The sequence below is a fragment of the Lathamus discolor genome, chromosome 16 (genome assembly GCF_037157495.1).
Source record: "Lathamus discolor isolate bLatDis1 chromosome 16, bLatDis1.hap1, whole genome shotgun sequence".
Classification (NCBI taxonomy): domain Eukaryota; kingdom Metazoa; phylum Chordata; class Aves; order Psittaciformes; family Psittacidae; genus Lathamus; species Lathamus discolor.
In genome coordinates, this window is record NC_088899.1 from 5,689,485 (window position 1) to 5,944,039 (window position 254,555).

General features: G+C 47.3%; 10 protein-coding genes and 3 long non-coding RNA genes across 29 annotated transcripts; 5 read left to right on the plus strand and 8 right to left on the minus strand.

The window, feature by feature from the left end:
- Nucleotides 1-993: 993 nt before the first annotated feature.
- Nucleotides 994-41,539, plus strand: LOC136022713 (tyrosine-protein phosphatase non-receptor type 11-like). Its single transcript, XM_065696374.1, has 16 exons — nt 994-1,108; nt 24,151-24,273; nt 31,158-31,352; nt 33,422-33,614; nt 33,704-33,823; nt 34,108-34,221; nt 34,444-34,540; nt 35,054-35,133; nt 35,563-35,718; nt 36,627-36,758; nt 36,943-37,097; nt 37,305-37,372; nt 38,206-38,357; nt 38,550-38,650; nt 39,704-39,822; nt 40,163-41,539. The coding sequence occupies exons 1-15, from the start codon at nt 1,095-1,097 to the stop codon at nt 39,786-39,788; spliced, it is 1,785 nt and encodes a 594-aa protein (XP_065552446.1). The 5' UTR covers nt 994-1,094; the 3' UTR covers nt 39,789-39,822; nt 40,163-41,539.
- A 1,013-nt stretch (nt 41,540-42,552) lies between these two features.
- On the minus strand, nt 42,553-47,346 carry RNF223 (ring finger protein 223). 3 transcript variants are annotated; one of them, XM_065696376.1, is made up of 2 exons: nt 47,136-47,346; nt 42,553-44,428 (listed from the first exon to the last, which is right to left on the minus strand). In XM_065696376.1, the coding sequence occupies exon 2, from the start codon at nt 44,388-44,390 to the stop codon at nt 43,581-43,583; it is 810 nt and encodes a 269-aa protein (XP_065552448.1). In that variant the 5' UTR covers nt 44,391-44,428; nt 47,136-47,346; the 3' UTR covers nt 42,553-43,580. The 3 variants fall into 3 exon arrangements, with proteins under 3 accessions (XP_065552448.1, XP_065552449.1, XP_065552447.1); XM_065696377.1 differs by lacking the exon at nt 47,136-47,346 and adding an exon at nt 44,790-45,171; XM_065696375.1 differs by lacking the exon at nt 47,136-47,346 and adding an exon at nt 44,768-45,171.
- A 20,757-nt stretch (nt 47,347-68,103) lies between these two features.
- Nucleotides 68,104-86,229, plus strand: C16H1orf159 (chromosome 16 C1orf159 homolog). Of its 4 annotated transcripts, none has more exons than XM_065696347.1 (10): nt 68,104-68,251; nt 69,732-69,848; nt 74,145-74,235; nt 75,630-75,705; nt 77,619-77,723; nt 78,586-78,651; nt 79,961-80,095; nt 82,168-82,193; nt 82,508-82,538; nt 83,536-86,229. In XM_065696347.1, the coding sequence occupies exons 3-10, from the start codon at nt 74,164-74,166 to the stop codon at nt 83,631-83,633; spliced, it is 609 nt and encodes a 202-aa protein (XP_065552419.1). In that variant the 5' UTR covers nt 68,104-68,251; nt 69,732-69,848; nt 74,145-74,163; the 3' UTR covers nt 83,634-86,229. The 4 variants fall into 4 exon arrangements, with proteins under 4 accessions (XP_065552419.1, XP_065552421.1, XP_065552422.1 ...); XM_065696349.1 differs by lacking the exon at nt 68,104-68,251 and adding an exon at nt 68,559-68,610; XM_065696346.1 differs by lacking the exons at nt 68,104-68,251; nt 69,732-69,848 and adding an exon at nt 73,898-73,992.
- LOC136022707 (uncharacterized) lies at nt 85,152-94,278 on the minus strand. The gene is made up of 3 exons (XR_010616273.1): nt 94,061-94,278; nt 93,397-93,492; nt 85,152-86,339 (listed from the first exon to the last, which is right to left on the minus strand). It is a non-coding gene; the product is annotated as an uncharacterized LOC136022707 (long non-coding RNA).
- Nucleotides 87,877-91,821, plus strand: LOC136022706 (uncharacterized). The gene is made up of 3 exons (XR_010616272.1): nt 87,877-88,635; nt 89,752-90,061; nt 91,532-91,821. It is a non-coding gene; the product is annotated as an uncharacterized LOC136022706 (long non-coding RNA).
- A 435-nt stretch (nt 94,279-94,713) lies between the features above and the next one.
- DVL1 (dishevelled segment polarity protein 1) lies at nt 94,714-164,907 on the minus strand. Of its 2 annotated transcripts, none has more exons than XM_065696218.1 (15): nt 164,444-164,907; nt 138,013-138,082; nt 131,914-132,035; nt 127,159-127,271; nt 116,117-116,255; nt 110,519-110,612; nt 109,475-109,544; nt 108,594-108,733; nt 108,230-108,306; nt 107,673-107,740; nt 106,494-106,643; nt 103,561-103,692; nt 102,672-102,839; nt 102,030-102,236; nt 94,714-99,205 (listed from the first exon to the last, which is right to left on the minus strand). In XM_065696218.1, the coding sequence occupies exons 1-15, from the start codon at nt 164,611-164,613 to the stop codon at nt 98,802-98,804; spliced, it is 2,124 nt and encodes a 707-aa protein (XP_065552290.1). In that variant the 5' UTR covers nt 164,614-164,907; the 3' UTR covers nt 94,714-98,801. The 2 variants fall into 2 exon arrangements, with proteins under 2 accessions (XP_065552290.1, XP_065552291.1); XM_065696219.1 differs by having other exon boundaries at nt 106,566-106,643; nt 164,444-164,906.
- On the plus strand, nt 164,408-177,650 carry LOC136022651 (uncharacterized). The gene is made up of 3 exons (XR_010616243.1): nt 164,408-164,562; nt 176,364-176,517; nt 176,594-177,650. It is a non-coding gene; the product is annotated as an uncharacterized LOC136022651 (long non-coding RNA).
- Nucleotides 173,695-190,017, minus strand: MXRA8 (matrix remodeling associated 8). Of its 2 annotated transcripts, XM_065696228.1 has the most exons (10): nt 189,721-190,017; nt 183,831-183,851; nt 183,121-183,432; nt 182,461-182,562; nt 181,088-181,546; nt 176,747-176,905; nt 176,325-176,355; nt 175,481-175,557; nt 174,929-175,006; nt 173,695-174,074 (listed from the first exon to the last, which is right to left on the minus strand). In XM_065696228.1, exons 1-10 carry the CDS (start codon nt 189,767-189,769, stop codon nt 174,049-174,051), a joined length of 1,314 nt encoding a protein of 437 aa, XP_065552300.1. In that variant the 5' UTR covers nt 189,770-190,017; the 3' UTR covers nt 173,695-174,048. The 2 variants fall into 2 exon arrangements, with proteins under 2 accessions (XP_065552300.1, XP_065552301.1); XM_065696229.1 differs by lacking the exon at nt 173,695-174,074 and having other exon boundaries at nt 174,501-175,006; nt 189,721-189,833.
- Nucleotides 190,018-203,033: 13,016 nt separating this feature from the next.
- AURKAIP1 (aurora kinase A interacting protein 1) lies at nt 203,034-205,669 on the minus strand. 3 transcript variants are annotated; one of them, XM_065696232.1, is made up of 4 exons: nt 205,575-205,669; nt 205,037-205,125; nt 204,077-204,519; nt 203,034-203,198 (listed from the first exon to the last, which is right to left on the minus strand). In XM_065696232.1, the coding sequence occupies exons 1-4, from the start codon at nt 205,643-205,645 to the stop codon at nt 203,091-203,093; spliced, it is 711 nt and encodes a 236-aa protein (XP_065552304.1). In that variant the 5' UTR covers nt 205,646-205,669; the 3' UTR covers nt 203,034-203,090. The 3 variants fall into 3 exon arrangements, with proteins under 3 accessions (XP_065552304.1, XP_065552305.1, XP_065552306.1); XM_065696233.1 differs by having other exon boundaries at nt 205,535-205,582; XM_065696234.1 differs by having other exon boundaries at nt 205,523-205,578.
- A 1,262-nt stretch (nt 205,670-206,931) lies between these two features.
- LOC136022648 (C-signal-like) lies at nt 206,932-217,423 on the minus strand. The gene is made up of 6 exons (XM_065696230.1): nt 217,263-217,423; nt 209,797-209,848; nt 209,318-209,505; nt 208,800-208,955; nt 207,876-207,986; nt 206,932-207,667 (listed from the first exon to the last, which is right to left on the minus strand). The coding sequence occupies exons 1-6, from the start codon at nt 217,401-217,403 to the stop codon at nt 207,554-207,556; spliced, it is 762 nt and encodes a 253-aa protein (XP_065552302.1). The 5' UTR covers nt 217,404-217,423; the 3' UTR covers nt 206,932-207,553.
- Nucleotides 217,424-223,821: 6,398 nt separating this feature from the next.
- CCNL2 (cyclin L2) lies at nt 223,822-234,312 on the minus strand. 8 transcript variants are annotated; one of them, XM_065696220.1, is made up of 11 exons: nt 233,954-234,312; nt 232,929-233,003; nt 232,535-232,644; nt 232,143-232,263; nt 230,888-230,952; nt 228,029-228,128; nt 227,844-227,948; nt 227,485-227,626; nt 226,644-226,761; nt 226,463-226,555; nt 223,822-225,188 (listed from the first exon to the last, which is right to left on the minus strand). In XM_065696220.1, the coding sequence occupies exons 1-11, from the start codon at nt 234,275-234,277 to the stop codon at nt 224,834-224,836; spliced, it is 1,608 nt and encodes a 535-aa protein (XP_065552292.1). In that variant the 5' UTR covers nt 234,278-234,312; the 3' UTR covers nt 223,822-224,833. The 8 variants fall into 8 exon arrangements, with proteins under 8 accessions (XP_065552292.1, XP_065552295.1, XP_065552294.1 ...); XM_065696223.1 differs by lacking the exons at nt 230,888-230,952; nt 232,143-232,263; nt 232,535-232,644; nt 232,929-233,003; nt 233,954-234,312 and adding an exon at nt 229,720-230,145 and having other exon boundaries at nt 228,029-228,804; XM_065696222.1 differs by lacking the exons at nt 230,888-230,952; nt 232,143-232,263; nt 232,535-232,644; nt 232,929-233,003; nt 233,954-234,312 and adding an exon at nt 229,720-230,145 and having other exon boundaries at nt 228,029-228,834.
- A 241-nt stretch (nt 234,313-234,553) lies between these two features.
- On the minus strand, nt 234,554-237,969 carry MRPL20 (mitochondrial ribosomal protein L20). Its single transcript, XM_065696235.1, has 4 exons — nt 237,834-237,969; nt 236,776-236,886; nt 236,412-236,489; nt 234,554-234,995 (listed from the first exon to the last, which is right to left on the minus strand). The coding sequence occupies exons 1-4, from the start codon at nt 237,918-237,920 to the stop codon at nt 234,819-234,821; spliced, it is 453 nt and encodes a 150-aa protein (XP_065552307.1). The 5' UTR covers nt 237,921-237,969; the 3' UTR covers nt 234,554-234,818.
- Nucleotides 237,970-242,077: 4,108 nt separating this feature from the next.
- On the plus strand, nt 242,078-247,774 carry TMEM88B (transmembrane protein 88B). Its single transcript, XM_065696474.1, has 3 exons — nt 242,078-242,530; nt 242,700-243,037; nt 246,080-247,774. The coding sequence occupies exons 2-3, from the start codon at nt 242,768-242,770 to the stop codon at nt 246,347-246,349; spliced, it is 540 nt and encodes a 179-aa protein (XP_065552546.1). The 5' UTR covers nt 242,078-242,530; nt 242,700-242,767; the 3' UTR covers nt 246,350-247,774.
- The last annotated feature ends 6,781 nt before the right edge of the window (nt 247,775-254,555 follow it).

Below are 254,555 nucleotides of genomic sequence, written 5' to 3' on the forward strand. Positions count from 1 at the left end.
CCGGCTCCATCACGTGCCCTGAGCTGGGGGTATCCAGGGATAAGAGCAAACGTGGCTTAGCCCCACCAGGCTCAGGAGCTCAGTGTCTGCTGGCTGCTCCATTCTCTTGGCAGCATGGCCCTCCAGGCCTTGTGAACGCAGCACTAAAAGCCAACACCAAGCTGGAAGGGGCCTCAAGGATCATTAGGTCCAACCTTGGGTTAGATGTCCCAGCACCCTGTCCAGCCCAGTTTTAACAGTGCCCACTGCTGGGGAGCCATCACTTCCCTGGGGAGGTGATTCCAGTGGTTGTTCTCATTGGGAAACGTTTTCCTCTTGTGTCTGGAACCTCCCCAGCAGTAACTTGTGCCTATCAGGCCTTGCCTTTTCCATGTCCTTGTAAAAAGGGAGTCTCGTGTGGCCACGCTTTAAACACTGGAACATGGAGACAAGGTCTCCCCTGAGACTTCTTTTCTCCAGGCTGAACAGACAACAGCTCCCTCAGCCTGGAGAATCATCACAGCATCCCAGGCTGGTTTGGGTTGAAGGGACCTGAAAGCTCATCCAGTTCCTGCCACGGGCAGCCCTTCCACTGGAGCAGCTTGCTCCAAGCCCCTGTGTCCAACCTGGCCTTGAGCACTGCCAGGGATGGGGCAGCCACAGCTTCTCTGGGCACCCTGTGCCAGCGCCTCAGCACCCTCACAGGGAAGAGCTTCTGCCTAAGAGCTCAGCTCAGTCTCCCCTCGGGCAGGTTCAAGCCATTCCCCTTGGCCTGTCCCTACGGGCCCTTGTCCCAAGCCCCTCTCCCCGTTTCCTGCCCCCTCCAACAGTTCGAGAGCGTTTGGGTGCCGAGCGCCGCCTGAAGTCACCGCCGGCATCGACCCCGCACGCTGCGAGCCCGGGGTGCGAAGAGGAAGGGACCCGGCCCCCCGGAGGGCAGCGGGGCCGCGCCCGGGTCCCGACGGGGCGGAGCGGAGCGGAGCGGAGCGGAGCGGAGGGCGGGGATTCCCCCGCGTCACTGGGAGGGGTTTCCCCGGCGGCCGGGGCCCAGCGCCCCGCGGGGTGCGGTGCTGCGGGCAGTCGGTGCGGGGCCGGGACCGGAGCTCCGCGGAGCCATGACCTCCCGCAGGTAAGGGCTGAGCGCCGGGCCGAGCCCTCGGCCGCCGGGTACCGCTTCCTCCGGTGCCGGCTGCGGCTCCGACCTGCCCCCGTGGGACCAGCGGGTGCGGGGCTCGGTGACCCAGCGGCTTCGGATGCAGCTGAGCCCTTGCCCACGGGTCCCTGCCGGTGCCGGTCCCGTTCACACCGGCAGCCTGCTTGGTGCTGCCTGAAAGCATCTGGTCTTAGGGTCACAGATGGGTTTGGGTTGGAAGGGACCCTGCCACGGGCAGGGACCCCTTCTACTAGAGCAGCTTGCTCCAAGCCCCATCCAGCCTGGCCTTGAGCACTGCCAGGGATGGGGCAGCTGCAGCTTCTCTGGGCTTCTCTTTGTAGTTAAAGATGCAAAGAGGGGACGTCAAAACAGGACCGAGCTTTAAAACTTGCTTGAAATGCGTTTTGTGGGCTGTGAGCTGATAAAAGGACGCTTCAGCACATGCGGTGTGTTGTTGGTTACAAAGCTTGAGTCTCGATAGAGGCAGGAGCATGTGTGACTTAGGGACATAGAATGGTGAGGGCTGGAAAGGACATGGTCCCTCCTGGGTTCCTCCTCCTCTGTGATGGCTTCAAAAGGGGTAAATAGGTGGTGGATGAGCTCTTCCCATCCCTGTTTGCTCAGGATGCCAGACCCAATGCACAGCTCCCCGTGCCGTGCTCCTTCCTAAGAGCTGGTTTGGGGGTTCTGTGCTCTGTGTTTTGGTGCCTTAAGGTGACCTGGAAAGGCTTTTGTTGCTGTTGGGAGCCAAGTGTGTTCGGAAGAGCCGCAGGAGGGAGGTGGCTGGGAGCAGCCGTACAGCTGAGAACCGCTTCAGCAGGGGCACGGGATCGCTTACAGCACAGGGAGTGCTTGTTTGGTGTTGGTGCAGCACCCAACAGGGCAGGTCATGAGCGCGGTGCCCACAGCCACCTCCTCGACACGCTCCCTGTTCTCCTCGTGCCTATTCCTGCAATGCCGCAGTTGGTTGGTGGTGGTTTGGGTCTCTCTTTGCCCTCCGGCCCTGGCTGCGTGTCCCTGTGCGAGAGCTGGGCTGTGCTTTGTGGGTGTCCGGTTCGAAGCGTGCAGAAGAGGTTTAGGAAGAGGCAGCGGTGGTGCCTTGCGATTGCGAAACACTGATGGGCAATGGAGGAGGAAGCAGAAGGCTGGGATGTGGGGCCCATGGCTCTGGCGGTGCTCTCTGTGCCTGCAGGCAAGTCAATATTTGTCCGCACTGCCCATACCTTGCTAACTCCTCCCTGTTGGGCCTGCTAGAGACAGCCAAAGGGTTGCTGATTGCTCCCATCCTTTCCATCTGTGCACTGGGTTTGCTGCTCCTGGATCTCTAATGTTGCTCAGGTCTTTTTCCTCACGTTGAGGCAGGACTGGCTTGGCTCCAGCCTTTCTTCTCTTGCCTAGCTACGTGTAGGATGCTACCAGATCTATATGGCATCTTTCTCCTTTGCCTGCTCTCCCTCTGGCTCAAAGCATGTTCAGATGGATCTACTGAGACCATGACTTGTGCTGATGGGAGGTTCAAGGGATCCCTCACAAGGGATGGACTCTGCAAGGCCCCAAAATCCTGTTTCTTTTCCTAGAAAGGAGCTGCACGGTGCCTGCAGCGCTGGCTCGTGCATTGCCCTTTGCAGGGCAGGTTTGTTCGTTGCAGTTTCCTGGGATGCTGTGTTTGGGAGGAAGGGAAAGCGTGGAGGAAATGAGTAAATTCCAGCTTCCAGAGCCTGATTGTGCCTCCAGGTTCAGCAGGATTGAGTGCTGAGGGGGTATGGTCACAGTGGTCCCGCATCAAAGCGGGCTGGAGAGATGCTGCCCTGCATCCCTCCTGTCCAGGAGAGCGAAACACAAGGTAGCATCTTACAGCACTGAAAAGGTGAAACTGCCTTAGGAAGGGAACACGGAGACCAAGTTTCCAGCTTTCAGGACAATGAATAAGCAGGATAATGGTGAAATACTGTGGGGAGATGCTTCTGTAGCAGACCTGACAAAGAGCTGCTGAGCGATAGCCCCCAGACAGAGCTGAGCAGGTTTGTTTGACAACATTCCCCTTGCATTCAGCTGATCCCCTCTAACATCTCCTTCACTGCTCAGCTGAGCCACTTTGTCAGCGCTGATTTTATGGCACGTTGTGGGTGGTTCCCTTTGAAGTTGTGGAGCTGTTGTAATCACAAGCATAAGCAGGGCTGGAGCAGCCACCACTTCCCACCCCTGTGGCTGCTCCAGCGTCGCTTCCAAGTTGGGAATGCCCAAAGTCCTGCATGTGCTTTCTTCACGATGCTTGTGCAGGCTGCATTGTGTGCATCCAAGGCATCAAATACACCCGGTTGTACCCTTAAACCTTGCTCGATGTCCCACCTTGAGCATCAGCTGCAGTGACACCTTTCCCACTGCTTCCCAGTGGGAAAACACGCGCTTCCTGTGCTGAATCCCAGTGTAAATATTAACCTGGAGTGTTTGCAGTAGCTGCTTGCTTTGGCAGCTTGGGTGGCGGTGGGGAGGTGCTAATTTCTGGTCCAGGAAGCAAAACCAGGTCAGTGTTTTGGCATCTTGGATATTGCTCAAGGCCAGAGCTTCGGATTGGAACCAGGATGACTGTGGACCAAGCCTGTGGCTGCTGTGCCTCTGAAGCACAGACCCCAAGCTATGAGCTCCCAGCAGCAGCTTGATTCCCACCCGGGCCCTCTGCAGTGATTTGCTCATGGGATGAGAGCTTCCCAGCAAGGGAAGCCGGTGCCTTTTGCTTCCCACCTTTGCCATTGCTGCCCCTGAATCTCATCTGAGATGCTCCCTGCTTTTTCTCTCTGGTACCTGTATGAAGATGTCTTTGGGCACAGGCTGCGTTAGTAGCAGGATGGGGGATTCAGAGCTCAAATGCTTGCAAATGGACAAGTGGGGGGCTAAGAGATGGGAAATGCAGTGGAATGAGCTCCTGGTGCTGCTTTGTTAGGCTTTACTGTGATAAATGAGGATGAGGACATTAGCAGCTTAACTTACACTTCAATTCCAAGCCCCAGCCTACTGTTTAGTCCCAGATAGGGCTTGTTCCTTACTGCAGGTCATGGAATCCATAAATTCAGTGAGGGAATAAGAACAGTTAATGCCCTAGCTCAGAGAGGGAAATTGCCTTGCCTAAGGAGAGGCGTTCAGCTGAGGCCCTCAGTGATTTTCCAGCATCCTATGGCTTCCCAAGGCAGTGTGAGCCGCTCCCATTATAGTCCCGAGGCAACTGAATCACTCTCATCCCTGGAGCCCATTTCTGGGATGCAGCTGTATCTCTTTTGCGGGCTGCCAAGGAGAATTCCTCCCTGTCTGGGTAAGGGAAGCACACGGGAGGGAAGCCGGCCTTCCCGCTCCTCCAGAGCTATATCCAGGGCGAGTTTCCTTTGTGGCTGGGCGGTACCGGAGCTGCTTCCAGCAGGCTTCCAGTTCACTGGGTTTCTAGGAGATGATTCTCCTTGGAGGCACCTGATGGATGAATCGGGGCTTTGTGCTGCAGTGGAGCTGTGCCAGCGGAGCAGCAGTATCCAGATGGATGCTCCCAGGTATCCGGGTCTCGCTCAGCACGGAGCTGAGCAGCCTTCCGCATGCCGGATCCCAGTGCCCAGTGCATGAGCTGCATCCCCAGCAAAAGCTTTATTCCCCAGGGATGGCTCCCTTGGCTATGGCATGCGGTGGAGTCCCAGCAGAAGTGTGCCTGTAGCCATGCTGCTCCTTGGAAAAGGGAACGGAATCACCATGGGAAACCTGGCTTCTGTGTCATCCGGCTGGAGACGCTTCTGGGTATGCAAAAAGGTGGGCATTGGCATTTGCCTCTGCTTGCATGGAGCTGTTCCCATGTTCCCAAGGCTTTTCCAGGCTTTTCACATTGACCGCTCTATACTGGAGCTCTCATTGAGGCCACTCAAGGCAGTTAGAGGGAAAGTTTGTATTCTGTAATAGCGGCTTTGGCTTATTGCTTGGCTTTCACTAGCCAAAGTGTTCCGTTATCCCTGGTGCCCATCACCTTCGTCACTCCATGAGCAAACCAGGTCCCTCTTCAAAGGGTCCTGTGAGTGGAGAACCCAGAGCTGGGCGCTTTTCTTTCCCAACTGATCGCTGTTTTAGCGCCTACCATCTTTCATTACCTATCCCCAGAGCATCCTTGTGGTGTCTGCCCTCCCACCATTGCACTGCAGTGAGCCATTTGGGAATCAGGGCATCTAAAAACTTACTTCCCAAATGCTGGTATTTGGGTTTCCATCCTAAAATGATGAATAAAGCTAACACCTATTTCCAAGCTAAAACCAGGCCCATACCCTCTGGGGTGCGTGTTAAGGAGAAGCACTCCAAAGGCTTCACTTCTTCAAGCATTAATCCTTCTCCTGCAGTAGGAATGGGTTTATTCTGTTGCTTTTCCCTGCCTTGACCTAAAGCAGTGGCTTGGGCAGAGCTGCACTTGCTGCTTCGTGATGTGAGTGGTGGGGAGGGATGGAAAGCGGCTCCTGCAGTCCAATTGCATGGTCCAGGAAGTGTGCGTAGGATGGGGTCTAATCAGATGCTGGGGCCGGTCTGTTTGCAGGCTTCCTGCTTGGGTCTGAAGGGAAGGAGGAAATTCTTCACATTAAACCAAGCTGGAAATCAGGAACTGTGTGTTTCCTGTATATGCAGTGCTTGCTGCAAATAGCTCCTGCTGCTGCTTGTGTCAGTGATGGCCTCCAAAGAGCTCTGCCTGCTCGCCGTGATTGAGGGGGACACTTGGGGATGTGCGCTTCAGCATCTCCTGTAGCAGATGCTGTCACAGGCAGGTCCATGTGGGAAGGATGTTGCTGTGATCCAGCTGCAGTGAAAGCATCTCAGTTGTTCTGGTTTGGGTTGGAAGGGACCTTAAGGCTCCTCCAGTTCCAGCCCCCTGCCTTGTTCTTTGATGTGGCCTCATGGTTGTTAATGATGAGCATTCCCAGCCCTTCTGCTCTGTCTGTCCCCTCAAGCTGTGCTCTGGGGCATCCATGGACCCTGTCTATGAGACAAATGAGCTCTGTTCTGCCCCCATCACCAGGGGCAGTGAGCAGGTTCCCTAATAAGCTCCTTAAAGAGGGGGTCACCCAGTCCAGATGTGGCTGTGGGCGCGCATCTCATGCCATGGGCGCTGGCATGGGATATGCAGGGGAATCACAGCATTCCCTACAGTGCCCCTTGTGAGGGCTCAGGGCTGGGGAAGCCTCTCACAACAAGGAGTGATGCAGTTTATCTCGCTCCTTGCAGGGTTTTGGTGTCAAAAGCAGCGCTGGGGGAGGAGAAGGGGAGCTGAGCTGCAGCCCTCCTGATTGCGTTATCAGGTGAGGAGCCTGCCTGTGAGCAAGTATCTACTCGAGGTGTCCTGTGCTGGGGGTGATTCCAGCCGGTGCTCGCTGTGGCTGGTGTCCCTTGGCCTTCCCAAGGGAAGCATGAGCATGGATGTGATCGCTGACCTGGGGGAAAGGCACCTGCAATCTCAGTGGCCACCTCCATGTGGTCCCTTCTCATGCATGGAGATGGGGCTGCTGTGCAGGTTTATAGCATCTTCAGCAGCATCCCCCACTGCCGTGCTGGAGAAGGCTGAGCTCTCTGTTTCCCCCTATGGTCCAGGCAATCTGCATGCCTTGGTGTCTCTGTGGAGAAGGCATCTGTGCTGTTGATGCACAAGGGTCTTTTGTGCAACCCCATCCCTTCCTTTTTCCTCTCCATCAGAGCAAGAACCTTAGGGATAATAAGGTCTGGAAATCCCTCCCATTCCCAGTATACAGTCATTAGATTTATCTGGATGGTGCCATGATTTTTTGCTGTCTGCTCATCTCCTGTGGGTGCTACAAAAGAGATGATTTAATTTCCCACTTAAATTTCAGGCTCGGTCCAGGGTGGCACATCCTCGGGTCCCCCTTTCCCATCCCACATTGCAATTCCCATCTCCTCCTTCCTCACCTTCTGGGGGTGCAGTTTGCTTCTGTCAAGGCACGAGATACCAAGGGTTGAGCAGCTTGGGCTCTCTGGCTTGGCACGGAGATGGGTTGGAGGAGCACTGTGAGCACCAAAAGGGTGTTGAAAGGCAGCGGTTGGGTTCACGAAACAACCTGCCTTAAAAACACAAATGGGACACAAGCAGGGGGTTGGAATGTACAACTTCCCCCTTGGAATGTACAACTTCCCCCCCTTTTCCAGTGAGCTTTTGAAGTAGTTTTAGAGTGATTCCCATTGGAGAAGCTATGGGAAAGACCTGGTTGCAGTGACAGAGGTATAAGCAATTGGCACGATCACAAGCCCTTGTGCTGGGGCTCATTGCTAGATGCTACCTCCAGGGTAACCATGCGGTTACCCATAGGCCAGGACTCGGCTCCTCAGCCTGTCACATTGGGCACATGTGGCACAGGGATCCGGATGCTTGGCCAGGCTCAGGGTTGGGGTAATGGTGAATACCTGCCATGGGCAGAGAACCCATCCTTTGGGACGTGTTCTTTGGCCTTGGGGATGTCCGGAGGGTGGGAAGGTGACAAGGATTTCATTTCAGACCAACTAAAACCCCCTTTCACACCCATGAGCAGCATCCCTGCCATGTAAGGGAGCCACCAGGGCTATGTTTGTCCTTGGGCTGGGTTTTGGGGGTGGCTCTGTTGGTTGTTTGTTTGTTCCCCTTCTTCCTCCCACCCTCCTGAAGCATTTCCATCCGTCTCCTCTCGAAGAAGCGCGACGAGCCCTGCCACTGATTAAACTCTAAATATAACCATGGTATTTCTTCCCTTCTCCCATTCTTCGTGATGTATCTAGGTAAAAAATAGCCTTGGCGACTCTTCAAAGGGGACATGGGCCTGCTCTGGGCTATATTCTTGTCTTGTCACCCTGCCCGGGTCTGAAATAACCTCCCCCCGGTTTTATTTAGCTCCCCAGGTTAGATAATCCTGAAAGCGGAGAGTTTCGGGGTGCACGTGATGCTGCGGGCTCGGGATGCTCGTGTGGCAGGGGCAATGCACAAGGAATCTCCTCTCCTCCTCCTGGCCCTAGTGCCAAGTGGGAGGGAGCCCAAGGAAGCCGAGGTGCTGTACACCAGGCTCTGCTCTTGCCTTGCTTCCTCATTGCCTGATCGATTTCACTGTGGGACTTGGAGGGGAACCTGCGCAATGAGGAAGGACCCTGGGGGCTGGGTTTGGTTTTCCTCTGTGCCCAGGAGAATGGGTCAGGGTTTGTCTGCCCTTGGCACATCCTAATGAGGAGTTGTTCTGCTCCCGGCTGAGCGGAGCGCGTTTGTTTCCCCATAGACCAGCTCTGAATGCTTAAGCGTTATCCTTCCAGGATGGAGAGGCTGTGGCTGCCCCATCCCTGGCAGTGTTCAAGGCCAGGTTGGATGGGGCTTGGAGCAACCTGCGCCGGTGGAAGGTGTCCCTGCCCATCAGAAGACAAGCAGGCCGTGCATGGGAGCAGCACATGCTTCCTCTGTGCAGCTTTCAAAGCTTTCTAACCACCAGATGGAGCAAAGGAACTTACATCAACCCTTTGTGACACTGGGGTCAGGGGCTGCTGTGGGGCACTGAGGTGTCACCACCACCCTATGGGTCATTGCTGTGCCTGCACATTGGCTGGCATTGAGTTGAACTCCTCCTCTCCAGCCTTCCCTTGGCCAAGACAGCAGGCAGACAACGTGCATTGCAACCTTGTTCTTGCCCTTTGGTCATAACCTGCCCTAGGGGCTGCAGCTCCCACTCCCAGGCACATCCTTAGTGCTCATTCCAGCCTATGCAAGGGAAGGATGTGCTGCAGTAGCAATGCTCTGTGTTGAACCAACGCACTGCCTGCTGCCGTCTGCATCTCGGGCCAGTTTCAGTCCTGCTCCGGGGGTGTCAGTAGTTATTTCTGCTGTGGCTTTGAAGCAATGGAAACTTTCGGTGTTCTCATCTCAGTGGTCAAAGCAAGAGGAACTGGTGTACTCCAGCAAGTGCAGTTTAGTGAGGGGGCATGGCCCTAAAGAGTTTGACTGGGTTGGAGCTGCCTGGTTTTGGTGCTACTCATGACCTATGGAAGCAGAGGGATGCGGTGCATCTCCTCTAGTTGGTGGTTGGCAAAGCTGGACATAAGCCACAGAGCTCAGGGTCTTCAGGCTACCACAAACGGGCTGGAATTCCCCATAGTTGTGTTTTTCAGGTGAAAGCAGCCAGCTGTGATGCTGGGACAAGCAGAAGCTCTTTGCATACGGTCCCTCGTGCGTGATGAGCCTCCCACGAGCGGTCAGCAGGCACTGCCACATCCAGCCCTTGTCATTTGTGCCTGGGTGTTTGGGTAGTGACTCCGATGTAAAGGCACACGGCTATTTCTGCTCACTCCCTGGCTGCAAGAAGGGGACACTGAACAGGTTCCTGCACGAAGGGATGGATGGAAGTGCCCAGGGAAGCTGCCCCATCCCTGGCAGTGCTCAAGGCCAGGTTGGACACAGGGGCTTGGAGCAAGCTGCTCCAGTGGAAGGGGTCCCTGCCCATGGCAGGGGTTGGGGCTGGGTTATCCTTAAGGTCCCTTCAATCCAACCCATTTTATGAAGATGCAGGCTTTCAACACACAGGCTTTGCTATTCCGTACACCATTCACAAAGGAAGGCAATGAGAGCCTGGTCTGTGTCTACGGGACTGACACAGTTTAGACACAACTGAACTCAATGAGATTGCTTCTAGTGCAGATCTCCAAGGCCGCAGTGACAGCAGAGCTCTGTGGGCCATGTATCTGAAGACATGAGGCCATATGTGCTGTGACAAGACAGGGTATAACCGACTTCTTCCCCCCCCTTTCTGCTGTATCATTGCAGCTGTTATCGCTGGCATCTCCAGTGTCTGACCATCGGTGGTAGTGCTGTCGGCCTGCATGAGCAGAGGGAAAATGAGTATCCCATAGGAAACTGGTACTTTAAAGCCCAGGGAAGTGCTGGCAGTAAACAAAGGAAAGCCCTGTTTTGGTTGTGAAATCCCTGATGCCCTTGATTGCCAGATGCTGGTTCAGCTCTGCCGGGACGGATCACGGCTTGTTTTCCAGGGTTGCTTTCAGCCTTGGAATGATGACACACACACACAGATAGGATGCGGTTATATTCCTTGGATACTTTGCTGAGTGTCTTCGGAAGAGTTTGCCTGGTGGCTGTGAGGGTGATGACAGTAGAAAACCTGTGTTGCACTCAGGGGCAGCTTGGCACTGCTGGGGGGCTCCATCAGCAGGAATTACACCCCTGAGTTGCTCCGAGTCTCCCTTTGGAGCTGTCAGCTTTTCCTGCTTGGAAAGTGAGCATCCTTCTTGAGAGCAAGGGCGTCTCTGCCCCCTTTAGCAGGATGAGGCGCCCAGCTCCTGGGAACAGCCCCTAAAAGCACACAGGGCTCTGTGCTGCTCCCCTCTCCATCAATTCCCAGTCCTTCCCGGCGTTCCCGAGCTCCCTGCAGTGAGCCCAGGCTTTGCTCTGTGGTTGAGCCTGTTGCTGATCTCTAATCTCCTCTGTGCCTCAGCTGCTCTGTTGGCACATTAAAGGCTAGCCGCAAAGCAGCCGTAATTGTACTAAGTGTCTGTGGGATAATGGACTAAATACTCGGGATTGCAGAGGCAGCCGCATTCCCAGCTATTTAATACCTTGATTGATGGACGGCGAGTTGTTTGCCAGACCACAGGAGGACAGCCTTCCGAGCTCTTGTTTCCATCAAGCTGATGATGCAAGGATGTGAAAGAACGAGGCAGGAGTGAGCTATTTGGCCAGTCATGCGGTGGCAGGGATGCAGTGATCAGGGCCGGGTGCTGTGGTCTTAGGGTCATGGAATGGTTTGGGTTGGGAGGGAGCTTAAAGCTCATCCAGTCCCAACCCCCTGCCATGGGCAGGGACACCTTCCACTGGAGCAGCTTGCTCCAGCACTGCCAGAAGCATTCTTCCTGCCTTGCTTGCAAAGCCAAGATAGGGAGATCAATGGTGGGTTTGGGCTCTATTTGCAGTAGTGGAGTTGTCCTCTGTCACCACAGCTTTCGGCTTCTTTCAGGCCTGAGAACCCAAGTGCTTCCTGCCCAGGGGTGGCCTGACGCAAGGTCTGTGTGCCTGAGAGCTTGTCTGTGTTCTCCAGCTATATCATCCCATGTAATAAAAGGGGTTCTCTCTCCCGGTAACTTTGCTATCAGTGTATGTTAAACCCTGAATCTGGACAGGCTGAGGTGCTTGGGCTGTTCAACTGCAGGCGCCTGCATTGAGTGACAGTGTCCCTGTCTAGCAAGGGGAGAGAGCTGGGTTCTGTTCTGCATCACCCTCAGGAAGTGACTATTTCTCTCCCTGCCTGCAGAAGGGGACTGGACTCTGACTTGGGTGCTATATAGCGATGTGGTCTGTATGCTCCTTTCGACTGTCCAGAAAGAGGGATCAAAAGGGCTGTGTAGACATGCTTCTCCTTGAGGCACAGTTGGCTTTGGGGCTCACCAGTGCGTGCTGTTTCACACGCAGAGCAGAGCGTGTTTCCCCAAAGAGCTCATAGCACACAGAGATAAGGTGCACGTGTGAAGGGGTATGAACGCTGCCTTGGAGGGCAGAGGAACCGAGTCGAAGCCAAAGGGGCTGCTTTTAAAGCTGAAATTGGGAACCCCCAAAAGCAACGGGGATGCAGAGATGTTTTGGAGCCTACCCCAAAACACCCCATGATGGTCCTGTGCCCAAGAGGCGCAGAACACGGACCTGTGAGCTGATGCTCTCTACCCATAGCTGCGCTGATGGCTGTTCCATTGCAGGCCTGGAGCACGACCCTCTCTTGCTGCTTTGCACAAGAGGAAGGAGGAGGAAGCTTGCGTAGGAAGCGCTATTCAGAACCAGGAGCCCCATGGAATACCTCACTTTGCCCGTTAGCCCTTCGTTTTCCTTTCTCTTTAGCCTTGCTGCCCATGGGCTGGCAGACGGATGTCGTCATGTACCATGCGCGTGTGGTGGTGGTGGTGGTGGTGGTGGTGGTGGTTACCCTCCCCGGTCCCCTTCTCAACACTCAGCTCACAGCTGCTGGCTTCACACTGATAACAGAACGAGAGGACTTCCTCTTCGTCTCTCCACCCCTGCTCCCTTCCACGTTAAGCTGCTTTGGGGTAAATAACCCAAAGCTGTCACTTCTTCGCTTGAAACTTCCCAGGCTCCACCACCTTGGCCAATCCTCCTGACGGCTGCTGCAGGCTGGAACGTTGCTGTCGAGCAGCAAACTGCCTTCGGCATCCTAGAGCGAGCTTTCCCCACCTCCCGTATCCTACGAGCCTTGTGCCTTTCGAGCTGCCCTGTGGTTTCTGTGGACTAACGCATCTCTTCACTTTACCGGGTCAGGAGCCTTGACCAGTTATGGTGAGGTAGGATATCTGCTCTGTGTGTGTCTAGCTTCTATTTTTAACAAAGCTGATATTCCAGAGCGGGAACGCGGCAAAGGGGAGAAGGCCTGGATGTCATCTCTGTCATTGAGATGGCACAGCAAGCTTCCACTTGTGCGACAGGAGGATGGGAGCTCATAAGGGTCAGAGAGCCCCCACGGAGGTGGGGTTGCTATTAGGGTGGCAGTAGTGATTAATAGTGCTCATTAACCAGATCCTGTGCAGAAGAGCAAGATTCTCCAGTGGAAACCACCCTTCTGCAGCGCGGGGCCGATGGTAACTTTCTCCTTGTGCTGGCTTCAGCACTGCAGAATGGTGCGTTAGCAGTTTCGTTTGTATGATTACTATGATTACTGTTAATGTGATTACCGGGGAGGCTTTCGGTGCTGACTGCAGCCTGGGAGAGGTTATCCCTGCTGCGAGCAGTGTGTGATTTTGTGCTGGTATTAGATTTTTATCTGGGGTTGCTGTTAACATTGCATTGCTAACGAGGGTACTCGCTTATCTCTTCGCTCGCCTCGCCGCGTCTCTAGCTGAGCATGCTTCCCTGCGCTGATAACTAGCTTTGCCTGTGTTGGAGGGCTGTAACTAGAAGGTGTTGGACTTGTGTAGCTCCTTACACACTGCGTGAAATGACAATATTGAGTCAGAAGAGTTTGTAAAGCAATGAGCGTTATATATAGGGTATGAACTGTACAGGGAGCTCTATGGGAAAGGGTCTGTTAGAGTAGGGGAGGGATGTGTTCGCCAGGCCAGGAGGCAAAACAGCAAGTGCATGTGTGAAGAAAGCAATCCTGTCTGCTGGAAACACAGGGAATGGATCCAGGGCAGGAACTGGGCTGTCTGAGGCTGTGTTTGAGGTTGTTAAATGCGTTGGGATCATTGTGCAAGTGGCTATGGCTGTTTGCCACGGAGCGCAATGTGGAGCATGCCTTGGGTTTTCCTTCCTTCCTTCCCTCCTTCCCTGGATGTGCAGAGGGTGTGGGCTGGTCTGCAGCTCTCTGCAGGGATTCGGATGGTGGAAGCTGCAGCAGCCTGGTGGTGGTTTACATCGCCTTGTATCTCTAGAGCATCCCAAGGCTTTGGCACAAGCCTCATTGCAAAGCTGTTCTCTCGTGTCGGTTTCTCCCTTTCTGGTCTCTTCTTTGGGTGTGTTCTGCTTCACTGGATCATAGCAAAGCAGCTAAACAGATCCTGTTCTGCTCCAGGAGGAAGCCTGTCCGTCAGACAGCAGCTGGGCTGGTTTCGGTGCTGGCTGCTGATAGGTATTTGTAACGCTCCAACTGGCTGGCTGGAGGGTTTGCAGTTTAACTTGCTTTATTTGTGCTATTTAGCCCAGTGAACCACCATAGGATCACAGAATAGTTAGGGTTGGAAAGGACCTTAAGATCATCTGTGAATGGAGGGGATCCGGAAGAGATTTTTCCCTCTATTAGACCTTTGGGATCTACTTGGTAAGGCCTCCTTTTGGTGAGGCTAAAGTGTAACTCGGTGTTCGCAGTGGTACGAATGGTGGAATAGCCCTTAGACAGCAAAGAATGATTCAAATAGAAGTCCAATTCGGAGAAGTAAATCGGTCCCTATGAACACTGCAGCTGGCAATAACACCCTCGCACTCCTTTCTGGCTTCTGTGCTCAAAACAGCCTCAGGGACTTTGCTGCACCTTGTTTTAATTAAGAGAACATGGGTGTAAATCCTTTGGAAGAGCCCCAGCTCCCTGCTTCCTGCTGGTGCAGGTGAGTGGAGCTGGGTGTTGAAAGCACATTGGCCTGATAAAACTAGCTCTGCCTCTCCCATTCCATGGAAACTGAGAGCTGTCAGGCAAAATCCGTGTCTTTTTATCCCTGGTTTTGGTCTTGTGCTGTGCTTCCTGTCCTCTCCCTTGGTGTAGCATGTGGAAAAGCCATGTGCTAAGGTAGCAGCTGGGTTTGCAGTAGTATCTTTGGGATTGGACTGGGGTTGGTCTGGAAATGGCCCATCTACTTCATCCATGATGAAGCCCAGTTGATTCTGTGGTAGGTGACTGCGATGCTCTAAAGAAGGAACTCTCGCATCCAACCAAGAGCATGTAATGACTTATTTTGGAAGCAAAGATGCAAGTTTGCATTTGTGGTGGGAGGCCGAGCTCTCGAGCAACTCCTCCTTCCTTCCTGCCTTCAGTTCTTAGTTTGCAGCATCCCATCCTGTGGCTAGAAAGGACCAGCTTGAGCCCCATGTTTGTCAGCGTCCTATAGCCTTTTGTGGCTGTGGTAAGTCATGCTCCATGTGGTAGCCACAAGGCAATGTAGGTGTGAGAATACCCAAGCATAAAGGCAAATAGACGCTCCACTTTGCACTGATCTATGGCAGAGTGTAATGGTCAGTTAGACTTTTCAATGGGGTATGGGAAATGCCCACTGTACCAGCACTAGTGCTCACTCTGTACCATTTGGATAGACTCTCCTTGCTGCATGAGCCAAAGACAAGCCAGCTAGTTGGAATGGAAGCGTGCTGGGTGTTAGGATGTTGTTTCAGGAAGTCTTTTTGGCAAGGGGAGAGCTTGAGCAATGAAAGTGCTTGAGTTTTCACAAGCTGACGCTCTAAGGACCAGAGCTCTAGGCCAAAATGATGGGCCATGATTGATGGTAGACCTTCATAATCCCTCTCATCTCTTGTACATGTGCACAAGCCCCTCACCATGGCAGGGTGAAATGGTGGGTACTGCAGCATGGGCAGTGGATGCTCAATGTGACGAGGAGGAGGCAGCAGGCAGCTGCCAGTCTCTTTCACATCCTTTATGTGCACCCATGTAATGCAACTCATCTTCATGCTGCAGCTGAAGGTCACACACTCATGCTCTGGTGCCTTGCTGTTTGCTCCAGTCCCATGGGGCATGCCGTCCTGTTTGCCTGTAGATGATGTCTGTGTGTGTCCTGGATCTTAATTTTGTCCATTGCTTCCTTTCCTTGTCACTACAGTCTTTATCTATGGGGTGCAAGACATGATGGTGAAAGAGGTTTTCCATAGTGTGGAATGGGCTGTGAGGAAGTCAATGCGATAGGAAGAGCCTTCAGATGCTCTGGCTTAATGGGTGTGCAGGAGGAGATCAGGCTCTGCAGCCACTTGGGTATAGCCTGGAGTAACCCTGGCTGCTGGAAGCTGTGAAATCAGCGTCTCCCATGAGCTATCCACCCCTTCAGACCTGCTCATCCTCTTCTTCCCTGAAATTAGAGCTGAAATACCCCATCAGAAATGCCACTGAAGCAGATGTGTCCTTAAGCAAGTGCCAGGAATGGGGCAGCTTGTGTGCCAAAGGCCCTTGCTGAGCTGTCAGCAGGAAACCATCCAAGCTTTCCTGCAAGGAGCTGCATGTGGATGCAGAAGAGATGTGCTGACAGCCTGATCTGCAACAGCTGTGTCCTTGTCCATGGCTGCTGTGTGTGGCTGGGACAAAGAGCATCCGCAGAGCACAGTCCATAGGAGGGTACTCAGCTGAGGTGCTTTGTGTCACAGCCTCCTGCTTGGCAAGTGCTTGTTTGGGTCAAAAGGGAATATATGAATGAGTCTTTCAGCTCTTTTTATTCCTTTCTCCTTCTGTAGGAATGTGACCTTTTGTCTGTAATGTTCTTCCTTAACACAGAGTGAAAAGCATCCACAGCGCACCCATCCCATTCCTGGTCTCCCTTTGCCAATCCATGCTACTCCTGACGTCTCCCATGTTCTTCTCCCCACACTTCACATTACAAGAGCCCATTGAGGGACCACTCTTTGAGAGCTTTCTGCAGTCTCTGTCACAGTGGGGCTTTGCTCCTCATTGTGACCATGCTATAAAGGGAGTTAAGATGTAGAAACACGTTTGAATGAGGGGGCATGTGTCACTGCAGGCTTTGAACCTGAAGGCAGCTCAGAGGAGGACTTGGCTACACCTTCATCAGTGCAGACTGTGTCTTGGCTATATGGTAGTGAAGGAGAATGTTGTTCCTGCACACAGCTGGAGCAATGCTGCCTTGGCTAGAGAAGCTGCTGCATCTGCATGGTTATGCGGCCAGTCGCTGGCTCTAGAGATGGAGGAGGATGTGCTGTAGCTGTGTGCTTTGCTTTGTATTAGTGAGAGATGAGAAAAGGCTGGGGTCTGTTTCCTGAAGTGGAAAGAGCATCAGTCAAAATGCTGATTTGAGCAGTTTCACCTTAAATCAGCGTGAACCCTTGCAAAGCAGAGACCCTGGGACCACAGAGAGCCTGGGACCACAGAGAGATGCTGGGTCCTCTGAATGATGTGTTTGCCTGCGCATCCATCCCAGGCAGCAGCCTTCCTATTCATGTGACAGCGCTTTTTCATGGTGTTTGTCCTGTTTCTCTGTTTCTGTTCTGATTTCTCTGTTCTGGTGTCAGCCAGATTTAACAAGCTGCCCTAATTTCATAGGCAAAATCATTGCATTAGACACCCGACTTGAAACGCTTTGCTGAGAGACTGTGACAGATCATGAATGCGTGGCTGCTTTTAGGAGGCAGATGGGGAGAAGGTGAATGAGTGGGGCACATGTGAAGAGGGGAAGGTGTGCCAATGGCAAGCATGGACTGGAGTAACTGGAATCAAGGGCTTGAATCATAGGGAGCAGATGAGTGCGGAACCTGGCACCGGGAAGATAGGCCAGATGTGAGTTGATCTTCATTAACAGTTAATGCCAGCTGAGGCTCCAGAGCTGGTAAATGGGAGCTGTCTGCACCAGCTGCCTGCCAGGAGGGTGTTGTCTGCCTCCGTTATTGTATGGCCTGCCCGAAGGAGCTCCTGGAGTGCTTTTACTGCTGTCCCTGGGGTTTACATGTGTACTGTCCACATCCCATTGCAGCAAAAGCCACCCTCTCCCCCAGGATGTGTGGGTCTCCAGGTCTCCAGGGATGGGAATGGAAGCGGGATTAAGTGACAGTGATAAAGCTGATCTTAGCCACCAAAACCTCTGTCTTGCAAGTGCCATCTATGGAAAAGCCCTTGCGAAGAGCTGCATGCGAAACCTTTGTGACTATAGTATGAGTTTCGAACCAGATGTGGGTGGTGAATTAAACCCTATCTCCGAACGTGGTACAGAGGAGCGCTGGGTGCGTGCTGCTCTGCAGATCAAAGCAGCCCCGCTTTGCTGTTCCTGAAGGTCATCACCTAATAGGCAGAGGTGTGGGCTGAAGTTTCCATTGCAGCCAAGGCTGTTTCACACTGGTATTGCGCAAGCAGTAGGGGTATAGCCTGCAGCAGGGCGGTGGGACTGGCTAAATCATAGCAGTACATCCTTTACTATAAGGGTATATAATATTCCCCATTTCTTATGCTGTCCTTTAAACACTGGAGGAAACGGGCCATAATTGCTGCATAAACACCTTGTTTGCTTTGAGCTGGCTGCTTGTGCTGGTGCTGAGAACTTGGGTTGTGCCATAGTTGGACTCTTTAAATGAGCACGTTAAGACACCTTGATTTGGACTTAGATGATCTTAAGGTCCTTTCCAACCCTAACTATGGTATGAGTCTGCTGGAATTCAGGGGAAATAAGTTGTGTACCTTCTCAGAGACGTTATTAACCATTCCCATCGGAGTGTGAGATCCATTAGGAAAACGCTTTGTAAAGTATAGAACGGAAAGAAGCTGGTTTCTGTCAGAGTGACTGGTGGACCCCAGAGGACTGGTGTACCTGCTATGGAAATGGGGCTGCTGGTTTAGAAATGGGTTTGTTTGTTTCCAAGTGGCTTGCAGGAGTCTTGGGGGATGTTAGATGATGTGCACTGGCACGGTTGGCTGTCATGATGCTAATTGCTTTAGGAAAAGGGGAACATTTACCTGTGTGTAGAACCACATAGATTTTGCAGGGTGTATTTGTTTAATGCGCTCCCTTGAGGCTATGCTTGGTCTAATGAGCCTTCTGATGGGATTTGAATGGAACCAGACCAGAACCAACAAAGGAGGTTGTTGCAGCTCTGTCAGGCTTGAGGAATGATTTCTATGCAGCCAGGCCTGTGTAGAACAGCTTTTAATGAAGATGTGAACTCTTAATAGTTCAGTATGGAAGCATCGTGAAGCCTTGCTCTTTGGCACGTGCTCAGTTTGCTGCATGGGTGTTTGCAGGACAAGAATGACTTCCCCTCAACCAACATGGAATTGCTTATTTCCATCTCTCTAGGAAAGCCTGCCCTCTGTTTTACCTTCTTTTCCCCCCAGGAGGGGTGGGTAATGCCATGCCGTGCTGTGCAAGCACCTTGTGCTGCTATAACCCAATGTTATAGCATCAGCCTCACTTCAACTATGCTGGGAGAGCTTAGTGGGATTCATTTGCTTTAGCACTGAAATGAGTGTTTCCGAGTGCAAACACAACCAACTGATGCATCTTTATAAATGGATAATAAGGTCTGGGATACTTTAAGCAGCTCCGAAGGTTTCTTCCTATGTGCCAAATAGGAAACTCATCCTTGCCAAGCACTGCATCACCCCAGGTGATGCTTGCACATCACCCCAGGACTTGCTTGCGCAAGTCACCCTCCTCCTTTCTGTGCCGGTAGAATCCTCAGTGCTTTACTGCTTGGCTGCATCCAGGGACAGGATCCGCATCCCACATCCCACCCTTCATCACTGTGGTGGGATGCAGCGTGACTCTAACTGGGGAACCAAGGGTCCATCTCTCCCCTGTACCAACAGCATCTTTTACACTGCCCCTTGCTCCTGGCTGGTGTTGCAGGGCTGTAGCATAGCTGAAAGGAGGCCTGGTGGTTGTTGGTCCCTTCCTCCTCCTCTTTCAGTTTGAAACCACCTCAGCTTGCTGGGCTGGAGTTGCGTTGCACCAGACCAAACCACACACACAGCTGTAGGCGTTGTGCCTCTTGAGCCACGTTTGCTTTGATCCTCTCCAAGCCTAACAAAGGCAAGCTTTACCGTTGCAAACACTCCATGTTTTCTTGCTGAGGTTGGGCTAAATCAGGCTTCAGACCCAGGGACCAGGGGATGCAGTGGGTGGGCACTTCGGCAGGATGCTCGCTGTGCCTTCCGTGAGCTGTGGGAGAAGGGGAAAAGAAACAGTGACGTGGAATAACTTGCTTCCATCTCCATTGGGACCTCACTTAGGAGCTTTATCCTTTACCTGTAGGTTAAAGGATCTTATTGCCCCAGCATCCGAATAATTTCTTAAGTATCATTTCAGGTACAATGCCTATTATCCATGGGATGTTTGCTGGAGCTGTTTGGAATACAGGGATTCCCATCTAGGCTTTAAAACCGCTTTGGTTTATAGATTGCTGAGGGTGTTGCTCAACTATTTGTTCTGTTTTTTCCCAAGACAGGGTGCACAAGGATGCATTCCAACAGAAGAAAGCATTCCTGCTCATGTGCGGGAGGAAATGAGTAATCCCCTATGGAAGCGATGACTCTTTAGTAATTAAAGAGAAATTATTGAATAATATTATTCATAGAGAAAGGTTTCCTTTTCCAGAGCTCCTGCTGGAATGTTGCTTCCACCCAAGAGCCTGTTTTGAAGCTAGAGATCCCTATATGTGATTTACCTGGGTCTGAGCAGCTGTGCCACCACCATTGCTTGGTACCCACAGGGTTGGGAAGGGTCTGTGGCCACTGCATCAGTCAGATACATGGATGGAGGATGGATGGCATCTGCCTTTGGTGTAACTGGGTAGATCCCACATGGAGAAACCAATCTGCCTTTGCCTGACCTGTGCCCAGATCTGCTTGTGCTGGCCCCTAAGTGCTTGATTAGGGCTGTGCTTTGGTGTGCAGGAGGCTTTGGTGCCATGGGGAGCATAGGGATGCGAGAGCTGGTGATGAGCTGCTGCAGTGTGAGGAGTTCAGAGCTGGAGATGGTGTTTTGAGGGGCTGTCTGCAAGGAAAGAGCTGTTGAGGGCTCACCACGTTGCTGACTGCCACCCCTATGGCACCTTTATGGGTTACAGGTGTCTTACAATGGGCTTGCTGGTGTTCTCATGGCTACCAGACCTTTCTGCTTCTGAGGTCCCTGCCAGCACTATCCTCCTTTAGCTGAGCTGGGGACTTAGCACTGCAGCACCAGTCTCTCCATCTTCTCTCTGTCTGTTTAAACCAATTCGTCTGTGTAGCCTTGGCTCCTGCAGGGCACTTGCAGGTGGCTTTTTAATCTCAGTTTGATTTCAGGTGGCAGGGAAACGCGTTGCTCTGCGTTGCCTGAAGCACATGGAGTGGATGCACTTGGAGAGATGAGAAGTTGTTCGATCCCCGCTCTTATTGAAAGCAGTTCTTTAGGTGTGAGTCAGTTCTGCAACGGGCACCAGCAGTTGAGTGGTTGCCTCAGTGACCAAGCGCAATGATGCTTGGTGTGATATTAATCATGCACTTGTCTTTCCCCTGTGCTGGAGATACAGTTTCATAGAATCATGGAATGGTTTGGCTTGGAAGGGACCTTAAAGCCCATCCAGTTCCAACTCCCTACCATACGCAGGGACACCTTCCCCTAGAGCAGCTTGCTCCAAGCCATGTCCAACCTGGCCTTGAGCTGTTCCTCTTTCTTGGAATGCTGCAGATCTTCCTATAAACACTGTATATAACCCAGTGCTCCTGCAAGCAAGTGGTGCTTGCTATCTGCTGCAGCCTGTGGGGCTATTGGAGGCTGCCTGCAGGTTTTAGCATCGCCGTTTAGTGCGAGATGTGTGGGTTGGTGCTTCCTTCTTGCCTGCTCTGTTGCTGGTTGGTTTTGCTTCCCAATGCACTCCAGTAAAGGCCGTAATGAAAAACACCTCTAGGAGAGGCTTTCTGCAAGCACAGCTTGCAGGGCCGGGGGGAAAACAAGCAGTTGATGAAAGCACTTTGGGCTATGCAGTGGTCATGGCACTTGTGCCTTCACCCACAGGATGGAGCGGCAGAGAGCTTTAGAGCAGGCGGCTCATGGTGAATGCTAAGCGGGATAGGGCGGCCATCACACGTCAAAGATTAACCATTAAACATCAAACTTGGCCGGTTTGGCCATTGGTCGTTTTGTCCCATTGGAATGGGGAGGGAGGTGTGTAGGGGCTGGCAATGTGGGAGAGGTGGGTTTGAGTCTGCACGAGGGGTTGAGGATGCACACTGCAAAACCTCATGGGTTTTGTGAAGCCCTTTGTAATCCAGGTACAAAAGCCTTTGGGAAGCAAGTGCTCGGTTCCAGGACCAGAATTACCATGTGGATGTGACCTCACATTTGAAAATACCCCTTTTGTGCCACAGACCTGTAGCATCCTTGGCTCAAGAAGGCAGCCTGTGCGTGATAGTGCCAAGCAACGTGTTCCTGTCCATATGCAGCCCTCCAAAGATGAGCTTTCCTTTGTTCTGGAAACGCATGGGAGAGGAGCCTACGCTTGCAGAGGGCCTTTTCCCTGCTTTCCTTGCTTCCTCCTTCTGCTGCTGCATTCGGGTATTGCCTTTCCTCCCCCTTCTGTTTGTGAAGGTTTGCTCCTCGGCGCATTGCTTGTGCTCCTTGCAAGCTAAAGACCAAGCTGTCTGCGTGAATGCATACGATCTGGTTCCTGTCTGAGCGGTGGGAGGCATTAAAGAAAAGGGCATTGAGCATCTGGGTTTCGGTGACACAAAAGGCGACAGCAAAGTGAACAGAGCCCCGGACTGACCCCCGATAGGCTCCTTCCCTATCTCTTGCTGCAGAGCTGTCCTGCTCTTGGGTGTGTGCAGGGTTTAAGCCTAAGAGGGCTGCAGGAAACCTGGAGAGGGGCTTGGGACAAGGGCCTGTAGGGACAGGCCAAGGGGAATGGCTTGAACCTGCCCGAGGGGAGACTGAGCTGAGCTCTTAGGCAGAAGCTCTTCCCTGTGAGGGTGCTGAGGCGCTGGCACAGGGTGCCCAGAGAAGCTGTGGCTGCCCCATCCCTGGCAGTGCTCAAGGTCAGGTTGGACGCAGGGGCTTGGAGCAAGCTGCTCCAGTGGAAGGGGTCCCTGTTCATGGCAATGGGTTGGAGCTGAAGAAGCTTTAAGGTCCCTTCCAACTCAACCCAGCCTGGGATTCTCAGAACCCGCGTGTGCTCACAGCTATGGGTACAAGCTGCAGAAGCTCCCATCCCACTGTTACACCAGGGATAACCTTAGGTTTCCTACTGCCTGCTGGCTAGGATGATTGCGCTGCCTTTATTGCCATGAGGCATTCAGTGGAAGCATTACAAGTGGCCTTTGGCAGCTTCGTGTTGTCCCTGAGCTCCATTAAGCTCCATTAGGAGCATCCTTTCCGGTGCTGGTTGCAGTTTCATGGCACAGATAAGTGCTGGCCCTGCCGAGTGCGTTTATGAAAGGGCGTCACTCTTGTGATGTCAGGAGCACAAGGCTTGGAAACGCTGGGATTCCTGTTTACCATCTGTTTCCATGGCTCTTCCCTAATAGCCCTCTCCTCCTCCAGCATTCAAGGCTCTTTAATCAGAACCGTTTGGCTTGTGGTGGGAGGGAGGAAATCCCAAATTGTGGAGGAGATGGTGACATTTCTTGCCCTTTTCTGTGTGTATCTCGGAGACAAACACAGTAAGGAGTGTGTGTGTGTGTGTGTTTGTAGGCTCTCTTTGGGTGTATTTCCTAATGCGAGATGCGGGGTGGTGCATTCCTCTGCAGTGATTGAACTTGCAACCCCTTTGGGGGGACACCGGGTTTGCTCATCCCATCCACAGACAGCAGTGCCCAAGCTCCCTAAATGCATCCAGAGATGCTTCTTTGAGGACCTGTTTGGCTTAGAAAGCTGCAGTGTTGAGTGGAGGGGCTCTTACACCATCGCCCTTTACTCATAAGGGACATTTGAGTGTGCAGCCCATTCTCTGTTAGCTGTGGCTCATCTTCTCCTCTTTCCTCATGGGAAATATTACAGCATCCCATGCAGGGACGTCAACGGGAGCATGATCTAAGACTGAGCAATGCTTTCAGTGCTGAGTGACTCTCACTTTGGGTGACTTGAGATTACTCAAAAGAGCCTGGCCTTTAGAAAGTGGCTTTTCAGTGGCTTCTCTAAAGTGAAGCCATGAAGCTGGTTGCCACATAGGAAATCATTGGGCTGGTATGCACTGAGTGTGCGGTAAAGCCTGGGGAAACACCAGTTCTTGTGATTCCATCATAAAAGCTTGATCGAGACTGATAGCATCAGCAACGACACTTAAAATACAAAGGTTGCATTAAAGCAGCACACAATGTGATGAAACACTTTTCCCCTTAGGATGAGCTGTCTCTTTTTCCCTTCTCTGCTGTGTCCTGTTCACCATCCAGCAGCATCCAAAGCAGCGTTTCCTTTGCTTCGGGCCCATTGCTGGTCCTGTGAGGAGAATCCTGGAATGGTTTGGGTTGGAAGGGGCCTTAAAGCTCATCCGGCTCCAACCCCTGCCACGGGCAGGGACACCTTCGGCTAGAGCAGATTGTTGTACCAAATGGGAGAGGCCAAAGACTTGAGCCTTGGGTTCTTGCTGGGGAGAACAGGAGGTTTAGTGCCCCTGATACTGGAGCTTTTCCTGGGTTTATCAGTCATGAAGTGTGCTGGGAAACCCTTATAGAAAGGCCTTAAGTGCCCTCAGGGATGCAGATCTTGGGCCCAGGTCATTTGCCATTGGGTATGAGTATGGAAGGTGCTGGGAGGGGTTGGCACTGGATGATCTTCAGGTCCTTTCCAACCCAACCCGTTCCATGATCCTATCTAAACCCCCTTTCACATGTCACATTTGCACTTGGCAGGTGGTTTCATCCCAACATCAGCGGAATTGAGGCCGAGAAGCTGCTCCTGACCAGGGGTGTCCATGGCAGCTTTCTGGCTCGACCCAGTAAGAGCAACCCAGGAGACTTCACTCTCTCTGTCAGGTAAGCACAGGGGAAGGGGCTGTCCCGAGTGCTCCAGCACAGCCTGCTCTGATGGATGATGTGCAGTGGGAGTGGAGCTGCACAGAGATGCGGTACCCACTCAATGTAAAAGGGTGTTGGAACAATCCCCATTGCAGAGGATGTGCTAAAAGCCAAGCACCGCTCCCCCCTGGTTCCTTCATCCCTGTGCTGCCAGGGTCAGCTCTGTGCTTATGGATGTGTTGCCAGAGGGAGGAAGATAACAAACCCACTTCTATTTTGTGGAGATATGTTCAATCCCAGCAGGAATGAATCATCTCACTCCAGTTTCAAAGGAACTTAATGCAGCTGCCCGCGCGAGAGCCTTGTTTTCTGTGTCTGTAAGGGATCTCAGGAGCAGCTCCATAAGAGGCTGAGCTTGCCGACCAGCCTCAGGGTGGCTGTGTCAGACAGCATCATGTGCATCGCCTTTAAAGTGCTCCTGTGTCCTTTGGGATGAAGGGCGGTTGTGGAAAGGAAAATTATCCATGGTTATTGTAGCCCCTTATGATGCTATGGGGCAGGCGCAGTGGGTAGAACACTCGGTAGGTGAACTGGAGAGGCAAAAGGTTGCATTGACCCCATGTGGGTTCGACAGGAACCTTCCACACAAGGAAAGGGCAAAGGTTTCTCCAGGTGCTGGTAGCATAGACCCTGGTTTTGGGTGGTTTCTGCTGAATTTAAACAACCCTCCTTTTGTTTAGGAAACTCCAGGCAGTTTGTAAACCCTTTGACCATGGTTGTGTTTAGAGATGTGTGTGCGGAAAGGATGGAATGGACCCAGCGTTTCCTCCTGGCAAGGCATTGAATCTAACAGGACATAAGCAATTCCAGCGTGTTTTGAGCCTCAATCCCTCCCCATGCACCTCTCACTGCTGGTCAGGGCAGTGTGGTGATGCCAACCGGCTCTGGTGAGGCTTTACCCTCTTCTTGTTGCCTTAACCACTGAGATGAAACCCTCCTCAGCCTAATTCCTTCCTCTTTACCATTGTCACCACACTTGGAGCTGTGTTCTTGCTGCCCTCTATACATATATAAACTATATAGTGATATATATATATAAACTGTATAATAATACAGTTGTGTCTTAGCAAGAGGAAGGGTTTACAGCTCCCTTATCTCTCTCAATGCTTCTTTTTGTGTTGGGGAATACATCCTTTGCCTCTCTTTGGCTCTGACCGACCACAGCTTCTCACCCTATGGAGCAACGCAACAGAAGGGAAAACTCCATCTTTTCCCATGCATTGGCTGGGTGGGAGCGTTTGGGTCTGACCTCACCAGCTCCCCAGTGATGTTGCCATCAGAAATAGCTGTGAGTTAATGAGAGAGGCAGGAAGTGCTTCTAATTGGGATGGAAAATAAGCTCACAGAGAGCTGCCTTGAGCGAGGCAATATGTGTAACATGGGGGTTATCTTCATGTGAGCTCAGCGTCTCTCTCAGTGTAGCTCTATGAGTCAGGCTGTTGTCTGATGGTAAAGGGAAGCACTGACAGCACCAGCTTGCCCAAGCAGATGCAGCAGTGCCCTGATGTGGAAAGACACCCAGCACACAGCACAATGACCCTGAAATAGCTTTGATGGAGAAGCCAGATCCCACCCCTCCATTGCTGCAATGATGCTTTGTGCTATGGGGTCCATGTTCTTCCCTTCACTCTGTTCCTCAGTCAAAGGTGATGTGTGTTTCTGCTGTTGTCATCTTCCACCTTTCCTGGTCCATTCCTAACTGGGCATCCCATGGAACAGCTCCATTCTTTTGGCCATAAGATCAAGCTAATTCATGCCCTGAATGCATCTGTGGTGCCCTGCAGTAATGAGCTGCCGGTTAAGAGCAGAGCCTTGCTATCATAGCATTGAACAATACCCACCACAACCCACGGGCTGGTTGTAACCCGGTGGAAAGTCTGACCAAGTTGTGAGTAACCCAGAGCTCTGACACATCCCGTGCTTCCAGGAAAGCGCATTAAACACGACACACGAGCAGCGTGTTGAGCTTTGAGGCATCGTGAGTTGAAGACAAGGAAAGAATTCTTCCATTCACTGCTCTGACCTGCAAGTCCTTGCTCCTTCCTGGCGCATCCCATCTCTATCCCATGATGCGGATTGTTTGGCTATGGAAAACTTGCCTGGACATGGCCATTATCCAGTAGAGCAGTTTTACTTATACCTCTTCTAAGTGATATGCTCGTCTCCCACTGATGATGGCAAAAACGTGTGCATAAATGCTGTTGGGAATTAGAGCTGCAACACGTAATGGAGTAGAGAATGAGTAGCTTTGTGCTGTGAAAGCTTGGGCTGCTGTCTTTCCCCTATGTCCTTTCCCCTGCTACATTACACATATAGATGGAACAACACGTTATTATCCTCACCTAGAATTATATCCTGAAAGAGCTTTATTTTAGCTCTGAACTGGACAGGTCTCTGTATTTTTCCCCTTTCTGAGAAATAAAAGGTTTTCAAAGGAAACATCACGGATGTCTTTGAAAAAGCACCTAAAATAAAGGTGTCAGGAGGGGAAAGCACCTTGAGGAAAACAACCAAAACCTTTTCCTCCTCCTCTCAACCCCCTTTTAGCTTCTTCAAGGCTTTTTGAACAGCAGTGAGGGGAAATGCAGCTCCTTTGAATTACAGAGAGGATGTGGGCTGAGCAGAAAGCAGGCGATGGAGTTTGGGCTGACCAGACCACACAGCGAGTGGCCGCGTGCTGGTGTGAATCCAGATACGTGTCCCTAAAGAGAGGCAAGGAAATAACAGTGAAGTTATGCTGTTTCCATGAAACTCTGAGCCTGTTCTCCCTTTGTTCCTTTCTTTCCCTCTGTGCACCCCTCAGCCTTTACCACTACAGCAACAAGTCTTCATAGGGCTTTGTTTTCTCACTCTTAAGAGGCAAACCCACGTGGAGAGGATAGGAGATGGTTAATGAATGGATGATGCTTGTCCTGGTCTTCAAACCAACCTCAGCTCTGCATCCAAACTGCTGTCATGATCTAAACCTGGCTCCTTCCTCTTCTAAACCCCTTCTTGGGATGTCTTATTTCTGTCCCGAGTGGCTTGAATTCGTTTGGAAGCAGATAGTTCATTGAGAGATGTAATGCAAATGGATGGATGCCTTTGGCTCACTTGTGCTCATGTTTGGCAAAGCAGCGGAGTCTGAAAGCATCCTTTTGATGGCAGATGGTTGGCAAGTGGTCTGTGCTTCCCATCCCTTCCCAGGGCAAAAGGCTGGGTGTCTATGGAGCAGGGAGCACCTTTGGGAACACAAAAAGCACAGGGAAGCAGTGCCAATGTGTGAGGTCACCGTGTAGTTGGATGTCCTTGGTCCATAAGCACCTCCTGGAGCTTCTAACACTGTAAGTGAGCAGTAGGGCTGCGGAAGGCAGCTTCATCCTAGGAACTGGGAATGAGGGATTCAAACTCTGTACCTAATCTCTAGAATTCCCATATCTGTGTCTCTGGAAGTGCAGGCAAATGTCTGTTCTGTTGTGCTGTATTGACCAGGGAGTTTCCTCTGAGCCCAAACTCTCATGTGGTTGAAAGCGAACAGCCGAGTTTCTAATCCCTGTGGGAGAATCACCTTGGTTTATCCAGCGAGAGTCTTTGGGGTGGGTTTTGGGTTGCTTTTCGCGGCTTGTCAATGGGCTCCTATCTGTGAGGTTCCAGGCTTTGTGTGTCTGACCCTGGCAGGGAACACGCAGACGACCGAGAAAGACTTCTGGGGGTGCATCAGGCCAAGGTATTTCTGCCATTTAAAGGGGTTCTGTTGCTTTCAGTGACAAAAAAGGGTCTGGGTGTTCTGTGAGTCCTCTTCTTACTGACTGTGCTTGTGAAGAAGAGCAGACTGGGTCTGCGCTGGAGGTCAATGCGTAGGGATACAGATTCACAAGCTGGAACACTTGGGATCAAGAAACCCTCTGGGATATCTGGAGGGTTTAACTAATATCTATATAATTAATATCTATATAATTAATATCTATGTAGCTAATATCTATGTAGCTAATATCTATGTAGCTAATATCTATGTAGCTAATATCTATGTAACTAATATCTATATAATTAATATCTATATAATAAATATCTATATAGCTAATATCTATATAACTAATATCTGTATAATTAATATCTGTATAGCTAATATCTATATAGCTAATATCTATATAGCTAATATCTATATAATTAATATCTGTATTATTAATATCTATATATAGCTAATATCTATATAACTAATATCTGTATAATTAATATCTATATAATTAATATCTATATAGCTAATATCTATGTAACTTATGTCTATATAACTAATATCTATATAGCTAATATCTATATAACTAATATCTGTATAATTAATATCTATATAGCTAATATCTATATAACTAATATCTATATAATTAATATCTATATAGTTAATAACTATATAATATCTATATAACTAATATCTATATGATTAATATCTATATAACTAATCTCTATATAACATATCTATATAATTAATATCTATGTAACTAATATCTATATAACTAATATCTGTATAATTAATAACTAATATCTGTTAGTTGTACTAATAGCTCAAAGAAGCTTGACTTGTAACAGAGCAACCCTTGTCTAACTGCTGACCCTGCCAAAACAGCCTGATTCTGCTGCTAAATAGTGCTGCATCCCTATGAGAGAGCCATGTGTCCGATGGAAGCAGCCATGCCCTGCAGCTGAGTGCTTTGGGCATCTCCTTTGTGCTTTCTTTCACTTGCTAGCATGGGGAGGACACACTCCAATGGACGCTGCTAGTGTGCAGGCCAGTTGTGCTGCCCAGATTGGAGCTGCAGAGCTGACGCAAGCTTCGAGAGGAGAAAATGGGAAGGAAATGGGGGTTCATCAATGCCCTTTGTGTTTAACATGACCTGGAGGGCTCATGGGATAAATGACCCTGATTCTCTCTCTGCTTTTCATCCCTCAAAGGCCTTGGGATGGGGGTGGGTCTGTGAACTGAGCCTTTGTAGGTCCCTGATGGGGTTGGGGTGTGGGAATGGAGCTGTGGAAAGAAGGGAGCTTTTGAGCCTTGGGCCAAGTGGCCAAACCACAGCTTCATCTGCTGCCTTCTGTGCTGCATAAAGGCCCTTTGGGTCCTGCTGCTGGCGTGGAAGGCAGAAGCCACGTGCCAGCTCCTTTGGGATAAGAGGCACTGTCACTGGCTGGGATGGGAATTGAGCAGCCAGTTCTTATTTCTACCCAGTGAGATGTGCTGGAACCCTTGATGCAAACACTGCCAGGCTCTGAAGCCTCTGAATACCATGGGCTGCTGCTCATCGGTCCCCTGTAATGCAGATGGATGGTTCTACCTCCAACACCTTGTTGTGAGGACGTAGCAGGATCCAGATGCAGATATTCACACCTCAAGCCTGTTTGTTGGTCTTCTGTTGGCTTTGTTTTGCTGTTAATGTGGGATGATGGCAATGCTGTGGATGCTGTCTCCCTTGTTGTTGCCACTGATTTGGCTCTAACTGGGAATCACGTCAATGCCAGGCAGAGCACAAACTGCATTGACAAATTCCTCTTTAACAGCTGGGATGAAGGGAATGGGAATGTGGCCATCTATCAGGGCAGTGGTTTAGGGAGAACACATGACATGAGGTGACTGTGGCTTGAATGTGGCTGGGAGTGTTGCTGTCCAATCATAAGCAATGCTAATACAGGTAGCTCTGGAGGAGGAGCACATGGTGCTCTGCTAGCATAGTGCTGTTGATGTTTCTTGGGGCTCTTCAAGGCTTAAAACAGAGATCTCGTTGCCAAGTCCCATCTTGGCCTTATCTTGTCCATAGAACCAGCCCATGTGCACAAGCAGGTTAAGCACTGACTGGTCAATGGGCTGTGCTAGAGTACACAGCAGCAGCATTGGAATTCGATGACCTTTTAAGGTCCCTTCTAACTCTAATCATTCCATGATCCTATAATCTTGTGGAGCTGGGGCTGGATACCCAATAACCATCCTGATACCTCATCTTTCACTGCTACGGGGGCTGTACCCTGCTGCAGAAAAGCAGCAGGAATGGGGGATAATAACACTACAGAGACCCCATGTGTGGTCCAGCTCTTCCTTCCATTTACCCCCATGCTCGGACCACTGTAGCATTTCTAATTCCCTGCTCCATGAAGTGGCTTTTCTTACCTGGAACGCTGCTTACACCACCTCAGGTCTCCTGCATCTCACTGTCACGGTTGCTTTGGCAACAAACCGAGAGGTGCTGGTGTTAAAGCATGAGAGATGTGTCCAGGTTTCCAGATCTCTCCGATAAAGCTCATCCACCCAGCACAGGAACTGCTGCTGAGTGTGGTTAAGATGCAATTAATCTGCCTCTCACAGGTCACTGTGGCCTTCTGAGGAAGGAGAAGGGGCTTGGGTTGAGGAGGCTCTTGGAGCAGGCTGGTAAAGGCATCCGGATTCCCTTGAGCCCTGAGGGCACCGCTGGAGAGGGGAAAGCATTGAGCCTTCCAGAACAGTTCATAGGGTTTGTAAATAGGCTATGTATTGGTTTGGGTGATGTTTTTCCTCTTTCTAAGTGATTACATGATAGTGAGAACCCTTCTGCATAGAAAACTGCTCCCTGTAAAGCTGAGTAAGGTCAGAGCCTCATCCAGTGGAGAGGGTAAAGAACATAGGAAGTGGAAGGGATGGCAAAGGAGGAGTTATTCATCTCCTTTGCATGAGGTTATCTGGGAAGCAGAGCTGGCTGGGTGCTTGTGATGACCAGAGTCAGTCCTTGGCCAAGCAGCATCCGTCCCTTCCCTGCTGTGGAAGTGACGGACAGGCGGCATCCGAGCACCAGCGCTGGGTTTCCATTCCCTCATCCTTTACAGTCTCATCTCCTTTCCTTCCTCAGGAGAAACGATGAGGTGACACACATCAAGATCCAGAACACGGGGGATTACTACGACCTGTACGGAGGGGAGAAGTTCGCCACCCTCGCGGAGCTGGTGCAGTACTACACGGAGCAGCACGGGCTGCTGCGGGAGAAGAACAGCAACGTCATCGAGCTGAAGTACCCCCTCAACTGCCAGGACCCCACCTCGGAGAGGTACAGCACCTTCCAACAGCCTCTCTGTACCTGCCTTGGGCTTGGGCAGGAGCCTAAAGGGTGTCTTGGGAGGTGATGCTGCTTTTGCGACCCAAAAGATGCACACCGCTGGGATATGGTTCCTGAGCTGTGCTGCTTGCCAACACGACCAGAAGCTGGCTGGATAACAGCAAGGCTCAGGAGCTAATGCTAATGCTAATGTCACCATGTGCCAATAAGCTCTCTCTAGCTTTTAATCAAATGGGAATGTAGAACCATAGAATTGTTTGGGTTAGAATGATCTTCAAAGCTCATCTAGTCCAGCCTTCCCTATTAGATGATCTTAAGGTCCTTCCCAACCCTAACTATTCCATGAACAGGGACATCTTCAACTCAATCAGGTTGCCCAGCGCCCTGTGTGGAAAGGGTTTTACAGGTGTGTCCTTCAGGATAGCTTTGGTTTTAAAAGAGAGACCTTGTGAGTGACTCGTCTGCTGCAGATCACTGCCCTGCAGGAAGCCTTCCCCATCCCATCTCACTCTGTAGCCACTGTTCATCCCGGCAGCACCACGCCGTTGCTTTGCAGGGATGGGAATGGATGATGGGGGATGTCCCCACCGGCCTCCCCTTTCCTTCGGGACACTCCGGTGACCCATATTTCCCTTCCGCCCCCCCCATTTCCCCCAGTGTCCCATGCGCTGACAGCGGTTGAAGAGGGGAATCCCTCGTGATGCTAAAGCAGGCCCCCAGCTGTTGGTGCAGGCTGGTCTCAGTTCCCAAACCAGAGCGGAGCGCTCCTCTGCACACCGTCATGTGAGGCAATGGGAAGTGCCTCCAGCTCCCGTGCTCCCAAGGGAGGTTTCTTTGCTCATTCCCAACCCCTGGCGCGAGGAGCACGTTACAGAACCTCTGGAGAAGTGGAAACCCCCTTTAGCTGGGTTTCCCCCTCTTCTCCTGCCAAGGAAAGTCTGCCTTGGCATGGAAGCTCCAGAAGGATTCCTGCTCCAGACCACACATCTGGTGCCATCAAGAGGAAGGGAAGGGAAAGGGGCCAAGTCCTCTAAATATATGGAATGACGATGGTGTCGGAATATAGCAGGACACGTCAGGGTGGCCTGTTTCCAGCCCTGGGTGTGAATGGCAGCAGTGCTGTAAGCAGGCACTGATGTACTTCAGCGGAGGTGAAGTATAACTGCACAACTCACGCAGCACCATGATCCCAATGCCTTCCCAAGCCTGCAAGAAGGAATCTTGCTCTTTAGAGGTCGTCCCAGGCAGCTTTGTACCGCCTGCCTGTGCAGAATGCTGAGTCGGGACTCGAAGGCATCAAAGCATCACTGCGTGCTTGTTCCATAAGCTTCATCCCCTGGGACAGGGCTGCCCAGACGTGACGTGATCCCATCACATGGACCTGGGAAGGTTATTTTGAGCCTCTCTCAATTCCTGGCAGCTTGGCTGCTGGGCCAGGAGCCAGCACCTTCAGAATGGGACCTGTGGTATCTGCCAGAGCCACTGCTGAGCGCTGGGGATTGAAGCTCTGCTTCGCTCCGAGCTGTTCTTTGTGTCTGTGATGGTCCCTGAGCCATGGACAGCTGCTGTGTAGGTGAGATGTGCTGCTGTGCACTGAAGGCAGCTCACCTGGCACAGCCAGAGCATAGAGCTGGCACAGCAGTGCTCATATCTGTATGTGTTATACTCCCATCAGGAGTATGGTTGAAGGAGGGATTCTCCTCTACTTCACTCCGGGGATACCCCCCCTGCAGTCCTGTGTCCAATAAGGACTTGGATATAAGGAAGCTCTTCCCTGTGAGGGTGCTGAGGCGCTGGCACAGGGTGCCCAGAGAAGCTGTGGCTGCCCCATCCCTGGCAGTGCTCAAGGCCAGGTTGGACACAGGGGCTTGGAGCAAGCTGCTCCAGGGGAAGGGGTCCCTGCTTGTGGAACTGGATGAGCTTTCAGGTCCCTTCAACCCAAACCACTGTGGGATTCGTGCCAGTGGGCTGAGCAGTCAAACTGGGAGCCTAACGTGGGTTTGCCATGGCAGTGATTTGTGCGCTTCTGAGCTGACCTTGCTCTCCATCACTCTCCGTAGGTGGTACCATGGGCACCTCACTGGCAAGGAGGCAGAGAAGCTCCTGACGGAGAAGGGGAAACCAGGGAGCTTCCTGGTGCGGGAGAGCCAGAGCAAACCAGGGGACTTTGTCCTCTCAGTGCTGACAAATGAGGATAAGATGGAGACTGGGGACCGGAAACCACACGTGACCCACGTCATGATCCACTACCAGGTTGGGATTGTGCTATCCCTGTCCCTGCTATAGACAGATGGGATCTCAGTGTTGCCATCTCACTGTGGCTTTACCCTCCTCTCCTGCAGCCAGATGGGAAGTATGATGTAGGGGGAGGAGAGAGGTTCGACACGCTCACAGACCTGGTGGAGCACTATAAGAAGAACCCCATGGTGGAGAAATCAGGAGCTGTGGTTCATCTGAAGCAGGTAACAGCTGCTCCAGCGCATGTCTGTGGGTTCTTGCTTGCTCACGCTCCTGGGGATCTGCACTTCGGGAGCTCCCTGCTCCCAGAACATCCCATGGGCTGCTTGCTGTGCTTGTCCAGCCTCTCACTGGCTAGAGAGATCCCTGGCCCTGCCTCAAGAATGGACCCAATTCCTGCCTATGGGAATCCTTGGAGGCTCTGGCAGGAATTGAGTCCGTTCAAGGGGAAATTTACCTGTCTTTGTGTCATTGAAAGTGGTTTCTGTTCTGTCTCCATCTCTTTCAGCCGTTCAACGCCACGCGCATCAACGCAGCTAACATTGAGAACAGAGTGAAGGAGCTGAACAAGATGGCAGACCACAGTGAGAAGGCCAAGCAAGGGTTCTGGGAGGAGTTTGAGGTACCAGATGCTCCTGTGCTCTGTCCCTTTTGTGGGTGAAGAGCATCGTAGTGGCATGGGAATGTCATGGTTTCCCAGCACTGAAGTCCTCTTCCTGCCGCCACTCCCTCTGCTCTTCTCCTCATTAGGAAGCCAAGCAGCTCATCCAAAGAGCCCTTTCTTTGCCTCTGACTCCCCTTGTCTGCCCAGAACCACCTTGCTCTGTTGTGTTCTGCCCCACAGATGCTGCAGCAGCAAGAGTGCAAGCTCCTCTACCCCAGGAAGGAGGGACAGCGACCGGAGAACAAGGCTAAGAACCGCTACAAGAACATCCTTCCCTGTAAGAAGGCACTGAGTAGTGGTTTGGGGGGTTTATCACAGTTTCTGATGGCAAAACCTGGTCTTTTGGGGGATAGTTAACCCTGCAGAGCTTGCTGATTCAGCTGGGAAGAGATGCACACTGTGCTAGTGGAATGGTCCAGTTCAGTGTTCTCCATCCCGTTTCTAACCCGGTGCTTTCCTTTTACATGGGAAACTGGTGGGTTGCTCTCCTCTCTTTGTACTGTGAGCCCAAACGTGCTTCAGAGCAGCCCAGAAGTCATAGAGCCAGAGCTTCTAAAGGCAATAGTGGAACACTTGGGCTCAGGTTGGTTGCAACACTGCAGATCAATGATGCTCACCCGGGTTACTGGACTGACAACACCGCTGTGATGCGGGCAGTGTGGAAGTGCCACTAAGTGTTATCAGAGAGCATCTTACCCCCTCTCCTGCAGTGGTTACACATGTGGCTGCGAGGGCAGCAGCGACTGCCTTGTGTGTGTGACTCTCCTGTGTCCATTGGGCCTCTCTGCAGTTGATACCACACGGGTGGCGCTCCGAGACGTGGATGAGAGTGTGCCTGGGTCGGACTACATCAATGCCAACTACATCAAGGTACTTGGGAAAGGGAAGACAACATTTGGGGTTGTCCTGGTGGTTTAAGTCCTGAGGGGGTGGCCCATCAGGACCAGTGTCTTTCACTGGGTCCAGACTGTGGTTTTCTACTGTATCCCAAGGGATTGCATCGTTCTATCATGTCCTATTTGCCCCCTTCTATGAGTTTATCTCCTTTCCTACACGTCTTAAAGAGGTTCTGACCCAGACTTTCTGTTATTGAACATTATCTCTGAGGTCAAATTATAACTGTCTGTAAGCTAAGAGCTGCTTGAAGCTGTATTTCCAGCAATGCTGCTCTGGCACTTAAACACCAGCCTTTGGGAAACCTTATTCCAGCCGCATCCGCCTGCAAGTGCATTAAAGCAGTTGTCATTCCTCACTCCAGCATCATTGGCTTCATTGTGCCTCCTCTCCTTTGCTCCTCAGAGCATCCCTGAAGACGGAAGGAACTCGGAGCACTGCAAGATCTATATAGCCACCCAGGGCTGCCTGCAGACAACAGTGAACGACTTCTGGACCATGGTGTATCAAGAGAACAGTCACGTCATTGTAATGACAACCAAGGAGGTGGAGCGGGGCAGGGTGAGCGCTTGCAGGGTGCTGTCACCAAGTTACCTGGTACTGACAGGGTTAGGTTGTCTCTGGTTAGCTTGCGTTTAATTTCTCCTCTCTCTTGTGACGTTGCTTTAGCTCTTCTGCGTGAAGGACATGTGCCACAGCCCCATAAGTACTAATGGGGTGTCCCTCATGACTTGCTTCAAGTGGGTAGGGGTTTATTCCTATGCCTTCAGGGCAATTGCAGGTTGCAGAGAGAGAAAGCATTGAGCTTGTTATAGCAAGCTGGAGAGCAAGGAGCGGAGGCTGTAAGCTGTGTGAAGCATGAAAGTAATTATACAAGCTGTGTACCACCTGTATGCGTTTCACCAGGAGTGGGTTGGTAGAGGCCAAGGAATACAGTGAAGTTCCATGCAGAGCCGTTTACAAGCACTGCCTTCTGTAGTTCATTATGGTTGGCACCAGTGGCTTTGCTTTGGAATGAGAGGGAGGCTGTGATTGCAGCAGCCCAGTGCAGAGATGAGAGATGGCTCCACTCACAAACCACCTCTCGTGTTGGCAAAGTCACGGCAAAGAGGGATGTGCTGGAGGGCAGGAGGGGTATAGGCAGACCTGCAGCCCCTTGGGATGGAGGCTTGGCTCAGGAGTTAGGCAAAGACCAGACCAACAGCTCAGTGCTGTGTGTTAAGTCTTTACCCTTGCCAAAGCAATACCTGAGGCTGGGGCTAAGGAGGGAGATTCCCCTCGGGATCATGTTCTTCCTATAGGAATAGCCCTTTCTGGTACAAAGGAAATCTGTGTATGTGTGATCTCCTTTAAACCACTGCACTGGGGCTCCCCACCATTGGAATGCAGCAGCATCCTCTGAGCAAGGCGCTTGGGGATGCACCCTCCATCTCCCCATCCACTAATGGTGTGACCTGGTGCTGGTGCAGAACAAGTGCTTCCGTTACTGGCCGGACAAGGGCTGCACCAAGGAGTACGGGTGCATCTGCGTGCGGAACGTGAGCGAGCGGGAGGCCCAGGGCTATTACCTGCGGGAGCTGGAGATCCTCAGGACCGACAGGGTGAGTGCTGCTGCTGCCTGCCCACTGGGCATCCATGGGGAGGGAGATGGGGCTCCGCTGTTTGCTTGCTGGGTGTTTGTAATGGTCCCATTGCCGGGCCACACTGCCCAGCTTTGATAAAGGGAAAGGATGGAGAGACATAATAGGAGGGTTTATGGATGTGGTGGATGTCTGTTCCCTGCAGGATGAGCGCCCGAGGCTGGTGAAGCACTATCAGTACTTCAGCTGGCCAGACCATGGGGTGCCCAATGAGCCTGGAGGGGTTCTGAGCTTTCTGGACCAAGTGAATCGGGCACAGAGAAGCATTCCGGACACGGGGCCGATCATAGTGCACTGCAGGTATGGACCAGGAGGCTGGCAGTGGGGCACTGCAGTGGGGATGGGTGATAAACACCTGCCTCCTCCTCTAAGGGTCAGCCTTTTGCTGGGCTTATCATAGAATCATGGAATGGTTTGTGTTGGAAGGGACCTTAAAGCTCATCCAGTTCCAACCCCCTCCCAAAGGCAGGGGTGTCTTCCATTGATTTTATTCTTCTCCCTCTCCAGTGCTGGAATAGGACGCACGGGCACCATCATAGTGATAGATATTCTGGTGGATATTATTCACAGGCAAGGTATGTCTTCCTTATGGCTATCTCGTGGCTTTCGCTGTTTGCCTTGCTCTGACTGGTCATGGGTTAACCCTGCTCTTGTGGATACAGGATCTCCAAGCAGTGGGTTTAACTTGTCTGGGAGACAGCGGGCTTAGCCTTAGCCTGAATGCAGGGTGAGAAGGGCTTTTGTATGATGCCCATCTCCCTGTTTCTCTATAGGAGAGGAAATGGAGTTTTATCATAATGAAACAGCAACTCCAAATGGGTGTGCACATGGATAGCACTGTAGCAGGGGTCAGCAACATGCACAGGAGAGTCTTCCCATTGGCATCAATGGGGCCAGGATTTCAAGGTCTCTTGAGCCACCCCCTTTATTGAGGGCAGAGGGAAAGAGGCTCAGTAAGGCTGTAACTCCAGTAGCTCATTTAGAAAGGAGGCCCGTGGACTCTTCTGTGTAGAAGGGCTGTCACCTTCTCCTGAAAGCCTAGAGATGTTATGGAGCTCTCTGTGGTATCTCTGTGCATGGTCCAGGAGCCTTGAGGCAGGTGGATGCTCTTCAGCAATGGTACCTTCATCCCTGGTTCTATCTAGTTCATAAACCATGCAAGGGTGCTAAGTCTGGATCTGTAGCAAGCTGCTGTAGAATAGACCTAATTCCCCTTTCCCTTGCTCCAAGCAAGTCCTCCCTGCCTTATGCCTCAGCCACCACAGTCCAAGGGTAAAAAGCATCTCCAAGGCACCGAGATGCACTAAACCCTTTTGATTTTTTGAAAAGCTTTTCCAAGTTATCCTAAGGAAACGGTTTTGCAACCAAATTCCCACTCCCTGAATGTGCCCTTCTCATTCCCGAGCAGGGCTGGACTGCGACATCGACATCCCCAAAACCATCCAGATGGTGCGGAGGCAGCGCTCAGGGATGGTGCAGACAGAGGCCCAGTACAAGTTCGTTTACATGGCTGTGCAGCAGTACATTGAGGCTGAGCAGAAGAGGTTGGAGGAAGAACAGGTAAGTCCCATTCAGCTGGATTGGGAAAGCCAGGGCAGAACTTGGCTTGCACCGAGCATCACTTCTGCCTTCTCTCTGGAGCCCAAATCCTGCCCTAAAGACGTGGGAATAAGCCCATAGCCCTGCTTCCTGCTGGCATATGGGATATTGTAAGGCTTTCTTCTAGGAAGGGGTCTTTGCTTTCTCTTTCAGAGGAATAAAAGGAAAGAGCGGGACTACTTGAATATTGGCTACTCTCCCATGGAAAAGGGCAGAGCCAAGGGACAGCCCCCTTCCCCACGGACCCACACTGTGTAAGCTGAACGTCTCTTTGCCAAGGATAAGAACTTGATCAGTAGAAAGAACAGCTTGAGTGAAGTATTTAACCCTTGCCAGCCTGTCTCTTCCATACCTGACACTTAACCAGCTGCCAGCATCCTATGGGAATGGTTAAAACCAACCAGATGATCCCAGCACAGTGGTGGTAGCATCTTCCTTGTGTGCTATGCTTTGGGAAAGGAGAGGAGGAAACAGGTCCCAGCCTTTAGTGAGTAGAGCCCCATATCCTTGGCTCTAGAGAATGAGCTGAAAGCTGTGCTACTGCCACTGAGCATCTCTTACAGCAGAATGTGAAAGAAGATGAGAGCAGAGGGAGGTGGATTCGCACCCATGTGCTAAGTAGCATGAGTTCCTTATATAAGCAGAGAGAAAATACCCCAGATTATGTGTTTTCCTCTTGCCCCAAGTGATGGGACAGCAGTAAGTGATGGAGAGGGGTCATAAGATGAAGGAGAGTGGGCAGGGACATGTGTCTGCTACATAAAATCAGAGCTTTTGGGCACTTTGAGTTTCAGGGTTGGTTTTGAAAGGAGCAAGGGTGGGTGTTAAAGTGGAGGCAGAAAAGCTGTTGCTGAGCTCATGCAGAATCAAAGATCCAGCTGAGAAGAAGACAAAAGAGATGTCATGTATTCTGTCCTATGTGTCCAGCTTTGGGCATCAAACCTCCTTTAGACGTACTTGGATCTGGCCTTTAAAGCAGCCCTCTCCTTTCCTTAGATCCAGACAAACTGGGTATGTAGAGAAAGGAAGAGTAGGAAAATACCAGGATCTGTATCCACTGATCCAACAGAAACTGCATCCATGAAAGGCTGATGCAGAGGAAGGTGCAAAGCTCCATCCTCAGGCTGTATTTGAACCCAAGGCGGGGGTGTCCCAGCTGGAAGGAGAGGAAAACAAGGATTGAAAACAGCAGGAAGCTTGATGTCATCCTATCCACAAGGTTGGGGAGGGCCAAAGGGAGCTTGGCTGGGCCATTACCTGCCTCAGAGCAGGGAGGCTCTTGATGTTAAGGCTTTGTTTCTTGACAGGGTTGATGATGAGTCAGCTTCCGTCTATGAGAACCTGAACATCAAAAGCCCAAAGGTTTCAGGGATGAGTAACACGGGGCGATAGAGGAGCCGGCGTGAGCTGCGTGGAGGCTGTACAGGTAGGAACACTTGCCCTGCTTAACCGAGTGTCACCACGGTCCATTCACATCGTGCAGCTCTCTGTGGCTCTGCCTGCGCGGAGGAAGGCAGCCGAGCTGGGATGGAGCCTAAAGATGTGGCTGTGGCCAGATGGGAGAACAGGGTAATGAGATCTCGGCAGGGAAGCACACTGACATCACCAGTGAGGGGGGAGAGCTGCTGCTGGGCTGTTATGCAGGCAGCTGTCAGACACGCAGAACAGGACTGTGCTAGCAGGAGAGACCTGGCTCTGTCACCTACCCCTGCACTCTTCTCCCGGTTACAGCCCATCCCACCCTTCTCCCTTCCTTTGGAACGCAGGTTTTACAGTGTTTACGTCCACCCTTTCCAAGTCCTGCGGCTGCAGACGGTTTCTTTTGCCTTCGCGAGCACCTTGGATTCAGCGAGGAAGCAAGAAGCTGAGTAAGAAGCAAGCAGAGTCTGCACCTACGAACATGCCTTGACTTAACTTATGCATGAGAAGGACCTTGTCCCCTTCTCCCCTGGAGCAGGAGGTTGAGGTTTATATGGAAGTGCCTCTGGACATTCATTAGGCATCAAGGCTCAGTTTTAATGACTTGGGTTTTAATTTAAGATCCTTGGTTTTTTACACACAGATTGTTCAAAGGAATGGAAAGGGCTGTTTGCTTCGGAGCTTCCCCAGGGTTGCCCATTTAGGGCATTAGTAAAACGTTAGTACACTCTAATGGTTTCATTAGGTCAATCATTTCTAAGCTTAGAAGTGTTCTTAGACTAAATCCTGGCGTAACTTTGCTGCCTGTGAGAAAGGGAGAGAAACAGCCCTGCATAGACCTGGGTATTTGCACCTCTGTGGATTCTCCTTCTCACACTTCCTTTTGGCTGTACCAGTTGTAGATGTCTATGCAACCCTGCCAAAGCACACCGAGCAGTCCCTGCTGCTGTCCTAGCACAGCAGTTGCACGTGTGTGTGTGCCTGAGAGCCCACAGACTGCTCTGCCTGTGGGTTTTATAGCAGAGCTGAGAGGCAGAGGTGAGCATCCCCATCCTTAGGGGGGTCTGAATGTGAAATCCCACCTGGCTGAAGGGTGCTGAAGCAGCTTTGGCTGCGTGCTGTGCTGTTAGCCACCCCTAGGGAGTAACAGCCTAGGGTGCTAATCTGAGCTGAACCTGTTAAGCTGGGCCCCTCTAAGCTTGATGCAGCTCTGCATTACCTTGCTGCATGACCTCTTCCCCCCCACCTTCAACTCTATGACAAGGCAAGTGTTGCGTCTGCTGAGTAGGGGTGTTGTAGGAGTGTTTGTGACTTGACCAGTGCCATGAAGACGAGTGTGTTACTGAGTGGAGTATTCCAGCTCTTGCTGATAACTCTTGACTTGCGACTGCCAGTGCTTCCTGCTGTTCCAGCCCTAAAGGCCAGCAAATAGTCCTGCCAAAGAACCCCTTCCCGCAGGATTCATCAGTGCCCGACTCTGTGGGGAGCTTTGGGGCTGAGTGCTGGTGCCAGAACCTCCAGAGCGTGCATGGGGCTGGTGTTGATGTCCCCCTGATCTGGAGCTGGGTGGACTTGCTGCATGGTTGGGGTGTTAGTGCCTGGAGTGCCGGCTCCAAGTGTTGACATACCTTGGCTGTATTTCCTGGCTGGTCTTTCTGCTCCCTTGTCACAGGGACAGGAGAACTGTTTCTTCTTATTGCACTTTGAATAAATGTTGAATATTCTGGAGGCTTTTTTCTTCGTTGGGAATGTGACTGACGGTTGGTGTGGACAGCGGGGCATTCTGATGTCTCCCATCACCAAATGCTATTGCTGAGGGCCCTGTTTTCACCTCGCTTCTGTTGACTCCTCCTTTTGACTATGCACGAGTGAGAGGTTCAGCTGCCTGTGAGCTAAACCTTCAACCTTGGCTTCCAAGTACATGGGGAGAAGGGGAGGTGCAAAGGGACATCCATAAGGATGCTGTGACAAACTACTAGGAACGTTGTTCTGTGAGAACATCTCTCTGGCCCATTCACCATCACAACAATAGATTTTAGGAGGCTGGAGATGTTATTTCCCTCTCCCCTGCCTCATCAGTGGGAGTTGGATGGTACAAAGATGTAGTGACGAAGAGTTTCATCTCTTTAGTGTCTGTTTGCTGGGCTTGGTATCAAATGCACCTGGGGAAACTGGAAGTGCCTTCTCTGCCTTAAGCCTTGAGTCCCTTTTTGCCAAGAACACGCATAAATTGGTGCTGGGAAGCATCCTTTCAGTGGCAATGGACAGCGGGATCCAAGTGAGAATCCCTGTCAAGGTTAATAATGCCTTTGGCAGAAGCTGTGACGGTGCCTGGAGTAGTTCCTGCAGACACAGATCAAACCAGCCTGGAGCTGAACAACAAAGATCCAGCTTCCCACAGAGGGTTCGCATAGCAACAGACTTGAGCTGCTTCAGCCTTTTCTGCTCCAAATTAGATTTCCAGGGAAGGGAGACTGGAAGCATCTTTCCCCCAGCTGGGAAGAAGCAGAACATGAGCAGTCTTTGCAGCGTCTCATCTTCCAGGTCGAATCAGGTAAGCGCAGAGGGATGTGGAACCTGGGATAACACCATGGAGATGGTTAAGTGTGAATTTACAGGGTAAAGCTGGGTTGTACAACACTGGCGCAGGCATGCGGTGTAGCTCCATGATCTGGGAATGCTGCTGGACTCAGGACTACTACGTGCCCACCTCCAACTGCAAGTAAGAAGGGGAATGTGGAGTAATTGCCACGAATGGACACCTTGGGTTGTATAAAACATAATTTAATACATACATGTATGGTACTTGCATACAATACTGTCTTACATCCATGTGCTGGAATAGAAAACATATAATTGTAAGTTGCCTTCATCATGAAGACTTTAATCACTGTCAGATCACTGCATTAAATACAAATAGAGTGTAAGCAACTGGCCTGTGTCTTAATACTGACACATTTGATGATTAGGAGGGTAAAGCTTCTGTCATTTTGGCAGCAGTTTGCCTTTGAGAAGCATGAAGGAAGTTTGCTGATGAATTAACTTGAGGGAGGGTTATACTGCCATGTACAGTGCCTAAAAACTTCCCCCCCACCATGTTCAGAGTTGCTTTCCAGGTAGGAATGAGTGATTTTTAAGCATCTCCTTAAGGGAAAAGCAAGTAGAATGGGTTCTCTGTTCTGTTCCCAAGCTTATCGGGATGGTAACACACCTGGGGTGATGGGTAGCGGTGGCAGATCCATGTTTGGTCAGCAGGAGGCAGCATTTACACCTCCAACATGGAATAACACAAAGGAAATGTTCCAAGCGTGTGGCATGAGGATGATTTTCATCTGTTTCTATGCCTTTGACATGTCTTTACCCTCCCAATCCCAGCTCCTCTTAGGAATAATCATGTAGATCCTTCAGTTTGCAGAAATAGCCCTTTATTCCCTGAGGGAGTTAGAGGAATTGCACCCACTGTCATCTGGTACCCAGTCAGGATGGCACAGAGGGCAGACAGTCCCAGAAACCTTCAGAGTTCTGCTTTCCATGGGGATTTTGGTAGCAGGATGCTGCAGCAGCTCCTTGGAGCATTCCAGGACTGAAGACAGCTTGGCAGGGATGTATTTCAGTAGAGCTCCTGAAGGTGATGCATGTGTTCAACCTAGGAGTGTGGGGAGTGGGCCATGAGGTCTTCCAGGACCAAGGAATGCTGTTGGAGCAGCAGCCCTGTTCCCACCTCCACGATGTGCTGCTAGATGGGAGCAAGGAGCTGCTTTGCTGCTACTGGAAAGGGAGTTGTGTCACTGGTGTCGCTGCCGTGGTGTGTTTAGGGGGAAGATACTCAGGTCTGCTCATGGCAACAGTCCTTGTGAAGCACCGGAGGTTCCCTGTCTTCAGGGCACACTGGACTGGCCACAGAATGATGCAGAAGAGGATGATGATCAAGGCAGAGAGGAGGACTATGCGCTTCCAGTCATCACACATGTCACAGCGGGACAGCCTCCCAGCTAACCCTGTTGGGGGGGGCTCTGAGCTTTCTGGCTTGCTCATGGCAACATCGATGGAGATACAGGAGTCTGGATCCTCGGGGTCATCGGATGACTGACGGCAGCACAGCTTGGTCCCTTCCATCCACAGCACCTTCTCCTGCTGGAGCTCGGGAGGCAATGTGGCAAGGAGCTCCTTACTGGTTTCCAGTGCTGGGGCACCTTCCAGAGGGATGCTGGTCAACTGCCTGCAGAAGGGGCAGGGGAGCTGGTCCTCTGGTTGGTTCGGGGGCAACCCCGTGCTCAGACGGGCTACACATTCCAGGCAGAAAACATGGGAGCATTGGAGCAGTTTGGGTGTCTTGAAGGTGTTGTCGTAGGTGTTGAAGCAAATGGAACACTCAACAGGAGAGGCTGGCTTTGGAGAGGTTGGGTTCGGAGAGCCAGGCTTGTCGGTTGGGGATCTCGCCTTCCTCTTGCCATCTCCTGGGGAGGTGACAACAATGGGGCTGATGGGGATGGGGATTTCATTTGGAGAGGCAGGGACCGGGCTGGTGGGAGACTCCGCCGTGTTGGAATGCCATAGGTGTGTGAAGCACGACATGATGGTGCCCGGGGAAATAAAGAGAGCCCTGGGAGACTCTAGGAGAGAAGAAAACCACAGCCTCCATTTTAACCAATGTGAAGACACCCATCACCACACCTGCGTTTAACCCCTTAAAAGAAACCAAGAGCAAGTTCGTGACTTCCAATGCATCCTGAGCCTGGAATAGATCCCTTCTAGAGATGAGAACGACACAGGTAGCCTGGTCGAAGCTGATACCGAAGGTGAAGTTATAAACATCCTGCACAGAAGCAAGCAACCAGCAGAGCTCCACCATCCAGCCAAAGCCTTTCCACCAGAACCACCATGAGAGATGGGCGCAGTCTTTCCCCGTCCATGCCTCCCTCTGGGCAGATAAAAACACAACAAGAACCTACCCCGGCTGGTGCTCCCCGATACCTGCGCAGGGAGGAGAGCAGAAGACTCCATGAGGTCAAGTAGGGACCTCGCTATGGCAGCCTATTAGGCTGGGAGGCACTCAGATATTATGGTGGCAGCATGGGCAAAGCCTAAGAGACAGATAACACTATTCAGTTGTGGAGGTAGCGAGGTGGGGGGGGTGAACCTCTTCTCTCTGGTGTGCTCATAGAGGTTGTGCCTTGGAGCATGGTTCTAGGAGGTGAGGCACCACTGTGATGCTGCCTGGCTTTGTGGATCCAGAGCGGGATTGAGCTCCCTCATCTCACAGGAGAACCCAAGGGAAGAGAGGACACAGTTTAGCGCATCCTCGGCCACAGGCAGCGCAAAGAGCATCGATACTTGTCACCATGACACAGCAAGAAAAGCAATGGCCCTGGTGCGGGAATAAGGGGAATTCTCCACTATTTCCTTGTTGCTCTGGTTTCCCTCAGGAAACACAGCTCTCCCCTGCGCTCAGCCCCTGGGCAGTGCCAGCACAGCCCTTGAGAGCTGCCACGTGCACTCCGCATTGTCATGGCACGCAAGCAGGAACCCTGGGTAGCTGGTACTGCAGTTCAAGTCATCCTAAGCTAGACATGCAGCTCTGCAGGCATTCTGGGACTCAGATACACGACTTCTGTGCTATTGAGCCCTGCTACCTGAACAGTAGCAATTCCCAGCTCGATGCCGTGTGCCTGGGGAGCATTCCTGTAGGCTGCGTCACTGAACTGGCTGGGCTTGATTCTTCCTGTTGGGAGATTTAAGCCATGACAAGCCAAGAAGGTTCCGATTGCTGCTGTAATTATAGGGCTCCATTATCCGGCAGTGGCTCACCAGTATAGGCTAGAGACTCCACATCCCTGCATTAAAGGCTAATTTAAGGTATCAGAAGGACTGGGTATTCCTTATATTGCACAAAAAAGTCTCCATTATTTAGGAATGAGGTATTCTCCCATCACAGCTCGCACTGCCAGAGCTGAAACCAACTCTAAGAACCTTCCTTCTTCTCTTATTCCAAACGCAGCCATTCTTAGGAAGCCTCAAGTTAAATTCCCACTCACAGATGCACCCTTTAGCACGTTGTAATCTTTCTTTAATGCAGTTTTTCTCTGACTAAAGATCACCGTGCATGTTTTAGCACTATCTGGCAGATGCTGATGAATTCCAAATCCAATTGGCACAGAAATAAGGGAAACCCCTGAGGTTTGTGGGTGTTTTTCCCCCACTAAATCTTCTGGTTTGCAGAACTCCATCCCCTACACCCAGTTCTTTGCAGTGCCCCAGCTTGGAGTGCTTGTGCAAAATAAGCAGCACCACCAGTGGCATAAGGTAACCTCCGAGAGAGCCTTTGCTTATGATACTGATAAAGCTGCTCTGTTGGGGGTTTTACTGGGTTGTAATCTGGCAGCTGTAGCAACAGCCTTATCGTGACAGTAAAGCTTGAGGAAGTTTACTCACAATATTTGCTTTGAAATGAAGGTACCAGCTTTTGTTCACAATTTCCTTCTGTTAAAGGTGATTGTGACACTGTAGATGCTTTTTAGTTCTAATACAGTTAGAGTCTACTTATTTTTACCACTATCTTGGTGCTATGGGGCTCCTTGATCAGAAATGATGCAGGTAGCCTTAAACTGGGAAGATATGAAGAGTACAGAGCCAAGGCTTGCTAAGCTTGGAGGGTCCCAAGCACAGACTGGTTTAGGCTGGAAAGGGACCTTAAAGCTCCTCTACTTCCAACCCCCTTCCACTAGAGCAGGTTGCTCCAAGCCCCATCCAGCCCGGCCTTGAACACTGCCAGGGATGGGAAATCCATGTTATTATGTGTTTATTATTAGGAAATAAACCAGTGAAGGCATCCAGTGTGGAATCTCAACAGAATCAGTTAGGATCTGGGGGTTTGATTGTTTTCCTGTTGGTTTGGGGTTTTTTACACTACACAATCACATTACTTATGTATTTTTTACATACAGACTAGTATCTTCCGTTGTTCAGACCTCCCTGGTCACACTGCAATTCCTCAGCCCTGCACCTATTCCCCTCGCTTTCCCAGCTTTTCCCTGGGCTTTCCAAAACCCTTGGGAACATCAGTAAATAACTAAACCATCCAGGTGAGAGCCAGAAACCCAGATTTAAAACTAAGCGTGATTCTTAAATGATTCTATGAACTTCTACGATTCCTTTTTACTTCCCAACAACCTCTAGGAAATTTCTTTCCACGCCATAAAGCCCCACAGAGGAGAACACGCCGTTATGATATTGGCCATGTAATATGATTCTCTAATGGTATCTTAGAACCACCAACTACACAGCAAGTTAAGAGGTGTACAGATTAAAGTCTATAAATACCTGTTCAAAGTGCTGCTTAGGAGGAGGAAAGCATGTTCCAGGCTCTTGATTTCTACCCCTGAAGAGTCTTCTCTCCAGAGGACAGGCTTAGTGTCTTGTATTATAAGTTGCCTTCTGGTTTCCCAGCTCCCTGGTTGCTTCCTGACTTGTTTCCAGCACGGTAGGTCTGCGTACAAGTGGCCCTGCTGCTGTAATTCAGGTATCTTTTATACCTTCCTGTCCAGAGGTGACTTACCTGCTCCACCTGCCTTTCCCCATCACCACTGAATCACTCCACCGGCTGCGAGCACGCTCCCGCTCCGGCCGGTTCCTGTGTGACAAACAGGGCAGGCTGGAATGCTCCTGATAAGGGGCAGTGCTGCGAGGAAGAGATGTTGGAAATGTTTACTTCTTCATCTTCTCCGACCGGGGAAGGCCTTTTGCTTTCAAATCCTTGCAATTCTTCAACCCGCTTTGAGGTTTCTTCATCGCTCTTTGTAATCTGGTCTGGTTTGGGCAAGGTGTTTTCACAGGGCTGCAAGTTTCAGGACCACCTGGAAGCAGTGATTGTTGCTCTCTTGTTTCTTCACTGGGGACAAATCATCTGAAAGTGCCTCAGATTTACAGGATTCTGACACTCAAATTCCTTGTCATTGCTTGAGGAAAAAGATATTGTTGCAATAGAATCATAGGATCAGAATGGCTTGTGTTAGAAGGGACCTTAAAGCTCATCCGGTTCTGACCCCCTGCCACAAGCAGGGACACCTTCCACTAGAGCAGTATAAAATCCAGTATAAATCTGAAAGCCAGGAGGCTGTACCACTCTACACAGTCATCTATCTGCTTCAAGCTCCTATAGAGTGTATGGAGGGGAAGGAATGTCATTCTTTCCAGCTTTTGCTATAACTGACATAGAGAAATATTATTTGATCTGCAAATCTTTTGCGGTTCAAAGGACATCCGTCCATGAGCCAGGAAAAAGAACCAACAGATTCACACTCAAGTGCAGATAAGGAAACAAGTGTGTGTGTGTTGAGGGGGAAAAAATGAATAGTCAGAATTTAGCCTAGATCATGTATTTGCAAATACTACTTTGGACAAAGAAGTGTCTAAATCCCATGGACTTTAGTGGCAGTTGGATACAGCTCACTTTGGCTTCCACATTCTTCTGCTTCAGGTCCCACTGTTCAGTTCTAGTGAGCTGAAAGCCAGAAGGAGGCTTTTAAGGATGTTGAAATTACCAGAGTTTTAAATCAGTTTTAAGGTTAAAAGTGAAGTTCCGTGACCCATCCACAGCTAGAAGGACCTGGTCTGAAGCATTGCTCCTCCACACTGAGCTCCGTGGGTGACTCTAGAAGACAAACACCTCAATGGATAATTCAAGTTAAATCCAAACCTTCCCAGATCTGCATCCCAATGGTACAGTTCCCTCATCAGAGTGCACGTATAGCATAGGAATAACAACCCACACACTAGACTGAGCATGCAATGCCAGCATGGTCTACTCCCCATCTATTTATGTTGCTGTTGAGGGATGAGTGAGGCTGGGAAGCAAACACTGCCTAGAGCTGACAGAGCAGGATGTCTGATGAATGGATGTAAATCGGTTTTAGAAGGCTTGCTCACTTAGTCACCTGCATAAGCACTTGGGTAAACTGGGCTCAAAATTAACAGCATTTCAGTAACATATCAGGGGGTTGGACTAAATGACCTTTGAAAGTCCTTTCCAGCCCAAACTAATCTATGATCCATGGCAGGGGGGGTTGGAACTGGATGATCTTAAGGTCTTTTCCAACCCTAACTGTCCTATGATTCTATGTTACATTGGGTAACACAGTGAGGAACAGAAGTCCTTGTTTTGGGTCTGGCTGAGATCCTCTGCCCTGGTAGTGAAGAACAGTGATTCACTTTATGGTCATGCTCTAAAGACAGGCATAGGCACATTTTAAGCCCTTTACCCACCGACAAGACCAGGGCTGTCAGCAGCCCACTGCTATTTCAGCATTTCAGAGGCTGCTTTCCCATCAGCTTCACCGTGGAATGGGTTGAGTCCAACTCAGAAGGTGAGAGCCTGGGGCAAACTGGGCCGCCCCACACGTACCCGCACATTCCTCCCTTTGCAAGGACACAGGGGGTGTGCAAGGCACCGAGCGTGCCAAGACCGGCTCCATACTGGGATGACGAGGAGGGTTTGGCTTCCAAAAGTGAGTGGGAGGCTTGCTGTTATTTTTATCTTTCGCTTGGAAGAATAGACTGAGCATGGCCGGAGCTGCAGCTGGTGCTGGGTGGATCCAGAGGGTTGGGAGCCATCCCTTGTGGGAGCACATACCTTCATGTTTGTACTTAAAGGGACAGTGGTACTAGGCAGAAACAGTTCATTAAATTCCTTGCACTTGCATTACACATCTCAGGCGCCTCTCAAAGGTATTCTCTGGGTACAGGCACAGGGGTATGCAAACAGCGGGCTGAAAACTCTTGTTTAAATTCATTCTTGCTAAGCCATGCAGGAGCCAAGAGGATGTGACTGGAACACTGGGATGAGATGTAGGAGATGCAGATCTAAGCACCATGACCTGGAGCAAAACCATTTCCCTGGATTTCTGTGGTTCGTTTCCTAAATAGAAAAAACAATCAGATAAAGAAAATTAAGAAAATTAGTCATAAACCTTCCTTTTTGGACATAGTCTTTGTCTGGATGGTGTATTTAGATAGGAAACTGGGATACTTAGGGCTGCTCACAGTGGCTCCAGACAGAGATCTGATGGAAGATCCCACCTGCAGTGAATAACTGTGATTGAAACATTGACTTTTAACATAGAATCATAGAATAGTTGGGGTTGGAAAGGACCTCAAGATCATCCAGTTCCAACCCCCCTGCCATGGACAGGGACACCTCACACTAAACAGGGACACCCCTTCTTCTTGTTTCTCTGCTCTCAGCAACCACTGCCATCTCATCCAGGACTGTTGGAGAAGCAATGTGGTCTCCTCAAGGGTATGTATTCTTCTCAGGAGGCATTTAGGAAGGTTTATAGTGAACAAGATTATTTCCTAACAGCAACTACCAACTTTGAGTGTAACAAGAAGCAACGTATACTGCAGAGTAATACAAACAGACTGCTGATTAAAGCTTCAGGCTGTTCCTTTGCTTGTGTTTACCTCCACCACTGCCCAAGTGTATCTCTGTGTACTTCATCTCGGTAGATAAAGTCACCTAACAAAGGTGGGTGGAAAGAAAAAACACCAAGCAATGAGCATCAAGCTTCCTCTGATCTCTTTCTCCCTTCATCCAAGGCTAGCTGGTTTCTCTTTCCTATGTACTACTTAGCACATCCGGGAGTGCTTACCTTTTTGACCATGTTTTGGGCTTTGTTTGCAGCTCTGATTTGTTGGGATACATCCTGAGGCCATGTATAAAGCCTGGAAGGGCTTTTGTGCTGGGAGAAACCCAAAGGAGCAGTTGCTATAGAAGCAGGGAAGTGTTAAGGGTCACACTGCTTTGGACTCAGCTTTTGTAGGACAAAGCTCCAACCTATTTTAGTGTTATTCCTGCCTATCAAAGGCACATCTACTTGCTCCTTGGAGCTGCATTTTCAAAAGAAAAAGATAAGGGTATTGCTTAGGACTGATGTGCTGGTTTTAACTGGGTGAGAACAAGCCTGTCTAAAGCAAACACCCTTGTGCAACAGGGACCAGAAGTGTCTGTAGGGTTAAATGCTTACAGCAGGAGGATACTGCTTAGACTGTGCTGTCTGTTGGCTCTCACATCCACGCTCCCAGTTGAAATACACACGCACTAAGAAGTCCCCAGCTCCTGTGACTCCTGACATGGGTGCAGCTCAGTAGCTGAGCTTTCCACCTTCCAGTGTTATCATCTGTTAATCAGATGCAGGATTAGTGGTGAGATCCAAGCACTGCCTGAGTTTTCCTGCCAAACAGTCCTCTGGCCTCAACCTTAGCATCACTATGGGATCCCACCGTGCTCCTAAGAGCCAGGAGGTCTGATGCTGTATGCAATTACTGCTCTGGGGTGGTAAACAGCACCATTAAGTGATGTTTCCCATGCTAACTCATGGAGCTCTTGTTTGGCTGGGCTTCACATGCAGCTATCTGCCTAACCGGGTGCTTGCTGTGAAGCCTTATCCTTGCAGTAGTTTGCACCTATGGCTAGACCTGGCTATCGAAATTCCAATGCATGTATTCTGCTCTGTCAGGAAAGAGCCTGGTGAGTCACCAGATAAGGCAGATGGGAGCTTACTGTGGGGTAATTTTGATATAATTATGTTTTATCCTTCTCTAACTGTTTCTATGAGACAAGCTCGAGGCACTTCACAGACACTGAGCTGTGCCTTCCAGTAACTATGCTGATGGAGGATGTTATCTCAGTTTACAGCCAGGGAAGTTGTGTGGGGCATGGGAAGGCCAGACAGCATTGAGAAATGCTGCTGTGACCTCTGTGCAAGCAGCAGTGCTGGGACAAGTTCTGCCCCTTTGCACAGCAGACTGACTTGCTGGAGCAGAGGGGTAAGTCTTTGAATAGGAGGTGGAGTGGGAAACACCATCAGGGTTGTGCACTGCTGATAAATGTCCACTGAGGTAGCTAAAACTGTTCCTGTTCAATAGAGGCACAGATTGTGGCCCTCAGATATCTTCTTGTCCTCTAAGCGATGCCCATCTTTACCAACCAGGCCAAGCCCACCTTCTGGAACCATCTGCCTCTGTAGTTTAATCTTATTCAAACACTGGATCCACCTGGCACCTAACTTTGCACTGTTCTTCGTTTCCTGTAGTCACCCGGAACGCACCATGATTAGATAATCATTACAAAGTACAGCAGCAACATAGCAATTTTCCTGATACCCCATCACTCATGTGACTATTACTCTTCGGTGGCTTGAGGCTGGGTGACTCAGGCACTCACGGCTAGCTTCTCAAATAGCAGGAATAGCATCCATTCCCTCGACATAAGGTCAGGTTTCTTTTTCTAGCCCTTTATTTCTGATGGAATGACTTGTACCAATGGCTGAGCTGTGATCTAGAAATCACTGGTGATCCCTGAAACCACGCCTAAGAGACTGTTGGCTTTCCAGATGTTTATGGTGCTTCTATAGTGGCTTGCAAGGAAAGTCTGAGACCAACACTCATAAACAGTGGCTCAAAGGAAGAGTAAATCTCACCAGAAATAAAGTCGTCGGAAGTATTCTGTGAGTATGGACAGTTCTTCAAGATGACACCCACAATGGGTTGGGATTGGTCGAAGGGGCATTAGAGCTGCAGCACCAGCTCCTTTTGATGCTGTGAGTGGCTCAAGTGCAGCTAGAATTGAGGTGTAGTTCCATGCAAAGTGCATGGGAACCCAAGTAATTGCTCTCCTGAAACACAAATGGGATGCCCTTCCCATGGATCCCAGGTAGCTTGTTGCCAGCACTAGAATACGTTTTCCAGAGGCAGCTGCAGTCATAGCACGTTGCTGATGGGGAAGACTATCAGCAGGGCTAGAGGAGATGGCAATAGAAGGAAGGCAAAGGGCAGTGTTAAGAAGCTCTCCCCAACACGTTGCTCATTGCTGTCATGACTGTCCCATGCAGGTCATGTTCCGGCAGTGTTACTCACTTCCCGGCCTGCCGTGGTGACATGATGAGCTTGGGAAACAGCCTGTGATGTCAGAGCTGAGGAGTGAATGGCTGCAGGGACATCTTGCATCTCCTCTGCCCAGACTCTTCCTTATGCAACAAGCCACCACCTGCCCTCTCCTGGCCAAGTTCTCCACCAGCTTGAGAAGGATCAGATGATTGACACACCTCAGTGATCCCGAAGGATAAGCGTGACCATGAGCTCTCTATTTCTCTGTCACGTTCATCGTGTTCTCCCCATCCCCAAGGATGAACAGTCTTCCTTATCTTATGCCCACAGATGGAATCCCACAGCCCCTGTGTTTCTCCTGCACTGAGCAAGCACAGGACTCCACCTACTGTCTCCTTCCCTTTCCCATTCCAGAAGCGTAATTATCCCTGAGCCATATTATAGTCCTAAAACTGTGCAGTGGTCAGGTGCTTCTTATCCTTTTCCTTTCTTTTCTCTCTTTCTTTAAAGCCCCAGAGAGAAATTGTTCCTTCTTTATCCTCTACCTACTCAATATAGACATAATGGATGTGATATCCATTAGGACATGCCATCGTAGCTTGTCTTTTTAAAAGCCTGATCACTTTCCATCCCTCTTTTATATATGGTGTCTATTTGCTTTGCATTCCTTGGGTTTCTGTAGTATTGCTAGAGCTGCTCTCCTCCACACAGTGGTCGAATGCTTTGTCAAGTGTGACACTTCAGTTATGGCCATAATAGGTTCAGTTCTTGTAATTATAGCTGCAGTTGGACATTCATTTGTGTTATTGGTATACCCAGTTAATCATTCAGCTGCTTAAGGCATGTAGGATAATATCCCAGATGTGAGCCTGGCTAGAAGTACAGTACAAAAGATATTTTAGTGAGTGGTCTATACTAAAGAGAGCAATTTATACTTCAATCCTAAAGGATGTGGTGAGGCAAGAATGGAAAGCATATCCTCATATGAACGTGTAAATACGTTAGAGGATGCAGATATGGAAACTGAGTTCCAGTGAGATAAGGCAAAGTGAAAAGCAGCCAGTGTTGGCACAAGGGTAAAATGTCCTTCTAGTGCCTCAGGTAATTTATCACCATTACCCTTATATGGGGATATAAAAAGAACATAAGGATGTTCTTTGTGCCTTCATAAAAGCTTAATTTATAACTTCATCCATGGGTCTGGTTCTGTCCCCAAATGCTGACATCTGGATCTGAGCTGGAGAGGCACTTCCTTGCTCAGCGTTCCAGCAAGAGACATCATTCCAGTTAATGATTCAAAGGGAAAGAGCACTCATGAGTGATGTCCTTTTAATACATTTCTATTTTCCATATACATATTTATTATGCTATTTTAGCAAAGTAGGCCACTAGAGCCCTTTGCAGCTCTTGCCCCAGGCTCCAAGTCACTTCTGTTCACTCTGGGGACTGGTAGAGTCACAGAAGCTGGTATTTCTGAAGTGTGTGACTCGAGAGAACAAAACGAGGGGAAAACTCACCAGCTCCTCAGTGGATACAAGCGGGTTTTACACTGGGCTATTCTTGAGCTCCCCAGTGGGGACTGCTGAGGATCCAGGGGTCAGAGGAATAAGACTTGAGCTGCCTTGGTGTCTCCTGCGGCGAGTCCCTCACCTTCTCTCTGCACACACACACATGCATGCACACAGTCGCACAGATGAATGCTGCTCTCATTCCAGTTACATCATCCTGACATGGTCTTTCCACACCACATGCTCTCAGTTATGTGCTCTGTATCCCTTGCTCAGCTCTTTGCACCACACAGAGCATTGGCACCTTTCAGTTCGAGCCTAACAATGATATTGCAGTGCAGTTACTGGACAGACATGGGCTATCTGTCCCAGCAGAGCAGAAGGAGGAACTTGGAAGAGGGCTGAGGAGCATTCCAGTATTTGTGTTCACATTTTCTGCCTGTTAATCCGGATCCTAGCTCCAGTTTACACATAAAATGCAAATGGTGGTGTTTTTTCCACACTCACTTCCTTCAAGCCTAATCCTGTGTTAAATAGCAACTTACAATGAGTTCAGCACAGAACGAGGATGCTCAGCAGCCTCCAGGGACAGAGCTTTGGCTCTCACAAACTCAGCGCCATGCCCTGTCACTCGTCCTGAGTAATAAACTCGGTGAATGAAATCTTTTAAAGCTGAAATGCAATTGCTGCATATGCTCCATAGAAATCCTCCCTCTAGTTAGCAGAAGGAAAGAGTAAGTTCTAGATGGTGGATCTGAGGTAGCAACCCCCCCTCCACCCCAAGACCTGATTCTGAATTCCAGGATGTCATAGGGATGTACATGCCTTGAGATACTACATGAACTAGAGATTCCTCCTATCACCACTCCCTCTCTGTATAATACATCAGTGACGATATTTAAGCTCTCCTGTTTAGCTGTGGACCTTGTGTGAAAGGGAAATATCAGAGCAGATAGGCGGATTGAAGTTAAGCCAGGGAGAAGTTAAACCCACAGTTAGTGTTCCAAGCTTCCCATCCCGCTGTCTGGACCTTCTCCCAGCTTTACGCAGGTGACATCCCCCTGGAAGGCCAACACTTGGAATTGGTTAGTCCTCAAGCAAATAGTTCTCACTGATCAGAACATGAAACGAAAGGAGAGCTCCTCTGGAAGGACTCTGATGTATTTTTAATGTACCTAATGCAGCCAGCCAGTGTTTTAGCAATGGCTGTGATAGCAGCAGCTAAACTAATTGTGTCCCAATTTGCTTTGCCTAAGTGCAATCTTAAATGTTCGTACAATCAACACGGAATAAATAATTAAGCTGCTTTAATCCTTCTTGCCATTCTTGCTCGTGATCAATATTTATGATATGAAGTGATTCTGGTTGAAGAGCATCAAGCTGCCCTGGGTCTCCTGCGTGCCTTTCTTTTCCACCCCCTGTGCTTCCTGACCTTAAGTTAGCCTTTACACAGTTGTCACCAGGGAAATAAATGATGCAGGTGGCAAGAGGGGACAGGGCTTTGTGTTATAAAAGGGTCTTTGATCAAAACTGACATCGGGGAGGCAGAGATGAGGAAAAAGCCAAGGAAAAGTGTCAGTGAGCTGTGACAATGGCGACAAAATGGAAAAGAAAACAAATACAGCAGATTTGTGAGGTGCACTAAAATCCCCTGGATCTGGATTCCTTCAGACCTGTGGCATAAGAAACGTGTTTTTGTCCTGATGTAAAACAGCTCTTGAAAGTGTGGCTCCACCGCAAACAGGGCTGGTTCATGGCTCCAGTACTGGTCCAGTAATGGACACACTGGCCAGGCTAAACCACTGCTCTGTTAGCACTGCTCAGGCCATCCTGCACCACACAGAAAAGGAGACACAAAAACTAACCCAGCTCTAGCACCAGTTGCTGTTCTTTTTCTTCTCTGACCTGCAAATGACTGGGATAATAGTCAATGGCATCTTTTAGCTGCAATTTCGCATAAAATGACCATTTCAAATCAATACCCAAATGCAAACTGATACATCAATGATTATTGCTATCAACCTCATTGCACTCCCTTTCGAGAAGGAAAGATTGATACTGGCAGGTCTGGCATCTCCAAAGGGAAGTGAGAATCTTGGGGCTTCAGTTTCTCAAGCATAAGGAAGATTTCTCTGCCCATTTCTTGCTTTTTTTGCTCTTTCCTATAACCAGGATTTCTACAGCAAAATATATTGTAACATTTTTATACATATACTTTTTATTTCGTGCATCCCTCAACTTTAAATGCTCCTGAGATAGTTTGAATGACATATGGCTGCCTTCCTCACCCAACAATACCTACTGCTTTCCTATTCCAAATGTACTGCAATCACAACGTTGAGTTGATGGCAGAATTATAGTCCTGGAAACCAACTGCAATGTCATAAAAATAAGATCTTGTTGCCTGAGCAGGGGGGATAGATGGTGCTGCACCACTTAAAGTCACTGTAGAAAAGATAGGTGAAGCGTTTAGAGAAGAGACAGGTCATCTCTATGGCTTTTCTTTAAAGTAGGGAACATCCTACTTACTCTTATGTTAGTAACCAAGAGAAAGTGAGGTAGTCTTTCTATTTGTGATGATGGCAAGCTATAAGTAAGACCCACAGAAAGCTGTTGAACTTGTGCTGAGGCAGTTTGAACTTCTACTGCCCTGAAGACGTTGTTTGGAGCGTGGTAGCCTCAAGCAAGCAGGAGCTCACAAGTGCCATGTTCCACTATCAAGTGCCATGTTCCACTATCATACAGTGTGGATTTTAAAGCCATGAGTGGAAAATTGCCGGTTCCTCTGCTCACGTCCTGTGTCTTCAGGGATGCGCAACTATGTCCTGGCTTTCCAGACCTGGATGAACATGAGCCGCCTCACCTCTCCTGTGCCCCCAGGTGATGGGGAAGGAATAACGTGGTGGGAAAGGAGGAGCAGAGCGGTTCAGGGATCCGTGAGGATCATGAGGGCTGCACCGGTGCACCAGGATGGGAAGAAGCAGCTCGCAGAACCTCCTCAAGGTACCAGAGCCCACCAGACCCTGTGCAGCCCCTGTGGAGCTGTGGCCTTGGGCAAAGAGGAGCTTGTGAAAGCCATGATTACAACATGTTTTCCCCATTGCTCATCCCACCCCATTTCTTGAGACAAAAATGCTGTAATTTACACTAGGGTGAGCATTTGTTTTCATAGAATCATGGAATCACAGACTGGTTTGGGTTGGAAGGGACCTTAAAGCTCATCCAGTTCTAACCCCCTGCCATGGGCAGGGACACCTTCCACTAGAGCAGCTTGCTCCAAGCCCCTGTGTCCAACCTGGCTTCATGCAGCCTCCGACGGGTTGAACGCCTGAACTGGCAGATGAATTCCTGAACTTTTTATTGCATTATAGTGATTTGCCATATCCTTATGTCTGGTTTTCCCTGGAAAATCTAGTCCTAGTTATTTATGTTTCCTTGTAGGATCTGTATCAACACCGAGATACTCATAGAACATATCTTTCTGATTATTTTACTTATTTACTTGGATTTACTGTGAACAAAGTAGTATCTAAATACTGCTGCATGTGGCGATGGCATGTTGATTCTGGAGCCAGAAAAGTGGAGCTGTGGAATGAGAGATTTCAGAGCTGTTGAATAAAAGGGAGGAAAAGAGAGAAATCATTTCATCTTTCGCTTAATATAAGGCAAGCATAGAGTTAAAAGGGTTTCAGATCAGAGGTCTGATCAGCAAGCTGCAGGTGTGCCCATTGAGTAGGTGTTAATTTGGGAGGGCTGGAGTATAAATAGGAAAGCTTAAGGGTAGGAAGGCTTTTGTCTTCTTTTTTTAGTGTTTCTCTTGTGGGCTGAAGGCAGAATGGTGCTAATGAGGTGCTGGAAGATGAGCTTGAAGAAAGTGAGTTGTAATTGCCATTTTGATGTCCAGTTTGATGTCCCTGCAGGGTTTAACTGGGGGTGAGTTGTGGTTTATGGAAGCTGTGTCACTCTGCAAAGCCTTATGGAAGATAACACAAGGTTGGCATGACTGGCTCTTCAAAGGGAATTTCCTTTCTCGTAAGTGTATTGAGTAGCGAAACCGAGTGAAGAGGTGATTTTCTATAAGCCTCTCTTGCCGTAAGCTGAACTGATTAAAATCAAAATATAGGTTTTCAAGCTAGCGATGGATTTCTCCTATTATTCAAGACAACAGCTTAAAGCTGTATTTGTGGCAGTCTGCGAATGTAAAAGGGAGGATTTGTAGGGCAAGGTAATAGCTTTTTCTAGCCAAACTCTGTTATGCTTTCAGCTGTGAGAATAGCTGAAAGAAAATTGCCCTGAGTTTTAATGGAGAGCTCTGTAGATATAGATCTGAGGCCGGGCTTTGTGTGCTGCTGCTCTCAAAAAACTAAGGGAATTATTTACTTCCATAAAAGCAATCACAAAGGTGCCAAGACTCCTTCCTCCTTGTGCAGCTCCAGGCGTGCCTTTTGAAGTATGCTGTGAATTTCCTGGCGATGAGAAAGGTATTTACAAAGCATCAACTGCTTGCTCAGGAAGGGAAAAGGTAACCCCCCCTCCAGGGACAGCTTAATAAATGGCAGCAACCTCTTACTCTGTGCTCCCCTAAGGAGAAGCATCAAATTGCCCAGTTTCAGTGGCTGTGACAGAAGCCTCCCGGCAGGAAATCCTGTTGCGTAAATCTGTTTCCTTGTTGCTTCCTGTGCTGTAAATTTGACCAGGAACAATCCATCTCTTGAATGCTGTGGACTGAGGAAAGGGAGTGTTTGCCATGGCTTGATTTATTCTGGGCTTGGCTATTCTCTAAGGGCCCTGAAGCCAAGACTGTTCTCTCCGAGCTGCTCTAGTGCTCGTTGTGTTCACTCTGGGAAACTTGTGAGCGCTGTATTTCTGTGCCTCAGCAATTGAGGCTCCTGTGAACAGAGCAGATGTGAAAGAGGTGCTAATAAAGGAGGAATGCATTGAGTTGGGACAATGCAGAAGGCAGTGAGTTCACATCAGCACAGATAAAGAAGGTCTTCAGGGGCGTAGAGCAGGTTTTCCTCAGCTTTTGAAGTTGTGCTGCTCTCAGAATTGCTCACATGTGCCTGGGATGCCCAAGACTCCTTTCTTTGAGAGCACAGAAGGAAAGATGAGTTGATTCTGTATATGTGACCATAGCCTTCACTGGAAAAGGGGAGATTGAGCTGAGCTCTTAGGCAGAAGCTCTTCCCTGTGAGGGTGCTGAGGCGCTGGCACAGGGTGCCCAGAGAAGCTGTGGCTGCCCCATCCCTGGCAGTGCTCAAGGCCAGGTTGGATGGGGCTTGGAGCAAGCTGCTCCAGTGGAAGGGGTCCCTGCACTGATCATATTTAACAGTACTTTTGGATGCTTTAAATGCAAACACAAGTGTTGCCATGTTGTGAATGCACAAGGAAATCCAGTCAGGCCTTTAGGAATGGCCATGGAATGAGTCATCTCCCTAGATTTCTACAGGGTCTGCTCCAAAAGCTCATCCGTAAGGTCACATTGAGAATGGCTGGTGAATTGTAAATGCAGGTCTTCTGTCTGAAGACCACCACAGTTTATCTTTTAAAGCAGCACTATTCCATGGAGCAGTTCCTTAGTAGATCAGTCACCAAGGGAAAATAACAACCCCCCCCCCAAGCCCAAAAAGCCTCCAGGAGCTGCACAAATTATATTATTATGCTTTTGAAATGCAGTAGAAGTACTCCTGATTGCTTGAGAACATTATGCCCTCACCTTAGTATAACCCACTGCTATCCGCCTTGCCTAGGTACTGCTCAAGCCAGTTAATTTTATAGCACAGGATACATGCTGGCACGTATTCCATTCTGGGACACCTATGTAATACACTGATTTCTTCAGGCTGCTAAAATCCACGTTCACTGCCATCAGTTTTGGTGCTTATCAAGCCAAATGAGAAACCCTCCCAATGCAGAATGCCATTTACTTCTTAATAAAACTTAAATGGAAGTCCATATATCACTGAAAATCTTTCTTCAATGGGACCATAAGCAAAGCTATATATTACCAGCAGCATTAAAACTTTAATGCACTTTCACATGTGTTTATAAAGCTTATATATAATCTTTGTGCTCACAGCAAGGGCCTCAAGAGAGATTTCCCAGCCTCCCCTTCCGCCTGTGTGAAAGGTGCAGCTAATGTTTGCAAAGGCATGGAAAGACTTAAACCTTATTAGCTGTAATTCATATAATTATCATATTTGATAAATTTACCTGCGACTAAACATGCAGAAATAAACGTTTCATTAAGAATGATGAATATTTATGGTGTTTCCCACATCCTACACTTGCGTGCTTCACAAATATTTGCATGTGAAGATGGTGTTTTGTTTCCTAACAAAGAACTAGCACCTAAAGGGCGGGAGGGGGGGAATAAACCCCAAATATATAGTAATGGTTCTGCAATTTGCAGAGTACAGCTTCTAGTGTGAGGAAAGTAAGTAACAGACACCATAGGCTGCTGTGAGTCTTTTCCATGTCCACATAGAAAGAGCTTATATGGAAAACTAGATTCTCCTCATGTTACACATCAGCAGATAGTTGGTGGAGGATGGGAATTTGTTCAAATACAATGAAATCTACAGACTTTTCAATCAGTATTAGATTAATCTATACAAATTGCTTCGTTCTATAGGCTAGTTCTGTAGCTGGATAATTCTTTTCAATACTTTCATCCATATACTATTTCGGATGGGACAGTCTGCTTGGGTGATGGTAATTTGGTTACTCATAGGTGTTTAGGCTGATTAAACTAGGTAATATTTATGGTCTTAAGTTTCTAAGCAGAAATTACAGTTTCTTACCAAAGGAAATACAGTAGTGGTTACCTGTTACATTTTGACCTTCAACTATTAAGGGGGTTTTATGCTTTTAAAGCTGCATTTTACCCTTGTCACTTATAGAGTGTCAGAATGTCAAGATACGGTCAAAAAGCACATGGGTTCATTGTATTGCAATATGGGAGAAAGCTTTATATAAAATTCCTAGGACTACACGCCAAGGGTCTATCACAAATCCAGACAAAGCTAACAAATGACATTTGGTTGCAGGAATGAATGATCCAACTCACGAGGTAACAACATGCAGCCTGGCTCTTGTTGCCAAGGTCATATACACTGAGCAGTACCTTACAGCATGATAGTTGTGCTCAGAATGAGGGACAAGGCATGGAATAGCAGTGAAAAATGTGAAACAGAAGCTCTTGGGTCTTATTAGCATGTGCAGCTATAGGGCAGAGGCAAGATCAAGGTGCTGAGCAATTCCTGGCATGCCTAACTTCCACATGAAGCCTAAAAGGTTTTTATTTGCATGCCACAACTCCATCGTCAACCTGCAACTCTTGCCTAATGGCAAAATACCTGAGGCAAATGATAGTTGACTTAGAAATGGCAAATTTAAATACATATGTGCTGCAAAGAGGTAGGAGAGCTCTAGGATTGGGGAAGTTGCTTCTCCTTATATACATGCCAAATAGCAACTGATTAAAGAGAGGGGGGGAAATAAACCACACAAAAAAGCAATCCATAATAATGACAGCCCCGTGCAGAATAAACTTGTGCCTGTGGTACCTAATCTGTGGCTTGCAGATATCTGAGAATGTGTAGATTACTTCTAAGGGATTTATGTATCAGTATTTAGCTAAGAAAAACAAAGGTATTTTCTCCTGTAGAGGAAGTCCTTCACAAAGGGCTCTACACCTCCATTAGAGACTAGAAAATCAGAAAAGGTTTGAAAGCACTGCACAAAAGCAGAGGTTTCCAAGCTTCTGTTCTTGTATAGTACAATAAGAGTAGTGTGATTACACAGGCAAAGCCATTTAGCTGCATGATAAGCAATGCACCTGCAACTCCTCGCTTTACACTGGTGACAATGAAACCACAGCAGAGCAATAGGTTACCACTGAGAGTGTGGCAATGCTTTTACACTAAACACAGAGCACTGGTTTCCATATTTTGAACAGAAAGAAGGTTTACCATCAACAGGGACAATATTTAAACTTGTTTTGGAGGGTTTTAAGATTTTAGGGGGGGTTAAGCAGGAACAAGATCAGATTTGATGCAATATTCTTATTAAAATTTGATTGTGTTTTCTTGAACTGCCTTTTGTTCTCCTCTTTTTTCTTTAGTTCTTTCTAGTTGTATTCCTCAGTATAAAACTTGCATTTCAGCTGGTACACCTTAAGCACAGTCTCAGAAAATGGTTTCAATGGAAAAGTACTTCTAAGTTTCAGTGTGAAAGGTACTTCTAAGTTTGCCCTGCGAAATTAAGAGGCAGGAAAGTAATATAGCGTAATTCCATCTTGGGGAAAAGGACTTTAATTCTCCTGTTGTCAATTAAAGCAACCTTGGGCATAAGAATAATTTCTGGTTGTTATTTGAATGCCTTTTGTTCATTATCAGACTCCACGTAGCCTGTGAATTGTTTATCTCATATCCTACTGTAACCCAGACAGAGATTATGTCCATCTGTTGTTTGCTTTTCGAAGTGTGGAAATACCTCCTGTGTGCATCAAGTCTGTGCCTGCTCTTCATTTCTCTTCTACTTTCAAACCTCCAAGATGGACCATTAAAAAGCAGCTGTGATTTCATTTTCTTTGCCTTAAGGGGAAAAAAAATGAAACTTGTAACTAAAATATAACTGGTAAGTCAAGCGAGGTGCATATTCATCACGGTAGTATAAAAAATCCCAGCTTAATGATAATAGTAGAGCAAGTTACTTTGGTGGCACTATATTAAGTTTCAAACTGTCCATGAAAATTGGGTTGGAGTTGCAGACTCCCTTAAGAAGTTAGCAAATGAAAGATGTAAAGGCTGTATAGGGAGCAGAAAATCTTAAGCTAAAGGCTTCTGCTTGATAGGAGCATCCTACACAGCAGTAGATAGACCCATGCGTTTTAGTTTAATTTGAAATATCCTTTGGCTTGACTGAAAGGTGTTCCTCAAGGTCTTGAATTCCCATGTAATACAATGAGAAGTCAGAGAATCCTCTGCATGCTTCTCACCAAACAGTTAAGCAGTCTCAGAATGACAACTGTTAAACTGCCCCGATTGATCCAGTCACACTGGAAATACGGTTCTCCTGAAGGGCTGCTCTGCATGTCAGGATTATATCAAGATGCTGCCCTGGTTAACAGAAATATTGCCACTGGATTAGCAGACCATAAAATTATGTCAGTACCAGCAGTCGTTTTCTCTTGACAAGGCAACCAATGTTTTTACTTGTGTTATGTAGGTCAGATCTGCTCAAGAGCAATAACTTTCTGCTTGACCGCCTCGCTGTGTGTCACCCAGGTACTCCTCCAGGAACACCATGGGATGAGCAAATGTATGCGAAGGAGAGCATCATCTGCCATCTGTATGCATTGCTTTGAGTCCTACTGCAGGTTTTACAAACACCTTTTCTATTCTTCTTAAAAACAAAGATTTTGAGCTTTTTCTTAATATTAATGCAAATCTACTAATAGATTTTTACCAGTTAAAGCTGATTTGAAACAGGCTTAAGCTTTCCTATTCCTGCTCTGATCCAAAGCAGGCCTTTGAAAATGTCAGGATGAAATCAGTGCTTGTGTAGTGAAGAGAAACCCTGGCAATATTTGAGTTGATGCCATTGAAAGGCACTGTCAGGGCAAGCAGCCTGATAGATAGAATTCCAGAGTAAAAGATAAAAGAACATGACTCACTTGGAGCAGTTTGAATGGGAATGAGTACGTATAAGAACTAATGCTTTAATTTACTAGAAGCATAGTAGGTCAGATCTAGGAAAACTTGTCAGCATTGGTGCAGATGGTGTTATGTTCCACAAGAGGCAATATTCCAAGGTTTTTCCTTAAGGAGATGGTATTCATTGAAAAATGTCATTGGTCAAAGAAATTCTTATTTCTTTGCTCAGAGGCATTCAGCTGTCTACAAAAACCTGTATTCTCATTCCCCAAATCATAGCATCCCAGACTGGGTTGGATTGAAAGGGACCTTAAAGCTCCTCCAGTTCCCCACAGGCAGGGACACCTTCCACTAGGGCAGGTTGCTCCAAGCCCCTGTGTCCAACAGCTTGACAACAAGGCCAGCTTGAACACTGCCAGGGATGGGGCAGCCACAGCTTCTCTGGGCACCCTGTGCCAGTGCCTCAGCCTCCTCACAGGGAAGAGCTTCTGCCTAAGAGCTCATCTCAGTCTCCCCTCTGACAAATCTATCAGAGCATCTTTTCATATGGCAGTATCAGAAAGCAGTTGGCTGTTGGCTGTGCTGTGGATGAAAGGAATCTGGTTACCTGCTAGGGTGCCTTCAGCAACTTCACAGAGCATCTTCCTGTAACAGCAGCTGTTGCACAGAACAAATCCCTCCAAAGAAAACTATCACCTCTGTAACTGTGCCCTCTGCTTTCTGCTTTGTTTCAGAGCTGCTCTGTAACATGCAAAGTGAGAGTGCTTTTGCTTTGTCTCTAAGGGGAAATCCTGGTAACTGCCTCAACCAATTGCTAAAAGCCACAAGTCAGGAAGTCACAATGCCAGAACGCTTTAGTGGCCTCTGTGTGCAGAAAGAGGCGAGTCAGGAGCCTGAGTACAGAAACTTAATTAATACAACCACAGCAAAAGCAAGGCTTGACTTACGCTTGCAGGATGAAGAACCTCCTCAACACAGCAGAAGCAGTGTGGTTTCTTCCCAGCATTACCAACTCCATTTGCACAGATATACTGGAAATACCCTGCAGAGAAAACAGATAATGTGATCTAAAAGAGTATTTTTGTTCCTGTCTCACAGCTTGACAAGAGAGTTGATAGATGAGATCTCTCTGTCAAGTAACCTACAATAATAGCTGTTTATTTTGAGGCAATTTGTAATTCCCTGCCTGCTAAAGGAATGTTAATTTTGACACCTTTCCTGCCAAGCACTCCAAACAACGGGCAGCAGTTAAAACCACTGCGGAGTTACATCTGCCAGCATCACTGTGAAGAGATGTCTGGACATGTTATTGTGTGAGAAAAACCGTACAAAGAGCTGGATGGAAAACTTCCATGCAGTAAGAAGTATTTTGGAAGCACTATTGAGGTAGAGTCAACCCTTTTTGAAAAGGATTCATAAATCCTATAATATATATAGTAATAAAACCTAATAGATTGATAAAACCTAACCTATAAAGATTAATAAACCCTATATTATATGTATTATTAACCTATCTATATGGTTGTGGTTAATCATGATAGTAGCTCGCACTTCTGCTTACAATGAAACTTTTCATATCCCATTTTTCCTCACCCTCAGATTGGAAAAGTCACTGCAAAAAGCTGCTTGGACCATACGTCCTGTTGATTTATTCTTCTGTTCTGGTTTAAATCTGTGCTTGTGAGCAGCAACCTAGATTTGAGGGACTGCAGTTTTAGTGCTGCAGTGGCAATAGCTGTGGGACCAGCAAGAGATATTTAGCATCATCATTTGTTTTGCCAGCATCTACAATTCTTGTCCAGCAATTTTATCCCGTAGAAGTGCTGTCCTCTGGATTATGGGGGAAAACAACCAACCAAACCCCTATCTGTGCCTGTTCATGTGCAGAACTGTTTTCTGCCTTGTAAATTAAGACATTTGGCTCTAAATTCAAGCCTCACAGTTTCTACCTTTCCTTCCTCCATCTGTACACCTGAAAGCAGCACATCTAGTCCTGCACAGGCATGCTGCAGAGGAAGATAAGAGCTTTACAGCATAGCTGGTTATGGAGAAATGTAATAAGTTTGGGTGTCAACGACTAAACTATTCATAGGATTGAAATCACAGCCTCTCGCATGCATCGAATCTGTGAGGCAGGAAGATTCCCAGTTGCGCTGTCACACTCTGCATTGAGCCAAGTGTCCTATTTAGTGGAACGCTGGTAGCAGGAAGGGCTCACACAAACTTACCAAGCTGCAGAACAAATCCAAAGCGATGCCAAACCCCAATACATAGCTATGAAAAGAAGTGGTGAGAAGTGTTCTTCCTGGCTATGAAGTCATTGTAAGCCACTGAAGAGAAGGTTCAATCTTTGATAAGGATGAATTTGATGTCGAGAAGTAGCACTTTTCAGTCAAAATACCTTGTTATAGTATGACTCTGTGTGGTTTTACATGCAGTAAATCACCGAATCCAAAGGTATTTGAGAACTGATTTAACTGTTCTGCTAATGTGCAGATGATGCATCTCTAAGTTCAGTGTAACCACAGATGAAACCAATGATGACAATTCACTTGCCATTTCAGCACTTTATAGTAACTCTGTGTGTTCATCAGAAGCTGCATTCTGTGTATTTCTCTCATGAGACCTCACCTGGAGCATTGTGTGCAGTTCTGGTGTCCTCAACACAAAAAGAACATGGAACTGCTGGAACAAGTCCAGAGGAGGCCATGAGAATGATCTGGAGCACCTCCCGTATGAAGATAGGCTGAGGAAGTTGGGGCTGTTCAGCCTGGAGAAGAGAAGGCTGCGTGGAGACCTCATAGCAGCCTTCCAGTACCTGAAGGGGGCCTATAGGGATGCTGGGGAGGGTCTCTTCGTCAGGGACTGCAGTGACAGGACAAGGGGTAATGGGTTAAAACTGAAACAGGGGAAGTTTAGATTGGATCTAAGGAGGAAATTCTTTCCTGTGAGGGTGCTGAGGCACTGGAATGGGTTGCCCAGGGAGGTTGTGAGTGCTCCATCCCCGGCAGTGTTCAAGGCCAGGTTGGATGAAGCCTTGGGTGGGATGGTTTAGTGTGAGGTGTCCCTGGCCATGGCAGGGGGGTTGGAACTGGATGATCTTGAAGTCCTTTCCAACCCAAACCATTCTGTGCTTCTATCACTGGGTGCTGCACACAGAGAGCAGAAAGCAGCACATTTAACCACCCACCTTCAGCTCTTCGGCAAAGTGAACTGAATCATTCCACACTTCGGGAGCAGCTCTAGGACTGGTGCGTTCCAGTTCCTCCTGGTTTCTTCAACCATAAGTGGCGCACTTCAGTCTTTCTTCGGGATCCTAGGTTCTGCTCGGAAGCGTTGAGCCTGCTTTGAAAGGGTTAAATCACAGGGAATTGCACTTGCTCTGGGTTACCCAGATTAGGAATGCTTTGGAGAGCTGCGTTGAGTTTTTACCTGTAGAGTTATAAATATTCAGCAAAGCTGAATTTGGGTTTTCTTGGTCAATATTTTTACCCTTATCACTCTCAGTTTTTCTCAGGGAAACTGTGCTCCAGGAGAGAGCAATTGTCAAAGAATTTAATCATTCCCACCTAAAAGCATTTTATAGGATCGATATCTTTACCCAAATGATGCTGGGCATTGTCTATAATCTCGGTATTTTACTGTATTTTAACAGAACAAATCCCAGTTCTCCTTTTCAAGAGCTAGTAAACTTCTGTGGTGAAGGTGACTTTTGCTTTTATCCTGCCTCCTGTTTCAATCTTGGCTTTGCCACAAGATCCTGCCCTTTACCACGTTTCAGTTGTTCATTGGGATGAGACGTGATGGAGGCTGCTGTCAGATGGTACCAAGGGACTTGCGTGATGTGAAAACGCTTGGAAGGAGTCCATGAGTCCTGTGTCCCCTATCCTGACACTTCTTTAACGAAGTATTTAATTCTTTAATGAAGTGTTTAATCCTTTGATGGCGATATCGCCGCTTGTCGAGAGAAGGAACGACAGGCCCTCCCTGCGCGTCCGTGTTGCCAAGCAACGCCTAAAATGGCGGCCGCCGCGCTAGGCACGCTGGGAGTCGTAGTGCCAGGACCCGCCAGTCCAGGCACAGGCCTGGAGACACGGGACTCCCCTTCCCAGCATCCCTTGCGCGCAGGTTGGCGGTGCCGGTCGGGGCAGGGCTGAGGGAGGGCACTCACCTGCGCGGAGGGGGGCGCAGGTAGCGCGTGGCGCTGGGGCTGCTGGGATTTGTAGTTCCGAGCGGCCGGTCCATACGGTGAACACGGTGCCGTTGTCCGGCAGGAGCGAACTACAACTCCCAGGTCACCTCGGGAAGGAGCGGGCAGGGCACCGCCTGAGGGCGGGGGGTACGAACGGGAACCTGCCGCCGGTGCTGCCGGAGGTTGTTTCCTCAGGTGAGCAAGCGGCGGGGCCGGGCGGGCGGGGACCCTCCGGCGGCGGCAGCGGTTGTGGCTCGGCGGCAGGGAAGGGGGGCTGCGGGCCCCCGGGTGTTGTCCGGTCCCCGGGCGTTTCCCCATTGTTCGGGGGGCGGTGGCGCCGGTGCGAGGAGGGTGTTGGGGCCGGCCCCAAGGGGCGGGTGAAGGGTATTGGCCCAGCGGAGCAGGCGGAGGGGGAGCCCCCGAGGCTCTCTGCTGGCGGGGCGGGCTGGGGGAGCGGCGGTGGGGGTTTGCTATGAGGGGAAGAGTCGCCCCTCGGTCCCCCGTCGTGCCCAGCTGTACCAAGGGCGCTTCTCCATGAGAGGATTCACCTTGAGGTGCGGCGTTCTCGGGCCAGCGAACCGTCTCCGTATCACAGAACCCCAGACTGGTTCGGGTTGGAAGGGAGCTTAAAGCTCCTCTAGCTCCAACCCCTGCCACGGGCAGGGACCCCTTCCACTGGAGCAGCTTGCTCCAAGCCCCTGTGTCCAACCTGGCCTTGAGCACTGCCAGGGATGGGGCAGCCACAGCTTCTCTGGGCACCCTGTGCCAGCGCCTCAGCACCCTCACAGGGAAGAGCTTCTGCCTAAGAGCTCAGCTCAGTCTCCCCTCGGGCAGGTTCAAGCCATTCCCCTTGGCCTGTCCCTACAGGCCCTTGTCCCAAGCCCCTCTCCAGGTTTCCTGCAGCCCCTTTAGGCACTGGAGCTGCTCTCAGGTCTCCCCTTCAGGAGCCTTCTCTTCTTTAGGCTGACCCAGCCCAGCTCTCTCAGCCTGGCTCCATAGGAGATAATAAAACTTCATAATACTAAAACTTTATAGTAATAAAACTTTTTTAATAAAACTTTTGGTCCAATAAAACATTAGATACTTTTTTCCTAATAAACTAACTCAGTTCATCAGTTTTCGTCAGTTGGAGAGTTTTTAGGGTTGTAGGTTTTTGGCTTGTTATTTTTCTGGGTACACAAGCAAATACGTACCTCTGTAACACAGAGTTTTATTGCACTATTCAGGCCATGCATCTCTTCAGCTTCCAAAGCATCTTTCCCTGTAGTGTATAGTTATGCTATTGACAACCACATTGCACTTGTATTCAGTTCTGCTCTTGGTTTTGAGAGGCTGCCACTACTGTTGTAACAGCAGAGTGCATTACTGCCAGATTTATTGTTGACAGAACAAGAAATTTGTTGTTGGTGTTAATTGGTGTTTGCTCTTAGCATATAACTGCTTTTGAAGCAAAGCCCCAGCTTAAAGTAGATATCTTCATTGTCTGAAACAGAAGGTGTGTGTGGTTTTAATTGCTGGTTGCTGGCCTGTTACCCAGTTGTTTTGATGTAAGGGGAGGGATAGTCATTCTTTGCATGGGTGCATGCTAAGAAAGCTGGAAAAACAAGTCCTCCCTCAGCTCTAATTTATAAAAGATTGTTCTAAGCACAACCTTATCTGTTCTTCTTCCTTGCAGGTTTATTGTGAAACACTTGCAGCGTCAATGAGAAATTAGCAGTAAACCACATACCGCAAGTGTTGGGTGTTATCCGAGGAAGATGCAGTGTTCTGGTGCATGCCTCTGAAGGAGCTGGTGAGTGAGAGTTCAGGTCTTTAAGAGTCTGTTGCTTGTGAGGCTGCATTTTGACTTTCCTGGTATTGCTGTTTCATCGTGACTAATTCAAGGTCACATCAGAATTAAGGAGCCTTTGGCAGTGGAATGAGTGTGATAGAGTTTCAGTCTTTGGTCTGCTGAGTGAATTATAAAACCACCTGAAATTCAGGTAATGTTTCCTTTTCCACGTACCTGAAAAAATTACCTTACTCAAGCAATCTTCCAGCAGCACTTTAAGCAAGCAAGACACTGATGGTACAACAGAAATAATAGATACACAGCTCTAGTATGGAAAATGTAGGTAGAAAGATGAATTAAAGATCACTTGCTTCCAGGCGTGGGAGGAAAATGCCTTCCAGCGCTTAGTGTTCATGAATTGAGTTCCTTTTAAAAGCAATGAGAGGAAGAATTCCCTTAGTGAATCTTGATCTGTTTAGCTTGTGTGTGGTGGCACTTGAGATCCAAGTTGACAGTGATTTGAAATTTGTTTCAAATGTGGAACTCTGGTGTGAAATACTCGTTTTAATTACAAAGTCAGTGTTCCCAAAACTGTGTTGGCATCTCAAGCATAAATACTTTCTAATCTGGGCTCCCGTTTGTGCATGCCTTTATCTTTGCCAGAATCCAAAGAGAAAATGCTGCCAAACATGAAACATATTCTAGGGGTCATACATTGTTCGGCTGTGGGTGTGCAAAACAATTTGTGTGGGTTTTGCTGTGTCTGATCCTGATCACGTTCTTGTGGTTAATCTAAAAACTAAAGCTTCAGCTACCTTATTCAGAAGCACACTTAGTATTTGTGTATACTGAATGTCTTGGAGGCTTTAGGGCTTTTTCCTTCCTGAAGTCAAAATTACGGCCTAAAATATCATCGGCAGAACAGCTATGATTGACTTGTGGCTGAAAAGCAGTAAAATAGGTTGTGTTAATTCCATGGGTTTAGGGAGACTCATTAACAGTACAAATCCCTACTTAAGGCTGCTGTCTTGGAAGTTCTGCACTTGATTTAGGCTCTTTTCAACCTTGCTGAGGTGTGGCACAACCAGACTTTAGGAACACTATATATGTTTTTCAGATGATTACATATAAAGAATATGGATGCCTAAGTTTGTCTGATATCTTTCATGGGTATTAGCCTAAAAAAAGAGCTTGAATTTCTGTCTCATACAGACAAATGCTATTTATATATTATTATATATTAATATTATATATTAAGTTAATAGGCTTCTAATTTTTACTGGCAGGCAGCAAATCCAGCAGCATGTGAAGATGTGGTGTTGGGACCTGGAGTAAAATGTAAATTGAGGAAATATGACATACATCCCCTATGTTTGGAAGCTTTAAAGCAGCTTGTTCATCTCTGCTTTCATTTTCCTGTGATTAAAATTAGTTCAAACAGAAAAGCAAACAACCACATATGCATATATATGCGTGTGTGTATATACATAAGCTTAGATCTATATAGAGAGATATTTATACATATAAGCTTAGATATTGTCTCTCTCTCACTGAAATAAAAAATATTGGCTGATGAATCGAGGGCAGATAGATCTTGTGTCCTATTTCTACTTGGAACAGCTGCAGGGCACATGTTCTAGTTTGTTAGAATCACTAGTGGCTGTGAACAAGTATTTGCCCATAAATGCAGCAGTATTGTTGATTAGTATCTTGATTTATTTCAGGAATGGAAATAAAACCATTATTGAGCTTTTGCTATACAGCTATTTGCATTCACAAAGAGGAGGTTCAGGTGCTTAGAAGGGGTTAGTTTTACAAATGTTTTCTTGTTTAGTATGAGTTGTTCCTGCAAATAAGTGTTTTCTACATAACAAGAATATACTTGTTTAAACAAATTCCTTTCTCTTCTGCCTTTTCTGAGTATTTACGGCTATTATAATAATCAGGTATTGACAAAAATCCCTGCCTAGCATCCAAACCAATGAAGAACGTATCAGCAAATGTCTTTACCAACCCTGTTTTCGCCAGAGGAACTCTTTCTCACCCAAGCAGCGGTATCTCATTTCTGAAGATAGATTGTAGAAAACTCATAGGTAATAAGGCAAACTGTATTTGTTTAAAATACATCCATTTAACATTAGACTCCACTGGACTGCCTTGAAGAACCTTAAAGTTGTGCTACTCAACTTGTGCTGCGCTAGAAAGGCATGAAAAGAAAACCCCTGTTTTTAAGAGGTTAAATGTGCAACTTAATTTATACCCAGTGTAATCTAAACCAGAATTATTCATAGCATTTATATAAGTACTCTTAGACACAAGTGGAAAGCTCTCTAGCAAACTAGATAAGTGCAATGCCTGCTTCAGCAATCATTTACTGAGTTGTAAGTAGTTTCTGTTGTGTTCAAATGTGCTCAAGAAGAAACGGTTACCATCAAAGCTCTCAGCTGGGTGTCCTCGGCTTTTGGGTGTAGGAGCTGCATTCTAGAAAGGTCCTCTCCTTTTATCTTCTGAGATGATTTCACTCTTCTGTTAAAGGAGGTGTTTGCATCTGAGGTATCTTGTCACCTCAGGTACTGTTAAAAAATAACATCAAAGCTTTTTAGTCAGCAATGTATAAGCTTAGCTGTAGATTACAAATGTATCCTTCCATATGTATAAGGTTCCCAAAGCTAAACATTCCCTGCTGGTTTTGGCAGTGCCATCACTTTCCAGCAGTTGTATAAACTGTCTTTATCCATCTTAATTTTCACCCAGGATGTGGTGGCAGTGCCATTCCTGAAGCTGACTAGTTCTTAATATCTCACTCTGGTGAATCTGTGTGTACAAAGGCTCCTTGCTACTTACATTCCTTGGTTCCTATAATCTACCTTTCCAACAGCATCGCTGATCAGGTGCAGTCTGAACCTTCTTTAGGTAACATTGCACACAGTGCACTTACATTGATCGCCTGCTTTTCATTTTACTATAGGTATCATGAGGGTATGTAAATGTAAACTGATGAAATCATGGTTGCTGACAGACTCAACATCCATTGTTATGTGTAGATTGGAAGGTACCAGAACAGTGCAAACCTTTCCTCCCCTGCTCCAGTCCTCACTGTCAAAATTAGCTGTAGCACTAAGGCTGGAGTTTGGCTTCCAGGATCTCAGTCGCTGATCTTAGAGCTTTCCGCTGATGGTGGACAATGATATGAAGTTTTCCCATCAAGCTTGTTTTGAAGGTGGGGCAACAGGCTATGATTTAAAAAACTGAAAGGAAATTAATCATAGGAAATGCTCAATGATCTTCTTCCTCAGAATAGCAAGTTGCCAAGGGTCATGGTACGTGTTTTGCCATCATTTAAAACTCATCCACTGGATTCTTAGTTAACAAAAATAGTCACAAATCTCAGTTTATGAAATGAGTCACCAAAGGAGTTTTCCCCTCCTTTCTTTCAGATGCTTTCCTCTTGTTAAGCTCTGGTTAGAGAGTCTTGTCTATCCCTATGTTTTATTTATCATATGAAAGACTATGTTTTCCTAAAGCTACCAGGCTGCAGGTACAGTAGTTCTGAGAACCGGACGTGGCTTCCAGCATTACACCGACTAGAGAATAGGCAGATATTATAATATTGACATAGGGAGTGTCTGAACAATAGTGCTTTTTAGTTTATCCAAACAATTTAATTAAAGACATGTGGACTTCCGTTAGGTAATGTGTGGAGTTACATGGCAAAAGTGGAGGGGGAAAAGAGCAAGGCTGGCTGTGATATTCTGCTCCACGTTGAGAAAGGCTGTTCTTGAGCACTTGAGAAATCCTGCTTATTAACAGCCTTCATTAATGCTTCATGACTGCGCTGTCATGGACAAAAATGATTGCAGTACTGCCTTTTCAAAGTGGTGGCTTCTCTCTGTCCTGCTCCAAATACATCACAGTTGACTGCTGCAGAGAGGAGCCTGTAGCTGTGGGGAGGCTTATCAGCAGCGGTGCCAGGCGGTAACCGTTCTGTTGCAATCACATTGATTTTTAAAGCCTGGGTGTGGAGTAGTCTCTGCATGGCCCAGTTTGGAGCAGACTGATAAGGTTCCTTGTTCCTTAGCAACCACAGTCTGCATAGCCAGAAACCTGCCCCTCTGCAGCTGGAGGGAAAACTCTGAATGCCTCAAATTTGTATCTTGAACCTAAGGTAAGTCATTCCTCCACTCCTCCTCCAGCAGATTTACCTTAAAGGCCTCTGCATTCAAATAAATGTGTTAGCAAAAGTTCCTTAACAAAGGGCAAGCATAACTTCTCTGTCATTAATAAAACATTCTGATTTCTTTCCCTGTTCTTCTTTAGATCTGTGTCTTTCCTGGGCATGGAGGTGCCATATGTGCTTCTCTTAACTAGACTTGTAGCAGAAGTTGCCAGCAAATCTACTGAAAGTTCGGTAGGTGCTTCATGTTTTTTTGTTGTGCTATAAACCAGATTATTCTCCTCTGACATTGCAGTTTATAGAAGGCTTTCTAATTTAACACAAATGATCTATACTGCTAGCAGTCATTAACTGCAACTTTGACAATGGGTCAATTTGCTGTGATGGCTGATTGCCTATTACAGCATTGAGTTTTTCCTCATCATGTGCTTGTAGGCAAGCAGGGATGCAACTTGACTACACCTCACACTGTGTGGAAAAAAACATGATCCAAAAAATCCCACTTTTCAAGCTGCTTGGCAGTTTAACTACAAACAGGCCCAAACCTGGATTACCCAAAAGTTAAATGGCTGAAAAGCTCTGAAGCAAACACTGCTTCAAGTCACAGAGTATAAAGTTCTGCTTGCAGGAGAGTTTGAACAAAACAACTCTGTAAGAAACTGGTCTTAAGCATGTTATCTATAGATCTTTTGGCTCTTTACTGTAGCCTCCTAATTTCAGTTTTGACAGTCCCAGACATTTCCCCTGCTAGCTTTGATCTTTGTCACTCCTGGATTTGATGGCTTTTGCTGATAAGCAGGGTAGCACCGGCTGTTACCTGTTAAGTATATTTAAGTTACTTCAATGGGTAAATATAGATAAGGTCTTGTTACTTTCCACCAAGAATACTTCACCCTTTTAAAGACTGATTTGACTTGCTATATTCTTTAGGGGAATGCACCTGCACAACTTTAAAAGGCTTGGGGGGTTTGTGTTTTCTTTTGCTTGTACAGATTCAGAGAGTGGCTGTGCCCAAGTCTACCCAGGACGGTCCTAATATCTATCACAGTTTTGTGCAAGCTTTTTACCTCTAAGCTTATGTCACAGCTTGTTGTAATTTGTAAATAGCTTTGAAACTGGCTTTTATAAAAATAAACTACGTGCCTTCAGGATACATGAAGTTATTCTTTTCTATTAAATGTAGAAGGAAGAAGCTTTTGTAGTTCTGCTGGATTGCTTTGCTGAACGCAGAGGTTATCATCACTTGCAACATGGGAAATTTAGTGAAAACTGGGGTTTTCCACTCGTTTTGCAGTAGTATTTCTGAGCAAATCTCAGGATATTTGTGTGGTGCTGAACTGTGTTTCACTGAAGATTTAGCAAGTATATTTCTAACGCAGTTCTTGGAGGCTTTGTCCAATGTCGATGGCAGAGTGTGCATTTGTTCCCAAAGTGTTCGTTTGGGTAGCAGCAGCCAGGTCAGAATCAGGTTGATGGTGTACCTAGCTTGTTCTTGTATGGCTGCTTAGTGCAGCAAGAGAGTTACAGCAAATTTTACCTGCAGTTACAGCTTATTTCTCTGTAGATTGGTGTTGTTGAAGTATTTTAGTAAACTGAAGAACGGTGTGAAATGTAATTTCCTTCATTAGGTTTCAGAAACAGAATGCTGTGTGGATATGTTGGATTCCAACAGTTCCTGTCCAGTATCCAACCAGTGCAGTCCAGGTATGGCATGGCATTGTTTAATAAAATTCCACATGGGTTTTGACAGTTAACACCAAAATGCAGCACCTGATTAACTGGGGAGTGAAAACAAAATTCATTAGTGCATGTACCTACTGAAGTCTTTCTTCCTTTGTATACACAAGGTAAAGCCCTTTATGACTCACAAATGTTGTCCTTGCATGGTAAGGAGAATAGACAACTATTAATAAGGTTGTTCTCTATCTTTTTTTATTTAGTGTGCAGTTGGATTGTGGTAAGAGCTATTGTAAATGCTTAAAAGCCCTAAAAGCTCCTATAATGAGCGTAAAAGCAAAAATGCTGTAATGCCTATTGAAGGGAGCATTAAGAATTATTCCAGTATTGATTCATTAGCACAGAATGCCTCACTCCTCCTTGAGCCTTACATGTAGAGTTGTTTTTCTTCTAAATGGAGTGAAAAACTTCTTTTGCCACTCTCCAGCAGCAGCAAAAGGGTGGGCTCTTGTTTTAATGCCATTTTCTTTCAAATGACAGAGTAAAAGTGAGTGAAGAATTAGTGGCTTTAAAATTAAGGTCCACTTCTGGGTTCAGTCATTTCCTTGTGGTGGTTGTTAAAGCATTTTAAGCCTATGTTCACTGGCTTGTTAGCTTCTCTACCTGTTGCTTCATTTAATACATTCATTTCTGCTTCTAAATTATCTTAGATCCGGTGTAGTCAACTGTCTCCAGGTTATGGGATTGTGTTCTCTTGAGTCTTATTGTAAACTGATAATCTACCAATACTTTTGGTGTCAGCTAAGTGCTTTGATCCTTCCTATTACTATAGAAAGTCTTTCTTTTACATTGGATCTGTTCGTGTTTAGGTTAAATGTCAGATGTAATTTATTACTGTGAGCATCAAACGCGCTGCTTCTCTCTAAGGAAAACATAGCAGCAGAGCTGTTTTCAAATCAGCACCTTACTAATGGTTTGCTTTATGGAATAATTGATACCAGTTTGGCTCCAGGCTCTATAGAACCGGATTTTAGCCAGCACAGTAAGTTTTTTCTCCCTTTAAATGAAGACTGTAATATGATCTAGTAGGAATATCCTTCTAATCTTCATGTCTCAAGTCTAAAACTCAAGTGAAACCACCACAGCTTTATTGTATTAAATGAAGTTGTTATTGAAGATGTGCCTAATTTTTTACTTTGTCTTAACAAAGACAGAGCAATATGTGCATTTAAACATAAACTGAGAGATCTGAACACTGAAGGCCAAGATGAAAGTTTAATCAGTTTCCAGCCTGCATGGTAGAAACCACTGATAGAGGCCACTCGCCATCTGTCACAGAATAGTTTGAACAGGTTTGGCTTCTCCTTAAAGTGAAACAAATAGTATAATACTTGAGAGGACTGAGGCATGGGGAAAAGACTGTATTGTGGCAGTATTTGTGGTTATAGCTTCAAGTGATTGACATCAGCATCTTTTTTCCTCCAACAACACTGATTCTTAGCATCTTTGTCCCTGCCTGCTTCTATTTTCGATACAATACATTAAAATGGCATTAAATTTTGTTTTGACAGTGGATGACCTCTGAAAACATAAAATTCTGCTGCTTTTTTTACTGTTGAGGGTAGCTACAGGTTGTGAGACACTTCTTGAGACTAAAACATGTGAGGCAGTGAATGGAGCTATGTTGAAATTGCCCTCTGGGAGTTGTTTGCTTGTAACTCTTTCTCCTTTTAGGCCCTTGAAAGATTCTATCTTTCCTCGAATAAACACTTTGAAGTGAAACCTTTTAACTTGTAGAACATGATAGGAAGCAGGAGATGTTTGTAACCGGTTGACCAGACAGGGGGAGTTTGTTGCCTCTACCTCTTTCTGAAGACTAGGAAAGATCTCCAGGGTGGCTTTTGTTGTTTCACACCTCTGTACATCTTATTCTCATGCAGGTTGTTACAGACAATGGAATGAGGATGGTAGTAGCAGCTGCATTAAATGCAAAAATGAAACCCTTCCTGTTTCATCTGTTTACAATCTGACTGAATGCAGAAACAGTGAGTCATTTACCATCCCTTTCTTTTGAAGGGGGGGATTTTGTTACTGCCATCTCTCCTTGCACGTGTGGTCCTGCAAAGAGTGTTCAAGAAGGCATCAAATGATTCAGATTAACTTTTCCCCCTCTCCCTTGTAACACTTCAACCTTTCCCAAAGTCCTGATGTAACTTTGAGCTTTTGAACATGTAACAAAACCTATGGAAACTTTGAAATTTGACTTGCAGGAACTGTGCAGAATGGAAACATTCCAAGAGTTTAGAAGGGGGAAAACAAATCCAGCTCTTGATATGTATTAAAAGCACCTAATCAGTGAAGCCAAATGCAACATTAAAAAGTAAAAACATCAAAATGATTCAACTTAGAGGGTATGACCTGTGCCAGACATAAAGTGAACATGAATTTTGTGGCTGCTTTAATCTCTGCTGTAAGAAAAAGGCAGTTGCTGTTGGAGACTTTTCCAGAGCAGAAACCAGCTCAGACTGTACTTGAGCTGTTTGAAAAATCTCTGTTAAGAAGGGTTGGATTCATTTAGTGTGTGTTCTTTGAGGTGAGAACCATTCACTTCCTTGTAAACATTTCTGATGGAAGAGATAAGAAACTTCATCTAAGTTTCTAAGTGGGAAATGCACAAGTGAATCTTTTCTTTTTGGACACTTTATGGTGTTTGTTTGCTGCTTTCTTTTGAAATTCTCAACAATACTGCAAAGAATGATTTTATTTTTTTTGTTCATGGGAGAAATCAGGATTCTTACACAATATCAAATAATTACTCAGAAATATAAATAGCCTTTTATTGAGATTTTCAACAAACCTGTAGCGTTTGTCAGATTTTACTGAAAGAAAACTTCTCTTTGATTCCAGTTGGGATCAGAGGAATGAATTTCCAAATGAATATAAGCACCGTGACTCCTTTCATCCAGAGCATAGGTGAGTAAATGCAAACAGCTATTGAGAGCAGGCTTTGTGATTATTCACTGCATACCAGCCCCTTCATGACACTGCATTTGAAACAAGTTGTAAAATGGTTTTTTTTTTCTATAGCATAGGCTTTACTCTAAATGTAAAAGCCATTTTTCCTGTTTCTGGCTTCTTCTCAACATAATCTTTTGTAAGTCTTAGAGCTGAATTTCGAGGTAACTGTATATTACCGAATGGTTCTTTCATCTTGTGCCAGTGATCTTGTGGGGTTTCATAAATCACTTCAACTTGAGTTTTGAACCTTATGCTGCAAGAGCTTTGGTTTTAGGGCTGAGGCAATATGCTACCCAAGTGTTACATCTTGGTTAGCCTTCCTATAGGCTGATTTTATCACGGCTGACCACTCCTGTTAATTCATCTCCTCAGAATGCTTGTTTGACACTGGTAAGAATAATACAAACTGAGACTATTTAGATAGCAGCATTGCAAGAGATAAGATGCCAAAGGAGGTGATTTAGGTCAGTGCTCTTAAAAAGGAAAGCTAAATCACCATTGTTTTAGCTTCAGACTTGGATGCTGCTGATGCATTTCTAACATTCGACCTGGCATGAGTCTATACTTGAAGTATCTAGTGCTCTTCAGAATGAAGACTTCTCAAGCAGAGCTTGTCAGATCTGTTGTCCCAGTTTGCCTGTGACAAGATAATAAACAACTTTTGTTTCTTAAAATACTTGCTCTTTGGGATCATAAATAAATAAATCAGCAGAATAAATATGCATTTTTTGAAGCAGGGAAAGCAGAACAGAGGTGAAGGAGGGCACCTTTTGCCAGTGTTTGCCTCCTGGGCATGGTTTCTATGTCAGTCACTTGTGGAAAACATAGTATCAGGTGTACTGTACCGGTGGTATATTGACTGCTGACAGGTCCTGTCTTTAGGAGACTTCGTTTAAGAAGTAAAAGAACAATATTAATGTTTGCTGCCTCCCAGCACTGGTTGCAAAAGTTCTATCAAAGAAACAGAAGGATGGATTAACAATTTGTGGCTATCTTCAGAAAAGTACGGATTGAGGCTTTCCTGACATTTGGCAGGTTGCACTAGGAAGTTGTTCATCGAATGAAATGAGTACTGAAAGGTCTTTGCGAGGGTTTCAGTGAGGTCTGTCTGTATATTAAAAAACAACACACCACCAGCTTTTTATTTCCCCTCCTGTGAATATCAGGAGCTTGTTTTATATCTTTAACCCTTCTATTAGAAGAGATTTCTAGCGAATAATAGTCTGTTTTCTCTTTCTTTCTCTAATATTTTGTCTCTGTACAGGGGGCCCAGAAGTGGCAGCCTCTCTCATCTTAGGGACATTTTTCATCAGTGTATTCCTGATTCTCTCTGTTGCTTCTTTCTTCTACCTCAAACGTGCCAATAAACTTCCTAATGTTTTCTACAGAAGAAATAAAGGTAAAATACCTCTAATTGTCTACTTAATCTCTACAGTTTTGGCTTTTGCTTAGTTTCTCAATTGAAAACCATTTCAGTTTCTTCCTGGCAGTGTTGTACTGTACCTACTGCTGTCTCCTGATCATCCAAAGCAATGCAAACTAATGACTTTTTCCCCCCTGCTATGTGTTTATGGTACCATGTTTTCACAGCAGTGCTTAGAATGTCTGTTCTCACTGTGCTTGGGTGCATATCGCACAGTATCTCTCACTAACCCAGCTATGGCTTTCAAAGGTTTGCTAGAGTACAGTACTTGACATTAGTTGTCACTGATACCTGATTTCAAAAAGGGAGGAAAGGAATCAATGAGTGCTTTTTGCACAGAGGGCATTCTTATAGAACTTAATACTATTTATTTCAGTACACAAAATGCCAGATATTTATAAAGCTTTACAAAAACCCGTTGTTTTTCTTGGTTTGGAGAGAAGGGAACTGTAACGCTAAAGGGCAGTGTACTTGCCATGGATGTGTCAGCAGGAGAAAGGGAATGGAATGTGAGGTTCCTCATTATTGCACTCCTCATTCACCTGTGTTTGCCCTCTAGATGCAGGAGCTACTGGGGCTTGGAAGAGTCAACTGCCTCATTATTTTTAAAGCAAACACTGCTTAGCTTTTCTTTTTATAATGAAATTTATTCTTGATTTCTGCCATCCCTGTTATGAGCAATGAAGCCATGTAAGTAAAACACAGCTGACTTCATGCCAAAGTGACTACAGAAAAGCTAAGGAAAGAACACCTGGGATGTGCTTAGCTATAGGGCACTAAGACTTTATGTATACATCTGGCTTGTTCAGATGCTTCAGTTTGAAGTTGTTCTATGCATCCACGTTTTGCTGGTCTGCAGTTTCTAGGAGATGGTGAGCAAATAGTGGGATGTGATGTCTCCATTCTGCCCAGTGTTTTGTGTGAAACTGCGTTTGATCTATGGCTCTGCCTCACCCCTTCTATACAGTTTTGTATTTCCTTTGAAAGATTCCCATGACAACCTCTGGCACAGCATTTGCTGTGTTAGAGCTCCTTCTGTTGAAAGCAAGCTGTTTACTGGTTAGGTCTGCTAAATAAATACACCTTCTGTTATCTTCTTTCACAGCTTACAAGACTAAGTTGAAGCTAGACTGTCATAATAGAAATAAGCTTAAAAAGGGAAAAAGGTGTGGGTAGAGCAGTATTGTTCAATTGTTTGGCTAAGAGTGTTGTATCCAGTCATAGTAACTTCATGGATCATCATATTCCCAGTCTCTGTGAGGAGTGTGATGTTGCATGTCAAAGTAGCTACTAAAGGTCTATCTATCAGTAGTGCCACAGGTACTGCTAGTATCCTAATCACAACTGCCATATTGACAGCCCGAGGTTGCTTTGGCATGTGTCTTCAGGTAAATATGGTTAGTACAAGATTCTCCTTCAGTTTTCAAGTGGGCCAGGAGCTGTTGTGCTATGACATTTTGAAGCTGGCAGGACATCAGATCTCTGAGGCTTCAGTGATACTGGTCTGACAGCTGCATTTTGTACTGATAGTGCACTCTGGTCCGGCGGGCTAAAGTATTGGATGTCCTCTGAAGGAAAAGCACTAGAAACACTTCTCGGCCTGTTATCATGTTAGCTTTCATGCTGTCTAGAGGATGATTGTCACATGGCAAATAAAGCCAGCAACCTCTTGTATAAAAGGATTGCATCTTTCACTGCTCAGTTGTTTTCTATTTGTACTGCCTGGCAGTTGGCTCTAAGTGCTGGTTTTCCTATTGAAGAAGCTTCGTATTTAAAAGCTATTGCTGTGGCTACCTTCTTTGCAAGCAAAATAAGTCATACATGGAGAACTTTGCAACCCTTTATCTCTAATCCTGAAAGGACTCCTACAGGAAGTCTATTTTACGAATGGGATTTCTGAATGTTCTGCTCTGGTTTGATAGCCTTTGTTGCAAAGCTATTATTTTAACAATGGAACTGTTCTGTTGCATGCATGTATGTTTAGAACACTACCAGTTCTAGCTTTCTAGATTAATGATGGTTAGTCTCTCTCTTTCTCTCTCTTTTAGCATCTGTTCTCCAGCCTAGTGAAACAGTAAGTAAATTCTGCCCTTCCAGTAGGAGCAAGCAAGCATAAAACCTGAAGTGCATCATAACTTCATGTTTTAACAGTTCATCAGGGAGCTATTTAATCTGAAATAATAATAAAAGATGTTTTGGGGTTCTTTGTCCAAACTGGGGAAAAAAGTGAAAGATAAATACTGACCATACAGATTCTGTTGAGCTACTTTCTGCAGTGATGTACACAGTAAATAGTACTGGAACCCTAAAATGTTCCTGTATTTTGTAATGAAAAACTGTGAAGACAAAAGGTGCTTTGTTTGACATGCTCATTCTTCTGTTATGCAGGCCTCCATGATACCTCCCCCATCTTCTTCAGGTGAGGAACTGTTCTCTGGAGCATGCTGTTGGCTTCCTTTTTACTCATCTCGTATTGAAAAGCAGGCAAAAAATGATAGAAAATGGTATAGAGTGACTAGGAAAGTGGATTTATTCAGCCAGGGCCATACAGCAAAAGACGTAGTCTCTATGCTTGAACTGTCCAGACAGTGACAGAACTTGTGGTGACTTAAAGGTGAGACTGACCCAGTCTTCTAAGATATTAAGAAATAATGGCCTTCTGAGTTCAGCTAATTCCTGGTCTTGCTTCTCGTGTGTGTATAGGCCTTTTTTACTCAAGGTGCTACAGTTAAGAAGAAAGTACAGTTGTGGAGGTTTTTGTTAGGGCTGCAAATGGAAAGCTGCATGTACTCTGAACACTGGAGAAGAGAAGCTGTGTGTTCACCTCAGAGCAGCTTCCAGTATCTGAAGGGGGCTACAAGGATGCTGGAGAAGGGACTCTTCATGTAGTGATAGGACAAGGGGTGATGGGTTCAAACTGAAACAGGGAAGTTCAGTTTAGATATAAGGAAGTTCTTTCCTGTGAGGGTGCTGAGGCACTGGCACAGGGTGCCCAAAGAAGTGGTAAATGCTCCATCCCTGGCAGTGTTTGAGGCCAGGCTGGACAGAGCCTTGGGCAACGTGGTCTAGTGTGCGGTGTCCTTGCCCATGGCAGGGGGCTGGAACTAGGTGATTTTAAGGTCTTTTCCAACCCTAACTATTCTATGATTCTAAATAACAAAGATGCCAGTTTGAAATGAGCACCTTATTTATTAGTCCATTAGAAGCTTGCTTAACAAGCGTATTTGTGGCCTTTTGCCACATCAGCTCTATGTAGGGGTTTTGCGGTTTGGTTTTAGTATGTGCTGTTTGGGGTTTTTAAGGTTCAGAGCGACTTTGGTCACTCAGGAAGTGCTGGATTGCTTGTGGTGGTATGAATGGATGATAAAGGCGTGCTAATACAGGTGCTAATGATCTTTCTGTGCCCACCCTTTCAGTTCGGAAGCCGCGATATGTCAGACGGGAACGGTCACTAGTGACATCTGCATCTGCTGCTATGATCTCTTCTTCTGAAACCAGGGTCAGCAATGTTTAGCCTTCCTTCTTGACTGAGGACTTGATGAGTGTACACAGTGTGAAAGAAGCTCTTTCTGAATCCACTGAAGTGCCAGGAAAACATCGCAAGCAGCTGACCTAAATGGAAGCCAAATTACTGTGTCAAAAGGGATTGTGCCAAATGTTAACAGAGAAATGAACTAATGCAAAGACACTGATGACAGGCTGATCCAGTTCAGTGAGCTTCTTTGGTGATCTTGAAATGCACTATCCCAGCTCTGTGGTTTCATTTGTCTCCTACAGATGCTGTGTTTGAAACCTTTATAAAGAATCTGCCTTTCTTTGTTATACTTTCAGTTCTGGCAATTTCTTCTTCTTCCTGTGTTGTGATGTGTTCTGTGTCTCCAGAGCTCAATGTCTTGGTGCTGCAGGCCAACAGAAAATACTGGGATCACTCAAGGATGAGGACTTGTTTGAAGGACCCACTTGTACGTGCTGACACTAAGTGCCACTGCTATAATGTTCTAGGACACTATAACAACACTTCACATTCAGTATCCTTTTGAAGCAAAAGAATGATGCCTCCTGAAGCATTCCCTTCAGCCTTTGACATAGCTGACCCTGGTTTTTAACTGTGAATATAGACACACTGTCCAGATACTCTTGTTCTTGGTGCTTTTGAAGGCCGTGGTCAGTATGGGTCCAATCCCAAGTGTGGGAATTTGTTGGGAAGCTTTTCCATCTGGCTTCAGCTCAGTCCTTGGATAAAAAGCCATTTGCTATGGCTTTGTAACTGATAGGCTGCTATGTCTGTGCTGCCAAGACTGTCTCTGCCGGCTTCCTTCCCTTAACACAGCACTTGAAGGGAAACCCAAATTCCTGCAGGGAAGCTGTGCATCCTTTAGACACGTCAGTGAGTGTTGAGATGAACGGGAGAGGTCAGGTGAATTTCTCCCAATGCAATAAGGGGTTTCTTTGGTTAAGCCCTTCACTAACATGCTTGATGTGCAGGCCAGCACCTTAAGACAGAGTTCCTTGTTGGAAGTGCCAGCTAAATAGCTCCCACTTTCATGCTTGTCCTTGCCCATCTTATGCCAGTGGTGTGGCTGAGGAGTCACCTCCATAGGAAATTAAAGTAGTATTTTTTGGTTAGTCTATCTTTGACCAACTTTTTCCTGGTGTGGTTGATTCTGCTGCCATGGGGACACCTGTATCGGTGCAATGGGCGCACTGGTGTGGGCACAGGAGTGGGTGACAGGGTAAATGAGTGAAAAACCTGAGCTTGCTAAATCGGTCCAAGTGTCACTGTCACCATATGTGAAATTCTAACTATGCAGCTTGTGCACTCCCACCTACCTGTGTTGCTGTTGCCCGTTTTGGTTTATCTGGCACTCCCTTGTGGGGCTGTGCTCCTAAAATAAATTACTTGGAAGCTCTTCATCAGCATCCATGGGCATGAGCATAAAGTGGAACAGTCAGTTCTTGTTATCAGGAAAATGTGAACAGAACTGTCTTGAGCTGACGTGACATCCATATGGAGAGTCCAAACCTTGTGATCCAGATTCCCTTTTCTCGGGGGCTAAAAGATGAGAACTGGGATGGGAGGAGATATATTTATCTTGTTGAAGAGACCTGGGTTTATGTAAGGTTCGGTGTGATTGTACTGACTTTTTTATCTCTGCCCCGACGAGGTAATGAGATCTCTTGTAGCATCCGAACAAGCTAGGGCAAAGAGTTGTGCTAAAGAACAAAGCACAAAGAGGCCCCCGTGCCAAAAACAAAGCCTGAATTGCTGTATGAAGAAACTTAAGATTGTCTTTCGTAATGCTAAGTACATTTTTTGTTCTATTTGACAAAACTGAAGGCAGCAGACAATGCCATTTTGAGGCCCTTTGAGTCTGAAATGTGCTTTCTAGTTCCTATCTTCCAAGTTCAGGAAGTGGCAGGTTTGTTTCTGTCATTTTGATGTCTTTTTATCTCTGTGCTGCTGCCATTTTCCGCAGGTAGAAAGGATGTCTGGAGGTCATCGGTTTTTCCTGAACTTAGTTGCTGAATATTTCCTTAACCACTAAGGAAAAAGGAGTAACTATGCAAATAATACCAAGAAACTACACCCTTGAAAGCAGGGACTTTCTGCTTGCCAGTGTGTCAACGACAGTGCGTCCTTGTATCGCTTAGTTGCTAATATATTCTTTCTCCACATAAATTATTGAAGGATTATTCATGTCATTGTACTGTCTGAACTCTTATCCTCAAGTGCACATTGTAACTGAGTTGAATGCTCGAACTCCTGTGCAGCCGAGTTTCCATGATAACATCTCTCTTCCCCTTCCATGCTCTTTTCCCAGCCAACACACTCTTTTAAATGGAACATTTCTACTCTTTTTCTTGTGTTTCAGGAACTGTTCAGCTTTTGTTATTGTCTGACACAGTCGACGCCTGGTCTAACCAGTTTCTCGTCCGTTTGCACTGTCAGATATATAATGTGGTGTTTTGGTTTTCGTCCCCCTCCTAAATAATACTTCCTACCTATATATTTTAAGAAATCGGCTTTAATGACCCCTGATATTTAACGTATTTGTATATTTTTAAATTGTGCCAAAATAAACGTATTTCACCTTTTTTTTTATAAGGACTCTGGAGGTCCTTCATGTGTTTCCTTCTCGAGCACAGAATGACAGGAGCAAAATGAGCACCCGAAGTAGATCACTGTTTCAGCTCATGTGGTATGTTACCTTCTCCAGACCTAAAGGGAGAAAGACAAAGGTCTGATGTGTGATCTTGCCCAGTCCTGCTGTAGAGGAGGGAGAGCCAGGCTGTTCTTCTGCAGGGGTCATTCTTCACACCTTATAACTGGATGGTAAAAGCCACCCGTAATAGCCTTCGTGTAGTGGCACGAAAGTAACTCATGAGCAGAGAGTACAGCTTTAGTAAATGACAGTTTTTATAGTAGAGAGTATTTACTTAAATCTCATTTGAAGGAAGTAGCAGGAGTAGGAAGAAAGCTTTAAAAGAGGAGGCTGTTAAACAGTGCCAAATATACCAGAAATTGAGATAATCAGGCCAATTTCTTATCAGTTGAAGTGAAGATTATGCTCTTGCGTTTAGGGGTTTGGCTATCTTCCCCCATCTGATCTCTGCTTAATGTGAAGTGTGTTCTTCTTCCCGTTTCCCATCCCTCCCTGGGAGTTCGGTTCTCTTGTTGGACTTCCCTTACAAACCTCTCTTGTGTTCTTAACTCCAGTTGCCAAAACAATCCATAATAACAAGAGGCGAGCCAGAGGAAACTGGGATGCTGAGCCATATGGTCTGCACTACTAGCAGTTAAATTTGGCAGCGCTCTTTTTCCCTCACAAACTAACTGAAGTAGCCTTATGTACGAGAGAGATGCTGCCTTGGGTGAAGTATGCTGATGAGGAAAGATGAACCAAATGCTTTAATGCCCCCTGTGCATGCACTGTGGCAAGTCTAATAAACTTTGTTGTCAAAGCCAAGGTGATGCTGTCACAAAGAGAAACCAACCTGGAAAATTATCCCACTGGGACAGGAAGGCTTGAAAGTGGATTTGTGAGTTAGATGGGCTCTGACCGCCAGGTACACCAAAATGTAACAGCCTTTGGGAAGAGGGAGTACTGAGTGTCCTTGCTGTTAGTCACCCAACCCCATTCAGGAGGTGCAGTCAGCAGGGAGTGAGCTGGGGGGAGCTGGAAGTGGATGGACAATGGGATGATTTGACAATGAACATGAGCCGGCTGCAGTGTGCGCTCGCAGCCCAGAAACCAACCGTATCCTGGGCTGCATCAAAAGGAGCGTGAGCAGCAGGGCGAAGGAGGTGATCCTGCCCCTCTGCTCTGCTCTTGTGAGACCTCACCTGGAGCATTGTGTGCAGTTCTGGTGTCCTCAACATAAAAAGGACATGGAACTGCTGGAACAAGTCCAGAGGAGGCCACGAGGATGCTCAGGGGCTGGAGCACCTCCCATATGAAGACAGGCTGAGGAAGTTGGGGCTGTTCAGCCTGGAGAAGAGAAGGCTGCGTGGAGACCTCAGAGCAGCTTCCAGTACCTGAAGGGGGCCTATAGGGATGCTGGGGAGGGACTCTTTGTCAGGGACTGTAGTGACAGGACAAGGGGTAACGGGTTCAAACTGAAACAGGGGAAGTTTAGATTGGATCTAAGGAGGAAATTCTTTCCTGTTAGGGTGGTGAGGCACTGGAATGGGTTGCCCAGGGAGGCTGTGAGTGCTCCATCCCTGGCGGTGTTCAAGGCCAGGTTGGATGAAGCCTTGGGTGGGATGGTTTAGTGTGAGGTGTCCCTGCCCATGGCAGGGGGGTTGGAACTGGATGATCCTGAGGTCCTTTCCAACCCCAACTATTCTATGATTCTAATGTGTTTTGCACACCTGAGAGGAGCTGTCTCCCTTACCCGTATGACACACCTGAAGGCGAGCGCATTGTAGATGGGAGACTGTGACAACCATTATTTAAGATGCTAAGTCTAAAAGCTTGTGTTTCACTATAATCGCTTACTCAGTGATAGGCCCTCCAGAAGGCTGGTGCCGTATGCATAAGGAATGAAACAGAAATGATGTTGCACCCAGACACTGAAGTATTTTGCTGCATGAAGCTTGCTAGATTAACTGATAGAGGTTTGTGCAAACACCATGAGGTTGAACCTTAGGTTCAGCCTGCCTTCCCCTTGGAATTAATCAAAGTTCACAGAAACCGTGTTCTGAAGTTGTCTCTCGTGTCCTTCTCTGTGTATTTTGTTTTTCCTCTTCCTCCATCAAAAGCTTCTTGGGAGCACTGCTTGGAAATACACCTGGGATTCCAGGTACACGTCTAACATCCTGACAGTAAGATTTGACGGCTGAAAGCTGTTAAACTATAGAAGAATTTGGAGGGGAGTGGAAAAAGAAGCTGGGGTACAACCTAGGTGCTAACTGAGAAGGGAACGCTAAGGTTTTTCCTCTTGTCCTTCTACAGTTACACAGGATGCGATCTAAGTTGCATGGACAAGGAGAATGGAAGAGTAGGAAAGAATACGTAAGTGGATACAAAACCTTGAGGCTCCCGTTTGCTTGAGATCTGCAGGTAACTGGGTTCAGTGGCGTGACTGCAGGAAGTGCTGTCTGCTGGAACAGCTGAGCTTAGCAGGGAGAGGTGGTGGTGCTGCGCCAAGCTGGTGCCTGCCATGGTGTGACAGTAACTTTGAGCACATAAAGCAAAGCTGGACCTGCTTGCCCTCAGAATGAATTCAAGTTCATTCTAAGTCCGAAAGAGCGCACTGAAGAGACAGTCAGGATCTAAAGTGTGCTTGTGGGGCTCTTGCCACCGACCCTGTGAGGGTTGGTGTAGTGTCTGAAGGCTGCTTTGCGGTTTTGGCGTGTATTTTTAATGCTCCCTGGTGCGAAGGCAGAAAAATGAACCACGCTAATGTTTATCATTTTCATAGCCTTGACACCGTTTCATTGCTAACTGAGTGGAAGCAACAGTATGCACATAATTGCGCTTCCTGTTTCGGAGCCTGGTGATTTATATCCCACAGTAAAGGGGTGAAAGTGCTTTAAAATGATAGCTTCAATAAGAGGTGGTGCAGCTCTGAGGTATTTGCTCCGAATGATTCCATCTTTACCATTACAGCTGCTATGTGCCATAACGGGGCTAAGAGGGAAGGGGTTAGGTTTTAGCCGTGTCATAGTGGTATTGTAATGAGTGTGGTTTATAAACAAGTCATCTGTTTTGTCGCAGTTTTACCTCCATCAAATGGTAATGTTCTTTTCGGCTTCACAATCCCATCCCCATAGTAATGAAGGCATTTTGGAGCTGAGTTTCTGCTTCCTAAAGCACTCAGGCTGTTCCCCAGCGCTGCAGAACAGTCCAGCAGCTCATCTCATTGCTGTAACTTCACGTCAGTGCCTCGAAAACTCCAATGGTTTTTTGATGGCTGTTATTCCCCTTTAAATCATAGAATCCCATGGGGAAGGGACCTCAAGGATCATCTGATCCAACCTTTCTAGCAAAGGATGATCTAGACAAAGACGCCCAGCACCCTGTCCAGCCCAATCTTAACAGCATCCAACAATGGGAAGTTCACCACTTCCAATGGCTATTTATTCCCCTTGTACGTGTATAAACCAATGTGTAACTGTTTTTTCTTAGAGTGCGACCTTTTCCTACAAGCTGGATTCAAATAGACTTTGAGGTAGGAAAGTGAGGAGCGACAGCACTGTGTGTGTCACCCTTGCAAAGCTCACTGTGTGCTGAAGATGCCCAGCACCAGGTTTCCCTCCTGGCTCTTCGGCTGTGGGATCAGAGACCAAACCTTCGAGCTCTACTCACTCTGCTGCAGGATGCCCGGGAGCAGATGGCAGGGAAGTTGCAAGGAATTCGATTTTTAGGTGCAAATCGAGGAGCTGGAACAATGCAACTGGCACCACTGCGGAGCGCTCAGTCTGCGGGAGACACTCAGGTACATTTCTAACACGTTCAGCCCAGTTTAGCCCAACCCAGCCCAGTTTAGCCCAGTGCACATCAGCCCAGCCCAGTTGATCTCACTCCAGTCACTTCACCCCACTTCAGCCCAGCCCACATTAGCCCTGTCCAGCCCATTCCAGCTCACCCCAGCCTGTTCAGCCCACTTGAGCCCAGCGCAGCCAGCTTTAGCACAGTCCATTCCACTTTAGCCCAGCCCAGCCCAGTTTAGCCCAATTTAGACCAGTTTAGCCCTGGCCAGACCAATTTAGCCCAACCCAGCCCAGTCCAGCCCAATTCAGACCTGTCCTGACCAATTTAGCACTGTTCAGCAGGGTTTAGCTCAATTCAAACCAGTCCAGCACACTTTAGCCCACTTCAGCCCAGGCCAGCACACTTTAGACCAGTTCAGCCTAGTTTATCCCAATTCACATCTATCCAGAACACTTTAGCACAGTTAAGCCCAATTTAGACCAGTCCAGCCCAGTTTAGCCCAACACAGCCCAGCCCGCTACAGTTCGGCCCACTTTAGCCCTTCCCAGCCCAACGCAGCACACTTTAGGCCAGGTCAGTCCAGCCCAGTTTAGCCCAGTTCAGCCCAGTTTACAGCCCAGCCCACTCCAGCTCAGTCCAGACAGGTTGAGCCAAATTAGGCCCACTTTAGCACAATTCAGCCCAGTTTAGCACAGCACAGCCCAGCCAAGACCTGATCAGCCACTTCAAGCCCAGTTTAGCCCAGTTCAGCCCAGCCCAGAAAAATTTACTCCAATTCAGCCCAGTCCAGCCCCATTTAGACAAGCTCACATCTGTCTAACCCAGTGAGGCCCACTTCAGCCCAGTTCAGCCCAGTTTAGCCCAGTATAGCCCAGCCCATCCTCGTTTACCCCAGTTAAGCCTACTTTGGCCCAGTTCAGACCAGTCCAGCCCACTTTAGCTCAGTCCAGTGCAATTAAGCCCACCCAAGAACAGTTTAGCCCACTCCAGAGCATTTTAGCCCACTTCAGACCTCTCCAGACCAGTTTAGCCCAGTACAGCCCAACTAAGCCCAGCCAAGAACAGTTCAACCCAGTTTAGCCCAGCCCAGCTCACTTTAGCACAGATTGGGCCAGCTCAGCCCAGTTTAGCCCACTTAAGTACTGCCCATTTAGCCCAGTCCAGACATGTTTAGCCCAGTTCACCTCATTTTAGACTTGTCCAGCCAGGCTCAGACAGCTCCAGCCCAGTTCAGACCAACGGAGCCAAGGCCAGCCCACTTCAGCCTACCCCCGCCCAGTTTAGTCCAGTCCAGCCCAGTATAATCCAGCCCAGCCCAGTTTAGCTTAGTCCCGCCCGGCTCAGAACAGTCCAGGCCATTTTACCCATACCCAGTCCAGCCCAGTTTAGCCCAGTTTAGCCCAGTGGGACGGAATTCCCTCTTTCCCAGTATTTTCTAACGCAAAAGTGAGGGAATTCCGGCTTTTGCCGGCAGGGAGCCGAGAGGAGCCGAAGCTGCCCAAAGGGGGCGGAGCCGAGCGCAGCCAAGCCTCCCGAAGGGGGCGGAGCCGACCGACAGGGAACCGAGGGGAGCCGAAAAGAGCCGAGCGCAGCCGAAGCCATCCGAGTGGCTCCGAGGGGGACCAAGAGGAGCCGACCACCTCCCGTTGCCCCCCTATTACCCTCCATTGCCTCCCATTACCCCGCCATTACTGGGCTCGGCTCGGCACGGTTCGGCTCGGGTCTGCACGGGGCAGAACCGAGGAACCGGGGCACCGAGGGGGCCTGGGGCAGCCCGGCAGCGGGGGGTGGTAGAGTTGCGGCGGGGAGGGGCTGCTGCCACGAAGGGACCCGAAGGCGGCGCAGCCAGCCGAAGGCACCCGAAGGGGGCGGAGCCGAAGGAAGGCACCCGAAGGGGGCGGAGCCGAAGGAAGGCACCCGAAGGGGGCGGAGCCGGCCGAAGGCACCCGAGCGTCCCGAAGTGGGCGGAGCCGGCCGAAGGGACACGAGCGGAGCCGAAGCCTCCCGAAGGGGTTCGAGAGGAGCCGCTTCCCCCCGCCCCTTACCGTTACCCCCCATTAACCCCCGTTACCCTCCATTACCCCCTATTAACCCCCATTACCCTCTATTAACTCCCTATTACCCCCCCTTGCCTCCCATTACCCCCCGCTCCCCCCTAAGACACCCCCTCATTGCCTTACATGGGATTCTGTGGGGGGATTTGGGGGTCTGGAGTGCCATCATGGAGGGTCTATAAAGGGATTAGGGAGAATATGGGGCTCTGGAGTTGTTACATGGTGGGGGGGTCTACGGGGGAATTACGGGGCATAGGGGGATCTGAAGTCCCTACATGGTGGTCTATGGGAGGATTTGGGGGTCTGGAGACCCTACATGGGCATCTATAGTGGGCTGGAGACCCCTAACCCTTAACCCTAAGCCAACACGGGTTAACAGATGTAATAGATGTAAGGCAGCCCTAACCCTAACCCTACTGGCTGAGACTGCAGCTGAGACTCTGGTGCTGAGATCTGTGGATGGACTTTTAGCAAAGAATGGCCACGTTCCCAAGTCAGCAAGTGCCTACGTGGAGCTCAGCATGAACCGAGGATGAAGGAGGACGGGGGTAAAGCACCAAAAGTAACGGTGCAAGCAAGAGAAGAAGAAACTGGACTGTGCTAAGCCACAAAATAGTGGACTGATAACAAATTTTAAAGGTTAAGTTCTCATACGCTTATTTGATTGTTACTAGTTGCTGTGTGCTGCAAGAATATGTATATTATATGCATATATAATGCATACTATACTAAGCTATTGTATACGTATCCGTTTATAACAGAGCAAGTTACTGAAGGAGTACCCAGTCATCAGAGAGCAAGCTATTGAACATGTATCTAATTACACTACAGCGAGCTATTGTGGATGTACCCAAATATTACGCAGCGAGCTAGTAGAAATGTAACCGTAGGTGCGGTGTATTACATGAAGATGTATCCGATTATATTAAATATAGCCGATTATAATACAGCAAGCTATGGTAAGCCGAGGCAGAGAAACAGTATAAAAAGGGTTGATGCTCTGTACGAAATAGCTTTGGTCTGATCACATTGATCTCCGAGTCCATAATTTCCCTGCGGTATTGGAAGTCTACTCATCAATTCAGCTCTATTAAGGAATGTGCAAATTCATCCAAAGCAGGGAATATTCGCTTTGTTAACTAAAGAGCTTTGTGGTGCCCTGCAGAGCACTGCAGGCAGTTTTGTGGCCACCTGCAGATAAAACTCTCCTGGTGTACTTGAGGAAAAACATGAGATATTTAACAGAAGTAGTGCTCAGAGTCATTAAAACCAGCACAAATCTCACCTCAAGACTGGGAATCCCGCTTTCCGGAGACCGCAGCAAGTCTTCCCGAGCACATCGCTGCACCTGAGAATCTCAGCAGTTCTCCTCACTCCAGTGCTGTGATTTCATAGCAGAGAAGCAGGAAGTAGCTTTGGATCATCATTCCAGACACAGAGAAGGAACAGTACCCGATTTAGCTCTATTGCTTCTTCCTGGCAGCAGAGCTACAGCCACCATAGACTGCGCTTTCCTTCAGGGGGCAGGGGAAGAAGGAGGAAGGGCAAAGTAGCTGATGAAAGTACTCCAGCACTTGCAGACACCTGCAGAGCATTCAAACCAGCTCAGCTGGAGTCCATCAGCCCCAGGAAAAGAACATGTCCAGAACTGATCGTTTCATATTAACTGGGAAAATGCTGGCTAGAACTTTTTGTACCCTTTACATATGGTTTCAAAAGGAGATGGGGAATTCTTAAGGCTTTCTCATAGGCTCTTACTATAAGTCTGCTGCAGAATTGCACCATTTATAGTGGGTGCTTCCATAATAACTGCTACTTTGTCTCTCCCTTTGCTGTTTGATCTCTACCAGCTAAGAAGAGGGAATGTGCCTCATCAAGCTGTTCTTTGTACATGAACCACTCAGACTTTGTCCTATGTTGCATGACAAATACACTGATTTAAAGCTTACCCGTTGGTCTGCAAGTGGTGTCCTAATGATCCTAGCTTGTCTCTGGTGGGGTGCGTGTGCACAGTCCAGAAAAGGGGAATATTCACATCAAGCAGCTGAATACACTGATGGGCTCTACCAGCAGATTCATCTCCTGGGTCTGCAGGGAGGAAAACATGTTCCAGCTCACGGGCTTTGTAACAGGACGTATCCTTTCACTTCCACAGACTTCCTCCAGCCTTTCCTGTGCACCTACCCCTGCCAAGCTGTGAGAGGGAGAAGCTCGATATTAAGAAGGGCAATTCAAGGGGAAAGCACAAGTTCTGTGTCGGTGTATTACTCATTAGCTCAGAGCTACAGCTCTGATGAATGGCAGGGCCTTGTACCACATGTCATTTAACCTGCATGGAAGAGCCAGGCCTCTGCACTTCAATCATCTGTGACCTGGTTTAGTGATGAACACTGATAGGGTTCCTGTCATGCTTTGAACCGGAAGCACACCCGAAGTACCCTGGAATCCCAGAACTCCCAGTTGCCTATTGTTAGCTCCTGAGCATCCTCTCCTGTGAAGCGTCAGTGGGGCAGGGAAGAAAGAGCAAGAGTCAACCAGTCTTTCATCATTCTGGTACAAAAGATAATGCAGTAGTGCAAAGAACTGAAGACATACACTGTGGTTATCACATAAAATTAAAAGCTTTTTAGTGTTTAAAATAGCATTTACACATAAGCAGCTATATATTAACTATACAGACACTTGGGTTTTAATACAATATCTACAAAAAAGAATTCAATTATGCAATAGACATTTAACAGGAACAGTGCAGTCCATGCTAATAAGAGGTCACTCTTTGAGTAGAACCAATTCTAGAATAGGCGATAGTCTGGCGTTTCATCATTTAAAATCAGGTAACTCTGTTCCTCTACTGTACATAAAATTCTTTACATGGATTTCTAATCACTGATTAGAATTAATAATTTTAAGTCAATCTTATTACAATCCAGTTAAATGCAAACCAAAAACAATTACATCAGCTCATGAGCTGTCAAGTCTCCAGATGGGACTGCCCATTTCAACAGAACAAAAACAACAGCAAAAGTCAATGTCTGTGCATCATTGCTTGCCATCCAATAGACCTTTGGATAAAGTGTCCAGGGGATTCTTACCTTGGAGAAGCAGATTTATTAACAGGAGGTAAAAGACAATTGCAGTGCTTTTAAGACTATTTGCCAAAACACCTTACTCCTCAGAGTTAATACACTGGCTGGGTACAACTACCCCTATAGTACTACCTCCTCTGGACAGGAGACATCACCCCAAAGTGTTTGCTCACCCTCTTCTATGATCTTCCAAACGTACCTGTTAGTCCTTGTGAAAAGTTACTGGCACCAACACATGCAGAGCGCAGGCAGATGGCGAGGGTCCCGCTTCCAGAACGAGAATGGCAACTATTTAAGGCTCCTGTTTTGAGGCTGTTTCAGTGCCCTCCACAGCAAACCCACAACTCCCCACTGTGGTTACAAGGCACAGGTCAAATTCTAGAGCCCAGCCAGCACCACTTGACGTTAAAATCAGAGTAAAGATTTAGGTCCTGGTGAGAGGAACGGGATGCCAGCCCTCAAACTTCCTTCCGCCTGGCTCAGTACTTCCTATTGTGAGCAGCTTCAAGGGCATCAGTGGCACTTTCTTCTACAGGCAGTACAGTACCCAAGAGGAGAAACTCGCACAGTTAAGCCCCCTTGCTGCAAAGACACATGCCCATGCACTGAAAGCCAAGGGTGAGATTTGGGATACCTCCTGTCCCCGTTCACTTCTGAACATTAAGAGCTGGCACTGGTTCAGGCCTAACCTTCCATTCACTCAAACCAGCCTCTCCACTGTACAGGGCAGGGAACTCAAGCTTTTGTTTTACACACAGTGGCCATTCTGTATTGCACTGTTCACGGGAGGGTCATTTACATTCTCCTACTGCTCTCTGTAAAGGGCAGGTTCTACACACTCCACAGTATTACCCAACCAGCACATCTGTCAGTACATTCAGAGCACCCAGCATTTGCCTGAAATGGATTCCTGCTTGTGGGTGAAGCTATTTCAGGCTGGATTCAGCAGCCTGATGTCCTCAGCTTTCCCACACCTATGTTAGGGACTGTCAGCCTCATCCCAGAGTTACCCACAAACACACAAGTATATAACACAGTCGTTTCAACGTAGCAGCATAGACCAGCAAGACACAGAAGAGATTCTGCCAACAGCGTAACAACGAGAAGACAAATAAAACCCCAGGAGGTGTGTAAACTCTTGCAAAGACATAAGGAAATTAAATAGGTTTCTTCCATGGGTGAAAGCTCAGCCCCCAGCTTTAATCCCTTCTGGAAACAGCTTACTAAAAAACAACCCTTTTCCTCCAGCCCTGGAAGTTCTGCCTGGAGACAAAGCGGGCCAGAAACATCCTAATACAGAAGAGATGAGAGACGTTGAAATTCATTTAAGAGTAGAACCGCAAGTGATTGTCAGTAAAGTCACAGACTCCTTAACAGCGCCTCCTGGAGACACAGCACATTACAGGATTCTTTCACCCTGATTTATCCCATTGCCTGAAGTGTCAATCTGTCAGAACAACTTACTGAGTGCAGCCGGCATCTTTGCTGTGTTATTGGAAGGAGGAAGGGAAAAGAAGGATCCTGTTGCCCAGTCGAGCTTTGGGTAGCGTCATTCCTTCGAAGGAGCCACCACCACCTCTGCAATCTGTGTTAGCACCATTTTCAGGAACACGCTGTAGCTTTTGTAAAGCAAACTGCCCCAAACCACTCAGCTCATTTAGAGGTAACCAGAGTACCCGGCCTGAGTGCCGCAGCTTCCCCAATGCCTACATCCCTCTGGAAGTCAGACATCAGTCTCCAGAGGCATGTGAAACTGTTACTCTGACTCCTGTAAAAGGGATGCGTTTACACACAGACCTGTAGTAAGAAAAGAAGCAGGGGAAAATGCAACATACCAAAGGGACAGGTGGAAGAGTGAAGGGTAAAAACCTCCATGTATGAAAACCGCAGGTACACAGTGAGAGAGACACGTTCTCTTCTGACATTCATGTTGGACAGCCACGCTACCCATAAAGCAGGGAACAGAACAGAAAGAAGCTTCTTACCAGCGAAGAAAAGGCTTATATACAGTAAAGACTGATTTAAAAGCACCTGCCCTAAGACCTGCCAGAAGCAGGTATCTCACAAAAGAGGACTTAACTGAGGCACGGCCCCATGGTCAAATGCCACTAAGTGCAGCTGAACACATAGTTCCCATTAGATGAGCCACTGGAACAGTGTGGGTGTGCTCTCACCATGCCCTCATCCAGATACTTGAGAAAGGCTTCTTAAACATCAGTGAAAGCTCCTGAACATCCTTTATCCAGCATCCATAGCCTTAGAGTGAAAACCAGAGTAATGGGGATATACAACAGCAGCTGCTTAAGTCGGAGCTTCCCAGCAGGAGCTTTAGCATGGGGCTCACTCTGTGTCAGGTATAAAGGTTCATTCATTGTACCATTTATGAGCTGTTCTCAAAACAGCCTCTCACCTCGCTGCTAACAGCTATAGCCCCCATCCCTTGGGTAACACTGCCATTGGGATTAGACATCTCCAGGGTCCTATGGCAAACAAAAAGAGAAAGATACTGCTCAGAAACAAAGAGGAGAAAAAGAGGTGATTAAAATGAATAGCCATGTCCCAGTGGGAGCCAGGATTTACCTGCATCTCTGCTAGAGTGGGATAAATATCTGCCTTCAAAAGGGAAAAGCTGCAGCTACACTGAGAATCGCGTGGCTGCAATTGTCCTGTTGGCGTGGAAACACCTTTTACAACCTGCAAGCAAGTGCATAATATGACCAGAAGAAACAGTCACATCTGTCAGCAGGGATGTGTCTGAAATGCCCAGACTGCAGCTACAAAGTCACTATCAGGATACTAAATGAGATAACTTTACAAGTTCTGCACAATGAACACATACAGCAGCAAGACTCCAGCACTCCCTTGATAGAGTATCTAAAACAAAACCCCGAAGAAAACCAAAGGAAGATTGATTTATACTCCCTAGTCAGCAGAAGAAGGCAGCCACAACTTTGCCTTCTGCTAGGAATCGGTTTGAGCCTGCTCCTTTCCAAGCACGTGTTGCCTTGCGGGTACCACGGCTGCGTAGAGTGCTGATGTGCATCCAAGAAAGAGCATGACAAGGCAGTATCACAGATACCAGCCAGCGGTCAGTTTTTGCCTTGTAAGAGGAAAAAGCAGGGAAAAATAAAAGTGCTCCTATGCATTACTGGAAATTTAGAAGTCATGGGAAAGAACAGTCCTTGGATCAGCCCAAAAGATACACTAATTGCATTGAAGTAGGTGCCACAATTACCAAAGCTCATTAAGATGTGAATATACACCAGCCATTCACAACCGAAAACAAGGCGGTGGGGGGGGGGGACGGGACACCAAACCCAGGATGAAGAACAGACGCCATCGGTTCGCTGATATTTAACAATCCCAGGAGCTACCGTTGTTGCTGTTGTTCCTTTTGGTGGGGATTTTGTGTGGTTTTTCTGCTTTGCTGATTTTTCTGCAACACAGCTGCAGCCTAGGAAGGGGTGACATGCAAGACAGCCAAGGTTCTTCCATCACGCGTTCGACACTGACCACATTGCCCACCCAGCCCCAAAACAATCCCCGCCCCCCCCCCCCCCCCCCAACAAGCCCTTCCCCAAGCAGAGTCTGAAGGCACTTCCTCTCACATGATGTCAACAAAGAATTCACAAGGGTTGCCCATAGCCTTCTGGAAGGACTGCCGGCTCCCCGTCAGCTCCGGAGGCACGGAGCTCAGTTCCCTTACGGGGGGCCCTCCGGGGGGACCGCTTGTCCCATAGACTTTGGAGCCCAGCTTGGGGAGGTTGTAGAGGGGTGGCACTCCTGGAGGCCCATAGGAGTGGTGGCTTCTCTCGCTGTGGGTGGCAGAGCCGTGGCTCCGGTGGCTGAGCTGGCTGAGGGGCCGCTCGCGCCGCACGCCGCTGGCACCGCTGCGCGCGGTGTGGTCGGACTCGCTGCCGCTGCCGTTGGACTTGCGGTCCTTGTCCCTGCCAAGGGCCCTCCTGCTGGTCTCGCTGGTGCTTCGGTTCGAGCCGCTGCTTTTGCTTCCTAAAGGCCATGGGTGAGAAGGGATACATGGAAAAAGAGGAATTAGCTCACGTTCGCTGGCGGCTCCTGCATCAACCGATGCGGGTATGAGCGTTGTAATGGCAACAGTGATGACAAACCCAGGTCCGAAGTTGGTGGCTTATGGGATTCAGCAATGACAGCTGGTAGAACAAAGCTGACAAGGTTGTGCCATGCACAGGTACACGTAGACACCTCAGAGCTTGCACAGTGAAAGCAGCAGCTAGCCCAGAACCAGAACTGAAAGCCATCTGCCCTGCTGCCTCCCCACCGACTGCAGGGAGGGGAGGAGCAGCAACAGAAAGGAGAAGCAGACATTTGGGTTTTGACTCAAGCAAACAAGGGTCAGTGTAGTTGTAACTGTCTCTGGTACCTTCTATGGGCAAAAGCTTCCCAAAAAGAAACTCATTTGCCTTCTCTATCATCCTTGGTCATGCCAAGGACAAGCCACCTGAGGTTAACTGATGTCCTGTCAAATCATAGGATCCAGGTTGGAAGGGACCTCAAGGATCATCTGGTCCAATCTATCTTAGCAAAGTATGACTTCTGTTGGCTTCATTGGAGATCTTAATATGGATTCAGCTGCCTCCACTACAAAGATTCATTAAGGTGAGCTTTCTGAAGAGGTAGGTGCTCCCTGAGCTGTCATTTCCAATGTCTCATAACAATCTTGTACTAACAATGAAGAGAGGAGAAACTACCTGTCAGCAGGTCAACTGGTACAGCCTTGCTCCAAAGACCACCACAGAGATCACCTTCAAGAAGGACCTCTGTAAGCTCTCCAGTGTGGCACATGTTCACAGTGGAAGAAAATGGATAGTTTAACCCTTCCACAGCAAATGTGCCTCTGTCTTTACCTCCTGATGCGTTCTGTTGCCAAACACTGCATTAATCTCAAAACATATGACATCCAGTGGGCTCTGGAGCAGGGCTCTCGTTCACCAGATGCATTCAGCTATGATCTAACTTTGCACATAGAAGAGAGAGTCCAGAAGAAACCCAGTTCTAACACTCTATATTGAGAGTGCCCAATGCAGTCTCATGTCCTACTCTTAATACCTGTCTGAGACATTTGGGCAGTGCTCCAGTGCCTTTCAGTATATGGAGCAGTGAAAGAGCACTGGTAGATAAATGCAATCCACATGGACAACATCACTAATAAATCAGGAGCTGGGATTATTCATTTATTCATTGTACGAAGGGCAGTGAGGAGAGTGGTGATGGGATATTCCCATCTCACTCACAGATGAGGTACCTGATGCCATTCCCTCTGCAGCTGCTGCAGCACAGTCACACAGGAGCCAGACAGGTTGACAGGCTAATACCACACTATTGGACTATTGTATTGAGACAGGTTGAGGGTCCAAGACAAGTAAAAAGGGAAAAATAAAGAATAAGAAAAAAATACAGCTAAACATTTGGGTCACAAGAATCTAAATGATCATGCTGTGAATTCATTGTTATGGAGGCATTTGAAGCTTACCAATCCCCTAGAGTCAGCCATTCCTCTATGAATCCTTCAGTCTAATGCTTGCTCAGGACAAAACAAGGGAATAACAGTTACAAACAAGAAACAACACAGAAGTGTAGTTTCCAAAGAAGAACAAGTGTTGAAACCCTTCAAAACTGAACACCTTGGTGCCTTTCACAAGGCTCTCTTTAGCCAGTAACACAGGTCGCATGGATGAAATACCAAACCTTTCCTATTCCAGCAGCAGAGATCTCATGATCCCACAGAAACACATCATCACATTCTTCCCAGTACAAGCAGCTTGCAGATCTAAAAGCTTTGGCTACCCCTGTGAGCCTCCTCACAGACACTTCTTAGTTTGAGATAAGGTGGGCTCAATAGGTCTAAAAGTTCCTGCTAGGGAACTGTTCTGCAGCCTCTGACTGGTTGTGGTTAACAAGAAGAAGCTGCATCCAAGTTACTGGATGTTCACCACAAAAACACAGAGAATCCTCACCCTTGCTTTAATGGCAGCATTTCCAAAAGCAAAACTCACTCTGGAGATGATTCTAAAACTCCCCAGACCATCTGTACAGACAAAAACCACATCATTTTTATTTAGTGAGGCTTGAAAATGAACCCAAAGTTATCCTAGGGCAGGAAAGGAGGAGGTCAGGTTTTCAATCCATGCAGTATTACCTTCTTTGCCCTGTCATGTATTACAAAAGAGACTCTCCTCCCTGTGAGCAGTGTTTCAGCCCTGTAAACCATCTGCTGGCCACCTCAGGCTTGTCTCACATGAGAAAACGGAGTGATTTTCCTTTTGTACTGAGCACTGAAATGAAAGCCAAGCACCCCTCGGTTCTAATCCCCGTTCCATCAGCAACAAAATGGCCTAATTTCTAGCAACATCAAGTGCCCCACTGTTAGCAATGGCTCTGACCTCTAAAAGGGGGGCAATAGTTTACCTGTTTTAACAGGGTGGACAACTGAGTCATTAATGTTGGCCTGATCAGCATTATCCAAGCACTAGTTAAGATCAGCATTATCAAAGCACAGATGCCCATACTACCAGCTTGGCTCTAGCTCCCACAGGCATTTTGCATGGGGTTCAGAATTACAGCACAACTATAACCAGCATCTTTTCCATCCTATTCTGTTCTACTGACTCAGTTAAAGCATCACTGGCAGTTTCAATACAGAGCTGAAAGGCTAACTCACTCCATCACATACACAGAATCCATGCAGGTAGCACGCAAATCCACAAGACAGGAGCACAGACAGCACAAAGGAACTCAAGCAAATGGTTAGGGGTAATGACAGCTGTAGGAATAAATCCCAGATGAACCAGCTTACCTTCACTTTGCTGGCTCCCCGCACTGCCGCTTCCATAGCTAAAGCCTGGGTCTTGGTACGCTGGTGGAAAACACGGAGGGGGCAGAGGATACTGATAGGGGTATCCTTGGCCTAACGGCCAGGGAGCAGCAGGATGTGGAAGTGGAGCAAGGGTATCCTGATCCGAGGCTCCGCTGGAACCATTGTTAAGGTTCAGTGCAGCCATATCTGGAAAAGAGAGAAAAGGTGAAGGTTCTGTCCTTACCCAGCAGCTGGCTCCCGCACATTAACAGCATCAACAGGGACCAGAGGGACTCAGCCCCCAGGGATCACTCAAAACACCGCCAGACATCAGTATTTGGCCACTGGTACCAAGGTATCTTTCCAGCATTTCCATAATGAGGAATCATCCCCATTTTACAGCTTGGAAACGGAGTGTGACTGACAAGCAGGAAGTCTGTGGCATCACCAGAAATAAATCCTGCTTTCTTGAGCCTCAGTGCAATGCCCTGTTTGCTAAGTTCATCCTCTTCCAAGTGATCTAACAGGAATCACCAACCTCTTATCCTGCAACTTCAGAACACCCACTTGTGGATTCTCTCTCTGTGCATCCCATGAGCAGACCACACACACCTCTTTGCCCTTTACAGATGAGGAACTTACTGCCACAGAGGTCTCCAAAGACATAATAGCACTGCTCTGAGAAGGTGATTTTGTTCACAGTGTGCCTGAGGTAGCCGTGTTTTAACATGCTGCTGGCGTATTTGCGTGCCTCTCGTCGGTCTTTGAAGCCTTCCACGTGTGTGTAAAGCCAGTCAACCACATCTGCTCCTAAAACGGGAACACGCAGAGGAGACCCAGGATCAGCAGAGGCAAATTGAGCTTTATGAGCTTCTCATGTTCACATTATCACATAGACCCCTAGTACTGAATAAAAATTTAACAGGCAGCGATCTTGTTGCAAAGAGTTTAAAAGATCAAAGACTCAGCCTGACTGCTGAAGTAGTTACACCAAACATCAATAAAGCAAGCAAAGAATCATCTCGCATCCATTTGAACACTACATTAACAGTGACACCAAGTAAGCGCACAGAAAATGCCACAGTTTCATTGTTCAACCCCTTCTGAGCTGCAGTAATGAAAATGACACAGGATTTACAGAACGAAAGTGACTGGAGAGTCATCTTCGTCCAAAGTCCTGGATTCCAACCCCTTTCTCAGCAAAGGGTAACTACAACCCAGACTGACTAAATGGTAGCACTTCAGGCCACAGGGCAATGAGAATCAAAGGCAGACCTGTGGTAATTTAATTAAGATGCTTTATTAAGGCTGTGTGGCTGCCTGGAACATGCAGTAGTTTTGGCTGTCCAGGCTCAAACATGAGTTATCAGTTTTCTTCTGTCTCACTTAAGAGTGGCTCACAAATCCCAAGTCAAGGGAATCTAAGAGGTCATAGACAGGGAAAAAGAAGTTCATTTAAAGATAGTTCCTTCAGCCTATTTCCTAAACCCCACTGATTTCTTCCCCCCCAGCATCCCTTTGAGCTGCTTACCTATCACTGCATTGGAGATGGTAATTTTCAACCACATCCTGTCCCGAATTTCAAGGCCTGAGTCTGGTAGCTGCATCACCTTGACAATAGTAGCCATGTCACTCTTCACAGTTAAGGGAGATTCTTCTAATTCTAAAAGAGAGAAAGGTCACATGCTTCCTTGAAATGAAACAAGTCCTGAAACAACTTCTCAGCTCCCGGTTTGGATGACACATTTCCAGTTTACCCCCAGATGCAAAACCAGACCCAAAGGTTCCCAAATGCACCCTCATCAATGGCATCAATTGTAAACTTCACACCAATTCTTCACAGATTGTGCTCAGTGCAACCAGTTCAGTCATTGAGGTGCTGAGTCCCTACGTGTCTTGACTTCAGGTCAGTGCTGCACTCCTTCAACCCATGAAGGCCATGAACAGCCTCTGCCCACCCAACAGTTCAGTGCAGTGAATGCAAAACTCTGCAGGATAAGGTTTTCTGGCTTGTTGTTTAGCTTTTGAGTTAATTGTCAGGACCAATGCCCATCTACACAGAGAAAGATGACAACCATGTCTCAATCAATGTCCATTTGGGTATTTAGAGAGCTGGACATCAGCATAACTGGGGAGAGCTGAAACTGGAACAGAAAGCTTCCATCATCAGGGTAAAGGCTAGTGGTTTCCTTCAAAATAAAGCCTCCAGGATCCCAATGGTGGCAGCTTTACAAGGTAATAACTCACTTAGTGCAGCATTACTTTGTCCTGCACCTTTCTTGCAGAACACTTCAAATACTGCTACTCCCAGCTGCAGTCATCACTGCTCAATCCATACTTCACACACTCTTGAGGCAGAGCAGCCTCATCAGGGGCTTCGTACTTTGCTTATTGATTGTCATAACAGAACCAGAAGAGGGCTGAGATTCACCCCGCTCAACTGAGGTGCCTACCAGAGGAGTCCAGTTCTTTTAGAAACTCCTCTGCCATACAAACTGGCACCTATCTTGAAAGCCCAGTAGGATGAACCTAGGTTCAAGAGCCCACCAGCCTTGTGTTCTGCACAGTACTCAATCATCCTGACTATGTTCTTTGGATACAGCACCTCCTTCCTGCTCCCATCTTCTCAGCCCAGCAAAACTCGTGTTTTCATGAGTTGAGCATATGTATCCTGTGTTTTCAGACCATTCCAGCAGGAATTCAGAAGCCCTCCTCCCCTCGCTTCTCCCAGCTCCCAGATCACCCACCTTTCAAAGCACAAGGGAACCGATTTTGTTCTTTTCCAGCAGCCCCAAACTTTGATAAGAGGCACAACAAGCATGAAGCAATGAGAGCTGAAAATGCTTCTTTCAATACGTGCGCTGCTAAAATGCACATAAACATCCCAGAGCATCTCTGCACGCAGTTTCGGTACTTCCAAAGCTTGAATAAACAGAGTTTGCTTTTGCTTTAAGTTAGTTTGGTTAGTGGCAAAAAGCAACATGTTTGTCTGGGGGTGGAAAAAGCCCAAGACACCAATATTCAAGTAAAGAATGTGGGAAGCAACAGATTGTATTTTCTTGGAGACCTGTGACCTGCATATAAAGAACAACACTGGCCAAGGCAGAGTTCAACACTCACAGACCACTGCAAGAGAATATTCTCCTGCATCAGCCAGAACACTGCTGAGGAATAAGATATTCTTAAAGCAATAATCACTATGAAACACCTCAGTCTGCCTTGGTTTGCATAGTCCTGTTTCTGAACAAAACGAAGAGCTAGCACAGAGTGACTCCTACTGGGCGGTGGTGATTTGTACAGCCCCAGAATCTCAGCTGCTTTAATCACTAGCACCAATGTGATAGTGGCTGTGCAAAGGCTTCAGATACAACTTCGCTTTGGATCTGGAAACTGGAGGGCAAAAGAATGCCAGTCAGAAGGGAAGCAGTTCTTTAGTCCATTTCCATTATCCTGGCCTTGCTAGACAAAGTAAAACAGGAGACATTCACAGTGCTTCAAACAAGGACCCATGAAACAGACTTGTCTAAGATGACTCTATTAATTCACTGCTTCCCCTTTCACAGTCAGACACTGTAGAACAGATATGATATTTGTTTCAAACACCAGTGACTCTGGCCTCAGAGGATCTGAAACAGAATCCTGAACACGAAAAGCGAGAACCCCCATGTTGCAGGAAGCTCTCGGTTCTCTGAGATATCAGTGCACAGCCTCTCCTCTCCTCTTCCATTCCTCCCCAACTCTGTCTTTCCTGTCAAAGAGGTTCACACAACAGGTACACTTTGTACCTGGGGCTCTGAGGTGCTGCCTGCCCTGTTCTGGGGGGTAACAGGACTGAACTGTGCTAAGCAGAGGGTCACAGTAAGGGTCAGGGGTCCTCCGCATTTTCTCGCATTCAGGAAAGGAAACACTGTCAGTCACTGGCATAGAAATGAGAAGCTGTCTCCAGAAATGTGGTTCTGCTCCCAAATAACCTTTATTTTAAAAGTAGGATTGAGGGGCACATTACATTTGGTTTTTCCTCATTCAATTAATTGTAGAAGTATAAAAAAGTATAAAAGAAGGCTATATGAATAGCAGTGGAAGATTTCCTATGTGATACACCACTACCATCATTATCCAGTGACATCTACCTGAAGTAAATCATGTCAATTCATTAAAAAACAGTCAAATGCAAGGAGGAAGATCTCACGTTCATCTAAGGGTATAAAGGTGGAAACCTGCCTTGTTAACTTTAAAAGGGACCAGAAGCCACCTCTTCCTGAATGTGAACCACTGGGTTAACTTCTGACTTCAGAGAAAGGTTTTATGCTCCCCACAAGAATCACAGATTTAAGAAAGCATTCAAGAGTTGTGTGGTGCTGTCGTTTTCATGGTGCTTGTGGCCGGGGTTGGGTTGTGCACAGCTCTGCACTGCTGGCCCCGAGCAGAAGGCACCTGCCCTGTGCTGGCCGCAGTGTGACTTACTTTCCGAATCGGGAATTGAGCTTGTTAGTGAGGAGCTGGTAGATGTGGTGATGCTCATGGAGGGGCTCATACCGTAACGGGGGTACGCTCCCGTCATGGCTGTGGTATGAGAGATCCACGCTGCAGGGTCAATTGGCCTCACTGGTTCAGCTGCAAAACAACCAGGCAGGGAGAAAGAGAGACATGGAATCAGGCTGGCAATAAACACAGAGACCTAGAGGAGAAGGAATGGTTTAGGGTACACAAGTCCTGATAGCACAACTGAGATCGCCCCAGCATAAGGGAACAAAAAGCACCTTGCCAGCAGTAGCTGGATTCCTCTAGCAATTGTATATAACATAGTAGGATAAAACCATGACACTCCTATTCCTGTAGCTGCAGTAGGACTGAGGTATTCCCCTATGTGGGAAAGAAGCTATGAGTCCAGTACTAATATTTCACTATTATTGCATACAATGAGATAGAGATTCTCATTTCACCATGACATGAAGTACGACCAAATGCTTTGCCTCAAGTGATGGGAAGTTCTCTCCCTACTTCTAAGGGTCTTGGATCCAAAATAACCACTCAGAAAGTGAATCTTCTGCTGAAGGTGAATCAGAACAGCAGCTTTAGAGCTCTGTATTTGCAGAGATGAAGCATCACAGACTTTCCCTCTCAATGTTTTCAGCAGCCACAATGAAACCTTTTAGGACTGGCACAGCCTCTCAAGATAAATAGGTAAGACATAAAAAGACCAGTTGAAGAGACCAGTGTTGGTGAAAATTACACTCAGACTTTAAGAAGAGCACATAGCAGGTCATTTATAAAGTTGGGATTTTTCTTATGATTCCTAAGGACTTTAACTGGGTGAGCTCCCACAGTCTGCACCAGGCCATTGCACTAATTTCAATGGACAATACTATCCTCATCTTCTTGGAAGGACTGGTAACACCCTGGTTTCAGTATCCTAAGCAGAGCACTCACCAATAGGAGGCATCTGTGTGTTTGACACGAGCACAGATCTTTTATAGCTACTGAACGGATCTCAAACCCCTGCCTCCCAAAACAAACACAACCCAACTTAAAAGTACCAAACTTGCAGGGAATGGCAATCTGTTAGAGGCCAAAATAGCTGAAAATACCCTGGACCTTGAGGGCTCCACAAGAACCCAGCAAAGAGCACAAGTATGTACTCACCCCTGGGGATGGTGAAATAACTCCTGGGAGTAGGGTCCCAGCATTTGGCTACTGTTAGGCTGATAGGTCTAGGAAGAAAGAAAACAAGGGTGACTCAACTCTCCCTACAGAAGTTGTAACTGCTACATGAGCAGTTGAGCTCATGAGCTCTCTAAAATGAACGTATTCCTACCCAACAGCTGCCAAGTACATTCTCAGAATGCTTTTGAGATGCTTGTCCAAGTATTTTCAGTACTAACAGGTACCAGGATGGTGCTGGTTTTGCATAGATCATGAGCACTGCTGCTGAAATCTGGTCAAACGATCAGCTCTTGAGATATTAAAACACCCATCACATAAGCAAATAGTGCTACTGAAACCAGGCAACTCCTAATTTGTGTTGGCTTCGGCTGGCACACTGGAACCAGTCTCACCTACTCATCATTTACACCAAGACGTTCAGAGTTGAGAGAAGTTGGCTGCTTTTTGAGCTCAAAATGCTGATTTCTCTGAGGCTTGCCCAACACCAACAACTGCAGATGGAGGAGAAGCAACGAGAGATTTGGGAAGATGCTCACCCTGGTTTGGAGACTATTTCCCGTAACACCCGAACTGCATCATCGTTGCTCATGTTCTCAAAATTGACATCATTCACCTGCAATGTTGCAGAAAGCAGAGGTCAGAAAGTGAAAGACACTTTCATTATCTCTTTCCAATGTTATTTACCTTAGAACTGTTCCCATTCCTCTGAGCAGCTGCAGATATGCTGCTTCTCAGAGCTCACAAAGAATTAGAGTTCAGTGATAACAGTATTTGTGTCACATTTCTCCGCGTATGAATGAATGCTGTTAACTGATACCGAAGCCCATTGATCTGGTGGGATGTCTGAGCTGAGCCACCGATGTACAAGCCCTCAGCATGTATGTTTGAACATGGACCAACCTGCAGAAGCATGTCTCCTGGCTCAATTCGGCCATCTGCTGCCACGGCCCCTCCTTTCATAATAGAGCCAATGTATATGCCACCATCACCCCGGTCATTGCTCTGTCCTACAATGCTGATTCCCAGGAAGTTGTACTTTTCTATATAGATAGAAAGTGGAGGGGAGCAGGGGGGGAAAAAGCAAACAAAGTGATTGATAGTGAATAGATAACATCATGCTACTTCAGGTTTGAAAACTCAGTTCTCTCAACACATCAGCAAAGGCCCTGTCTGACTCACAATTAAGTTGCCCTATTGGCATGTGTCTGCCTGGCACATTCAGCGAAAGGCAGCAGGAAAACACTGCTGAAGACATTATTTTTCCATATGGGACACTGAAAAGTTACATTCAAAACATCACCAGGAGAAACGACATTGAAAAGACATGTCTACACCTAGAAATTAGGCACCCCATCAGCATTAGGCAACGTTTTTTCCACACCTCAGAGTGGCTGGAAGGATTTGGTGTTACTGAAAGGTGCTGAGTTGGCAGCTCTGCACTATGAAATGTGTGAGCAGCAGAAACGCAAACCTTCTACTCTTGCTCCTAAATGCCTGACCCCTTACCCTTCCTAGAAACAAGAGCAGAGCTCCATATCCTGGAATTCCAGCTCCTTCCCTGGGCTTCTCGGAAACAATATTAATCTGCTTGTGCAAACAGCTCAGAGCTATCCAGTACTGGACTGGGAATTCAGTAGCAGCTCTCAACTACCATTCCCTCTAGTCCAGTTGGCATCCTTTCAGATGAAGGAGCCTTCTACTGGCTCCAAAGGCCACTACATAACAAAATACATCCGTGTCACTTGAAATTCATCATTAAAAAGCATTGCTTATGCTCTTACCCATGTTGAGTGTGACAGTGATGATGTTTAGGGACATAGTGGAATCAGTGATGCTGCTGAACGAAGACGACTGCAAAATACAACAAAAATTCTCAAGGTTTTAAATGGCTCAGAATAAAGACATCAAAAGTAACCATTGAGGATGAATTCAGTGGGCATTGTTTTATAGGTTCCCATCTGGAAAGTATCCAGAAACCATTGTTCTTCATTTAGAAGCTGTAAGGAAAGAAAGCTGAACATAATATGCACTTTCTCCAAAGATTTGTTTAAATACACACAGAGCAAGTTCCTGCATTCAGGTTTCTCAACTGCACTTCCCGTTGCATCGTTTCTGCTTCCTGACTCCATGACTGAGAGGCAGGCATTTAAATAGCTAAGTGCCCAGTGTAGTGTGAATTATTACATCCACAGTTCCTCCCTTAAGAGGAGTGAACAACACACGATCCTTCAGGCACTGAGAAGGCAGACGCTCCCTCCCTCCAAAATGAAATACAAATGTGCTTATCAAATACCTTCTAAAATCAGTTCTTGTGATAAAGTGTATATATACCAATTCTTTCATCTGTAAACACTGATATTTATAGGAGAACAGAACAGTTACTTCAAGCATGTCATTTGGACCATCCTCATTCTGTTACCGTAGGACTAGCCCAGGAAAGGGCAAGAAAAGAGATCTGTGATTTCCTATGCTCTTATTTCTCCTTCCAGCAGAGTGCAAGTCTCAGCAATTTATACATTTAAAACCACAGACACCCCTTGCCCACATCAGCCAGAAGCATAATGGAGGTTCTCCTGCAAGAGGCTGGTTTTGGAAGAGAAAACAAGAAATGTGATCCAGTAAAAGCAGAAAGGGAGAGGAGAAATGAGTCTCGACTCTAGCGCTGCAGAGCTTCACATGTTAGAGATTTAACCCAGGATAGACTGGAGCCAAAGGGAGCATCTCCAATGAATTCAACAGGGCACAAACCCCTTCTGGATCCCTTCCTCATGCTACACTCACAAATCACAGTTCACCTCCTTGGAAAATGATGATGCCAACCTTACCCTGTCAATTTGCCGCATCCTTTGTTTCCTCCTCCTGCGTTTATGCTTCCGGATGAGCCGGGATGAAGTACTTTGCTCAGTGGAGCTACTCAACCTGAGGGAAATTGAGAGTAAATGTCACCTCTGTCAAGCTGAGCCATTTGCATGTCTCTGCACCCTGCCGAAAGAAAGAAGGCTGCTTCCTAAGAATGCAGGAGAAAACAAACCAGACAAGACACCATCAGCCAGCTCACAAGGTATTGCTGTGCTTGTTGCTGGCTTGCTGCTCAGCCCCGGTGTGCTGTGTCTTAGCCTCCGCCTAGGAGTGCAGAGAAGAAACCAGCTGAACTACAGCAGGGATTAGAGAGCATAATTGACTGACTTACTTTCTTTTCAGAGCAAGACTGAGTGCAACCCACACCTCAAGAGGCATACATCACCCTGATTTAACCACCCAAAGGGCAGAGGTTGCTGCCTTCCACTACTTGCAAGGTGGTCCCGAGTCCAGGCCCAAAGGAAAGGGCACGCTAAGAACAGCCATACGTTAAACAGTGATTTTATCTCTGCTCTGAGAGGACAACACGAAGAATCTACCCTGTCAATGGGAACTTAATGTAAGGGCTTGATTTCAATGAAATAAAGCAGCAGTTGCTAATAGCTACTACCAAATAGCAACAGGAATAGTGAATAGGATTTACCTCTACATATTCTGCCAGGTTTATTTTGTTGTGGGTTATTTTTCAGGCTCTTTGAACTTGTAGAACCTCAATGTGCCACATTCTACAGAGAAATGCTTAAGATCCCCCTAAGAGTTAGGAATGTTAATCACTCTCATTTTGCAGATAGAGGACTGAGACACAGAAAAGACATAAATGGATTTGCCCAAATTCATTTCAGAAGCCTGGAACAAAGCCTAGATTTCAGATACGTAACACCACAGAGACAGCTCTATGTATTATGTTAAGAATAGCAAAACAAAGACACAGTAATGCTCCATCATTAGCTAAGGTTAAAATACTCGCCCCTATGCAACACAACTGAACTGGCATTGTCGCAAAGCAAACAGTGCCAGTCTTTTTCCTTAGTCTCCATGTCCTTGTCTTCAAAGGGTGAGCCACGTGCAGGAATGTGAGAATACCTCAAGCAAAACTGGATACCAGCAACTTCAAAAAGAAGACGACAACCCAGCACACTGGGAAACCCATCCTGCATCAGGGAGTGTGTTTTAGCCAAGCGGAATGTTAGAGATGATGGAACTGCTCAGAGGGTGTGAATCTCCTGCCATTCCCTTTGTGCTCACTAAACTATTTCAGGCATGTTAACCTCACACACTCCTTTTCCCCCTCCCAGCAAGGCAAATTAAAGAGCCAAGAGGTGGTATTTTCAAAAGAGATCAACAAGTTGATAGTCCTCCATCCATGCAAACAGCTCACAGCACCTGGTTTGCTGAGGGTTCACCTTTTCAAGAGGAAAAATACAGAGCTCCCTGAGGCAGGGATCCCAAAACTGGATTTCTTCAGCATTCACCACTCGTCTTGAAAGCACTGGCAAAGGCTGACACAAACCCCTCCTCCTATGGTTTATTATCAATATTCTCCTTATCCTTATCTCCTCTCTGATTTCATTCTCTTCCTCTTCTCTCCCAGAATGTTTCATCAGTAGGATTCAGGTAAAACTTCCCAGCACACACCAGTTGAGAGGAATGTGAAGACAGGCATGTGGCTCATCACACTGAACCTGCCTGCTTTTGGACAGCAAAAAGGAAAGGAGGCCAAAGACTGGGGGAGCTTTTCTGCATAAGCCCAAGTCAAACAACAGGATACCTTCAAAGGCTTTTGGGAGATGGGATATTTTTTGGCTTTATCCCAGTGTGCATCACTCCAGGAATATGCAATACTTCCTGCCACCAACCCTTCTTGAATGGCATCCTCTAATGGTTACTGTGGATAAAGAGGATTTATTAAATTCATACATTAGTTTACTCCTCCATTAATATTCTTCCTGATCCCAGAGAGCACAGATTGCTGCCTGCCAAGGCAGACTGGCTATGCCAACTCCTTCCTGCTGCTCCAGTGCACAATATGGCATTGCTCAGAAGAACAAAGAATCTTTATTTCCAGCTTTTAGTCTAAAGTAGCACTGAGCATAGGTAGAAGTCAGGACTGCTGTCTGACTGTGAGTCCTTAGAAGGGGTAATCTATCATCAAGTACAGGACGTGAAACTATTTTTATTACTATCTTTAGAGAGATAATCAGGGTTGAGCTCAAAAAGATGGACTGGAAAGGAAGAAAAGTCTAAGGACACTGCAGAAAGACAGAGAGAGCATATCTGAGGTGCTGAAGGGGCGAACAATGCTAATATCAGCATTTTGTTCCTTCACTTTTGCCCTCCCTATTTGGCTACTTGGGGGTCAGACTACTCAATCCATTCCGTTTCAATACATGACCAGTAGTTCCGTTTCCTCAACATCTGGGTTGTTTCTTTTAAACTAAATCAGCAAACCCCGAGTTCATCAGCAAATCCCTGCAGGCGTGTTACCAGGTGATAACACCTGAGAAGGGAAGCTCTTCTCTCTGTGGTATTATTTTCATTCTACACAGCGTTAGGCTGGAACAATGGGAATCGGTTCCTTAGGAAAGCCACAGCTCAGGTTTAGTCCAAGGGGACAGACACTACTTCAGAGAAGAAACTCCTTCAGCTAAAACAGCCTCTCACATCAGCTGCACAAAATCAATGATCAGAAGGCACTGCAGAAACATGGTTTTAGTGCTTATATCTATTTCTATGTAGCTACAGTACACTCCATCATCCCTTCTTGTAATTCCATAGCCTTTATGCTTCCTGGCTGAACCCCCCCACATAAGCACTGCATAGCTTGTTTTCTAGGATTACCTGGATGCTGAACAGCAGCTCAAGCCTATTCTCATGAGGAGTAAGATTTGATCTCTGAAGTATCCCCAGAAATGAGTTTAAAGTTATTATTACAATTTGATGAGCAAAACAATATGGTCTATTTGAGCTTTTGGGATACATCAAGTGCAAAGATGGAAACCAAATCTGGAATAAGAACTGTGATCCCCCTGTGCTTGCTATTGGCTAATAAATCCCAGAGATGAGATTATTAAGAACGAATAACAGGAATTTGTCCAATCCACATTCCCCAAAGGAAGTTACTAAGGTAACAATTTGTTAAAGAAAGCTTATATAGTCTAAAAAGAACTAATGTTAGTTTCTTCAATGATAAATGGAATCAATTACTTTAGTTACATTGAACCAACAACACTAACTGCAAGTTGCTGACAATAATCCTACAGCTACAGATGTCAGAGCTGCCAGACCTTTATTTGCTTAACAGAAGCCAGTAATAAGACTCTTACTGTAACGTTCACCATGAGCTCCCTACATCAACCTGCACTCAAAATCCCATCTACTTCCTACACGTAGCACTAGCATTCAGATATATCATACAATAAAACAAAGCAAAGAAATCATTGCACTCACAGCACTTGAAGGGTTCTGTGCTCTCCTGTAAGATCTGTGAACAGTCATTCACTGAAACAAAGAGCGCTTCCCAACAACATCCAACAAGAATGGGCTGGAAGTTACCCAGCTCTGCTGCACTGCTCCCAGTCAGCAATAAAATAAGCCCAACTCAAACACACGCTGTTAGAAAAGCATCCTCATCCTTGCAACCTCTTCACTTCCAAGACACTATCATCCTTTACACCTCATTTCTTCTCTCAGTGACCTCCTCCACGTACCATCTCCTTTACGAGGCAGGTTCTGCCACCACAATTCACCCACTGTTATCAAACAAACTTACCCCCTTCAAGCTCTTTTTCCCCAGGCCGCTGTCTCCAGCAGATCTGGAGCATGCTCCATTTTCTATTTGGCTGTATTTGTCTCTAAAGAAAACTTCTCCCTGCCAGCACAATACCTCATCTGCTTGAGAACAGCATCACAACAGCATACCTTGGAGCATTCCATTTAGTTGTTCTTCCTGACTAGCTGGCCTGGCAGCTATTCCGTGTGCCAAAAGCTTCTGCCCTCACCTAGAAAGGAAAAGGCCTGCACAGCAGCTTCGAAGAGTCTCTTTCTTCTTAGGTCAGACGCAGGAAGCTTTACTTTATTAATATAGAAAGATTTAGCTGGGTCTGGCATAATGCGCTTCAAAGGCCACCCTGACTGTGCTAATCCTGCCCTACTGCATATCTTGCTGCCATGGAAATGATTAATTTATTTACAAGAAACTCAATGAGCTGCAGGCTTGTTGTTGTTTTTGTGGGCTTGATATTTTAGGGAGGGAAGGAGGGTTAGAAGCCCTAGAGGCTTTAGGAAGGCTTAGAGTACATTCAGGTTAACTATTGATCTCGCCAACTCTTCATGCACATGAACATCCAGGTGAAGTACAAAGCATACAGAAAGGCAATTTTCTACATCTTCAGGTGTTGGCAACCTCACTGTAACTGCAAAATCAGCTCTTGAAACTAACTCAGGACGAAACCTTATATATTCATTCAGTTGCACTCTCAACCCTTTGGAAATACGCAGGCTTTAAACAGAATTTGAAGGGACTGCTGTTCTTCAGCAGGTTTTTAAGCTATGACTGTCTGCAAGACCAAACGGATCCACTGAGATCAATAGGCTAAATAATCTGTTGGTAAACACAGCAAGTGTTTAAGTATCTCCAGATACTTAAACTATCTCCAGGACCAGCTGTTCTTCACTCTTTCAATTCTACCTACAATTTAAGAACATCACCTTGCACCTTACTTGCTTCAGCTACAGATCTCTCTGAACCACCAAAGGACTGTAATCTTCTTGTTCTCTGACAATAGGGATCTGTAATGGGTTTTCACAGCTCATTTTGATGAACAACATAGAGACAGTGTTCAGAGAACACTGTCACTGCTGCCAGGAAAGGGAAGAATATTCATTTTGATTGAGTTTACATCTTTACAAAGGTATTTTGATCTTATTAACCTTTTATGGAATGACAAAGAGTATCTTTAGATATTAACATGGATGTCTTGACACGGAGAGCTTTTTTTATTGCAAAAAGCAAGGATTAAGTCACATTCTGTCTGCACAAAAAGAAAACAGTAATGAAGAAGTCATAAATACGTGGCATCCCAGCCTGCCTTTGCAATGGCATTAACTTGGATGAGTTCCTGTACTGCTCATAGGCCTCAGACTATGCAATTACATGGGAACTCCTTTAGCATTCAGCTTTAGTAAAGGGTGTACTTATTAGGAATCTCTGCTGAAGGTGTTTTGTTACAATATTCACACCCTTACTTTATAAATAGGCAGACAGTTGCACATTGCTTTGATCTCAAAACAGGATCATTCTTGCTATTAAAAGGAAAGAACAGGAACAGAGTTTTCCTCTTAATGGCAGCTTAGAGTGACCCCAATAACTTTGCTAGTTTCTCAGAGCAGTGATTGCATATGACATGATGTTACTGGTGAAATTATCAGTGCTCAGATCATATGTAGCAGGAATAAAAAGGGAAACGTCCATCAGCACGTTTCAGGAAAGCTGTCAGGAAATATAGTGGAATGGCTGGGAAGCAGATGCAGTGTTTAACAGCTCAGACACTGTGCCAATGCCCTACCTGCTTGTGTTGTCATCATCATCAGAGTCAATGAAGCTGCTGGATTCCAGCTCACTGCTCATCATGGTCGAAGAGCTGTCATAGCCAGGAGGGTGCTCACGGTGCCGGTCCAGTTTCGGGTGGCCATTGATCCGAGGGACTGGAAAACAAAACCAATGGAGTTTTACCAGGGAAAGAGGAAGAGCAAGGAAGAGGTGGCCCTGTGAGTAACACCACACTCACACTGCCAGCTCCAGACAACTCTGCAGGATGATCCTTATGCTGAAACCAAGCTCTTTGCAGACCCCGATTTCATTCAGCAGCTGGAAAGCCTACTGCCCTGCCTACCTTCCTTTTTCATTTCTCTGTGGCTCAGTTCATGGGCAAACCATAAACAGATCAAGGAAGAAGTAGCAGGCATGAACAAGTACTGAAATGGTATCAGCACATCAATTGGAAGAGCCATGGGAGATTGATATCATATGAAGACCTTGGAAAAGCAGCAGATAACCCAGTTTAAGTTTGGTATGGACAGGCCTAGCAGCAGAGAAGACATTAAATAACACTCCTTAGTGAATTCTATTAATATCTCACCCACAAAACCACTTATCCCTCAACCTGTGCTTTGTGTTCCTGTCCTACACCACCTTGTCTGGGCAGTACAGCTATACCAAAGTCACATTGTCTTGACCATTTCACACGCATAAGATGCTTCAGAACAATTTCTTACTAATCCCAGGCAAACACTGTCAGACGCACAAACACAATGCAGATAACCCCCTCAGTAAGAATGCTATTTACTTGAAGGCAGCAGTGATTCATCATTTTCTGGAGGTATTTTATATACTTCCCTTTGCAAAGCAAACTCCTCTGCCCACCTCCTTCCAGGGACCTCTCATTAGAAGAGCCATAATCTCTAAGAGCTCAATGTTGCCAAGAATTCCTTTCCCTGGACCAAGAATGGCTCAGCTTGATAAGGCACCTGGTCAGGAAATAGACATAACAGTCTTCAAAGACAGGCTGATATCCCTGAATGTTCAACCCCAGCTGCTCATCCAGGCTGTCCCTCAAGGAATTCACTATTATCTCTGAGGACTCACATGGCTGGAACACTGCAAACTGTGCTGTAAAATTCACACTCAAGGGCCTACAGAGCAACAGTGCTGAGGACAACAGAGATGTAAGGTCCCATTTCCCTACGTTAACAGAGCTTGTGCCCAAGAAATCAAGGACGGAGTTGGCATTGCAGCCTATAAAACCCCAGGAACACTCAAGAGTAATGGATCCAACAAGGCAGAAGAGGAGCATCCAGCTGAGGATCTTATCAACACGACAATGCATCAGTATGGACATAAACTCCCCAAACCCAGTAATAACCACCCAAACTTTCACATACCCTTTACATCCAGTGTGCGTTACCTCATTCTTATACCAAGTACCTGAGTTTCCCTGCACAAAATAAGGCACTGACTGCTTAGAAACCTCAGTTGAAATGAGTGTTAATACCTACAGCGATACAGGAGGGGCTGTGCTTCTGGACAGCATCTGACTGGTTCCAATGGCCTCATCGGGGAGTGAGGCCACTTGTGACAGTATCTCCTATGGGGACTGGGTCTCGGAGGGGAACACTGCTGTGATTGGAGCTCCTGTTGCCTCTCCTGCTGTGGCTGGCTCCTACCAAAACACTTCAACAACGTGGAAGTGACCATTCTCCTGCCCACTTAAGGAGGTTCAGGGCTCCTGCTGGGACACTGGAAAAATCGCATTCCTGAAGACTCAAAGCCTTTGAAAAACATGTATTTTAGCATGCTTTTCCTCCAGGACATAGCCCCATGGAAGCCTGTGCCCAAGAGGCAGCGCACCTTGCGAGCATCTTGAAGGACTAGGGAAACAGAACAAAAATCACTGCATTCTGTGCCATTTCCACAACACACTTTGTAACCATATCCGCTGGGTACAAGGCACCCTCTTCCATGGATCAGTTCTCAAAAGCCAAGCATTTTATAGCCACATTTTAATGGGCTCCTGTAATATGGCATAGCTCTCTTTAGGCCAATAAACCACACATAAAGAGACCTTTGAAATTTGTATAATAACCTTTTAGAATGGAGTCAGACTAGTAGAGATTATACTGATTTGGGGTTTCTTTTAAATTATCTCTTAACATACTATAGAAATGGATCTCAGATCCAAATACCTAGGTTTACAGCCATTAAATTCCTCTTTTTTTTTGGAGATAGAATTGAAGGAATTTCTCACCCAAGAGTAAAAACCCCTGGGTCTTTGGGAGAAGCACAAACCGAATGCAATATGGCATTAATTTGTTAAGATAGGACATGTACAAAGGTAATCCTTCCAAGCGGTATTACAATGGTGCCATGAACCTTTTCCAACTCCCTATTTCCCTGGGAGTTTTCCATTAGTGTTTCTTGAGTTGTTCCTCACAAGCCCAAAGGATTAAGATGATGATACTTCATCTAAATGAGTGTTTGCTTTTAGCGTCATTAGTTTAATATTACAATGGTCTCAGCATTCTCATGTGGTGTTACCACAGATGCTAACTTAGCACCTCAAACGCTAAATTTAACACAGATTTACCACATTTGGTCAAGATTTTGACCTGAGCTCTTCAGAAAGTCAATAAGAACTTCACCCGGGTCAGTTTGGTCACCCGACTCAGAGGCTGTCTTGGTTATTATGGATTGCTTTGGTATAAATGTGGTTTATAGCCAGTCTCTATGAAGTTTAATGCTTCACAGGGAGCAGCATGTTGACCATGTACCTTTGCTCCGGGCAGAGTTCACCGTCTTAATACCAAATGATCTTCACCCTGTCCCTCCCCGCACCACAGTCAGCTTCAGCCTCACAGAAACCCTTTTGATCCTCAAGTGAATAAAACTTTGTCCCGTCGCATCTAATGGGGAAGCAAAGCAACTTCTCTCACGTAAAGCACTGCCAGGGAAATCAGATCTCAGCAGCGGGCATCTTACACTGCTGAGAAGACAAGACACAAGTTTATATGGTATTTCACACAGTCCTTGGATTCTTCACAACTATTAGATAGAACAAAAGCAAAAGGCAGGGGCAAGCTGCAGCACGGCAGCACTGACTATGGTCTGTCTGCCGTGGCTCAGTCTGACCCGTGTTCTCCCTGCCTGTACCTGAACGCTGCTGCCGGGTCCAAATACCACGTCAGCAGAAGCTCCCTGGCAACTTTCAGCCCGTTCCGAAGAGCCAAAGCAACGCCCAAACCACTGCTGATGGATTTATAGGGGGAAATGGAACAGGACCTTACGCCTGCGCCTGTTGAAACACAGCGTCAGCTTCTATGCTCTTGTCTGCTTGGTACATCCAAGCAACCAAAGTCGGTCCCGCTATAGAGATGCAAAGGGAAGACCCCAACAAAGGGAAAACCCAGATCTAAATCCCTCCCTTTTCCTCTTTAACTCTTAACTTTTCTATAGAGACTTAATTAAACATACTACCATAATTATGTCATTATAATTACATACATTTATTGTACAAAGATATAAATTTAAAGGCTTCTGATCAGCAATGTGTTGGCCTACATGCATGAATCAAACCCTTCAATTTATGGCTTTTCTTCTATCAGTCAATATAAACCAAGAGTGGAAGTGAATTCTTCTCTGAGCACTCCAAAAGCCAGTGCACAGCTGGATTCAGCCGGAACCGGAATGGGTGAACAGATGTGAAGGGCTTTTAGTCTCACTTTGCAGATGTGAAGAGGCACTGATAGTTGAGATCAACATCCATATTTCTAAATATTCCAACTAAAATACAGCTGGCTTCCACACTGGATGAGAAGAGCTCTCTACACTGGTAACACCTCCTGTTTACATTTTTCCCTTCCCTTCTTACAACTACATCTTCTCTGTTCAACTTCAAAGAGAAACAACTGGGTTCAACTCCATGTGTCCTGTTGGAACTAAATCTTCTTCTCAGATGCAAACATACTTCAATTTGAGCAATGTTTTATACCTCCCAAACAGCACCAGGTAACCTTGAAGTCACAGGGAAGGTTTCCTGTGTAATTAAGGTGCACATTTATAGAATCATAAAATCATAGAATAGTTCGGGTTGGAAAGGACCTCAAGATCATCCAGTTCCAACCCCCCTGCCATGGGCAGGGACACCTCACACTAAACCATCCCACCCAAGGCTTCATCCAACCTGGCCTTGAACACCGCCAGGGATGGAGCACTCACAACCTCCCTGGGCAACCCATTCCAGTGCCTCACCACCCTCACAGGAAAGAATTTCCTCCTTAGATCCAATCTAAACTTCCCCTGTTTAAGTTTTAACCCGTTACCCCTTGTCCTGTCACTGCAGTCCCTGATGAAGAGTCCCTCCCCAGCATCCCTATAGGCCCCCTTCAGGTACTGGAAGGCTGCTCTGAGGTCCCCACGCAGCCTTCTCTTCTCCAGGCTGAACAGCCCCAACTTCCTCAGCCTGTCTTCATACGGGAGGTGCTCCAGCCCCTGAGCATCCTCGTGGCCTCCTCTGGACTTGTTCCAGCAGTTCCATGTCCTTTTTATGTTGAGGACACCAGAACTGCACACAATGCTCCAGGTGAGGTCTCACAAGAGCAGAGCAGAGGGGCAGGACCACCTCCTTCGCCCTGCTGGTCACGCTCCTTTGGATGCAGCCCAGGATCCGGTTGGTTTCTGGGCTGCGAGCGCACACTGCAGCCGGCTCATGTTCATTTTCTCATCGACCAGCACCCCCAAGTCCTTCTCCGCAGGGCCGCTCTGAATCTCTTCTTTGCCCAATCCAGAAAGTTTTGTCCTCTCGCTACCCAATTAAAATCCCCTTTCCTAAGCATTTTTCCTTAATTTAGCCAACATTGTTTTGGGGGTTAGGGATCAGGACCCATTATAACAGAGTGAGTACTTCTACAAACCATGATTGTAAGGGGTTTATTCATAAAACACTCCCAGGTATGCAAGTCCTTGGTCTAAACAAGAATCATTCTCTGCTCTGATTCAGTGCCTGCCCCACTAATAACCAAGGACTTTCTGCCTGCCAACCCCTGCTCCTGTTTCTTCATTAGAGGATGACAGAGTTCACTGAGGGTGTCTGACAAAAGCCTTTCAATGTGTCACAGAGATTAGAATAAAGCATAGCCTAGGAGGGTAAAACGTGTCCTCCTTGACTTTTATCAACAGCAGAGTAGGCCCTGCCTGAGGGACAAAAGCACATCAAAGTGCTAAATCAAATAAGCCTTGAGAGTGGAAGAGAGCGGAGCAGCATCTGCTCAGGGAAGCTGTAAAGAGGGTTCCGTGACACTGCCAAGAACAAAGGTGAGAGCATCGAGGGAAGAAGTCACAGCCAAGCTTCCAGTTAACGGAGACAACAACAGAGCTTCCAATCCCCACCAGTGCAGAAAGGCTTTCCCGGTTATTAACAGGAAACACGTTACTGAAAACCTTATCTGTGCACTCGCTGTCGTGTGCAGGGGCCAGAGTCCCCGCTACATGAATAGGGAAGGATGATGAGTATGACACTGTCCATTCCTGCTTTATGCTCATACCCATCCATGTGCTGTACCCCTATATCCTGATTTGTGATTTGCGTTTGAAGTTCTGAGGAGCCCTTAAACAGCCTCTCTGATCACGCTGCAGTGCTACTGGAGAGGCTTCTAGATGCTGCCACAGGACAAACAGACCATAGAAGCATCACAGAATGGTTTGGGCTGAAGGGACCTTAAAGCTCATTCAGTTCCAACCCCCTGCCACAGGGTTCCTAATACCTAACCTAAATCTCCCCTCTTCCAGTTTCAGATGACAACCAGTAACAAAGCTCCTGCTCTCACAGGCACACAGCTGCACACTGCCAGCATCCCATGCACAGCCACCTGGTCACTTCAAACCTTCAGGCTGTCACCAACCACCTCACAGTTCTTCATACATGACAAAGTCTATAAAGAGCAACAACTGCAGAGAACTGTATTTTCAGCCACCACCACTAAAGCTCCCACTGCAATCGTTTTGCAGTCCCAGCCCTTTTCGTTCAGAGTCCTTGGCATACACATCCCACAGCAAGGACTGGAAGCTGGCAACAGCTCCTCTTCCCAAACATTTAGGGATCCTACAAGTGTGTCCACATTAAAAGCTTCTCAAACCACGGGTCATTATCCAGCATTTTTCAGCTGCCTGCACAACAGTGAAGTTCACCCCACAGCACACTGGGTGTTGAAACACTGCTGCTGACACTTGACATCTGCAGACTTGTCAGAATCCAACCAGTAGCTATAAAACATCCTCCAATGCCAAAGAAAAGCTGTCCCTTAATTACATCCCTAATAAGAGCCTCCACAGCCCCTTTCCCACTCCTCCTCGGGATACTGATGTGGGAGCTTTGTTCCCCACAGCAAGGGTCCCAGGAACATGCGCCAAGCAGACCTCCCACCTTTCTAATCAAGATCTCCACTCCACGCTCACTCCGTAGGGCTTTGCCAACCTTCCAAAGCAATGAGGACTTTTGTGGTGCAGCTCCGTCATTCCGACAGCTCAACTCTTTCAGACTGGTTTTATAGGAAGCTAATGCCAGGGAGAGATTTGCTCATAATTGCTGTGAAAGTTGATCAGGAAAAGACAAATCCCCCAATTCATACAAAAGCATCTTTGGATACAAAGCCTCTCCAAAAAGAAACCAAGCCAAGAAACCTCCCCAATCATTTCTCTGCATATGCAGCTTCCACAGTATAAATCATTATACCTTAAAATACACACACACACACACACACACACACATAGAGAAGGTAACTTTGTCCATGCTGCCCTCACGGGGCTCATCTTTCTCAGCTAGTTCACTTCATTAACCTCAATGAGAATATAACAGCAGTGTCAGAGCAAAATCCCTTTTCACTTGCACTCCTGGTGTGAAAACTCTTGCTTTAAGTAGGAGAATAATACAGGGGATTTAAATTTAGGCAATTCCCCAGAGAAAAACCCCATCTCTGCTTGTTGAGCCTTCATTGTTCCCCCAGCTTTAGTGAGCATCCGAGGATGGGAATTAGGGTGTGCTTTGCAGAAGGGATATCATGCACCGTTCTGGTTCCCATTAGCAGAGAATGGTCTATTAAAACCTACTGAAAAGGAACACAGTAAAAGGAGAAGCTGGGGACCCTGCAGACCAAGTGTTCTTGTACAGGTAGCACATTGGTGAACAAATAACCAAAGCTCTGGCAGAGGAAGGGCCTAAGTGTAAAGCTTCCCTTGGATCTCATGCAGCTGTAAATCAGGTCCTGGAGCAAAGTCCAGGAAGCAGCTTCCCCTAGCACCTACTAGGCACTGAGTTCAATTTGAGCACATACTTCAACTACATAACTGAGGTTAACCCAAATCACTCGGATTTGAGCACACTTCCTTAAAGTTAAGCAGGTGCTTAAGTGATGAAAGAGCTAACAACATACCCAAGAGCATTCCACGGCTGATGAGCAGGCTCTGCTGATGCTGTGTGTTTGGACATCTGCAGTAGGAAAGGAAGGAAATTCCAGACGGATTGATACCTGCCCCTCTGGCTAGCCTTCTTCCCATTCTCCATGGACAAGGACAACTCATGCTAGGCCAAATCACTTCTGTTCCTTGATGTCATCAGCTGTATAACGCTACCAAGGATAGACTTCTGGACACTGCCATGGGACAGATTAACACCAGTTACAAAGTTCCTCCTCTCTAAGAATAGTATGATCCAGGGTGACAACTCCTTTGAAACTACATCCCTGCTCATTCCCTATCTCCGGCAGACAGCTCACCAAGGAAATGCTAAATGTACTGTAAGTTTCCCAGATCAGTCTCCCTTATGATTTCCTTAGTGCTCGCACCTGGAATGTCACATACCTCCAAGTACACATTGATAAACGAAGGAGTTTCATTATGTGCCTGAACCCATTCTCTCTGTGGGAACATTTTTGAAGCCAGAGCAGATACAAGCACAAAAGCATCCACAGCTATTCACTGCCTCTGCACATGGCAGCATAACTTATGGGAAATGGGTGGAAGAGCTTGCAAATTCCCTTGCCTCTGTTGTTATCACAGTGAATCCCTGCTCTAGTAAATCACAGCCTCTCTGCTGCAAAATCCTTTTGCACTTTTAATGGCAAGAGGTGTGAAAACCCTGTTGGATTAGCAGGTGTGTCGCACATCTTCTGCCTCCAGTTTGCCATCAATATTCACAATGGCTTTTGTGTGTATGTCTCTTAATTGCCCATTAGCAATTCAGCAGAAAGAGTATTCCTGTGATGAGTAATCCTGCAACAATGAAGCAAAGCACACAGGCTAGCATTTGTGAACAATCCTCCCATGGTAGCACACTGTTAATTAGGAGCCATCACACAGTCTGGTTAGTTTACTGTCACCTACACTCTTCAGATCAAAACTGAATGACTCAACCAAATCCAAAGTGAATCAAAACGGAATGAGCTCAGTTACAAACACGACATGGTACATGCTACTGTACAGTTGGGGAGCTGACTGCACCGCACATATGCCTCGGGTACTCTGCATAGTAATTCCTATGGAACAAACTGACGAGTAAAGCAGTGCTCCAGCGAAGATCCCTCATCCTGCCTTTCTGTGAGCTGTGGGAGCTGTAATTTTGGTGTTATTTAAGCAAGCCTCTGAAGGATAAGATCAAACACTGACTGCATTTCCTTCTGCAGGGGAAGGAAGGTTTACTACTGTTTCATGATGACAAGGGAGTACACAGCTTCTGCCCCTGAAATGCCTGTGAACTGGGTGTCACGACCTTGCTGCCCTTCTTCCACCCTTGTCCCTATAACCGTGCCCCCATTTTACATCCAGTTGTGCTCCAAAGAAGACATGAAGGCTCAAGAAACGAATAGCCCTGCTAATGTGTGATGCTGAAAAGGCCTTAAAAATCCTTCTCTAGGATAAGGGTATTTCACTTCTAATCCTTTTCAGTGGCAGCTCAGGACATAGTGCTGAGCTGTGCACTTTGGAGACAAGCTTTTGACTGAAAATAACACACTGGTGGTTTGGGACTTTAAATAAAGTATTATTATGACCACAGAAACACTATGGGCATGAAATAATATATTTCATGAGACCAAAATGATCCAGCAGTTGTCCTTGCTTTATGCAGGTTAACAAAATTCACTTATGCTCATACACACAGCCTGTTTCGGGTAGGAGGCCTAAATTGTTTGGAGAACAGGTAATGTTTGTGTTACTGAGAGACATGTTCTTGCCTGAGCACAGCTTAGGCTGAGAGAAGAAAGAGTATTTCTATCTAAAGGGAAAAGTATGAACTAGTTGGAGTCCTGGTTTTCTAGAACTGGCCTTGTGGTCGCCAAAAGGCAGAAACTCCTGTGCTCAAACAATTCCACATGAGCAATCCAGACTAGGGTCTTAGACCAGCAGCTCAACAACCAGCTCTTTTGTCCATGGTCAAACCTGCACTGGCACTAGTTCAGTGTTAAAAACAAATCACCTTTTCACATTCTTCCTGTAACCAGTGTTTAACACAACACCATTAGAAGATTCTGTCTCTTTCTATGACCCCCCCAAAGGAATCTGCAGTCAGGACCACACAAAGGCAGCTCTGCTCCACCCACTGAGCAACTTTCATTCATTCAGAGCCAGTTACAGGTTGGAAAGGGTTAAATGAACAGACCCTTGCTTCTAACCCACAGTATATGTATGACTTCTGGTTTTCTAACTGGAGGCAAATACTTTGGTGGGTGGAGAATAAAGCCTGCGATGGCATCTCCTGGGCACAAGCATTCCCTATTCTGGACCATTTTAAACTCAATGGGTGGCACCTATTAATTCTTCATTAAGCCTAGAAATTCCTGTCTGGCAACAAATGAAAAGACCAAGCTTACTTTGATGTACAGACTAGAGGCAAGAGATGGAGTTCTGTATTTACCTGTATGCTTTGGGTCTGTTTATGTCTAAAAAGAAGATCCTCAGAGCCAGTGTGCTGCAGTTCCACCAGCATAAAACACTCCTGCTGATTCAAGCCTAGAGAATTGTCCTGGGTTCGGCTTAAACCACAACAAGAATCAACTGGAATTATTGCAGAGGATTTTGGCTCAGATCTTGCAATGTTAAAATACCAGGACTCAAACTGTCCACACTGCAAACTCCCAACACATCCTACAGATAACCTGTTCTACCTTTACATGAGCAAACTCTAGCAATGGAGGCAGCCTAGCCATGAGAGTACTGGACTCAGCACTGTGTGTCATTATTCCTCTCCGAGCTAATCATCTTCTAATGCTACAGAATGCATATTGGCAAAAAGAATCTCTCTGCCATTTTACTGTTCAGACCTCTTAGAAAACACTGAGCTTCATGTCGTGGTTTAAACAAAGTCTGCCATAAATCACGCAGTCGCTCTCTCACTCCCCCCCTTCTTGCCTTCCCCCTACTCCCGGAGAGACGGAGAGGAGAATCAAAAAGCATGCAACTCCCACAGGTTGAGATAAGAACAGTTTAGTAACTAAGGTATAACACAAATCACTACTGCTACCACCAGTAATAATAATGATAAAGGAAGTAACAAGGGAAGAGAATACACCTCAGCACCAGCCAACTGATAACTCGCCCCACCTGACTGAGCACTGACCCATACCTTGTCCAATCCTGCAGTGAACAAGCCCTTCCGGGTAACTCTCCATTACATCCTGGGCATGACATGCTGTGGTATGGAATACCTCTTTGGCTAGTTTGGGTCAGGTGTCCTGTCTCTGCTTCCTCCCGGCTTTCCCTCCTCCCTGCAGAGCATGAGGCTCAGAAAGTCCTTGGTCAGAATAAAACATTTGTGTTATCAGCCCTGTTCCCAGGCCAAAAGTCAGAACACAGCGCTGCACCAGCTACCAAGAAGGAGAAAAACGACTGCTACTGCTGAACCCAGGACACTTCAAAGCAATTATTAAACTATGCCATTCAACTGATAACAGTAAGATTGCAGACACAGCTCTGCAGAATTCATGCAGAAGTAGTTGTTGCTCTGAAAGATCATCAGCAAAATCATTCTTTCTATATGAAAAAGAGGGAAAATGGGACAGGACTCACCATCCTCGTGCCCTTCTCTGTTTCTCCGCCGATGCCTCTCTCGTCGGTGGCTGATAACTGACTCTGTTCCTGTTTCATTGTCCAGGCCATCCCGGCTGCTGGCAGCATTGGGGCTGTTAGAGAACAAAGAGGAAGAAACACTGGAGTCATCTCTTTTCTTTCTGATACAAACTGTTGCAGTCGTGAGCAGGTTGAAGCCACAAACCCATGACACAGATTAGCTGCAGTCCTGCTACAGCACTGCTCTGCTCACCCCAAAACCACCTGAAGGGTGAACAGACAGGTCAGTATCAATGCTCTGAGACACAGGTAGAGTCAGCATGACATTGAAAAGGCTGCCACAAGATTGTTGCATGAAACTTTCATAGGGAAAAGCCTACTTATGGGCTAAGAGAAGGGACTGTTTTAGCATGTGCTGAGGTGACAACTGACTACACGACAGCTTCAACTGCAAAGGAAATGGGATTTCAGCACAGTCCCAAATTCATGCTATTAAAGCTATTTTAATAGCATAAATTTGCAGCTTATCTGCCTAACCCAGGAACAAGCAGGTAACACTGGTGTTTGGAAGAACAAACCTTATTGACCCTCACACTCATCTCAACCTCCAAAACACCCCAGGTTCCTGTGCATCAATCAAACCCTCCTATGCTCAATCTGAAGATCACAGAGCCAAGAAATACATATGTGTATGTGCTCTTCTAGTAATGCCAAGAAACAGCATGCTCTCTATAGGGCTTATTCTCCAGCCTGTGAACTTAACTGCATTTTCTATAATAGCCCATACCAATGCCAGCGTTTCAGCTCACTTCCTTAAGTGCTCGCTCACCTCAAACAGCTTTGCTTTCCTGACAATAACCCAAGCTGGATACGCAGCCAAAGGGCAGAAGTCACAGCTCACCATGGCCACTTTCAGTACAGAGCACTGACCTTCAAGGCTGAAGTCCTACAAGTCCCAGCAAAGCTCAGAACAATTAAGTGCACGTCTGTGAAACGCACAGATCAACGCCAAGTCCTTTCCTCCTGTTCTCAACACGCAAAAGCCACACAGATACAGCAGCACGGTATTAAGGTAGTAAGGCCTAGTAAAGGGCTGTTCCAAGCAAGCGAGCTTTGGGCACTGAAAGATCTTGACGACGAACTCAGGGGACAGATCTCTTCCATGAAGGATTCCTTCTCCGTGAGGGCTCTCCTGAGGGTCACCTTCTCACTACTATAATTAAGAACAAAAGGTTTCAAAGAAGCAGCAGGGAATTTGTTCCTGTGGTTTAGGGCCACGTTCTGGAACGAATCTAAAGAAACAGCAAGGACTGCTCCATATTCCTGAACTTCCAAGCACTGAGGAAGGGCCACTGCTGAGTTCATATAAACCAGAGCTCCTTTCGCTTCCAATTCCAGGAGTCGAGGCAGCCAACCATGAGCAGTGGCTGTAATACAGAACACTGAATATGTAAGAACACTTACCTGCAACCATCTGCTTCAAGATCTCTGTTGAGGGAAAAACCCCAGTCATGTTAAAGCAGAGCTGGCTGGAGAAAAGGGGAAGATGGAGATGCTCTTTCCCCCCCACCACTGAACAGAACTAGCTCAGCTATTTAGTCTTCCCCTCAGGCTCAATCCGTGTTATATATCTCTGCTGTTTTGACATTGAGTAAGCTACCTTGGAGGAAATAAGAAAAGCCTCCTGCAGTGCTGGCAAAGGCCACAGCTCATTTGAATGGACTAAATAGTGGAAATTGATTTAAAGCTCCTGAATATATAACAGTGCATGATCTGATGTGGGCAGATGCTCTGCTGTGAAAGATCTCCTTTATAAAGGCGAGCTGTTTTACAAAGTACTACTGGTCATACTCTTCCCATTTAAAAGGGAGTCCCAATTCACTTTTAGTTATGCCTGGCATGTCCTACGTCTGCACATAGAGTGCATAACGGCACATCATACTTACACCAAAGCATCAGAGTCATTAGTGTATTTGTCCTAGAGCTCCACAAGGTCGGAGTACACTGCCATGCATGTTTTACACAGGGAATTCAACCACCAACTGGTCCCATGAGCTTCTGCGGAAGCTGGTCCCAGAACTGGTGTATGTGTAAGCACATGTGTCTAGTGTTATGTTGCAGAGGTGCTGAAAAGCCTTCACACACCCACACTCTTCTTTTGCACTGATGAGATGCACTGACATGCCCACCACAGCACTTAAGAAATCGAGGTTGTTATTCAAGAGTATTTGACTGCATATTTTAAGCCCCAATGAAGCTACAAAAATACCAGTATTTAAGTGTTGTCATTTCTTGTTTCAGCCCTGTACCACTGAAACGGGAAAGAGAGTGACAGCTTAAGGTCACCCTGCCAGGCTCTCGGGCACCTCAGCAGCACCATCTGGTGACTACAGCTGATACCGTCCATTGCTTCCTAGACTAAACCCGCCTACCGAAGGTGCTTCATACCCTAACAAAGGGTGCAAAGGAACCTCACAGCATCCTTGTTTCCCCTCTCCTTGCTGAGTCAAACTCAATTCAATTTCAGTGCACATTCCCAAGAGCTGTGTAGGAAAGAGCTGGGAGGTCACTCAACTCTCTCGTGCATATCCACCACTAAACCAGGAACAGCCTCACCCATTTGGATGAACGTGGATTTAGCCAGCACTAAACAGGAGTGGAGCATGAAACACAGGATGAGCTTCACAACCCTCATTAGGGGGGGAAGTAAGTTTTCTCTGGATTTAATCAATGATGAAAGAAAACATCAATGCTGTCAGGCAGTAGTTGAGTAAGTTGATCCTCGGGTAAGGATCTCATTCCCTTGGATGGTGCTGACCTATCTGCTTCATCTGCTCCTTGTATTCCTTGTTATCCAGCAACGTTTCTGTTTGTACAATCAGACAGCACCCAGCTCAGCTGAAGCTTCTTCTGTAAATAAGCCCCCTATCACCACTGGAAGGACAGAAGATGACAGATCTCTGGTGCTTGAACAGCATTTAAAACCATCCCAGGGGTTTAGGAACCAAGAAGGTCAATCACACTGACAGAAGGGGAGGTAATGTGAGTATACAGCACTATTGAAGTGACAGCTGTTAAAGTTACAGGGTTGCATAACAAAAAGACTTGAGGAGCTCAACTTATTTAGTTTATCCAAAAGAAAGAACTCATTTCAGGTAACAGCGGGTTCTGTATCACTTGGAATCTTCAAACCTTGAGCAGGTATGAAACTCTAACAGCAGAACAGCATAAAGGGCTTCATGCAGAGTAACTGAGTGCCTCTGCGTTATGGAAATAAACCTGGGGGATCATTAGGCTCTCTTCTGGACTGAAAAAATAAAACACAACAGCAATAAACCACAGCAAAACGTGAAGCTGGGAGTCTTCACAATTGTCGTCAGTTATGCCCAACATGTCCTGCATGTCCATGGCATGTCCATATGTCCTGGCATATCCTATTATGCACTGAGGGAGAACAAGTTTTAAAGCAGATCTCCCCACAAGGCAGATTCCTTATTGCAGTTCAAAACAAGGAAGAAAAAAGGGGTGGAGAAGAGGGAGAAGGAAGGAAGGTGTTTATCTAGGAATGAGAACACAAGCCAGAAAGCATAACCTCCTGTGTGGCTGCTTCTGACTCAGCACGACCTGTCTAAGTTACTTCACCCCTTGAGGAGTCCCACATTTGCTGTGTTCTCTGAAGAGTCCATCACTTGCAGCTCTGACTGATGCCATGAGGATACAGACAAGGTCTTTGGAACACAGGGGAGAAGAGCAGGTGCATGAGCAGAGCACAGCTTCAACTCCATCAGCCTGAGCACATCAGTCAATAGCAGTGAGTGGCTCCACAAACCCAGGCTGGTGCCTACCTGACAATGCAATGATATTTTCTGACTGAAGCTTGATTTTACAGCTATTAATGTAGGTGTAGGTCAGGGAGACAAAGAACTACTTCTATTTGCAGCCACGTGACAGTACTCACAGGCCTCTCCCAGGCAGCTGAAAGCAGTTGTTGAACGCAGGAGGGCAGTAAAGCCTTTGCAAGACAAAGTGTTTGGCAGGGTTAGTATTTCCCAAGATTGCTGGTCCCCTGTAGAAGGCATTTATCTGTAAAAGACTCATTCACAACACTGAGGGCTCCTCCAGGCAATAGACAGCCCAGAAAGCAATGGACAGGCATTGCCACCAGGCAAATCAAGACCATGTTTCCTTCTCCAAACATCTACCAAGATCACAGTTAGAACCAGGCCCTGCTTTAAATCAATCCTCTGTGTGTAAATTCAGAGGGTCTCCCTGAAAAGGAAGGTATTCCAAGGATATACATTGGCTCTGCACACGTACCAGGAAACGACAAGGCTACCATTACATCAGATGACTCCCAGTCTGGTTATCTGCAGGTCAAGCTGCACATGGAGGAGGCATTATTCCCTATGTAAATGCTTTGTTTTGAGATCAGTGTTGTGCTGGCTCCACATACTACATCATTATACATAACACAGTAATTAGAAGTTATCATCTGTACACCACAAAAAGCATTTTGGGCTTCCTCTCTACTTAATTCTTCCACAGTGGGTTTCAAATGAGATCTATATATTTCATTGTAACAATGACAGGTTGGGGTTTTTCTCATCCCCTCTTTAATTCCTCAGTTCTAACAAGTATACAATACTAATAAAGAGCTGCTTTGCAGCCACAGGGAGAAATGGGGGAAAGAAACAGGCAGGAATTGCATTTCTGGCTTTAAAATGAAATGAAATAGAGACAACAACTTGCTCTTACTGGAAAGAGGGAGGCCGGGAGTCTCCAATGCCACCAGTTCTCTCAATGGGAGGAGGAAGGTCTGTGTGGCTCTCGGTGCACTGGGAGCCTGTGTCAGAGTGGGAGCTTTCAGCCAGGACCAGCTGTCAATAGAGAGAAGAGAATTAACAGTGGATAAAGAGGTTTCTGACGATTCCCAACAGAAGTTAGATTTCAGCTAGTGACCTAGAGGTGAGAAAGGTGTATATGCTTTTACCAATCCCAATTAGCCATCTAACTCTCTTTAAATAATATGATTATAAGGTCTTTAATTAAACAAATGCTCAAATAATTACACAGATTATCACCTTTCACTAAGAGGCAACTACATGTCAGCTTCCCTCTACATTTAGCTGTGGAAGAGCCAGCCCTCTATATAAGAGACTCTAACCATAACTGGTTAATTTATCAAGGACTAATTCGAATATCAGCATCACACAGATGGTAGCTGGTACAGAAGGGGATGGAGAAGGAGAGGGGACAGGATAGGAGGGGATCCTATCCTTGAGGATACAGCATGTTACTCCTAAGAGTGTATTACACCATGAATGTGAGACGGCAAACACACACAGAGAGACTGTCAAAAAGGAACTGCCTGAAGACAAAACAGTTCCGTAGCACCACATGGAGCCAGCTGCATTATTCAAACTCTTATCACCAAAGCAAGAGTGACAGAGGAAACACCAAAGGGGAAAAGAACATGAGCTTTCCTAATAACTTGGTAATTAAAGCTTCTTTCTTTCTTTCAAGTGGGGAAGTTGACGGGAGCTGGTTAGAAAATACGTGGATATTTGTTCTTTAGTGCTTCCCTGCTCCTGGAGGAAGCCTCACCAACGCAAGACCTATTATGAAGGCAAACCCACCATACTGATGCAGGCTGCAGATCATCTTGTGAGTGCTGCTGAAAAGCAAAATCCAGTGCAACAAAGCAACTCCTTTGTGAATACTGCCCCTGGGCTGTGATTTCCTGAAGGATAAAGCACTGGGTACCCACTTCTTATTGATCTTTAGTGGGATTAGAGTCACAAACAGCCTCAGACTACACCATTACCATTATAAAGGGAAGAGGGCTGCAGAAAGCATCCATACTAATCCATCAGGTGCATTCAGGAAATACACCACTTTAAACTTGGATCAGTTCACTACCAGACACAGTGAACGTGAGATATACCCAAACACAAGATAAGATACTGGCAGTATCTCCTGTTTCCAAGTAGCTTGTTAATCCTAGACAAAGGTCTTTGAGGTTTCAAGTGTAAATCATAAGCACAACAGCCCTGATAACGCAGTGGCCAGTGCAGGATTTGTGGTGTTCACCAAGTGAACAGAAACACCACGAAAGAGCATCAGGAAACCATTTGTTGTGCTAGAAGAGAACCCGTGCAGTAGAAGACGGCACATGCAGCAGGACTGTTATGAAGCATGCCAGGCTGGCTCTTCCCCAGCATCAGAAGGATCAGAAAGGCAGTGTAACAGCTCACAGTGGAATTCCAGACTCAGCTGGAGCTTCATAATGAGTTAGCAGCTCTGCCTCTTTCCAGCACCTCACAAAACACCTCCGATTTGATGAGGGTTTGACAGAAGAGGACTAATTCTGGGGGGTGCACACTTACTGACACAATACACATGTCACTGCCGTGGCTACATGTGTGGGTATACACCATTCCTGCTCCCTGCTTTGCCGTGCTAGCAGGAGTTCCCCATTTCCTCCACCAAGGAGGATATGTAATGATTTACATTATGCATCCCATCAGCTTTGAGATAACTTGTGTCCTTTTCCTTGATGAGCTACGCTAGGAGTAAACCGCCCCAATACTACATCACTGAATGGAGCAGATGCCACATTCCAGCCTTCTTTCTCCCTGTGTTTCCATGAGAAAAGCAGTGTTAACCCCAGCTCCCTGGCCAGGAGCCAGCCTGATAATTGTGTTTCACCCCCCAGCTTCCCTGCAGTTTTGACTGGCAGCAGCGCTGTAATCCATTCCTCGCACTGTGTCGGTGCTGTGTGTGCTGTTCAGGAGCGCGCCTGCGGCTGTAAACCAGCTGCTGGGTTCCACCCCATTGCATTTCAGTGTGAAATGTGGACGTCTTCTGTGTGGCACACATGGAGGAACTTAATAAAGAAGTGTGGAACTAATTGCAAGTGTTGATTCAGTTCATTCCATCATCCCAAACGCTGTTTGTTTTCTCAACTGAGGGCCTACCATCACATTCCCTACTAAATCTTGCCGAGGAAGTGGAGAAAGCGTATCAGCCCTCGCATGTTAGAGAGGAATCCTATGTTCTGATATACCCAGTGATTCCTACACAGCCACTTCCAATTCACAACAGCACAAACAGCAGTTTTGTGCTGCGGTAGCAGAACGCGCAGCCTGTTCATGGTGCAAAAGTGCCTGTTGCCTTCTGGATTAGATAGGGAATGCTGCCCAGCACTGCTGGGGATCTGCTAAGGAACAGTTATCCTGGAACTCACTTGCAGAAAGAAGCACTCAGTTCATTGTGTCAACACAGCTCACTTCAGCAACTGGACTTCTGATGTGAAGCCCTAGCACAGGAACAGCAGCAAACTTCACACCAGCCCATTCTGCTTATCGTAAGCAAACTCAAGGGATGGAAGGGCAATCAGGAAGAGGATGGATCTCAAACGCAGGCCAGACTGAAGCTCCCCAGTCAGAACCTAACAGTGGCACCAAGCCAGAGAACCCTCACAGTGTCAGAAGAGCTTTGATTTCTTCCCACTGCTGCACCTGATCTCCAGTGAGTCCTCACATCCGTAGCTCAAAGGGGAGACCGAGATGAGCTCTTAGGCAGAAGCTCTTCCCTGTGAGGGTGCCGAGGCACTGGCACAGGGTGCCCAGAGAAGCTGTGGCTGCCCCATCCCTGGCAGTGCTCACGGCCAGGCTGGACACAGGGGCTTGGAGCAAGCTGCTCTAGAGGAAGGGGTCCCTGCCCGTGGCAGGGGTTGGAGTTGGATGAGCTTTAAGGCCCCTTCCAACCCAAACCAGTCTGGGATGCTATGAATCATAGCAAGAACTGCCTTTTACAGGGCTCACAGACACCTCAACAACTCACAGGCATTAGGCCAGCTCCAGGAACCAGTCTGCTCAACATGGATGGCTGAAGGCACCAGCCAACAAGCACCAGTCTGGGAAAGGGAAAGAGCAAACACTGGTACATTCTGCTCTCACAGTCTCATCTGGCTAAATACTTCTTAGTCTATCAGCATGAAAACTCCACTATGTAAATGCTGTTACTGAGAGCAGCAGCAGCTCTTGGTATCTCTCATACAGCCACTAAAGAAATAGCTCCAAAAGCCATTTATATCTTTGACAGCAACTTCACAACAACCATATTCATCTCCAAGTTGAAAGTCATTATTCCCTATAAAGTCACAGCCATCTCAAATCCCAAGTCAAAGCTTCAGAGCCACAGCCTATTATCCACACGAGGGCTGCTCCCAAAGGCCCAATTGCACTAAAAGACTTACTGATGAGGCTCTTTATTCCATCAGGAATTCTGTCAAAAGACAACAGGACTCCACACTGCTGGAAGGGCTGCAAGAGCCTATTGGGAATGTGATGTTTATTTTAATAGCAAGGAATTAGCTATACCAGGTAGATCAGGCTTCCTCCTTTTATCCTGCGTGTTCCCTGTACGGTTGTTTGGGGTTTGCTCCAACCATGGACCAGGATCAACCTCCCATAGCCTGAAAGTCAGAAGCTAAAAGGCTTTAAGAAGCCTGTGGCTGCCAGGTAAAGGGTGACCCACTTCAGTGTTCCGAGATGGAAAGATGCAGACTGGGTTTCCAAATCAAATTGCACATGTACATGGCACAAGGGGAAAGAGAAGGTGGAAGGTGCCCCTGCCCCTGGCAGGGGGTTGGAACTGGATGATCTCATGGTCCTTTCCAAGCCAAACCATTCCATGATTTTATGATTCTATATCCTCCTTCATAAAAAAAAAAAAGGATGCATTTTCATGCTTCCTATTATTTAAGGAGCTGAACAAAGAATTCAATTCTCAACTTGAGATCAAATGCCCTCAGGTTTTTGGTTGGGAGAGGAAAGAAGGAAAAGGTTAAAGAACTGGGATGTAAATGAGAATGAAATAATCCATATCCTTATTCATGTGGAACAGTTTGGGGTTAGGGATTTGGCTTTGCTTAAACTCCAAGAACACTGAGGCTTGCTGGAACAACCGGAGTCGTATTTTGCTGCACAGAAGAGCCCCCATAGTGTGCACAAGTTCAGAATGAATCATCAGAGCATGGAACCACCAATGCAGAAGATCAGTCTCTAACTAGACCACACAGATAAAAACAAACACCACCATGCTCCTGAGTGCATTGGGAAGAAGAGACTCAGGCTCAGGGATGCAGAAAGCAATCTGAATATCAGCCTGGGTTTTGAGTTCATATCCATTCAAAAGCACGGGAAAGGGGAAGAAACAGGGAGGGAATGACACTGAGGAGCAAATACACTGCAATTGTTACACACTGAGAAGGAGGAAAAGAGTTCTCAGGATTAATTTGCTCATCTGATAAGACCTACTGCTCATTTCTACCCCTTTGCTTTCAAAACAGACGCTGCTCTCACGCTATGGCAACATAAGTGACATCTTTATAGCCTTTATTATCTGAAGCTTTCAGGATGCTCTCTTCAGCTTGTTAATTACACATGAGATCCTTTTTCGTACCATCTATTCCCATCCCATCAGAAAGCCATGCTATAGCCCACTTATCCTTGGGCTGAATACAAACCCACCATCAGCAAGATTCAGAGCTCAAGGAGAGCCTGAAAGTAGCACATTCAGCAGCATTGAGCCCTTCAGCCATCTCAGCTTCTCAGAGAATTAAGGGCCTCACACCACACCAGTGGCCATTAGCACTATGTTCTGCCATGGCTTGGAGAAGTGACCCCGTCACATGTCCAGTTCCTGCACAAGAACTGACATAAGCTAACAACCTCATTAAGAAAGAACCTTGTGCTGTCTCCCACAGCATTCAAGGGACCATCAGGTCTCAAAGGCCACGGCTGTTTGTCTCTATATTTAAGCATTATTTCATTCTCTAATGAAGTTATTTTATCCTAGAGAATGAACACTTCTTTTAACAACCAATTTACTCCTCCATGGAGCACAACACACAGGGATCATCCCCTCGTTGGGAAGGCGGATCCCTCTTGCGTTCATTTCTTCCCTTTGAGCACTGCCCAGCAGCACAGGTCTCTATCAGCATAACTGTGCTTTGAAACCCTCATTGATTTTCAAACCAAGGCATCTAGATACCTAACACCCACTGCTGAATGGAAATACACAGCTCTGGAAGTCACCCTGGTTATTGCTATTGCTATGGAGTCAAAAGGTTGGAGGCATGAAAGCCAAAGAAGTACCTTTTCCATCTGGGTGCATTTCCCAGTGACAAAACAGGTAACTTTCAAAAGAGTACAAACCAAAGGGAAAACTTTATCCCAAGTTTTTAAGACCTCAATTTCATACAAAACCTAATAAGTGCTTAATACTCTGTACACCTTTGGGTCTGCAGGAGGACTAAGGGTAAGCCCATGCATTACAAAGCTCTGGCTCTACTTGCCTAACACTCACAACCTGTTGGGACTACCCAGCTGCCATAGTCCGAGTGCCTTAAAATTAAAAGCAATCAACAGAGCAGAAAGCAGTTGATCATATTAAATGATAAAGCTGAGCTTAATTACCTGCTAGCCCTTGCCCTCCCATGAACGTTTTCAGCTGCTTAGAACCCAGCAGGGGCTGTATGTGATGAACCACATGGCATCATTACTTAAGAACATTCTCCCAATCAAACTGATGTTTAAAAGATACTTTGCACTATCCTTACATAACAGTAGCATGCACACATGCACTCTACTGTAAGCAGCAGCATGCAATCAATACTGTATTTGATTTTACAGTGAAGGCATATGTAATCCTCATGTAAAATGTCAGCCTTTGCTTCCACAGAGACTCCAGACACTTCTAACAATCAGGATGTATGTAACCACCTACCCTGCCACTGTGCCCACTGTATCAAACCACATATACACACAGACACAGGAACCAACATACCCAGGACACCACTCTTCCATTGAAGCAAGGGAGCTTTGCGTTGTCATCTGAGATCTCCTCCTTTACCACCCTGGAAAAAGAAATAGGAAGAAAATCAAGAGTTTGCAATGACATCAGCTCAGAAGGGACAGTGGTTTCTTAAATGGGCCAGGAAAAAACACTAGGTTTTGATGCCATTTTGCTATCAGCAAGTCTTCTATCTTGAAAGAACAGATACTCTACAGACTTGCTGACAGCAAGATGTTTATTATGTGTATTAGCTAACTAATAGTCACCCAACTGCAAAAACACCAGGTTTGCTCTTCAATATAAGGCTTCACTACTACACACTGATGTGACATTCTTTTTGTTACCTAACAGCTCCAACCAGAATTGGGAACCTTTTGAACAAGGAAGCACAGAGGAAAGCTCTTCAGATGGGGACTGTCTAAAATGGGCAGAGAGGGGACGCCGTGGTGTTCATACCAAGCCAAACAGGAGATCTGTAGCAGAAACAGACTCTGGCCTCAAGTTCCTGCACAGAACAGGGACAATTTGGTTTTGACCATCTCGAAGCTTTAAGGAGAAAGCCAACCTGAACGAGTCAAACTCACTGAAAATGTGTGGTTCCACAACCACATATTCCTTTATTTATGTTGTTGTGTTTCTTGTTGCTGTGTAAAAAACCCACAATAGCCACAAAGCAACTGACTATGCATAAAACAGTGGCATATTATGAGGGGGGAAGAAAACTGGTTAGGAAGGAGAAGAGAGGAGAGCAAATAGACGAGTTTCCATCCTACTTTTGGTAAAGGAGGAGTCATTTCCAGCACCAGTAATACCTGCATTTGCCCTAAAAGAAGGAATGAACATTCTCTTCTGTCTCCACATAGATTTGCACTGTTAATGGCTAGCAGCACAGCCTTCACCCCTTTCCTATTATAGGAAAGAAAAACAGTTTGGAATATTCATTTAACTCCTAATGCATCTCTCATGCCTTCACCTTTTGGCACCAGGAAACACATCATATGATGTCATTACTGGTTCTAGTCATTCATACCTAGACTCTGAAGAGGCAATTAAAGTAAACTCCATTGAAATCAAGCTTTCAAAACCTTTGACAACCCAATGAAGCTCTCAGACCTGTAATTCTGGAGCTGCAAACGCTGCGCGCAGACAGAGATTTCCACATTTGCTTGGATCTCCAGCTCCAATGCATCAACTTGGATTCAGACATTCCCTTTTGTGTTTCAGGGAGCCCTAGAGAGAACACTCAGCACAGATCCAACTGCAGAACCAGCAAAGAAAAATGCTGCAATAACACTATCTTGTCAGCTCTATGTTTTAAATGACAGCATCTTCCCTGTCCACCCCACAAGGAAACGTCACCTACTGCATCCCAGGAATCAGATGTAGCTCTGCACCAAGCTCTAAGAGTTAGGCAAAGCTCCAGCATTAAAAACGTATTGATTTTGAGGTTCTCTGCAGAGAAAAGGCCTGGGGGGGGGGGGGGGTAGGATCTTTCTAACACCAACACATACAGCAGCAGTCCGAATAACCCTGCAGTACTGCCCAGACTGGTTCAGTTGTCTTCGCAGCGGAGGACAAGCACGCTGAAGTCACCACTTCCAAAGCAATGTGCTCTATCACAGCATTAGCCTTCTGCTAAAGGGAACAACTTCCAGATCTGTTGCAACTTGAACTACTAAATATAGCCTTGAGCTATGAGGCAAGAGAATGACTGACTGTAATTCCCAGCTTGCTTTGGGTAGCAATCAACAGCGCCAAGAACATCAAAGACAGCAGCAGCCACTAATTTCAAATATCACTGTTCTACACATCATTATTTGTAGTAAAGAGGCAGCTCCTTTCAATTCTCAGGCAGAAACAGAAAGGAATATGAATGGTTGCAGCCATAGACTGCAGTTTGAGGACAACTTCTATTCAAGAAGATGTGTTTTGCTCTATAAGAACCCAGAAGCAAAGGCAGAGGGAGACCCATGTCACTACTCTTGGAACACACATGGTCCATTAGGAACTAATACACACAGCAGCTTAAGACCAGGGTGGATAAGGCCTTACATAATGGATTCACAACCTGGAACCAATCTAGCATGGCAAGGAAGAAGAGGTGATGTGTTTCATTTGCCGGGGACCTCCTAGTGAGATAAGTATTGGTATTGGATGTGGTCCACTGTGGGAATGGGACACCAGTGCTCTCAAATACAAGTTAATGGACTTGCTGTTTGATAATAAGAATAAAAACCATCTGATACCAAGAAACACATCATAGAATTAAAGCTTCCCTTCAGAAGAGGGGATATTTGTTTCCTAGGTCACATCCTGCCTCCTGGCAGCACTGTGCCTCTGCAATTGCTGGCAGGGCTGGAACACATGCGGTCTCCATCCCAGCACACACAATCTTCCACTTAACCTGGGTTATGAACCACCCTGAGAAAGAGAAAAGAGCAAATAAACACCTATCCCCAAAGCCATTTCAAAGCTGCCACTCAGTGAACACCAACAGTAACAGAACAAACCAGTCATTTCCAGGCTCATTTGGGTCATGATACCTCCCAGCAGCAGGTCTGCCCCTATTGCCATGATGTGTTCAGGCTGTACATAACTCCCTTTTGCAAAGGGGAGGGAGAGGAGACTGTCAGCACACCAACAATATACCTAGAGACTTTTCTTCACCATAAAATCCTGACCCTTTATTTCATCCCTTAAATGCATCTACCAGGTAAAAGAACAACATGGGAACAACTCACCCAAGGCCACAGAGTTCATCAGTGATAGACCATGAAGACCCCACACTCTTGAATACCCCCAGGTACCTGCTCTACATCACCAGCAAGCCCTCACCATCAAATCTCTCATCACCACAGTGTGCACTTAGGGAGAGTATGTGCAAGAAAGGGTGTGGATGCACGGGGAAGGGGAGGAGGGACCAGTTCTCAGCAGCTCACATCCTCTGCTTTATTTGACTTAGAGGAGATGCAAGAACTAATTACCAAATGAAACAATCCCTGCTGGTAACAGCCCCTCCTTCCTCTCGCTTCCTGGAATTGTGTCTGGATCCTCTGGCTTTGCTTCCACCCTGCTCTGCACAAATAGGTGTTTCTGCATTTACCAGGCCCAGTCCTGCTCACTGTCTCACACCTCACCTGCTTCTACAACAGGTTTACATTCCTGGTCATCCTCCCAGTATCCTTACTTCTTGTTTTCCTCCAAAGAGGATTTCAGCCAAGGATTTAGCCTTACCCTCACTCTCATCTCGCTCCCGGGCTCTTTGCTGCCTCAGAATATATGCCGACTGCCCATTAAGAGCACCAAGTGAACCCCACAAGCCTCTAATGACTCTGATTCATAAGCATTTAGGCAATTCGATATTAAACATGGGGTTGATAGTGTTGCAGACACTTGCACTCTGATTGCATCATGCATGCCTGTGAGACTCAATCACCAGAATTAGCCGGATGATTTCTGGTTTCTGCTCAGAAGAATGAGGTTAACAAGGGAATTCTCTGCTTCATTCACCAGTTGCGAGCCCAAACCTCCAAGGCCTCATGCATGGGAAATGCAGGGTTGAGACAGCAGCGTGGCCCCTACTGATCCACTCCAGGTTCATGTGTACCATGCCACAAAGTGCTCATCCTAATGTACATTAATCCCTTCTTGTCACTGTGACCATACTCAGAACTTGCCTTAACTTTCTTATTGTCCTTTACTGATGGGGGAAAGGGGAGAGGAGCTTCATTCACTACTTCTTATAACTTGCTTGGAGATCCCTATAGAGAGAAGGCAAAGTAATTCAGCCATTTGTTCTATACATGATCTTCAACGACTCCCATCACCACAGAGGCAGGTAAGAGATTATTCACATCTTAGTTCACAGAATCACGTAGGTTAGAAGAGGAATCCAGGGATCACCTAATGAACCTCCCGCTCACAGCAGGTTTAGGCTACTCAGGGCCATGTCCAGTCTAGTTTTGAGTACCTCCAGGGATGGAGGTTCCACAACCTCTTCAGGCTCCTTGTGAAGCAGCACTTTCCCCCAAAGCTGTTTAAATTAGTAAACCCATAAGTAATCCTAATTGCAACAACTCAACTGGAAGCCAAGGCTGCAGCTCTAAAAATAAGCCTTTCTGGGGCTGATTATCATTTCAGTCTGAATCTTTAATGCAGAATTAAACCTTCAGGCTTCTCATAGCTGAGGTCACGACAAGAGAGCCTTTAGCCAGCCTTCCAGCCCAGAGAAATGAGTGAAAATAAAGCCACCCACTGGATTTGCAGGTGAGGCTTGGCAAGGATGTAAGGTTTATTCTGGAAATAGGGAAGAGAGGAGGAGAAATCCTTTTGCAGAGCAGATAAACACCACAATGCAGAGCAGCACAGAAGGGCTCTGCTCAACACAAATGATCCAGAGCCTCCTGTGATGGCTGCAAGCCTCAGATCTTGCCTGCACCCCACTGAGCTGGTGAGCAGGGAATGATGCTGCAGTGTTCTGAGGCAGAGCTACAGTGCTTCTCTACGCAAGGCTCATGCCAATCACTCCTCAACATACCACAGGGTCAGAGCAGAACCAGTGCTCTCCTTTTTAGGCTGCTATTCCCAAACAACACTGACGACTCTCTGCCTTTCCATATATGCACTTTGGTACAGCAAGTGCCACATAAACCTGTCAGAAATGACTATGAACACGCTGCCCACAGTTATGATATCAGTGACACACCCAACCATGGAACAAACCCCTCCTCACACAAAGAAGCAGCAAGAAACTGTGTGCAGTGGGTGCTAGGGAAGTCACCTCATCCTGCATAGGTGATAAATGCACTGAGAAACACACTCCTTCTTCTTCTTCTTCATGTATTAATCAGTTGCTCTGTCCCACGTTATTCTTATGACTTAAAAATCAAAGCATACAGTGGTAGTGATTCCAGCTGCAGTTAACAGTGAATGCATTCATGTATTTATATATACACCAGTTATCTTCTGCCACATCTCATCTTTATCATCACCACACTAAATACTTTTGCCCACATAACTGCCTCTTCCCTGTTTTTTTCCACTCCACCTTTATTCCTGGAGGCACAGCCAGTAGTTTTCCATGCTAGCCTTCAAGAACTGCAAGGATCATTTATCACCTTGCAGGAGAACTGCAGGATACTGGAAACATTTTGGTACTTAGATCCTATACCAGATACTGACCTAAGCTTCAGCACATGAATGAAGGAAGAACCACTGCATTCCCCAGCAGAGAATCAGCCTCAATCTGCTCTTCATTTCAAACATAAAGCTTCACTTTTTATAGCAATGAGCTGGGATTCAAGGCCAACTCCATCTGTTTAGGCTCGACTCCGGCACCAACCCACTGTATGACCTTGAGGAGGCCAGTTGGCCTGTTACACCCTGTCTCACTGCAAGGAATTTATGGGACCTTCATGCTTAGAAGCTCCTCGATGACTGTTTAAGATAGGCACTGGAGCAACAGAAATCCTCATTACTTGGTTAGAGAGGTCCAGAGTTCTGCTTAAGCAAGATCCCTGCACATGAACCCAAAAAGAACAACAAGAACATGGAAGGGAGGGAGGAAAGCAGAGATTCCAGACTGCAAACAGGGGAATTTTGATCTCCAGCAATCCAGTTTAGCCATCTACATCACACTGAAAGCACTTTCAAAGGCCCATCAGTCATTACCAAGTGCAACAGGCTGACACAGTGACTCATACTAAAAGGTTTCACATGTTTTGAACCAACTGGTACTTGGGCTCCCAGCCCAGATCTGTCTCATCCTTCCATTTCAGTCCAGTGCAGCTCGGTTTAGCTTGTGCTGGGGTACAGACCCTCGCCCATTATCTTGAAAGGGTCTCCAAATATAGCGCACTTTGGAGCATCCCTGAGGAACAGCTTCCAATGAAGTGCTTTCAAATATTAATGACTGACTGTTACAGAGCAGCGGCATCCAGGGATTTGCTTCTCTACTCCTTCAATAACAACATTTCAGCGGTTGTGCAGATGCTGCGGGTGTGAAAACCCCACTGAATTGCAAGGATTTATGGCGTTTTAAGCTGACATCTATAGAAATCAGTCTATTTTAGCACTGATAAGCCCAGCTGTGCACAGTGTTATCCCCCACTCCATGACCACCTAACCTAGCAGAAAAAAGGTTAACTATGTGCATAAGGAAGCAAAGAAAATGGTTGACTTTTGGAGTCCTAAGACCTTACCATTTGTTTTCATCAATACCATATACACCCTTGGAAAGGGTTTGCAATAGAACAGGCCAAACTGTCCATAACAAGCAATGCATTTTAGCCACACTGACAGTCTTCTGCCTTTTCTATTATTCCCCTTTTTCCTCCACCCCTCATGTTCTCCACTAAATTATGTATGTGACTATATTACAATCTCACAGGTGTTAATGAATCTATTCTTGCAACTGTCCCAAGGGGCAGCCACAAATCACTGCCTCTGCCATAAAGACAAGCAAGTCACAATACAAAGGGACAGGTCAGCATAATTCTGACCTGAACCCACATTTCCAAGTCCCAGTCCAATGTCTTAGCTACAGACCAATAAATATTAACAAGCCCTCCATAAAATTAAGGAGGTCTTGAAAACAACCTAGGAAAAAGAGTGACAGAGAGGCTGCTGCCAGCAGTGGGTTGGTTGTGGAATGCCCGTTTCAAACAGCTGGCTCTGAATTGCTTTCCCCAGGGTGCAATTAGCTTCAGAACTCCAGTGCAGGCCACTCAAAATAGCACTTTGAGGTGACATTCACACAGAGCCAAGGCAGGGATGCAGCCTGTTGAAAACCCAAGCCTCTGCAGGCTGAAGTCAGGTCATGACCTGGCACACGGAGAGCTACACACCAAGTCATTGAGCCCGTTTCTGATGCACAGTCCAAGTGGCATTCTCCAAGCCAGGTCTGAAGCTGGGAATTGAAAGGGAACACCCATGATGCTTTTAGGTGATCAGTGACAAACAGCAAGAGAGGCTACACCATTTGTAAGTTTATTGCCCACTCCACCCACCAGATACTACCACTAAACCCTCTATTTTGTGCAAAGGGAGCACTGATTTTGGTAATAAAGCCTCCCTCAGCACAAACTGACTCTTTTAGCTATGCTTCCAGTCCTTTTGAAGCTACCTGGGAAGCATTAAGAGCCTAAGATTTCACATCCTCCCTAAGGCTGTTTTGGGATAACATAACCTCAGTTCATCAACATGCAAAAAGCATCACTTTGCAGCCAGTACTCTTGGGCCTCCAGCCTGAAGTGTGGATGCCTCAGCTTAAGCCTGAAATTCATCTGCTCAGTGTCAAAAGGGACAGAGAAGCAATTCAAGGGACTAAACCCAAGTTAGTTTTACCACAGCAAGCAGTGACAACAGCAGTAATGGAGTTACAACAAGGTTCACTACAAGCCACAGATTACACCAGGGACACAGGTACTTCCTCTGGCTGCCAGACCACACTTAAGCCTCCCACCAGTAATTATTCCAATGGCTTCCCACACCAATAGGATTCAAATGAAGACAGATACACTCTTTGCTATCACACATCCAAAATGGCACGTAGGCAGCCCCTTGTCCCAGTGCTGAGGTTTCCAGAGTGAGCAAGTCAAGCAGATGCTTCAGCACAGGGATGGGTCTGAGCCAGGCAGAGCTGACAAAGGAAGGTAATTTGGAGGAAGAGCACCATAAATACTTCAGAAGGATGCTATGAAAATATAATGAGCAATATCCAGCCCATTGTGTCATAGGTCCTGTGCCCAAATCCCACAAGACTACTTTGCAACATCCCATTATTCTTATTCAAATGATGAACCCCCAATCAGACAGAGCCCACAGGCACCAGATGTCTCTTATCTTGGTGTACTTGCACACACTTCACCATGGCCAAGGCAGTTATTTCTGCCCCAGGTTAAGACCCTGTTTCATAGCAAGATTAACAGCAAATGTGCAACGTGCAAGCTCTCCAGGGACAGAGCCTTTTCAGTGTAAAGGCTGACATTTACATACAGCAGCCACAGAAGGAAGGGACCACAAGAACAGCCGGTGCTGGAAGGACAGGCAGACGTGGCAACCCCAATCCCATCACGTGTGGGTATCTATAAAAGCAAATAAATGAGGCAAGCAATGCCAGAGAGCACAGTGAGGGTTTGTGCTGAAGCACAGTCACATGTGCTTCCACTGCCTTCACAATTCAACAGCAGAAAACAGCTTCCCAGCTCAAGACTCCTGCCAGCACCCTCTATTTGCATTACCAGATGACAAGCAGCCCATTTGCAAAGGCAATACCACCAATCCTGTCTTGAAACCTTAGGAATTGATTATCTGTCTTAAAGGGACAAACAATGTACGTGTACAGAAACACGTTACTTCCACCTCAGCACGATCTGGCTGCTGTCACTGCTGATGCTGGCACGATCCCACAAACCAGAGCGTTCCACTTCACCAGTGCAACTATTCTGGCATCAGTGGTACCAGCAGAGCTCACAGAACGTGGTAAAAGAGAAGAAAGCACAATATTTGCCCTCTAAAACTGTGACAGGAGGTTTTCGGTATCATTTCTCCACCCAAACACCATGTTAAAGATAACTGCATTTTCGTCTAAAGCCCAAGTCTCTGCATACCAATGCGTGGCACAACAAAACCCCACATACAGCCAGGTCCTCAGTGTAGGAAATGAGTAACAGTGTATATTCCTTTTGCAGCTATTTAGAGGTCCACCTTCAGCATGTGCCATGGTAAGGAGAGAGGTGCCCATTCTGCTGCTGGAAGAAGGGAGGAGAAGAAGGGATCTTCCTTTGACGATCAGGCGCAATGTTAAACTAATGAAGGATGACCCTGGCTGAGCTATCCTTTAGGAATCAATTCCACAGCAATAAACCCCAGGAACAAGCCAAAGGACCCTAATCCCACATATTCCATCAAGTCCACTACTCAATATGGAATGAAGCACCTTGCTGGAGAAACCCACTAACTACACACAGAGAAATCACTCTCTGAAGGATGGCAGGAGCAGGATGAGCTGCCTGAAAACGTGTCCAACCTCTTAATCTTTCACTGGGGATGACTTTCAGTCCTCCACAAGGAAAGCAAGAAACCAGTTCAACACAGAGCCTTAGAGCATAGAGCATTCTTCCTAACCAACTACAGGTAAAGGGAGTTTATTTCTACCCTTCTAAGTAACCAATGGGCCTCTTAATACAACTACCCAATTAGTTTTCAATAAAGGCATCACAAAGCCAGGACAGATACAGTGCCAGCTGCCAAAGAACACAAACCAAGAAATGCTAAACACACAGCAGAGCACTCAAGATAAGAATCAATCCTTACCCCTCTGTGAAATGTTCCTTTTGTGCTCTGTTAAAAGCACCTCATTAGAATAATAAAGGTAGGTCAAAAAGTAGCCACAAGTGTTCACCAATACAGAAATATCATTTACAGACAGGTTAAACAATTGCTAACCAAGAGGTGAATGCCAATCACAACCATGTCATCCAGCAGTGGTACAGTCCTCCAGGACACCAGGTACTTGGAAGAGAAAAGAAGTTATTCATAAATGTATTTAGCATGATCCCTATGCAGAAACCTCAAACACTTACTACAGATAGCATCTCTCTCCCTCTAGGTTATTTGTCTAGACATATTTTAATGAAATGGCATAATTCTGGTCACTGATGTGGTGCAAATTATTTGGTTTGTTTTAATAAGGTCTTTTGGTCTACACCACTCCAGCTTCCAGAAGGATAACTCACAGCCCATGCATGACAAGTCAGATCTATGCCGCAATGAATGCGATAGCACCTCTTGCCTCCAGATCTGTATAAAACCCAGGCACAAAGGTGGCGGCTGCCACCTCTCTTACCTTCAAAGCACATGCAAAATGTCAGCTCTCCCACAGGATTACACAGAAATCCCTAAAAGACCACTTATCCTTACTTCTTCCTTGTGGGAAGCCACCAGAAGCCTCCACTAGTCAGTTCTTTGTACAAGATTCAAGTGTTCTGCATCACACGGAGATCAGTTTAGTGCATAGTTCCTAGAACCTTTGGAGTCTCAAAGGCAACCAGGAAGGGTATCACATGAACCCATTTCAGCTGCTCAACAGTCTCTGTAGACAAAAGTATTTTGGAATCCAGACCACAACATAAAGTTGTCCTTGTCTACACCCCTTCAAAGTTTAGTCTCCAGTGAGGAACAACATGCTACTGGTGCAGGGGATGCACAGACACAGCCCTCTAATGCTCCTCTGGGACAGTAACACTGCAAGACTGTAGCTGGGTTCAGACCTTCTGCATTCAGACCCAGCAATAAATTCCACCCACACTTCATCTTCAAAGTAAAACTGGACCTACAAGTTTGGTTAGGCATTGAAAGAGAGATTTCCAGCTTGTCAGAAAATCCCAAGTCATTAGAAACAGGCAGTCTTTGGATACATGCCCATATGGGGTGCTGATAGTGCTGAAGATTTGCACCCCAATACCTCAGAAAGCTTTCTTTTCACCATTGGGAAGGTGTTCCAGTGGAGAAATGAATCACAGAAGCATAGAAACAAGTTCTTGATAGCAAGCACAACCCTCAGCCCCATGATGGTGTTCAGACCTGAGCTTGCTATTGTATGGTGTATCCTTACCTGAATGCACAGCAGGACTGAAGGACACAGATTTGATCAAACAAATCACTGCAGTGAAAGAGCCCCAGTGCTGTATTTCACCATTTCCCCACATTCCATAGCCATCACAGGCCTTCCCATCAGATCACCCAGTCCCTGTTCCTCATGAAGACAGCAAGAAGCATTTGCCAACAGCTCTTGAGGCCATTCATATAAGGCAAATAAAAATGAGATAGGTCTCAAACACTGAACCATTCAGCAAAGGTGCCCTTCGAAAGCCAGGAGCAAGCCTGCCAAGAAGGGACACGCATGCAGGATGAAACGGTGCTCCTCAAACACTGCCCTGGTGTAACTACAACCTGCACAAAGGGCAGCTGTTCCGGGAAGGGTCACGGCTCATTCGGGAGGTTCCTGCTTTGTACCTGCCCAGCTCTGCCTGTTTGGTTCCCATCTCCCACTCCTACTGAAGAGGTGTTTCAGCATCCTCAGAGGCTGCTCAGAGAAACAGTTCAGATAAAAGGTGTTCAGATTCTATGCATCACAGGGAGAGAACTGAACCTTTTCCATATGCAAAGGGAGAGCAAGCAAAATGCAAACCCTCCATTCCCAACCTGCACAGCCCAAGAACATTTGACTTCTAAATGAGTATTTGTAGGTTTAAGTACAGAATCCAACAGAACCTCTGCCTGACTTTACCAGTGTATTAGTGTGGAAAAGAGAAGGGAAACATGGCTAAAGCCAGCATTTAAAGCCCTTCAGTGCATCAATATTACTATAGTTGCATCATCCATCTCTCATCAAACTCCCTATTTTCCTATCATGGGAAGTTCATAAGCCATTGGGCCTCTGACTACAAAAAGGCCTCCCCTGCAGAGCTGAGATTTCTGCCCTCTCCCTGGAGAACACACAGGGCAGCAGGAACAACCTGTGTTGGAAAGGCAGATGCAGCCAGACTCTGTGCTTGTATATGGCTATGTAATACTCAGCCTGCAACACACTGTAGGACTGTGATTTCTTCCAAATCCTGTTAAAGAAGCAAAAGCTGTTTGCCCCATCAAGTTCAAACTAACGAGAAGAGCCCAAATTCACATCACAGTGTTCACAAGCACCACAATCCTATGTACTTCCTGAGCTCCAATCCAGAAGTTAAGCAGTTTTTCACAGCTCAGGCTTTCAATTGCCTCAGCATCAAGAGAAGGCAACACTGGAAGAGGTGAAGTCTGATTCTGTTGCTGCTTTTGTTACACAGTAAAGGGTGGCTGAAGAGCTCCAACCCAACCAATTCACACTGTAAATCCTGCATAGCTTCTTGAGCTTTCCAAATCCTATTTCAGCAGAAGGATACCAATAGCATCTCTCAAGAGTAACACTCCACTTTGTCACGTCCTAATTTTTGTTTCATTGAGACATATATCCTCCTGTTTGGCAAAGCCAGATAAGAAGAGACCCAATCCCAGTGGGTTCATAATCTGCCCATTCTTCTATTACAGCTGTGCTCCTATCTTTACTCATTTGCTGTCAGAGACTCGGGCAGAGCAGCAGGTCTGTTACTGCAGCAGTTTGCCAATGGTGATCCAAGCAGCCAGAGGCTGATTTCTTAATTACTGATCCCTGGAGTCTGAAGAGAGGAAAAGAAGCTATTAAATAAAGGAGACAGCGTGGATGAGAAGAGGGGCAGCAGGGATAGGCGTTGCACTTTGAAATATAGATTAGGTGCTTAAATTTGCCCAGACACATGCTGAGTACCCACAGGTAAAGGTCTGGCTGCTGCTTTCAAAACCAGCATCCAATAAGCCACTAAAAACCCTTTTAAAAGTCAGTCTGTCTGGTGGGGGAATCAGAAACACACAGAGAATCAGAGAATACTTACGGTTGGAAAGGCCCATGAAGCAACTATCTCTCTTACAGAACCTTACAGAGGGATGACAGTTTCCGACACCATAGCAGATCTCTGTTATAACTTCCTAACACAGACACAACCTTCTGACCATGTCCCAAGTGAAAGGAAATCTGTCCATAAGAAAACACAGTGACAAAGGAGGTGCTGTCAGGTAGTTCCTTCACTTTACCCCAGCAGACACTGCTCTCCAGCAGCACTGGGCCTCCAGCCCGGGAGCCAGCTTCCTTTGAGAGCACAGGTTCAACTTTGGTACCCTGCCTGCGCAGAACGCTTTTGGAACGCTCTCAGACATCTGCACATGCAGTGGAACACTCAGGAGAGTGAATCATATTAGGAAAGGAGTAGCAGATTTAAGAGCTGGTTTTGTTTTGCATTTAGATTTCTATACTTATAATCCCTTCGAGAAAAGCATCTTTAGGAGTTCCTGAGTGACAGATCTGCGGGTCTCTATTGGGTCGATCTATTCTACCTGACTGCTCTAAGTATAAAGTATTTTAAAACACAACAATATATGCATGTGAGAAAGCAGCAGCCTTGGCAAGGAAACGTCAAAGCAGTTCTGCGGCTACTTACAATAGGTTTTTAAGAGCTAATGCAATTTTAAGAGCCAGGTTTTCCATGAGCAGCTACAGAGAGTTGGTAACATCCAGTACTTACACCCAACAGCCTACGATTTAAAGAGTTAAAGAACAAAATTCAGTTGTTAGGAGGGAAATATTTGAGGCAAACTCCTAGAATAACCGCTGAAAATCAGAAACACATTTCTTCAACGCATGAAGCACTGGACACATCTGTCCCATGCATCCTTCTTTGGATGCATGGAGGACTGCTAAGTTGAGGTCAATGTGACATCCAGTGTCCTCTGAGGACAAAACAGCCACGAGGTATTGACTGGAAGGAGTGAAAGAGACTTTCCAGGGAGGAAAAGAAGAAAACTATCAACTCCAAGAAAGCATAAGCATACTCCTGACCCTGGAGAACCCTCCATGAGTCAATCCTTAACCCTCAGAAGAACCTCTTGTTGCCAACAGACATGTTTTGCTCAGAGAAGCTGCGCCTGCCCCATCCCTGGCAGTGTTCAAGGCCAGGCTGGAGACAGGGGTTAGAGCAAGCTGCTTTAGTGGAAGGGGTCCCTGCCCGTGGCAGGGCGTTGGAACTGGATGAGCGTTCAGGTCCCTTCCAACACAAACCATCCTATGATTCTCTCATTCTGTGTTTTCAGAGACCAAGTCAACCTTTGCCTCTCTGTTGAGCCTTTCAACAACAAGGGCAAGGGACAGTGGTGGTCTGTCTGCTACGAAATTCCCAGGCACTGGAAGCTGAACCAACTGCTCAAACATCCACATCATTGGTTCCTACCCAAAAGCCACCATCAGATCCCTGAGGTCATGAAGGTTCACAAGCATGCCCCATTTCTGCAGAGCTATAAAGCCATTGCTTGATTTGTCTGACATAGAAATAAAACAAATAGAGCTCTAACGCTCTATTGCTGATATTCAACCTGCTGCTGAGAGTTCACAGCACCCCAATTATTAACTGACATATTGTAAAGCTTCTTGTCAGCCTGGAATCCAGAGACAAATCACCACTGCTATTGCTCCTAGAAACCCTCAGGATAAAAGGAGAAAGGAACAATAAGACCCAAGAGTTTCTGGGCCTCTAAAGGAGAAGAAAGGTCTTATTTTACTTAATTTGAAGCAACACATTTTATTGGAATGACAGTGATAGACTCAGGGTTGTCAAAACCAATTGCATCCAGAAGCACTCACTGGAAGCAGCCCTTAGTCACTTTGCCAGGCTTCGCTGGATAATTACACCATGAACTTGTTCCTGCATCCAGTATCCCAGGCCACAGTCCCAGGATAAATTATATTTTCTATTCACTTGCTTTCTGTTACTTCCACTTTTATTTCATGTAAAGGAAAAAGCAAGACTCTTCTTTAAAAAGGATACATCTGTAACACCTTGAATGCTTTCCCTCCTCCCCGACATCTTGTTACCTTGTGTGTCTGAGGAGGGGATGTATTCCCATTGAGTACATCAAGATTGCAAAACTCATTCCAGAGAGAGCACTGGGATGTTATCCAGCACTAGTACAATACACTAATCCCTGCCCCTAAATACATGAGACTGGGCCTGGTTCTCTAGACTGCCCTCACCCAGCTCAAAAGCTTCACTAGTGCTCAGTGGTTATCAATGGAAACGAGAGGACCGTGGAACTTCCTCGCTCACTAGATGAGAAATATGAGGGTTTACTCCAAGTGCTTTATGTACAAGCTGACACTTATCACATCCGTGTCTCCATGATAATTACAACAGCCCGAAACAGCGTGGAACAAATAGGAACCAAACTGCCAAGCACAGGAAGAGGTTCTGCCTAATGCATCCCTTTCTCTATGGCTGTCAGGAGCAGGAATGCAAAGTACAGCAGCACAGCTGACCCTGCTCTCGGAGTGCCTGATTCACAATAATAGGGATACACTCAGTGGACAAGGCCAAGAGAGAGCAGCCATAGATGTCCCCCAGAAAAGAGCCTGTCAAGGAGATGCCTGCTAAAGTTTCAACAGCCATGAGCCCCTCCTGTCAGGAATGAAGCTCCCAGTTCTTTTTGCAGTGCCTGGTTTCAGTCACAGGAACCAGAGTCACTTTGGCACTCCACATGCGAAGCTGCCCTGCAGCAAAGGAGAACTCACAGCAGCATTATCTGCAATTCACTGGCTCAGTGTTCATTGGGTCTGAAGGGGAGGCGGGGGGGAGCAAAGCAAAGACAAAACTCAGCAGATGACAAATTTGCTTATTAACTACATTGAATAAGAGATGGATTAAAAAAACATAAGGAGGGAGGGGGGATGAAAAGCAGGATGTGAAAGAGGCAGGAGCTGGAACAGCATGGCTAATGTCAACCATGAAATGGAACCCCTGCTGGGACAAGCTGAAAGACAGGCAGGCAGGCTTCCGAACGTTAACTGTTTGATTGCCCTGCTTCAGATGCATCTACCCAGTATCACGTGAGGAAGAGGATTTCCATCTCCACTACAGGTAATCCTTACAAGCTAGAGACTCTAGCACAAGCTGAAACAGCTCTGAACAGCAAATGAATTCACTCTGCATTGAAAACTGTTATTACCTTCACCCCAAGCTGACCAGGACACACTGTGCAAGAGTCATCACTAATCAAGTAATATCAAATGCATTCACACAAGCTTTAGGGCCATCACTTCACTTTACCTTCATTCCAACTCCCCAGAGCTCTTTGGAAGGTACATTCTGTACCATTTCAGGATTAGTTTCTAGTCCCACTGAAGCCAGTGAGGATTTTTGCATAGACTGAAATGGGGAACTTGTCAAGCACGTCTGCAAGTGCTGCACTTGCTCAACCATCTCCAGTGACTAAGTATCCCCGCACGTCTCCCCATGACATCAGAAATCCAACCTCTCCCTTGAATCCAGCAGTTTAACTGGCACCTCTGGTTAGAAACAACACGGTTGGTCCAGAGAGTCCTGCATATTCATGTCTCTGTAGCAGTTGTATCTTGCCATCACTTGCTACCACTGGGCAGCTTTCTTCCTCAGCAAGAGCAAGATGTAATTACAGTCAGACAGCTCTTTGCATATTCTCTTTCACATAAAGCTTGTCCTGCATCCTTCCTCTGTCCTCATCTCTGTACCAGGCAAGTCTCTGCCCTCAATCAGTTTTATCCCATTCACCTTTTTTTCAGTCTAAAACTGAAAAGGTCATAAAATAAAGCTGAAAATGAATCGATTTAAAGAGCAGCCCCCAAAGCCCTGCAAACCCACTCTTTTGGTGCTTCCATTCTTTATGCATTGGCAAATCATTTTTGTTTGTTTACAGGATTTAAAGAACTCAAACACAATAGTAAGCTCAATGGAAAATATTACGCAGGTACGAGTGGAACAATCACTGAAGCTGGTCATGGCAAAGAACTTCTACTGCAATCAGTGCCAAAAAGTGATGGGCAGGGAGGGGAGAAAGAGCCTCTCTTGGACTCAGCACAACAAAAGGAAAGAGAAATGTGATGGAAAGCCCTTGCATTTGCAGTGGCACACGTGTGCAAGTTCAAGCTCCCAGCATTTATGGCAGTGTGCAGCAAGGCTGAGCTTTACTCCGATCTACAGCTCGGAGACGAAAGCCCAAATGAGAGCCCCTATTTGCAAGTTTCCCAGGCATGTAATGTTAACATGTTTACAGTCTCCTCCAGAGGCACAGCTCATGCCCATAAATTAAACGAGGCACAAGTTGAACTGGTTGTAATATCAGGGACTAGATCACTTACTCAAGGTCAAATACAGAGTAACTGGAAGAGGGAGAATTGGACTCGGAGCTCAAATCCCAATCCAGTGCTTCAACCCACGCAGTCATTCTTCTGCTCACATTCCAGAGGGAAGGCGGAGAAAATCCATTTAAATATCCCTGGTTACAGACAGGATTTAACTAACAAAAAACTCTTACTTTGAGACAATTTCAATATCTGTTCCTCTTAAACTTGATGTGATGAATGCTTGGTTTTAACAGCCTGACAGTTGTTAAAACACGAGCTCTTGTCTCAGCTCCCCACAGTAAGATAGCTGTTAACAGTGTTTGCACACTTACTTACTAAGGGTTTTCCAAATGCATCAACTTCTACACCTCAGAAATGCAAAGGGAGGTTAAAAATAAAGAAGTAACTCAAAATCTGGAGGGTCCCTTTTAGGGCTGCTCCTCACTAATTGCTCAACAACCCCTGTAAGACATTTCTTCCAAAATCAGAGATACCTTAGAAGTAGAATTACCCAAACCCAGCAGCTTTCCATGGCACTGGATGGACTCCACACCTTGGTCATTACAACTCAAAAATGCCATCCTTATAAGATCCAAGGGGCCTCAGGATCCACCCCTTGTATCACAGCCCTAAGGCACATTCCATTTAGTAACCAGCTGATGGACCACCAGCATCACGTCACCCTCTGCCTGCAGCAGACACACACACATCCCATCCCGATCAGTTCTCAAACAGATCAGGCAGGCACAGTCTGCACCAATTCTGTTATTGACAAAGCCAAGGATGGCAACCTCACTTTACCTGTTGGTAAAGTCCGAGTACTTTTCAGCAAGGAGATGTTACCTTCTTCAGGAATGATGAAACAGGCAAAAGTAAACGCAAGAGCCAAGTGATCCATAGCAGGTCCATGGCGTAATCATAGATCACGGACTGGTTTGGGTGGGAAGGGACATTAAAGCTCCTCCAGCTCCGACCCCTGCCACGGGCAGGGACACCTTCCGCTACAGCAGGTTGCTCTGAGCCCCTGTGTCCAACCTGGCCTTGAACACTGCCAGGGATGGGGCAGCCACAGCTTCTCTGGGCACCCTGTGCCAGTGTCCCACCCTCATAGTGGTGAGGTGAAGGGGTTCTCTCCTTACCCTCAAGTGTTTCACTCCAATAATGGAATGGAACGGAAAATACCATGTTTTGTATGCTTTGAATATCTTCTTTTCATGATTTATCTTACCAAGGCCAGTGAAATAACCAAAAATGATCATTATTCCCTCAGTTACATTTCACATGGAAATAAGCCACAACACAATCATAAGGCAACTATTTAGGTCCCTCCTTCCTCAAGCACTGTAAATTCCTCTGTATTTGCTCAGCAGCTTGTCTCAACTGATTAACCTCCACAGCAGAAACTGGAGTTCAAGCCTGCAGTAGCCTCCTCTTAGGACTGGGACCCTGGAACAGCATCAGCAAAATCACCAGTGACATCCTTCCCCAAAACACTCATTAAACCATGAGCTGGTGCTTAATTACATCAGAAAATGGCACTGTGGTGTCAGTGGCAGTCCAAGGGGTGTCTTTCAGCTCAAGGTTATTATCAAGTTTGGGAAAACAAGCAGGATTTAGTATCTGAAGGGATCTTCTCAGGAGATAGCTGGATGCAGCCCTTGGATTTGCAGGTTTCTGGGCAGCAGAATGACCTTTTCATTGTTTTCCTCCAGAAGAGGATCATTCTGCCAGGGTTTGGAGGGTGTGTAAGGAAAGGAATTTTCTGTATACTCTCAAAGTAAAAGAAGGTCAGAAAACAGTGGGAGCTGCCATGAACTGGAGGGGAAAAACCCGAAATATCAGATGTTACTACAGCAGATGCTGCTTCCTTGAGAATCTGTTAGGAATTTACCTTTTTTAACACGCTGATTTTCAGGCCAACTAAAATGATGAGAAAACAGCTTCCAAAAGACTTTTAACTGGCTGTGGATGGGCTACATCTACAGCAGTTCTGTACCATGTAGAAGACAAAGTAAGTCTCTGTATGATGCCCCAGTGGTACACACAAGTAAAGGCTTAGGCTTATATTCATGCTAATGCAGGGCTGATTCTTTTCCAGTTCGGCTTCTTCACAGGGCCCATTGCATCAGGGAAAGGACCACACCACAACAGGTCCAGGGAATGCTTACCTGGCACCACCTCAAGTCACTCTCCACAAGACTACTTTGGACAATGAATCACAGCATGGTTCGGGTTGGAAGGGACCTGAAAGCTCATCCAGTTCCCAGCCTGTCTTGTTTCATAACCACCACCTTGTCAACCTGTCCACCTAACACCGCGGCACAGCACTTGAAATAGATGGTTAGAGCTCCTCAGTGACTCCAACAGTACTAATCAGTAACTGCCCAGCCTGCACACAGTTGTGGTGGCTCATAGCAGGCTGCATTTAAAGCAGAATCTGAATTGCAAGCAAAAATGCTTGCTTGTGCTTAGAGGTGAGCACAATACAAGTGAAGGAGCTGCTGTGCTGAGCTCAAATATACCATGGAAATCTCTGCAGGCTTTAATACTGTATGTAAATTAATTCCTTCATTCCAAATCTTCATCTGTTCCATAGCTATTCTGGGTTGGTTTCAAAGCACCGAGCATGGATCTCGTCCCTGTGCATTTGGATCTCTTCTGGCTGCTGCTCACTCTCCTGCGACAGGCCAGAATGGCGACAGTCTTTCAAAAACTATTATTATTAAATAAATCCCATTTAATTCAAACTAATTCATGGGCAAACTCTAATCAGAGCTACAGCCAGCCCATAGATACGTTGCTGCACACGAATCCTATAGAGATGGCTAATGTTTCCAGCAGCTGCACAGTCTGTGTGCATATTCTCAAGCCAAAACAAGTCTACCTGAGCACTGGAAAGAAGAGGAGGAACAAAACTGTGCATACACTACGTGGAGGTGCTCATTAACTGAACAGTAGGAAACTTGTTTTTCTAACTTGTCCCACTGCAGATCACCAGCCACAGGAAGCAGCCCAAACCTGATGTATCCCTTTAGCATGTTTTCATAGCATTAGCTTTTAATAAATAGAACATGCTCCACCCTGAGAGCAGAGCAGCGCTCAGGTTCCAGCAGAAAACAGGGGTTGTTTGAAATATTTAGATTACATTACAGTTGGGACGTTAAAATAAGCAGTGACTTGTACTGCAGACAGCTATCAGAATCAGCTTGGCAAGGTATGTCTGAGCTAACCTAGTGTGGTTACAAAGTATGAGCTTTGAGGTCTCTCAGGCTGGTGTTCTTAGACATATTATTGATGCTACAATAGTGCTTTCTGATGTCAGCAAACAGAAAAGCAGCAGTGCTTGATGTTGTATAAACAGCAGAACAAGAGGCACAGTCTGCAGAAGGTTTATAAGCTTCAACAGGGAAAATGGGGAAAAGCTGGGAGAAATAAAGGCTATGCTCATCAAGAAAGTGGCTAACACAGGCCTCGGTTCAGCACTTCACTGGGTCCAAGCACTGGTCCAAGCCTAAATCTGTAGCTAAATCCATTTTAATTTGCTATTTCCCAAGTCTCAATTCAGTGCTTTAACTATGAAACCCTCCATTTGCTTCCATTGGGTAACAGGACTGCAGCTTTCTGCAGGTATTAATGAAAGCTCCCTTCCAGTCTTAAGAATTCTCCTTCTCCCTGAAGGCCTCTGTGTGGTTGTTGATCCGGACACTTGGGTTGAAGATCTCCTCTTAGTAATCACAGAATCATGGAATGGTTTGGGATGGAAGGGACCTTAAAGTTCTTCCAGTTCCAACCCCTGCCACGGGCAGGGACACCTTCCACGAGAGCAGATTGCTCCAAGCCCCTGTGCCCTACCTGGCCTTGAACACCTCCCTGTTTTCAGAACATAATTCCAAGTTTATTTGATTGAATCAAGCTAAAATTTGGGAACTTAGGGACACCTGAGGACATGGTTTAGTGGGGGACTTGACAGTGCCAGGTTAATGGTTGGGCTCAGTAATCTTGAAGGTCTTTTCCAACCTAACTGGTTCTGTGATTTAAGTGTGCAACAGACCATGCTAAGTGGGATGAAAGCTGGGAAGAACCACCACTAACCCACTGAACTGTAAAGCCAGAGTCACTACACTCAGTTTTATTACCTGTCTCAAAGGACTAATAAAAACCCAAGCATCTTCTCTTCTCAATCTACTTCACCATTGTGGGGTTTATGGGGAAAGCATCCTCCCACTGCGCTCAGAGCGAGTTCCACATCCCAACCAGGACTGTCCACGTGACAGAGCAGTTCAGCAAGACACTGGCTCAAGATTCAGTGCATTTCAGAGACAGTCTCAGTGACTTCACCAGGCTTTGAATGAGTCCCAATGAGAGCTTCAGCACTGCCACACAGCCTGCTACAGCCTCCCAGAGCAAAGCTGGCAGCAGCAGGAGAGAAGGGTCACGAATCTCAGCCATGGGCTGTGGAGCATGCCTTGCATGCATTTCCTTGGTCAGCCATGCCTGTTTACATCAGAGCTGTCCCAGCCTGACCTGCAGGCAGCTCTGACTCTTACACAATCATTCCTTTCTAGCCTACAGACAGGCAAACCTGGCCAAAAAGAGTACAGGATAAGAAACATCTCTAAAAGAAACCCAACTGTTGCTCCATTTATTCAAGCACAATTGCTATCCAATAGTTAAGTTCAGTAAACATGGCACAGGCATTTGCAAGGATCTATATGAAACATGTGAATTACCAGCAGTAATTGCCAACCCTTTTTAACCTTGTGCCCAAGTAAACTGCTGGCTTTTTCTCAGTCTGACTGTATCTCAGATCTTTGGGTATCTATTGATTGATGAAGCAGCCTGAGATAACAGAAAATAGAGGGTTAACACTGCAAGAACACAGATCTTCCTACGTCCATCAGCTCTACCCTCACAGAATTACTTCCTTACTCATTCACCAATCCTAACAACACCCTGCTCCCTCAATAACATTGAGGGTAAAAGAGACTAAACAGGAAGGAGACAGAGATGCACATGGGAAAACCAGCACACAGATCCTACATGGCTGCTTTGTAAAGATCACCTTGGTTATATTTCAAGGCCATATGGCACACCTCTTCCTATCTGTTCATCATTCAGGTCAGTAGCCTGCACATCATCTTGAATCCTCTGAGTGCTCTTTAGACCTTCACATCCACCCTATGCCTAGGTCTTGCAGTCTGTGGAGTATTCCTGACTTTCCATTCATAGAGCTAGTTTCCTCAATGTCCCCTTGCCTCGTTCTGATCCATACAGACTGTGGGCATCAGTCCTTGTCAGAGAGCTGCAAAGATCATCTTCCTAAGCTGCTATTTTTAGCCCCCTCTGCACATGAATCTACCAGCTCCATAACTCCTAATGTAAATACAAATCACTTGCCTTCATTTTATTCTGCTTCAAAAAAGACAAATTCCTACCTGTAACTGACCTATATGAGCCTCTGTCACCTGCTTGTTCAGCTCTCAAACAAGTATGGAGGTGGGCATCCTTTCGTGCTGCTCTTTAGTCTTGAGGGGATCTCCTTAAAAACAGCAGCAAAAATACCTCATTAAAATCCTGTTTGCAATAACTACCAAAAAAACCCATCCCAAAACTATGTTCCTACTACTCCACAGCACAGCGGAGTCCTCCTAAGAGGCAGAATCCTATCCTTCTGTCCAGTGCACTGCCTTATCCCTGAATAAGCATGGAAACATGTTTTCCAAGCACAAAACTCAACCCAAAACCTTCTCCATAGCAAGACACTTGTCACTTAGGACTCCTGCTTCTCAGATAGGGCTCCTCTTAAGGCAAGGGTGAGAACAGAGATGGTGCATTGCCTGCATGAGAAAAGACACAAAGCAGTGCTTCTCATGTTCCTCTTTTATCAGAGATTGCGACATTCAGCTCATAATCCCAAACCTGATTCCTGCTGCTTTACATCCCATTTTGCTCGCCAGCTTTCAGCACATGGAATACCAAGCAAATCAGGTTCTGCACAAGGAACAACTGCACCTAAAAGCGCAGTTTAAAAGGAAGTTCTTTTGCTGATACCAAAAGAATGCCTAAAAAGCCACTCCTCAAAGTACTCCCTAAAGAAGTATAATCAAAAGAGTATTAGTTCACACAATGGAAAGAATGAGGACTTGAACCTCACCCAGGAGGATGGCAGAACAGACTGTGGTGCTTGATGGATAAAGGCTGCAGAGCCTAAGATTGACTTGCTCTTCCCATCCCACGGTACTGAAAGACACCATTAGCAGCTCCTTCCCTGGCGATACATCAACCGAACAGATCATACACATTGATACTTTGGCATTTTTGGAAGTTAGGGTTAGTGTTTTACACGAAAAGCTCTGCAAATAACAAATGTTTAAGAGCAGACCGTCAGGAATTCCTCTTATAGAGGATTAATAACCTCACACAGATTCATTTTGCATCATTTGCATCCAACAGTTTATGCATTTGTCGGAGTTTCAGTCTGAGAGCCCAAACTATACCTTTATTTCTAGTGTCATTTTGCCATCATCAAAGAACCAGCAGAACTGCATTATGCATTACTGTATTATGCATTACTGCAGGGCTGTGTGTGGCTTCAACCCCAGAATCAACAGTTTCAGTGATGGGAAGTGACCCCTGAGCTCTTCCCCTGAGAGGAAGGAATGAGTTGCTGCAAGCAACTAAACAACTGATGACACAGCTCCTTGTCTAGAAAACACGAATCACAAATGTCACCTCTCCTCAATGTCATCGCTGGTGGATGCTGTCACATCAATGGGTCTGATCCTATGATGTCCCTGCTTAATTTCCCACTGACTAGAAAAGAACAGAAGCTACAAAGCACTTCCAAGGGTTAAGCTTTCAAGTCAGAACCCAGTTGGATATCCTGCATCTTAAAAACATCATCATATCTCCATGTGGAGTTCAGTAGGAAACATGGGCTTTCAGAATCAAGATAGGTCCATTCCAACAAGTGTTAGTGCGCCCTTGAGAATGAAATGGCACAGGGAAAAGTGGGTTTATGTCAAAGTAACACTACCAGGAAAATCAAGATGAAGCCTCCCCACTGGGTCTATTTTCCACAGCTTTACGGATAGTATAACACTAAGACTGAAAGGCAGAGCAGTAAATTAAACTATAACAGAAATCCAGAAGGAAGTATACCACTCCTATACCTCTCTTCTCCTGCACCTTCTGAGAAGCAAAGCTGAAAGCAGCCTGGTTGCTCACCCCAGGTACACAAAACACAACTGCTTCATTTCAGAATGCAGCTTGACGTGGCTCCACATGCCCAACCCAACTCCATCCCAACCCTTCGCAGCTCTATCTTTCACAGCTAGAAACACATCGACACATCCACTGGTTTTGAACACTATTATTTATGACATTATTTCAGGGTCCAGGAAAGGCTGTGCCTTAATTACAACAACATGTGCAGCACTGCAAAGTCAGTTCCCGATCACTGGCTTCTCAAGGAGGCTCCACATCTCCAGGAAAACATTTGCTTTCCTAACACAAGAAGTACTTTTCACTCCACAGTGGGATTTACAAACCACGCTGCCAAGCAGCGGTCACCATGCCAAGTCATAGCTCCACACAGCCATAGAGCAGCAACGGGAGACCAGAACTGTGCAGCACTGCCTTTAAAACCAAATCATTACTGTTGCTCATGCTCAAGGACCACTTGGAGAACACACAGAAAGGAATTTCTGCAGAGGACATTTCCAGGCACAGGAGTAGAAATCAGACACACGATTTTGCTATGGTTACTGGCAACTGCATCTCCTATTACCTATTTGCAACAGCAATTAAAGTCAGCTTGGAGATAAGATGATGAAAAGAAACCCTTATTTACTATGAACACCTGCTGAGACAGCCAAGATTCAGGTGAGTTTTCTGCTAATTCCCGGGTTTTCAGCAGGAGTTAGGATTCAGAGAGGAACACAAATGTGGCTGACACACAAAAGCAATAATCTGGCTGACAGCTCATTGACTTGCAAGAGTCGCCAGGTGCAGTTACTTCTACCTGTCTCAAGACAGCGCATCACCACCCTGATGCATTCAGCACCTATATTTGAGATTACAGTTTCAGTAAGAGATACAGAACGTGCAGGTCCTAATCCTCATCATCCACTTGCAGCCCTGCACCTTCCCCCATCTCCATTTCCAAGGCAATACAAGAACAACAGATAATTTTCATCCCGGTTTCAAGACTAGGAGAGAATCCACCATAGGATTGCTCTGTTCCCTGGGCAAAGCTCAGGAACAGCCCAAAGGCATTAGAGATGCTCCTAGCGTGTTCCGCGTGTTGATGTTTCCTAGCACCAGAACCCTGCAGCAGCAGCACTGAAGGCACAACAACCCCAACACCCTTTATTGAGGTTGCACCACACAAACTGAAGAGCTTGACTCTCCACGACCACAGCGGGGTAACGTGTCCCTGTCGCTGGAGGAGGAAGGGGAAGAATTTATGGAGAGGCAATTTCCAAGCCCTTATTTTGGACGCAAACAGGTTGTGTAGCTGCATCCCAAGAAACTTGTTTGCACAATGCAGAAGAACAAGAAGTCGATCCATGAACAACTCCGCCAGCACCACGCCAATACCAACAGCTCGCCGCAGCAGAAACACATGTCAACAAACAATAGCCGCTTTCCACCCCGGATGAGAAGACAACTAACATGAAAGGCTGGGAGTCTCAGGGGTAAGACAGAGGCTACACAAGGTGTAAAAGGATGTTTGGGATCTATCTCACCAAACATAAACCCCACACCTCAACCACAGCGTTATTTTAGTCAGGGCTGTATTCGTGTCCCACAAACCTGCTCTTTTTCACTGACAAGGCACCTACACATGTAAACCAGCCTGGCCAGTGATGGATGCGAGTACAAAGTGATGTGCTGCAAGAGGATTAATACATTTGGAAGTGACAGGCCAGCTGTCAAACGCATTTGTATTGCCCTATTTTATGAGGGCTGTAACTAAGCCCCGTGGCACACAACCCACATCGGCGTGCGGGGACGAGATCCATGCCAAATATCCCGAGCTCCAGCCGGGAATTTGGCCTACAGGGTCACAGAGGTCGTTTGAAAGCCTGGCCCTTGTCTCCTCCTGCTCCCCCAGCAGCACGACACCTCGGTGGTGGTGTCAAGAAGCGGTGGCTCCGACCACCGACCGCTCAGCGCCCAAGAGAACAACCCGCTGCCCGCACCGGCCCAAACCCTCCGCGCCTCACCCACCCGGTAACAGCTTCGGCCGCTCACCCCCCGCCCGCCGCGGCGGAAGAGCGGCCGGGGGGCAGCCCGGCCCGGGCTGAGCACAAGCCGAGAGGCCTCGGGGGACTCCGGCCTCGCTGTCAGCCCCCGGTGCGGCCGAGGGGTGAGGCGGCGGCGGCAGCAGGGGCCGGGCCGGGCCGCCATGTTAGCGGCGGCCCTGCCGGCTTCCCCGGGTGCCGGTGGCGGGTGCCGGGGCCTAGCGCCGAGCGGGCAGGGCCGCACCCGGCCGTGAGCCCGGAGCCCGGCCCCGCGCTGCAGCCGAGCCGCCGGCAGCGGAGCAGGTGCCGAGGGAGGCGGAGAGACCTCCCCTCGGGCTGTCAGCGGGAAGGGGCGCGGGGAAGGGGGGCCAGAGGAGGGGCAGGGCCCGGGTCCGCTCACCCGAAATCCTGGTCCATGGACTTGAAGAAGAACTTGTAGCTGTGCACGGGCCGGTTGCTGAGCACATTCTTGAAATCGGCCAGAGTGACTTTCTCCGGCGGCACCGGCAGCTTCACCAGGTACGGCGTCTCCTCCTCGTCTATGTGGTAGATGATCTTAGTCTCCGCCATGGGAGAAGGACGAGGGGAGCAGCGGTCGGGAGCCGGCCCGGGCCTCCGCCGCCGCTCCGCTCCTCTCCTCTCACGGCCTCCGGCCCAGAGCCGCCCCCGACAGGAAGGGTGCTGCTCCGCCGCCGCCGCCGCCGCCGCGCACGGGCTCCTCGGCCGGGATTCCGCTCCCTGCACTGCTCTCTAGCTGCCCGACCCGGGAACGGCAGCCCGCTGCCGCCCGCCCCGCCTGCATCCTGCGGCCGCCGCCGCTCCCCCCCCCGCCCTCCGCGCCGCTGGGCCGCGGGGCGCCGCGAACCCGGGTCCCCGCGGGGAGGGAGTGAAGGGGGAGGCGGGGGCGCTCGCCCTCCTCTCGCCACCGCCGCGGCGCTGCCCGCGGGACCCCCGCGCTCACTGCCCCCTGCTGGCGCGGCGGGACCGAGGGGCTCGAGGTTCGCTCCTTTTTTTGCCTTAAAACGCACCTTTCGCACCCAAACCGCGCAGGTGAACGGGGCTTGGGGGCTTGTGATTTATCCGAGCAACACGAGGTGCTCTGTTTGCATGAAGAGCCCAGTCTTTGGCCTAAGAAAATCGCTCAGCATCCCAGTCAATGTTCCCAATAGCTCACATAAACACCGCCTGTTCCCTGCAGCCCCCTCCTGATCTTCTCCTTATAGGAATTCATAAAATGCTTTCCCAGTGCAGACCCCTCAGCATCGTACAAACTCCTTTGTATCCTTCAGCATCCCTATTCGCATGGCAGGAGGGAAAGGGAGGCACGTTACTATGCATATACCCAGTTAGGAAAGCTCTCCAGTCTAAGACGGTGCCTGCAGCCCTGCCCTGGGCAGCCTGTTCCAATGCCTGAGCACCCTCTGGGGCAGGAATTGTTCCTCAGCTCCATCTAAACCCGCCCTGGTGCAGCTTGAGGCCGGTTCCTCTTGTCCCATCCCTTGGGAGCAGAGAGCAGCCCCCTCCAGCTCCATCCTCCTGTCAGACAGCTGTGACTGCTGGTGATCAGAGCACTGTGTTCTGGATATCTATAACCCCCTGAATTCCACAGACAACAAGGGTGGTGAGGCACTGGAATGGGTTGCCCAGGGAGGTTGTGAGTGCTCCATCCCTGGCGGTGTTCAAGGCCAGGTTAGACAGAGCCTTGGGTGGGATGGTTTAGTGAGAGGTGTCCCTGCCCATGGCAGGGGGGTTGGAACTGGATGATCTTGAGGTCCTTTCCAACCCTAACTATTCTATGATTCTATATTCTAGGTGAGATAGGTGTGGTTTGGAGCACACAGTCTAGAGGAATATCTTTGGAGCACCATGTTCTGTAGGTGATGTATTTGGGAAGAGTTCCCCTTTCTTTCTCGAAATATCCCAAAATGCCCACCAGCAAATGCAGGTCTCGGAAGAGTGTGCTTAGGTCTCAAGGAATCCTTTGTTCATTCAACAGGACTTCTCCAGGAAAATCCCAAGCTAATGACATTCTTTTTCCCTTTCAATGAAAGAGGACATTCATTCTCTATGTTCAGCTGCTTTCTGTGAAGGAGTAAACCACAGCTCAGTGGCTGAATTACCTGTGGCACTGCAGTGATTCTACCAGCATGAAACGAGAGCCACAAAGAGGGGCTGCCAAAACGTCTGTTAACATCATTGCTATCTATTATTATCCATTTATTTACCCCTATCAAGTTTAGTCATTACCAGTGCCCACATCCCACCAGCACTGCCACAGAACACTGTGATGCCACTACGAGAGCCAAACTCCCCTATGCAGAACCGGATCTGGTAGCGCTGTTAATCTAAAACTCAACAAGGTTTAACAATACTGAGACACGAAAACATCACCTGCTATCCTGCTATCTGCTGTCATTCCTGGTACAGAGAAGCTATTGCATTCACTGGGGTTCTCCAGCTCCAGGGATTTGCTCATCTGCTGACACTGCCACCACTCATCACATCACTGCTGGACTTGAATGCTTGTGTGATCATCAGGCAGGGCAAGATCAACAGAAGAGTAAAGGTATGGCCTTAGTCTTCATCATGTAACTAGTGATTTGGTACTGCTTTAAGTCAGGAATGACCAGCTTGGTACACTTCAAACAGTAGCCACTGATGGTTAATCACTCTCACTCCTTCCTTTTTGGAATCCTAATAGAGTAAGGCATAAAGTATTGTAGTTTTCTCTAAAACCATGCACTCAGCTTTGTCCTGCTATGGTTCTGCAAGCACCTGCAAGCACTCTTGGTATGGAAAGAATGCCATTAATCCATCAGTTCTACCACACACAAGGAACTCTGAGCCAGAAAGGGGAAGGCTTCCTTTGGCAGGACTGTGAGATAACCCCAGTACAAGCTGTACTTTCTGAGATATCGAGCTTTATGTAGTTTATGCAGTATGAAGCTCAGGCACAATATTAACATCCAGCCCTTTGGTCTCTTCAGTTCATACTTAATGACCTCCCCAATTCCTCAGGGACCCAGGTGGTAGCCACACAAAGGTTGAATCTGCAGAGAGCTCTGCTCGTGCTCTATTAGCTCTGCTTTTCCTTTTGACAACTGAAAAGATAATGAGTTGTATAATTGTCAGATGACTACCTTGGAACAGACATGATAAGACTGGATCATGACTCATAAAAAGCTTTCTGTGTCCCCGTAAAGCACAGAAGAGAGCAGATAACCCACTTTCATGTTCCAGTCAAACCCCAAGCTAATCCAATTAAAGAGTGGACATGGGAATGCAGAATACAGCACCTTCACTGGGCCATCAGGGGTAATACCTTGCTTCTTGTGGAGCTCAGGCCTTAACACTTCAGTGGAAAATAAATATAAGGCATGAAATCTCTTGTTACTAGAGCTGTGCTCTCCATGACAGAGCAAATAGTCTTGATGACCCCTGCAGGGAGCAGGTAGTGTCCTGAGGCATAAAAGCTGCTCACCCTTTTCTTCCTGTACAGAGCAGTGCACTTCATTACCACACAGAGAATGAGTAAGCTCTTTTAAGACACCATCCTTTGAATTACAGTGATGGTTGTTGCTTGTCTCAGTGAATTCAAACAGCCATCACACTCTGGGGATCATTTTGTCTCAAGAGTCAGTCGCTGGCAGGTTTGCTGCTCATGACAATGCAATCAGGTTTGAGAGGAGTGCTTCCATTTGGATAGTCAACCCTGGGAAGTGAAGACTTGTTCTCATTTGTTCCAGCAACACAGCAGGATCAGTGTGGGCAGCAGCACTGCAAGCTTCCCACCCTTTACTGTCAGTATCCCACCCTTTACTGCCAGCTATCCATGCCACTTGTAGGACTGATGGTACCTACAAGGAAGCCATTAGTAAGGATGTATTAGAAACTAAACTGACAACAACCATTAGCCAGGGAAGGTTCCTCCCAGAATGAGATCACAGCAGTAACCTAGAGACATAAAATGAGGGTTGGCAAAGCATTGAGCCCCACCAATTCATTTCATCCTTATATTTCTTAAGTATTTCCTCCAAAATCACCACTGTTTAAAAGTAAAAGGAGAAATGCATTTTAGACTTTTATCAGCGAAGGGTTGTGGCAGAAGCTGGTGTCTGAATGAACAGCACAGGAAATGTTAGCCAGCCTGTTCTTCCTCTTCAGAGATCCTAAGTTTCCCCACACTGTGAAGACTTTCAGCACATTCAGAAAACAAGTTCTGCAGCTACTCTTCATCCCTGGGGCAAAGATCCTGTCGCATTCCACCAATTCACACAGGCATCATTAGCATCACTGCAGAATTAAGAGCTAAACATGGAAATGATCCTAAAAGAGAGAACTGCAACCACCCAGTTTGGATGTGCTTAACATTAAGATGCTGGGCTGGCTCCTAATGTGGTACATGTCAGCAGGATGCAATCCAAATCAGTTTATGCTACCCATGGATCTGGTCTGAAAGACCTGCAAGGTTTATTTCCTTTTATTCTTCTTCTGTGCAGCCCTTGGGCACGGTCAGGTCATGGCAGAACTCAAGACTCTATAGCTTAGAAGAAAATAAAGACATTAAACACTAGAGGGAAGCAAAAGACTCGCAGTGCAGCAGTCTGCTCTCCAGCCTCCTGGGGGTTTTCATTGCCACCGGATTCAAATACACATAAACCTGGGGGGATTTTTAGTGACATTTCCAAAACCCTCTTCACTGAGGAATGGGTATTACGGAGCGATATTGCCCTACAGGTCTGCAGGAATGAGGCACTGTGTAGGGAATAGAGGACAACATTCATGTTGGTGCTCCACGGGGACTACTAAGAAGTCATTAGAAGCATATAATGGAAAACACGAAGCAATGTTGTCAGCAGATGGGCACGGCTTATGGGATTCATAGGAAGGAAGAGTGTCTCCTTCAGTTTCAAGTCTCTTTTTCATCTAACTTGAGTTTACTGATGACTGTTCCGTTACTGATACCGAAATCTGCTGTATCTCAGTTCTGTTACAGTATGATCCTGTAGTACATTTATACTCACAAACTATGTTCCTGTCCTTTCAAGGTCTCCCAGCAACAGCAAATCTCAAGTGCAAATCAGATACGCATACAGAATGGCATCAACTTCCCTAACCCTGCTGCAGAAACGCTCCTAACTTCTGTCTTGGCACTCACCCCTACTTCAAAGCAACAATCAAAACAGTGGAGATGAGTCTGGAGAGATGGGAGATGTATTGCAAAAGGCAAGGGGTTGAGCACTTCAGATCACTGAGTGGCATCAGGCTAGTTCTGATGGAACCACCTTTTCTAAGGTTTAAACCTTAGAAAAACGCTGTTGCATCAGATGTTCCCAGTGGGATTGGCACCAGCTCCAGGATGACCTCACTTTGCCCAAAGTATCTTCTGTGGTAGTTCTCCTTTGGCTTCTTCTCACTGCCGTGAGTCTCACTTAGAGGTTATAGCACTGGCTGACCAGTAAAGTCCCACCACAGTAACAGTAAAGGGTCCTCTGGATGAGATCTTCATTGTATATGGCCCTGTCTGCTCAAGAACCCATCATTTGCTCTCAGCAGAGCCCAAGCAGAAGGAACTACTCCCCATGCACTTCTCAGTGTTTAACTCCAACCCTTTTAACCTGTTTTTCTTTCTTTTTCCCCGCTCTGGTATCTAAGAAAACACAAGCAGCCTCCACAGGGTGAAGCACCCCAGTGAAGAGGTGGTATAAAGTGGCAGGAGACCAGCTGTAGTATGATTTCCAACCATGTAAGAGAGAAAATGCTACTTTCTGCAGAGCTAGACAAGCTGCTTGATAATCTCAGTTTGCTAAATGCAGTTGTTTGCCACTTCTTACTTTTGTAACCTGCTTTGATTACACCTGCAGCCTGCAGTGTCCATCCAAGCAGCAACACAAGCTGTTTCCACCCATGTCCCTGGAAGAACTCTGTCATGCCACCTGGGATACTACTTAGTGGGTGGAAGCCCTCCAAGAGCAGAATGTGCAGCAAGGTGTTAGTTCTGCAAGGAAAAGAGGAATTTGGGCTGCACAGTTAACTATTCCAGCAGGATGTGTTATCTTTCCTTCTGGACCTGCAGAATTATGTGCTATGAAGGAGCTGCCAGCCTTCATCTCGGATAGATGGTCTGAACTCCATTCAGATCTGGTCATTAAATGACACTTTTAGAAGGGTAAAATTTGTCTGTGAGCCCCCTGACCAAGGCACATGATGATGTCCCATATGGAAACATTGAAATCCCTGGAATAACTGATTGCATCCCATCTGCACTTTGTCAAGCACCTTAGGATGCTCCGAGATGAAACACAGTGCACAGCTATCAGGAAGAATTAGCTAATGCTGGCTAATAGCTTAGAGCAAGAAAGAAAAATCAGCCTTAACTTGAAACTCCGTTCTCCTTTATTTCTTAAGTGTCAGGAGAGTTACACAGCAATGATAAATGGTAAAAGTTAAGTAACAATAATAATGAGGATTAATTCTATTACAACAAAAAACCCAACCTTATGGAACAAGTCCTCTCAATCTTGAGAGGAAGCAGAGCGTGCACAGGGCTGGAAAGAGGGGGCTCTAGTTCTAGTCTCAGCTTTAAACCCTTTTAAGGTCACTGCCACACACCCTTTCCTTGTCCCACAACAAGGGCTTACAGTCCATGCATTACCCTAATAGAGACTTTCATTTCTCTGCCCATAGAGTACTCACTGAGAAGGAATTGGTATGAAACTATGAGGGCTTGTTATTAGTATTGTAACTAACTGAACATAAAATGCATGTCTCAGGAAACCAAGGAGACCATAATGAGGCAAAGCCTCCAAGAGCCTGCAAAGTGATGGGTAATGAGGTCTATCAAGATGCAGCATTCCATTAGCACGGTGAGAAGATGACTTTCGATAACTCAAAGCACATCTACCAAAGTGCTGCACATACCTAAGGATTGTTTCTCCATGAGAGGCAAGTTACTGACCCATGTTGGGGAAAGAAAGGCTGAGATGAGAGAAAGGGACAGAAAACCAACCAGTCTGGACTTGCACTGAACCTATGGCAGAGTGGGAGCAGAAAAGAGGGGTCCTGCCCCTAGTCTAGTGGTTAACTGCAAGTTGAGTCTTCTGTTTTCACGTAAGATCAGCTTCAAGGCAATGCCAAAGCTGACAGAATACAAAGTGCGTATGTAAAGGACCTGAATGATTTCTCACCTGTATATAAAGGCAAACAGCCTTTGATACTTCCTCTGTGTTAAGGAATAAACAAACAAAACTCTTCAGTTTAGTGTTCAGTTTCCCTCCTCTCTTTTCGCAGCAGTTTGGAACCACAGCTTCTATCCAGCGGCCCTCCTGGCCCCCTCTCAGCCACAGTTTTAACATACTAAATTGCACACAGGATGTGGCAGGCTGCTTCTGAAACCCACTGCTCTGATCATCAGTCCAATCACACAACGTATGCCGCTCCTGAAGCAAAAAGGGCCAGGATCTCAGCTTGGACTCTCATCTTGACCAGTCTAGGGTTACACTGGCGTGTCTGCCCATTACCCAAACTCAAAGCAGTGATCAAAGCAGGATGAGGAACTCATAAAGCTCTTCCCAGTACTTGTTTCAGAGAACACATTAGGTTTTTTCCCCCTAAGCTATTTTGCAGCCTAGAAGTCAAATCAAATATTGAAATGCCTTTGGAGTTTATGAGTAACCCCACTTGGAGCTGGTGTCCATATGAGCTGTGCTAAGCAATGTGAACTGGCAAGTAAAGATCTCCAACCTTTGACTCACAGACATGAAAGGGAGGGGGAAAGACATTACTGACAATTACTTGAGACTGTGCCACCCTGATGGAATAACCAGTGCAGCCTTACACACCTGAAGGAATGTGGCTGGGATTTCAATCACATCCAGCCAAAGGCAGCCTAAAAGATCAGGATCTGCCCAGGAATTCTCACCTCCACCCCTACTGTTACTTTCTATTAGTAATAGTTGAAGGCATGAAAAATAAGGGTCCCCATTATATTTATTCTTTGACAGAGAGAAGTGTTAATATCTATGCAAAATGCCATGGTCTATTTTCTACTCCTATAAAAGGTGTGCATTGAACAGGACTGATACCCCAGCTTCTAAACAGATAACTTGGCTCCTTCTGGTACACAGGAGGTCTTACCCCGTGCTTCTGGCAGAGCTGGGAGCTGAGCTCGGCTCCAGTGTAACTCACAACCATCACACCCAGTAGTAAACCTCTGAGTTGCCAAGAGTCTAAGTGAGCCCTGTCACACAACAGCTGAGATCAGTGGTGTTTGGGGGAGGAGGGAGACGGGGTCCGAAATGGGATTTAGGTGTCTAAGAACAGCCAAGACACATACGAGGCTGCAGGTCACATTCCCCATTGTTCACTGTTAGACTGGGATGCTTTCCTTGGACCACAGCTACTTCATCATCTGCAAAGACCTCAGAATTCTCCATCCCCAGGAAAAAATCCACAGAGATACCAGGCACTTTAAGACAAGCCACATCATCACCCTCACATCCTCCCTCACCCTCACAGTAGTTCCACACAAGATCCTCTTCCCACTTCCACCACTCACATCACCCTAGAGACCTTCCCCAGTCCCATTCAGTCACCAGCCCATGCACAGTCCCTCCCTCTGCCATTCTCCTCAGACCAGAGTAGAGATAGTGGCAATCCTTGGCCACTTTCACCCTTACACAACAAGAACACAAGGCACTGTCATCAACAGTAGGAAAGAGCTTTGTTTCTGTGCTCCAAGGACCACAGGAGTGCCTGGTTTGGGAATGGTGCCACAGAATATCCCAAATAGTAAAGGAGCTGTGTAGAACTGTTAATATTCTGCAGCTTTCCTGATGTTTTAACTTGCTGGGATTGCAACACTGAATTACTGACTTCTGATCTATTGACATCCCCACTTGACACAGTGTTCAAATGTAGAACTCCCATTCAGCCCGCAGCCCCACCATCTTGGGTATCTGCTCCCCAAAACAATGCCAAAATCCATAAGAAGGAATTCCTCTCCCTCCTCAACTCCCCTTCTGAGACCCTGGCCCATGAACATTCCTGACAGGCTCTTGAGTGCAGAGTGTTGGTACTCTCATTCCTTATGGTCTGCTCATGGGAAGCTATTCCTTTTATCTGTCTACCTGCGCTGTAATCATACCTTGGTTTTGATGTGCACACAAGCTCTGTGTGGCCTGGATCCACCCAAGGACTGCAGGAAAATCACATCCCAGATTTCCACACAGGAGTTTAGCCCTCTCCATAACATTCCTGGTCCTGATCTAACTGAGACTGGTTTTACAGCACTGTAACTCCATCACCTTCAGCTGAATGTGTCTGCTCCTGCCAAATTTGATTTGGTTTGCACTGAAACAAAAACAAATCAACAAACAAGCTTAGAGTGAGAAATACAAAGTGAGGCTTCCAGAGCTCTTTGGAGCTGATCCCAACCCTGCCCTTGGTCATCTCTGTGCCTCCCTTTTCCCCATTCATAATATAAGGTATTTATACTGAAGGGGTCTACTCTTTGTATTTGACCTGGAATATATCAAGTGCTGTGCGACACTGATTTATGCCTCCCTAGGAGAGATCACAATCAGGCTTTGTTATTATTTTCCTGATGAATACACTACATGGAAAATTGCCTGATATAATGATGGCTCAGGATGAGTGATGCAGGTTGGTTTATTTAAAGCAGTAACATCAAAGCAAAAGGTCTGCTGATTCAGCTCATAAAAATCATTGATGCATAAAACCAACAATAATATCAGGAAAGAAGAAGGGGAATAGAGGATTGGAGAACAGAAGAAGAAAAGACAACCCAAACCCATCGTAAGTGCACATAAGACAATCTAACTCTTTCAAAAAGCATTTGCAAATACCCTTGTGCTTAGTGGGGAGAAGTCTATGTGAAAAGATCTATGGTAACTGGAGAGACATGGTATTGAGAAAAGGCATCTGTCTCCCATTTATCTATCTTTGATTGAAGCTTCTGGTCCAGCCAGCAGCTTGGGAATGTCTTCATTTACAGTATTCCTTCCTGAAATCTGAAAGCAAATGAAAAGGAGGTCAGTAACTGGAGGGAGATTTCAAACCATCCAAAGCAGCACACAGTAATATGGAGTCAGCCACACAGTGACAAGTGACCATGTGCAGTCAACCATGTCCCCAGCGCCCTCTTTGAAAAGCCCACAGTGAGATTTACTGTGAATAAACTGTTGCACAGATCATCTCTGCAAAATACAAGCAAAAATATCATGAGAACTCCACCACGGTCTAAGGCAATCCATGGATTCTCCAGACCATTCCCCTTTTGATAGCATTTCAGTCTCATTTATTATATTCTAAATTCATATGAGGAGTCAACAACAACTTAAGAGTCGTAAGTATGACTCTACAAACTGAGGCACAATGCTCAGCATTAATACTGGATAAGCAAAAGGAGATTCAGCCCCTTGAGAGAGAGAGTTGTTTGCTATTGTTGGATGAAGTAAGTGCCTGCCCATTACCCATAAATTACTTCAGCTCTAAACACTCTCTTCTGCACAGTGTTTTCATCCCAAACACCATGCCAGGACATTTCTGAGCTACACCTCCCTCTGAGGTTACAGAATGCACTATTCCAGCCCTGCCAGGCATTCTTTTTCCAATAAAGAAAAGAATCTATGTGTGCCACGCCAGAAGTCTTTAAGAGCCTAATCACCACTTGCATCTTGTGGCTCCATGATGAAAGCGTAGCAAGGCAACTAGCTTCTCATTCCTGCTGCCATTTGTCATGATGTTTATCATTCCTCATTCGGCTGTGGCTTGGTCAGCTCACTGCTAAACTGTGTCCTTCCCTCCTTCAACCCATCAGAAGGCTCCTGCAGCCACCAATTAGGGGGAAGCAAGTCGTTATTACCTTTGTCTAAATCAATGTTCTTTGCTGGGAAGCTTCTGGCTTGCTCAGCCTTCTCCTTCAGGATGTTGTTTTTGTAATCTGTGAAAGGGAGGAGTATAATTCACACAGCCATTAGGACATTAAAAGCAAACAACACTTTACAGGCAAGGCAGATATGTGATGGGTCCTTCCTTGCAGTACTCTGGGTCTGGCATCTCCAGATCTCCAGGAATAACTCATGGACTTACTCAGCAGGGAAAGGAAAGCTGCTATGACTTAATCTTGCCCCTGGCACTAATCAGTTATGCATACTTCAGGTTCCTGCTCCTCACAGGTACCACAGAGTCTTCCAGCATATAACACAGTGCTGGAAGATGAAGGTCACTGATGCACTTATCTAGGGGAGCTCTTCCAAGACACACAAGGAAGGATTTGGACTTGCTGCTGTTCTGGTCTCCAACCCACCCTTTGCAATCCCTTTGTTCTTTACTTCAGCTTCTGTGTACACCTCTGGGGCCTCAGTTACAGCCAGTTTTGACCTGGTTTGTAGAATGGCTGCTGGTTGATGCATACCCAGCCTGATGTCTTCACTTCTGTATTGAGTCAGATCTGTTGTGTCGACTGTAAACTCTTTCAGATTGACATCCTTCCTGAAAAGGAATAACAGTGAAGAATGGTCACATCCTTTAATGGCTGCTTTCACACTCTGTCGCAACAGCTTTCCTAATGCTGCTTTAGAGAATTGAAGTGACACTGTTTATTTGAAGTATGACAGATAGATCACAGCACCAGCAACCACTGTACACAGGTGCTTTTCCTGCCTTTGCCCTTAAACTAGCAGATTCCAGAAGGTCACACTGCTTACTAGGGAATTTGGTTCTCCTCTCTCTTCCTTTTACTGTCTTTTCCATTAACACCTCCAGATCTCTGGCTGTGGTTCTTCTTTCCCCATGTGTTTGTCCAGAGCTTAGAACAACAAGGAGCCAGTCTGCACTGGAACTTCCCCATCTCTTCCACTTTAACAATATACAGTGAAACACAAAGGAACCATCTCACAGCAGGGTTTACAGTACATCTGTGCATTACCCCTTCACCCCTACCTCCTACTGACATCTCACAGAACATCATCTGTGAATCAGCTCCCAAAGTATAACAAGAGAAGATGCAATTGTTCCCTAACATGCAATCATGCAAGAGTATATTCCTGGGAACAGCACACTAATAATAACTGGAGTATAAAACTGCAAAGGAACTGGGGGAAAGCAATGAATAAACTCTATCAAACAGCCTCTGCTTTACATGGCTACTAACCAGATCCTCAGCTGGTTTGGGCTCTAAGTGACAGCTGAGGGTTGAAACCCCAAAGTTCATTTTCGTACATTCTAACCCTAGATAACAGATGCTGTAATTTACTTACTCTCCATATTTCTTCACATTGTACTCATAACCTGAACAGGGAGAAGAAACAGAATGAGCAGTTGTATCCAGCCCAACCAAGCCCTCCCACAGAGCAGCAAGAACCACAACACTATGGACTTATTCACAGCACTCCTCATTCGTGATGCTCACGATGGTCACTTCCACAGCCCCTCCAATAAACAGGAATTCAGGTGTGTTCCAATGCCACCCTTCCCTTTACTCAGCAGTTGTTTTTACACCATACTAATGAATCTCTCTTGGCATCAGCACCTCCAAAGGCCTCCCCAGTGTGTATGTTGCTGGTTTCCAGGAGAGCATCACTGCCTCTAGCACTGTGCTGTGCAGTGATTGCAGAGCCAGCTCTGCTGCCATGAGCTATCCCAATAGGCACCACCAGGGCTGGTGTTTTCCAGCACTCACCTCTCTGCCGGCGCTTGCGGGTGATGAGCACCACAATGATGAGGATGACGACAAAGAGCAGCAGAGTTGCCAGGATGTAGCCCAGCTGCTGGAAGAAGTGCAGCCGGCTCTCAGGAATGATGACATTTATCACATTGTGGCCCCTGACAACGTTTGGATCTGATGGCAGAGGAGAAGGAAAACAGGCTGATGGTTGTAATTGGTATCCAAAACAAAGCACAGTCACACGTGGGCCCATACAGGGACCCAAATCCTACAATGGTTTGGATTGGAAGGGAACACTGGAACACTGCCTGGGATGGGGTAGCCAAAGCTTCTCTGGGCACCCTGTGCCAGCGCCTCAGCACCCTCACAGGGGAGAGCTTCTGCCTGAGAACTCAGCTCAATCTCCCCTCTGGCAGGGTAAACCCATTCCCCCTTGACCTGTCAGTACAGGCCCTGTAGTGACTCTGAAGGAGCTGAAAAGCATGTTCAGTGAATGGCAGGAAGCAAAAGGCAAATAGCAGCCTAATTCACAACATACTGCACCTCTGTCAGATGGAAGATGCCTCTGCTCTTCACAGGAACATTATACTTCCCAGGAGCATGAAATACAGTGACTGTTGCACATTCCCTTCCTGCTGCCTGGCTATGAGCATGTCCTTGTTCATTGTAGAGGGCGAGTCCAGCAAGAAGTGCCATTAAACAGCCCCAGGTCTTTCTGCAGGGTAATGAAACCCTCCTCTGGGTCCCTCACAACACACACACCACGCTGCTTGGGCTCCAGACGGCTGAAGTATGAAGCAGCCCCTCCCTGCCAAGGGTTATAATTTACAGAGTGGGAGGAATTTTCAATGCCAAAGAATGAGTTTCCTTTGAAATAAAATTATATAAAAAAAAATAGAAAAATCAATAAAATAAATAAACCCCCCCAAAGAGAAGCCAAGATTCCATCTGTGGGTGCAGCCTCGCTTCAGTTCCGCAGCGCAGGAAAGGGTAACTCAAAACTCTTTACGTGGAACATTTTTGTACATCTCAAATAAATAGGTCAATGTTTTACACATAGAAAGAGGAAGCGAATGCTCTGCCTGCAGCAGGCAGAGGAATGGACAAATCCAGCCCAGGCACAGGCAAACCCCTGTGCTGGGAGCTTTGCTCTTCAGAACAGAGCTGAATGGGACACCTTCACCCTGTAATAGGGACCAGCCACAGAGCACCAGGCAGGAACCAGTGTGCAGTTCTACCACTCCCTAGGGAGTTCAAGTGTGTAAACTGGTCAGAGGGAATAAGGGGAAAGATGGGGGGAAATACCCCCAAACCCACAGTACCATTTACCACATGTGTCCTAACGTGAAGAATGCTGACAAACTGGTTCCAGTTTGTCCAGCCTTTAAAAACACCAACCCACCAACACTAACTCAAGTAAGATGATGGTGGATTGAAACACATACTTTGAAACCAGAACTGATGCTGCTAATGCAACACCAGTCCTAGAGAAGTGAGAGGATTTAGCATATGCTCTGCTCTGGTAGCCCTCCACTCCAGTAATATTCCACTTTACACTGGCATTGCTTGATGCTGTGTGCTTGCTGGCTGCAGTGCTGGACACTGGCATGTGTTTTTCACCACTGCTAAGCTAAAACCATCCCAAACCAACAAACCCACTTGCAAAGCTGCAAACAGTCTATGTGACAGTCCTGCTTTAGGAAACCTCTGGATCTCCTTCAGCAACTGCCACGATGAGATGGCAGCCACTGGAGCAGCAGTTGAGCCAGAAGTCAGCACACACAAATGCTTTCTATTCCTGGCTTTTTGTTTTCCCACCATGCTGTGAGACAGGGATGGAGCTGAGTTAAACTTTAGTCAACATTGGAGAGGTCACTGTAACAACAAACAGTGGAAACAGAGATTCAACAGCTTGGGGCCTCCTGGGCTTACTCAATCAAGTTACAGCAAAAATACATGTTATACCAGTGTTCTGACAGGGCATCACTGCTGCACTTCAATGGGCATCACCCACTGAGCATCAGCAATGGGCATCACCAGGGAGGCAGGAGAATGTATCCATTTTTTAACTGGGGAAACTGAGGCACTGAGTACCAGTTGACTGAGTTGCTCCCACTATCTGTCAGTGCTTAGAACAGCATACCTAAGGCAATAGACACCCCTTATATCCTGATGAAGGCTTGTTCTGTAACCATGATCTAATCAGTACATCTCAACACAGCACATCCATCTGCCTCTAATTCACTCACGGGATATGGTTTAACTACTGGAAAAGAAGTTCTAATGAGGGGGAAGACCATTACTGAGGTGTAAAGGGACAGATTCTTCTGCTGGGAAGAGCTTTCCAGAAAGAGAGCTCCCAAATGCTGGGTATGTGTCCCAAGACTGATAAAGGACTGAGTTCAGCAATAGGTATGAAACACAACAGATGCCATTCTCCAATCACTTGCTCCAAAGCAAAGGCAGAGTAAAACTGCAGTGAGTTAGTAGATACACACCACATTTAGATCCCTGAGACTGAGAGCAGAACTGAACTCGTGCTTATATTCAAAACAGGATGGAGTTTTCTGTCTGAAAATGGCTCCAGGCCTTGGAGACAGGCCAAAAACTATAGCTGCTTGCTGAAAAAAGCTCTGTGTTTTGCTTTTCTTATCTCCTGATGTTTCATTTTGGTTTCATGTCCTATCCCCACATTCTATAGGGTCTTTCACGGAACAGGGCAGCACCTCAGCCCGTTCTGCTGTACACAAACAGGACATGTCCCAGCAGGCTCCCCATCAGCAGTGGGCTGGAAACAGGCACTCCGGATGTCTCAGCTTCTTTCATATTCCCATAGACTCAGCACATTCTTGTGTGTGGTGCTCCCAGTCCAGCTGAGGGTTCACTGCCCTCGGGGGACAAAGCTCTCCAAGACTGTTCTTTCTGACTGTGGCAATGGCTTTACTCATGGAGACCAAGCTCCTCCTGCACTGAGGGCACTACTCCCAAGCTTATACAGACCTGGTAGGTTCTAGCTTCGGAGCAAGCAGGACAACAGCCAGGAAAGGAGGAATCAGTTCCTGGGTGGGCAACTCTGACCACAAGATCTAGTTTCCATGGGCACAATGGGATCTGAAGAGGGCTCAAGGGCAGCAGGCAGTGAGGATTGTATCTGTATGGTCTGGTTCCCATGTCAGCTCAGCCCCAGCATCGCATCCCTGCAGCACTGCCTGGCTTTCCTGGACACCAAGCTCAGTCCCAGGGGCAGGTTTAGGTTTCTGTGACTTGACAAAGCCAATTGCTGCAGAAGAATAGACCTATTTAAACATGTCAAAATTCTCTATGAAGCAGTCAATAAATATTAAACCACAATGAATGTTTCAAAATGGTAATAAGGAATTAGACCCAAAAGACTTAAATATTGAATTTGGGATCTTTGGTTTCTTTTTTGCTGCCTGAACTGAGCCTGATGGGTTTCAGCTTGGGCAGGCTCAAAGATGAGAGCTCAACTGCACTGGAGAATGGGAAGATTGGTTTAAGCAAAGCTGAAGGGAGAAGTAAAGTTCCTAGTACTCAATTCTGCACAGTCTGGCCTCTCGCACAGCCCAAACCCTGTGCAAAGTGAGGAGGAACAACCCACACCTGTGATCTACACCATGTAGTAACAGCAAAGGTAAGCACAATGGGCCCCTCAGCCCCACACCTCGGTAAAAGCAACCAGGAAAGGGAGGTTGTTAGAAAAACAGCTTGTTTGCCTTAGGGCATGTCAGCATTAGAGAGCAGAACAGGCTGCAGAACTGCCCTGGAGCTGGACATGTTGGCACTGCAGGTAATTAACCCTGATGGGTGACACCCTGACACCCACTTTGGTGCAACAGTGTTAAAGCAGCTCTAAAGGATCCTCACTAGTATCCTACACATGCAGCTCCAGGTATACCAAAGCAATGGACACAGCTCAGAACCAACCAAGACAAATATACTAGAGCCATATACTAGTAGAGAGGGAAGCAAGACCTCGCCTACTCTTCTAATCCTGAGGATAGGAACAGCCCTTGCTCAAATGTGAGAAACCTTCATAAGGGAAACCTCAGTGCTGCTCTAAGTAGCACCTTACTTCTGGGGTGTCTATGGCACTTCTGCAGGGCACAGGTTTGTCTTGACAACGCTCCCAGCTGCTGGCACTGAGGGATCCCTGCAGACCACTGTGGTGGACAGGAAAGGCAAGGATGCTTTGGCATTTGGAGCAAAGGCTTCCCAGGGTGACGGTGGGGAGCGATATGTTCTATTCCTGTGGCTTACTGAGCATTTTAGAGCTCAAAGGTGCAACTGAGATACTTATCTCCCCCTCAATCAGAACCACTTCCAGAGGCCACTTACCTACGGCTGGGGCAACGTTGTGAGTTGTGAGGTTCACCACCTTCTTCTCTCTCACCGGCTCGGTCACGAAGACTTGGTAGATCCTGCGCTCATGCAGGCCACAGTAGTGATGGTGCAGGTGGCAGGAGTAAGTGCCTTCATCTGCGCTTTCCAGCGCTGAAATCCGCAGGGAAAAGTCACCCAGGGCAAAGGCTGTGTCAGTGATGTTCATCTTCTGACGGATGAAGAGAGGCCCATAGGAGCGGCGCTCCCCAGATGCATAGAGATCAATGAGGCGGTCAGCCCGGTCGTGAGGAACCCCCGGGGGCTGCCTGTCCCAGTGCACCACTTGCTGCTCCTCCTCACTGTGCCGCTCAGTCCAGATGTGGTTGTGGTTCACACAGGGCAGCATCACAGTGCTGCCTTCCAGAGCAACAATCACTGGCATTTCCCCATCCCAGTACTGGTTTGCATCTTCAGCTGTGGAGATAACACGAAGATGCTGTGTGCATCTTTGTCCTACTCTTAAAGACACCCAGATTCACCTAAGGTTGATCTCAGACCTTGCAATCCTCTAAGACATCCCCTCCAAAGATCTGGAAGTGCCTTGTTCACACTTACTTCAGCAGTCAGTAAAGAAACACACATTTATCTTCTACATCCTAGGTCAATGCATTAAGCAAGACCACTTTCTTTTCCTTACAACAAAGTTAATCCCTTGTTTCAGAAAGCAGGAAGTATATTCTCTCTGCAGGCTAAGAAGGGAACAGGAATAACAGATTTCATCTTCAGTATGCTGCATCCCAATCCTCCATGCAGGAAATACTTCTCTACCCACAAATGCCCTAATTACTGGAGGAGTTCAAGAAGCAGTGCTCAGTACTTTGTTCTTGACAAGGAATAACAGAAGAACCAAAACACAGATGAGCAGATTGGGGCTCACAGGCCCTATCTGATTGTTTTTCTTGCATAGAAGCTGTGAGAACAGCAGAAGAGATGCATTTCTCTACCATCCCATCAGCACTTCAACAGCTTCCAGCACAATCAGCCCCAGTAGCTTCACTTCTGCACTATACAGATTTAAATGGCATGGCAGTGATGCATGGGTGGCACACACTGCAGTTGCCAACAGCCCTTAGAAACTTGTTCTTAGAGCTGGAGTTAAGGTGTGGTAACTTGGGGAGGCTTTTTAACTACAGGCTTGTCAGGGCAGTCTCACCAACCAATGCACACAGCAGATCTTTGTGGGTAAACTGACTGATGATGGATTGTTACTGGGGATGTTCCACTGCTGGAGCAGTAAACATGTAGAGGAAACATTTAACTCACCAGGCTCCATGCACTGTTTGGCACATGCCAACAAAGCCCCTGGCAGAAAGGAACACCACACTTACCTTTCTTGGTGATATCTAGGCGGATTTTCACAGTTTCATATAAGTGGCAGTAGTGATGGTGAAGGTTACAAGAATAGGTGCCTGCATCACTCTCTGCAACATCTAGAGAACAGGGAAGAGAGGGGAAGTTCAATGTTCTATACTGAGGCAATGATTACTTTTGTCATTTACAGTTTCCCAAAAGCCTATATGGATGCAAAAGGGCCTTTACATAACTTAGTTCTAACCCATCCTTATTGCCAGGGTGAGAAGAATCACCTCCCCTAATACAATACTGTGTTCAGGTTATTTGCTCTTCTGTTTAACATATCTGTATTAATAGATGGAAAGAGAAAGCTGATTTCAGTTTAGCAAAGAGCAGGCACAGGAAGAATGACAATCTTGTGTTTAAGTTTAGGAACTGAAATACAGTCAAAGGCCCACAAGAAGACCATGTCACTTACAGGCAATGAGTTGTTATCAATTCTCTTTTAAAATGGGACCTTTTCAAAGGGAAATAGAACACTATTACCAGTGCTTCAGGTAACCTCATGTACCTCATTACCTGATATTTATTTATTGATAGAAAATACTCTGTAGAATAGCCATTTTCACTTGAAAACACCAAGTTAATTCCTCCATTCTGCAGATCACATGAGGAGAAAAGATGCTACTTAGTACCTTTGATGACCAAGGAGAAGTTGCCATCTGTAAACGCATTCTGGGGCATGAATATCCTCCCCTGGTTGTAGGAGCTGTAGACTCGCTGAGCTCCAGCAGAGTACATATCACACAGCCTCTCCATCTTGTTGTCCCCATAGTAGCTGCTGTACACATCCCAGTGCACCACGCGCTGGCGGTCATTGAGGCGATCCTGGGTCCACACCATGCGATAGCTCTTGCAGGGCAGCACAGCCTGAGAGCCCACTGCAGCACTGATGTTCAACACTGACACTACAACACTATCCTGGGGGTTGGAGGCATCAGCTGGGACTGAAAATCAGGAGCAAAAACCAGAGTTACCAGATTTATGGCATGCGAAAAAGGCACCAGACCTTTCCTAGAAGCCCTGCACACCTTCCATCCAAAAGAAAGGAACTTTCAAGACCAACACAGAGCTCTCTCATGGAGAAACACAACAGAGAGTCACTTAAAAACACTGATTTCATTTAGTGAAAGCAATGTCTATGATGCGTGCTACCAGGATTGCAGATTTCACCTATCCTTCCTAATGCTCTCCCCCAGTTTAATTGAGGTTTAGAAACACCAGTTCATGGGACATACGGTCCATGTAGTTAGCACTGAAACTTCCAGTGCATGCCATGGAATCAGAGCCCCTTCATTTCTTCTCATGATCACAAAACCAGGCAGGTTACAAAGAGATCACTCACCTGAGTATAAATGAACAGAACCTGTCAAAACAGAAAAGAGAGTGTTACTGACAACAAATAGAAGAAAAGCTCCAAATCTGCTCACAGACAGCAGCGACCTCCTCTGTTGTTATTCCACCTATTCTTTTCTGTTCATACACTTGTTTAACACGCGTAATGTGGTTAAGTCCAGAGGCTCAGACCCTGGTCAGTCCATGCTGCAGGAGTTACTGTAGTGATTGAAGGCCAAAAGACAACTTTCATCTCCAAGACTCCAAACCAACCTCCTGTAAAATTGATGGTGTGATTAAAGCACTGAGGGAATTCTGTAACTCTGGAGTACGCTGAGTCACTCAGATGAGGAGTGCTATCTATGACTGGGCTGTTTTGCTTCACACTATGACATGACACTCATGCTGGGCAAACACATCCATCACCTGGGAGCATCCTCCCCAGAGACTCTTCCATCAGTCACAGAATCCAGACTGGTTTGGGTTGGAATAGAGCTTAAAGCTCATCCAGTTCCAATTCCCTACCACAGTCAGGGACACCTTCCACTAGAGCAGGTTGGTCCAAGCCCCATCCAACCTGCCCTTGAACACTGCCAGGGATGGGGCATGCTCTGGATGCAGCTGCAACTCTCTCCAACTCATGTGACTCAGATCTATGCAGGAAGAACTCTGCAAGAACTGAACTCATGCCTTTGTCTCTGCACTTTCCTGGTCCAGACCCTCCTGCTTTGTGTGTAGGAGGGGGTGAGGAGGTCTCCTGGCATCACGCTTTGAGGGCACGATTCAGATTCCCAACACAATGACATCATTCATCTCTAAGCAGTCAAACCCAAATGGGTTCTAGCAAGATCATTAGATGTTTTGTCCTGCTAATGTCATGGGCACAACGTCCTCCGGACAAAGGCTGCATTTCTTGTTTAACCCAGGAATTGGGAATTCCAAAAGAGAATAAATTCACTCCAAACTGGGGCTCTTTTAACCACCCCCAGTGCACAGGCTGAGAACAAACCCCACTTCCTCTCCCTTTCCTATCACAAAGCACTGGGCAGTGCCACCAGAGAACAAAACTGAGCAGCACTGTTGAGCTGCCAGTTCAAAGCCACTCCTAATGTAAGTTCTTTTTAATACAGTTATCATCTCAGCATGACACATACAAATCCTGGACAAAGTCTGTGCTGCTCTGGATATAAGAAAGAGACATCATACACACGACATTATAATTCCATCGTCTGATGGCCTGTCCTAACAGGCTGCGAAATGCCTGATGGTAACCTATAAGCTGCCAACCTCTGCCTCTGGAAGCCAGGACTCGGATTTAGCTTAGAACAACAAAGGAATTATGCAAAGCTCTTTCACAGCACCAAACCACCTTCTCCAGGAGAAATCAGTCTCACTTGCTACAGGACAACCAGCTCTCAGCACAGCATCCACTTGGATCAGTGTGACAAATGTGCCTGAGTTGGTGTTTGCCCTGTGACAAGGGAAGAACACAGTTGAAGAACACAGTTATCAGGACATGCACAGTGATAGTGTGCTAGGGAGTGGTGTGTGAGAGCTGTTGCCTGCACAGCCACAGCTTCCAGAGTCCTGCATTGCTGGTCATGAACAGCCAACTGATTTGGTGCTACAGAAACATCCCCTCCTGGCTCGGGCAGAGGAATGCATTCACTTTCCTCTTGGAAGTTAATGTAAAAAACACTGAGCCCAAACGCAGCATCATAAATCTAACCAAAGTATCCACCTAAGCCTTGCAATGTGCTCTGCTCAGCAGCCTGTCACAGCCCCAACATAATACCAGCACTAACCCCTGGGCCTGTATCTTTTAGCTGGCCCCATTGGCATGGTGAGGACCACCCAGGTCCTAACTCCATCCCACCCACAGGGGCTTTTTGCCAGGCTGAGCTGGCTCAGTTACCCGCATTTCTCCAGCAGCTCCCAAACACAGCTCCCTATAAAGCAAGGAAGCAGAGAAGCTCTCTGATGTGACAGCTTCAAGATAACAAAAGCTTGTGTCTTGTGGGCTTTGACAGCTCCTTTTCCCCTCCCTAAGCAGCAGGGCAGGAGCACTCTCACTTACTTGACAATTACACTCCAAGGTCTGCTCCTCAGTGACCAGGAGATGTTGTTTCCCACTGGGAAAAGGGAAGAGTCCATCAATGCTTTGCCTGCATTTTACCATATTGCTGTTTTGACAAGTCCTTACAAGAGGCATGGGAGCTCCACAAGACAAAGAAGGAAGAACTGACTGTTCTGATCCCCCAGCAGTGCTGGCAACCTGCACCACATACATCAGGTCATGGATAAGACTCAAATGTATTTGACATAGCTGTAAATGAGATCACTTAGAAATCTAAGGAATCTGGAATGTCTCGGATCTCTCGTATGCCTGGAGAAAGCACAACTGAAAACAAGTGACCTCCCATAACCTGAACACAGAGCACTGGGTAAAGAAGGAATAAGCCTTTTTCCCTTTTCAGTCTCCTCTGCTATGTGAGACAAGCAGCGCAAACAAGCCATGTCCCCCAGCCATGCTTTTTACAGTTATTGTTTGTCTAACCCAGTAGCTACAGAACAAAGGCAGAGTTATATCCATAACCCAGCAAAGTTCACAGCTTATGAACTACAGGACTGGGGGAAACTGGAAGCAGTTGTTCTGGTGAGTCACCTGCAACTGTAAAACCAAGTGAAAGCTCGGTTTTGCAATCACAGGATTCCAGGACCTGGAGCTTCAAAACCACCAAATGCCTTAAGAGTCACCACCACGGAACTCCCTGGAGCTTTGCATAATCACTTTGTCCTCTCTGGGTGATGTACCCACAAAAAGACATCTAGATGCTGTGCTCCGACATGCTCTGTGCACTCAGCACACCCCGCAGCGGGATCCCAGACGTGTTCTGCTGGTTCCACAATATAGGAAGAGGAAAGCAGCTTGCAAAAGCATTTCCTAATCCCTTGTAAAAGGCAGAGCCAGCTCGTACTTCTTGAATCCCATCCACTTTTCAAGTGAAGAATTAAGCCACAAAAACTGCAGGCGAACGAGAAGGGAAAGCCTCAGGCTCTGCAAGACATCTGACACATCCGAGCTCTCCAGGCAGCATCCTTGGAACAGCTCAGACACAAAACTGTCCCTTGAGTCTTGCCTGAACAATGCCACCACTTCTCCTGGAGACAGCTGCTGGCAGAGAGCCTGCTTCACAGGTAGATGCATGTGCTAATGAAACCACTGAGTTCCTGTCTCATACCAGGGGGTGAAAGCCTACCAGAGCAGAAAAGGAAACTGCAGACACCAGAAGTGCTTGCCTGAGTGCCAAGGGCATGCACACTGCATGGGACGTGACAGCACGAGCTCTACCTGCAGTGTTTCTGCTGCGCTCAGGATGATCCTTGCCTTTGATCAGCAGAGCAAGGGGAAGCTGCCTGGACTGAGCCTTGCGAGGCAATAAGCATCACTGAACCCAGACTGTAGCACAGAGCAGGAAAGAAAACAAAGGAGCCACTGGAGAAGTGAGTGCCCTAACCCACCAGGTCTGTGAGGCTGACACTGCCTGCCTAAGGAAGCTCAGCTCACTATTCCTTTGCACACCCTCTCTGCTGTCTCCTGGCCTCAGCTTCTTTTGCTCTTCTGAAAAAGGAAGAGACATCATTTGACATTAGGAGCACAGAGAGATGGTCCAGTCCTAGAGAAATAACATGTTCTTCACAAAATCTGTGTCAGATTCCTTATTTTTCCCATAAATCCCATGGGAGACTTATGCAGGGGATTTAATGGTCTCTGTAGAGCCATTACAGTTATTGCAAAACCAGCAGTTTGTGCTACCAAGCTATTTCCAGACACTTCTGGAGAGTGGCAGTGGCTCCATGCTGGGCTCCTCAGGGAGCTGACCCCACATCTAAGGGGCCATAATGGCTCAGGATGCAGTGACATCAAGGTGACAGCGACACAAATGGGCTCAGCTCTCCTCTCATTGCCATGTCTTTAAGTCCTACTGACCAGTAACCAGGACTAACATCTGGGCCCACCTCAAAGGGGCAAAGGAGGGAGGTGGGAAGCAGTGCAGTTCCACCTAGACATGTCCCACTCCCCACCAGTCCTGCTGGCCTAGGACTGCAAGATTAAGCTTTCCAGCCAAGGCTTCCCTTACAAAGCCAGGCTTTAAACTGGGCTTTGATCTAAGTCTCTATTTTTAAAGGCTTCCTGAACAGCTTTCCCAGCAGCAGAGTCTTCTGCTTCCATAGAGGATGTCGGGACTGGAGAGCCCTTAACTACCCATCTAATACGCACACTTCCAGCACCTCACTGCAGGTAGGAACATGTCCATGAATTGGCAGAAAGCAAGAATGTGCTACCTCAGCAGAAAGGAAGCCTACTGCCTGGACAAGAAACCGATCTCCATCTTGGCCACTGCACCACCAGGATCCCTCACAGCTTCGCCCTAACTTTCTCACAGCCACTTCAGATATTAGCTGAGATTTATAAGCCCTTCTCTGCTTTGTGTACTTCATGCTGGCTCCAGGACCACAGCCTAGTTTGCAGAGCCATTCCAAACACAGTGCTGTTCCTCCCTGCAAGACATTAACACTTGAGGGTGTGGTTTCTCTCCAGAAAGGATCAAATATGGAACAGCACCGACTTCCTCCCTTCTCCCCTTTTTCTGTTCACTCATTATGTTATAACCTGGCTTGTATGGGAATAGCAGCACTCAAACACCAGGGCTGCCTGGCATGCAGACAGCTTTCTCTCTAAAACACACCTCTAAAGAGCCTGACAGAGATCACCCATCCCTGGGTGGGATGCTGTTGGCTCTATGCAGCTTCCCCACTGCTCTACAGCAACCCAACCTGCTCTTCCTGCCCTGAGTGCTCCCCAGGCACTGCCAACGTGCTAAACCACACTGGGTAGTAGCTGGACTGGTTGGTGCCTCTCAAATCCAGTATGTGGCCTCTCCCCCTCCTCCAGGCTTAACCCAGCCCCACACACTGGTTTTCTGAGCCACTTTAACCCTTCTGTCCCTATGACTGATCCCATAGGTTGCCAATTGCTAAACCCTGCCTTGAGGCATTGCAAAACCAGGGATGATGTGGTGACATGGAAACGAATTAGGGACCCAAGTGAGAACTCTTCAGCTCCCTCCATCTGCCTGCTGAGGAATGCTGAGAGGCTCAGGTGGCTCAGCCTCAGCCTTCCATTAGCAGGGCTGGGAAGAGCAGGGGGTCACCAGTGCTCCTTGCTTCCTCTCATCAGTTCTTGGGAGCTGGAACTGGTCCTTTGCTCAGAGGCGCTTCCTTAGAGCCCAGAGTGTGGATTTGGTGGAGGTTTGCATGAATCCTCAAACCTTCTCCTGCCATTCAAGCCTTCCTGGGGTTTCTCTGTTTAGCTCGAGGGGATGCTCTCAGCACACTGAATCTTGTTTCAGCTCCTACAGAAAACTCTGTGATTAAGGAACAGGTAGAAGCCGTTCTGTTCCTGCGAGCTCTCAGCCCCTTCTTGCACCTTACCCAAAAGTGAATTCCTCTGTCTCTAACTTGATGCTGACCAGAAAAACAAACCCAAACCAAACAGAAACCCCCACATTCCATTCTTCCCCTCCATCCTGAACACTCACACAAACATCAGCTGGTTCTGCCTCTTCAAAAGTATAAAATAACCCTGGATCATGGGAAGCTTTACTGTACCCACATTCAAGCTCAGTATTTTGGAGTTTGCTGATCAAGTAACTGATAGGAAAAAAGAGACTGCACAAACATGCTGGAGTATATTTAAACCCTCAACAGCTCTCCATTCTCTCCCCTTTCCCTCTTTTCCATGACAAATCCATAATTCCCTCCCTCTAAATCTGAACAAACCCTTCCAAAGACACCAGTTCAACCCCCAGCCCATCACGCCAGCACCAGGAGCTTACTTTGCTGAAGCACCATCTGCCACAGGAGGAGTTTTGCGAGCTGCTCCATCGCTCCCGCAGCGTCTCCGTGTTTCCGTCTCACTGGAAAAACAAGTTGAAGGCTTCTTTTTTTCCCTTAACTTTTTTGTTTGGGAACTGAAAACCCCGTGACCTCATCAGTTCCCATCCCGGAGCTGGGGACAGCAGCTCATATTCGGCACTTACTCCACCTCCAACTCCCCACTCCGCTCTCCCCCTCCACCTCCTTCCTTTCCCTAACGCGTTCTACACAGTTCCTACAAACACCCACTCTGCTCTTTCCCCTCCCTCTGGGCCCTTCTGATCTGCCCCTGGCTTTGATGTGCAGTTTGATGGGGTAGAGCTGGTCCCACACAACTCTGGGCTCGCAAAACAATCTTTCTCCCTCCCCTTAGGGATGGAGCTCATTTTCCTTGTGCTTTACTTGATCCAGCTGTTCCTTCCTTTGTTTGACACTCCTCCAGCTGTCTGCCTGAGACTGGATTGATTCCGCTGCCTTCAGTTTTTGATCTCTGTCTCCTCATATGGTTTTACTTCAAGCTCGAGTCACCAAAGACAACCTAGAAAACAATACTCTCTCCTGTGATTTGTAAGCAAGGGTTTAATAGCAGCTTTCTTAGCAAAAGGATAATAATGCCAGAGACTGGATATGTGGGAGCTTAAGGCAGCGCAGGCAAAAGGGCCTAGAACGCAACTAAAAGCCCCAGAATAGTGCAATGGGGGGCCCAAGTTTCTCTATCACATCTGGGTCAGACTTAGAACTTCTGCTTTTAGCCCTTCACACAAGAACAGAACTCTGCTTCTAGTTACTCGGCTGGCACCAGGACAAACAGCCAGGATCTGACACGTTGCTGCTCTTCTCCTTTCTGTACTCATAATACCAGCCCTGACAGCAGTGCCAAGCCAGAGCAACAGTGTCAAGCAACAAGTGAATCTTCAGCACTCTTTGCTCAAGGCAAATACTTGTTAAATTACATCTCCCAGCTCCTAAGGCCTGAACTGATGTGTTTAACTGTGTTTATATAACCCAGTGCACTGTGTTCCACTATGATTAAGGGTGTTAATGCAGTCAGTTACTGAAAACACTCAGTGACAAACAGCAGAGAAAGCAGCAGCAAGTTCCTAAACGTCAAACACTGCTTCACAAGTGAAAGTCTACCCCTTTGTGTGTATGCCCAATTGGAACAGGTGAAACCTTAGCCTAACCTAAAGAGGGCAGCAGCCTTAGGCTGATAAACCATTTAGAACTGGTTTAAATTAATCTCCTCTGCTGCCTAGAAGCATTAAGACATTTCTCTTCCCCATAACCCAAGTTCTGAAAACAGCAAGTCATTTCCACTGGAAAAGTCTATTTCAAGTGAGACAAGATGGTAAAAGACACTGAGTCAGAGCAGTCCAAGTGCTTTCAGATATGGGTATGAAAGGTCGCTTTAGACTCAGAATATGGCTCCATCTGAATCCAGCCTAACAGCCTAATCCATGTAGGTGGCTGAACTAGCCAGGGGTCTTTTAATACAAGACTTGCAGGAAGATTGCATGAGTGTAATGTCAGGAACTAGCACCTACCACTGCAGCTGCTGGCAGTACATGGTACAAAAGGAAATATGGGAAAGCTTTCTGCTTGCTGCTGTGAGATTATGGTTGTTCCTGGTCAACAGCAGACAGAACCAGACACTTCCTAAGAAATTCCAAGAAACCATTGGAGCTATTATTGCACAATGTGTCCATTCAAAAGCCTGCTGTCAGCTCCAGCAGGTCTTCACTCTGCACAGAACAGATACAGTCCAATTATAACCCTAACACAAACCATAGGCTTGTCTTTGCAAGCCTCAGGTATCTGCATTGACCCAATTCCACAGACACCTGCGTGCAGCAAAGGCTCCTCCTACGTCCCTCAATTGCAAACCTGCTGCAGATTCTCAGCCATCACAAGGCAGACAATATGACCCACAGCAGCTGAGGGGCTGGGCTGGTGCTGAGCCACAAGTCTGGTGGCAAAAGGAGCCTTTGCTCTCTGTCAGGCCATGGAGTCAGAGGAAAGGCTCAAATCTGACAGCCTTTTGTTCAGCTGCGTCAGCAGAGGCTGGAAAATGCTTGGCTTGTGGGCAAGAAGCTGTTCCCATTGCACAGGCAGCAGATCCCTCCTGCCCTGGGTTTCTCTCAGCCACAAGCAGAACCTTCCAGGCTGCAGTTCCAGGTTGCTTTCCCACCTTTCTGCCTCCCAGCTTTGGCACTGCAGAGGTTACAGCCTGCTTCTCGCATGACTTCTGGGATGGATGCAGATTGCTGTGGTTGCTGCTGTCATGAATTGGCTATTTCCTGACTGAAAGAAGCCAAGTTGAGGCCGAACTCACTGAAGGCTCCTAAAGAAAACCATGCACTGAGCAAACAGCTTCTCGGGGTTCAGAGGGAGAGGACGGAAGGGACACAGGAGGCTCCCACATAGATCTTTGCCTTTTCCTCACTCTAAACCTGCACAGTCTCTACTCAGCGCTGTATTCCAGAGCTTTGCTAGTCCAAAAGCTCCTGCACAGGCAGCTGTGTCAACACTGCCCCATCAGGAGCTGGATTTCTAACTAGGCTCTCCATAGAGGCAGAGCTGGGCAGCATTCCCCAGCCCTCCTCCTTCCTCACTCCCTGAGGTACTTTGGGGATGGATTCTCAGCTGCCCACTGCGGCACATACAGCTGTGCACCCTGACCACAGGTCCCGTCCAAAGGAAGCAGCCTCATCCATGCAATGAGAGGGAACCTTCCAGCATCAGCCAAGGGGTTCTGCTTCCCAGGGCTCTGCACCTGCCAAGCCCATCACAGAGCAGGCTAATAGGGAGAAGAAAGGCCCCTGTGTTTCCAGTCACCCCTGTTTAAGGCATGAAATACACGGTGATAGGAAATAGCTATTTCATACAATAGCTACTTCTTATCTATTTCAGATATGAAATGCTGGTGATTCAGGTGGAAAAACACCCCTGCCCAAAGACAGTGCAGGGTCACAATATTGCTTGGCTTGCAGGAAACAAAAATGGGCAAGCCATGTCAGCCAGGAAGTTTCCTCTTCCCAATCTCTTCCATGTTAACACTTTTGTTTTCCATGGCCACAGGCTGCCTCCCTGTGAATCTGAACTGAAATCCACCAGTATAGAAACACTAAGCAAGTATGAGATTAGGAAGAAGGTCTGATGCCAAGAGGTACCCTCCATCCCTCTATTGCCATTTTAAGAGCCATTAACCCTGGGAAGCAGGAGTGGAAGCGGCCACTTCTGTCCCATTTTCAGAGCTCTAAATGTATGGAATGTATTAAAAAGGAATGCCAGGATTAATGTTCTGTTGACACAAAGATACAAATCACAGCACGAGGCCTTATGGACAGGACTTGTCAGCACTCCATGCTTATTACCAACTGCTCCTTCAGATCCTCTTTAAATACAGGACCTATAATACTCTGCCATGATCAAAGGAGAAAACACCTACCCATGAGCAGAAGCAAGGATAACTCCTAGAGCTGAAAAGTAATAGGGAATGCTACAGCTTGGGAATAAAGAGTTCTAATTGACAGGTCAGTAGCAAAGGGAGCAAGGATCCTACAAAGCTAAACCACAAGCAGAAATAGAGCTTTGCATGGGAACAGCAAGAGGGGTTGATGTATACTGATACCATTTATCTATACGCTCAAATAACCCTTTCTGTGCCAATAGTGATCAACCTGTAACACTCAAAGGGACGAACACACCCCATATTCACTCCCCATAAGAAAGGCCTGGTGTGGATCAGGGGAGCCTTCAGAGCTGCTGGAAAAGAGCAATGTCACACAGAACCATGAGGATCACCGGAGGGTATGTGCTTCCCGGGTGGCTTCATTTGGTTGCAAAGCTTTTCTCATTACAATAAATCTTTCAGCTGCAATGAATCCCAGAAGCAAAGCTGAAATAATCCAACTTGCAGCAAGAGCTGTGAACTAAAAGGACAAATCTGAGCCCCAACCACAATGACAGGGCTGTGAAGTGAAGTCTGTCATTATCCCAGCGATGTAACAAGCCCTGTCCCTCTTTCAGACCCAGCATTACAACGTTTGCTCCCTCACCATAAGTGCTAAAGCCCCGACTGTGCCTTCTCTGAAGAACAAACTCAGAATGACAACTTGAGGGTCTGGGCAGAGGTTTTTCTTCTTTACTTCATTGGAGCCCACTGTGATCACCAGCCTGGGATACAGTCATCAAAGCAGCAGGTAGGGAAAATACCCACATGTAGTGTATGAGAATGGCACATCCCCAGCACCATTTACACTAGGTATGTATAAAGCAATAGATGGAAAGAGTTAATAGTACCCCTGGCACAATCTGTTTCCAGCAAAGAGAAAGGTGAAGTTCACAAACCCACCCCACAGAGACAGTGACTGCAATGGTCTGAGCTCTGCTATGCCCAAGTACTTCTGAAACAGAATGAGAGGGCTGCCCAGGAACAGTGCTATCTGGGGGCTGTCCTTTGCAGGCAATTCAACTCTTCCTGTCTTGGCTCTCCAGCTGGAAAGCTCTGCTTCCCTATGTGCCAAAGGCATCGGAGCATAAATTGATTAATGTTAATGTCCAGGTATGCCAGGTATTTTGATGGAAGCTTAAGATTGTTTTGATCTTCTGCTTAATGCACTGAGCTTTGCAGCTTGCCTAGGAGACTCAGACATGCACAAAGGAGTTAAACCGGAGCACGCAAGCAGGCTGCTCTCCTACTGAATCCATCAATAATGTGCATGAGTGTTTCTGTGCTCCTCCAGCACTGTCCTTGTACAGGTCAGAGAGCTCTGTCTGCATCCTTTGCCATAAGGCATCTCTACAGCTTGGTCTAGCATGGCACAATATTTAAACACCCCCTTCTATTGGAATGCAGTCAGCTGCAGATTCCTGGGATTCATCTCAAAACCATTAATAGAAACCAGTTACAAAAACAGAGAAATTGCCCAGGAAACCAACATGGATTTTTTTTCCCTCCAGTCTGAGGCCTCAGGATTATTTTTCCAAGACAAAAAATGCATTTGGGTAATTTTTCCACAACATGAAATCCAAAAAGCTTCAGTGTGAGGAGAAAAGCCAAATGTGCCCCTCAAAATCATCAGAGGCAGACACTCAGCAGGTATCAGTCAGCAGACTTGCACTATGTCAGTTTACACCTGCTGGGAATCTTCTTCATAAAATCTTGTGTTCCACAAATACCCCTCAGATCATGTATCCTGCCACTAGAGAGCTGTAGGGAATGCTGAAAGTTGGTTCCCCTAAAACAAAGAGAATGAAGAGTCTCTTTCACTTTGTCTTTGCTGTGGATCCCACAGAGCTGTGCTTCACCAGAGGGTTTTTCTGGTGCTGAATAGATTTGCCTATTCATAAATGTATCCTGCCACTCACAACCTGTGAAAATCATCCCTGTCAAAATGTTTAATATCAAAATATTTGATAGTAAAGATAGTTCTTCTGAATCGGCATCAAATTCCACACTGCTCCAAATGAGCAGCTGAAGCAGATGCAGTCAGGCTAAGTGTTAAGTTGGTTAAATCCTAATAGAGCAGTTAAGTGTTCTCACTGAGGTAGTTTTATTGGGGGTTTTAATTAGATTTTGCTTTAAATGGTGTTTAATATAAGCACAACTTCCTCAATCTCAGCAGGCAAAGACAATGTGTAGGGTACCTGATCCAGGGAACACTTGAGTACTGGCCTTTATCTCCTTACTCATTTCTTTTGTATTCATTCTTAGGTACAAATCTTAACTGGGGTTTCAATCTACAGTCCCCTGCACTGTAGCATTGCCTCCTGGTACAGCTAAAGGAGTAGTTCCAGTAGATGACAGCAGTAACAGGCTCTGATCTTCCATCAAGGCTAGCCCAGCAACAGAATTCCACATGGGCAGATGTTCTATATTTCTTAGATATCAAGTACCAGAATCATTATTGTATTTCATGTTACCCATTGGCACCAACCATCATCCTTTGTGATAGAGAAGGTCTACACAGGATCAAAGTGCTCACCCCAGACAACACTGACTAATGAGAAACGCCAAAACAAGCAGGAATGAGATCAGGAGTGGAAACAGAGACACAAAGCAGCACCTCAGCAACATCCACAAAGCACAGAGGTTCATTATAGTTTTCTCTTAAGTTTAATACCCTTGGCATAAATCAAAACGTGTAAAAAGGAAATCTGGAAAATCAGTTCCCTGTAAAAGTCATTTCAGCTTAGTAGAAAAGGGTTTAAGGAGCTTGTCACAACTGGTTCAGTTAAAACGCCTTTAGAAATAGACAACCTAAAACCACCTTAGATGTTTTCTTCTGGTCCCTCATGCACATTTTCAAGGGTCTTCTTATTGATGGCATCACACTCATGTTTGTTGCACATAGGTTTTAGATACAGCACAAGCTTCTGGTAGGAGAAGTCTGTAGTCTAAACAGCCAGGAGCAGGAGGGAGACACACAACACTGAGGGAAATGACTCACCCAAACTCACACAGTGGATTAGGGGCAGAATTAGGAATACTGCCCAGACCAGCTGCACATCAGCACCTTCCTTACTGCCTGGGCTACGCTGCTGCTCCTCCCAGGGAGCCTGGAAAGCCCTGGCACTGTGTGAAGACTGACAAGGAACCAGGACGAAGGAGCTCAGGCCTAATGTGGACAGAACCCTGATTTTTAGCTTTAGGACGGCCTGTTGCACCCCTCTTGCCTCTCAGATTTCCCCAGTATTCTGATTCCCTTGGGCAAACACAAGTCATTACTACCTGCTGCTTCTTTTCAGGACAGCACAGTGACAGGACGAGGGGGAATGGCTTTAAACGGAAAAACTGTGTTTGAAATACTAAGTACTTCAAATATTCAATACTTAACTCCCAGTCTATTCTGAAAGCCAGCAGAAGTATTAAGTATTTATCTCCTAAATCTATTCTGAGAGCCACCAGTGTCTTCAACACACGGAATTAAAAGAATAAAGATGCAGGTATGAGCTCCGAATCAGTACCTGAACCACGAAGCTCCTGAGGGGATGCAGATCTGAATTTGAGTTACCACCAATCTTAACTTCAGGAGCTGCTCTATTCATGTGTATGCATCTTTCAGTGTTCCTCTAAGGGTCACAGCAGCAGCTGTGTGTTCCTAGGAAGCAGGAGGATTTTATTCAGGGCTCCTGACAAGCTACCATGTGCACATGAGTACCCCAAAACTACATCCATACAAATGAGCCCCCTATATTAACTGCTGAGTATCAAGTGCTCAAGGCAGAAGGGAGCCAAGCTATGACCTGGGACTGACTCACTCCCATGGGAGCTGTGGTTCTACAGCATCTCACCCTATTCAAATCCAGGATGAAACCATTAGGCTCCGCGCTAGGGGATAGAAGCAGAGCACTGGTCGAATTTGGCAGATGGTGGACAGCACGGAGCTTCAGGAGGAAATGATTGAGGGATCAAATCACCACTTCGAACACTTACTCAGCCAGTGTGATTGCCTTAAGAAATGCAACAGAAGGCAGCAGCTCAAACCGTGCCATCCCACCTGGCTCTTACTCATCACTTTCTAAATCCCAGGAAGAGGCACCAGACAGGCTGCCCCGGGCCCCATCTTTCAGTTCAGCAACACTCCTCTGTAAAGAAGAGGCCTGCACTTTGCATGCTTTTCCATTCCAGATCTCAAGGCAACTTACATGGAAGTCTTCTAATACCTAAAGGGGGCCTATAGGAAATCAGGACAGGGGCTTTTGACAAGGGCCTGTAGAGACAGGCCAAGGGGAATGGCTTTAACCTGCCAGAGAGGAGACTGAGATGAGCTCTTAGGCAGAAGCTCTTCCCTGTGAGGGTGCTGAGGCGCTGGCACAGGGTGCCCAGAGAAGCTGTGGCTGCCCCATCCCTGGCAGTGCTCAAGGCCAGGTTGGACACAGGGGCTTGGAGCAAGCTGCTCCAGTGGAAGGGGTCCCTGCACACAAGGCTGGTGGTGCTCCAGAAGTTACAGGGCTTTCAGGCCCTGGCTGCAAGATATATCCCTGAGAAGCCCTGTGCTTCTGCTCTCCTTTATCAGAGACTAGAAAAGCCTCCAGGTCTGAACCTAAAAGCACTCTAACGGAGGAGAACAGAGAGCCTTTTCCAGGGCACACAGGCAGCAGTAAGTCAGGCTTCTCTAACATGGGAACAGCTCAAGCCACAAGTATACAGCAGAGTTTCTTTCTGCAAAGAACCGAAAGTTCTCAGCATACAGGGAGTGTCCCCTTCCTGACCACCAGCACTGTGCCTTTAACCACATCTTTTGGTCTCTCTGTACATGGGAGCAGTGTTCTGGTACCACGAGCTTTCGAAGGGACACTCCATCCCTCACACTAATTGTAGCCCATGTGTTGCACCCGCCTAAAATAATGAAGCAGTGGGATAGCAGGCACAGCATCCTGAGATCAGAAATGACTGGGAAAGAGTGGAAAAATGAACAGGTTGGCTCTGGAAATGGTGCTCAAAGGTTGTTTCCCAGAGAGTTTTACAACTTGCCTCAGGTTTGCAGGCCATTTCATTTAAATCCTTTGGCTGAAAAGGAGGCTGCTTTCCATAATGCTCTATAATCCTGCTGCTAAATTTAGACAAACCTGGAGCCTGACCAACTGTCAAGGATAATCTATGGGAATTGTCTATGTGCTGTAGATCTCTGGCAAGTGTAATTTTAGCTAAAGAGGGTGCTGCTTGCTTGCTGCAGCCCTACTCCAGACGTAGCTGTCCCTACACTGATAGCTACATACATGTGTATTTCTATCTGCTCTCCTTTCCACATTAGAGATCACCCAAGGAGAAGGTGTTGCACCCAAGGCACAGATAGCAAGACTGCTATTTTCCGCTCAATTCCTTTCCACAGTCCCAGGTTTTTGCATGAATTACTTGTGAAAGCCTTTCCTGTCTTTCCAAGGGCTACAACCCTCTTCCCTTCCCCAAGGGATGGATGATGTTATCAGAAAGTAGGACACATTTGGCTCTGTCCTACCTTCCGATGGGCCTGGAGCAGTTCTCACAGATGGCGGGATGCTGATAACAACATGGGCCACCCTCCTGCATCACAGACAGCAAAATGAGCCACTGGGAGTTCCCTGGAGGATGCCCATGTAGACCTGGGGGAAGCAAGAGAAAAGACCATATGCAGCAGCATCTTCTGGCCAGTAACTGAAACAGTATGAATGGTGAAGGGAGCCAAATGGAGGCCTGCTAAGCCTGGGTGACCAGCAACAGAGTCTGCCTTCAGGAGGTACCTGCTGACTGTGCTGCTGAACACATTCCAGCTGGCTCTTCCCTAAGGAACTTGCTGCCTTGGTGCTGACAGCAGAAAACCCTTTGTCAGTGGAGGAAACAGCTCTGACTCAAAACCAAGGGAATGGAGCTGGTGAGTAACATGGTGCTGTTTACACACAGTCACGTTGCTCACTACAACGGCTGTAGTTTCTTCTACCAGTTTCTTTTTCCTTTGGCACGTTCTTCTGTGCCTGCTTATTCCTCAAGTTTAACCACTTCCTCGCTGGCTGGTGCTAAACTCAGCCAGAAGCATCCTGCCAGGAATTGCTAATTCCCTTAAAATAAGCCAAACAGATTCCGACCTATTGGGTTTTTACCTGATGTGCTGATTCCTCATTCAGGACTCCTCATCCTTGTCTTAGCATCAATCATACTGCAAAGTGACTGCAGGACTCTGAAGTGCAGCTGCTGAGAGGCTCCAGGCATGTTTCCTCCAGACCTACACGTACCAAAGGCAACGACACTCTCTCAGCACAAGACCTGCCTGCTCAGTACCACGTCTTCCTTATTGAACAAGTGAAAAAACCTCATTTTTGATCAATATTTTAAGTTAATTTTCTACTTGAAACAAAATCTTAGCCACATTTCCTAAGGAAACACAGCACATGCAGTTATCTGATCCCACTGGCCAGTCAACCTCCTCCTCCTTCCCATTACTTTGAAACCCAAAAGACAATTTCAGCTGCAGTCAAGAACAGGGGACAAGCTTCAAAGCTCCTACAAGTTTTGTAGTTAGCATAACAAAGGAAAGCTGCATTAGTGCCCATGCAGTTAGCAAGACTGAAAAACTCAGTCTGATTTCAGGGAATTGACACAGAAGTAATCTAGAACATTGTCATCTTAAGCTCTCTCACTCACAGAATTCCTTCTTTCAGTTTTGTTCCCCTGTCTTTTAGGGGAAAGCAAGCAAAAATGGATACTTCCACTGGATCTTTCCAGCCCAATGACTCTCAGGCAGTTTGAAGCGTAAGCCTCCATCTCACTGGGTATCTCCAGTCTCTGGAATAGAGCATGAATTCACCTGCGAAGCATATCCTGACTTTCAACCATTTCCTCTCAGCAGAATAGAAAGATGAAGCAGAAATCTTCAAGTCTTTACAAATTTAAGAGTATAAAAGTCAAGCCTTTCCTGTTTGCAGCCCATACCACAGCCACATCTGCACATACACATTTAGTACGCTGGTGTACACGTATTTTGGAGAGGAGCAGCATCCCATAATAAAGCTTTGTCAACAGTATATTCTGTACTTGCACTTCCCCTATAGAAAAATACGTGCAGGTTTCATCCCTCTCATTCTCTTTAGCAAAGTGAGCCAGTTTAAAATTGCATCCTGTGGTCAAGGCAGTTACAGCAAGTTGATACAACCCTGGTTTATATTACCTGATTAGTGCCACAGTCTGTGCAGTGTCTGCCATAATGAAGACAGAATCCTGAGCCATGCTTGGAGGTACATCAGCAAAAAGGGACATAGCATTTATATGACAGACTGGCATAACTGCCATGGATGGTTTATAAACAGCTGTAAATGACCCAGACTTCTACACATGGTTGTGTAATTACGTCTAATAGATGTGAAAGTAATGATTACTCTTGGCAGACTACAATTTGGACTACTACTTAGAGAGCATACCATTTAATAAGCTATTTTACTTCACGGAGACTTGCAATTCTCCATACAAGCACCTTAATATAACACGATCCTTGCCATAGCACAAGATTTCACTTGCACTGGAATATCACGAGGTACTGAGTTATTATGCTTTGCAATTCCCACATTCCATTATTTCCCAGTAACCCAATATAAAAACAAGTTAGAGAACAAGGTGGGGGTGCTGATCCAGGAGAATGGCAAAGTTCTCTGCCTGCATGATCCCAGCAGACATATGGGTACAACAGACAAGCTTGTGATCTACAGCCCCAACATCATGCTCCCCAAGAGCAAGAGAGGCTTTATATCAAACTAGAGAGACATAAAACCTAACCTAAGCCTTAGTGGATAAAAACGGGTAATGTACCCTTGGGCAGTTGATGTATTTAGCATCTAGAACAAGAACGCAAGCTGCAGAATTAAATAAGACAAAATCAAGGCAGAATAAAGCTCAAAACTGGAATCAGACATACAGCATTGATAAATTAGCAGGGCATGCTACTGCTGTCCTTTTATAAAGTCTTTTTCTCTGTGTAATTCCAAAGGCATCCCAACCCTTCAGCAGCCAGCAATCTCCTGGAAATATGCAAACTGATTACCATTCTTCCCTAGACAGGAAACCAGCAAGCTTGGGCTGAGAGTCAGAAAGAGAAGCTCTAGGGCTGACAGAGAACTCTAGCATAGGCACTTAAATGTGATGAGGGAGGGGAAAAGACATGGACCTCACTTCAAAGGTGCTAAATCGCTCAGGCCTCAGCCCTTCATCTGTGCATCCTTGTGCAGGGAATGCTTATTGCTATTTTAGAAACACCCAAATGCACTCTGCCTATTTAACAAACCTGCAAGCCAGGATCAACACTCTGTCTTCTCTTGCTTGGTAAGTTCCTAAGGCTCACGGCCAGACATCCTCCTCCTCCAAATCCTGACAATAGGCTGTGAGAGAGTCCTACTGGTCTTGGTTAAAAGCAACTGCTGCCTATTTAAAGCATGAAAAGGACAGAACACGTTTTTAATATATTTGATCAAAGTTGCCTACTGTTAACATATGGTTTGGGGAAAAAAAGCACTATAAAAATGTGCTAACCACATGTTTCTGCAGGACTTCAAGAGCTCGCAGAACGCCACCAGCTTTCCGACAAGATTAATGGATTTTTAACTGTGGGCGTTCCCTTTCCTTAAAATACCAGCACAAAATCCAGCCAACTTCCACACCAAGGGAGTTCCAGAGGCTTTGAGTTTATCGCCATCTAGTGACAAGAGTAAAGTCATACACACAACCTCAGGCACATTCCCTGCGTGGAGCCACTTGTCCCTCCTGCAGCAACACTAAACCGTACCTTGTGGTATGGCGTTCCACAGATTACCTTTTGTTTCCTTCCCTTTTTTAGGCAAGCGTTCTGCTCTTGGAGATAAAACGGAATGCATTTTCAGGGCTGTTTCCCTGCGTGCAGCACCATGACAGGCCTAAGGAAGCTCATTCTTTTTCCCTTTCTCTCTGAGGTCAGTCCCACCTCATCTATCTGCTAGAATACAGACAAGGAAGAGTTAAATACACAGAAGTTAACTGCCTCAAACAGGAAAATCAGCAGCAGAACCCAGATATCAAGTCCTTTGTCAGGGTTTATTTAAAACATCTCTATTTTTCACTGATTTCATTACTTCCTTCAGCCATGTAAAACCTGATTACAATGGGGTTGTCTTGGGCACAAACCAGGTTTTATAGGTAATGAATAATTAGCTCTGCACTTTTACCAACGTGGGCTGGGTAATAGTGGATGTTCCATAGCACAACAAGCAACTGTAGAAAAAAACCCCACATTTTTTTATTAGCACAAAATAGAACAGAAAAAACAAATGTGCCCTTTAAGGATGCTCATGCAATGCCTCAGGCACATGCACGCCAAGGCTCCAGGTAAGGGAGAATTAAAGCTTATGCAGATATATTCCGATCCAATTCCTATTCCACCATAACTCTTAGTAAACAGCAGCCCTTCTACAGTAAAACTATGAAAGAAAGAGATTTTGAGAACTTTCCAACATGCTTGTGTAACAGATTATCAGAAGAATTCTTTCACTTCATCCCATCTGCCACAACTGATTGCTCTTGCAGTACATCCTTCAGTCTAATTGTAAATAGGAACTTCAGAGATCCAACTTGTTAAAGACCCCTTGGCTCATAGTCAGGGCAGCAGCACAGGACTGTACAGCAGTGCCAAGGCACTATGCAAGAGCTCACACCATTCCCTTTGGGAGGAAAAGCACATTGCTGTCAGGTTTGCCCTTGGAGAACTGCTCACTGAGACTGAGTTTCCTCCTACTGATTTCATCACACTTAGAAAAAAGTTAAATGTAATCCATGTACTTAAATATCCTTTTTTTAATTACAATTACAGGTGAACACTCATTACAGATGCGTTTATTGCTTTGAGCTTTTCAGGAATATCTTGGGTGTTTGCCATCCTGCAGGAGGGTTTCTCAAGCCAGCTCGTTTCCAGATGCGCTCCAAATCTTTCTCAAACTTGACCTAAAACAGAACATAAAAATAGACATAAAACTGTAACATAGTTTAGAAGAACACTCAAAATTTCATCCCTTGCCCATGTGTCCCAGGGGGAATCTAGGTAATAACAAAGACACAAAGGAAAAATGCTTTTAGTAGGCAGCTTGTTCCAAGTGACTTTCTAAGAAAACATCTTGACATGCACAAGCATTATTTTGAAGTCCTGTGCAAGGAAAACTGAGAAGATGGACAATGAAACTAATTTCCTCATCATAAAGTGCTCAACACTGCTACCTACAAACCTCAAGAAATGGCATTACAATTAAGCGCAATCTGCATCTAGGCAAGTTGGAAATCACTAGAGAATGAACTAAACTGTATCATAGCAAACCTAACAGCTGAAAGGTAGTGGTGAATGAAACATCTATGGCTTGAACGAAGTCCAGTATCTTCCTTCACCCCTGCTATTAAGGGAAGTAAAAGGCTTCTATACAGGAACACACAATAGGAAGCACTCGAGGATGCTGGCAAGACAGGACAGAAATTGAACCAGTCTCCCTGATGTAACACAGACACATGAATTAACCTTCCACACAAACACTAAAATTCCTCTCCATTAGCCACACATAAGTTACTGTCATGAAGAAAGCTTATGCCTAGTAACTATCACACATACCTGTTTACAACCACAGAGACAGTGTGAATTACAGCTTCTGAAGATGCACAGGTCAAACACTAACTAGAAAAAGCTATTGTACCAGTAAATGCTGAATTCATTAAGGCTCCCGAGCTGCTGCTGCCACTTCCCCTAAATCAATTCCACTTAAAACCATCATTTAATACCTGAACCAGTCCGAGAAGCGGGCACATTTATGTCATGAAGCTCTCCACCCTGAGCTTACCTGCCGTTTCTTCTTGCGACCTTCCTTTATCCTCCTCCTTATGAACTTCCTCCTCTTCAGCAGCTTTTTGTACTTGTGCTTATTCATTTTCCTCCTGCGAATCTCCAACACATTCTTACACTGAACCTTGTTGTTAGGTGTTCCTTCCCCTTCCTCCACATCACCTCCCTCATCCGCGGGGGGACAGTCATATCGCTGGAGGAGTTCCCGGCCAGCTTCCTCCTGAGCGTTAAGGCCTTCTGCTTTCGGAAGGAAGTACCTAACTGTGAGCCAGCTCTCCAAAGGGCTGATGGAGAGTTTTCTGGGGATCAGAATCTCTTCCAGTTCAGGGTCATGGGACTGCTGAGCTTGGGCTCCACTCTTGTTCGATGGCTGCGTGCAATAGTGCGCAGGTGTAGAATGATAGCCAAGAAAGGAAGACACTGACCTGGGCAAACGGTGGCCTTGGAGAAGAAAAGAAGTTCACTTAAGAGGCACAGAATTTTCAAGCAGAACCTTAAGAAAAGCTCTGTCCAGCTCTCAAACCACCAGACAACTGTGGCCAGGATAACCTCCTAGAAAAAGCCGCTTACAAATTACATTCCCAACTCCCAATTACATTCCCCAAATCACAAAAACAAGGAAGGATGCATTTAATTCAACTTACATTGCTATAACATCATTGCTAAAACTACATTGTACAGCATTTTACTGTATAAACCCCGTTAGTGCAGTTTGGAATGGGCAGAAGCAGGCAGTTTGCTGTATGAAGCCTTTCCGCTGCTGTGCAATCTCCTCCTAAGCTTTAAAGAAGTCAAATCAGAGCTACACAACACGGACAGATCAGAGACATAACAACAGCCCCACCGCTCCTGCCCTGCTTGCTGGGAAAGGAACTTCAGCGAGCAAACACAGAACCACCCCAACCAACAAACACCCAGAGCAAAGCCCACGAGCCTGGACCGCAGAACCGCCATGTACCTGCAATCCGGGAAGCCCTCAGTAACCGGGAAGCCGCCTGTGCTATTAACATGCTGTTTCGCTCTGTTCGCTCTCGGAGGCAGTAAGGGCTGTTAAAACAAGAACATTTATTCACCGAGGTAAATACGGTCCAAAAGCTCTTCTCCATTACCCCACAAATGGCGGGCACCTTCAGCACCCTCCTCACTTCACCAACACGCTCTTAGGTTCTGCTCTAAAGGCACCCACAGGCACCGCTACAGCCGAGACTGATAAAGCTTCGGCTGCTCCAGGCTCAAAACCAAGGTCGCTTCAGCCGCAAGTCACACAGCTCGGGCTGGAAACGGCGCTTCCACACCACAAAACGGAGGGGAAACGAGGAGCCCGCTGCCCTCAGGCCATGGGGCGCAGCCCCGCGGCCTAACGACGGGCCGGCACCGAGGGGGCCGCATCCCCGTCTCCACAGCCCGGCCGCAACCCCGCCACCACCGCCCCGCACGGAGCTACCGCGGCCCGCACCGGCGCTCCGCTCCCTCAGCCCGCGGCCGCCATCACTCACCAGCCCACCCGCCTCTGCCCCGGAACTTCCGCCCGCCGCGCGCAGGCGCTGAGGGGCCGGGGTCGGGGCATGGCGGCTGCTGAGGAGCGAAGGGAGGCAGGCTCCGTGGGCAGCGCCGGGGCTGAGGAGGCTGCTGGAGCGGGGCCGCCTCAGCCCCGCTGCCCTCAGAGCAGGCAGCAGACCCGGGGAAGCGCTTGAAAGGGTTTCGCGAACAGGTCCTGGCCTTCCCCACCTGCTCCCGCCCGTCTGAATCCTGGAGCAGGGCTGGTTGTGTCCGCCTTGCCCGCAGCCGGCTGCGGTGAGCGCTGTGGGAGCATGGGGACGGCCCCTGCCCGGTGATGGTTTCCAATGCATCAAGGGGCCATGAGAAACCTGGAGCGGGCGTGCAGTGATCAGACAAGGGGAACGGCTTGAACCTGCCCGAGGGGAGGCTGAGAGGAGCTCTTAGGCAGAAGCTCTGCCCTGTGAGGGTGCTGAGGCGCTGGCACAGGGTGCCCAGAGAAGCTGTGGCTGCCCCATCCCTGGCAGTGCTCAAGGCCAGGTTGGACACAGGGGCTTGGAGCAAGCTGCTCCAGTGGAAGGGGTCCCTGTTCATGGCAATGGGTTGGAGCTGGATGAGCTTTAAGGTCCCTTCAACCCAAATCACTCTGCGGTTCTGTGGTGACTCCTTTTCTACACCCAATTCAAACTAAATAGTTCAGCGAGCTTGCCCCTTACCTGTTGGGTTTGCGCTGATCTGCAGGCACCTTTTGAGATGGAAAGTCAATGGCTGGCAGTTGTTAGCACTGCACTTTGCTCACCGGCTCAATCACAGCAGCCCATCACCGAACCCAGCTCTGCGCACAGGAGCGTGGCGTGACAAGCAGTCATGGGTGAGACTTCATATCCCTGTCAGCACAGGGATCACAGGAGCATGGCAGACACCGCTCCGTGCACACCCACAGCTGCCTCCGAGGGCAGGTCTGAGGGTGGCTGCTGTCCAGGAACAGCCACGCCTGTCTCTCCCACTTACCTGGCTGCTGTTTGTCTTCTCTTACTGGTACAGGAACCCACCGCCTTGGCGCAGCATGAAAGTGCCGCATCAGCTGGCAGGGGGGAGCGATGCTCAAGCCAACCCCACACTTCAAAGAAGTTTCTGCTTTTATACTTACTCCCAGGCAGAACACAGGGCGCTTGTTCACCAGCTGCTTTGAGGATTTCAGGCTAGAACAAGGGTCTGCCTCAGCTCCACATCCACCCCACCACGTCAAACCCATCTAGCCCCAGGGGTGAGAGTTTCTTCCTGCAATGTACGTTTCTCTGGTCAGGGAACAGAAACCTATGTGCAGACAAATGAAGTGGTTCAGTAAACAGGCTGTTTGTTTAAACAGGGCTTTATTGAAGACACTTCAGAAGTTTATGTACAAAACAGCATTCCCACCCCCGTATCAGGATGTTAGTCACCCACTGGGAACAAAGCAAGTGCCTGGTGTGTGCTGTCAATCTGGGGAGACGCAGAGGTTGCTGAGGAGTTTAGAGAAGTACCAAATCCATGTCATTTAGAGCTGGGCAATTGCAGCCTTGGCTCCATTAGGACTGAAGGAAACCAAAGAACCTTTCCCAGGGCCATGTCTCCAGCAGACTGGAATCTGACAGCATACACTGGGCCTTACTCTGAGGTCAGGTCATTTACTTCTGCAAAGAGTTTGGTTTTGGAAGTGATGAGGAACCAGCCCCTGGATCTAACTTGCTTTATCTTCGATCTATTTTAGATGGTTCCATCACTACGAGCACAGTAGTATTTGCAGGAAGCATTAGAACAGAGCAGTAGCAATACCAAGGAGAAGAGTCAGCCACCTCACTTCCCACATACACCTAGAAAGAGGCTGGTATCCAACTGGCTATTTCAACTAGCGTATAAGAAAACCCTAGGGACACAGACAATAGTGGCACAGTTAAACAGTGACTGATGTGCTGTTTCTGCAGTGTGCTGGGCACTTCTACCACGGTAGCGTTTCCCCTTGCCAGTCCAGGAAGGAACCGTTCTCCTTTTCACCAAGACGGTCCAGAACAGAGAGGATACCAGGGATAGCCTCTTGCACCTGCATGGGAGCCTACAGCAAATCAAGTTAGATCATTACGGGGAATATCTTACAGAAGAGAATCAATGGCATTTAAGGAGTTACTAGAATCAAGGGGGATGTATTTTCATGTTTCTCATGGGCCTCTGCAGCACATGGAAGTGTGTACTGTGCAGAGGGCTCTTGCGCAAGGGCTGGGACAACACGGGAGTCATACTGTCACATTTCACATGTCACTTACCATGTTTCCACCCATGTCTGTCTGGAGCCAGCCTGGATGCAATGAAATACAAAGAATTCCATCCGATTTCAAGTCTGCAGCGAGACACCTGGTGATCATGTTCAGTGCAGTCTATGGGAGTGGAAACCATCGATCAGTGTGCTAGCTTTACAAAGCTTGAGCCAGACCTTAAGCCAAGCTAAGTGTCACCTCCCTTCCACCATGCTGCCAAAGGAAGGGGCAGTAATAGTATCACAGTAACTTATCCAGGCTTAGTGGGGCTTCATTCTTAGAGATGCCTTTTAAGAGAAGCACTGTGAAAGCTCTATCACCATTAGCTTACTGCCCAAAGATGAAACCAAGTTATGATGGAAGACAAGGAACCATGTGAAACTGCTAAGGAACTCTGGAGAAAATAATATTGACATAAGGACTCTATTTTTCTGCAGTAATCACTACACAAACATTCTGGGTTTGACTTCTGAACAGGGAAAACAAGCACACTAACAGCTTATGAGGAGGTGGTGTAGGAGAAGCTGTACGCCTGATCTTGACTGTACAAACTCTGGATGTGACAAACCTCAAAACTCCACCTCTGCTTAGCGAGCATTGCCAGGTACAGCTCAGCACACCTTTTGTTGAGTTCCATGCTTGCTGTCTTGCTTGGACTGGACAGGAACACAACTAATAGGTTACACACCCGATGGCATCAGTTCTTCCCTGAATGCCAAGTCCCTCTGAAATGCATCTGTATCAGAGTCATGATGGAGCCTGTTCTTAAGAAGCTGGCATGCTCGCTCCAGGTGTATGGTTTTCCCATTTCCAGCCCCGTGAGGAACAAGGACAGTTCCTGTGTCAGCCTGTCCAAGCGGTGCTGCACACCTCACCTCATCATCCTAAGCTCAGAGTGGTCTTTAACTCACCCACTGAGCACAGCCCACAAACCTTTGCTATCCTGTAGGGGTAGACCTTGAGGAACATCTCATTTGCCTGGACGAGTTGCATGGAGGCAGCAAGAGAGGACATATTGATAATAGCAGCTCTGTGGCAGCCCATTCCTGTGCTCAGCTGGGCTGCCTTCCTCAGAAGGGGGAGAAATGCCTGTGGAAACAAGAGTTTGAACTTGGTCAGCTTGCCCTTGGCCAAGGCAATCTATGGAGAAGGGTGATGGCTCCCCACACAAGTTGACTATAGGAAACCTGTCTATAACAGCCAGCTGCAGGTAGCAAGGACCTTCAGTCTCTTCTGCCCACCTCCTAACCCAGCCAATCCACTGAAGTGACCTTATACCAGGCGGATTTAAATTAAAAGAGCCTTAATAAAATGATCTCTGTGTGCTCTCTAGGCACACAGTTTGATATCAGAACTGTGTCTGTGCAGTCCCAGGGTGACAAATGCTTTGGTTACAAGGGGAAAGCCTCTTCTTAGTACCATAGATTAAGCATGTTCCTCCCAATTCTTACCTTGGTGACCATCAGCTGGGCAACTGTATTGGTTTCATAAATGGTCAGCATTGTCTCTGCTGTGACTTCTTCCAAGGAAGCAAGCACATTGATGCCAGCGTTGTTAATGAGGCAGTTCAGACCTTTGTCGCCCACAATCTCCTCCACTTCCTTGACTACTTTCTTGATGCTGTTTTCACAGACCACATCTGCACAGAGGAGCCAACAACAGCCACAGTGTGTGGGTCAAATGCTGTTTGTCACTGTACGACGCGTGCTAAACCAAAGCTAAGGCATTAGTCTGAATGGGGACATTTAGGCAGCACACTGAGATGACAATGCGAGGAGGACTTCACATAGATTATGTTATCTGAAGATGAGGGTGATGGTTTACAGTGGCTGGAGGTCATGTACAGCTACTGATCACCCAGGAGACCAGTTCCTTCAGATGCACTCACCTGACTTAGCTGAATATAATGATACACAAGCCATTTACTCACCCAGCTGAAGGAGCTTGATGTTGCTGTATTGCTTGCTGAGCTGCTGGAGTTCCTGGGAAGAAGAAATCTTTTGGGTTATCTTTTATAGATCCATGACTATTACATAAACCAGCTTGAAATCTGCACCTCCAGCATTGAAACTGCCATTTATTTTCATAACTGCACTGCAGGCACTGACACTGGTTTGGTTGCAACCTGCTGAGCAGCTTTCCTGAGAGCAGGATCAACTGTCTCAAGAAACTGGACTCTTCCTACTCAAGACCACCAGCACACTGAGTTAGAGTTCTCAGTGTGGACAGCTCGAGGTGTGCTTGCAGGGTAACCAAAGGTCTTTGCTCAAGCAGCTCCCAGTGCCCGTTACAGCAGACACAAAGCTCACAGTGCATTCCAGGACAGAAATTCCTCACTTCTTTAAGGAAAGCAGAATTCTCCTGAAGCTCAGCTCATGCTTTACATCATTTCAGGGCTACGGGAATGCTTAAGAAAAGCCATTTGGAATTAGTGTTACTAAATTAGTGGAATTTAGTACAGTTTCCTAGCAGTTTTCCCATGGAAATTCTGTTTTCCTGCACTCTCCTTAGCTTCAGTTCTTGTAACTGAAGGTAAAGCACACATGAAACCAGTTACATACACAGCAACTGTCCATAAGAGCTATTCTCTCCCTGCTAGATAGCTGTAATTCACTCATCTGCCTACTGTCTCTTAGCAGAGAACTGACTGGTGTTCTTGGAGGAAATCAGTGCTATCCTGGTGTTGCTGCTGGACAAAGTGTGTCCAAATTCCAGCTGGAATACTGAAGTTTCTGTGCCATGTAGCCAAGTGGGAAGCGCGGCCAAATGTAACAGATGGATTACATACTCCCAGCTATGTTTAGGAGGCTGAGCAACCTGGCCAAACATTCCAGCTCAAGCAGATCCATTTCTTTAGGAGCCCTTTGGGAATAGGGGTCAGGAGGGCTGGTTTTGAAAGAGTACTTCTTTGCCACTTGGAGACACTTCGGGACTCGGTGTCCTCTGTCAAGCTGTAATGCATTACATCCTTTATCTCAGTTCATACTCTGCAGGATTCTCTCCAGGCTTGTTTAGAGAACTTGTTCTCCCACTGAGGACAATCTACGACTGCAGTTAAGGCCATTAAGGGGAGGGGAAAGGAAGGGGAACAAGTCAGAAGCACAAAACCAGAAGACATTCCTTCCCTTGGATAGGGCTTAATGGGAGAGTTTTCAACAGATGAAAGGCTCAGAACACGCTGTCTTGTTTATCGATAGCCAGGCATGAAATAGTTCTGCCATGTCAAGGCCTGCAATAATTCTGGGGCTTTGGACTGGACTTCGGTTTGACAGCATCACTTACTTGATAATAAACTCCAGAAGTGCTCTGGCTTCCCAAGGTTTGTTCATTTATTTATAGCCACACTGCTTGACTCTCTGACAGAAACAAGCTACTAACTTCTGCTAAAAGGCCAGAGATGTTCTGTGTAGTGACAGCAGCCGAGAGGCTTCTGAAGTGAGAAAGCAATATGTTCAATTACCAACTCCAAACAGGGCAGGATTAAGCATTCTCCAGAACATAACCAGCATGAAATTACAGTTGCTGGATGCAAATCAGCTTTCAAATGCAATGATTTTTCCATTGAGTTCATTCCTTGGTTAACAAGTGACTCCCACTTCAGTGCTTGAAGTGTCTCAGAAACAGCTTCCAGGCAGAAAACTACCTTAGAGAGCTTTGGTCTTCGAGAACATTATTCTGCCTTATAGTAGGATATAAACAGGAGATGAAAATCCAGTCAGGAAACCTAAACACTGCAGAAAAGCCTCTTCTTTCCCTGTTGTACCTAGAAGGAACATGCAGAGAGGAGCACTGAGGCACATTGCACATTCATGGCTGAATACAGCTGTTTCGAGCCACATGTGCTGCTTCTCTTCCGCCACACCAGGTAGTTCTGATCAATGACATCAAAACCCTCCTGTGTCCGGAGAGCTCTGGAAATATTACTGCCATGCAATGCAGTGCAGCCCATAATGGCAGCACATAGAGAAGAATAAGGGAGCTCATTGGCACTGCTGTTTGAGGTACAGCTCGTGCCTTAATGTTAGTTCATGCAGTTTCACTTAAAGGCAGTAAGTACAGCTGACATAGCCCAGGCTAAGTCATTTTTAGTTGGAGTAATGTGATAACCAAATTGCAACCAAGCAATACAAACCCAACACCACAACCCCCTCATAGCTCTGAGTGCTCTGCACCTGGATAGTGCCCCCTGAGAATCCATTCTTAGGGATTCCAAGAAAAAATTACCCTCTGATTAGCATCTCCTTTCCTGCCTGCTGATCCTAACTATGATTAACAAAGAGCCAGCCTAATCCGCTTTAAACAAGGCTATCCCAGGTACAGCTCCATCAATACACAGGGTATTTATTGCTGGATCTCAGGCAGGAATGTTGTCTCTGTCATTAAGCAAGATTTACTCTTGTCTTTCTGAAAGCATTATTCACTTTGGTTACAACTCTTGGAAGGGACCTGGCCATCCGAGGCCAGTTGGAAGCAACCAAGCCAAACTAACAGAGCCTGTAGGCAGCTTTGTCAGGCAAAGAGCACTTGGGTATCCATCACATCATCCTGCTTGGACAAAGTCAAAGATGTATCATATTTGCTCATGTCTCCCTGAGACAGGCTATCCAGTATCACAGTGTACAGCCAACTCACTGTTTGGCTGTGTAGATGCTCACACTGAGCTGCTGCAGACTGCCCCAAATCCAGAAGAGCTAAACCTTAATGCTGTAGGAAGTGCAAAACACTTCCAGAATAAAGCAACAGACCAACACTGCAATAACCTTTGAATAAGAACGAGAAGGACTTCAGGAATGCCCCCTTTGCCTGATACAGCACCTCTGCCTCACTACAGCACTGCTCTTCCCAAGAGCAGCCACATGGCTTAAATATGTAGGAAAGGAAAACCACAACCAAAACCTGACAGAGACAGTGAGCAGGAGCACTTCAGTGCGAGCTCTGTGTCTGACAAGGGAACAGACACAGCACTGTTGGTAACACTATCTCCTACTTCAGAGGAAGGGAAACAGCACATTAAGCCCTGGAAGCTTTCCAGAGCCCAGAAGAGGACTCTTGAGCAGGGAGGAACTGAACGCTTTCTTGTTCACCTGGAAACACACTTGGGCTTGCGGGGAGAGCAGGAGGAACAAGAGATGCTCCTGTCCCACACTCAGCTCTTGGCACAGCCAAGCTGAGTACACAGAGTGAACTGATTTACACTGTGGCCATTTGCATCCCTTCAGCTACCTGGCTCCCCCAGAAAGCCACCTCTTCCGTTTACACCCCAGCAGCTCATAGTGGGGACTACAGCATCATTAGGTGCAGCCTGAGACTTTAGGTCAGAGGGGTTTTCCCACTTACAGGGAAGCAGGATGGGGGAAAAGGAGCAAGAAACCAAAGCAGCGCGGGGGGAGAACACAGATGGGTCCATGAGCCATCTGCCTCATAATAACCGTGCTGCGGTTTTGTCCATCTGGAGTGCAAAGACAGGACATCAGGATTATTCTGCAAGAGCTTTGTAGCTGCTTCCTCTCTCTTGGAGCGGCCCAAGCGAAGGCAGCTCAGAATCAAAGCGGGGCTGAAGGAGCCTCGCATGGTGCTTTGCGAGGAGGGGCAGCGGTTATCTCGATGCCTGCAGGCCTGCCTCGTGTTATCGTGTGATCTAAAAGCCATTTGTTAGGCAAATGTTCCTGGGAGGCCACCTAGGAGCTATTCAGCACAAGAAGGCTGAGTTTTTACAGCTCCTGCCAGCACACTCACATGCAAGGGCCTGCAGCTGCTCAGCATTAGCCAGGGTGAGCAAGTTACAGGAGTGCTGCTTTGTGTAGTAAGCAGAGCCCAGCATCTCTTCCTAAAGTCAGGTCCTCGGGGCTCTTGTCCAGCCACTGTTCAGAGGACTCTGGAGTATGCAGTTATCTATCAGCTACACCCTGAGATTCCTTGGATAACTCGCAGCTCCCGGGGAATTGCTGCTGTCATCCCCTCAATGGATTTGCCAGGAGCTAAGTATATATCTCATCACTTCTCCTCTAAAAACTGGCATTCTGCTCTTAAACGGCTTTTCATTTAAGTTCTGCCCATCCTCTTTTCCCCTCCCTGCATTCTGCAATGGGATAATGCTATTGTACCAAACCTGGTGGGAGCAGTCTGGCCAAGGCGGCTGTTCTCCAAGTCCATCCTCAAATCCAGGAGGAATAAGGGACAGTGCGTTCATATTAAGCAGGATATTTTATATGATCCCTTCCCACAGAGAAAAATGGGAGGAAACAAAAGTAAACTGCTTGAATCATTGTCAAGAGACAAAGGCAGCACTGACAGCTCAGGTGTGCAGAGAAAGAACAGGTCCCTCAGCATCACAGCCCAGTCTGCGTGGTCAACAGGCAGGTATTAAACAGGCAAAGCCCATTTCGTGAGCACTAAGACAGTGCCTTGGGAAGGCAGGAACCTGAACTCTGGGGTTTCAGTGTTTGGGAAGTCAGTGAAGGGAAAGCAAATGAAAGAAGATGGCTGAACCTTTGCCTTTCCTTTCCCATCCCACACTCGACATCGCCAGATTGGATGCAAGCTCTGAGCCAGTGGTTGCGCATGGTGCCAAGACTCCCGTGGCTGGAGGCTCAAGCACGCCTGTGCTTGCCCTCTGCCAGCGAGAGGAACGGGCAGCAGGGTGGAAGCACCTCGGAAGGTGGAATGGCGGTGCCAATGCCGTGTGTTGCAGATGGGACAGATAACACCAGCGAGACAACCACAGCACCTTCACTAAAGACCTCCCTTCCTGGTGGAGGTTCCAAAGCCATCTGTTCGAAATGTGCTTTCAGCTGCCTGCAGAGGTTCCTATTGATGTCCTGCCAAAGCGCAGCACATGGCCTAGAGGTCCTTACAAAGAACAAAAACCCACCCTGATCCACCAAGGACAAGCCTCACCCCCTCCTCCCCAGAAAAAAACCAGCCCTTTGGGATGCACCCCATGTGGCCTGCGGGATCGCCACTGGGGTTACTGGAATGCGGCTCTTGGCCAGCTTCCTGCCTACAGGAATCACGGCTGCCAGAGTCTTTCCAGGTTTCTCCCACTGCTAGCGAGGAGTGACCCAGCCTCTTCCCAAGCACACTGAGCTGTTTGAGGGTTATTTCAGCTGCTTGTGCAGGTTTGCCAGCCTTTCTGCTCAAGGTTTTTAAGTACTGGCAATGAAAACCCTCACAGAGCTGTGTGAAGCCCAGGTAACGCTTCCTAGGAAGCTCTTCGGATTCAATATAAGGCAGAAGCTCTTCCCTGTGAGGGTGCTGAGGCGCTGGCACAGGGTGCCCAGAGAAGCTGCGGCTGCCCCATCCCTGGCAGTGCTCAAGGCCAGGCTGGACACAGGGGCTTGGAGCAAGCTGCTCCAGTGGAAGGGGTCCCTGCCAATGGGGAACTGGATGAGCTTTAAGCTCCCTTTAAGGTCCCAAACCATTCTAGGCTCCTATGAACCATTTTGCTCCTCCCTGTCATTGATCCACGTCCATTACAACGAGAAATCACTGCTGAACACAAGGGCCAGTGGGTGAAAAAGCACCTCCCTCAGCACGAAAGCAGCTTTAGAACAAACAAGCGAGCAGGGAGATTTCTATCTCACAACAGGTCCGATGTCTCCGCTGGTTTCCTGCGCCACGGCTGCTCTGTGCCGAGGGTTGTGCAATCACCAATAGGAAACACATCTGGGACAAGCGCCAGAGCTTGTAACAGGAGTTAAAAGCAACCGGGATGGTGGTGAATACCTGTGCAGGGGCTCATGTAGCACAGAAGGGGGGGCAAGGGGGCTGCAGGAGCCTGCTGGACTGTTTCTCAGCAAGTCTATTCAGAAGCATCCTAAACGTGCCTTTGTGCTGGAGGGAGATTCTGACATGAAACAAAGCTATTTCCCTTCAGCTCTGTAAGCACCAGCACAGCGCTGCTGGAGCAGTGGGACCACAGACATGACCTGCACTGTAACCTGTGAAGGAGAGGTTCTTTGGACAAGGGCCTGTAGGGACAGGCCAAGGGGAATGGCTTGAACCTGCCCGAGGGGAGACTGAGCTGAGCTCTTAGGCAGAAGCTCTTCCCTGTGAGGGTGCTGAGGCGCTGGCACAGGGTGCCCAGAGAAGCTGTGGCTGCCCCATCCCTGGCAGTGCTCAAGGCCAGGTTGGACACAGGGGCTTGGAGCAAGCTGCTCCAGTGGAAGGGGTCCCTGTTCATGGCAATGGGTTGGAGCTGGAGGAGCTTTAAGGTCCTTTCCCACCCGAAGCACTGTGTGGTTCTAAGGGGGAGCCTCACATCACCTCTGAACACTTCTGTGCAGCGGCGAACAAAGTTGTCACGTTTCCTCCATTGCCGGTGTGGTGCGATCAGAGTGCTCACACACTGTGATTCTGAACAGAATAAAACCCACCAGGAGGGAGCAGGCACAGAAGCTCTGTTTACATCCCTTCGTGCCAGGGAATTCTGCTAAGGCAGCCCCGTGCTGTGCTTTAAATAACGCAGAGGCTTTTGGTATCAATTCTCAATTTAATGGGTATCAAATAAGCTTTTGGTATCAATTTTCCTATCGAATTCCTATGGATTTTGGGTGCTTGAGAGAGTCATTGTTGAGAGCTCAGATCCTGCAGCTCTGGAGCCCTAGAGCTTTGGTAAGAAAGGAGGAGGAGGGTGATACCTGCGGGCATTGCCGTGCTGCCCAGCAGCATCCTGCCCCACTGAGGAGAGTCGAGCTCACACTAGAGATAGAGCAGAAGAATGGCCACAAAGTGAGCAGACCCATAACCCTCATTGATTTGCCTCCCAAAGGCTCCTGGAGTGCCCTTAATCTGCCTGACAATCATTTGTAACAGCCTGGGGATGGGGCAGGACTCCGTTACTGCACTGCTGTAGCAGCAAGAATGAAAGGGCAAGGGGGTGCAAGGGAATCCACCACCAGCAGCGTGTAACAAAAGCCACTGTGCTTTCAGCAGGAGGCTCTGGTCCCTGCCCAGCCAAGAAAGGCACTAAAAGGGGTCATTCATTCGGGCGTTCTCACTCACTGTAAGTCAAGTGGAGAAAGGGGAGAGTCAGACAGGGCACAGCCCCTGAAAGGACAATGGAAGCTGTAACGGGTTGCACTGGGAAGGATTTTGGAGGCGTGGAAGAAGCAGCGCTTGGGATGCCTGAGCGGGGCTTCCCGCTGCCCTCGGGAGCAGGCAGCAGCATCCCGGCAGCTCGGAGGCTCCCACAGCACCAGCCCCATCCATCCCATCCATCCCATCCATCCATCCCCGCACTTGCTGCCGGGACCTGCGCTTCCAGCAGCGTGTCCCCCCCCCACCCCGCTACCCCTTGCCCCCCGGGCTGCATCCTCCCCTCCGGGGCACAAGGGCTCCGGTGCCCGTAGGGCGGCCAAGGGCCGCAGCCCCTCCCGGCGCTCGCAGCCCGCTTACCTGCGCCTTCTCGGGGTACCGGCAGGTCGCGATCACGAAGTCCGGGGAGGGGCTGGCGGCTGCGAGGCCCCGCACCAGCCCCAGCCCGATGCCCCGGCTGCAGCCGGTGATGAGCACGGAGCGGCAGCGAGGCTGGGACATGGCTGGCTCCGCTCCGCTCCCGGCGCTGCCCCACGCGGTTCTCAACCTGCGCGGCGCGGACCCGGCACCGCCGCCCCGGTCCCGCCCCGCCCGGCGCCTCCCACCGCTGCCTGCCGGCCCCGCAGCCCCGCGGGCGGTCACACGGGGAGCGCCGGGCTCGGTCCTCCCTCCCTCTCTCGCAAAGGTCGCGACTGACCCGATCCCCGCGCGGCGCTGCGGGAGGCTCCGCTCCGCAAAGGGCTGGGGAGAACCAGGAGCTTGTCACAACAGCACCGCCGGGCCCCGGCTCCATCCTGCGCTCAGAGACCTGCAGCTTCCCAGGGTTGTCATAGAGCCACAGACTGGTTCGGGTTGGAGGGACCTTAAAGCTCCTCCAGCTCCAACCCCTGCCACGGGCAGGGACCCCTTCCACTGGAGCAGCTTGCTCCAAGCCCCTGCGTCCAACCTGGCCTTGAGCACTGCCAGGGATGGGGCAGCCACAGCTTCTCTGGGCACCCTGTGCCAGCGCCTCAGCACCCTCACAGGGAAGAGCTTCTGCCTAAGAGCTCAGCTCAGTCTCCCCTCGGGCAGGTTCAAGCCATTCCCCTTGGCCTGTCCCTACAGGCCCTTGTCCCAAGCCCCTCTCCAGGTTTCCTGCAGCCCCTTTAGGCACTGGAGCTGCTCTCAGGTCTCCCCTTCAGGAGCCTTCTCTTGTCCAGGCTGCCCCAGCCCAGCTCTCTCAGCCTGGCTCCAGAGCAGAGCTGCTCCAGTCTTTACAGCAGTTTCTGCTTTGAACAGACTTTGTCTTAGGACTGCTGAGACAAGATTGAAAACACCACTGCCTTTCCCTGTGCTCTCCCTGATTTACTCCCATAGAAATACTCGCTCTGCCCTTGGCACTGGATTAGCTGCATTCAATTTGAAGTCTCACTGCTCCTTACACACCGTTAGTAGGGTCAGGCCAGTCTGTGCCTCCCTTTCTCCCAGCAGTGATGGGCAAGGAGCAGCCACTGCCACTTAAGCTCAGCCTTGCGGATAAGAGGCCGGTTTCACACACGGAGCTTTGGAATTAACGCATCCAGCCATGCACACGCTGTTCATGCTCACACACAGAACTCACTGCACCATACCCAGGGGATCCAGAGCATGTGATTATTGCTCTGCCATATGTAGAAATGAACGTGCAGATCCATCACCCTTTGTTTAAAGTGGAGTCACACAATCAGATTCCACTGCTCTCATGGGAAAAGCTCCTCATTGTGCGAGGATGGGATGTGGCAACACGCCAGCAGCAGGGCTGCCCTGTACACCGATACCTGCGCTTTCTCCTTTCCTCCAAAGCAAGCTCTGTTCCTGACACCTCTGTCTCACAAACACGAACGCTCTCTTCTTTCCCCAAGGGATTCACCCATTACCACCCTTCCCATGTGCACACTGCTCATTGCAGAGCAGTTCTTTGTGCGTTATCTACCACGTTTTGATGGGTTGGGAGATTTTAAAACAAAAAGAAATCCCTGTCAGGCATAAGACTGCTCAGTCAACCTCTTTGTGCCTGTAATGTATTCAGCCTTCGCTGTCAGCACATCTGAGCGCTGCCAAGCGGAGCTGGAATTCTGGGCATGAGTTAAGCCCGGAGCAGCAGCGCCGGGACTGGAAGCAGACACCCGGCCTGGGGGACAAACCCTGCAACAATGAGAGAGGGCAACAGTCAAACCGACTCACCCAAGCCACTGGAGACACCCGTTTGGCTCTTCACGCTGTGCTTGGTGCTGTGACTGCAGTCTGGGATTCGGAGTCTTCTCAGAGGGGAGGAAACAAACTGCAAGAAGAGGCTTTCCTCAGTGAATAAAGCAACTAAAATCCCTGCTATTGTCTGGATGCATGCGATTCAGAACTGACACACATAGAATCCCATGTAACGCTTCACAAAGCTCCAAGGTTGTGCTAAACACAAAGAGCTCTTATTCATAGAGTTATAGAATGGGTTGGAAGGGACCTTAAAGCTCACCCAGCTTCAACCCCTGCCCCGGGCAGGGACCCCATCCACTGGAGCAGCTTGCTCCAAGCCCCTGTGTCCAACCTGGCCTTGAGCACTGCCAGGGATGGGGCAGCCACAGCTTCTCTGGGCACCCTGTGCCAGCGCCTCAGCACCCTCACAGGGAAGAACTTCCTCTACTTTTATAGATGGGAAAACCAGGACAGGGTACGGTCACACAGTCCTACGTGGATTCTCTTCCACCAGCTGCAGCCGAGGCTGTGCAGCCCCACTCATGTATACTCACCATGTCCTTTCCCTTCGCCTTGCACCAAGTCCTGCACACTACAGCTCCTCAAGCCCTACTTGTGTCTAACTCTTGAAGCCAAGGCCAGATTTCAGCAAGCTGTTTTAACCACACTCGGAGAAGCCAAATTCTTGTGCTGTTTATCTCAACCGGAGTTGAGTTGGAGGTACCAGAGGCAGAATTGCTTTGCTTAGTAATTCCTCACCTACATTTAAAGACAATAAAAACAAGGGTTGCTTGGCAACTCTCACAGAGGAGTTACCCAGCAGGACAATGGAGAAAATACTCCTTTTCTTTTGGGTGAAGCAGTGCCCTCCAGGAATCGCTACTTGGAGTTTCTGTACTGGAGTGAGCTCCCTTGATTCAGCCCCTCTTTGGCTTGGGTCTGGCTCTGTGCAGGACATGATGCAAAGCTAGTTTTGATTATCTTTGTAGGGCTCTGGCACTTCTTCCATCCAAAAACATCCCAGAATATTTATAGTGTTTGTGGAACTATAAATTACCATTAGAGTGATAGTCTGGAGGCAAAACAAGCAGAGTAAGGTTTAACCCAGACACTCCCTCTAATGAAATGGCTTTGAATCACCCATCCACAGCCTTCAGGTCAGCAGGATTCCAGCCCAGACTCTGGGAAGCTGGACACGAGAAGAGCATCCCCTGCCATAAACCAAAGCCAGGAGCTGCTTTGGTACTGCAGACGTGTCCCCATCAGAGGTGGCAACAGACTCCAACCCTTCTTTGGTCATCTCAACCACCAGATTCCCATCTTTGGCTCACCCAATGGGGGAATCTTTCCCTCTTGGGCATCACCTGGCTGGCATGGGCTGTGCTGGAAGTTATTCCGTATCTGAGGAAGTAGTTCTCACCTCAAAAAGGTGAGCTTTGCTGATTGACCCTCTGCTGATACAAATGCAGACCTGCACTGTGGCCTTGCACTGCTCATTGGACTTACAGCTGAGGGGTCCATTGTGGAGGAAACATCAGCCAGGAAGCCTCAAGGATTACTTCCCAGAAGGAAGGAGGACCAAGCTGTGCTTTAGACGAGGTAGATGGCTTTATCTGAGCAAAGAGAAGCACAGCCTGAATCTAAGTCAGTTGTCAGTAAGCATTGTCCCTTCAAAGCCGGATAACCTCTTTCCAGCCATAAGGAATTACATGTGGACACCAGAGATCACAGAGGAGTAACCCAAGAGATTCTGATGGGAAAGAGCCATATTGCAGCCTTCAGATGTTCAGAAAACAGGAGTCATAACACACCTCAGAAGCTGAGACTTGTATATGCATGCACAGACACAAAAACGTGGTGCGCTTAAGCTTAAACTTCATTTAGGTAAACCAAAGCTCCAACCTGATACACGCAGATTTCTGTGGGTTGTAACCACCAGAACTAAGTTCTTGCTTTCTGAACCTTTTAATTCAGTTCTAGTTGCTTTCCTAGTAAGTGGAGCTGAATTAAAAGGTTCAAAAAGCAGGTTCTTCCCTATAAGCTCCCCAAGAGCTCACGTACAGGATCCCCGCCTGTCCTATGTCATGGTTAGGGCACAGACTGCCACACAAAGCACCACAGTCCTGCCAGACCTCAGTGGTTTTCATCACCGCCCCCCTCAGATGTGCCTAAGGTGAAGGCTTTTCTAACAAGACAAAAGGCAGCCCTGTTCCCTTTGGCTCTGTAGGAATCACTGGGGAAAGCAACCAACAATCAGATGTGGAGACAAGAAGCAGGGTTGTAAGAGGGCACTAAGGATACGTGAGGAACAACCAAATGACTTCACATTGTCAGATTGGGCTGATTCCCGTTCTTTTTCCAGGCTCTTTTAGCACATCGGGCCCCATCATCCACCTGACGCCTACCACAGGAACAGTGCTTACAAAAGATGAACAAGTGCTAACTGGTGCCAAAGAGAGGAGAATGATCTCTCAGCTCCATCCCTGGGCCTTGTGGCTTGCTGCCTGTCAGCAGCACACACTTCCTGAGTTGTCACAACAGTTCCCTGTGGCTGGCTCACATCAAACCCACCGCAGATGTTCATCCATTTGGAAGCATTTTCACACCCCAGGAGCTGGCAGCTCGCCCATTTCAGTTCATGTGCCAAGGAGCTGAGCTCCTCATGAGCCACAGCTCTGTGATCTCCCAGGGATCAGTTGGAATTGGCACCTCTGTGGTTTGTTCATTATCACGCAGGTTACCAGGACCAGAAACTCAGCCATCAGCTATGTTTTAAGGTGGATAAAGGCACCTTCCAAATCTTTGTGGACTGGTGGATGTTACGTTTGGGATCAGCTGCAGAGGTACCCAAGCACAAAGTGCCCAAGATTCCTGACTTCAAGGAATTCAATTCAAAGGGCCCCAAGCTGACTGCTGCAAAGGGCTTAAACCGAGACTGCTGACTGCTTCAGAATGGTGATCCATTTATTCCCTGAGCAAAGTGTAACACTCAGGTGGAAGCACTCAGCGCAGTAAATGCTTGTTTGTAAATCCCCACTCAACACATGCAATGGCTCTTTAATCTTAGCCTTTCCAAGCAGCTCCACCTTACACTCCTCCTAGCTACTGTAAGGATCTTCTCCAAGCCCACCTCCCTGCCAAGACATTCTGTGCAGCTCTCTGTACCAGGCTTTTTGCTGGTAAAGACAGATTGTTCTCTCCTACAACAGGACAACTTTTAAACCTGTACTGGAATCCCTTTTGTTTTGGAACAGAACCACTTTGATGTAAAAATATGCCCACTTCCTCCCGTTTCTTCCTGATTTTAACAGATGTACTAAAAGGCAACCACTCCTTACTCAGAGCTGTACATGAGCACAGTAGTTTATAGCACACAGATGCTTAATTTTATGCCAAGTGACATTATGTTCATATAGAGAAGCGAGTGTAGCCTGGGTCTTACCTTTATCCTTGTCTGTGCAACCTGCACTGGAGGAAGGCCACATTTTAGCCAGCAGAACCGAGGCTTAACTAAGGTAATTCCTCTTCAAGGAATTCCTCTTCCAGGAGGAAGCTGCAGCTGTGAAGCCTGTCCCTGTCCCTCCATGTGTTGCTTATGAATTGGACAAGAGACAATTCCAAAGCATGCAGAGCAGAACACAGTAATTAAACAGGGAAATCCTGCCTTTGACAACTGGAATTAGTGAACAGATTTAAAGATGACCTGCTACAAGTAACAGGCAGTAAGAATTAGACTTTAAATAGGAGCTATCTAGAGAACATCACGGTTGTTCATGTTTTAACAGATTAAAGTAACTTTTTGTATCATTTTGTGTGAGCTGTGTTAATATCTTGGCATGTACTCAACTATTTAACATACTGAGTATGAAAGAATGAAGTTTCCATCTGTGTGTAAAGGCTGAGTTAAGGCTGATACAGACAAACTCACACTCCATAGCAGTGCTCTGCTGAAGGTCCAATGAGCTCTCCTTGGATCTGCTGCCTGTCCCACTTAGGTGTCTTTTCTCAGCTGAAATGTAATCAGAACCATGCTGAAGAACTACAAACCAACCACTACTACCAGGTGACCAGGATATAACTAGTCCTCCCCCTGCACAAGAAACAGGGGCACGCAGTGGAACTACCCAGTAGTGATGCATTCAGCACAGGTAACTGTTGTGGGAAGCAATTAATTCCTGTTACACAACACAACATCAGAGGCCAAAAGCGAAAGGTCACAAATAGGCCCTCTGGTAATTACACAGAATAACCCTATAGAGCCTCCAGCTCAGGAAATGGGACTGGAGGCTGGCTAAAGGCTGACTGCAAATCCCTTCAGCTGCCTTGGCCCCATATTGAAACTGAAGTTGCCATGAGATTGGTTTGGGTTTAAAAGAAGTGTTAGAGGAGTCACTGTCACACTGACGCATCGGCATCAGCCACAAAACCCCTCAGGCATCTCACTCCCCCAGAGCAGACAGAGGAAGTTTAAGCAGCAGGCAGTGGTTTTACTCACAGAGCTCAAAAGGCTCCATTAACAGCAGCCTGTTTCACACAGTGCACCAGTCGCTCCTCCAGGATGGGCCCAGCGTGACATCTACTACACCTACATTCAGGGTGTAACAGCTTAGGCTAGTCTTAAATTAGTACAAGTCTGATCATCGTTCAGCACCAAATTTCTTTCCTTATGAGTAGGCACAGTGGTATAAGCTCATAAGAAACTACTATCAAGTAAATGTAATAGAAAATCAAATACTTTAATGAAATTAGGGAGCATGAGAGTAACAGCTCAGATATACCACTAGAACTGATACTACTGGGCTGTGTGGGGGGGCTGCTATTGGTTTCGTAAATGCTCTGTTCTTCAACAAGCATGCAGATTGACAAACTACTAATTCTTCAGAGTGTCAAAGATCCTGAGTAAAGAATTCCAAAACACTTAAAATGCGGATATAGGAAATGTCTTAGGAGCTGGTGGCCTGCACACAGCATTGCACAGATAAAAATATACTACTCTCAATACACAGAGCTAAATACTTTCACATTTATCAGAATTTTCTACACAAGTCTTTTGATAGAGTTCAAGTTTTGAGTTTTCTGTATATATCTTCCACCTGTATTAAACAAATGCTTATTTACATCGTGGATAAAGTGTAAAGGCTTAGTAAGGCCATATTCCCATACTGTACTGTAACACTGCAAAATATATATACACATATATAACCTAATATAGGCAACAGGTCTAAAAAAAGTCACCTTACATTTGTACAACATAATTGAGTCAGTATGAAAAGACAGCTTTGTTAGCACCAAGCCACTCCAATGGGGTTTATGAGCTGTCTTGGGCCTTCTAGTTCCACAGCAAAGGACTCTTCAGCACAGTATTCCAATTACTGGGCAACACAGGTCCTGCTTGCAGAACTGGAAGTCCCAAGTAACACTCCACTGCACTACAGTATGGGAATTACTAAAGAGCAGGCATAGGAGCATCCAGAGACAGGTTCTGCAGTGTTGTTAGGGGACACTCCGGCAGAACAATCACCAAAAGACACCGACCAGGTTATGTCTTTCATATCATCTTGTCCCATTAAGTGTTTTTTTTTTTTCCTTTGGATTCATGACAGGAAGTACAGAACTGCCAGCAGAATGGACATGACTCAAGCTGGGTGGGTTACAAGCCAGGTTAACCCTATACTGCAAAGACCAAATGCTTAAATACCAAAGGAAGGAAGGTTTAGCTTTATTCACCGCCTGTGCCTGCTGTGGCCAGGATGCTCTCGCTCATAGCGGTGACTCGCTCGCTCATAGGAGCGCGAACGCTCGTGCCTGTGGTTCCTGTAGTAGTGACTCTTCTTCTTGTACTTCCCTGAATGGTCAGAGCGCTCCCGGGATCGGCTCCGGGAACGCGAGGAGCTCCTGCTGCGGGATTTCCGGGGCTTGTGGGTGGAGTATTTGTAGTCTTTTGATTTCTTGTAACTTCTCACCTTGGAACCTTTGTAGCTGGAGCTGTGGTTGAACTGTCGTGGGGGAGAGTCACTGCGGCTCCGGGAACGGCTGTGGGATTTGGAGCCGCTCGATGTGGAATAACTTTCACTTTTCCTATGGAGAAAGAAAGAACAGTGAAGAAAGCACATTACTTCTTCAGCATTAAATAGAATTACTCCACATTGCTATTAGCATCTGAACGTAGTCACAATACACACACACCTATTGGTATAACTACCAATAGACAAACACTTCTAACTTACAGAGCCAAGGAGTGCAAGCACAGTTTGAGACCAGGTGCTTGATTCTGTATTCCATTGTGCAGTATCCCATGAACACTAGTGTCTCCTAGACTTGAGTACATCTGGCTACTGTACAAATACTGATTTTTAGGCATCCATATCCATTTGGAGTCCAGTATCACGGCTCATGTCCAGATTTATCAGTTTTCCCTTTACTACTCACAAAATATGCATCAATCGCTACATGTAAAGTGGTGGCAACAATAAGACAAAAGGTAAAACTACTTCATCTTGCTTCAGTTACAGAACTACAGTCACCAAAACACCCAAGTTCGGAGCTAATGCTCCTTTCTGGCTCTGTTTTCCCCTCTATGGGCATCATCGAGTTATTTGCTGAACTTCAAAGTCAAAGGCAGAACAGAAACAGACTTTAGAGATGTTTCATTAAATTCAGATAATGACTAAAACACAATTCTGAACTCAACACTGAAGAATTTTAATCAGCAGATTTTAGCTTTGGTCTTTTCTACACTTTAATATAAAGCCAGACTTTTATCAGTTCACACCCAAAACCAATGGCATGACTGCAGAACTAAGAAGTCAGACTTGCAAGGAGCATGAATCTCTGCTCCTACTCTCACCTAGATACAAAAGAAGATCATTTCATATTTCATAAATTAAGGTTTTGCAGGAGCAACTGCCAATGGGATTAAAGTTGGAGGTAAGAATTCATCCACTGCAGAAAATGGTTTCCCAACTCCAGCACAGTTCAGCAAGAACAGAACTCGCTGAAGGTTGTAGCCACAAATGCCCCACTTCCAACATAAAAACCCCAAATCAACAAGCTGCTGCACGGGGGGACACGACACCAACAAGCAGGCTGACATTCCAGTATGTCCCAACATGCTTGCACTCTCTTTTCAGTCTGTTTGGCACAGGCAGGACAAAGCCAGATCCTGCAACTCCTTTGACCTGCGAGCCAAGACAGGTCAGCTCTGAGCCATTAGGCTTCTGGAGTTCTAACTACCAGCGCATACTGCTAGGTTACTTCACAGCCTCAGAGGCCGAGAGGCTACCAAAGCTCACTCTGCGCAATTTTAGCCTGGGAGCTCCTCACAACACGCTGCTCTTACACACAGCACATACCTGTGCTTTGGGGATGCAGATCTGGATGGTGATCTTGAATAACTCTGATCTCTACTTCCACTTCGACTCCTGCTTTCTCTTCCCTTCTGAACACTGCAAGAGACAACAAACAGTAAGTTATTTTGCTTAAAGTAGTCATGGGGGAAAAAAAAAAGAAGCTGCTTCTTTATGACAGCCTTACCCATTGACAGGGCTGTTTGAACTCATTCTTTTTGCTCCCTCTGTTTTCCTTTTAGCATTCTTCATTGCCTGAACAGGTAGTGGTGAAGGTTTATTTCCTTTAGCTTCTTTTGGGGACTCTAGAAGAACAAGCTTTTGTTACCTTATTTTGAAGGCATGAGTTGTGACCAGAAGGACTGAAGCCTCCCTTCCCCCCATCTCATCATCACTGTCTACATGCAGTTTGTATACATGTGCACACACAACCAGCCACAAGAAGTAGATGTGAAGAAGTTCAGAGGAGGCAGAAGTTAATCTGAAACACTTCTGCCAAAACACACAAGTAACCCCAGGGAGTTAACTGATAGGAACATGTTGCTTTCAAAGCCTCTTCAACAAGGCAGAACAGCAGCCTCCTTTCCTTGCCAATTACTCAGATAGTAAAAGTCCTCTTTTAGACAAGACTTGCACTGGACTGGAAGCTTCTGACCAAGTACGGAGGAGAATATTCCTCTCAGCACCCCAAAACACTCCTGCCACAGCTCCTGGTAACACCTGTGTTTTAATACCGCTTCAGCATAATATGCCAATCGCAAGTATTTGTTCAGGTTGATTGCCAAAACCACATAAAAGCCAGCTCCTGTGCTACACAAGTTTAAACCAGCCTTAAGATTAGACTAATTTGATTTTAGCCTTTATCTGTCTCAGATCACAAAATTACACTGCTACTCAAACTCCACCATTTGAATAGTTGCTAGAAGCCAGCTTAAACAAAAATCAAACCACACTGTATATGCACCCCAAAAGGATAAATACACATCTAAGATGAGAAAGTCATTAAAAAGAAGTTATCCACTATTTACCATTTTTCGGGATAGGGGAAAATCCTGCTGTGTTATCCAAACCTGGGGCTCCCTCAGGCACTAGACCTTTTGCTTGCGCCTTTGCCTCTTCGATAGCTAATTTCTTCTTTTCTATTTTACTTTCCAGGTCAGATAAATCAACCTGTGAACACAGGAGCACCACTTATAACAAAACTCAGTCAACTAGACTGTGCTTACTCACTTACAGGGGGTAAAGAGACCCAGACACTGTGACTACTATCCTCTTCCACTTAACGTGCCAGGCTCGCAGCTAGTTTCAAATGGTATAAGGTTCCCCATGTTCTCTTAGAAGTCATGTTCTAACCCAAAGACTTGAAAAGTATGAAAAAGCAGCAAACCTTTTTCCGAGTATAGAGTTGCAAGATTTTTAAGCAGATTTCTTGGATTTCTTCCTCTGTTGCTCCAAAGAGTAAAAACCAGTGTGGACGATTAGGAAGCGGAATCTGAAAGGAAAAGATGTGCTTAGTCTTCTGCTTCCACAAAAGACCTAACAAACTTGCAATGCACAGAACTGTGTGCTCACCTCCAGCGTCCTAGCTGCCAGGTATATACATGCACAGGCAATGCTTTCTGGCTGGAATCTTACAAAGACATCTGTTCTCAGGCTATCATTCATGTAATTCCTGAAAGACAGGAGAGCAGCAAAGTTGCATGGCACTGTAAAAGGTGTTTGGATGGTTTTGTTCTGGTTTTACTTCTATAAGGACTACTTATGTCTGCAGTTACTAGAGTTCAACATTATACTCCTGTAAAATCTAAAGAAACATTGAATCATTTCACTAATAAAATAGAAATCCCTCAAGGGGAGGGACGTGGGACAGGAATTCAATTGAACTGACTGACTGCTGAAAATTCAGTTGTGAAAAGAGAACCAATTTTAACTCCACTTTTCCTTCTGGATCTCTACTGGCCTGCTCTCATGCAATCAACATTTTCATCAAGACAACATACAGTATAATCTGAAGTACTCAGTTATAGATTTTTAGGTTCACATGTTTCACTGCAATAGGGCTGAACCCAGATGGTTTGCTGAAAGCCGCAGCTCCTGGCGTAGGTCTCCCATGAAAACGTGGTCCACTTCAGCACACATCAAGATCCACAGGAGATTTAAGGTGTCCCTTTTCCTCCAGGAGCATTATTTTCCATCCAGAACAGTGTTCTTTTCGATGCAAAAAAGCAGCCACAGAAGAAATCGAGGTGCTTGGGAACATCAGTTCAGGAGAATAGTCAGTATTCAGGCAGATCTCCTCTTTGGCACATGAAATAAGGTTTCCAAATTGTCCCATTTCAGTAAGGTTGCTTAAAATGAATGTTCACAGAATGAGAAAACTGTAAAATATTGCACACATTGCAGTCAGTAACACTTAAGCATTATTCTTTTAAATCTTAAATACACAAAGTAACTGCCTCTGAACCTGCCACCCGATGTGCTTAAAGTGATCTAGATCTTTTTGAGCACTTTAAGCAAAATATCAGATGGGGAAAAGCTAAAACCAGACACAGTAGAAAGTCCTCCAAATAATAGGCTTTCTAGAAGCAGTAATTAACCACGTGGGTACCCAGTATACAAGGATTCACTATCCTCCAAGACATCCAAACCAAAGACCGCAGTCCAGACACTTGTAACCTACTTTAATACAGGACAGGATTAAAGCTCTTTTTGTCTTAAGAGTATCAAGCTCCCACCTGCCCCAGTTGTTTTACATTCTTGTTTACACAAAGAGCAACTGCTGCCCCAGAGATGCAATGTTAAACTTCAGCTCATCTTTCTGGGGGAAAGGAACTTCAAAACCTACTTCTTTTCCTCTCCCCGCTACAAAGAGAACACAAACCTTTCAGCAAAAGAAGTGATAAAGAATAGTACTGCAAACATATGGGAGCCATAGAGGCTCTGTCTAACGTGCCAAACTGAAAACATGCCTGCTTCCAAGTTCGGCCTCTGCGTATCGTCCCTGTGGGCTCAGGTTTGGACGCATGAGGAAATGAATCCTTGTCACAAGAGAGTTTAAGGAAAGATAATTTGTAAATGCACATTTCAAAACCCAATGATACTGGATACCCACCAGCTCTCAGGTACTGGAAGGATTAGCACATAAATGTGTTATTTTAACATCTAAGCCATTTCTCAATTGGGGTAATTTCCTCCCTCCCTCCTTACCTATCCCCTCCTTTCATAACAAGTAGCACACTGGAAATGAGTAGTCCACAACTCACATTGAGTACTTCCTGCAGCAGTACTGGGAGATCTGGTTGTGGGAAGTTTCTCCAAGTATTACATTTGACTCCAAGCTTCACACATGTACTCAAATGTTTTCTAACTAGTTTACAAATGGAGACTAGATTTCAGTTTGTGTTAATTCATCCCTTAAAGACTTAAATCCCACCATTTTAATAGTTATCGAAATAGAACATTTAATATCTTTCAGACCTTCAACAATCAGGTTATAAAATATACAACAGTCAAAAGGCACAATCAAAATAAAAAGTTAAAAAGTATAAGCACAAGAAGCCGTTGGCCAGTTACTATACTATCATGTATATACCACCTGTCTAGAGTCAGCCTTCTCTTTGGAGAGCCTGCTTTGGTTTGACTGAAGACGGCAGCTATCCCTGCACCATAGCGCTTGGGCAGCAGAGGAGAAGTCTTAGTCACTTACCCTCAGAGGCTACCCTTTGATTAAAAGAGTACAGAAAAGAAAAGTCAAAACTGGTTCTCTACACGCAGGTTACAGTACCAGACAGTTCAGTCAGCAGAAATATGATCTTTGGATTCACTAAGGTTTTTAAACCACACTCTTTGTTAAAAAGCATTATTGTTTAAAAGCATTACTTGTGAAGTTTAAGACCTAGAATTTTACATTAGCTTCCCATCCCCACGCAAATCTCTACAGTAATGAGAGCAATGCAGAGGATATTTCTTGGCAAACATGAGAAAATTTATCTAGTCTTAGAAGCTGACATCTTGTATTACCCATATAGTTAATGAAATAGATCTGTGCTGAGTGTTTGATACACCTGTAATCAAGCTCAAGCCCTGGAAAAAGCCAGTTCCCAGCACTTCAACTACACATAGTTCTGGCTGAAAACAAAAACCCCAAGGAAACTCTATTACCCACCCAACATTTTCCCTTCAGCTGAAGAGCAAAAGCAGAGAGGAGGGAAGTGAGAAGTCAGGGTGGAAAGCTACCTTACCATTAAAACAGCACCTCTAACTTAAGAGGCCGATCAACATTTGGGTAGTAGTTTGGGGCACGCCAAGAAGCAGTGGAGCTGTCTGGTGTGGCCCACAATCATATCTGAGCAATGCTGCCCAGAGTGCCTCAAGTGACATATTTCTGCTACTGCCCCTGCTGGTCTCTTATAACAAAGAAAATCAACTTACCATGATGTCTGGACCAGGTGTTGGTTACGTTCACATTCTAATACCTGAAGGTACATAACGATTATCTGGAAGATATGGGTTATCAAGTTATTAACAAGCATCTTGAGAGCCACCTATTTATTTCAGAGGGACATCCATGAGGCATCTGTAACTCTTTCAAGTTCTAAAACACTCCACATGAGCGTCTGCACCATCCCCAGTGTTTCTTCACACAGCTTCTGCTCTCCAATGCAAAAGCTGGCCACTCAACAGATCTGACCTTCCTAGCTTTCCATCTTCTGTGCTCAGGCACATCTAGATGTCTCCTCTTCAACTGTTTTCAAGCTAGGTATGTTCTCCTATACAACTCAGGACTCCTTTTAGCTGTAACTTGGGAGAAAATACTGCTAGCTGCAATAAGCAGCGAAGAAGAAGAGCACTTGCAGAGAACAGACCTAACATGTTGTGTGCCACTGGTTTATTCAGTTCTAGCCTTTTTCTTAGGTTTGAAAACAGGGATGCACATAAAAAGACTATCAGCAAAAAATTTACTCTAACTAGCAAACAACTGTCCTCTGGGGTACTGATAGCATGAGTGAATTCTGAAAGTCAAGTAGATTTAAAAGGATGAATTTAAGACAGTGGCAGTTTTTAGAGGAAGAAAGAGCAAGAGCCCGAGTTCTGCTGGCACAAAAGTAGGAGGTTCTTTTACCACTTAGCTACCTATGGCATGATGCTAATGATGCTCAAGCACCACCCTGAACATTTGCAGTAGCTGCATCTCTACTATCATCCTAATCTGACATGATATACTTAAATAGAGAATTGCCTCATTTCTATCAAGCCCTTCACACCTGAGTGTACTTTTCAGACCATAAGAAACACTTAACTGTCTCATGTGGGTTTCATAACCTCAGCATATTTCCACACAGAGATAACAGACTATCACAGCCTTAAGTCTCCAAATGCCTTTCTGCTTAAGGACCTGTGTTTAGTTGATGTTTTCCAACACCAAAGCTACCTACTTATGTGATTTGACTTCAAGGAATACTTAGCATCTGCATCCACCTCCAGTCGTCATTCAGCAGTGATACAAGACCAATTAGTAAGAATCTCTTGAATGAGAAAGAAGAGATTGGGATCATAAGAAGCTAGCTTTACTGAATTAACTAGCTTTATCATTACAACCATACACTTTCCATATAATTAGGCAACTAATCAAACCATTTATAGCAAATGAAACACTGATTATGAAGTTAATTTATACAGTACAAACCTTATGAGGGTGCTTCACATGAACACAAAATCCCAACTCCTTTAACACTCTTCTTTCTGCCTTAATTATTTGATTCTTCAAGTTCACATATTCTTGATCCAGTATTAGAGGCACAGGTTTTCTGCAAGAGAGTTTCAAATACTGAAGATGGTCTTGATCTCAAAGAGTGCTCCTAAGCAAGCTGTGTTTGTGTAAAAATAAGGGACATCAGTGTTCATAACACCAGAAATATTCACTTCATAAAATGGGTAAACTTATTTTTCTCCTTTATGAGATCTCTTCAAGATGCGCCCTGATTTATAAGATAGGGAATGATACTATCACTGGCCCAGGAAGTTTAATGATTAAAACACAAAAGAAATACTTCAGATTATGTCAAAGTCTGAGCTTACTTTTTTTCCCGTAGATGTCTGAGCCGATGGAACACATTAATCACATCCCTTATGCGTCTTGGCGCTTCCTCAATTTTGGATGCCAAGTGAACACAGGCCATTGACACATGCTGAAATAGAAGTATTGCAAGATACTGATGTTTTGCTCAACTCAGGAACTGATCTCCTCCAACAGCTTAAGGAGGGATAACAGCAGAAAACGGTGGTAAAACAAAGAAATACTAAAGATTAGGCTAAATCAGTGCTATATAGCCTTGCAAAGTCATGTTGTTCAGTAAGTAAAAGCCACAGGCTAGTTACTAACACTCTGATCACCTCTAAGATGAGAGCTTGCCAAAATGGATCAAAGATCAAGTCAGATTTGAGCCATACGCATATTTTAGTGTGTTCTTACCTCCATGGAATGCTTCACAAAAGACTTGGTATAAAAGAAACGCTGAAATAGCACCTGTCCTGTAGCCATAGCCACCTGCAAGAGCAACCACAACAGGGATTAACAAAACTACCAGTTCCAAAGAGAAATTACTTAGCACGAATTTAACAAATCTATGACCCAGAAGACTAGCAAGGCTACATTTAACATGGGAGCAAGTTCAGTGGCAGCTAAAGGAAACTAGCACTCTACCTTAGTAACAAATTAAGATGCCCAATACAGTATCAACACCACAAATAGGCTTTAAGCCAAATACACGCATTAAAGTACAAACTTCTTTTATGAAGGGTGAAAACATGCTCCAAATAAGTAAGAAAGAAGAAACCCAACACCAACCTAAACCCTAAAACCCAATAAAAGTGAGAGTTATGGCAGCAACCAGGAAAACTTTACCTTTCTTTGGCTTGGGGAGTGAAGAAATCTAATTATATTATGATTTGCATATACTTTTAACACAGATTGAGCAACCTGGTCTAGTGGAAGGTGTCCCTGCCCATGGGAGGGACTTGGAACTGGATGAGCTTTTTAAAGTCCAACCCAATCCGTTCTGTGACTGAATTCAAGCAGCTGAAACTCAGTAGCCGGAAAGTTTTATACTCGGGGGAGCATCGCGGCTCTTTCCCATTGGATTTCACCAGGGAACAAAACCGTTTCCGAGGCCACAACAACTCGAAAAGAGCCTAAAAAAAACCCCGACTTTTCGCAAGCTCCGGTATTAAACAGGCACCGCCCGTGCCTGCCCGGGGAGGCGGCGCAGGAAGGCGGTTACATCACCCGCTTCCTGCTCCCGGCCGGGCGGGGAAGGCCGCAGGCCCCAAGGCCCAAACCCCGGCTGAAAGGGACAGCTCCCCACCTTCCCCGCGATCCGCGGCTGGCGGCCGAGGCCCGGCTCCGCCCGCCGCCGCGTCGAGGCCCAGCGAACAAAGCTCTCCCTCGGCGAGAGGCCTCCCCACCCCGCCCGACCAGGCCGCGGCCGAGCCCCCCACCTGCGGCAGACGGAGTAGGATGCCGGCCGCCTGGATGAGCTCGCAGCCCGTGACGCGCAGCTCGGTCTCGGTGTCGGGGTCGAGGCCGCTGCTCATGGATGGCGTGAAGCGCAGCGTGTGCTCAGGCAGGAGGCAGTTCTCCAGCGTGATCAGCACGCCGGAGTACAGCCGGTCCCCGATCAGCACCGCTCCAGGGCCCGGCACCGGCGCTCCGCTCCCCGCCGAGGCGGACCCCGCCGCCATGGTGCCGGCGGCCTGAGGCCCCGCGGGGCCGCCGCCTCCCACCGCCGCCACAGCCGCCGCGCTACCGGGCCCCGCCGCCATTTTGTGGTGCCGCCGCCTCGCCTGGCTGCGCTCTCCTTCCCCGCAACCCCTCCCTTCTTCCACCTCCGGTCGTCGCTTATTGGTTGGGCGCAGCGAAAGCGGCGCTCACCCATTGGCCCGGCCACCCTGACGTCTGACGCACAGCCCCGGAGCCGAACGTAGCGGCGTGACGCAGCGGTTGGGAATTCGAACAGGGGGGACGGGGTAGGACTTCCGGTGCGTGCCGCTTCCCTCAGGAGCGATGGCGCTCCCCGGTCACCGCTTTGCCGCTAGGAATTAACCAAAATCGCCTTTATTAAGCTCGTAATGGGACAGAAAGCGTGATGTATACGTGCGATTTCTACAGGCCTGACTTCAAACCGCGGTTTCAGTCACACCACCCCAGCGGACAGTCACCACTGCACCCAGGCCCTCCTCTCCTTCTGGAACCGTCTGTGAGGACTCTGCTCCGCAGCCATGCTCTCTCAGCAGCGGTCAGTAAGCAAGCTGACCCTGCAGCACAAGTTCCTGTTCGTAACACGTATCCGCGGCCTCTTCCCCATCAATACTGGCGGTGTACGATGCGCGAGAAGATCCCCTCTGGTTCTTTCCCATCTCCCAGCGCGGCAAGGAAGCCTTCTTGTCTCCTCCTCTGGGCTAAGGCAGCTAGCGACTTGAATGTCTTTGGCTCGTAAATAGCCAGATCTGCAATCACTTTCCTATTCAGCTCCACCTGGGACTAAACACAAGAGAATGTGTTGGTCAAGTACTGTAATTTTTAGGAACAACACTACAGGGCTTAATAATCACCTCAAGTCCTAAGGCAAATGACCTCTTTTCTATGCTGTACAGTTTGGGAACTTAGAGGACTGCCACTCAACTCAACCATGGATGTCTCATTAAAATACATTTGTTCACTGACTTTCTCTAAGTAGAAACCAAGAACTGAAGAACCATGGCAGGCCACATGGTACAGGTTAATCCATGGCATGTGCTTCAATTCTTATACAAAATCAAGTTTACTTGTCTCTAAGCTGCTTGGAACATTAAAATGTCTCCTAGAGAAACACAGACTGCAGGGTCAAACACCCTTAACAACACTAGGTACTGCATAGTTAGTGCGTATCCTTTAGGTAGGTATTACTGAAAACAGCTTGGATCTTTTAACAAAGAACCTTACAAAAATACATTGCTCTGAGACAAGAATCAAAGGGACAGGGAAAAAAAGGGGGGAAAAGAAGGAAAAATTAAGTTAGCTTTTTTGATAGTGCTTGATGCTTTGGTTACAGTGTGACAAGAGTAACCAGGAGGACAAGTGTATGAATATTTCAACATGTCAGAAGACCTAGAAAGTTATCTATTGATGAGAAATACAATGTTTTAAAAGATGCTATAAATTTATGTGTAGTTCCACTTTAAGAAGGACAAACATTACCTTTTTATTACAGCCAACTGCAGTTCCAGTACCACCAAATTCAAACCAATCCCCTGGCATGTTTAAGAACAAGGGACAATAGCACCAACTCAATGCCCGTGCTCCCCGAAACACAAAGCCAGTGAAAGGAATAGAGTTTCTGAAGGTTGTTTTTGCTAACCCAAGCTTCGTACGTTTAAATTTCTTGGAGTAAAAGGAAAGGCCTTAATGCATGCGGTAGCAGCAAGTGTAAAAGCGTTTTACAACCGTGTTCTTAAGATGCACAGTAAAAGTTTTGGGAACAGAACAAGGTGTACAGCAACAATGTTAACCAGGATACAAGGTGAACATTGTGCACAGGAAGAAGAGGAACAGGTTTAGGGCAGAACTTAGGTCCTGAAGTGAACAAAACTGGTCTCCTAGGCAGAATGCCATTCATCACTAGAAGGAGGAAGCAGGGCAGTGTTGGCAGAAGGTGTCTGACAGAAGGACCTTTTCCATCCCTCCACCATGCCCTGTGCCACTGTTACTCCTCAAAGACGGGCAAGTGGAGGCTGCAGCTGCAATTCCTGGCAGTTGCATCCTTAGACAGGAACCAGCAACCCTTTGATCTGCTTTGGCAGACTACATCTCTTTGAAAGGTATCAGAGTTTTGGGAAACTCATTTGCCTGGCACTGCAGAAGACCCCTCTCATACAATGCGTTGTTTCAAAGTGGTTATTCTTCAAGCACCATCCTTACCTTAAGCAGATTGCTTATGAAAGACGGGTACTTCAAACCATGTTCCAGAGAAGCTGCTCCAATCCTAGTGATCCAGAGCTGAAAGGGTAAAAATGAACACTTTGGATGATAAAATACTTTAACAGGAAACATGTCAAGCTGCTCTGCTCACAGATTGACATATTCAGGCCTACAGTGTTCTCAGTGCAACATCTACATGTATGAACCTCAGAATGTGAGCTGTTTCAGGTCACAGAGGGATATGCTTACTTCAAACTCGTATCTTTAACCCGTTATTAAAGCATTTTGAGACACCCCCAAGTAAGGAAAACAGCTCTTTCAGTTATGCTCTTCCCCATTATAGATCTAACACGTTGCTCCTTACCGCTCTCAGGAACCTCTTCTTCTCTCTCCTGGCCTTGGTGGACTTCACAAAGGCTCTCCGGACGCTCCGTACTGCCAGCTTGTAGCAGCGGTTCTTCCTGCCACGAAAGTGCTGGAAGAAACCCAACATGTTCTTGTCCAGTTATCTTTAAGGCTGTTAAACCCTTAATACTTAACAATAATACTTAGTAAATGCTGGTTTGCATTCCTCAATGCTTCCTAGCAAGGATCACTGAATACTTTACAAACAGCAGCTAAGCCTTCAGTTTGGCATAAAATGGACATATTCTTTCCTGAAGCTGGGGAGTTGGAGCGTTTTGGTCCAGCAGGAGGAAGCCAAAACCAGACCTCATTTTAGGCTGGGGGGCGAGGTAAGAAGAGAATCATCTTCAGTGCTTTCCCAACCCCTACACTCATGCGTTTATTCTCATTCCCCCTTTTTTGACAGGATGAACACAAGGATGGGACAGGAGCCTCTGATACATCAAAAACATGCTGCGGCCCCGACAGAAAGTGTAACAAAAGGAGTTTACTGGGGATGCACTGACATCCATCTGACATGAAGCACAAAGACGTTGCAAGCGCTGCGCAGATAAAGTAGTAACTACGACTGGTTCTGAGGGCACGAAGATGCTGTCATTTACTTTTAACGTTTCCCATCTCGCTCCTAGAGCAAGATGCACTACTGGGTGCAGTCTGCCCTTGAAAAGCAAAGGCTCTTCCTGAGCCTAGGCTTGCTAGCTTGAGCTTCAGTTGAAATCACATTGTGAAGCAGCCTCTTTCACCTTGCAAAATGCGCTTGAATAAAGGCCAAGGTTAAAATCACCTTGGCACATGGCTGCTGTGTTGTGGCACAAGCACTGTACATGTTTATGGCCTCCAGGCTTAATCCCAGACTGGTTTGGGCTGGAAGGGATCACAAAGCTCACCCAGCTCCATCCCCTTCCACGTGCAGGGACCCCTTCCACTGGAGCAGCGTGCTCCAAGCCCCGCACGGGAAGAGCCTGCGGGCACCCACCGAGGGGCCAGGCCGCTCCCCGCCCGCAGCCGCTCACTCACCCGCGCATACTTGAGCACCTCCTGCACCCTCCAGAAGCGGTCCGTGAGGCGGCAGCGGAGCCAGCGCGCCCCGCTCAGCACCACCATCGCCTCGGCCCGCCCGCAGCACCGCCGTGCCCGGCGCCTTCCGGGGCGGGGAGAAGGCGGCGCGGCAGCGGCTCTTCCGCCGGGTTGGGAGAGCAGGAGGGGGGGCTCCGGGGGAGCTTAGAGCAGCTCCAGTGCCTGAAGGGGCTGCAGAGAACCTGGAGAGGGGCCTGGGACAAGGGCCTGTAGGGACAGGCCAAGGGGAATGGCTTGAACCTGCCCGAGGGGAGGCTGAGCTGAGCTCTTAGGCAGAAGCTCTTCCCTGTGAGGGTGCTGAGGCGCTGGCACAGGGTGCCCAGAGAAGCTGTGGCTGCCCCATCCCTGGCAGTGCTCAAGGCCAGGTTGGACGCAGGGGCTTGGAGCAAGCTGCTCCAGTGGAAGGGGTCCCTGTTCATGGCAATGGGTTGGAGCTGGATGAGCTTTAAGGTCCCTTCCAACCCAAACCAGTCTGGGATTCTGTGAATAGAAGACATGATGTTAACCACAAGACAATCATAATTCATTCAGCTTAAATTAGCAAGGCTAAAGCAGCATGGAAAGCTTTTGTGTTGTTTTCAGGGACGGAAGAATCCATACTGGGTCTTAAAGCATCTTCCTGTTTGCAGGAGATAATGAGATGTGAAATGGAATTCTCTGCAGCACACCACGAGATGGTGCTGTCATTATAGAGAGGACGCTGATTTCTTAGAGCCAGTGTCCTGGCGTCAGAGAACCAAAGAATTTGCCTGATGATCTTTAATCATCGCTAGTTCAGCAGCTCAGAGCAATAGTGCTCCTGTTACCTATTGCTCCTTAACTTCTCCATCCTCAAGGTGTCTTTCCCACTCTTGGGCAGGTGATTGTAAAGGATGTGGGAATTTCACACAATTGGGGGGGGGGGGGGGGATCTTTCCCGCTGGGGTTTGACACCAACCTCACTTGGTTGTTGGAATCATTAGAATGTGTGGGCTTCTTCCAAAGGAAAAGGAAAGAATGGTTTTCCCTGATGGGTAAAATAATGTGTCCAGGCTGCCTTCTAGAGATGCAAGTGCTACTGAAGAGTTAAGCATCATTTCTAGCTCCTTTAGCAACTCAAACTATCAACACTTACAGATACCTGAATATCTGCCTGCATGAGCATCTTTTTATGCTTCTCGCTGTTGTAAATTACATACAATCAAGTATTATTCTAAAATTAATGTTATGGTAAAAGGCTTTGCTAATAAACTGGAATTTTTTTTTCACTTGGGCACACAGTTTGTTTTTATACTGATATTTGCAGACAAACCCCAGATTTCTGACTGTTTTCAGATGTAAAAGCTGTGTGGAAGAGGAAGGAACACAGGCTCAGTGTTTTCTTGGTTCAACAAGTACCGAACTGTTTCATTTTCCTTTTCCTGCCCTCTTCCTTAGCTGGAGCATTTACCTGTAAGCTGGAACGGTCACACCAACCAGCAGGAAGCCTGTGAGACTGGCAGAGCTTGTAATGGACATCACAGAACAGAGCACACTGGGTCTGCAAAGAATCAGAATGGTAGAGAAATGCTCAAAGCCGATGTCAAACATTCCTCAGATCCACGTGACTCCATCAGCCTGGTTATTCCAAGCTGGTTTCAGTAGCAGTTATTGATGGTTTATTGGGTTGTTTGTTTTAGTGGGAGTTCAATGCTGAAGAGTGATTCTGGTCAGGGGAAGCACAGCTGTGGGGATGGAAGTGTCATCTGCACACATTTCATCCCTCCTTTTCACCACTTCGGACTCCCAAAGGGAAGCTTCACTCCACAGAGCTGACTGACACAGCTCCTTTGTGGGAACAGGCAGGCGAAACACAGCCAGCAGGAAGGAGTTTGGGTTGTCCTTTGCCCTTCGGGGTCTGAGAATCAGGCTTAGAGAATCCTCAGGATTGGCTCCGTCTGCATCAGGCTTGTGCAGGTTAAATGCCAGCACTGAATTCAGTCCAGAGGTGTTCCTTCTGCTGAGCTCTGGTAGAAACACAGTGTTGTGTTAAGACATGCAGGATGGCAAGCTGCACAGAGCAGCCAACCCTGCTCTCTGTGGAGCTGTAGAAGCTCTGTGCTGCCCTAAAACAACACAGTAAAGTGATTTTGGGGTAGAATGTTCAGTTGCCCAGCGCCAACATCGCGATCTTGATAGAGTTTCAGTCTAACTTTGATTCTACCTCCTATGGTTTTGCTTTGTGTCTGTGTTGTCCTTTCTCCACTGAGCAGACATAAATCAAGCTTGAGAAATATGACATATTTAAATCAATGGTTGTGAGGTTGGCAGCGTAAATACTGAGACTCTTTAGAAGCCTCCCTGCCATTTGTCACATTTATTACATCCAGCACCATCTGCTTTCCTGCGCGGAGTCAGAGCTTTATTAACACTGTGTCTGGCTGGGCAGCAACTGAAAGCAGGACAGATTCAATTGTGATTTCCCTCTGGATGTCTGGATAGATCCATGAAGAGATTTTGCAGCTTGAGAGAAAGCTGCTACCCTGCGTTCTCCCCTAGGAGCCGTTCAGCCCAAGAGTGCACTGAAGAAAATGGGTGGAACAAGATGAAAATGGACTTGCATCCTCTGATGAGGCTGTTCCACTCTGCCTTTTTAGATCTCTCTCTCTCTCTCATGCGTGTATTCCTAACCCATTTTCACAGTTTGTTCCCCTTGTTCCCCCTGTCCCCCTTCTCCCAGGAATATGCCTGTCCGAGCAGAGCTGGGGTTTGCAGTCTTGTTAAAACCCAAATGGAGCTGTCAGCTGAAGGGCTTTTGAAATCAGTTGTAAACCTTGGGATGAGTTGGTACACAAAAAACCCCGCTGCAGTGCTTGACAGCTGAAAGTGAGAAAGTAGAGGGACGCTTTCAGATGTGGGACACAGTTATTACAATGCAGAGCTGCAGGAAATGGCTTTATAATCAGTTTAAAGAAGTAATTTTCAGATGCATTTTTCAGGTTGAAGCGCAAGGAAAGCCATTATTCCCTGTGATGAGAGTGTGTGCAGTACATTGTGGTATACAAGATGTTCTTTAGCGCTCCAGCTAGGTGGGGTAGCCAAACACAAGAACAATCTTTCAACGGAAGGAAATAGGCCTCCTCGGGGCAGTGTTCCATAGGGAAATTCAGCTTACGCCATGGCTCCTTCAACCCCTTCTACTCAGTTCTGTACTTCTGGTTTCACTTCTCTCTGCTGAGGCAGGTTCAGATGGTTCAGGACTCTCTTCACCCACAAGCAATGGATGTTGAGCCTGCATTTTGTGTTGCTCTCATCACCTCCTACTACTGAAATGGCTTTGCCAGAGGCTGTTATTAAGCCATGGTGTGTTTGGATACAGCTGCCCAGAGATCTGCCAGCCCTAAGTTATCATATGCTAGAGCTCTTCTAATGGGCCAGCAGTAAATAAGGCAGACACACATACCAAAACCCCCAAAGCAGGAAGGAGATGGGCACCCAAAATGTACAACTTTAAACAACTTAATGAAGGAAAGCTAGCACTCATCTGTGTTATAAAATCATCTTACATTCAGCATTGTGTGAACCTTATTTTTCTGATAACCTTCTTCCAGGGCAGAATTTTCTGAGCATCACACTGGGACACAGGACTTTGGATTCCTTCCCTGACTTGTGCCATAGGTGAGCTCAGCCTTCAGGTTAGGCCTGTGCTGCCTCAGTTTCCTCTGGAGATAAGGAAGTTTTCTCCCTCCTGCAGTACTATGATCATGCATAGATGAATGCAGCTAAAAGGCTGCATAAACATGCAGGTATTACTGAAATCCTTCACTAATATTGCTCGTGAGGCAGATGAAATAATTGGTAATTGCTGTGCCTTCACTACAAGTATACTCATTTGTTCTGCACACAATAACAATGCTGAGTGCAGAGAGCAGATTTCTGAGGTATATTGTCTTTAGTATCCATTGCTCGGAGGTTTTTACTCCGGAGATAAACTAGAAAATTAATCAGAGGCTGAATGATTACAACTGAAAAGGGACCATCTTGACCTGGGAATGTATGGTTTGAGAGTGGCTCTTGGGCACTGTGTGCTAAATCACTCCAGCAATGAGACAGATGTAAAGGATTGGCTAGCACAGACAGCAGCTTCAGGATCTCCTCTGTAAACAAGCAGTGTTGCAAAGCTCAGAGCCAGCTCAGAGAGGAAGAGACTGCTTGTGTCTGAGTGCTGTGACTGCAGGCAGCTGAGAGCACTGAAACCACACGCGCTCTAGTCTTTGCTTCCAGGTCTGGAAGGTGTGGACGAGGACTCCAGCAAGGCAAAGTGTGGAGAAACAGCAGCTTATCTTCACTGGTCACTTCATCCGGATGAAAGCTGAGCAGGAATATTTGCTTGGGTACAGGGCGAAGAGCACGGAAAGATGATTTGAAGTCCAAGAACAGTCTGAAAGTGCCTAAGCCTGATATTCTTAGCAAACAGCTGTGCTCAAAGGTGGAGGAGGATACTAAGGCTGGGCACTCTCTGGAAGCGAGCAGCCTATCAAAGCTAAGACAGCAACTGTCTGGGACCTCTTGGGATCATAATCCTCGGAAGAAGAGCAGATTCAGTAGTACTACGGATTCAAAAGCAGAATCATAGCAATCACCAAGCCTCCAGCAGCCACATCTGCTCTGAAACTGAGGTTGGGACACTGCTGGAGAACATTCAGAAAGGAAACAACCTGTGCTGGCTTCTGGGAAAGCAGGTGCCCAAAAGAGGCCTTTCCCTCCTTGTTCCATTGTGATCTCTGGTTAAGTATTCTTGTCCCTGTGTGGAATAGGTAGGAAAAGCCTCTGCAAATTCCTTCCCAGGTCTGTGGCCAGAAGCAAAGAAACCCTTTTGGATAAGAGTGTGGGTTCATCAGCGGTCTTCTTGAAGAATGTCTGGCCAGGACACTGAAGACTTTGGAGCAGGAAACCTCTCGGAGAAGTCTCGGATGCTTCCAAGCCTCCCACCATATGACATGGATGACCAGCTCCTTCCCAGGGAGAGACGGAGCACCTGGTGCTGCTTGGCCTGGACCCTGCTGGTTGCCACCATGAACCTCTTGGTCTTTCTCATGAATCTGCTCCTGATGTTTGTGATTTTCACCATTGTGCTGCTCCCTACCATTGTGGTGGTTTACTTTGGCTTCCAATGCCACTCTCAAGTAAGTAAGCCTTGCTCCATTTGGCTGCAAACAGCCACTTCCAAGGCAGGGCCATCCATAAGGGTTTTATGGGTGGGCTCACAAGAACAGGTTTATGGTTGTTCACGCTGGCCTGTAGGTTCTTGGTGGTGCAAAGGAGTGGTCTCTCCTGCTCGATGCCTGTGACACAACCACAGGCAATGTGCTTTTGTCTAGGGAAGGACAGGCTTTATGGTTTCTGGACTAATTAAGTGCTGGTTGGCACCCATACATTCACTGTCAATGGGATAGCGCAGAAAGGCTCTTACAGGAGAGGGAAGGAGAACAGGGATGGAAGCTGCCTGTGACCGCTCAGCTCCTTGGGGATCGTGGGACGCCTTGGTCCTGATCCCCTGCACACTGCACTGGGTACACTTGTTTAAGTGTTAAGCGATCAGAGACAAAGCTACACCATTGCCCAGCCAGCTTACACGAGGTGCCAACCTTGTGGGCACCCCTGAATGCTGGCAGGAAGGATTTTTACCCCTCCCTCCTTCCAGAAGCTTGAATAGACAATGAAGTTGTATTCCCTTGTGACACTCGCTGGTGTGACAGAGCTGCTGTTGTCATTTAATGTCACAATATTTCTCTCTTTTCTCTGCCCTCTGTTCCTGAGAGCTGCCAAGCCGAGCTCCTCCATAATTCACACAAGCCCTACACGGGCTCTCATAAGGTTTGCTGCTTTCCTTTAAGTAAGCCCTCTCGAGTGTCGTATTTGATCTGCTGATGGCTCATTATAGAACGAGGCAAGTCTAACAGAATGTATAATCCCCTGCTTATGCCAATCTACCATTCCTATGTGTTCCCAAACGTGCTGCGCAGTTTCTCACCCCAGCAAATGAGCCTACTTGGTCAGGAATGTTTGTTCCAGGTTTTTTGCTGTCCTCTGGATTTCGTGTTTCAGTGCTTAGCATTTTATCCTTGCTATATTTCTATAAATGCGTTTGGAATTACTTGACCAAGTGCGGATGTGATAAAGCAGTCCTGATTTCCTCACAGGCGGGAGCTGTCAGACCAGCTCCATCTGACTCCTCCTGCTGCTTATCCTAACTTAGAAGAGCTCTTTTTATTTCCTGCTTTGGGGAAAAGCCCCACACACTGCAGCACCTTCTCCCAGCAGGAAGAATTGACCTGAAATACGAATGCTTTTGGTCTCCCCATTCCACAGGGTCTGAACTAAATGGGAATACTGAGAGAAGAAGCTTTCCCCTTCCTTTTACTGCAACCTGTGCATCCTATCTAACACCCAAGCTCCCTGTCTCAAAGGCCCTGACAAAGGGCTTGCGCTGTTGCTGTTTTCTCAGTACTGACACCTCTGCTGGTCTGAGAAGTTTGGCTTTGATTTGGATTGCCCTGAAATGATGGCAGTTGATAGCTGCTGCTACTGACAAGCTTCTCCTGATCCTGCGAGCTAAGGAACAGCGAGACCTCCGTCATGGTATTTGGCTGTAGAGCAGGGCAGTGCTGCTGCTACTTGGAGGGAAGCGTAATTCAGAGGGAAATCGTGTGCTCCTGAGCCAGGCAGTTCCGACCGTGGCTCTGACACCTTCTGGAAACATTATACTATAGGGTGCAAATGAGCGTGATGCTCACAGGGTAAAGAGGGAGGCTCTGGAGGACCTACAGAGAGCAAAAGTGTATGAGAGGGGTCCTGATCTACCTGAATAGTCACACAACCCTTCTTCAGCGTGGGCTGCAACACACCTTTTACAGTCCATAGATGCTAGAAGTTTCCCATATAGAAGGGCAAGTCTGTAGAATGACTTTTGGGCTGGTGAAGAGGAAGAAATAACCTAATACATTCTCTTTGGGTGCGTAATTGCCTTGGTAAATGCCTCCTCTGGCTCTCTATAGTGTGGACGCAGATCATGATAGATATGAGGGGGTTTAGGGAAGGTTTAATAGGAGATTGCATATAAAGCCCTTAAATCAATTTTCCCCCTGATCTGAAACTGCTCCTTGAAAGTCATGAATATGGACTTCAAACTGGAGCTAAAATGGGGACGAGTATGAGGCCTGCCTCCAGAATCACCCCTTCCAGCCTCCCTCTGCATGAGCCTCGCCTTGGGAAACCTCAGCTTCTCCTTCAACATAAAGTGCTCTCCAGGCAAAGGTTTTGAGAGGATGCAAAAGGCTTTTGAGTGCAGCCAAGAGGTGAAAGCAGCCGTGTTGCTGTAAGGAGCCTTAACACAGCCTTTGCTTCAATAGGCATGTGGCTTCACAAGAGCAGTCCTTTATCTTTGGGCTCCTGCTTTTCAATGCCTTCGCGGTAACCAGAGGCTGCTTTCTGCACTGCACATCCATTAGATGGATGTTTTTAGCGTGATGGGTTGTGTTTGCTGTACTGCTGAAAGAAGCTGGAGGAGGAAAGCCTGGGGCCATGGAGACTGCCTGTGGCATTTGTTAATGCAGAACCATGGAGTGGCTTCACTCAGATCTGCTGCCAGGATGAAAGGGGGGCTTTAAATACCACAGTGAGGACCATTCAGTGTGCTGGGGGCTTTGCAGCACCATGGGGTGAATGGGTTTTCCTGCACTTGCAGTGCAAGGAGATGCTTGGAGGCAGGAATGAGTACAGCATGTGCACGGGAGACACTACACGGAGGGGTCCGTGCCAGGGCAGGTAGCTATGGAGTGACCAGCCTCTGTGTGCACAACGTTCCATCTTGCTCTATCTTATTTATTTGGTTATCCTTTGCAGCGTGTTGTGCCACCCACATCGATGCAGCAGCAGAAGGCTTCTTTATTTGGTTTCTGCCTATCAAACGCTAAGCTGTGCTGTTCCGATGACTTAATAAAGATGAGTGTTTCCTGCTTTAGGATCAGTGTGCAATGCTCTTGTCTCGCAGTGATGCTGATAATTGAAAGCTTGATTAAAATGTGTTGTCAGTCACACAGTGCAGCCTGAAAAGCTCAGCTCAGAGAGAGGCAAGAGATGTGTGAAGGCTCGAGAAGCTCAGTGGTGCTTTGGTCACTGCTCCTATCCACCACCAGGTCTGTGATAAGCTCTGTCTCTTCCCACAGGTGCTGCATTCAGCTGCCCACTACTGCAAAAGCTTCTTGGATGACAACAGCTCTTCTGCCCTCATCATCCTTGGCTTTGTCATCATGTCCCCTCTCATTGTGGTGGCCATGGCTATCTACTGCAGCCTGGCAAGGCGCCTCCGTCTCTTCCTGTGCTTCCAGCCATACAGCCGGGCTGTGTACAAGGGGGTGAAGTGGTGCTGGTACGAGGAGGGAGGCCTGTGCAGCTGTGCCAGGGGCTGGAACACTCAAGTCAAGGCCTGGGTATGAGTTTGCAGCACCAGAGTTTCTGCCATAGCCAGCACACTCTTCTCCCTGCCCCGTCCGTCCCCACCATCACCTCCCACAGTCACCACCCTGAGGTCTCTGCAAATGAGGGCTGTGTAGAAGTGAGAGGCATCTCCTACAGCTTTGTAAGTGGGTACTTACAGACAGTGGGTACTTACAAACTGCCCACCGCGAGGGAAACATGGAAAACACGGGTTCTTGATGGTAAAAACAATGTTCAGCCCTGAAAAGAACAGGGACTGCTCCCAGTGCACGTTGCCTGCAGAGCACACCACTGGTTCCAGTCTTGACAGCATGTGCTGCCTCGCATGCGAGGTAGGGTACACGTGCATAGTTTTCAGCAGTGGTGGCAGCAGCCGTGGGCCTTGGAGAGGCCTCTTTGGAAAAGGCAGCTTTGGGGGAAGCATCCAGCCAAGAGGAGGCAACTGTGGTTTTCCCAAACGTTGGGCTGCCGATGTGTCTAACCTCTGGCAAAGGTGTCTGTAGGTCAGTGGCTCTGTGGCTGTTGGGACCCACCACTTCCCTCCACATCAGGTGTTCTTCCCAGGCTTGGCAATCCCTCTTTCCCGCAGGCTGGAGCAGCGTTTGTGCTCCTTTCGCTGTCCCTGAGTCAGGTCACTGGGTTTGCCGTGGAAACCAATGCTGATCTGTGGGTCTCTTCCCTGCCAGCTGCTGGAGCATGCTTGTCTGGTGATGGCTGGTGGCTGTTCACCAGCAAACAGCTCCGTGTCCTTTAGGCTGTGGTCAGGTTGTTTTGTCTGGGGCTAAATCTGGCTGAAGATTCAAGTCAGTTGTAGGATTCCTGGCAGGAGGAGCTGAAGACTCGCGGTGGCTGCTGAGCACAAGATGTTCTTCCACAGCTGGACTAAGAGCTTATGCCTGTGAAGGAGAGTGTATAATGCTGTTTTCTGAAGGTCACAGATACCCAGGTTCAGGGTTGATGCTGTGGTTGAAGAGTGGAGAACTAGAAAGGGTTCTGGATGCTATGAATGAGCTGGTGCCCCAGTAAAGCTGGGTATCTGGAGGACCCGCTGGTATCTGCTGAGTAGGGAAGCCCAGCCTCTGCTCCCTCCTGTGATTCTGCACAGCTCCCCCAGGGCCTGAGCTGGTGCTTGGCTGAGTGAGCTGGATCTCCCTCTTGCTTTCAGGGACCTCTTGAAGAGATACCAGAGATGCTTTGCCGTATGACATCCCATAAATTGCAGCTGAGTGGAAAGCACAGTGAGAAGGTATGGCCGGTAGGGAAAAGACGCGGCAGCTTGGTGCAGGATTCTCCCCTTTCAAATCACTGCAGGTCTCTGTAGTGGGGTCTTTGTGCTACTGTTCACTGCAAGCTCTGTATCCCCACTGGCTGTTATTCCCTGTCTCCCAGATGCAACCTCTTTAAGTGTTATGTGCTAATAAAGATCATGCAAAGTCTCCACTGAGGGAGTTTCTGTTCCGTCTCAAAGCACTGGCTGCATCGGTGACGTCTGTTGCATCACGGTACATGTCACTGCAAGGTAAAATGGAACTTGTTTTCTTTCTGAGGAATGCTTTTCCTGTGTGCCAAAGAGGAATGGACATGATTGTTCCACCCCAGAATGTGAATGGATGAAAGAATGTTGAGTTTGCATTTGAATGCTTCTCCCTTCCTGTAGGATTTGCCAGGGTGAAAGTGCTGACTAAATTGTTCTGATGCCATTCAGGAGAGCAGGAATGCCCATTATATCACTGTAATGAACTGCCTGGCTGGAAAAGGGAAACGAAAGTGCAGCAAGTAATTGGTTTGAGCTGCTTTCCTTTTAAGCTAGACACTTCTGTCCTTCCGTAAAGGATGTCTCTTCTGAAGCTTTAATGATTACTGCTGTATCTTTAGATGCTTTGAAGCAGTAAGAAGAAAAAGCTTCTTTTCCGTAGATGCTCTGGAGCTGACAGATGAAGTGGATGGTGAAGGCAGTGTTCTGCATTCCCACTTCATCTGGGGCCATAGATCACAGAGGCTTAGCTGATTGTCTCCTAGCAGAAGCAACACAAACCGCAATGAGGGTGACACATGGCTCTTTATGGCTTCCTGAAGCATCTTTGCGGGCTGTCGCACACAGTGCTTACAAATACCACCCTCTAAAAGGGTAAATGCTCTGTCTCTGCCTTGGCCTTCATTAAAACTAAAGCTCCAGGCCCAAATAAAGGCTCTTTCACCTGGGACCAACCTCTGGGTGACAGGACGGGGTTTGCTCTAAGTGATGCTCTTCCCTGAGGTGCTTTAACAGCTTTTAGCAGCCTCCCAGTACCTGAAGGGGGCCTATAGGGATGCTGGGGAGGGACTCTTCGTCAGGGACTGTAGTGACAGGACAAGGGGTAACGGGTTCAAACTGAAACAGGGGAAGTTTAGATTGGATCTAAGGAGGAAATTCTTTCCTGTGAGGGTGGTGAGGCACTGGAATGGGTTGCCCAGGGAGGTTGTGAGTGCTCCATCCCTGGCAGTGCTCAAGGCCAGGTTGGATGAAGCCTTGGGTGGGATGGTTTAGTGTGAGGTGTCCCTGCCCATGGCAGGGGGGTGGAACTGGATGATCTTGGGGTCCTTTCCAACCCCAACTATTCTATGATTCTATGGTTGCACTGCATTTGAGTCTCTACAGTGCCAAAATCCTGGGGGACAGCTGTATTCCCTTTTGATGTGCTTGGAATACAGTGGGAAAGACACACACACAGGAGGGGATAAATTTGGGGAAGGCATCAGCAAGCTGGCCTGCTCCACAGGGCTACTAAAGCAGTCCTTCAACTCATTCCTTTAACAAAGAGCCAGCACATTTCAAAGCACAGGATCCTTTCGTGCCGCGCGGTGAAACAGCCGTCAAAGGGAAAGAGACGGCAACTGATCATCTGCCAGCCGTGTTCATCGCCATTCTTCCCTTCTGCTGTGGCCTTCTGTTTCCTCCCTGCACCTCTGCTGCCTGCGTCGCTCAGCTTGAAGAGTTATAAGGACAAAAAGAGCTGGAAGTTCCGGCGAGGACTGTGGAAAAGCGGGCGGAAGTTCTGTTTCCTGGGAAGGAGACGTTATGCTGCCGGATAATCAGGCCTTGCCTGCAGCTGATGCTTGGTGCCCGGGTACAGATACTAGGAAGGAGCTGCTCTTCCTTTTGCTCATCCGTCATTTGGTCCAACTGCTTTTACAAGGACGGCGTTCCTGAGCTTATGGTGCAAGTTATTGGTGTGAGCCATTCCTGCTGCTGCTTCGGCACAAGGAATCCAGAGTTATTGGCAACAGCCTTCCTAATAAGCAAGAATTGATTGAATTTGGTCTTTTGCCTTACAGAGAGTTTTAATAACAGAGGGGAAATGAATCCACCTGCAAGCACCCTGGTGTGGAGCAGAACAGAGCTCCTGTTGCATGGGTCAGGCTGTACCCCGAGGCTGTCCTGTGCGCAGACACATTGCAAGCAGTGCGGTAGCTCTGACGTGGAGCTGGCTTGATCCTAAATTTCCTGTAGAGGGTACAGAGCCATCCTTCATATCCTCATGCTTGGATCAGATCCCGAGGGCGGCTGCTCCAGGCTGCTTCCTGCAGGGCTGATGTGCCAGGCAGGGACTGCACCCGCAGATGGCGGGGGGAAAGGGTGCTACCAAGCAATGCCTGCCTCTTCTGAGCCCTCACACACTGGGCTTTGTCCTGTGAGCTCCCAGCTGAGAGCAGAGCTCACCCATAGCTCTGCTTAGCTGAAGGAGGGCGGAAGGAAATGCATCTTCGTTTTAAAGTCCAACTCTGTATGGATTTATGGATTTCATTTCCCTGCAGCATCTTCTCCAGGATCCAAAGCCATCACATTGACCTGGTACTGATGTACCTCCGAAGACACTGGCACATATTTGCACCCAAGAAGGCACAGTGTTCGTTTGTGCTTCCCTGCTCCTCTGTCATCACTAAATGGTCCGGATCCAAAGCTGATGGAATCACTAGGAAGGTGCCATGTCTCTGCGGGTGTTTCATCATGACTTATCCTTCTCCCCAGGGCTGGAAGCAGCTGTTGAGGCAGAGGGGAAAACAGGAGAGACACAGTTTTAGGGCCACGCTTGTGTCGCGGCTGGGAACATGCATTGGACACGGTGCTAACGCAGAGCTGGAACCCTAAATACACACACACAGATGGACACAAGGGGGAATCATGCAGCTGAGCAAAATATAGGAGGCTCTCTGCAGGCTGTCCCTGTCTCTTGTTGATAACACGCCTAAGGAGTGTTGATGCTGCTCATGTGCCCCCCTTTCACCCACCACAGAAAGGTATTCTTGGTTACAAGTGTTTAGGGTTTTATTTGTTATCCCTTTCCTGTTACCGACTGCTCACATTGTTCCTAAGTGGCTTTGCTGCATAGTCAGCCAGAGCACCTAAGGACCAGCTTTCCGACACCTAGGAAGGGTTTCAGGAGCCCAGGCTCAGGATCCATGCCCGTGTGTGGCATGGAGCTTCTCCTGGGGCTGAGAGGCAGACTCGTGCGGTCCCTTCCAGCCTAACTCACCTGATTCTCATCTTCTCTTTCTTTCCCCCTTTTTCTTTCTTTCGCATCATGTGTTTGGTCTGATGGGGTGCCAGGGTTTTGCATCAGCCGTTGCTGCAGGGCACGCAGCCCTCCTGCTGCCCTCGCAGTGCTTAAATCACTCACTCTCCTCAGCACAAACCCTCCTCTTCGTTATCAGCATCAGCTTGAGAGTTCTGCATCACCTCTGATGCCCGGTAAGACGTGAAGAGCTCTTCAAGGCTATGAAGGGCATGCTGAGACCCGTGCCTGTGCGAAAGGAACCAGGATCTGCAGCAGTATTTCATTGTGAATTCCTTGGGTAGAAAAGCACCCCCAAAGACCTGAATGTGCCAAGCAAGCGACTCAGCTCAAGCCATAGCAGGATAGGCTTCTCTATGAACAATGCAAAACAGCTTCTGTGAGCCAGGCTTATGGAAGGTGAAAGAGAAATTCACTACAGCAAGGGAGGGAATGCGTTCGATGGGTAAGAGTTTCCTCCTCGTCAGGAAGTGCTGTCACAGCCTGTCCAGCTTGACACCATGAGCTCATTGCCTCACCCCTCCGCTTCCATGGGCAGACTTGGCCATGGTGCTTCAGCATCGCTGTGGATATGTGCTTGTGGAAACTACACACAGATGATCTATGGATTTAATATGCTTCCACAAGTGGCAAGAGGAAGAGCTTCTCCCAGCGCACAGGCCTGGTAAGGAATTTCTCTGTGCTGTGTAAGAGCTCGTGATGCATAAGCCAAGGCATTCCTGCAATAAAGAACAAGCTCTTCTCTCCCCCAAGCATCGATCTGGCCTAGCACTGCCGAAATCAGTGCAGACGCTCTAGATGTGCGGCAGGGTAAATGACAGGGAAATTCTGAGCCAGAGGAAACCAGGAACTGAATACCCACTTCCCTGCTCCCTGCATTTGCCAGTTGAAGCCGGAATGTTGAGGCCAGTGCTTTCAGCTGGGTATTGGACCTCTGATGCCTTCAGTTATTGGAGCACTCAGCTGGGGGTAGAGCAAATAAGAACCATCTGTCAAGCTGAACTGAAATCGGGAAGATCTTTTAGAGCCAAGGACAACACAGCGTTTATTGGGAGGATGCTAAATTCCTCCTTTGAGGGAGACTGCAGGGAAGGAAGCTGGAACCTTCCATGTACATAAGGGGAAGTCAAATGTAGACTGCTAGCTCCAAGGGTAAGGCTATTGCTGCCTGGGCTATTGTGCGAGACCGAAAACTGAGCATCCTCCTGCTCCCAAGGGAGCTCTGCCCACACTGCGAGGGCTGTTAGAGTCTGGTCCCAGTTACAGCCGGGTAGCGAAGGGACCGCGGCTCTCTGCCTCCTGTTGGGGTAGGTCCTCCAGCACCCAGGGCCTGGCAAGATGCATGAAAAGGACCCAAACTCCATGTGAGGCGCAAGCACTCACACCCAGAGGGTCTCTGCTTCTTCCTGAGAGCTATCAGTCTTGCAAAGTGCTCTGGGGTTGGCGGCTCCTCTCCACCTCACCACGGGCAGTTCAAGACTCCATGGGCTCCGTGCATAACAGGGGTGTTTTGGCAGGGATCCGCATGGTAGCGTCATTCCAATAACATACACCCCGGGCAATTGCGTTTGCTCTTTATATTGGTGTTGCGAACGGCTTGATTGTAACTTACATGTCTCGAGGGAAATTTCCATCGTCCTTCACCTCCCGCCTCATTCCCCGAGCTAACAAATCACTGCGGCTCATTCCAGCTCTGCTGGAAAACTCCCTTAGAATGAATGGAAGTGATTAAAGAAAGAATAATCAGGGAGTGCCTGCCAAGGGCTCCCTCACTCTTCAGCTGATCCTCTGAGGATGTAAGTGCCTGCGGAATGGGTCACAGCCTGCAACCCTGTCCTGGGAATACCGGGACTTGCCTGCGGAGCTGTGGGAGCTGGTGTCCAAAGGAAAGGGGCAAAGGCGGGGATGGACGTGGTCATTTAACCCAGTGCACCCAAGCCTCAACCTACATCAAACTAATCCCTCACAGGAGACGGGGCTGAGCCAACCAGGACCATGGTGTTTCTTGGGTTCCTGTCTGGAAGCTCATAGCTGGATTGGCCTCTGGTGTTCCCCTTTAGTTGTCATCTCCCAGGCAGGATTTTCCCCTCATTCCATGTGCAAGAGCAGCAGTTCCCCTGTGTGCCTGGGCCTCAGCGTGGTGCTGCGGGGCTGAGTCTGAAGTGGGTGCCTGGGGCATCCAGGGTAGAGGCAGACCTTTGGCTTTGGGACAATCGGTCCTGGACACTGTGCTCTTTGGTACCTGTCAGCATCAGGAAGGCAAGACCCACTTGGCTTCATAGCGGTTTATGGTCAGACTGAGAACACACAAAGCCATGGGGCTGGCTGGAAGCAGCACTGAGCACGGGCTGGATCAGTGTCTCAATTCCAGCCTTGGCTCAGCATCACCATCCTGTGGGTTCTCCTCCCAGCCCTGCAGCTGGGCACTGATCCTGGTTGAATCTCTTCTGGTTTACAGCATCTCTCGCTGGAGTTTTGGCCTGATCTGGTCCTGCTTAGCTGGTGAAGGCAGAGAAATGCCAATGCTGAAGGAGCAGAGGATGGTGTATCCCATATATATCTATGTGATGGCCTGATCCCATGATCTGTTCCTGGAATCTGGTGTCATTTCACAACAGAAAGCCCAAGGGGATCCGTGTGCCCTGGCACAACGCACGCACTTTCTGCCAGTGCTGGCATCACCTCCCCAGCCCCGTCACCGCTCTCCCTTTGACCTTACCCAAGCCGCACTGTGAATGCGAGGGGAATAATCCCTCTGCCTGCCTGCTTCCATCGCTCCCTTGGGAAAGAGCAACGCAGAGGCAGGCTGGGCAACGCTCCCGGGCTGTGCGGTGGCAACCCAAGCAGAGGGTCTACGCCCCGTTCCCTGACTGGGGCCTGCTCCCAGTAGGAAAACAGGGGCATTTATCAGGCCAACAAAAGGGCTGGTTTTCATGAGACGAGCCCTGAACTGTCCGCGCTGGGTGCCGGTTGCTGCAGCCGTTGTTGCTGTCACGGTTTGGCTTTGCGTTTGTGCTCTCTGCCAGCGCATGAGTTGATTGATGGAAAGGCTGGCAGTGGATGTGGGCAGGCAGGACAGCCCGCAGGGTGCTGGGACCGCACCACGGGGGTGAGTGGGTGCATTGGAATGCCAGCAGCAATTCAAGCCCAGTCTGCTTTCCAAGCCAGCTCCTGCCTGGCCACGCGGCAGAGGTGTGAGGGGCTGTAACCAGGAGCACGGGGGGGGGACCCGCAGCACCTACGTTCAGTTCCACCAAAGGAAGCGCTGAGCAGCGCTCCAGCAATGCTGGGGAGGGACTCTTCATCAGGGACTGCAGTGACAGGACAGGGGGTAACGGGTTCAAACTGGAACAGGGGAAGTTTAGATTGGATCTAAGGAGGAAATTCTTTCCTGTGAGGGTGCTGAGGCACTGGAATGGGTTGCCCAGGGAGGTTGTGAGTGCTCCATCCCTGGCAGTGTTCAAGGCCAGGTTGGATGAAGGCTTGGGTGGGATGGTTTAGTGTGAGGTGTCCCTGCCCATGGCAGGGGGGTTGGAACTGGATGATCTCGAGGTCCTTTCCACCCCAAACCATTCCATGATTCTAACGCTGGTTTGCTGGCAGCGCTACCCAGGGGACCTGTCCTTGGATTCCTGCCCCGAACCCAGGCCTA

Excerpts from the sequence above, each read along its gene's own strand:
- LOC136022713 (XM_065696374.1), top strand. Across the intron at positions 35,719-36,626 it reads AGGAGGTGGAGCGGGGCAGG|AACAAGTGCTTCCGTTACTG; the intron begins GTGAGCGCTTGC and ends GTGCTGGTGCAG. Across the intron at positions 36,759-36,942 it reads AGATCCTCAGGACCGACAGG|GATGAGCGCCCGAGGCTGGT; the intron begins GTGAGTGCTGCT and ends TGTTCCCTGCAG.
- RNF223 (XM_065696375.1), bottom strand. The coding sequence starts at position 44,819 with ATGGAGTCTTCTGCTCTCCTCCCTGCGCAGGTATCGGGGAGCACCAGC. Across the intron at positions 44,429-44,767 it reads ATCGGGGAGCACCAGCCGGG|AGTCTCCCAGGGCTCTCTTT; the intron begins GTAGGTTCTTGT and ends CTTCTCTCCTAG.
- C16H1orf159 (XM_065696346.1), top strand. The coding sequence starts at position 73,964 with ATGCCTCAAATTTGTATCTTGAACCTAAG. Across the intron at positions 77,724-78,585 it reads TCTGACTGAATGCAGAAACA|TTGGGATCAGAGGAATGAAT; the intron begins GTGAGTCATTTA and ends CTTTGATTCCAG. Across the intron at positions 80,096-82,167 it reads TTTCTACAGAAGAAATAAAG|CATCTGTTCTCCAGCCTAGT; the intron begins GTAAAATACCTC and ends TCTCTCTTTTAG.
- DVL1 (XM_065696218.1), bottom strand. The coding sequence starts at position 164,613 with ATGGCGGAGACTAAGATCATCTACCACATAGACGAGGAGGAGACGCCG. Across the intron at positions 138,083-164,443 it reads TCCATGGACCAGGATTTCGG|GGTGGTAAAGGAGGAGATCT; the intron begins GTGAGCGGACCC and ends TTCTTTTTCCAG. Across the intron at positions 106,644-107,672 it reads TTATTTCACCATCCCCAGGG|CTGAACCAGTGAGGCCAATT; the intron begins GTGAGTACATAC and ends GTTGTTTTGCAG.
- MXRA8 (XM_065696229.1), bottom strand. The coding sequence starts at position 189,769 with ATGGAGCAGCTCGCAAAACTCCTCCTGTGGCAGATGGTGCTTCAGCAA. Across the intron at positions 181,547-182,460 it reads CCTAGATATCACCAAGAAAG|CTGAAGATGCAAACCAGTAC; the intron begins GTAAGTGTGGTG and ends TTATCTCCACAG. Across the intron at positions 175,007-175,480 it reads AAGTGAAGACATCAGGCTGG|ATTACAAAAACAACATCCTG; the intron begins GTATGCATCAAC and ends TCCCTTTCACAG.
- AURKAIP1 (XM_065696232.1), bottom strand. The coding sequence starts at position 205,645 with ATGCCCCGACCCCGGCCCCTCAGCGCCTGCGCGCGGCGGGCGGAAGTT. Across the intron at positions 204,520-205,036 it reads GAGGGCTTCCCGGATTGCAG|GCCACCGTTTGCCCAGGTCA; the intron begins GTACATGGCGGT and ends TTCTTCTCCAAG. Across the intron at positions 203,199-204,076 it reads GTCGCAAGAAGAAACGGCAG|GTCAAGTTTGAGAAAGATTT; the intron begins GTAAGCTCAGGG and ends GTTCTGTTTTAG.
- LOC136022648 (XM_065696230.1), bottom strand. The coding sequence starts at position 217,403 with ATGTCCCAGCCTCGCTGCCGCTCCGTGCTCATCACCGGCTGCAGCCGG. Across the intron at positions 209,849-217,262 it reads GGTACCCCGAGAAGGCGCAG|GAACTCCAGCAGCTCAGCAA; the intron begins GTAAGCGGGCTG and ends TCTTCTTCCCAG. Across the intron at positions 207,987-208,799 it reads ACCCCTACAGGATAGCAAAG|ACTGCACTGAACATGATCAC; the intron begins GTTTGTGGGCTG and ends CCACTCCCATAG.
- CCNL2 (XM_065696220.1), bottom strand. The coding sequence starts at position 234,277 with ATGGCGGCGGGGCCCGGTAGCGCGGCGGCTGTGGCGGCGGTGGGAGGC. Across the intron at positions 233,004-233,953 it reads TCCTACTCCGTCTGCCGCAG|GTGGCTATGGCTACAGGACA; the intron begins GTGGGGGGCTCG and ends TTGCTCTTGCAG. Across the intron at positions 232,645-232,928 it reads TTGTGAAGCATTCCATGGAG|CATGTGTCAATGGCCTGTGT; the intron begins GTAAGAACACAC and ends CTTCTATTTCAG.
- MRPL20 (XM_065696235.1), bottom strand. The coding sequence starts at position 237,920 with ATGGTGGTGCTGAGCGGGGCGCGCTGGCTCCGCTGCCGCCTCACGGAC. Across the intron at positions 236,887-237,833 it reads AGGTGCTCAAGTATGCGCGG|CACTTTCGTGGCAGGAAGAA; the intron begins GTGAGTGAGCGG and ends GGTTTCTTCCAG. Across the intron at positions 234,996-236,411 it reads TCATAAGCAATCTGCTTAAG|TCCCAGGTGGAGCTGAATAG; the intron begins GTAAGGATGGTG and ends TCTTGTGTTTAG.
- TMEM88B (XM_065696474.1), top strand. The coding sequence starts at position 242,768 with ATGTCTGGCCAGGACACTGAAGACTTTGGAGCAGGAAACCTCTCGGAG. Across the intron at positions 243,038-246,079 it reads GCTTCCAATGCCACTCTCAA|GTGCTGCATTCAGCTGCCCA; the intron begins GTAAGTAAGCCT and ends CTCTTCCCACAG.